Raw genomic sequence first — 288,358 nt, forward strand, 5'->3', positions numbered from 1 at the left:
CCGGGACTCAAACCAGCACCTATATGGGATGCCAGCACTGTAGGTGGTGGCTTTACCCACTACGCCACAGCACCGGCTCAGATTATCAAACTTTTAAGGAAGAACACAAATTCTTCTCAGATTATTCCAAAAAACTGAAATAGAGGGAAGCATCCAAACTCAACTTATAAGGCTAGCATTATCGTGATTCCAAAAACCAGATAAAGAAAGAACCAAGATTAGCAACTAGTATTGTTGTGGTATGGGTTAAGCCACCATCTGTGATGCCAGCATCCCACATAAGCACCTGAGACTTGAACTGGTGCTCCACTTTCAATAGCTCCCTGCTAATGTACCTGGGAAGGCAGCAAAAGATGTCTCATGTACCTGGAGCCCTGCCACCCATGTGGGAGACCCAGATGGAGTTCCTGGCTCCTGGCCTTGGTTTGGCCCCGCCTTGATCATTGTGACCATTTGGGGAGTGAAGATCTCCCTCTCCCTCTCCCTCTCTCTCTCCCTCTCCACTCTCCCCCTCTCCTCTCCCTCTCTCTCCCCTTCTCTCTCTCCCTCTCCCTCTCTCTCTAACTTTGCCTTTCAAATAAAAAATAAATCTTTAAAAGAAGAAGAAATCTAGAACAATTTTTTTAATTATAAAAAAAAACTATAGACCAAAATCCTTGGTGAATATCAATGCAAAAATTTTCAAAAAAATAATAGCAAATGGAGTCCAGCAACACATCAAAAATATCACTTACCACAATCAAGTGGGATTTATCCCAGGGATGTAGAAATTGGCAAATATATGCAAATCAATAAAAGTGATATATCACATCAATAAAATAAAGGTTAAAAAATCAGGGGGCCGGTGCCGTGGCTCACTAGGCTAATCCCCCGCCTGCGGCGCTCGTACTCCAGGTTCTAGTCCCAGTTCAAGTGCCGGATTCTGTCCCAGTTGCTCCTCTTCCAGTCCAGCTCTCTGCTGTGGCCCGGGAACACAGTAGAGGATGGCCCAAGTGTTTGGGCCCTACACCTACATGGGAGACCAGGAGGGGGCACCTGGCACCTGCACCAGCTCTGGTGGCCATTTGGGAGGTGAACCAATGGAAGGAAGACCTTTCTCTCTGTCTCTCTCTCTCACTGTCTAACTCTGCCTGTCAAAAAAAAAATCAGGTTCATCTTGATGCAGAAAATGTATGGGATAAAATTCAGTACTGATTCATGATAAAATATTTGAATAATTTCTCAACATAATAAAGTCTACATGTGACAAACCCAAAGCCAATATCCTACTGAAATGGCAAAAGCTGAAAAGTATTTCTGCTAGGATCTGGTACCAGACAGGATATCTACTCTCACCACTCTTGTTCAATATAGTTTTGGATGCTTTGGCCACAACCATTTGGCAAAAGAAAAAAATAAAAGGCATACAAATAGGAAACAAGTATGTCAACTATCCCTGTTTGCAAGTGACACAGTTCTGTATGTACACAAGCCTATAGACTCCATGAAGTGATTATTAGAACTGATTTTTAAAATTTGGTGAAGTTTCCGAATGCACAATCAATATGAAAAAAATCAGTAGGATTTATATACACCAATAATGAACTTGCTGAGAAAGAAATTGTAAGACCAATTCCATTCACATGAGCTACCAAAAATACCTTGGAGTAAATTTAACCAAGGATGTGAAAAAATTCTATGCTGACAATTTAAAAAGCATGAATGAAACACATTAAAAGAAGGCACAAAAAATGGACAGATCTCTCATGTTCATATTTTTTAAAGATTTACTTATTTGAAAGGTAGAGTTACAGAGAGAGGGGGAGAGACAGAGAGAAAGAAAGAGAGAGAGTCATATTCCATCTGCTAATTTACTCTTCAAATTGCTACAATGGCAAAGGCTGGGTCAGGCCAAACTCAGAAGCCAGGCCCTCCACTGGGGTCTCCCATGTGGGTGACAGGAAACTAAGCACTTAGGCAAATTTCTGCTGCTTTCCTAGACACATTGCCAGGGAGCTGGATCAGAAGCAGAGCAACTGGGTCGTGAAAAGTGCTTATGTAGGATGCTAGCCCCAACAGGCAGCAGCTTAACCTGATGCATCCCAATGCTGGCCCCAAGAATTAATATTATTAAAATGTCCATACTGCCCTAAATGAGTTACAGATTCAATTCAGTCCTCATAAAAATACCAATGACATTATTAACAGAAACACACACACAAAAAAACCAAATAACCAAAACAAAGTTGGAGACATCACAGTACATAATTTCAAGACATACTTTCATGTTGATACTGCACCTATTATAATCAAAACAGCGTGATACTCACATAAAAACAGACACATACACCAACGGAACAGAATAGAGATCCCAGGAAGGAGTCCACACATCTAGAGTCAATTGATTCTTTTTTTTTTTTTTTAAGATTAATTAATTTACTTGAAAGTCAGAGTTACAGAGAAAGAGAAGGAGAGGCAGAGGCAGAGAGAGAGAGAGAGAGAGAGAGAGAGAGAGAGAGAAAGAGAGAGGTCTTATTTTTTAAAAAAAAGATTTATTTTTATTTATTTGAAAGAGTTACAGGCTGGCGCCATGGCTCACTAGGCTAATCCCCCACCTGCGGCACTGGCACCCTGGGTTCTAGTCCTGGTTGGGGCACCGGTTCTGTCCCAGTTGCTCCTCTTCCAGTCCAGCTCTCTGCTGTGGCCTGGGAGGGCAGTGGAGGATGGCCCAAGTACTTGGGCCCTGCACCTACATGGGAGACCGGGAGGAAGTGCCTGGCTCCTGGCTTCGGATCAGTGCAGCGCACTGGCTGTAGTGGCCATTTCGGGGGTGAACCAATGGAAGGAAGACCTTTCTCTCTGTCTCTCTCTCTCACTGTCTAACTCTGTCTGTCAAAAAAAAAGAAAGAAAGAAAAAAGAAAAAGAAACACAAGAGTTACAGAGAGAGGTAGAGACACAGAGGTTTTTCATTCGCTGGGTCACTCCCCAGAAGGCTGCAATGGTTGGAGCTGCACCAATCCAAAACCAGGAGCCAGGAGCTTCTTCCAGGTCTCCCACGTGGGTACAGAGACCCAAGGAGTTGGGCCATCCTCCACTTCTTTCCCAGGTCATAGCAGAGAGGTGGATCAGAAGAGGAGCAGCTGGAACTAGAACTGGTTCCCATATGGGATGCTGGCTCTTCAGGCCAGGGCTTTAACCTGCTGTGTCATAGCAAAGGCCCTGAGAGAGGTCTTCTAACCACTGGTTCACTCCTCAGTTGGCCAAAATGGCTGGAGCTGCACCGATCTGAAGCCAGGAGCCAGGAGCTTCTTCCAGGTTTCCCACATGGGCACATGGGCCCAAGAAATTGGGCCATCTTCTACTGCTTTCCCTGGCCACAGCAGTGAGCTGGATTGGAAGTAGAGAGGCTGGGACTCAAATCTGGTGCCCATGTGGTATGCCAGCGCTCAGGCCAGGGCATTAACCGGCTGCGCCACAGCACAGGCCCTGAGTCAACTGATTCTTAACAAAGTCACCAAAAACATACACAGGCAAAGTGTCTTCAATAAATAATGCTAGGAAGATAGAATTTTTTTATTATTTTATTTTTGACAGAGTGGACAGTGAGAGAGACAGAGAGAAAGGTCTTCCTTTTTGCCATTGGTTCACCCTCCAATGGCCGCCACGGTAGGCGCGCTGCGGCCGGCACACCGCCTGATCCAATGGCAGGAGCCAGGTGCTTCTCCTGGTCTCCCATGGGGTGCAGGGCCCAAGGACCTGGGCCATCCTCCACTACACTCCCCGGCCACAGCAGAGAGCCGGCCTGGAAGAGGGGCAACCAGGACAGGATCAGTGCCCCGACCGGGACTAGAACCCGGTGTGCCGGTGCCGCAAGGCGGAGGATTAGCCTATTGAGCCACGGCGCTGGCCAGGAAGATAGAATTTTTACTCCTAACTCTCGCCCCTTACAAAAATCAACTCAAATGGATTAAAGATCCAAATGTAAGGCTAGAAAATATGAAATTACTGGAAGAAAACATAGAAGAAACACCTCAAGACATTGGCATGAGAGGTGGTGTTTTTGAATAGGAATCCTACGGGAAGCTTTGGTCCCGAACCTGGCACCCTCCTGCTCTTCCAGTTTCTGTGCCTGAGGCTGCTTAGCTATTTGGTATCCTGTGGCTCATGACAGTCAATGATTCTGAGATTTATTTCATAGGACTTTGTTTGAAAGCTGTATAATAGTCTTTCTGAGGCTACTGTTTCTGTGAGATAGATAGCTTATTATTCTGATTTTCTTTAATGTCTTTTTTTTTTTTTGAAAGGCAGAGTGGACAGTGTGAGAGAGAGACAGAGAGAAAGGTCTTCCTTTGCCGTTGGTTCACCCTCCAATGGCCACCGCAGCTGGCACGCTGCGGCCAGCGCACCACGCTGATCTGAAGACAGGAGCCAGGTGCTTCTCCTGGTCTCCCATGGGGTGCAGGGCCCAAGCACTTGGGCCATCCTCCACTGCACTCCCTGGCCACAGCAGAGAGCTGGCCTGGAGAAGGGGCAACCGGGACAGAATCCGGTGTCCCGGCTGGGACTAGAACCCTGTGTGCTGGTGCCGCAAGGTGGAGGATTAGCCTGTTGAGCCATGGCGCTGGCTTTAATGTCTTTTACACAGGCAAATTACCACTTATCATTTTTGCTTCTGAAAAATAAAAATATAACTTATAAAAAAATAAGAACCCAAAAGCATAGACATAAAAGCAAAAATTAGACAGTTGGGATTATAACTCAACAGAGTTAAGATAACCACAGAATGGGAGAAAAATCTGATATTAAAATCTATGCATCTGGCATGCACCACGGCTCACTAAGCTAATCCTCCACCTGCGGTGGGAAGGCAGTGGAGGATGGCCCAAGAGTTTGGGCCCTGCACCTGCATGGGAGACCAGGAGGAAGCACCTGGCTCTTGGGTTCTGATTGGCGCAAAGCACCAGCCGTAGCGGCCATTTGGGGGGGTGAACCAGCGGAAAAGGAAGATCTTTCTCTCTTTCTCTCTCTTACTAATTCTGCTTGTCAAGAAGAAATCTATGCATCTGACAAAGCAGTAATATCTAAATCTATAAGGAACTAAAACAAAATCTCAACAAGAGCAAAAACAAGCAACCAAGTTAAGAAAAAGAATCTGAATAGACATTTCTTAAAAGAAGAAATTCAAATGGCCAACAAATACATGAAAAAATGCTCAGTATCACTCGCTAGTAAGGAAATGCAAAACAAAACCACAGTAAGGTATCATCTCACTGAAGGTAGAATGGCAATCATCAGAAACACAGAAAGGAACATATGCTGACAAGGATGTAGAGAAAAGGGAAACCTTATATGTTATTGATATGAATTCAAACCAGTTTAGCCATTTTGAAGGAAGATATGGAGATTCCTTAAAAATTAAAAATAGGACAACCATATAGTCTAGCTAGCCCACATCTGAGTATATATTTGAAGGAAATGAAACTGGCATTTGAATGATATGCCTGCCCTGCCATGTTTATGATAGCAACCTAGGTTTCATGTTTATGGAACCTAGGTGTCCATGGATAAAGAAAATGTGGACTATATACACAATAGAGTATTATTCAGCCACAAAAAGAGCAAAGTCCTAACACTTGCAGCAAAGAGGATGGAACTAGAGGTTATGATGTTAAGTGAAATCATCCAGACACAGAAAGACAAATATTGTATTTCTCTGTCATATATGGAAAGAAAAAAAAAAGTTTTCTGAACTTTGAATAGTTATTGTTAGAGGCTAGGGACTATAGCAGGGGAGGGGAACAGAGAGATGTGTAACAGGCACCAAAATGCATCAGATCGAAGAAATAAGTTCTAGCATTCTATAGGACAGTGGGTTGACTATAGTTCAAAATAAAGTGTTATATACTGTATAAGGAACTGGAGGAAAGGAGCTGGGTGCTGGATAATACAGCAAAGACAGGCCGGCGCTGCGGCTCAATAGGCTAATCCTCCGCCTAGCGGCGCCGGCACACCGGGTTCTAGTCCTGGTCGGGGCACCGATCCTGTCCCGGTTGCCCCTCTTCCAGGCCAGCTCTCTGCTGTGGCCCGGGAGTGCAGTGGAGGATGGCCCAAGTCCTTGGGCCCTGCACCCCATGGGAGACCAGGAGAAGCACCTGGCTCCTGCCATCGGATCAGCGCGGTGCGCCGGCCGCAGCGCGCTACCGCGGCGGCCATTGGAGGGTGAACCAACGGCAAAAGGAAGACCTTTCTCTCTGTCTCTGTCTCTCACTGTCCACTCTGCCTGTCAAAAAAAAAAAAAAAATACAGCAAAGACATTACCTCAAAAAAAGGCTTGTATTTTTAAAGGCAGAAGCAAGAGGGCCGGCGCTGTGGCACACAGGTAAAGCCAATGCCTGTGATGCGGGCATTCCATATGGGCACCAATGTGAGTCCTGGCTGTTCCACTTCCAGTCCAGCTCCCTGTTAATGCACCTGAGAAAGAAGCAGAGGATGCCCCAAGTTCTCGGGTGCCTGCTTCCCAGTGGGAGAACTGGAAGAAGCTCTGGGTTCCTGGCTTTTGGCAGCCACCTGGGAAGTGAACCAGCAGATGGAAGATATTCTCTCTCTCTCTCTCTCTCTCTCTCTCTCTCTCTCTCTCTCCACCCCCTCTGTGTAACTCTGCCTTTCAAATAAGTAAATAAATCTTAAAATGAAGGAGGAAGAGGAAGTGGAGGGGAAAGAGGAAGAGGAGAAGGAGGGGCTAGTATTTTGGCATAGTGGGTTAAACAGCCACCTGTATGCTAAAATCCCATGTGGGCACAGTTCAAGTCCCAGCTGCTCCACTGCCAATCCAGCTTCATACTAACGGCCTGGAAAAAAAAGCTGGGGATAGGTCAAGTCCTTGGGCTCTTGCACACAGGTGGGAAACCCAGATGAAGCTCCTGGTTTTGGCCTGGCCCAGCCCTGGTCATTTTGAAGTCATTTGGGGAATGAACCAGTAGATGGAAGATCTCAGGTAGAAAGGGGAGGAAGGCAAGGAAGAGGAAGGGGAAGGGCCGGAACTGTGGTATACTGGGCTAAGCCTCTGCATGTGCCCTATAAGGGCACCAGTTCTGGTCCCAGTTGCTCCTCTTCTGATCCAGCTCTCTGCTATGACCGGGGAAAGCAGTAGAAGATGGCCCAAGTGCTTGGACCCCTGCACCTGCGTGAGAGAACCGGAAGAAGCTCCTGGCTTCAGATATGCCCAGCTCTGCCACTGCAGCCATTTGGGGAGTAAACCTGTGGATGGAAGACCTTTCTCTCTCCCTCTCTCTGTAACTCTCTCAAATAAATAAATTAAAAAATCTTAAAAAGAAACTTATCAAGTAAATAATCTAATTTTAAGAAGCTAGAAAATGAACAGTCTAGGGGCCAGCGCTGTGGCTCACTTGGTTAATCCTCCGCCTGAGGCACCGGCATCCCATATGGGTGCTGAGTACTAGTCCTGGTTGCTCCTTTTCCAGTCCAGCTCTCTGCTGCGGCCTGGGAGGGCAGTGGAGGATGGCCCAAGTGATTGGGCCCCTGCACCTGCATGGGAGACCAGGAGGAAGCATCTGGCTCCTGGCTTCGGATCAGTGCAGTTTTGGCCATAGCGGCCATTTGTGGGGTGAACCAATGGAAGGAAGACCTTTCTCTCTGTCTCTCTATCTCTCATTGTCTAACTCTATCTGTCAAATAAAAAAAAATAAAAAAATAAAATGAACAGTCTAAATCCAAATTAAATTAAAAATAAATTGAAAGATGAATAATGATTAGAATGCAAATAAATAAAATGGAAAATCAACAGGAAAATCCAATGAAATCAAAAGCTGGGTCTTTGAAAGGACTGACAAAATTGACAGTCTTCAACAAGACTGACAACAGAAAAGAAAGAGGACTCAACTTATGAATATCAGGAATGAAAGTGGGAACATTAGTACAAACCTTACAAAAAAGGGAGAGGGACTATAAAGAAGTATCATGAACAACTATCTCAACAAAGTAAGGTAAACTAAATGGGGTGGAGAAATTCCTAGAAAGGCCCAAAATGCTATTGACTTGAGAAGAAATTGAAAATCTGAATAGATTAATAAATAGTTTGCAGATAGATTTAATCAGAAAACTTCCCCTAGGAAAATGTCAGGACCAGATGGGTACTCTGGTGAATTCCAATTAAAACACCAGTTAACACCAATTCTTCATAAACTCTTCCAAAAGTTAGAAGAGGTAGGAAATTTTCTCAAATCATTCTGAGTCCAATATTACATTGATATCAATGTAGTCATACTCTTATGACAGCCCAACGTCCCTTACAAATAAAGGCACAAAAATTCTCAATGAAATTTTTTAAAGATGTATTTATTTATTTAAAAGGCAGAGTTACACAGAGAGAGAAGGATAGACAAGAGAGAGAGAGAGATATTTCATTTATTGTTTCACTCCTCAATTGGCTGCAACAGCCAGTGCTGTGCTGATCCGAAGCCAGGAGTCAGGAGCTTCTTCTGGGTCTCCCATGCGGGTGCAGGGGCCCAATCTCTTGGGCCATCTTCCACTGCTTTCCCAGGCCGTAACAGAGAGTGGGATTGGAAGTGGAGCAGCAGAGACTTGAACCGGTGCCCATATGGGATGCTGAGACTGCAGGCGGAGGCTTTTACCTGCTATGCCACAGCGCCACCCCCCTCAACGAAATATTAACAAGTTTAATTTAGCTTCATTGAAAGAGGATTATGCACCCTGACCAGCGTGATTTATTCCAGCTATCAAAGTTACTTCAATATACAAAATGTCATACACCATATTTGTAGCAAAAAGGAAAGAAACATATGATTACCTCAATAGATGCAGGACAAGACTTTGACAAACTAGTAGAAGGAAATTTCCCCAAGCTGATGAAATGCATCTACAAATATCTCACACCCAACACTGTCATCAGTGCTGAAACACTGAACGCTTACCCCAAAGATCAGGAACAAAACAAGGATACCTTGCTACTCCAATTCCACATACCCATCGTGAGGTCCTAGCCAGGGCAGTGAAAAAAAGAAGACATAAAACGGCAACTTGATGGGGCCGGCACTTCTGCGTAGTTAGGCTAAGCCTCTGCCTGCAGCACCTGCATCCCATATATGGGCTGTTTCGCATCCCAGCTTCTCCTCTTCCAATCCAGCTCTCTGCTATGGTCTGGGAAAGCAGTGGAAAATGGCCCAACTCCCTGGGCCCCTGCACCCAAGTGGGAGACCCAGAAGAAGCTCCTGGCTCCTGGCTTCAGATCAGCTCAGCTCCAGGCATTGCAGTCATTTGGGGTAGTGAACCAGTGGATGGAAGACCCCCCCCCCCCCCACCTCTCTGCCTCTCTGTAACTCTGCCTTTCAAATAAATAAATAAAATACTTTTTAAAAAATCCAACTCGATTGGAAAGGAAGAAATAAAGCTCTTTTGATCTGCAGATGACATAGGCTTTACATGGAAAACTTTAAGAGTCTGCTAAAAGTTTATTAGAACTAATATGCTCAAAAAAGTTTCAGTATACAGGATTAATATTAAAAGTCAATTGTAGGGGCTGGCACTCTGGTGCAGCGGGTTAAAGTCACAGCCTGCAGCGCCAGAATCCCAGTCCACTTCCTGGCTGTTCCACTTCCGGATCCAGCTCCTTGCTAATGTGCTTGGGAAAGCAGTAAAATATGGCCGAAGTCCTTGACAAGCTCTGCACCCACATGGGAGACCTGGAAGAAACTCCCGATTCGATTCCTGGCTTCCTATTGGCTCAGCTTCAGCCATTGCAGCCATCTGGGGAGTGAACCAGCAGATAGAAGACCTCTCTCTCTCTCTGTCTCTACCTCTCTCTGTAACTCTTTCAAATAAATAAAATAAATCTTTTAAAAAGAAAAAATGTATTTCTGATCACTAGCTATCTACGATTCAAAAATGAAACTGAAAGCAAATTCTTTTTATAATACCATTACTGGGCTACACAAAGGAACTCTCCTGGTAGGGTTTTCCTACACATCTGAGAGAAGTCCCCAGAGAAGTGAGCTTCCCTGACCTGGTAGTGACCAGTTCTCTCAGCAGCTGGGAAGCACACGCTACACCAGGGGGCAGCAAACTCCCATTTGAGAATTACAATCACACAGGACACCATGGGGCAGCAAATATTTTCCGAAAAGGGTCAGATCAGCTTATACTTCAGGTTCAGTAGAAGGTCCAGTGGATGTAGCAACTACTCCACTCTGCTATGTAGCATTCAAGTTGCCACAGACAGTACATAAAGGAGTGTGAGGATATTAAAATTTTATTTTTGAAAAGGCTGGGTGCTAGAGTAGGTCCACAGGCTGTAATTTGCAGACCCCTGTGCTACATTTCGGCTATAAAACTCTGAAGATAAATGGGGAAATAATTTTTTCTAAACGATGGGAGGAGGCAGGAGTGGGCAGGTGCAGGGGCTGCTGCCTACACTACTTCTTGGCCTGGAATGTCATTTCCTGGGAACTGACTTTGGATCAATTTCTTACCCTGTGAATTTGTTTTAGGTACTCTTCCATGTGTGTCATATTTCACAATAAACCAAATTTGAAAACAAACAAAAAAATCCCTAAGTTATGCAAAATCAAAAGCATTTAAATTTCAGTCCCACAAAGGAATTGTTATTTTCTTTTTTTTTTTTTTTTTTTAAGATTTATTTATTTGGGCCGGCGCTGAGGCTCAATGGGCTAATCCTCCGCCTTGCGGCGCCGGCACACCAGGTTCTAGTCCCGGTCGGGGCACCGATCCTGTCCCGGTTGCCCCTCTTCCAGGCCAGCTCTCTGCTGTGGCCAGGGAGTGCAGTGGAGGATGGCCCAGGTTCTTGGGACCTGCACCCCATGGGAGACCAGGATAAGCACCTGGCTCCTGCCATCGGAACAGCACGGTGCGCCGGCTGCAGCGCGCCTACCGCGGCAGCCATTGGAGGGTGAACCAATGGCAAAAAGGAAGACCTTTCTCTCTGTCTCTCTCTCACTGTCCACTCTGCCTGTCAAAAAAAAAAAAAAAAAAAAAGATTTATTTATTTGAAAAGCAGAGAGTTGCAGAGATGCAGAGAGAGAGAAAGAGGTCTTTCATCCGCTGATTCACTCCCCAAATGGCTGCAATAGCCAGAGCTGGGCTGATCCGAACCCAAGAGCTTCTTCTGGGTCTCCCTTGCAGGTGTTGGGGCCCAAGGAGTTGGGCCATCTTCTACTTGATTCCCAGGCCATAGCGGAGAGCTGGATCTGAAGTGGAGCTGCTGGGTCTTGAACTGGCACCCACAAGGGATGCCAACACTGCAGGTGGTGGCTTTACCTGCTGCACTGCTGTGCCACAGTGCCAGCCCCAGATATTGTTTTCTTTACCTAGACAGTTCCCTCTGCAGCAATACTGGGAGATTTTTGGATGGTGGGAGGTTGCTGCCTGTCCCAACCCCACAAAAAAATATTTAATGGATTTAGTTCTTTCCTGATCCTAAAACATTAAGGTCCACCCCCAGGGACCTTCAACAGCACTTAATGAGACCGGATCCCCTTGCTGTGGCTTCTAAGCACAGTGCCTCCAGGAAGAATCAAATGTGCATATTGACTTAGCCATCCAGTGCACCTCCCAGGCATGTTAGCAGGAAACTGGATTGAATGTGAGGTGTAGGCCAGACTCAAACCAGGTTCGCTGACATGGGATGTGGGCACCATATCTGCTCCACAATGACTCTCCCAGTTTCATCTTCTTAGATAGCACATGTGCCTTCCTGTAGTGAGAGTCTTGGACAGAGAAGTGGGATACCATGGCCTTCAGCATGAAGCAGATTTTATTCCCTATAGTGGCAGACCCAGGGATTTCTATCCAGAGCCTGAGCCCCAAACAAAACACAGTGTTGTCTTATACATCCTGGCCCAAAAAGCTGTGTTTCCCTTTACATGTTTGTTTATATATATTTTGATTGGATATTTAGAGCTAAAGCACTACTTACATAATTGATACATTGCTATACAAGTGTATACTAAAATTGTTTAGGTTGTGATGAGGTGGCATTTCTTGGAAAGTTCCCTTTGCCCCCTCATTTTTGGAAAGTCCCTACTATATCTGCCCTAGCCAGTTTCTCTTTAAAGCTTAATTTTTCATTTTCTTTCACTTTGGGAGGGTCCCTGTCACATTCCCATTTGGCTAAATACGTCTGTCTATCCTTTTCACCATACATTGCCATGGAAAAATATCTGGAGTGGATTTCTTAATGGTAATAATAGTAATTTTGAGGTGATGAAATTTGACATTTACTAAATTTATTTTTTGTTGCACAAGCATCCTTTAGCCAAAAGCACTGAAGTCATTTTTCTATGTTGGCAGTATTCCTAAATTAAATAGTTTTGATTATGTTGGCACCGCTGTTGCTGCTGCTTTCATTTGCTTGCTTCTGCTGAGATTAACAATAAAAGCTATTGCTTATTTTAGAAAATATTATCATTTATGTTGAAAAATGTATCTATAGGGGCTGGTGTTGTGGCGTAATGGGTTAAGCTGTCACCTTCGATGCCAGCATTCCATATGGGCACCAGTTCAAGTCTCAGCTGCTCCACTTCCAATCCAGCTCCCTGCTAAGGTGCCTGGGAAAACAGCACAGGATGGTCCAATTTTCTGGGACTCTGTACCCATGTGGGAGACCTGGAAGAAGCTCGTGGCTCCTGGTTCCTGGCTCCAGCCTGGCCCAGCCTTGGCCATTGCAGCTGTTTAAGGGAGTGAACCAGCAAGTGGAAGATTTCTCTCTCTGTATATGTATATCCCCTCTCTATAACTCTGCCTTTCAACTAAATTTAAAAAAAAAAAAGTTCATGGAAAATGAAATTAAAAGATAAATTTATTTGGGTGCAAATTTAAAAAGAGCCTAGAAATGATATTGAATTATATGTTTAAAAAAAGTATGTCTACAAAGAATAAGCCAACACTTTATACCGACAAGGATGGTTATTAAAAAAGCAAGACAACTAGAAAATAGCATGTGTCAGTGCTAGTCAAAACATGGAGAAATTGGAACTCTCACCATTGCTGGTGGGGATGTAAAATGATGCAGCTGCTGTGGAAGTTTGGCACTTCCTCAAAAAGCTAAACATGGAATTATCATTTGACTCAGCAATTCCACTTCTATGTATATACCTCAAAGAATTTAAATCAGGACTCAAATGGATACTTTCTCACCAATATTGATTACATTATTCACAGTAGCCAAAAGATGTAAACAACTCAAGTATCCATTAACAAATGAAATGGATAAACAAAATGTTGCATGTACAAGTGGTGGAATATTACTTAACCACAAAAAGGAATGAAGTTCTGGCCGGTGCCGCGGCTCACTTGGCTAATCCTCCGCCTGCAGCACCAGCACCCGGGGTTCTAGACCCTATTGGGGAGTCGGATTCTGTCCGGTGGTTGCTCCTCTTCCAGTCCCGCTCTCTGCTGTGGCCCAGGAGGGCAGTGGAGGATGGCCAAGTGCTTGGGCCCTGCACCTGCATGGGAGAGCAAGAGGAAGCACCTGGCTCCTGGCTTTGGATCGGTGCAGCGCGCTGGCCATAGCGGTCATTTGGGGGGGTGAACCAATGGAAGGAAGATCTGTCTCTCTCACTGTCTAACTCTGCCTGTCAAAAAAAAAAAAAAAAAGAAGAAGAAAGAAAGAAAAGAAAAGAAAAAAGAAAAAGGAATGAAGTTCTGAGACATTCCATGGCATGGAGGACCTTTGCAAATATTTTGCTAAGTGAAATACACCAGTTACAGAAGATTGATTATTGTATGATTCACTTACATGTAATATCTAGAATAGGCAAATTATATATAGAGAAAGTAGATTCTACTGCCTCTTGGGGGGAGGGGGAAATGAGGAGTGGTCAATGGCTACAGATGTTCTGTTCAGGGAATGGCAAAGTTTTGCAACTAGATAGCCATTGAGTTTTGTAGGTCATTGTGAATGTAATTGTAACCACGGAATTGCATGTTTGAAAAAGTTAAGCTGGCAACTTTTTTTTTTCTTTTTTTTTTAACTTTTATTTAATGAATATAAATTTCCAGTGTACAGCTTATGGATTACAATGGCTTCCCCCCCCCCAATAACTTCCCAGCTGGCAACTTTTATGTCATATATATGTTGCAATAAAAAAGCAATACATTCATTCAGCATGAATCTTTCTTACAGAAATAGTATATGATTTTTATATTGCTTCACAAAATAATGCTGTATATATATATATATTGCAAAAAATACTCTTTAGTATTTTCAACACTTACAAGATATACATTGTAACACCACTGTTGTAGCAAGAAAGTGGTAGCAACATAACAACCAACAATAGCTGCATGACCAGATTATGGTAGTTACACTGTCACTGTCACTAAAATAATCATAATTATGTAGCAACGTGGAAACTGACTGTGATAAGTAAAAAGGAAACGTTCTGTATCGTATTTGGAAACATGTGACAGTTAAGTATGCGTGTGGGAAAATACCCCAGACAACAATTAGGTGAGGTGGGGCTGACCTCAAGATCATTGTTTTGTATTTTCTAGGCTTTCTATAATTTTGGTACAGTTGTTTAAAAATTAAAAGATGGAAACGAGACGGTGCGATCGCAAGCTCACTGCCCCACAGACGGAAGAAGGGCGCGGGAGGGAATTCACGGCGCTCGCGGGTCCCCCGCCGACTCGGTTTGATTTCGGGGTCCCCGTCCGCCCCCGGCTCGCGGCAGCTTCTGCGGCACCTGACCCCGGCCAGGGCTGCGTCCCGCTGCGTGCGCTCTCCCGGCGCTTAGCCACTGTTTATTTGCGATGCCAAACTTAACGGGGCATCCTGGATTTTTATTTGCTAAATCTGGAGCCCGACCTCCCCACCCACCTACCGCCCTCCTCCCTGAGCTCTCGCCTCGTCCTACCCGGAGCCCCAGGCTCCATTCCTCCGCGGTCCGCTCCGGGAGCCCCCGTCCCGGTCTGCCGCCTGACCTTCGCCTCGCCCCCGGAGCAGCCCGGACCCTGCGGCGCCCGGAGCTGCCCCACCGCATCCCACGCCACCTCGGCCCGCAGTGCGCCCGGCTGCCCAGCTGCCCAGCCCCGGGGGCCGCACCCGACCCTGCCCGCAGAGGCCCCCGGCCGTCCTCCGGGGTCGCCCCGCCACCCCTGCGGGCCTGGCGCCCCCTCCCCCGCCCCGTCGGGCGCGGCGCGCAGGCGCAGGCACGGAGGGCGGGCGCGGGCGGAATGGGGACTGCAGCGGCGGCAGCGGCGGCGGCCGGGGAGGGGGCGCGCAGCCCGAGCCCCGCCGCCGTGTCGCTCGGCCTGGGCGTGGCCGTGGTGTCGAGCCTGGTGAACGGGTCCACGTTCGTGCTGCAGAAGAAGGGCATCGTACGGGCCAAGCGGCGAGGTAGGGGCTGGCCGCGGGCCGCGCTCGGGGTCGCGGGGTGTGCCGCCCGGCGCGGGTGGCTGGGAGCGGCCGCGGACTCGGGGGGCGCGTGGGGCGCCCCTCGGAGAGGCGGGCTCGCGGGCTGGAGGCCGGGCGCCCACCTGACGCGCTGGTACCTGCGGGGCCCAGCACACGCCCAAGGCGCCGCGGAGCGGGCTCCGCAGCTGCAGCCGCGCGGGGGGCATCCCGGTGCGTCTAGAGCGTTCGTGGCGTGGCCGGCGCCGCCGCTTTCCCCCCTTCCCAACGGCAGCAGAGGCCTTGTTCAGTTTTTCAGTGCTTTTCCAGCCGCCTTATCTCCTCATTTGCTCTCTGTCACCCTGCAGTCCAGCGACCTGTGCTCGGGGCGGGGCCCACGCTGGCCGGCTGCCGGAGCACCTGCCCGTTTTCAGTGCGCCCGAAGCAGTCGGGGACGGGGACCTCCTGCTTTTACCGGGGCCAGCGGCCCTGGGTTGCGCTTGGGAGAGAAAGACCTGCTGCTTGCGAGCTCCCTGCAGTGGCCAGGCAGGTGCAGCGGTGGGAGCCATGCGGCGGGCCTGGGAGGCGCTGCCTCTCGGCTTGGAGCGCAGGTCTGTGCTTTGCCTTGGCTTCAGCCCTTGGGGTCCTTGATTGAGCCACCTGAACACAGGGACCTCGATGTGCAGGACATCCAAGGGAAATGAAAACCAAACCCCTAAATGGGGCCCACCGAGTATTTCCCGAGTGGATAGGCCACCGAACACCACTCCTTGGATGCAGTGCCAAGCTAGGGGACCTTCTTTGCCGGTGTCTGAGCTGTGCTGGGGGTCCTGGGGCAGGACCCAACTGCAGGAAACAGCACGCCTTGAAATAGGAAATAAGCGTGGCTACCGGAGGGGCCGAGAAAGTATGGGACTGGTCTTAGGAGCCCTCTGGAGAGGACCTGACCGGTAGGTAGGTCAGGAGGCCTGAGAGGTAGGAAGCTTATGGACTAGTTCAGACTCCAGCGTGCAGGTGAAACTTTGAGTGCTCGGATTAGGAGTCAACACCTGGTACCTTCAGCTCAGGTAAAATTATAAAGTCGAGAATCCAACCTGGGGCTGGCGCTATGGCATAGCGGGCAAAGCCGCCAGCCTGCAGTGCCGGCATACCATGTGGACAATGGTTCAAAGCCCGGATACTCCACTTCGATCTTTCTCTCTGCCTCTGCCTCTCTGTAACTCTGCCTTTCAAATAAAATATTTTTTTTTTTTAAAAAAAGAATTCAGCCTCGAGGCAACACAGCACTGCTCTCTTCACATAAAGTCTAAATGTAAGCAGGTATGGTTTCCCAAGGATGCAGAGGTGTGCCTCCCTTAGCTAACAAACACTGATCTAGCAGCTACACTGTCTTCAGAAAATGCTGCTCGGCGTGACGGGCCTCTGAGATGGGAGAGGCTTTGCTGTTACCCAGAAGTAGATGTGTGTGCCTGGATAGGACAGTGTAACCTCTGTGGGCATCCTCCCAAATCCCACAAAGCCTGGGTAACCACAAGAGAAACTTCATTCAAGCTGAATTCAGGGACATCTGAAGAACTACCTGACCGCTCTTCTGGTCAAGGCCATGAAATCAAAGAAACTCATGGCAGCCAGGAGCCTAAGGACACAGGACCACCAGATGTAAGATGTTAGGGGAAAGCAAAGGAGATCCGAGTATAGGTCTTAATTAAACTAAACTAAACCTCAGTGTGTTACTTCAGCTCTGTCTGTGTGGATGAATGAGAAACAACAGATCTATTTTTTTTAGAGTTTACTTAAGGTATACAAATTCCATGTATTTCCTATATACAGATAGTAATACTTCCTACCCTGCCCTCCCTCCCACCCATGCTCCCCCCCTTCCTCCTCCCTCTCCTATTTGTTTTTTAAGTTTTTCTTAAAGATTATTTATTTGAAAGGCAAAGTTACAAAGAGGCAGAGAGAGAGAGAGAGAGAGAGAGGTCTTCCATCTGCTGGTTCACTCCCCCAAATGGCTACAATGGCCAGAGCTGGGCCAATCTAATGCCAAGAGCCAGGAGCCAGGAGTTTCTTTCAGGTCTTGCATGCGGGTGCAGGGACCCAAAGATTTGGGCCATCTTCTACTGTTTTCCCAGGCCATAGCAGAGAGCTAGATTGGAAGTGGATCAGCCAGGACTTCAACTACTGCCCATACATATTGCCAGCACTGTAGGTGGCAGCTTTACCTTGCTACTCCACCCATTCTTAATTTTTACACAAAGATCTATTTTCAGTTAACTTTATACCCCTGAGATTAATCCTATGCTAAGTAAAGAGTTCAACAAATAGCATGAAGGAAAAAAAAAAAAAAAAAAAAACCACTGTTCCTCAACAGTTGAGACAGGGGCTGTAAACAGTCATCACATCTCAAAATGTCAATTTCATTACTGTAGATTACACTTTAGGTACTCTATTAGTTACCAGAGATCAGGGCAAGCATATGGGATCTGTCTTTTTGGGATTGGCATATTTCAGTAAGTATAATGGTTTCCAGTTGCAGATCCATCTTTAAGCAAACAAACATAATGGGTGCTGTTACTTATGTCTTTGCATTAATTTCATATTTTCGCAGTCCTAACCCACTGTTGCTGATTCAGCTGTGATGGGTTACTCAAGGGTAGTCTTGTTTCAAAGAATCCACGTTTGACTTATTGAATGGATATTTGTGAGACTCCTATGTCAGGCATTGTTGCAGGTGTTGGGGACACAGCGGCTTTAGAACCCACTCTCTATAAAGCCTTCTTCCATGAGTGCTAATAAGCAGCAGAGTTGGCACCATGTAATGACTGAAAGGGAGGAGGGAAGAGAAAGGAGGTAGATAAAAACCGGAGAGTCAAGTTCTTGTGTGAAGGGAGACCTGATCTGGCTGTTTCCAATGCTCTCACAAGCTGTGTCATACTGAAAGTTTTAACAGTAAAAGCATTGTCAGGGGCAGCGTTCCTAGAGCTCCTCTGTGCAGGGCAGCCACATTCCGGTGAGAGTCCTCCTGTTGGGAAGTTTGGAGCATGACTTTCTTTGTGGCCAGCTTTCACTCTTCCCTTAAAGTACCTTCCCGATGAGTCATCAAGTGCAGCTCCTGGTAGCCCAGGAACTTCTCTGTACAACACAGTCCCAGAATGGCACTGCCTGGCTTCCTCACTGTGCCTTCACATAACATGTGAGGGCAACTGGGCAAGGAGCCAGCTGGGTCCAGGTCATTCTCAGTCAGCCACCCTCCATGTCTGGGGGGAGTGGGTTCCAGGACATTCACCTGTTGAGTGCTTAAGTCCTTTATGTGAAATGACACAGTGTTTGCATAGAATCTGCACACATCCTTCGTTATGGTGTACATCATCTCGAGATGACTCCTACTACCCAATAAATGCTGTGTAAATAGCTGTTATGTCTCGTATTATTTAGGGGATAATGATAAGAAAAAGTACTTATATTTTCAGTACAAACACAATTTCTTTCTGAATATTTTCCATCTGAAGTTGATAGAATTGGCAGGTGCAGAGCCCAGATGTACCTCAGACTGCACTGTGTGTCTGGTGTAAAAGCTCCGTTGAAGCAGGGCTTAGAGAAGAGAAACAAGTTATTGCTGCTTGTGACGGCATTTGTGGACAGCCAGTTAGACTAGTATTCCTGAGCCTTGGCTCCAGTGGTGCACTGGTGAGATAGGTGAGGAGTCAGGCTTCACTAGTCTAGGGGCAGGGTGACTGCTCTGGGTTAGACTTCCTGGAAACAGGATTAAGAAAGTTCTGTGGGAGGGCTGGCGCTGTGGGTTAAAGTCCCAGCCTGCAGTGCTTCCATCCCATATGGGCATAGGTTCAAGTCCCAGCTTGCCCCTGCACCTGCATGAGAGACCTGGAAGAAGCTCCTGGCTCCTGGCTTCGGATCGGCTCAGCTCTGGCCGTTGTGGTCATTTGGGGAGTGAACCAGCAGAATGGAAGACCTCTCTCTCTCTCTCTGTCTCTGTCTCTCTCTCTCTCTCTGTGTGTGTGTGTGTAACTCTGACTTTCAAATAAATAAAATAATTCTTTTTTTTTTTAAAGAAAGTTCTGTTGGGGCCAGCGTGATGGCACTGGCAGGGTAAGCTGCTGATTGTGATGCCAGCATCCCATATCTGAGTGCCAGTGCCAGGTATGACTTCCCAGCAAGCTTTCTGCTTAGGTACCTGGGAAGGCAATGCATAATGGCCCTGGGTGTGTGGGTCCCTGTCACCATGTGGAAGACCAGGATGGAGTTCCTGGTTCCTGGCTTTGGTCAGATCCAGACTTGGCTTTTCAGTCATTTGGAGAGTAATGTAGCATATAGAATCTCTCTCCCTCTCTCTCTCTCTCTCTCTCTCTCTCTCTCTTTCTCTCTCTCTCTCTCTCTCTCTCTCTCTCTCTCTGCCTCTCTTTCTGTCTCTCTGCCTCTCAGCCTCTTTGTTCCTCTGCCTTACAAATAAATAAATAACATGTATCTTAAAAAAAGGAGTTTTATGCTTAAGAATTTACTGGTGGTGTTTAAGAATTAGATATTAACTTCATGTAGGATTCCCTCAATCAAGATGAACAGCTGATCTTTTTAAAAAATACTTTCATCAAAGGCACAATGAAATACCGCCTCACCCTGATTAGGATGACTGTTACAAAACATGTACGAAACAGCAAGTGTTGGCTGGGATGTGGGCAAATTGGAACCCTTGTGCAGTACTGGTGCAGCTGCTATGTAAGACAGCATGGCGGGGGGCTGGCATTGTGGCACAGCAGGTTAAGTCACTGCCTGTGATGCAAGCATCCAATATGGGCACTGGTTTGAGTCTCAGCTGCTCTACTTCGATCCAGTTCCCTGTTAATGTGCCTGGGAAAGGCAGCGAAGGATGACCCAGGCCCTTGGGCCCCTGCACTCATGTGGGAGGCCCAGAGGAAGGTCCTGGCTCCTGGCTTCGGCTTGGCCCAGCCCAGGCCATCATGGTGATTTAGGTAATGAACCAGCAGATGGAAGATCTATCTCCTTCTCTCTCTCTCTGACTCTCTCTCTTTCACTCTCACTCTCCTTCTCTCTTCTTTTCTCTGTGTAACTCTGACCTTATAATAAATAAAATAATTCCCTTTTGGAATTACTCAAGGGAAGTGAAAGCAGGGAACTGGAAGATAAATGTATATAGATAGATAGATAGATATAGATAGATATATATGTGTATGTGTATGTATATAGGAATACTGCAGTAGCCAAAAGATGGAAATGACCCAAATGTCTATCAACTGAAGGATGGATGAGCAAATGTAGTCATATGATGGGATTTTTCTTATTTTTAAAATAAGGAAATCCTAGAATGTGCTATAGCATAGGTGACCCTTGAGGACATAATACTAAGTGAAATAAGACTATCACATAAGGACAGCTGTTTGATTTTATTTTACTTATGCCAGGTAGCTAGAGTGGTCAAATTCATGGAGACAGAATTTTATAGTGGTGGTTGCCTGGGGCTGGGAGGAGCAGGAGTAGGGAGTTTATGTTTAAAGGGTGCAGAATTTCAGTTTGGAATGATGACAGAGTTCTAGCATTTTATGGTAGTGATGGCTGCACACCAGTGAAAATGAACATACTTCCACTGAATTGTCCTCTTAAAAATAATTTAAATGGGGGCTAGCATTGCACAGCAAGTTAAGCTGCCTCTTACAATGCATCCTCTCTGCCAGCTCCAGGTGAAGTCCCAACTGCTCTGCCTCCAATCCAGCTCCCTGATAATGTGCCTGGGAAACCAGCAGATGATGGCCCATGTGATTGGGCCTCTGCCACCCTTGTGGGAGACCTGGATGAAGTTCTGGATTCCTTGCTTTGGCCTGGCCCAGCACTGGCTGTTGGGACCGCTTGGGAAGTGAATCAATGAATGATAGTTTTCCTCCTCTCTCCCTACCTGCCTCTCTGTACACACACACACACACACACACACACACACCCCTCCACTCCCTTTCAGCCATTATGCCTGTCAAATAAATAAATTAAAAAATACTTAAAATAGCGTGTGTATTACATGTATTTTACCAAAATAAGAAGTCCTCTTTTTGATTTCTGTTTTTAAAACATGGTTATATAATTGCATAAAGTAAGCTTCATGGATCTTAAAGGTACAGTTTGTTGTTTTTTGACAAAACATGTCTGTGTAATAACACTCCAGTGAATAAGTTGATTATAACCATAACCCTAGAAAGTTCTCTCATGCCTGTTTTCATTCCATCCTCCACATAGGTGCCCAGCTCTTATGAAATCCATCTGCATAGATTGAGTCTGTTTTGCCTGTTCTTGAACTTCACAGAAATGGAATCATGGAGTGTATTCTATATATGTATTCTCTTCCAATTTTTTAAAAAAGATTGGTTTATAAATATGGAAGGCAGAGTTACAGAAAGAGGAGGAGAAACAGAGAATAGAGATATCTCTCTCTCTATCTCTCTCTCTCTCTCTTTGCAGCCAGAGTGGAGGACTTTTTTAGCTTAGGGCCGACAAGGTCTTTGGTTCTGACCCAGGAGTACTTCAGCCCCTAGGGCAGTTCCATTTCCAGTGGCCTGGATCTTGGCAGAGCTGACAGTTGCTTGCCCAATGCCCTGACTCCTCATATTGAAAACAGGTGCCATTTGGGGGTGGACTGGCCTTGTTGGGTCTCCTTGGTGGCAGATCATCATGTAAAGCAGCCGTTATCCCTACACTGCTCCTGCTGTCTCACTCCTCTTTCTCTTGGTCTCTGTTAAAGTAGAATACAGAGGAAGGCTTTAGGAATTTCAGCCATGGGGACACTCAATTCCATCCCTAATCTTGGCAGCCTGAGCTAGAAATCTGTGGTCACAGGCATGACCATATTCTTCTTGTGAGATAAGATGATACCTATGAGGAAAGCTACATCCTTTTATGTAAGATCAAACATTAAGACCACCTTATCCAAACTGTCTTAGATAAGGTCTAAACATCAAACTGCATGCTGATGGAAAGTCAGACAGAATAGAATCAGCTTTCCATCTTGAAGAGAACAGAGGAGAAATGAGGAAACAAGTCAGGCTTCCCAGATGCCTTACTGTCAACAACTTAATATCAAGTGAAAACTTAGTAAATAATTTTAGCTGTCAAATAACTTATGAAAACATTTACCAAAAGGTCCAATGCCTCCCAATTGTTTTTAAAGATTTATTTTATTTATTTGAAAGAGTTACAGAGAGAGGTAGAGACAGAGAGAGAGAGAGGTCTTCCATCTGGTGGTTCACTCTCCAAATGGGTGCAATGGCCAGAGCTGTGCTGATGCAAAATCAGGAACCAGGAGCTTTTTCCAGGTATTCCACATGGGTGCAGAGGCCCAAAGACTTGGGGACCATCTTCTACTGCTTTCCCAGGCATAGCAGAGAGCTGGATGGAAGTGGAACAGCAGGGACATGAACTGGCACTCATATGGGATGCTGGCATTGCAGACCAGGGCTTTAACCCACTATGCCACAGTGCCAGCCCTGCCTTCCATAAATTTTAAGGGTAAATGTAGTTGCAGGGCGGCACTGTGACACAGTAGGTTAATCCTCCACCTGCGGCCCTGGCATCCTATATGGGCACTGGTTCGAGTCCCGGCTGCTCTTCTTCCAATCCAGCTCTCTGCTGTGGCCTGGGAAGGCAGTGGAAGATGGCCCACATCCTTGGGCCCCTGCACCCACATGGGAGACCTGGAAGAAGCTCCTGGCTCCTGGCTTTGGATCAGCACAGCCCTGGCCGTTGCAGCCAATTGAGTAGTGAACCAACGGATGGAAGACCTCTCTCTCTGCCTCTTCTCTCTCTCTGTGTAACTCTGACTTTCAAATAAATAAATAAATCTTTAAAAAAAAAAAGTCAATGTAGTTGGAAATATTTCTTGAATATCTAACGCAAGTGATAGCCAATTAAAACAGAGCTCTTAATAAATTTTCCCATGTACATATGTATAATATATTACAGGAGAGAACAGAAAGACTCAGTTATTAGCAAAGAGATCTTGGCTGCCACTACAGAAGACAAGGGGAAAGATAGAAGGTGGCTAGTCATGGAGCATTCTTTGGAGCAGAGTGGCTCAGGACTTACCATTGTTCTGGAGTTTCTTTTTGCTAGCCCTACCAAATATATTACTAGAGATGTTAGAACAGAGGTTTCATCCTTGTGCGAGATGTGGCTCAATTATGTTAGGTTTTAGGATTTTAGTGTTCTAGAAGAAGAGATTGTGGCTAAAGAAGACTTTATTTTAAGGAAGACAGAATGGGGGGGGGGTTAAAGGAAGAGTGGGGGCTGAGTACCTTTCCCCCTCCCTCCACAGAGGGCAGGGGTGGGGATGGGGGTGTTGAAGTCAGGCTTCATTGCATTTGAGCAGCAGGCAGTCCTTTCTGGAGCTGCTTGTTGGGGCAGGCACAGAGCACTGGCATGGACCCTGATAAAGTGGCAGGAAGTTGTGAAAAAAGCTCTTAGTGAAGTTTACAGTGCATTGTCTTAGGAGTTTGGAATGTCCCAAGTGTGGGGCTTTCCAGATCAGTAAATATTCTGCTAGCCTTTACACTGTCTTTCTGCACCCAGGAGGAAAGAGTGGCAGCACAGAGGAGGGGGAGGGGTCAGGAAGAGGAGAGAGGCAATTTTGGCTGCCAATAGGGGGATGGGGGTGGAGTGGGGAAGAGCCAGACGTGGCAGGCAGGGTGAGTAGAGAGTCCTGTTTCTGAGACGGCAGCACCCCTGAGGAAAGAGCGAGAGTGAAAGAAGGGAAAATCAGGGTTCAACAGGAGGCACCAAGCCTTTCTCCTGCCGGAGGGCTTGGAAGGAGGAAAGTTGACCTTGGAAGAGGATGAAGGCTTAGGTGTAGGGGAGTCAGGTGGGTCTGCCAGAGAGGAGTCACCAGATGGAGGCTTGGGAGGGTCAATGTCAGAGTGGGATGAGGGAGAGGACAGGTGGTGGAGGGCTACAGGGAGGTTATTCTTCCTTGGGGAGAACAGGATAAAGAGAGTTTCAGGGGAGGAGAGGATGGGGGGTGGCAACTGCCCCTGCTGGGGAGTGAACCAGCGGATAGAAGACCTCTCTCTCTGTCTACCTCTCTTTGTAACTTTTTCAAATAAATAAAACAAATCTTTAAAAAAAAATAAGCCAAGTGGGTTTTTGCCTAATATTTAGAAGAGAATTCTGAATACCGGCATAAATGAACAAGGCAGCATGGTACATTTTAAGCTTCTATTCAGTGCGAAAGATGCATAGGAGAGAGCGTTATCTATAGGAGAGAGGTAGATCTAGGTTCATAGGTACCAGGAACCAGCCACGTGGAAGAGCATCTAGGCCAGGAGTCATAGGCCGGTTGGCCGAAGGCCATGCGCCCTGAAGGCACAGGGATTTAACCAGCCCCCTGCTGACAAGAGGCCACGGGAAGAGAAAGGAGGAAAAGGGCCGGACACACTGTGTCCCAGGCTTGTAATCCACTTTCAAAGGGAGTGGTTAATTAACCTGATTGGCCAGTGGGTGCACAGGTGTGGCCAGGTAGGGGCCTGAGGCCACACAGGGGCATAGTGAAGGCATGGTCTTCCAGCTCACAAACCTAATCAATTTCAACCTGTATGCCTACTTCACACCCACATGGGAGACCTGGAAGAAGCTCCTGGCTCCTGGCTTCAGCCCAGCTCTGGCTGTTGTGTCCATTTGGGGAATGAACCAGCAGATGGAAGACCCCTCTCTCTCCCTCTCTGTCTCTGCCTGTCTGTTACTCTGCCTTTCAAATAAATAAATAATCTTAAATAAACAAACAAACAAAAAAAGATTTAAGGGAAGGCTCTAGACCTTCCTCCATGAGCACTTGGGGTGTGGAAAGTTGACCCCAGAGGAGAAAAAAGTATTGGAATAGGGGACTTCTGACCATTTGCCATTTCTCTGTGTAAAGTTATTAAAATCTTAGAGAATTTTGAGTTGAAACAGAATCGTTGTCTGACTAATATCATGGCCCAATTTTAATGTGGAAATGGATGAATCGTTTCCACTTTGCTTCTGCTTTACTTCCCTCTACAGGCCCAACTTGCAAAAGTCTTCTAAGAGGCAGGCCAGAGGGAAGTCGAAATTAGAACCCATGGATTAAGCAAAATATGGTTTGAAGGAAGGAATCTTTTCACAGGGCGTTCCCCCCAGGGAAAGAATCACCCCAACCGAGAGCCTAAGTTCTGAGCCCTCTAAGAGGAGAGGGGTGAGAATCCCCACGCTTGGACCAGTGCCCCAGTTCTAAGCTGTGGTGGTTGCACGTTTCCCCCAAGTGAGGGAAACCTACTGAACACTCCAGGCCCTATGAGGTGGGGATAACCTGGCCTGACCCAGCACCCCAGACCCTACGAGGGGGCATGAACCAGGCACAAGCATTGCCCCAGCATGCTTGAGGTGACGAGATCTCTCTTACCAATCTGATAGGCTGAGAATTAGGTCCGATGTGGGCATGTGATGGTGAGATCTGGCAAAGGCTCTGACTGTGAATTTGTTGGGAAATGAGAAGTGCAAGTGGCAGTGAGAAAGTGTCCTGGAGAGGTGTTTCTCAGGGCCTTCTGGGTCAGAAGGGAAGAAGGAGATTGTAGGAAAGAGAAGGTAGGGGTGAGCAGAGACAGTAAAATGTCTGGAAGCAGTTCAGAAAGAAGAAAGTTCAGAGGAAGGGTGGGGATCACAGCTAATACCCAGAGACCAGGTCCTCCACTTCCCTCCCCACATAGGGCACCAAAATGTAAGGAAAAAGAACTCGGAAAAGAGAAAGGAGAGAGAATATGAACTCACAGCCAGACCAAATGTATTCAGAGAAAATAAACTCGCAGAAGTCAACCAACTGCCAGTGTGTATGTAGACAGAACACGTGGCAGCAGGTGGAGAGATCTTTCATCTACTGCCTACTCCCCAAACAGCCACAATGCCCAGGGCTGGGCCAGACTGAAACCAGGAGCTAGAAGCTTCTTCCAGGTCTCCCATATGGTTGAAAGCCCCCAAGCACTTGGACCATTTCTCCACTGCTTTCCCAGGCACATTAGCAGGGAGCTGGATAGGAAATGGAGCAGTTGGGACTTGAACTGGCACCTATATAGGATGACCACATTGCAGGTGGCAACTTAACCTGCTGTGCCACAACACTGGCCCTGCATTTTTGTTGTTGAACATGGTGAAAAATCATCATAATGTGTGTATTAGGTATCAGTAGGATGTTCATTTTTATTGCTGACTAGTGTTTCTCTTTTAAGCATCATACCTCTGTTCACTTATCTGTTCTCTTCTTGATGAACATTCTGATTGTTCCCAAATGTTTGCTATTTTAACAAAACTGAAATTAAAATTTTTATGAGGGGCCTTCAAAGAGTTCGTGAAAAAAATTTGAATTAGAAGATAAAAATAGAGAATGAAAACTTTCTCAAATTCCATCAAGTTCAAGACACTTTTGTAAGCAGTGAGACTAGCCCACTCCTAAAGAACTGAAGGTCCCAGGAATTTAACCATGTCAGCATAGTCTTTTTTACATTATTGGTTGAGCCAAAAAAGGGCGCTCTCTAAGGATTTTTTTAAGATTAGAAAACAAGGGGCCGGCGCTGAGGCATAGCGGGTAAAGCCGCCGCCTTCAGAGCCGGGATCCCATATGGGTTCCAGATTGAGTCCCGGCTGCTCCATTTCCAGTCCAGCTCTCTGCTATGGCCTGAGAAAGCAGTAGAAGATGGCCCAAGTGCTTGGGCCCCTGCACCCGTGTGGGAGAGCCAGAAGCTCCTGGCTCCTGGTTTCAGATCAGCGTAGCTCCGGCTGCTGTGGCCATCTGGGGAATGAACCATTGGATGGAAAAACTCTCTCTCTCTCTCTCTCTCTCTCTCTCTCTGTCTCTCTCTGTCTCTCCTTCTCTCTGTGTGTAGCTGTGAATCTCGAGTAAAATAAATAAATCTTTAAAAAAAGATTAGAAAGGAAAAAGAAGTCAGAAGGAGCCAGATTAAGACTCTAAGGTGGATGCCTCTTGATTTCCCATCAAAACACAACAATGCGCTTTGATGAGAGGAATGAGCAGGAGTGTTGTGGTGGTGGAGAGGGGCTTTCTACCGAAGCTTTCCTAACCATGGTCCGGCTTTGGTTAACTTTCTCAAAATGTTCTCCTAAGACTCAGATGCTGTCATTCTTTAGCACCCAAGAAGGTCAACAAGCAAAATGACGTCTGCTGGCGACCAGTCCACTTTTGCGTTGACTGGACCACTTCTACCTCCTGGTAGCCATTGCTTTGATTGTGCCTTGTCTGCTAGGTCACACTGGTAAACTACATTTCATCTCCTGTTTGGAGTTTTCAAAGAAATGCTTCAAGATCTTGATTCCACTTGCTGAAAACGTCCATCGAAGGCTCTGCTCTTGTCTGCCACTGGTCTGGGTATAGAAGTTTTGGCATCCAGCAAGCGGAAAGTTTTCTCCATTTGAATTTTTTGGTTAGAGTTGTGTGAGCTGAACCAATTGAGATGTCTTTGGTGTTGGCTGTTCTTCCTGCTAATTGTAGGTGCTCTTCAGGTTGGACGTAGATTAAATATTCCTCACAAATATGTGGATGCTCTGCCACTGTGGCCCTCATCTGCAGTATCCTCTCAGTCCTTTGTATTTATTTATTTTATTTAGTAAATATAAATTTTCAAAGTACAGTTTATGGATTACAATGGCTTTCCCCCCCACCATAATTTCCCTCCCATCTGCACCCCCCCATCTCCTGCTCCCTCTCCCATTCCATTCACATCAAGATTCATTTTCAATTCTCTTTATATACAGAAGATCGATTTAGTATATACTAAGTAAAGATTGCATCAGTTTGCACCCACACAAAAACACAAAGTGTAAAATACTGTTTCAGTACTAGTTATAGCATTACTTCACATTGGACAACACATTAAGGACAGATCCCACATGAGAAGTAAGTACACAGTGACTCCTGTTGTTGACTTAACAATTTGACACCCTTGTTTATGGTGTCAGGCTCTAGTCATGAGTTGCCAAGGCTATGGAAGCCTTTTGAGTTTGCCGACTTTGATCTTATTCAGACAGGGTCATAGTCAAAGTAGAAGTTCACTCCTCCCTTCAGGGAAAGGTACCTCCTTCTTTGATGGCCCCATTCTTTCCACTGGGATCTCACTCGCAGAAATCTTTCATTTAGGTCTTCTTTTTTTTTTTTTCCCAGAGTGTCTTGGATTTCCATGCCTACAGTACTCTCATGGGCTCTTCAGCCAGATCCGAATGCCTTAAGGGTTGATTCTGAGGCCAGAGTGCTATTTAGGACATCTGCCATTCTACTCTCATTCCTTTTTAAACAAGTGAACCATCTTTTTTTAAAAAAAATTTTGTTTATTTATTTGAGAAAGAGAGTTATAGACAGAGAGAGGGCGAGAGAGAAAGGTCTTCCATCCACAGGTTCACTCCCCAGTGGCTGCAACAGACAAAGCTGGGCCAATCTGAAGCCAGGAGCCAAAAGCTTCTTCTGGGTCTTCCACGTGGGTGCAGGGGCCTAAGTACTTGGGCCATCTTCTACTGCCTTCTCAGGCCATAGCAGACAGCTGGATCAAAAGAGGAGCAGCTGGGACTCGAACTGGCACCCCTATGGAATGGTGGCGCCTCAGGCAGAGGCTTATCCCACTATGCCACAGCACCAGCCCCCAAGTGAACCATTTGTAAACTAATGATTTCTTTAGGGCTTTGTCCTCTTAAGTTTTACGTAAAGCATCAATGATTTCACCATTATTTCACCCAAGCATCACCATCAATTTAATATTTATTCTTGCCTCAGTTTTAGCAGAATTCATGTGGTTCAGATAGGGGCTGTTTTCAAATTGATGTCTTATCTAAGTAACTCAGACTAGATCCTATATAGACATGTTATAACAAGTTTATTTTGTGCAAGAAAAATTTAAAATCTATGTATGTTGAGGCCAGCATTGTGGCATAATGGGTTAAGCCACCACCTGTGATGCCAGCATGTCTTAGAGGCACCAGATTGAGTCCCAGCTGCTCCACTTCCAATCCAACTCCAAGCTAATGTGCCTAGGAAGGCAGCAGAGTACAGCCTAGGTGTTTGAGACCCTGTACCCCTGTTGGAGACCCAGATGAGGCTCCTAGCTCTTGACTTCAACATGGCCCAGCCCCACCTGTTGTGGCCATTTGGAGAGTGAACCAGTGAATGGAAGATCTCTCTCGGTAACTTTGACTTTCAAATAAATAGAAATAAATCTTTTAAAAGGCTGTATTTTGTTTTTATAAAATGTATATGAATTTTCATGAACTTTTAAAAAATCCCTCCTATGTATTTATTTTTGGACTTAATAAATATTTTCATTTCTCTCAGGTAAATGCATTGGAGTAGCAGAGCTGGATCATGGAGTGGACGTATAATTAAATGGCTAGAAAGTGCTGACATTTTACCACTAGAGTTTTACACTCCCATGTGCAGTGTGCTTCCTATGATTCACAGTCCCTTTTAAAGAATTCTGTACAAGCCATGTAGTGTCCTTTTTTGTAATCTGAAGTCAAGACACTCATTTACAAGGGACATAGTGATCCTCTCTTGCTTTGCTGTTAGCAGCAATTTCTACTGTTGCTGCTAGGAGCATGCATTGAGTGGGAACAGGTTTTCTGTGGTATGACCAGAAGACAAATAAATTAGATGCCCATTTGTATTTCTATGCCAGAAAGTTATATTTTGAGGACATTTCTGATTTACATTGATAACTAAATGGAAGGTCTTAGCAGCCATAAGTCCCCTGTTAGATGACATTGCTGCCATTTGAGATTATCATCCTGACAAGTCCTTTTTGTATTTGCACAAACACTTCTTTGTCTTATAATTCAGCTGTTCTAAACAACTATGTGCTGTCAGTTAGGGTCCAAGGTTTTAATGTGAGGGCAGGAAAAAAAAAAACAAACCAGACCTTAGCCACTATTAGCTCTGTAGTCCACGCCTAGGAGTTGGGGGAAGAGGTATGAGTGTGGTAAAACAAGCAGAAAATCTTCAACATTCTTCAGTCCTGTGACGTACTGTGCTTGCAGAGGCCAGAGGACCTGAAGAGGATGAGAGGAATAGCACCAGCTGGGGAGAGGAGCAGTGTGGGCAGAGGCTTGAACAGGTGCCTGCTGGGAGTGCTGGCTGAGTGACATTAGGATCTTTAGGGACATTGCCATTTGGAGGTGAAACTGTGAAGAGAACTTGTGGTTTTAGGACATAACAAGAAAATATCTGTGACAGAGGCTAGGGCTCACAGAGGCTAGGCTCCCAGCAGCTCCTGGCTGAAGAAGGGGGGAGGAATCTGGGGCAGCTGGGCACAGGTGGATGGGCTCTCAGGCAGAACTACGCACTTCCTGCAGGGCAGACCAAGGACATGTTCCTGGTCTGTAGCCCTTGGAGATCATATGCAGGAGCTTCACTTTAATCTACAGCTAAGGCTTTGGGGTAGGTGTTGGGGGATGGAAGAGGCATCCAGATAGAACTCTGACTTGCTTAACATCCATGGAAGCAAAAGCTTTTGCATAATGGTTTAAAAGGTGAGGATGATCTGAACCCAGTTGGGTTTCAGCAAATGCAAGCCCCTGCTGGGGAGTAGGGAAGGGAAGGCTTGAAATACTTGGAACTGAACCAAACTCCTTAGAGGGAGAACAAAAGCCTGTCACTTCCTCATTCCTAGGTACCTGGTATCCCAAGTTCCTCCCCATTTTGGTAATGTGGTCAGTTTCAAACCACCAAAAAGGTGCTGTATGATGGTCGTCAGTGTTGGGAAAACCATGCAGTGGAAGGGAAGGACCCAGGGCCCCACTGCATTGGTCACTGACATCTTTGAATAAGCTTCACTGTAGAAGGGCTCAGTCCGGCTTCTGCTGTAGCAGTAATTCTGGGACTTCACAAGAACTCATAACCAAACTATGTTCATCAATAAAAGGAGACAACCTTTTTTTTTTCTCTTCTCTGCCTTTGCCAGAGACTAAGAGGAAAAGTTGTGATCACTTGCATAATTCTTGGTCCCTACAATCTTTCTTGTATTGTATATAGAATTTGAAAGTCCGTTGTGTAAATTACTACATAAATCTTCCCTAAAAATGAATTTGGGATGTTATCGAATGAAATGTGTTGGCAGTCATTTGAAATAACAAATATCCTGTTTTAAACAAATGAAAGCTATGGTGGCAAAGAACATTTTATAACAATAAATTGTGAGTTGTCCACCAGGACAGCATAGCAATTTATATATGCACCTAACAATAGAGCCCAGAATAATGAGAAGCATAAACTGACATCATAAGGATAGAGAAAACTCAACAATCATAGTTGGGAACTTTGATATCCTACTTTCAATAAAGGATTGAAAGAACTAGGCAGATCAGCAAAGAAATTTAAAGTCTCGAATGGAAATATAAACGGACCAGATGTAAAAGGCATCTGTAAAACTACTCCAAAGCAGCAGAATGTCCTCAGGTGGCTGTGAAACATTCTCTGGGCTAGATGAGGGAGTAGGTCACTGTACAGGTATCAGTTAATTGAGTTGAAATTATACAAAGCGTATACTCCAACCACAGTTGAAAGGAATTGGAAATCAGTAGCAGAGATAAATTTATGAAATTACTAAATAAGTAAGTTAACATATTTCTAAATAAACAATGAGTCTGGGGCCAGCGTTGTGACCAGTAGGTTAATCCTCCACCTGTGGCGCCAGCATCCCATATGTGCACTGGTTCTGGCTGCTCCTCTTCCAATCCAGCTCTCTGCTGTGACCTAGGAAAGCAGTAGGAGATGGCCCAAGTGCTTGGGACCCTGAACCCGCATGGGAGACCCAGAAGCAGCTCCTGGCTCCTGGCTCCTGGCTCCTGGCTCCTGGCTCCCTGGCTTTGGATCATCCCAGCTCCAGCTGTTGCAGCCATTTGGGGAGTGAACCAACAGATGAAAGACCTTTCTCTCTGTCTCTCCCTCTCTCTGTAATCTACCTCTCAAATAAATAAATAAATAAATAAAATGTTTAAAAAAATGAGTCAAAGAAGTCATAAGAGCTATTAGAAAATACTTAAAGATGAATGAAAGCAAAATGCAAAATAGCAGAATTAATGGGATACAGTTAACACAGCACAGGATGGAAAGTTTTTAGCTGTGGGGGCAGGTGTTTAGCCCAGTGATCAAGATGCCACATACCACATTGGAGTATCTGGGTTTGATTCTGGCTTAGGTTCCTGATTCTTGCTTCCTGCTACTGCAGATCCTACCCACTTGGGAGATTTGTATTGAGTTTCTAGCTCCTGGCTCCTGTTCTGGTCCAGCCCTTGCAATTGTGGGTATTTGAGGAGTGAACCACCAGATGGGAGCTTTTTCTCTCTGTCTAACTGCTTCTTTCTTTCAAATAAATAAACTTTTTAAAATTTAAAGAATTTTATAGCTTCAAATGCCTATATATAAAAAAGAAAAGGAGTGGGCAGTTAAAATGTCACTTGGGACACTGCACCCCTCATTGGAGTACCTGAGTTTGAGTCTAGCTCTGCTCCCAATTCCAGCTTCCTGCTAATGTGTACCCTGGAAGCCACAGGAAATTTGACTCAAGTAGTTGGGTTCCTGTTAGCCAAGTGGAAGACCTGAGTTGGTTTCTCAGATCCTGACTGTTGCAGGCATTTGGGGAGTGAACTAGTAGATGGGAATCTTTCTCTCTGTGTTTCATTTAATCAAACAAACAGATAAAAACTTTAAAAAGAGAAGATCTGAAATCAGCAGCCTGATTTTCCACCTTAAGACACTAGAATAAAAAGAGCAAATTAAACCCAGAGAAAAGAATACACTCTAATGTGTAAAATAAATGAGACAGAAAATGGAAAAACAGTAAAATCAGCAAAACCAAAAGTTGGTTCTTTGTAAAGAATAATGAAACCTTTAGCTAGACTGACTAAGCAAAAAAGAATTAAATCAATCAAATTACAAAAATGAATGAAAAAGGGGATATTTACTCTGTCCCAAAGATAATTTACAGAGACTTTAATTTTTTAATACTTTAATTAATTATGGTAGCTTTGCTAAGTAGCTGGTCCGTGGGGCTTATCACACCAGTGTCTAGACACAGACATCATGACTTTTCACCATTAAATATTCAGCAAGTGTTTTGCAGGATGCAGCAACATTTTCTTAAACAGCCTTTGTGTGATGAGCAACATTCAGGAAATTTAACACTGAGTTTTTTAATAACTAGTACTTCTGCGGTGTCTGCTATTAGACATAATTAGGCCTCCCTAAACTTTCCAACTTGTAGGACACTCTGGGCCACGTTTGTATGGCATGCATTCAGAAGGACACAAGACAGAGCCCCAGTGGTGTCAGGGCCTAGAGACAGAGCTGTACAGCTTCTCTGTGAGGAAGCCCCGTGCCCGGGCGGTGCTGCAGTCACAGGCAGAGCTCTGGACCCCATAAGGAGGCCTGTCTCTTCCCAGGGGCATCACACTCAGAGCCCAAACAAGGGGCTCGTGTGTCCTGTTCACAGGCCTCCAGTTCAGGTGTCATTTGCCCATCAAAGGGCTTTTTATTTTTATAACCATAAGTGCTGTTGCCTGGCAGCCTGGCTGTCAGCATTCTAGAGCCAGAAAGTGAACTATAAATCACATTTTGCCAGTTACTCCACTATTTTCCTGAATAGCAACTTTTTTGTGTGTGTGTGCTTAGCATTGTGTGTTCTGGTACCACATCTCCTCTGTTTAGTTTCCTTTCATCTGCAGCAGTTCTTTGGTCTTCTGTGACTTTGTTGTTTTTGAAGACTCAGGCCAGCTAATGCAGAGATTGTTTCGCAGTTTGGCTTTGTCTGCTGTTTCTCTGTGATTAGCCTCAAGCTGTGCGTTTGGCAGGAACATCACAGAGGTTGTGTGATGTCCTTCTCAGTACGTCCCTTCAGGAGTCACATGATGCCATCTGCCCCGCTGCTGGTGATGCACTTTGACCACCTGGTGAAGCTGATGTCTGCCAGGCTTCTCTACTGTGAAGAGAACTTTTTCTCATTGTGATTAGTGAAGCACACACACCCCACAAACTGGTGGGGGTGATTCCCAGGGCCTGTGTAACAATCCTGTTTCCCAGCAAACTTCTATCCACTTCACTTGTTCTTGTTTCTTCTTTGTTTTTTGTTTTGTTTTTTTTTTTTTTTGACTGCAGCATTCCATCCACACTTTTTTTCTTTTTAAATATTTATTTGAAAGGCAGAGTTACAGAGAGGCAAAGGCAGAGAGAAAGAGAAGTCTTCCATTCACTGGTTCACTCCCCAGATGGTCGCAATGGCTGGAGCTGCACTGATCCGAAGCCAGGAGCCAGGAGCCAGGAGATTCTTTCGGGTTTCCCACACAGGTGCAAGGGCCTAAGGACTTGAGCCATCTTCCATTGCTTTCCCAGGCCATAACAGAGAGCTGTATCAGAAGTGCAGCAGCTGAGACTCGAACTGGCGCCCATATGGGATGCTGCAGGCATCATCCCAGCGGCCTCACCTGCTACACCACAGTGCCAGCCCCCATCCACTTGTTTCAGTACCCATGACTCATGCCTAAATTAGCTTCTGTTGTGGTGTTGTGAGATGGTCATTTTTAACTTCATCATTCCTTTTGTTCTGTCATTACATATTGTCCCCATTTCATTTTGTAAACAATTATTATGATACCTGTAGTTCTGTTTCCTTCATTAAGCAGTGTGGCTTCCTATATTCCTTATACCAAAATACTGTGGTTTTACTACTGAGAATTAAAGCATCCAATGTGGGGCAGGCACTGTGGCACAGCAGGTTAAGTTGAGGCCTGCAGAGCCAGCATCCCATATGGGTGCCGGTTCAATTCTTGGCTGCTCTTCTTCTGATTCAGCTCCTTACTAATGCTCTTGGGAAAGCAATGCAGGATGGCCCAAGTGCTTAGGGCCCTGAACCCACATGGAAGACCTGGAAGAAGCTGCTGGCCCCTGGCTTCAGCCTGGCACAGCCCTGGTTATTGCAGCCATCTGGGGAGTGATCTAGAGGATGGAAGATCTCTCTCTCTGGCTCTCCTTCTCTGTATAATCCTGTCTTTCAAAGAAATAAATAAACCTTTAAAAAAATCCAATTTGAATTAGATACTTTTATCTGTAAGGGGATAAAGTCAGCCTAGAAGCATTTTGACAAAGCTAAAGGACAGCTGTGTCTCACAAGTTGCAAAACCTGTTTGTAAGCACCTGTCCCATGGGGCACGTGGAAGGACCAATGTGCTGGGAGGACAGGTAGTTCCTCCGATTCTGCCTGTCCTGCAGGGAAATATGTAGGAGGATAGCAAGAGAATACAAGGGAAGTGTCATGTAAAACATTAAAACTAGGGCACCTGTGTTGTGGCTTAGAGGATAAAGCTGCGACCTACAATGCCAGCTTCCCATATGGTCATTGGTTCAGGTCCTGGGTGCTCCACTTCCAATCCAGCTCCCTGATAATGACTTGGGAAAAGCAGCAGAAGATGGCCCAAGTGTTTCAGCCCCTGCACCCATGTGGGAGACACAGATAAATCTCCTGGCTTTGGCTTGGGTCAGCCCTGACTGTCAGAGCCATCTGGGGAGTGGGCCAGTTGGTGGATCTCTCTCTATTCTGTGACTGTAACTTTCAAATAAATATATAAATCTTTAAGAAAAATGTTAAAGCTTGGCTGTAGGGATTTAGTGCTCAAATGGTTAAAAAAGGAGTCATTTCAGCCTTCTAAATTAAGAAAATTGAGTAACCTGTTTAAGCAGAAGCCATTGAACCATAGGATAGTAAAATTACCATATAAATGGCTTATAGTAAATGCATGAGAGAGTTGGACTTTAATGACTCATTCTCATTTGAGATCAACATAAAATTCCATTGCAAAGAAAATTTGCTGTATGTGTAGTGGTTTATTGGGCCAAAGAAAACCAATTTACAAAGCTTGCATTTGTTAAGTTCTGTCAGACTGCATTGGTTGCAGACATATCCACTCTGACACTTTAGTGGTTTCTCATGCTCTTGATGGACTAAGGTTTATATGGTGAATAAACAGCCTGACATTCCTTATTTTTTTGAATTTTCATTTTCATGTAAAAATTTAAGTACTTAGCTTATAAACCTGACATTTTTACTCATTCTTTTATAGGTACCTCCTACTTAACGGACATTGTGTGGTGGGCTGGCACAATTGCAAGTAAGTAGCACATGAGATAGAGTCTGGTCCTTTCCTTTGTTTCCAGAGAGTGGTCGTTCCTCTGGGCAGGGCTGGAGGGGGTGGGGTGAGCTTGACTCCATTCTTGGAAAGGTAGCCACAGAAAGTGTCAGTTGGGTACCTTGCTTCCCTCTTCAGTCAGTCTCCTTCTTCCAGCTGTCCTCTCCATTCCTGGAAGGGAAAGGGTGGGAGAGTGTGGAATGATGACTGGACGAGAGATGGCAGAGGCTCCTGCTGTCCATGATTAGTGCTGAATTTTTCCAGGACAAAGTGTCCTGGGCCTCAAGAAACCGAAACACCTCCTGCTTGCTCACGTGTAGTTGGTTGTTGACATTTGGTGAAATTCCATGTATTACAGTGCCTAGTTTTGCTCAATGCAGTTGATTGAATGGAGAGTTTCTTCTCACTTAAGACCGTATCAGAGATCATGTGCCATCACATAAATACAAGTGATAAAATTATGAGAGTTCAGAACTATAAATACATACAGCACAGTTGAAGTAGAAATATTATGTGGTATTTTGTCTCATCTTTAGGCAAGTGCTGATTGCTTTCATCTGAGAGCTTCTCTCGGGCTCTGTCTGGGAAGAGTATATGGTGTGGGCTGGTGTGGGCTGGTGCAGGGTGCCGTGTTTTTGTTACTGATGAAAGGGTGGCAGAGAAAAGATTACCTTGCTTCTTTGTCTCACATGGAAGAATTTCCAAGAGGACAAGGCAAAGAGAAAAGCAAGATATATTGAAAAGCAAGATTTAGTTAAGTCAGAGACCTCTGGACAGAGTGGCCAAGAGGGGGGCTCCAGGAGAGGCAAAAGCTGAAGGGGCTGGTGGTCCGGGGTTTTTTAAGCACAATTTTGGGGAAGAAAAAAAACTTGACAGGTTGACGTTCAGTTACAAGGCAAGGACAAAACCCACCAAAAGACCTGATCTGTAATCTTATTTGACGAGTGGTGGTAACTTGTTTTCACAGTAAACTGTGTGCTCAGAAGGATGGAATCACCACTCCCTGGCTATTCTAGTGTTACAACTGGAAGCCCCCAAGGAGTAGGGCAGGCACTTTTGACCTTGCAGATATAACTTTTGAGGTGGGGTAGCAAGCATTTTGCACCCTCAGTTTCTACTGGGACCAACCTGACTGCCTGCTAACCAGTCTGACTCCTCACATTCCCTCCCCCAGAAGAATGGACCCTAACTTCTATTAGGGGGTATGGGACAACAACTGCTCTGGTTCATTCAAGCTGAGTAGGGGCAGAGTAGGGACTGACAATCAATTCAGGGTTCCAGCAGGAGGGGGCCTCTCAAGGGAGACGCAGTGCCGGCTTCCAGAAACTGCTTCCATCTGAGGTTTCATGGGCATGGCCATCTAGAATTCCACTGTTTCGAGTCTGGAGAAAATGCATCTAACAAGCAGATTAAATACACAGGGTCTGAAACAAAGGACAGTCATTACTAGAGGACCTAAGAAAGGTGCTGTCCAAACCATGAGAAAGTTTTCCCACTGAGAGGCAAATAGACAAGAGGAACCTGATAATAATCAGGTAGGAATTAGGGCCTGGCCAGGTATGAGGCCCAGTCCTATCTATCTTTTCATATGGGGTTCTGGAAGAGACATAAGGGAGGTGTGAACCACCCTAGGGAAGGCATCCTGTTGACTTCCATTACCTAGCTGGCCAGGGAGATCTAGCCTGAAGAGAAGGCAGGTGACATCTCTAAAGGAAATTTACAGTTCTGCCTGCAGTGTTGCTGACCCTACCTGGCTGGCCCCTCAACAGTGGTGGTTACTTTGGAAGCTGGACTGAGTGAAAGGCTTTCTTCAACTTAGAGCCAACTGGGTCTGGCTTTGACCCAGGAGTCCTTTAACCTCTAGGGCAGTTCTGTTTCCAGTGACCCAGTTCTTGGCTGACAGAGCTGCCTGGGTTCTTCATACGCTGACTTCTTTTCTTTTTTTTTTTTTTTAATTTTTTTTTTTTTTGACAGGCAGAGTGGACAGTGAGAGAGAGACAGAGAGAAAGGTCTTCCTTTGCCGTTGGTTCACCCTCCAATGGCCGCCGCGGTAGCGCGCTGCGGCTGGCGCACCGCGCTGATCCTATGGCAGGAGCCAGGTGCTTCTCCTGGTCTCCCATGGGGTGCAGGGCCCAAGCACTTGGGCCATCCTCCACTGCACTCCCAGGCCACAGCAGAGAGCTGGCCTGGAAGAGGGGCAACCGGGACAGGATCGGTGCCCCGACCGGGACTAGAACCCGGTGTGCCGGCGCCGCAAGGCGGAGGATTAACCTAGTGAGCTGCGGTGCCGGCCCATACGCTGATTTCTATGTCCATCTGAAGCCCTGGATTTCCATATTGAAAACCAACACCATTTGTGGTGGGCTGGCCGGTTAGGTCTCCTGGATGGCAGATCACCGCGTAGAGCAGCCATTAATTGGCCTGCCACCTATTTTTATATTGCTCCTGCTGTCTAGCTTGCTGCTCTTCCTCCTGCTGTAAGGCAGGCCACGGAGGCAGCCTTTAAGAGGACGCAAGGCAAGGGGGTGCTCAGTCTCATCTCTGTTCTTTGGTGGCCTAAGGCAGAGATCTAGTCACAGACACGTTCTCACAATGGCTTTTCTGTGCGGTAGACAGTGCCCATGAGGAAAGCTATGTCCTTATTTTAAGATCAAACATGGTGACCACCTTATTTACAAATTTTGAAGTCATTAGTAAAGCTTTCTCTTCTTTCTTTCTTTTTTTTTTTTTTTTAAAGATTTACTTATTGAGGGCCAGCACCATGGCTCACTTGGTTAATCCTCTGCCTGTGGCACCAGTATCCCATATGGGCACCGAGTTCTGGTCCCAGTTGCTCCTCTTCCAGTCCAGCTCTCTGCTGTGGCCTGGGAAGGCAGTGGAGGATGGCCCAAGTGCTTGGGCCCCTGCACCCGCATGGGTGACCAGGAGGAAGCACCTGGCTCCTGGCTTCAGATCGGCGCAGCGCACCAGCTGTAGCTGCCATTTGGGGGGGGTGAACCAGCGGAAGGAAGACCTTTCTCTCTGTCTCTATCCCTCACTGTCTAACTGCCTGTCAAATAAAAAAAAAAAAAAGGATTTACTTATTTTACTTGAAAATCACAGTTAGAGAGTGAGAGAGTGAGAGAGTGAGAGAGAGAGAGAGAGGTCTTCCATTTGCTGGTTCACTCCCCAGATGGCTGCAATGGCTGGAGCTGCGCTGATCTGAAGCCAGGAGCCAGGAGCCTCCTCTGGGTCTCTCACATGGATGCAGGGGCCCAAGGACTTGGGCCATCTTCCACTGCTCTCCCAGGCCATAGCAGAGACCTGGATCAGAAGTGGAGCAGTTAGTTCTTGAACTGGCACCAATATGGGATGCCGGCACTGCAGACAGCACCTTTACTTGCTATGCCACAGTGCCGTCCCCTTCATTTGGTTTGAAAAGGGAGGTTTTGTCTGTTTACTGTGCCCATGCCAAAGTAAATCTAGCTCTGAAATCTTAATTTCTTCTATATGTAGCCAGGCTATTATTACAGAAAATTGTTAGCCATTCCAAATAAGTTCTAAAGATCAAACTGTATATCCTGGAGAGCCCTTCAGAATAGAGTCAGTTTCCCATCTTGAAGAGAATAGTGAAATAAGGGAACAAGTCAGCCTTCCCAAATCGCTTTCTGTTAATAACTTAATATCAAATGAAAACTTAGCAAGCAATTCTCTCAAATAACAAATTATGAAAACATTTACCAGAAGGTCCAATGTCTTCTATAAATTTCAAGACAAGAGTACATATGTTTGGAAACATCGCTTAAATATCTAATACTTGTTTGAAAGTATAAACATGTCGAAGATGGCGGAATAGGAAGGGAGCACATTGATAGTTCAGCAAGACACACAGGTTAATAAAAGTGGAGATACTGCAGGGTCAAGGAAGAGTAGGGGAAGAAACAGCAGCGGAAACTCTTCCGGAACTAGTGATTCACAGCGGACCTGCGTGGAGAGCGTGGGAGCCCAAGTTCGGGTCACCAGCGGCAGACTCAACACACCAGCGCTGGAACGCGAGGTGAGCTGAACCTCAATAGCCCGAGATACCAGCGGGCAAGCGGAAAGAGGAGGCTAGAGGGAACGAGGCTTGAAACTCCGTGGGAAAAGTTCACCAGGCTAACTAGAAGAGAGAGAGGAAAAAAAAAAAAAGTGACCGATACGGACACGAGTTTCTCTCTCTCTGCTCACCCCTCAAAGGCGAGCAAGACAAAGAGCAGGCGCCATTTTGGACATACGTCATAAGCAGAGTGACCTCAGGTCTGCACCGGCCCTGAGCCTAGCAGAAAAACCTGACTCTGGGGGGAGGGGTGAAATAACAGGAGATTAGGATCTAACTTGGCAATCCAGTGGGAGACTGCAGGAATTGGAGCCCACACTGAGGGCAGCAGAGATTCCCTGTGTGGTCCTTGGGAAAGAGCTTCCGATCTCTGGCTCCTGTGGGTATATCATTCGCCTGCTAACTACCTCCAATTACGTTCAGCTGTGCGGAATTACTTCCCTTTTGAATCAAAAAAAAAAAAAAAAAAAAAGAGATTTACCACGCCTAACCTGGGAGTGTCATCTTTGACACACCCTCAAACCTGAGGAACCAAACACAGCTCTCAGTCCACACTCATCTCAAGCTTCCAAGGCTCCACCGAAAGCAGACAGTCCACTTAATATAGAGCCATAGTGTAACAAGAAAAAACACCCCAGTGAAGAAACCAAATATCTCCAACATGCCAAACAACAAACGCAAAAACTGAGGTAACAAGAACAAGGAAGACACTATGATGCCCCCAAATGAAAAAGACATCCCAATTCAAGATTATGAAGATGATGAGATAGAAGAAGAAGCGGATCTCAAAAAATTGATAAGAACATTAAGAAGTTCTCAAAAACAAATTCTTGAACTACAGAAATCCTTAATGGACAAGATAGAAAATCTCTCTCATGAAAATGAAATATTAAGGAGGAATCAAAATGAAATGAAACAACTTGTAGAACAAGAAACCGTGGTAGTGACCAGAAATCATAATGAAATGAAGAAATCAATAGATCAAATGACAAACACATTAGAGAGCCTTAAAAACAGAATGGGCGAAGCAGAAGAGAGAATATCAGACTTAGAAGACAGAGAACAGGAAAGGAAACAGGCAAACCTAAGAAAAGAAGAAGAAATTAGAAATCTAAAAAATATTGTCGGGAATCTACAGGATACTATTAAAAAACCCAACATTCGGGTTCTAGGAGTTCCTGAAGGCATGGAGAGGGAAAAAGGATTAGAAGGCATTTTCAGTGAGATACTAGCAGAAAATTTCCCAGGTTTGGAGAAGGACAGAGCCATCTTAGTACAGGAAGCTTATAGAACCACTAATAAACATGACCAAAAGAGATCCTCACCACGACACATTGTAATCAAACTCACCACAGTGAAACATAAAGAAAAGATTCTAAAAGTTGCAAGAGAGAAACGTCAGATTACTCTCAGAGGATCTCCAATTAGACTCACAGCAGACTTCTCATCAGAAACCCTACAAGCTAGAAGGGAATGGCGAGATATAGCCCAGGTACTAAGAGAGAAAAACTGCCAGCCCAGAATATTATATCCTGCAAAGCTCTCATTTGTGAATGAAGGTGAAATTAAGACTTTTCATAGCAAACAGAAACTGAAAGAATTTGTTGCCACTCATCCTGCCCTGCAAAAGATGCTTAAAGATGTGTTACACACAGAAACACAGAAACATGGTCACCAATATGAAAGAAGGTAAAGGAAGGAAACCTCACAGCAAAAGATCACAGGAAGCTCAATTTCTCTTTGACATAGAATTAAACTCTGAAGCTCTGTTAAAGCAATGTGTTAAAGTAATCTAAAAACAAAAAGCAATTCAAATCAATTGGCAATCTACAAAAAGAGTTAAAGATTTTAAAAGCTATTATTAAAATTGCTATATTGGTCTACTATGCTATGTTATATGTGTGTACATATTGTATGTCCACATAGGAAATTTTATTAAGAGTTTTATTTTAAATGGCTTATAGATAAGATTGTCCATAAATTTAAGCTGCTAAAATCAATCAAAGATACATTTTAATTTGTGTGACCTGAATCTGTGTATCATGTTTTAAACTTGTTGGTAGAAAGAAACTAAAAACATTTTATATGGTTGTGCTTAAGTTTACTGGTTAAACAAACTGCACCATGTTAGATATTTAAGAGGTGTTTTCAAATACATGATTCTTAAAATTTATAGAAGGCATTAGACCTTCTGGTAAATGTTTTCTTAAGTTGTTATCTAATGGTTGAAACGGTTTGCTAAGTATTCATGTAATATTGCTATTGTCAGCAAGCGATCTAGGACTTGCTCCCTCATGTCTCTATTCTAAGCCCAACTTGTTCTTTCATTTCTCTATTCTCTTCAAGGTAGGAAACTAATTCTATTATGAAGGAATCTGTAGGACATACAATTTAATCTTTAGACCTTATAAAAGAGATGGCTAAAATTTTTCTGTAATAGCATAGCCAAAATAAGAGCTTAAATAATAATCTCATAGCTAGATTCACTTCGCCATCAGCGAAGTATACAGTAAGTAGAAAAAACCTCCCTTTCAGACCAAAGGGAAAGAAAGTTTTCAAGTGAGAATATAATTTTCCTCATGGGCATTGTCTACCTTAGAAAAACTACTACAGAACATGCCTGTGACTATAGACTTGTAGTTCAGGCCACCGAAGATTAGAGATGGGACATGGGCACTCCCTTGACTTGCATCCTCTGGTCTGCTTGAACACAAACCAGGAGGAAAAGAAAGCTCGGCATCAGAAGCAATGGGTGGCAGGCCTATTAATGGCTGATCTGTACAGTGGTCTGCCCTCAAGGAGACCCAACAGGCCAGTCCACTGCAGTGGCTTTCAATGTGGTAAGCCTGGGCTTCAGCAGAAGTCAGCTTGTGAAGAGCCCTGGCAGCTCTGCCAAGAGTTGGATCACTGGAAATGGACCTGCCCTGGAATCGAAGGATGCCCAGGTCAGAGCCACAGATCTCATTGGCTCTAAGCTGAAAAACCCTTCACTCAGCCCAACTTCCAAAGTGACCACTGCAGCTGAGGGTATGGTCAAGTAGGGTCAGCAACATTGCAGGCAGAACTGTAAATTTCTTGTTAGAGATGCCACCTGCCTTTACCTGGCCAGCTCTCCTCCCAGGCCAGCCAAGTAATGAAAGTCAACAGAGTGCCTTCCCCTAGGAGGTTCACACCTCCCTTAGGATATACCCCATGTGAAGAGATAGATAGGTCTGGGCCTCTTAATTTACAAGGCCTAAAGCCCAACAGATTATTATCAAGCCCCTTCTGTCAGGTCCTATTTGCCTCTCAGTCAGAAAACTTAATTGTAGCTTAGACAGCACCTTTCTTAGCTCCTCTAATAATGACTCTGTCCTTTGTTCTAGACCCTGTCTAGCGCACTTGGGCCTCATTCCTTTGTAATCATAACCTCTACTCTACCACCAATGGCTCTACTCCCAACCTGTGTGTACTGACGGTCCTCTTCCCCACTTAATGCTGTATAATTGTTCAAACCTGGTAAATGCCACTCTTAGGATCATTGGTTACTATCCTCACTCTGTCTTTTATGACCTTGTCTAAATATGATCAGAGTCGGCAAACTTGGAAGGCTTCCATAGCCTTGGCAACTCATGGCGACAGCCTAGGGTGGTTACTGGCGCCATAAACTAGAGTGTCAATTTGTTGGGTCAACAACAGGAGCCACTGTGCAGTTGCTCCTCATGCGGGATCTCTGTCCTTAATGTGCTGTACATTGTGATTTAATGCTATAACTAGTACTCAAACAGTATGTTTCACTTTGTGTTTCTATGTGGGTGCAAACTGTTGAAATCTTTATACTAAATTGATCTTCTGTATATAAAGAGAATTGAAAATGAATCTTGATGCAAATGGAAGGGGAGAGGGAGCGGGAGAGGGGAGGGTTGTGGGTGGGAGGGAAGTTATGGGAGGGGGAAGCCATTGTAATCCATAAGCTGTACACTGGAAATTTATATTCATTAAATAAAAGTTAAAAAAAAAAAAAGAAAGTATAAACATGTCAATAACTTAAACATTTTTAGTTTCTTTCTACTAAAAGATTTAAACATCTGTTACAGACATTTATTTAGGTCACATGAACCAAAAAGGTATTGCTGATTAACTTATTAGTTTAAATTTGAGCAATCTTTTACCTATAAGCCAGTTAAAACAGTCAATAAATTTTCCCATGTAGACATACAATTTGTATATGCATATAATGTAACATACAAGGTTAAACAATAAAGCAGTTTCAGTAATAGCTTCTTAAAATTTTTACCTGTTTTTTCAACTTACCATCAATTGACTAGAATTACTTCCTGCTCTTAGTAACCTGAATTAACCATACTTTTTCTCAGTTGGAACCTGTACTACATTATTGGCTTTGTCTGCTTACAGAAGTGTCCATCTATTTTTCTGACAATAGAGGTCAGAGAAAAAAGAATTCTTTTGGAACCTTTAAGAGGACATATTTAAACACAGAACCAATAATGTTTTAACTTCCATGAGCAGTAAATCTGATTTTTAGTGTTTGGAGAACACAAAACTGTAGATGACAAAAGACTTTAAATAGTCATGATTAAAATTGTAAACCCATTAACCAATGAAAAGAGGCACTTGCTTCCTCCACGCATTATTTTTGAAAGCACCTGTAGGATCTTACAGATCCCTTTTAAGACCTCTGGCCTTTCTCATTAAGATAGCCATCATGTCTGATAACAATACAAGATCATTAGGCTGGCCCCATGGCTCACTTGGCTAATCATCTGCCTGCGGTGCCAGCACCCTGGGTTCTAGTCCCGGTCGGGCCGCCAGATTCTGTCCTGGTTGCTCCTCTTCCAGGCCAGCTCTCTGTTGTGGCCCGGGAAGGTGGTGGAGGAAGGCCCAGGTGCTTGGGCCCTGCCCCCGCATGGGAGACCAGGAGGAAGCACCTGGCTCCTGGTTTCAGATCGGCACAGCGCAGCCGGCTGCAGCGCGCCAGCCATAGCAGCCATTTGGGTAGTGAACCAACGGAAGGAAGACCTGTCTCTCTGTCTCTGTCTCTCTCACTGTCTAACTCTGCCTGTCAAAAAAAAAAAAATCATTTAACTTTTGTAACTTTTGGACATTTGTATAATAGTAGCATTTTACATTATGATAACTTAAAATTTAGCACCACTTCACATCTTGACAGTCTCTTTAATGTAATCTTTATAGCCTTATTAGTTGGAATCTCTACAAGATGAGAGATGTATCCTTTGACATTGTCCAGGGCCCAACTGGAAATATCAAAATCCAAAGAATTTGGAACTTGGATTTTTTGATTGCCTGTCAAAGTTGCCAAGAAGGCTTAAAATATCTGGGCCGGAGCCTTGGCTCAACAGGCTAATCCTCCGCCTAGCGGCGCCGGCACACCAGTTTCTAGTCCCGGTCAGAGCGCCAGATTCTGTCCCGGTTGCCCCTCTTCCAGGCCAGCTCTCTGGTATGGCCAGGGAGTGCAGTGGAGGATGGGCCAAGTCCTTGGGCCCTGCACCCCATGGGAGACCAGGAGAAGCACCTGGCTCCTGCCTTGGGATCAGCATGATGCGCCCGCTGCAGTGCGCCAGCCACGGCGGCCATTGGAGGGTGAACCAACGACAAAAGGAAGACCTTTCTCTCTGTCTCTCTCTCTCTCACTGTCCACTCTGCCTGTCTGGTAGAAACAGGATCCCTTAACTTCATGATGTAATATAGACAAGATTTGATTATTGTTAGAAAGTGATCACCAAAATGTTTAGAATAATGATAATTAATCAAACCATGACTCTTAAAACTCAGCTGTTTTTAACTATTCAGAACTTAACAGAAATATTAATAGAACACAATAGATTACTTCAACAAAACACAAAATCTGTATCTCTTTGGTCATCCCAAAAATCGGAAATAAAAACTTAAATATAGGAGCTAGCATATGGAATCATCCCATAACTTGGAACAATTTTAACAGAGTCAGAACAAAGAAAGAGAAAATAGCTTACTGGGGCTGGCTAGAAAACTGACAGAGAGTCACCAATTAAACACAACTATTACAAGGAGATGTTGCAGTTTCTAAACACATTTTTAAGACTATTTCAAAATATTTACTAACATACGTGTATTGCAGAAACCTCATTGTTTTAAGAGGATCAAATTCTAATTATATGTCAAAGAAAAATAGATTAATATCTTTTATATCCAAAAATTTCTTTCATAACCTTCTGTGACTTCCTCACACCTTCAGCAACTTACTTAAACATTCCTATCTATTCCATTTTAGTCTAAAGTGAACTAGCCATTAGGATAAAGTAATTCTTACAAACCATGTCCTTTCAAAAAAAAAAAAAAAGTCTTTCCTTCTTAACCTTCCTTACCAAGAACACGTTAAGAATATGTTTTATTTGTAAGCTTTTTCCATTTGCTGATTTCCTTGATTTACATTTTGAAATAACCGTTTAAAATCTACAATTTAAGACAGCATTTTCTAAATAATATAATACATAAAATTTCAACTTTAGTTACTTTCAAACACTGTTAAACTATTTTTGATATGGACAGTTTATGAAAACATATGGTAACAAACCCAAATAGTTTTTCCATAGAATCTAGGGTGCTAAGAGTACCAAAGTTTACATTTAGACACAATTAGCTCATTTGCCTTTACCCAACTTACATTTAGCAATTACACCTAGATGACTTAAGATGCTAATATTATATCACACATTTATCTGAATTAAAGTCAAAATTACATTAATATGGCATTCTAGTCCATTTTATAAAATTCTAGCTATGAGTCAGTGACATTAAGTGCTGATTACCCATTGCTATTTCATCAGAAACTTGTTATTTCTTTTAAAGGCAATGATCTTCCTAGAGTCAAAAGAGAAAAATTCCTTTAAACCCAATGTCCAGTTACAGCTGAACCAAATTTTCATGTATGAGTTTGTTATTTACCAAAGACATCTTTTTAGATTCTAATTGAATCTGAGTCTGTTTTCTTTTTACCCAATAAAACACCTTGGGCCAGTGATACCTATTCAACAGTCTGCTACTTGGGACTGGCTATGAAATCAGGCAGCTGCAAGACAGATCTCAAGGGTGACTGTCAGCGAGGGGCTCATGTGCCAAGGATGAGATTAGAGATTGTTCACTGTTGTCTTAGGTTTAATGGGAGAGGGCATCCATCAGATCAGATGGGCACCCCTCCAGAGAGATTCCTAAGGAGGAGAATCAGATAGGGGACAAAATAAAGGGCAGTGACCTACAAGGAGGCCCCTGTAAGAGCCTGCAAAGAGCCAGAGTAGAGGGAGAGAATCTGGAGGCCCTACAAAGAGACAATAACCTTACACCCCAGACAAAAAGATAATACTAGAAGTGTCTAGTCATGCAGCTGTCAGTCAGCTCAGCCCCAGGCATGAGGAGTCAGGTCGGGAGGTAACTCAAGAAGTCCAAGACTTCATCATCTGAGGCTCCTGGGCCTGGATTTTTGCCTAGAACCCACCCCCCTACCCTGGGTAAAATTACAACAATGAGTGCAATGGTTGCTTGATAAAAACTCTCCTCCACCGGGGGTTAAAAGCCTCAACAGTAGTCAAACAGAGGGACCCTGGTGGCTCACTAGATGGACCCAAGGACCCTGTGAATTTGATGCATATTGGAGCACATGCGGAGTAATAGAGGCAACAGAGAAGTTAGGAGTCAGAGTTCTGAGATAGGGAGTCGGAGTAGAGGGGCTGGCAAGTCTTAGAACTCACTTAGGCTAACTTCTCCATCCTTTCACTTATAACCAGGCCAGGAAGTACTGCACAAAAAGATGAGGCATTTTTCTTTAAGCTCAGAGGTCAAAGAAATCTCAAAGTAGATGGTTTGTCTCCTATCTGGAATGAGAGGATAATAACAGAAGTGAACCTCATTTCTCATCTCTCCTGAGTTTGAGACGTCTCTTAAAACTGTGATGTCCAGATGTGCACTGAAGCCCACAGGGAAGGGAGGAAGGTGCACACATTACCCACTCTTGATCAGCCTTCCTCACCTGTAGCCTAGGGTATGTATTTGGTAGAAATGTACACGCAGGGAGTGATCAGTCCCCTTACTGGTATTGTCTTAGACTGGGCCTCTGCCTGGTCAAATATATACCTTTACTTTGTTGTTTTTTTTTTTTTCAGGCAGAGTTAGACAGTGAGAGAGAGAGACAGAGAGAGAGAGAGAAAAGTCTTCCTTTTTCCGTTGGTTCATCCCCCAAATGGCCACTACGGCCAGTGTGTTGCGGCTGGCACACTGCGCTGATCCGAAGCCAGGAGCCAGGTGCTTCTTCCTGGTCTCCCATGCGGGTACAGGGTCCAAGGACCTGGGCCATCCTCCACTGCACTCCCGGGCCACAGCAGAGAGCTGGACTGGAAGAGGAGCAACCGGGACAGAATCCGGTGCCCAGACCAGGACTAGAACCTGGTGTGCCGGCACCACAGGTGGAGGATTAGCCTAGTAAGCCGCGGCGCTGGCCATGGTTTGTTCTTATACATAAGGAAAATAGTTGTTCTACTCCTCGTAACCTTGAGTCTTGTCTAATATTGGGCCTGATTTCAACAATGAGCCTTCATGGCAAGAGTCTTAGCCAAGGTGTTTTTAAGCCAGAGTCTGGTGAGAGAGTGCCTGTCCTGGTTACCACCCAGGCTGATGACTAGGCAGGTGGAGGAACAAAGAAGCAGAGTAGGGGAATAAAATCCTCCCCAGTAAACCTCCTCTGAGGTATGGGCTACACAGGAAGGACCTGACAGAGGGGACCCAAAAGAGGGGACTTGAGAAGGACGGTGTGGGATACCAGAGACATGCTGATACTTGCCTACAGAAGTTCAGCTCATGTGGGGACTTAATGAGAGTCTAGGTAAAAAAAAAACCTGCCTGTCTGAAAAAGGAATAATTAAACTTGAACCCAGAGCTAATGAACGAAACATATCTAGGGAATACCCACTAATGGGACCAGGAAATCAAATCTGTAGGAATCGAGGAGACCTGGTGAGGTACGGAAAACATTTAGAGGAGCAGAGAGAGACTGAAATTTTGTCAGGATCTGGGGTAAAGGAAAAACTCATGGAGGCATGGAGCCTGGAGCCCATGGCCTCGCTCCAAGCTGTGCCCAGCCTCACCGACAAATTGATCTCCGAGGAAGGAAGAACAGGATGCAGTTTTCAGCCCGACACCCTAATGGGCTGTCAGAGTCTGCTTTCTGGTCAAGGAGTCCTTGACAAAAACCAGAGAGTGACCCTGGCCTGAATTTCAAGATTACTCCAAGTCCGTCTCCCAGTCTTGCCTGTCGGGCCAGTCCCCCAGGAAAGGAAGCTGAGTTGGACCGGACCAACGTTCCCAGAGCTGAGATGAGAAGTATGAAGAGTGGAGCATCTGGCTTTGTGGCTCGTGAGGACTCCAAAGAGCAGGGGCCTCATTCCCTGCAGGAAAATGCGTTTCCTGACCCGGCACCATTTCGGCTGTCGGAGTCTGGTGCCCAGCCAGGAGTGTAGCCCCAGCCAGAATCCATAAGTTGTCTCAAAGCCTTCTCCCTATCCCATGCCAAGGGCTGATCCATGCAAGAGGGAGGGGAGGTATTTTACAGCCCAGTGCCCACACGGGCTTGTCTAGGTGTGGGGTCCAGCCAAGAGATTTTCAGAACACACTGGGGAGTGCCCCAGCCCCTTCAATCATCTCAATGCCTTTTCCCAGTTTCTTTATGAAGGGCCGATCCATATTGGAGAAGAGAGGGGTTAGAATAGAATCTCAGCTCCAGGGGGTTGTTCTAACCTAATCAGCAAGCCTAGCCCCTGAGTCTTAGGGCTGGCAGCCATGCTGATCACCTTTAACTGGCTGACAGGGACCCTGTGTTTTTGAGAAAATGAGAGCGTTTCAACGGAGGGAGTGCAAAACTCTCCAAAAAACAAACAAACAAAAAAACAAGAAGCAAGAGCAGTCCGCCCGCTTGCCTGTCCAGGGAGATAATCCAATACTGGCTGGAACTGAAGTCGAACGGGATCTGAGTCACGTTGGAGTTGCTATCTGAGCAGCAGGGAAAAGGTTACCTTGGTTCTTGTCTCACATAGAAGAATTTCCAAGAGGACAAGGCAAAGAGAAAATCAAGGTGTATTTAAAAGCAAGATTTATTTAAGTCAGGGACCTCCTGGCAGAGTGGCCAGGGGTGGGGCTTCAGGAGAGGCAAAACCTAAAGGGACTGGTGGTCCTGGGGTTTTTAAGCACAATTTTGGGGAAGAAGCTGTCAGTCAGTATAAGGAGGGGACAAACTCATCACAAGACCTGATTTATCATCTTTTCACCCTGTCTTGCTCATGAGAAAACAAAAGAGCCATCAGAAGGGTGGCTAATTTGTTTTACAGTGAACTGGGAGCTCAGGAGGCATCACCACTCCGTCGCTGTTCTCATGGTAAGATTGGAAGTTCCCAAGGAATGGGGTAGGCACTTTTAATCTTGCTAAAGGTAATGGAAGCAAGCATTCCACACCCTCGGTTTCCACCAGGACCAACCTGACTGCCTGTTAACCAGTCTGACTCCTCCCATTCTCACTGGATGTGCCAGCAGCCTGTCGCTGTGGCCAGCTGTAGACAGCTGAGTAGGTCGCAGGCCACTTGACGGATCACAAGAAGCTCTGCTCCACTCAGCTTAGGACAAGGATACGTGAAGGGAGTGGAAATATACTCAGCGTCGTGCCCACTGTCGATAACCGTTGGGAAGATTGAGCATTTCCATAGAAGGCTCAAACTCCTTCCCCAGCTAAGACCAGTGTGGGGCCTGCCCTCTGTCACCATGAGCCTCCAGTAGAAATGGAACCCCAGATCTGATTCCTCACAAGGGAAAGAAGTAGTCCTTTCAGAGCCGAGCCTTGATCTGCACTAAAAGAGAGTGGTGTCCTTGTGATTGTCTTGACAGTGGCTGTTGGCCAAATTGGAAACTTTCTGGCTTACACGGCAGTCCCCACAGTCCTCGTGACTCCCCTGGGTGCCCTCGGAGTGCCATTCGGGTAAGCGCTAAGATTATGTGTTTTGGTCTTCAATGCATAGTTTAGATGTGAAGAAATTTTCATTTAAAATGTTTCTGTTAAAATAATAACAGTAAAATTATACCTGAAGATAGATATTCAGTATTTTACTCTATGTCATTTAATTTTAACCCTTCAGGTGTAGTATTGTGCATTACTAACACTTCTCCTAGAAATTTGCCTCACTGTGTTTCGAATTGTAAGTTATGCGTGGAAGCCAATGTCTGATGCTGCCACTCCCCTGGGGTTTGCCCTGGAAAATGTCTTAGAGACTATGGATTTTTCCCAAGAAGCAAAATGAGTTTATTGGTGTTTTATCCGGGTGCTTAGCATCCCTTGCTGAATACTGGACAGTCCCCAACTCACCCCTGGAATTACTTAATTTAGGACAAATGACACATGAGTACCAATGGACATGAAATAAAATCCAAGTTCCAGCTCATGGAATCATTGATTTTTTTTAAAATTTTTTATTTTTTTGCTATATTCCAGACAGACCCTGAAATCCTTGCAAAGAAGTATGTTTGTGATAGATGTATTTGGGTTTGCACCTTAAAGTACTGTGGGCTAAAAATCACAAATATGAGGTGGAACTTTGGCACAGTCGTTAAGCTATGGTTTGGGGAAGTCCACATCCCAAATCACAGTGCCTGGGTTCAAGTCCAGGCTCCACCTCCATTCAGTTTCCTGCTAATGTGCACCCTCAGCACGGCTCCATCCTGGCTGTTGCAAGCATTTGGGGAGTGAACCAGAAGATGGGATGGGAGCACTTCCTGTTTGCGTCTCAAATAAATACATTAATTAAATAGAAAAGCATAATGTTATCACATTTTTATTTATTTTTTAAAAAGATTTTTAAAGTTTATTTAAAAGAATTATAGAGAGGGAGAAGCAGGGAGAGAATCTTTCATTAACTGGTTCATTCCCCAGATGGCCACAACAGTCAGGGCTGGGCCAGGCAGAAACCAGGAGCCAGGAGCTTCTCCCCAATCTCCCACATGGGTAGAAAGGGCCCAAGCACTTTTGCCATCTTCCACTGCTTTTCCTAGGCCATTAACAGGGAGCTGGATTGGAAGTAGAGCAGCCAGGACACAACTTAGTGCCCATATGGGATGCCAGAATTGTAGGCAGTAGCTTTTCCCACTATGCCACAATCCAAGCCCCTATTATCACATTTTTAAAGTGTCAAGTATTAGAGAAGAATAATCACCTGTTATACTAACATACTGCATTTACTATTAGAATTTTTTTTTCTTTTGTTTGTGCATTTTTCACTTTTTTTAAACAGATTTATTTATTTATTTATTTATTATTATTATTTTTTTTTGACAGGCAGAGTGGACAGTGAGAGAGAGACAGAGAGAAAGGTCTTCCTTTTGCCGTTGGTTCACCCTCCAATGGCCGCTGCGGTAGGCACGCTGCAGCCGGCGCACCGCGCTGATCCGAAGGCAGGAGCCAGGTGTTTATCCTGGTCTCCCATGGGGTGCAGGGCCCAAGGGCTTGGGCCATCCTCCACTGCACTCCCTGGCCACAGCAGAGAGCTGGCCTGGAAGAGGGGCAACCGGGACAGGATCGGTGCCCCGACCGGGACTAGAACCTGGTGTGCCGGCGCCGCAAGGCGGAGGATTAGCCTAGTGAGCCGCGGCGCCGGCCAGATTTATTTATTTATTTGAAAGGCAGAGTTGCAGGGGGCCGGCGCTGTGGCGTAGCAGGTAAAGCTGCCACCTGCAGTGCCGGGATCCCATATGAGAGCCGGTTCCAGCTGCTCCACTTCCAATCCAGCTCTCTGCTATGGCCTGGGAAAGCAGTAGAAGATGGCCCAAGTCCTTGGGCCCCTGCACCCACATGGGAGACCTGGAAAGAAGCTTTTGGCTCCTCGCTTCAGATCAGCACAGCTCTGGCCGTTGTGGCCATCTGGGGAGTGAACCAGCAGATGGAAGACCTCTCTCTCTCTCTCTCTCTCTCTCTCTCTGCCCCTCCTCTCTCTCTGTAACTCTGACTTTCAAGTAAAATAAATAAATCTTAAAAAAAAAAAAAAAAGGCAGAGTTACAGAGAGGCCAAGGCAGAGAGAGTGAGAGAGAGGTCTTCCATCCGATGGTTCACCCTCCAAATGGCCACAACGGCCAGAGCTGGGCCATTCCGAAGCCAGGAGCTTCTTCTAGGTCTCCTGCATGGGTGTAGGGCTCCATGGACTTGGGCAACCTTCTTCCGCCTTCCAAGGCCAAAGCAGGGAGCTAGATCAGAAGTGGAGCAGTCAGGAATCTAACTGGTGCTCAAGTGGGATGCTGGCACTGCAGGCAGTGGCTTTACTCACTACACCACAGAGCCAGCCCCTTCGCTTATTTTTTTAAACTTAAAGTATTTTACAAATTTTATTTGAAAGGCAGAGAGAGAGCTCCCAAAGCTGGGGGTTGGCCAGAGCCAAAGCTGGGAAATGGAAACACAATCGAAGTCTCCCACACAGGGGTAGGAACCGAATCACTTGAGCCCTCACTGCTGCCTGCCGGGATCTGCATTAACAGGAAGTTGGAGTCAAGAGCTGGCATTGGAAATTGAGCCCAAGTACTCTGATTTGGGATGTGGGTGCCTTAACTCCTAGGCTGAACACCTGCCCCAACTTACCATGTTTTTAAATAATGCATTACTTGTAGTTATTTTGACAGTTTTTGTTTTTTACTTTCTTACTTAGCATAGTTGTTTTGATGATTTGTTTTATAAATATAGATGCAATACTTTTTTTTTTTGGTCATCAGAAAATGTGTTTTTATACTGTGATATATTTCATATCTACTGAGAAAATAATATAAAGTGTCATGAGTTAAGAATGCTGCAAACAATGTACTAGCTATGCATGGAATTCATATGAAAATCCCATTTGTATAAAGATAAATAAATTTCAATAAATTCTTAATTATTTTTCTTAAAAATTAAATGAAAAATAAGGTATGGCTATAAAGAGAATGTGGCTTTTCTAGAGAAAGTGTATTCAGTTGGTAGACAAGAACAGACAGTTTGGTTTAAATTTTAATGAATCATTTTTTGGTCACTGAAGGTCCATTTTAGCTTCTTACCTTCTGAAGGAAAAGCTCAACATCTTGGGCAAGTTGGGGTGTCTGCTGAGCTGTGCAGGTTCCGTGGTCCTGATTATCCACTCCCCGAAATCTGAGAGTGTGACGACGCAGGCCGAACTGGAGGAGAAGCTGACCAATCCAGGTAACTTCTCTGGCAACGCTGCCAAGAGTGCATGTCCAGGCTGCACATAACGCCCCCTGGTGGTACGAGTGAACCGTGTGTCCACCCTGGCCTGCCTCTCAGGTCTGCATTCTGCAGGCCCACGTGTGTCAGTCGGCTGTGAGCTAGAGCTCCCACTGACCACCCTAGGGGCCCCCAGCTTGGCGGTGTTGGAGTCCTGTGCATTTATCCTTCACCCTCCTGCCTACAGGGGCTTCCTCCACTGCCTTGGATGCTCTGAACCCTGAGTGGATCCTCATGGTCACTGTCACCTCTCCCTCATCTCCCTCACACTCCTCCTGACCCTCCTACTCTCAGAACTTAGCACTGCACGCACTGGTTCCCTCTGGACCTTGTGCATCAGCGCCTTCCCTTTCCATCCCCTGTGCTCCGTGCTACCACCTCTGACCACTGCACCTACCGGGCTGCCTCCTGACCTCTGACTGCTGCCCTCTCCCCTTACCATCCTCCCTGCTGTCCCTGCTGTGGAGCATGTCCTGTGGGGTTGTCCCTCCTCCTACTTAGAACTCTCTGAGAGCAGAGACTAGGCTTATTTATTTTTTCTGACATATAGTAGCTTCTTTTATTGACAAATTCAATTAGAAACACTATGTACATAATTATACCAGCCTTACAGTACAGATTTTTTTCTAGACTGCTTCCAGAAGATCATTCTGCATTGCTTGCAATGATTTTAGGCAGGTGCCAACACAAAACAACCTTCACACCAATGTTCAAATGCAGAGCATCTTTAGGTTGCAAAGAGTGACCCTTCCTTTGCAGCTCTCAATTTGCAATGGTGGGCATAGCAACAGAAACATCTATACAGCTTGTAAAGGGATTTATAGTGTAATTAGCCAAGACTATTTCCTTACCATGTTGTACCCCAAATGTTTGCATTGTGATATTTATTTCTTCCCATAAATGTCAATATATTTCCAATACTGCAAGAAACAAGAATACAAAGATATTTAAAAAAAAAAAAAAGACCTAAGAACTAGAGTATAGTGTCCTGATTATTTTATGGTAATTTTGTAAAAATATTTTATATATTTATTTGAGAGGCAGAGTTACAGAGAGAGGGAGAGACATAGAGAAAGATCTTCCATCCACTGGTTCATTTCCCAAATGGCCACAATGATGGGCTAGGCCAGGCGGAAGCCAGGAGCCAAGAGATTCTTCTGGGTCTCCCATGTGGGTGCAGGGGCCCAAACACTTGGGCCACCTTTTACTGGTTTCCCAGGCCATAGCAGAGATCTGGATCGGAAGAAGAGCAGCCAGGACTAGATCTGGTGCCAATCTGGCTACAGGTGGAGGCTTAGCCTACTATACCACACTGCTGACCTCTATTTTATAGTAATTTCAGGAGGGACATCTCCAAACGCTGCTTATCTATTGATAAATGTGGATGATACCAGTATATCTAGCTCCTCAGTTTTTTGTACCAAACATGTTTAATTTGAATATCACTATAAAAATTTGGTATGAAGATGTGATAGTAGCAGAAAAAATTTTCTTTCCTTTTTAAAAAATGTTTTGGGACCTGGTGCTGTGGAGCAGTAGGATGAGCTACTGCCTACAGTGCTGGCATCCGGAATGAGCACCAGTTCAAGAACCAGCTGCCCCACTTCAGATCCAGCCCCCTGCAAATTAAAAAAAAAAAAAAATTCTATTTATTATTTACTTGAAAGTGAGAGAGAAAGAGATACTGATCTTCTGTCAGCTAGCTTACTCCCCAGTAGCCTGCAAAGTCAGAGCTGGGCCAGGGCAGAGCCAGAAACCAGGGACTCAATCCCGGTCTCCCATGTAGGTGGCAGGAACCCAAGTACTTTAGCCATCACCACTGCCTCCTGGGTTGTGCAGTAACAGGAAGCTAGATCAGAAGCAGAGGGGAGACTTGAATGCAGATACTCCAGGATGGGATGTGGACATCCCAAGTCATTACATGAACCAGAATTTTTCTTTTAGACATGAAAAACTTGTTTTTTTCTTAAGTTATTATTATTACTTTTAAAGATTTATTTATGTATTTGAAAAACAAAGTTGCAGTTAGAGAGAGAGAATCTTCCATCCACTGGTTCACTCTCCAAATGGTCTTGGTGGCTGGGGCTGGGCCAGGCCAAACCCAGGAGCCTCAAGCTTCATCTGGGTCTCCCAAATGGGTGGCAGGGTCCCAAGCACTCTGGTCATCTTCCAGTGCTTTCCCAGGTGCATTAGCGGGAGCTGGATCAGAAGTGGAGCAGTAGGGACTCAAACCAGCAAAAATATGGGATGATGGCTCTTCTGCAGGCTACATCATACCACTGGCCCCAAAAGGCTTGTTTTTCAACTGAAATATAAAATGGTACTATTCTGATTGCTTAATATACTAAACATTTTTCTAGTTTTTTTGCTGAAGTTAAAACACCAGAATTAATTTTTTGCCAAATAATTGCCCCAGATAAAACTTAAGTGAGCACTTGTTTATATTTTTGAAATCCCTGATATGTGATCTCTGATATTCAGAGGTGAAAGAATAGAAACACCTGGAAAATTCTCTCAATAAAGAATGCCAGGGACTGGCACTGTGGCACAGCAGGTAAAGCCACTGCCCACAGTGCCAGCATCCCATATGAGTGCCAGTTCAAGTCCTGGCTGCTCCACTTCTGATCCAGCTTTCTGCTACGGCCTGGGAAAGCATAGAAGATGGCCCAGGTCTGTGGGCCACTGCACCTGCCGGGGAGACTCAGAAGAAGCTCCTGGCTCCTGGCTTCAAATTGGCCCAGCTCCAGCTGTTCCTGCCATTTGGGGAGCGAACCATTGGATGGAAGACTTCTCTCTCTCTTTCTCTCACTGCCTCTGCCTCTCTGTAAATCTGCCTTTCAAAAAAATAAATATATATTAAAAAAAGAGAATGCCATGTATTAATCTGCTTCTCGTTACTACAACAAAATATCTGAGACAGAGTAGTTAAGAATGAAAGAGGTTTTCCCAGTTTTGGAGCCTGCAGGTCCAAAGGCCCCATGGCAGATGCCAGGGCGCATGCAGAGACAGGATCACATGGTGAAGGAGGAAGCAGGGGGAGAGTGGGTGGAGACAGATTCAGGTTCTCATAACCACCCAAAGTGACCTACGGATCTTCCACAAGGCCCCACCCCCTAGAGGATCCAACCTCTCCTGATAGCACCACCCTGCAAACCAACCCTTTAGCTCAGGCATCGGGAGCAGATCACTGGGTCTGGCCCTTCGAATCACTGGCAGTACTCAAAATTCAGTAAACCTTAAGTAGGCTAATTTTTTAAAAAGATTTATTTTTCTGAGAGGCAGAGTTACAGACAGAGGGAGAAACAGGGAGAGAGGTCTTCCATCTGCTGGTTCAGTCCCCAAATGGCAACAGCTGGAAGTGGATTGATCCAAAGCCAGGAGCCAGGAGCTTTTTCTGGGTCTTCCACACAGGTGCAGGGGCCCATGTACCTGGGCCATCTTCCCATGCTTTCCGAGGCCATTAGCAGGGAGCTGGATCAGAAGTGGAGCAGCCAGGATACAAACTGGCACCTGGATGGTATGCTGGCGCCACAGGTCAAGGCTTAACCTCGTACACCACAGTGCTAGCCCCTGGCAGGCTGATTTTTAAGTTGGTAATTTTGTATGGCTCTTGCAGAAAAATACTTCTTCAGCCCTACACACATGAGCCTTTACCGGGTGTTTAACATCCAAACCACAGAAACCATAAAGCATGCATTCTCAGGGGGGTGATAGTCACCCTGGAGAGCAGAAACTAGTCCTTAAAGGCAGAAAAAAATAATGTGTTTAATGTATAAACACAGGTATAGATACAAAGTATAAACAGTTGTACAATGTGGCAGAATTAAAATTTCATGGGAGTGAGCAGTTGGGGAAAAGCCACAACAGGTTTCCTTAGAGGGCTGATAAGACAAAAAGAACTGAGACACTGGATGTGTTGAGAAACACTTTACATAAATAATCATAAAGCTAGGGAGATAAAAATAAGTCATGGTTGGTCACTTGGAAACAGAGGTTTCCTCTGATGTGGGTTTTTCTGTCTGAGTTGCTCAGTTCTCAAGGCTGACACTTGTGCACCATGCCCCCTTACTAGCAGTGTGCCCACTCCTGTCCCTCTACCCGGTTGACCACTTCCCACCTTTACTTCCTGCCGCTCTTCACTGCCTGCCCTAAGACACAATCTCTCGTGGCCCCAGCCCTCTCCCCTTAGGAATCTTGATGCTGAGGACCCTTCTGAAATATAGTCTGATTATGTCCCTTCCCAGTGCCAAAGCCTTTTGCAGCTCCCTTCCTGTGAGAGAAAGCCCAGACTCCTTCACGCCTCGCCCTGCTGCTTTGGTGAGCACAGGTGCATCCAAGCCACAGTTTGGCCATGTTTTGTGTTCCCACGTGCCAAGCTCTCCTCCTTCTGCTGCCACTTCCTGTGGGTCAGGCTCCCAGGCAGCTTTCAACTGCCCTGCTAGTGTCCTTTCCCTATGGGGAACCATTTTTCTGCCAAGGACCATTTGGATATTTAATAACATCATTCATGGGCCATACGAAATTATCAGCTTAAAAAATTAGCCTCCTCTAGATTCATTGAATCTCAGATTCCTCCTCCAGTTGCCCTGGCAGGGCCAGACCCAGACCCAATGATTTTGCAGGCCTTATATGGGCTGTGGGCTGGATGTTCCTCATCCCTGCTGTAGAGGCTCCCTGAGTCCTCCCCCAGAGCAGGCAGGACTCCACAGTTCCTTTTTCTCACCATTGCCTGACTGCTGGTTTGCATGTTCACACTTGCTGGTTTACATGTCTACACTGGCTTGTTTGCATGTCTAGATGGTTCCCAGCCCTGTCAGGTCGAGTGCCCCAATTATAATCTGGGTACAAAGTTCATACACTATAAGGGGACACCAAAAAGTTTCGTGGAAATGCATGGAAAGATAAGCTTGGGCGAGCATTGTAGAGCAACAGATTAAGCTGCATCTTGGGACACCCACATCTCAGATTGGAATGCCTAGGATCTCATTCTACCTCCTCTTTCAACCCAGCTTCCTATCAATGTGCACCCTGGGAGGTGGCAGATAATGGCTCAAGTACTTGGTTCCCTGCTATCCACGTGGGAGATTCTGATGGAGTTCCTGTCTCCTGGCTTTGGCTTGGACCAGCCCTAGTTGTGTGCATTTGGAGAATAACTAGAAGATGGAAAATTGATATCTCTCTCTCTTTCTTGCACTCTCTCTTTTGGTATAACTCTGCCTTTCAAATAAATAAAAATAAATAAACTTTAAAGAACAAAAGCTCATTTGGGTACAAAACAGACTTGAAATCCATGCATAATTTTTTCATAAAGCACATTTCTCATGAACCTTTGCAGACTCTTTTATAACTTCTTTGTGCATGTAACTTCAGCACAACCAGCATAATGCCCTTGCTGTAATCAAGGAGGACTAGCAGGATGTTTCTTTATAAATGGAAGTGCTCAGGTGCAACCACAGGAGAAGGATGTTGAAGCTGGCCGACCTTGTATGGGGTCCCTGAGAATTGGCAGCTGCAGACCGATGTGGAGGTGTCAGGCAGCTGACAACACTAGGTGGTCTTGCCATTAGCAATATGATCCTTCAAAATGAGAAAGACCCTTGACCAACTTCCAATCAAAGAAAGAATAATACTTCCTCAATCTACGTGGAAGTTGCGTTTCTGAAAAATTCGGTGGAAATGAGACCCATTCAAACCTTACTTTGTTTTACGCATAAGATTGGTTTGGGGTTCGATCTGATAATCATATTTGTCACTTGCAAGTCCAAAGAAGTTGTGAGGTGAATGGATAAAGTTTGATTGCACATCCCTCTCTGCCTGCTCGTACAGCCCCTGACTGCTGGGCCAGGCACCGGTAGACTCACCATGTATGACTCCACGTTGCCTCCTCACACCTCCAGCACTGTCTGCCTGTGACACGCATTCACTAAAGGTTTTTGTTGAGTTGACTCTAAGAGAATGCATTTCGTGAATGGTTTTTTGGTTTAAGTTCAGATCATGTACTTTGATTTTACCATAATAAAAATGCTACTGAAGAGAGAGGATCATGTAATCATTCAGAAGCTATGAATGTTTTTTAAAGATTACTTATTTATTTTAAAGGTCAGAGTCACAGAGAGAGAGGGAGAGACAGAAAGAGATCTTCCATCTGTTGCTTTACTCCCCAAATGGCCACAACAGCACACACTGGGCCAGGCACAAGCCAGGAGCTAGGAGCCCCAACCGGGTCCCCCACTTGCGTGCAAGGTCCCAGACACTTGGGCCATCTTCCTCTGCTTTTCCCCAGGCTATTAGCAGGGGGCTGAATCAGAAGTGGAGTAGCCGGGACATGATTTGGCGCCCGTGTGAGATGCCAGCATTGCATGCAGTGGCTTTACCCACTGTGTCATAACGCTGGCCCCACTATAAATGTTTTAATGGTGAAAATCATGAGAATAATTGTTGTGTGGTGGATCTGGTAAACTCAGAGCTCCACTTGCCCCTCTGGGTGGTGGGCTGGCTGGGGGACTGCATGGGTCACCATGTCTTCCTATCTTGCAGTGTTTGTGGGCTACCTGTGCATCGTGCTGCTCATGCTGCTGCTGCTCATCTTCTGGATTGCACCGGCCCACGGGCCCACCAACATCATGGTCTACATCAGCATCTGCTCCTTGCTGGGCAGTTTCACCGTGCCTTCCACCAAGGGCATCGGGCTGGCAGCCCAAGACATCTTGCACAACAACCCGTCCAGTCAGAGAGCCCTGTGTCTGTGCCTGGTGCTCCTGGCTGTGCTGGGCTGCAGCATCATCGTCCAGTTCAGGTACATCAACAAGGCGCTGGAGTGCTTCGACTCCTCTGTGTTCGGGGCCATCTACTACGTGGTGTTCACCACCCTGGTCCTGCTGGCCTCAGCCATCCTCTTTCGAGAGTGGAGCAACGTGGGCCTGGTGGACTTCCTGGGCATGGCCTGTGGATTCACGACCGTCTCCGTGGGGATTGTCCTTATACAGGTGTTCAAAGAGTTCAATTTCAACCTTGGGGAGATGAACAAATCCAATATGAAAACAGACTAGGGTGCAGCGGGGTTGAGGGGCTCAAGAACAGGCCTTGGAGGTGGTTCCTGCTCCTGATTGGATGTGAAGTAGAAGAGACCCTCAATCCCTGGAGTTAGACTTGCCTGTGTACTAACGGGTGGCCTGCTGGACAGTGGGGAGCCTGGCTCTGCACCAGAGTAGGGGCCCAGCCCGAAGCTCCCCGACACTTGCCTGGGCATCATCTCTCTCTGATGAGACGAATTGCATTTTCATTTCCATTAACCTGGAAGCTTTCATGACTACTCTTCCCCTTTAAAACATTTTAACATTATTTAAACAGAAACTAAACATGGGCTCTTTCTGGTTAGTCTCTGTAAGAGAGCAGATATGCTTATGTAGAAGGTTACTTTGGAAATGGGAGAAATTGTCTTGATATCTGCCTCTGTATAGTAAGTATGCCTGTAGTTGTGTTGGTTTGCATTAAGCATGTATCACATTCAGGTACCTCATCCAAATAAGTATGTACATTGAATTGTTTTTATTCCTCTAACAAGGTGACTCTCTCCTCCCACACACCCCTACACATTTTAATAGCAAATAGAGAGAGAGGAGGTAGGGAATTGATGATGCAGTGTTCCATCGGCAGGATGACTTCACAATAGCTCAAATCAATTTCAGTGCCTTTATCACTTGGATTATCTACTTAATTTGACTATTACTCTGTATATTCTTTTAGATTAGAATAATGCAACTTCTTTGGTTATACCTTACTATTTCAATATTCAAATTATAAATATGTAAAGCAATTAGAAATAATAGTACATTCATTGGAAGGTAGTCAAGACTAAAGACCCATTAGAGCAAATTGACCTGTTTAGCATGTAGTTATTGTTCTCTTAAAGACAATTGGCTAAGTAGCATGAGGTATTTTTATTTGCATTCAATCTATGTATTTGAGATCCAGTGTCAAATACGTATACCTTTCTTTTAGTAAGCATTTGTGGCCATACAGAAGAAATAAATTATTTAGCTTGAAATAAGGCTGTTTAAGTGAGAGAGTTAACAGCTCAACAGCACATATATTGAGTGCCCTGTGATATGGGAGCATGTTAAGGGACAGTTGGCTAGTTTCTACAAATTGAAACGCACAGAATTTTCCAAAGAATTTCCAGCAAAAATGAAAACAGTTTGGCCATCTCATTGTTGTTTGAGAGGGCAAAGCATCCTAGAGCTCCTCACCCAGCCTCTCATTACACTTTGCAAATGCAAAGTAGCCATTGATTATTTCAGGGTTTGCATCAAAAAAGCTCATTCTTCTGTCCATTATAACCTTCCATTTGTATTTATGGAAGCAAAGCATGAAGTGATAAATAGTTAATTGTGATATATACTTCATGTCTAATGTTCTAATCTATGTAGGAAGTTATGCCAAATTGAAAAATGAGATTGAGTAGAGTAGATGAAGTAGAATTTGCCATTTAATAATATCCATTTAAAGTTACTCACTAAGAAAAAATGTTTTTTCCTGGCAAAAGTAACATTTCTTTTTATTATTACAATTTTTAAAAATTATTTCTAAAGTAAAGATCCAAGGAATAGTTGCCTAAAGTGTTTAATAAGAAAGGTATATAAAATAAGACTACTGCAATGTAACATAGACTATAAAACACCTCTTTGAATTAAAAGTACCATATTATGATCCTAGGTTGTAGCGATTTGTGAATTAAGAGCAGCAAGAAAATTTTTTAAGAAAATTTTAAAACATTCCTCGTTAACTTATAGTTAATATATGCTCAAAAAGTTGATTCATCTTTTTATCAGCTCTTGATGTTTTTTTTTTTCATCACCAGTGTTTTTAGAAATACAGACCTTAACTTATTGTACTGAACTTTCTGATGATGTAATGTAGCAGAATCAGTATACTTGTAAGCATAAAATGGTTTTCCTGCTTAAGGAGTTTAAGGTGGTCAAAGAACATATGTTGCTATAAAGGTATAATGAGGAAATTCGTGTGTCAAATGGAAAAATCATGATTATTTTGCTGCAGCTTCCATGTAAGGCTTAAATGCACCTATTGCTGTATTTTATTATATGTTAATTCACAATTATACTATGGATACTCAGAGGTGATATTGTTTTCTGGGCAATACTCCCTATGATTTTAATACTGAAACAGAATTTCGAAGTATTATTGGCTCTTCTTCTCTTTATGACAGGCCTAGAACAGGTAGAATTTCCCAGGTTTAGATCCATTCAGCAGACTGCTTCAGTAGGATACACAGCCTTTGTTCCAAAGGGAACAGTACATAGCACTCATTGTTTTTCAGCTAGCATCCAGGTGATTGACATGATAGTGATTTAGCTGTCCAATTTTTAAGTTTAACATAGAACTTTTAAATTCTGACTTAGTAGTCTTTGTTTTGCAGTTCATATTTTCATAATTCATTTGGAAATGCCAAGAATATAAAATCCCTAAAGTGAGAGCTTTGGGGAAGGACCTGGAATAGGGATTCTTCTCTTTTTGGCCTTTCAAAAAGTAAATGCATGCAAAACATTTTCACCATGATGTGGTTCTTTGGGTGTCATCTCTGATAAAAATGAAGAAAAAAAAATACCTACTGTACACTTGTTTTCCAGCTCCTTTAAAATTGAAGGCTTTTAATCACAATTTGCAGATTTATTCTTGGTAGATATTTAAATAGGTCCTTTCTCATTTGAGTCTTTGTATCTTAAAAGACTGCCACTTGTTCTGTTTATGGATCTAGTGTAGGACCGATTAAGGATTCTGACTCAAACCCTGGACAAAGTAAGTGTTCTGCTGGTCCACATGACCCCTGTGTCTCTGGACAGAAAGGACAGCCTGCTCCTTGTCACATGTGGAGAAGGCCTGCCCCAGCTGGGACCTTTGGAAAGAATCTGGTTTCCTGGTGGCCTTGCTCATCGCTCAGACTGTCACTACAGTTTTGTCACATTAGGATGTTAGTGATAGGTGTCGCTGCTCTTTGTTCAGCAATAAGAAATATTCTTTCTGTCCTACTTTCAAAGCCATTTTGTTACACTCGATTATATTTCCCCAGATTTCCCCCAGCAGTAATGTATGGGTTTTGTTCTTCCTTGGTTTTCATGTCTGCTATGCGATACAAGAAAGCACTATTCTAATATGTAGTTGCTGCTCACCTTCCTCTATAGCTCAGCTCACGGTAAATACTGTGCCTGACTTCTAAAGGCCAGTTCCTAGACTGCTGACAAGCACTGAGATGCAGTGTCTCCCAGATGTGGGTGAATGTTCAGCCCACAGCAAGTGCTGATGCACACAGTCCACTGCCTTGCTGCACAGTTCTTGTCGGGAGGATACCTCTCTTTTCCAAGCTGCTCCACTAGTCTAGAAGAGCGGAGAGAATGCTCAGATGGTTCACAGAGCCCCATCCCTTACTCTTCCCAGATGCCTACTAGATCCCGTTTAGGCTCCCTGTGACTGTGTAGGAAATTAGGAAGAGTAAGGTCAGTGTAGGGTCTGCTCATGACAGTATGCATTAGCTTCCATGGTCTGAAGGAGCTGTCCGTCTCAGTGCATCTGTTCACCCGTCGAGCAGGACTGGAAGTGATCTTGGTGTTCTGTCTTCTCAGGGACCAAAAATGTATCATTTAGTCCTTAGCATTGACCTTCCTCCCAAGGACATGGCCCATGTTCATTTTTTGTATCTTACTTGTACTCATAGGTAGATTCTGTTAACTTGAGTTGAAAAGAAAAGAGACCAATTTGCGCACCAGTTATTCCACAGGACAGTTTATCATATAAAATACCTCAATTTTTTGTATTCCTCATTTCCACCTCACAGTTGTACTAGTGATGAAACTTTAAAGATCTGTCCTTTAGCTGATAGGCGATTTTTCACATCTGGCCATATTCTTATATCTCCACCGTATACTTGAAAAGATTCAGAATTATAGGATCAGGAATGAGAATTTGGCCAAATACCACTACTTGTTTATTTTCATAAACATTTCTCACATGCTATTAAATGTAACAAAAGAATTATATTTTAAGAAAATGTAACTTTGTACGTCAAAAATGTTGTCTAGTAAAAAGTTGATATTCAGTAGAACAGTGATCATGTAAATATCTATTTCAAATATACCCAAAGTGATTAAAAAAAAGAAAAAAAAAAAAAAGAGTCGAGGGCCCAGAGCATGAGCCAAGGAGAAGGATTGATTTCTTCTTTTTTTTCTAGTTTTCCCTGAATTGTACAAATCTAGGTGAGTCACTTACCTTTCTGTGCCTCCGTTTTTCTACCTCTGAAGGAGCGAGGTGGTTCTCCAATTGGGTTGTTTCTAAACCGCTAGCACATTTAGCAGTGTTCTGGTGACCTCAGAAGAGAGCACCATGTCCCAGACTGTTGGCGAAGTGACCTGGTGGAAACATGAACTGCACTGACTGTGGAGTCTGCTCAGGATCCTGCTGCAGAACACACAGCTTTGAGCACCACAAAAGCAATGGAAGCACTGGATGTGAAGTGTGCATGAATCCATGAAGCTTTAATTTTCCTTTTTTTTTTTTAAGGAAGGGTTTATATATTCTACTGTAAAATATGGCAGTTACACAGACTTCATAAAAGCAGCACTAACGGAGCACATTTTGATGGCATGATGAGCTCCTCCGAGGTTCTGTTTGCTCTGTGATCTGCAGACTTAATGACCTACATAACAAATTGATTCTGTTCCACTGAATTTCTGATGAATGTTGCTGAACTTCCTGCTTCCAAGCAGCTCAACCTTGACTATGAACTCTGACAACAGGTGAATGTGAGGAGCTCCCAAACCACTAGTGCCAAAGGGGCCATTGAAAAATTCAGAAGTTATTTTATTTGTCAGAATCTAATAATTTCCCCCATCCTTTCATTGTTTTTGTGCTTTATGAAAACTGAAGTGTGTTGTTTTTCAGTAGCATTCCTGAGTGTGTTTGCCTTTTTAAAGGATAACTATTTTTGTCTTGTAAAATGGGATATAATCATGAAAGAGAGGAAGTCTAGATCAAAACTGTCTAATGTTGATGGGTTGCATAAAAGTTTTTCATATAAATGTATCAGGGGAGCTTCCAATTAGCATACATATATACATTTATCAATGGCTAAGATGCTTATAATTTGCTTTCTAGAAGTAGTCATAGCATGTTGTTATTGCCTTATGTAAATAAAAAGGCTATTTATTAAGTTTTCCAATATTTATTAATCTGTATGTGTTTTAAAATAAAATAACTTATTTCTAGCTGAACACTTGTTGATTTTGTTCCCTTTGCTCGAAGTTTTTGTGTAGTATTAGGTCCCAGAGCATCCCAATTCTTAAGATTTTTCCTATTTGTCTGTAGAAAGGAATAGCCTAGGAGTCTATAATGTTGAAAATGTTTGCTTGCACATCTCCTTGAGGGAGCAGATCCTTGATGTGTAAAGGAATTCACCATCCAGGGACTACTTCCTGATCCAGTGAAATGATGGTATCACAGCTCTTACTTTAGTATGTCCATAACTTTGACATGTTTTTTAGTTGTATAGCATACCATTTTAGATTTTAAGCCCATAGAAAATTAGAGAATCATAACACACTTTAATCCATCAAATATCATTAGATGTCTTGTCATTAAATCTTCTTTGGTGTAATATAAGTCATCAAGTGAGGAAAATATTTTACATGAGTAAAGACATTTTCTTCTAGGCTCTGTCCAAAAGGATTCATTCATTCACAATTTGATCAAAACACATACATACAGAAATCAGGAATAAACAAGAAACCACCAAATGTTTATATGGCTAGCCCCTTCCAGACTGCGTTTGGAGTCTAAGAAATGTATAAATGCTGGATTCTTTTTTTTTTTTTGACAGGCAGAGTGGACAGTGAGAGAGAGAGAGACAGAGAGAAAGGTCTTCCTTTGCCATTGGTTCACCCTCCAATGGCCGCCGCGGCCGGTGCACTGCGGCCAGTGCACCGCGCTGATCAGAAGACAGGAGCCAGGTGCCTATCCTGTTCTCCCATGGGGTGCAGGGCCCAAGCACTTGGGCCATCCTCCTCTGCACTCCCAGACCACAGCAGAGAGCTGGCCTGGAAGAGAGGCAACCGGGACAGAACCTGGCACCCCGACCGGGACTAGAACCTGGTGTGCCGGCGCCGCAAGGCGGAGGATTAGCCTAGTGAGCCTCAGCGCCGGCCTAAATGCTGGATTCTTCACCTTGGTTGGTTACTACTGTGGATCTATGAGTTCTAGCTCCCAGCCACAGTGGTTGTTGAATGTGAGCTGTTCTGCCCACCCCTCTGTGGACCCAAGGCTAGAGTTCCTCTGTTAGTTTGGTATATCCCTGTCTGATGACCTGTACTGTGACAATGTCTGTATACTTTTTTTTTTTTTTTTTTGGACAGGCAGAGTTAGAGAGAGAGAGAGAGAGAGAGAGAGAGAGAGAGAAAGGTCTTCCTTTTTCCATTGGTTCACCCCCAAAATGGCCACTACGGCCAGTGCATTGCCAGGTGCTTCCTCCTGGTATCCCATGCGGATGCAGGGCCCAGGCACTTGGGCCATCCTCTACTGCACTCCCAGGCCACAGCAAAGAGCTGGACTGGAAGAAGAGCAACCAGGACAGAATCCAGCACCCCAACCGGGGCTAGAACCCGCGGTGCGGGTGCTGCAGGCGGAGGATTAACCTAATGAGCCACAGTGCCAGCCCAATGTCAGTATACTTGTAATGTTAGTCTTACTTACATACTGTTACTTTGAATCTCACATGGTAGTTTCAAAAAGATTTTTAGTTGGACAAGTGAGGAATAGTCAACACACAGATATACAATACTTAGGTATCTTTATCAACATTGCGGAGAAGAGAGATGAATTCCAGACAAGGACATAACAAAGAGTTGGATGTGGAACTGGACAGTGGTGGGCAGGATGGGAGCAATGGCAATCAAGTGACAAACACAGTTCACATAAAATTAACTGAGACGGGAGTGGGCGCTTAGCCTAGCAGTTATGTTGCCTGTGTCCCGCTTCAGAGTGTCTGAATTTGTACCCTGGCTCTGGCTCATGACTCCATTTTCCTGCCAATGCAGACCCTCAAAGGCAGCGGTGATGGCGCAAGTAATGTGGGTCCTGCCACCCACCTGGGAGAAATGGATTGAGTTCCCAGGTTCTGGCTCCTGGCTAGGCTGGTATTTGTGGGGTGAATCAGTAGGTGGCAGCTTTCTCTGACAAATAAATAAATAAATAAATAAAATCCCCCACAAAATAACAAATAATAGACAAGAGATAAAGGAAAGGTCAAATTAGGCTACACATTTATAAAACTGCATCTTTATTTCTGGTAAAGACATGGGGGAGGGGGGAATCTCAGTATCTTCTTCTCTTGAACTTGGCACACTTCCTGTAGTAGTTAGGTATTGCTGCTTGTTAAGTTACCCCAAACGTTGTGGTTTACAACAACACACACTTATCACCTTAAGGTTCTGTAGGGTGGAAGAACACAGCATTTGACTGGCTATGATCAAGGTGTCAGCAGCATTCTTCTGGAGGCTCAAGGGGAGAACTTAGTCCTTGCTTTTTAGTTTCTAGAGGTTGTTCTCATTCTTGACGCAAGGCTCCTTTCTCCATCTTCAGTGCCAGCAATGTCACAGCTCCCTGACCATTCTGCCATCATCATTCTGTCACTCCTGCCTCCTTCTTGCAAGGCCTTGGTGATTTTTGGGGGCTTGCTTAGATGATTCAGGATCATCTCCCCACTTCAAAATCTTTAACTTGATCATATCTGCATAATCCCTGTCGCCATGTAAAATAACATAGTCACGGGGTCCATAATCGCTGTCCCATGTAAAATAACATAGTCACAGGGTCCATAATCGCTGTCCCATGTAAAATAACATAGTCACAGGGTCCATAGATTAAGACATCTTGGGGCATTACCGTTCCTACCACATGCATTTAACATGAGGCAATCGTTAAAAGCTAACTCTTGGCTTTTCATGTATATCTTGGTATTCTCTTATTGCAGAGCTCCCCTGCCTCCTCCAGTTTTTTGCAAATTGCCTTATTACATTGTCAGTCTTCTATGGCCTTGAGTAAACTAAATACAATTAACTGAAATACTAATGCTTTGAAATGCCAAATAATGTCACTATTTGCTTTAGAAGGAAAAAGGGCAAATTTAACCAAAAACAGGCTTGAGTTAAGAAAAAAATTATCATCTGCTATACTTTTCCCATGCTTCTGTGGTTAATGAAACCAAACTATATGAGAGTAATTAGGGAACAGTCTGTACATACAAGAAAACCTATTTGACTACCTAATATATGATTTTCTTTAAATAAACTTATCTTTTAATTCTATTTTACTACATACTTTTAATTTTTTTTTCAAGATTTATTTATTTGAAAGTCAGAATTACACAGAGAGTGAGAGGCAGAGAGAAGGAGAGGTCTTCCATCCGCTGGTTCACTCTCCAGATGGCCGCTACGGAGCTGTGCTGATCCGAAGCTAGGAGCCAGGAGCCAGGAGCTTCTTCCGGGTCTCCCACAAGAGTGCAGGGGTCAAAGGACTTGGGCCATCTTCTACTGCTTTCCCAGGCCATAGCAGAGAGCTGGATTGGAAGTGGAGCAGCCGGGTCTCGAACTGGTGCCCATATGGGATGCCGGCACTTCAGGTTAGGGCGTTAACCCACTGTGCCACAGCACCGGCCCCTAATATATGATTTTTTTCAAAATGCTGTTTTAATAAGTCTTGCCTGTGCTTCTGAAACAGTGACGAAGATTTTAACAGGTTTACTGAGGTACAGTTGACATACAATAAACTGCACATATATGAAAGGCACAATTTGGTAAGTTTTGACATGTCATATAATGAAAAGAGTTGTAAATGAACATTTACATGTTCATATAATGAAAGCCTCACCATGGGTGAAAACAGCAGATATATCCATCCTCCCAAAGTTTCTTTTGGTAACCCTTCTGCCCTCGTTGTCCCCTCCACTCCCAGGAAACATTCACATGCTTTCTCTCAGTTTCCATTCCCTAGACTTTTATATATATAAATTAAATAGTGTGTGTATGTATGTGTATATATATATATATATATATATATATATGGGTATGGCTTATTTCACTTAGCATAGTTATTTTTAGACTCAGTCATGTTATGTAGCATGTATAAATAGTTCATTCTCTTTCACTGCTCTCTAATATTCTATTATATATTAAATATATATCCCAGTTTGTTTATTCACTCACCTGATATTTCAGTTGTTCCCAGCTTTTTTTTTTTAAGATATATTTATTTATTTGAAAGTCAGAGTTACACAGAGAGAGAAGGAGAGGCAAAAAGTGAGAGGTCTTCCATCCGCTGATTCACTCCCCAATTGGCTGCAATGGCCGGAGCTGCGCCCATCGGAAGCCAGGAGCCAGCAGCTTCTTTCGGGTCTCCCACGCAGGTCCAGGGGCCCAAGAACTTGGGCCATCTTCTACTGCTCTCCCAGGCCATAGCAGAGAGCCAGAGTGGAAGTGGAGCAGCCAGGACTCGAACCAGCGCCCATATGTGATGCCGGTGCTTCAGGCCAGGGTGTTAACCCGCTGTGCCACAGCGTTGGCCCCTGTTTCCAGCTTTTGATCTGTTACAAAGCTGCTACAGAATGTTGTTCATTTACAACTCTTTTCATGGATACATGTTTCCACTCTTGAGTAAATACCTAGGATTAGAACTGCTGGGTCATCTGACTGTGTATGTTTAATGTTTTAAGAAACTATTGACCTGTTTTCCGAGGGAGTTGTATCATTTTATAATTCTACCAGCAGCATATGAGAAGAAATTAGAGCTTTAACATTTTTAAAATATCTCGTGATCATGGCTTGAACACTCAGAGTATACGAGATGTGCAAGATCATGGGCAAGGGAAATGATTAGGGTATTTAAGGAGCCTGCATCTTATTAGCAAAATGTATTAAGGTACTTTAAAGAGCTCACAGAAAAATGAAATTAAATGATACTTATTTTGGTGCGAAATGTTTTGAAATCCATGCATTGTTTTTCATAATATACATTTTCTGTGGAATTTTAAAAGACTACCTTGAATGCACGGATTTCAATTTTTTTTGCTCCAAAAGAAACATGTTTTAATTCCACTTTCCACAAGCTGTTTGGAGATCTCTGTACATATACTTCAAGAGCAGTGCACTGTACAGTGTGGCAGTGTCAAGTAGGAGGTCCAAATAATTAATTTGAGAGTAATCTCTGGACTGTCATGATGAAAGATGATTAGATGAGCAGTACTCTGAGATTACACAGAAAAGAGCCATAAGTAAATTCATTCATTAGGTTAAAATAACATATCATCCTGTAAGTATTCCTCTTCACGTGGCTATCAATACAGCCATCTACCTTCTAGAGGTATCTGGAGGTATGTTTATTAGTTGGTTATTGCTATGTATAAACCCATCCTCAAATGAGTGGCTTAACACAACAATCATTTATTCTTTCTCTTACGTCTGTGGGTCAGTGGGGGCAGTTTTGTGGACTTGGCTCAAACCCTGGTCTCAAATATGGGGCAGCTACTCCATGCTTCTTTTCACCATGATATAGGCTGGGGACTGCCACATTTTCTTGGACAAAGTCATCTCAAGGTCAATGCAGATACACAGGGTATGGAGTTGCAAAGTCACTGCAAAACGAGTGGGCATATGGACTGGTGGACAATCAGCCATTTGTCACCTGCCTACCGTATCATTAAAGACTTCTTTGCAATACTCAATTTAGTTCCTCAATGTCATCTACCTAGAACGTGGCTGATTCCAAAGAAGCAAACAGAACAGGTTCTCTGAACCAGTTCTGAGTCACGCTTGCCATGTTCACAGTGGTTTAAAAGGCTTTTAAATTAGAAGCTGCATAGTGACCACAGGAGAGTGGTCAGGAGCTGTGGGCGGAATACAAGTCCAGCAGGCCTCGCGCTCTCATCAAGCTGGGTGCTGTCTCTCACGTTTTAGAAGTGAGCCTGGCCTTGGTCTTGTTTCCAGAAAACCATGATGGCGAGTCCTGGAGAATCTTTCCATTACACGAGAGTTAGCCCAAGCGCTTCTCCTATTAGTGGGTCTCCTATGGATCTCGTGAAAAACAAATCTCTGCTCCAAGCATCCAAGCAGGCTTTGTAGCAAATCACAAACTCGCAGGCAAACTTTACCAAGCCACAACGGGGCTCGGTCGGTTAGCGCCCGGGAAGGCTACGGAGCGCCGCGCGGTCTCTCCGGCCCCCGGCGTCTCGGTCTTCGCCCCCTCGGAGCAGCATGGCTGCCCCCTGGGAACTCGTGTCTTACACAAGCCCCGCACGGGACTCCCTTCTGACAACGCGATGGGCAAAAGCCACCTGGAAGGATACCACCTATAAACCTGCCCGCTGTGCCTACGACCGGCGCCCGGCTCGCCGCTGCACAGACCAGCGATTCGTCGAGACGCCGGAAACCAGAAGGGGCAGAGGGGGCGGGGCCTGCACGGCGCGTTCCTGCGCGTGCGCGGCCTCTGACGTCACTCGGCCGCGCCCAGCGTTTTCTCGGCGGCGGCCGTCTGTCCCTGCCGCTGCGGGGCCGTAGGTCGTCCGGGGCAGGAACTCGTCGGCGCTCCCCATGGAGGAGGCAGCGCGCACGGCTGCAGTCCCGGATGCTCGCACCTCCCCCTGGACGGCGACGAAGGTGGTGGCCGCGCGAGCGCAGGAGGGCGAGGCCGGTGCGGCCTGCGTGGGTGTGTGAACCGCGGTGTCAGGGGCCAGGTCACCGAGGGGACCCGCGCGGCCGGCCAGGCGACTGGGGTGAGGTCGCCACTCGTTCCTTATTAGGCGAGCGCGAAGGGGTTGGCGTGTGGGCGAGCCCGCCCGACTTGGGTCGGGGACGAGCCCTTCGGGGGCGGATTTGCGCGCGTTCGGTGGAAGCGGTTTTCCTGGCGACGGGCAGGCAGGAACCCGCGGTGGATCCGTCCCGCGGAAACCCGGCGTGTTGGCCCTGTCGGGAGCGCGTTCGTTAAGCTCATTCACAAGAGTTTTGTCTCGGTGAGTTTGAGAGGGTGGCTCATCTACCGCAGGGATAATCACTGACAGCTGGAGAAGCCGTAGGACTGCTGAGGCGCCTTGAACATGGCTGTTTTCAATTCCTCAGACTTTAAAAAATCAGAATGCTATCTCCCTCCGCAAGCCATTGCGCAAAACTTGAAGTACGCTTAGTCCTGTGCTTGCGCTGCTTTAATTTGTCTGCGTTGTAAACTCGTTGAACACGGGCTACATTTTAAGCACTCTTTCTAGAAATCCTGTCTATACCACGTGCTCAGCTAGTTACTTTTAAAAACCATGTAATAAGCGGAAATAGAAACTGGAGATCTTTCATTTCTGTGAGCTGTTTGTCGAAGCAGTATGTCATACTCTGCACAGAGTGTGTTTTGTTTGAGTGTGTAAGTAAGATGAGTACCGAGGCTAGTAGCCATATTTTTAAAAGTACTTAGTAACCTTACTCAGTCCTTTTGTCTACTTCTGTATTTTCTTCTTTCCAGGCTGGAGCCACTCTGCCAGGGCTTAAAACTTTAAATGGGAATAAAGGGTAGCATTTACGAGGAAATGAGAGTGCATAGATCATCTCTTAACCCCTTCCAGCCCTTTTTTCATAAGAGAGAACATATTAAGCTTACGTGTAAGTTAAAAATTTTAATTTATAACTCATGTACTGCGTTAGGATTGGAGACTAGGTTCTGTAGTATTTTTAAGTGGTACTTTAAAAAAAGTGAAGCAAGAGGTTGGACAGTATCAAAGCTAACAAGGTAGCACTGAAAATCAGTAAGAGGTAAAGACTAAGAATTCTAAAGTTTGACTATGTTGTGGGCAAAGTGTAGAAGCAAAGTCCACTAACTCTCTCTGTGTTCCTGTGCATGTGACTCTCCCGTTGTGCGGTGTGTTTCTTTAGCTGAAAAGTGGACATGATGATGCCTTTTTCTCATTTTCTAGACTAGAGATGATGCGTGTAAATCAACTGAAAAGGTGCTCCGTGAGTGGCAGCTATTACTGAGGAATAATGAAAACAATTTAACTTGTTTTCAGGATATTTCTATTGTATAAATATGATTCACTCATATTTAAAACATGACTTATTAAATATTATTAAAGATACAATAAGCTTCAGCAAAATCTAATATATTTGATGGGTATATTTTGTGCTATTGAACAGAAAGATGAGTTTCTCTGTAGAGAATAAAATGGTTAACAGCAGGTAGGAAAGGGAGAGAAATGGGAGATACAGGTCACAGGATACAAAGTGGATATGTAGAATGAACAAGTCTAGGGTTTCTAATGTACAGCATGAGTATTATAGTTAACCAAATTACATTAGGGATTTTTATTAGATTTTAGCTGCTCTTGTCACCAAAAAAATGAGATGGTAAATATGTTAATTTGCTTCACTATAGTTGCCATTTTACTATCTATCTCATAACATATTGTTAAAACTCAAATATACACAGTAAAATTTACTTGAAAAAAAATTTCGGGGCAGGTGTTTGGAGCAGTAGTTAAGGTGCTGCTTGGGATGCACATGTTCTATGTCTGTTCCAGTCTGGGCTCTACTAGACTCTGATCGAGCTTCCTGCTAATGCACATCCTGGGGAAGCAGCAGATGATGGCTCAGGTACTTGGTTCCCTACCACCCATGTGGGAGACCCAGTTTGAGTTCCTGGCCTGTGGCTTTGGTCTGGCCTGCAGTGGCTGTTGCAGGCATTTGGGTAGTGAACTGGCAAATGGAAAATCTCTCTCTCCACCTTTTCCACTTCCTCCTCCTTTCAAATAAAATGAAAGTAAATTTTAAAAAGTCCCTATTTGACAAACTAAAAGAAATAAAATAGAAAAGGAGATGTCTGTGTTGTAGAACTCAGGCTAGAACAGGCTCAGCGTTAAACAGCTTTAAACATGTCTTCGAATCTTTTTTTTTCCCTTCCAGAAACCTTTTATTTAAGGAATACAAACTTCATACATTTCATAATTACAACTTTAGGAACATGGTGATTCTTCCCACTGTACCCACCCTTCCATCCACTCTTCCATCCCTCTTCCTCCTCCCTCTCCTATTCCCACTTTTTAATAGGATCTATTTTTTAATTAACTTTATACACATTTGATTAACTTGAATCTGTTATGTAAACAAACTTGAAATAGAACAACTATACAATATGAAAGCAAATTATGATCTGGCAAAATAAATGAATTGCAAGTCTGTTTCATGTCTTGGATGTGTGTATAGCCCTTAGGGCCTCCATGTGATCTGACACTCCCCTTAATCTGTTACCTGCGATGTCCCACTACTTTCACTCAGGGTCAACCATTTTGTCTCTCTTTACCTGGAAAACTGCATACCTGCTCATACCTCAGAGCCTCTGTACTTCTCTCTCTGCTGTATCTTCTCATCTTTTTCAAGCCTTTGCTCAAGTTAGTTCCTAACTCAACTCCCAGTCCTCATGATGTGCTTTGTTTTTTACCTTAGCATTTACCACTTTCCAATATAATGTCATTTATTTTTTTTGCCCTCCCTCCAACATAAGGTAAACTCCATGAGGGGAGTGTTTTGGCCTGTTGCATTCCATGCTGTACCCCAGTTCCTAGAATATAGTGTGGACTCAGTACATCTTTGTTGAGTAAATGAGATAAGCATGCCACCTGTTCACAGGAAGCCAAGGTGAAGGTGATAAGAATCATGACATAGGTAAACATAGGCTAGAAAGTAAGTGTCCAGCGTTGCAGGTTTAAGGCTGGGGAATTCAGAAATGATTATGATCACTATGGATTATGGAATTCAGGCAGGGCTTCCTTGCTAGAGTGCTTTTGAAACAGCACATTGCAATGTGAAAGGCGTAGTATAAACAAAGATAGGAGGAAATGTTGGGGTTGATTAGAATGGCAGCACCGTGCTGACCCTGAATAGAAAACAATGTGTGTAAAGTATAGTACTACTGGGAAATAATATTTCTTTTTTTTTTATTTTTGACAGGCAGAGTGGACAGTGAGAGAGAGAGATAGAGAGAAAGGTCTTCCTTTGCCGTTGGTTCACCCTCCAATGGCCACCGCGATCTGTGTGCTGTAGCCGGCGCACCGCGCTGATCTGAAGCCAGGAGCCAGGTGCCTATCCTGGTCTCTCATGGGGTGCAGGGCCCAAGCACTTGGGCCATCCTCCACTGCACTCCCAGGCTATAGGAGAGAGCTGGCCTGGAAGAGGGGCAACCGGGACAGAATCTGGCACCCTGACCGGGACTAGAACCCGGTGGCCAGCGTCGCAAGGGGGAGGATTAGCCTGTTGAGCCACAGTGCCGGCCAATAATATTTCAAAAGTAGGTTTGGGACAAATGAAAAGTCTTAGTGGGTTACAACATTCAAACTTTCTATTGTAAACAGTGGGTGGTAACTAAGTTTTTTAAGCAGAATGAGATGGCAGAGAAGTGTTTGATAGAGCACTATGACAGCAAGATGTTTTTTAAGCTGAGTAGCATTGGGAGAGACATGGAGAGACTCAGAGCAGATGGCAAGGCCATATTTCAAAGGTAGAATCCATCTTTCACTGTTGGTTCTAGGGTCCACTTTGGGTGATAAAGGTGGTGATGCCATTGTCACGAGCACAAGGAGAAGCAGTTTGGGCAGAGAAGACAATGACCTACACTGAAGGTCTGTCGGATTTGAACTGCTTCTTGTTTATGTTCTACTTCTGGGACTAGAACGGAACTCCAGTGGGAGAAACAGAAGACTAAGGATTAGGAGACCTGAGTTGTAGTTCCTGTTCTGGTACTCACAAGCTGTGTATCAAGTTACTGAACTTTTATTTTCATAATGAATTTTCCATTTATATATATATATATATACATATATACACACACATTTAAATTCGTGGGTTTTTTCCCCCTAAAGAAACCTTTTATTGAAGGAATACAAACTTCATGCATATCATAAATACAACTTTAGGAATACAGTGATGCTTCCCACCATACCCGCCCTCTCACCCACACTCCCATCCCACCTCCTCCTCTCTCTCCCATTCCCAGTCCCATTCTCCACTAAGATCCATTTTCAGTTATCTTTGTACAAAGAAGCCCAACTCTATACTAAGTAAAGAGTTCAATAATTTGCAGTGGAAAAAACAACTGTTCCTTAACAGTCAAGACACGGGCTGTTCAAAGTCATTGCATCTTGAAGTTAATTTCACTTCTCTCTCTCTCTTTTTTTAGAAACTTAATTAACTTTAAAAAAGCATCCAAGAATGACACATCTTTTGTGAGCACAACTCTTTGAGGAAAGAGGTCCTGGATGGGAAGTTAGTGCAGTGACTCCTTTTTTTTTTTTTTTTTTTTTTAAGATTTGTTTACTTATTTGAAAGAGTTACACAGAGAGAGGAGAGGCAGAGAGAGAGAGGAGAGAGGTCTTCGATCTGCTGGTTCACTCCCCAGTTGGCTGCAATGGCTGGAGCTGTGCCGATCGGCACAAATTCAAGGGCCCAAGGAATTGGGCCATCTTCCACTGCTTTCCCAGGCCACAGCAGAGAGCTGGATTGGAAGTGGAGCAGCTGGGACTCAAACAGGTGCTCATTATGGGTTATTGGCACCACAGGCAGCGGCTTACCAGCCATGCCACAGCGCCGGCCCCAACTGACTCTTGTTAACAATTAACACTCTTATGTGTGATGTCAGTGATTACCCAAGGCTCTTGACATGAGCTGCCTAGGCAATGGAAGCCTTTTGAATGCACAAACTCCATCGGTATTTAGACAAGACCATAAACAAAGTGAAAGTTCCTGTTCTCTTTAGAGAAAAGTACATCCTTCTTTGATGACCACTTCTTTCCACTTAGGTCTCACCCACTGAGGTCCTTAATATAGAACATTTTTTGCCACAGTGTCTTGGCATTCCATGCCTGAAGTACTCTCATGGGCTTTTTGGCCATACCAGAATGTCTTAAGGGTGGATTCTGAGGTTAGAGTGCTACTTAAAGCTATTGCATCCTGAGTTGGCTGTGTAGACTGCTTCCCATGTTGGAACATTCCCTCCTTTTTAATTCTATTTACTATTACCAGATACTTAACCCAATCCATATGATCACTTAGATACTTAAGGTAGTATTTTTAACACCCAGCTTAAGGGGATTTGGGGCCCCTTGGCAAGTTTTTAAACTGTGCTTGCCGGCGCCACGGCTCAATAGGCTAATCCTCCACCTGCGGCGCCAGCACCCTAGGTTCTAGTCCTGGTCAGGGAGCTGGATTCTGCCCCGGCCACTCCCTTCCAGTCCAGCTCTCTGCTGTGGCCTGGGAGTGCAGTGAAGGATGGCCCAAGTCCCTGGGCCCTGCACCTGCATGGGAGACCAGGAGAAGCATCTGGCTCCTGGCTTTGGATCAGCACGGTGTGCTGGCCACAGTGGCCATTGGGGGGTGAACCAACAGAAAAGGAAGACCTTTCTGTCTGTCTCTCACTGTCCACTCTGCCTGTAAAAAAACAAAACAACAACAACAACAAAAAACTGTGCCCTTAAAAGTAACTCTGTAGGGAGTGTATACAGAACTATACAGCTTTATGGTTACCAACTTCATACACTTCATTTTTACAACTTTAGGAACATGGTGATTCTTCCTACCCTGCCCTCCTTCCCACTCATCCTCCCATCCCTCTTCCTCCTTCCTCTCTTATTCCCACTTTTATTTTTTACTGAGATCTATTTTCATTGACTTTATACACATATGAATAACTATGTCAAGTAAAGAGTTCAACAAATAGTAAAAAACAAAACAAAACAGTTCCTCAGCAGTCAGGACAAGGGCTGTTCAAGTCATTGCTTGTCCAAGTGTCAATTTCACTTCTACAGATTACCTTTTAGGTATTCTATTAGTTATCACAGGTCAGGGAGAACATATATTTTTCCCGTGGGACTAGCTTATTTCACTAAGTATGATGTTTTCCATATTCATCATTTTGTTCCAAGTGACCAGATTTCATTTTTACTACTGTGTAATATTCCATGGTATCCATATCCCATAATTTCTTTATCCAGTCTTTAGTTAAAACAGGCATTTAGGTTAATTCCATGTCTTAGCCATTGTGAATTGAGCTGCAATAAACATGGGGGTGCAGATAACTCTTTCATATGCTAATTTCATTTCCCTTGGGTAAATTCCCAGGAGTGGGATGGCGGGATCATATGGTAGGTTTATATTCAGATATTTGAGGTATGTCCATACTGTCTTCCATTGTAACTTTACCAGTTTACATCCCCACCAATAGTGGATTAGGGTACCTTTTTCCCCACATCCTCATCAGCATTTGTTTGTTGATTTCTGTATGAAAGCTATTCTAACCAGGGGTTAGGTGAAACCTCATTGTGGTTTTGATTTGCATTTCCCTGATGTCAAGTGATCCTGAACATTATTTATTTATTTATTTGACAGGCAGTTAGAGAGACAGAAGGTCTTCCTTCCGTTGGTTCACTCCCCAGTGGCCTCCACGGCTGGATTTCCTTTTCTGAAAAATGTCTAAATCGTTTGCCCATTTCTTAACTGGGTTGTTTGTTTTGTCGTTGAGTTTCTTGATCTCTTTATATATTCTGGTTATTAATCCTTTATCAGTTCTGTAGTTTGCAAATAACTTCTCCCATTCCATTGGTTGCCTCTTCGCTTTTCTGAGTGTTTATTTTGAAGTGCAGAAGCTTCTCAATGTGATGTAATCCCATTTGTCAATTTTGGCTTTGATTGCTTGTGCCTCTGGAGTCTTTTCCAAGAACTCTGCCTGTGCAAATGTCTTGCAGGGTTTCCCCAATGTTCTCTAATAATTTAATAGTATGAGGTCATAGATTTAAGTCTTTAATCCATTTCGAGTAGATTTTTGTTTAAGGTATAAGGTAGAGGTTCTGCTAAATACTTCTGCATGTGGAAATCATGTTTTCCCAGCACCTTTGTTGATGAAAATGTCTGTGCTCCAAGGATTGGTTTTAGCTGCTTTGTCAAATATAAGTTGGTTGTAGATGCTTAGATTGATTTCTGGCATTTCTTTTCTGTTCCATTGGTCTAGCCATCTGTTTTTGTACCAGTACCAGGCTGTTTTTATTATAACTGTCATGTAGTATGTCTTGAAGTCTGGTATTACGATGCCTCCGGTTTGTTGTATAAGATCGTTTTAGCTTTTTGGGGTCTCCTGTGTTTCCATATGAATTTCAGCAACATTTTTTCTTTATCTGAGAAAATGTCTTGGTATTTTGATTGGTATCGCATTTAATCTGTATATTGCTTTCAGAAATATGGACATTTTCATGATACTCATTTTTCCATTGCATGAACATGAAAGATTTTAGAATTTTTTTCTATCTTCTATTTCTTTAATGTTTTAATTTTCATCATAGAGAGTCTTAGTTAAGTTTATTCCAAGGTATTTGATTTTTTTTTTTTTGTAGCTATTGTGAATGCTATTGATCTTAGAAGTTCTTTCTCAGCTGTGACGTTGTGTATACAAAGGGTGTTGATTTTTTGTATGTTTATTTTATATCCTACTACTTTACCAAACTCTTCTATGAGTTCTAGTTGTCTCTTAGTGGAGTCTTGTGGATCCCATATATATAGAATCATGTCATCTGCAAATAGGGATAGCTTGACTTACTCCTTACGAATCATTATCCCTTTGATTTCTTTTTCTTGCCTAATGGCAGTGGATAGATAGGTTTTGTTTTTTAATCCATTCAGTCAGTCTGTGTCTTTTAACTGGAGAGTTGAGGCCATTTGCATTCAAGGTGACTGTTGATAAGTAATGACTTTGCCCTGCATTTTTCTAAAAATATTCCTATTTTTACTTTGGATTTCCTTTGTACTTCTACTGGGCAATTTTCTTCCTTTACCTTTTGTAGTGTTTCTGTGTACAAGCACATCCTTCAGCATCTTTTGCAAGGCTGGGCTAGTGGTGACAGATTCTTTACTTTTCTGTTTGATATGGAAGGTCTTTTTTCACCTTCATTCATAAATGAGAGCTTTGCAGGGTACAGTATTCTTGGTTAACAGTAGACTTAAAATATATCTCGCCATTCTCTCCTAGCCTGTAGGGTTTCTGATGAGAAGTCCCCTATGAGTCTAATTGGAGATCTTCTGAGAGTAATCTGGCACATATTAGAATCTTTATGTTTTACTCTGGTGAGTTTCATTACAATGTGTTACGGTGAATATCTTTTCTGGTCATGTCTGTTCAGAGTTCTGTGTGCTTCATGTACTTGGATGTCTCTTTCTCCAAATTAGGGAAGTTTTCTGTTACTATTTCACTGAAAGGCCTTCTAATCTTTTCTGTCTTCCACGTCTTCAGGAATTCCTAGAACTTGAATGTTGTGTCATTGTCTAAGTCAGATGTTCTTTCTTCTGCTTCACTGATTCTGTTGTTAAGGCTTTCCACCACAGTTTTTACTCTATTGAATTCTTCATTTCCAAGATTTCAGGTCCAAAATGGTGCCTGCTCTCTATCGGCTTGTTGCAGGACGCCGTTACAGGGTATTTGGGGAGAGAAAAACGTGCCCCCTCCTTTTTTTTCTCCTGTAGCTTGGCATGCACACTATCACCTATAGAGCTCCAAGCTGGATTCCCTCCAGGCTCTTCCTTTTTTTCTCCTGTAGCTTGGCATGCACACTATCACCTATAGAGCTCCAAGCTGGATTCCCTCCAGGCTCTTCCTGCAGCTTTATCTCCAGTGGTTTGGGCTACTGAAGTCTGGTCTCACGTCACCCTCCAAAGCTGGTACAGAAGCTTTCGGCTGGTGGGGTCCTGAGTTGTGTGCATCCACACCCTCCACTTAGGTCCACTGTGTCCCTCTAATTTGCTTGGAGTTTCCTCTGCCGTTTTCTCCTTGAATCTTCCCTGAGACTGCACTCAATCCACTTTTTTTAAACTATCTTCTCCTAGACTAGAGAAGCAAGCTCCCTCCCGACTCCGCCTTCTTAATCCAATCTACTTAACATTTCTGCTTGTTTCCTTGTTATAGGCCCTTGCCAAGTATCATTTCAAGCCTTTGTGAAATGGAGATATCAAAAGTGTTGTAACAGGTTTAAAGCTGTGTATGTACTTTATTTTATATGAATTTTTAAGTTTCATATCTTTGGTGATTATGTTACCTACTGTTCAGTTGGCAAAGCAAGTATTAATAATAGGCTTTCCAAATAGATGTTGGAATACTTGTCCCTTTTCCCCCTGTTCTTTAAATTCTATGCTTTCTACATTACAGAAGAGGGTAGACCAAGTTCATAATGTTACTTTCTTTGAGATGTATTTCATTTAGGACATGCTTGCATTAAATGAAAATTTACATTGTAAGTATAAATCCGTATTGGAAAAATCAGTTGTGGAAATTTTAAGTTGTTTTAAATTTAGATAGAATAAACTGGAAATTTTAAGAATCTGTAAAGGTGTGCTTAACATTTGAGTAGGTTATTTTTAGATTGTTAGTTGTGGAGTCCTAGAGGACGAGGACCTTTGATCATCTTTATCTCTCAATGCCTAGCATGTAATAACTGCTTGGTATATTCATTGAACAAATGGTCACATGTAAGTAACAGTAACAGGGGCTACTTTTTTTCCCCTTTTTTTTTAAAAGATTTATTTATTTATTTGAAAGTCAGAGTTACAGAGACAAGAGGGAGAGAGAGAGAGAGATCTTCTGTCCGCTGGTTCATTCCCCAAGTGTTGCAACAGACAGGGCTGGGACAGACCAAAACCAGGAGTTAGGAGCTTCTTCCAGGTCTCCCACAAGGATTCAGGGGCCCAAGGACTTGAACCATCCTCTGCTACTTCCCCAGGTTTATTAGCAGGGAGCTGGATCAGAAATAGAGCAGCCAGGACTCAAACCGGTACCCAGATGGGATGGTGGCCCTGCAGACGGTGTCTTAACCTGCTGTGCCACAGTGCTGACTCCTGGGGTTACTTTTTAATAGTCACCGAGAAGTGGAGTGGACAGGTTACCAATTGGGGCTTATCAATTCTGGTTTGGGAACCTGGTTGAGGTGAAATTTAGCGCATTTTCTTATTAAACTATCTTTATGCCTGGCCTTTCCTCATAGCTAATCCTTATGAATAAAAACTATCTCCTTAGCAGGCTCTCCTGGCTGTGATTGACCTTCAGTTACAGAGATTGGGAGCAGAGTGTTAACAGGTGTGAGGATAGCAAAGCCGCGCAATCCTTTCAGGCCATTCCTACTGATGTTGTCTTCTTTTCAAACTGTAAGTCAAAATGAGATAAATTTATTTCCTTAGTTTAGTGGCTGAAGGCTTGTAAATTTTGTTTCCCTTCTTTCTCCTCTCCCAACACATCCATGTACAGTGGAAAAATTCCATAAGTGAGTAGGCAAAACAAATCACCTGGATTCTAGGAAACTTTATAAATCAAGTTAGCCTTTTGTGGTGAAACCAACACAAAGAACTAAAATAATTATCTTTAAGGAACTTAACTAGTTTACCTTGCAAGATAGAAAAGTAATTGATGAGGCTGGCACTGTGGCATAGCGGGTAAAAGCCACTACCTGCAGTGCCAGCATCCCACATGGGTGCTGGTTCAGTCCCGGCTGCTCCACTTTCGATCCAGCTCTCTGCTATGGCCCAGAAAAGCAATGGAAGATGGCCCAAGTCCTCAGGCCCCTGCACCAGCGTGGGAGACCTGGAAGAAGCTCCTGGCTCCTGGCTTTGAATCAGCCCAATTCCAGCCATTGCAGCCATGTGGGGAGTGAACCAGTGAAAGACTCTTTTTTCCCTCCCTTCCTCCCCTCCCCCTTCCTCTCCCCCTACCCCCTCCCCCTCCCCTCCCCTCCCCTCCTCTCATCCCCCTCCCCTCCCCTCCCCTCTCTGCCTCTCTGTAACTCTTTCAAATAAAATAAATAAATCTTAAAAGAAAAGTAATTGGGAGTAAAATTTGATGAGCTTAACTATATATAAAATAAATGAAAAGGAAAGAAAATCCCTGTGGTCTGGAGTTGTTGTAGAAGTCTGTATACCTCAGCTTCTAGTGTGGCCAGGGTTTCAGTGACAAGCTGGGAGAAGAGGGGAGCAACAACCTGTCACAGGAATGGAGAAAGCCATGGTGTATGTGGACAGTGATGATTCCTGCTTAATGGGCATTTGAAATTCTTTGTTGGGAAATGAAGTGGACAGGAGAGGGGTGGCCCAGCTATTGGGATTCTCAAGCCATACACACATGATTGACCCAACAAGTCAGGAAGGAATTCTTTCTACTTTGAGTATGTTTGAAATTTTTTATGATAAATGGAAGGAGAAAATAGATTTTATATAGCATCATGAAACTTAACTGTAGAGAAAATTCATATTATGGGTCATGGTAAAGTTAGGAACAACTAACAATTTTTTTTTTTTTATTAAAGGTTTTTATTCATTTATTTGAAAGGCAGAGTTATAGAGGGAGAGGGAAAGTGGGAGAGAGTTCTTCCATCGTCTGGTTCACTCCCCTGTGGCTGCAACAGCCAGGGCTAGGCCAGGCCAAAGCCAGGAGCCTGGAACTCCAACCAGGTCTCCCACATGAGTGCAGGGGCCCAAGGACATGGGCCATCCTCCTCTGCTTTGCCAGGCACATTAGCAGGGAGCTGAATTGGAAGTGGAGTAGCCAGGACTCAAACCTGCACTCATATGGGGTGCTGGCGCCACCAGCTGAAGCTTTATCCACTATACCACAGCACCGGTCCCTAGAATTTCTTTATGGTCAGTTCCTAGATAGAAAAGTGAAAGAAAATTAGAGTTTCGCTGACCCACCTTGGGCAAGAGAAACTCTAGTTTCTTTGGGTTGCCTTGAGGAAGGAGTTAGGAGCCAAAATAAAATATCACACCTGCCAAGAGGGCTGAGTGTTTGAATAGCTGGATTGTCTTACTCCTGTTTTCCCAGACCTACTACCATTATCCTTGCATTTTCACTTCATCTAGTACTACTAATTTCCTAGTGTATTTTGATCATTTTTGAGTTTTCATGTTTAGAAACTATAAAATATTGGTTACATTTTAGGATACTGACCTAAATGATGAGGTAGTTTTATGGTTTAATGGCTACTTAAGAATAGATACCTTATCTTTTAGGGCCAGCTAGGAAGCATTTCATTCATCTATAAACATTTAACATCTAAATATATATTTAAACATGTTTTGAAAGTGTCATATCTGGGCGTACAAGCTAAAGAGGTGAGTATTGTTCAGGAGCCCAAGAACTTATAGTCCGATGAGTAAGACTGGTTCATAAACACAGATGGACTTGTCATATAGGGAGTGGTAGGAACAATGTAGACATTTTTGTTTGTTGTAATCTTTTTTTTTTTTTTTAATTTTTGACAGGCAGAGTGGACAGTAGAGGGAGACAGAGAGAAAGGTCTTCCTTGGCTGTTGGTTCACCCTCCAATGGCCACCGCGGTAGGCGCGCTGCTGCCGGCGCACCGCGCTGTTCCGATGGCAGGAGCCAGGTGCTTCTCCTGGTCTCCCATGGGGTGCAGGGCCCAAGAACTTGGGCCATCCTCCACTGCACTCCCTGGCCACAGCAGAGAGCTGGCCTGGAAGAGGGGCAACCAGGACAGGATTGGTGCCCCGACCGGGACTAGAACCCGGTGTGCCGGCGCCGCAAGGCGGAGGATTAGCCTACTGAGCCACAGCGCTGGCCTGTTGTAATCTTCTAATGTGTAAAAATAATGATTGTCCCTAACCATCTTCTTCCCAAATTTTCTTACCTCCTTTGTTCCTGCTTGTGTTTTCATCTCTGTAACCAGTTGTTATAGTCAAGAAGACTCTCCTGTCTAGAATTTTTCCAGAAGCATGCTAGAGTTTGAGACTTGAGATGACTGTAAAGAGGGGAGTACTTTTGATTGATTAGCTTCTTTTCTTATATGTGTCTGTTAAAGTTGTGACTCATCCAACACCTAGCTAGAGGCAGGATGGCCAAACTCCCCACGTAGAAGTGTTCTGTTTCGTTTTTTAAAGATTTATTTGAAAGGCTGAGTTAGAGAGAAGGAGAGATAGAGATGTTCCATCCACTGGTTCACTCTTTAAATGGCCACAATGGCCAGGGCTGGTCCAGGCTGAAGCCAGGAGCTTCATCTGGGTTTCCCACATGCATGAAGGGGTCCAAAGACTCAATCCCATCCTACGCTTTCCCAGGTGCATTAGCAGGGAGCTGGATCGGAAATGGAGCAACCAGGACTTGAATCAACAGCCATATGGGATGCTAGCTTCGCAGGCAGCAGCTTAACCTACTGTACTGTTGCAGTGGATTTCTCAACAATGTTGCAGTGGATTTGTTTCTGAGAGGAAGAGTGTGGTGGGGGCAAGAGGTGTAGAGTCACCACACAGACCCCGGGAGTCGAGTGAAAGTGGGCTTGAGGCAAGCAGCCGGCAGGCTCGTTTATTTCAGTTAGTACAACAACTTATATAGCCAAGACCAGCCAATCCGGTCAAGGGGCCAATCCGGTCTATGCCCCAACCAATCACAGACTGTTGCCAGGCAGTTTCCAAAGCCATCCAATCACAGCCTGTTGCCAGGCAGGCTCCATTGCCAGGTGGGTTTCAGAGCCATTCCTGAGTAACTGACGCTCACTTGCCAGTGGCCATCTTGGCATGGCCTTCTCATTCCACCATACTGTACCACAGCACCGGATACCCCAGAAGTTTTCTCACTGGGATCGTGTTCCCTGAAGAGGGACACAGGGAGGACTAAAGATACTTTTTCCATTATTACTTATGAGAGAGTTCATTTCTAAAAAGGTTTCAAGTAGATATAACGCCACATTTTATATGACTGAAACTTAGAAAACTCAGCACTGGGGTTGGCGTTGTGGTACAGTGGGATAAGCTGCTGCTTGCAGTGCTGGCATCCCACCATATTGGCAAGCTGGATCAAGTCCCAGCTGCTCTGCTTATGATCCAGCTCCTTGCTAATGTGCCTGGGAAAGCAGTGGAGGATGGCGCAAGTGTTTGGGCCCTGTGACCTCCATGGGAGACCTAGATGGAGCTAAAGAGGTGTGGCTTTGGCCTTCACCAGCTCTAGTCAGTTGGGGAGGAATTTGTGGATAGAAGATATCTCTCCCTCTCTGTCACTCTTGCTTTGAAATAAATACATCTTTAAAAAAAGAAAACTCGGCCAGCGCCGTGGCTCACTTGGTTAATCCTCTGCCTGTGGCACCAGCATCCCATATGGGTGGGTTCTAGTCCCAGTTGCTCCTCTTCCAGTCCAGCTCTCTGCTATGGCCGGGGAAGGCAGTGGAGGATGGCCCAAGTGATTGGGCCCCTGCACCTGCATGGGAGACCAGGAGGAAGCACCTGGCTCCTGGCCTCAGATTGATGCAGCGCTAGCTGTGGCGGCCATTGAGGGGGTGAACCAATGGAAGGAAGACCTTTCTCTTTGTCTCTCTCTCTTTCTCGCTGTCTATAACTCTACCTGTCAAATAAATAAAAATATAAATAAATGAGTAAATAAAAAAAGAAAACTCAGCACCTTTCTGATTTGAATATCTGATCTGCTATCAAGTTTCAGTATTTTGCCCTAGATTGTAGGGTGACCTTTATTTTGGGAATTTGATAATGGTTTATGTATTGGCATCCCTGCATCTCTTAAGCACTGAAGTATGTGTTATAGAACCTTAATGTGGAAATGTTCAGATATGCACAGAAGTAGCAAGAATGATACAGTGAACCCCTCTGTGCTCATCACCCAGCTTTAACTGTGATTCCTATTTTCTACAGACAGTTTTTTCCCAAAAATTTTGATGGAAATTTTTATTACTGTAATAAGCCTTTTGATGTGTATAAGTTAGTGATCTCAGTGTCATATAAGAACAAGCATTTATGATCATGCTCACCAGTTTGTAGAGCAGTAGGGATAATTCTGTTTTCTGTCTTTCTCCATATCGTGATCAGTGAGCTACCCAGGGCATTCGGGGACGAAGGGACAAAGGGACTAGAGAATACAAGGTGCCTCTTTAGGTCTAGACTCAGAACTGGCCCTCTTTCCTAGCACCCCAACTCCCACTGGCCAGAGCCAGCTTGATGGCCGAATCTAAATCAGTGGAATAAAAAGTCTTCCCCTTGAAGTATATAGGAATCATAATGTACCTCAATAGGCAGTTCGAAACATTGGTGTTTTGTGTGGAGTAATAGCAACTTTAGTGTAATAATACTATTTACCATTATTATAGTACATTGTTACTTCTTATTTACCTGTTTCTTATTTGTCACACTAATGAAGACTGAAAGCTATCACCATTTTATTCAGAGTGCTTAGCATATGCTTACTATATGCAGACTGTATCAAACAAATACCTTTGTCAGTGAACACATTAAACTAATAAGGGGGCTAGGTAGATAGGAAGTTGTTTCTTTGGTTAAAGGCCAAAGAATGAAAAACTTGGCTACTTAATAAGGATATTGAGTGAACTGAATTGCAGGTTATTTCTAGAACTCAGTAGTTAAATTGTGGAACTAATAATTCTGAGACATACTAGAATGTTGGGCTGGCAGTTAGTTGTAGCCAGTTGTATACCTTGTTGCTAAATACTGTTTGTTTTTTCCTCCTTTGCTTTTTATATTTACCTTTAGTTCAGTTATCAGCAGAATTTAGGAGTTGGACATTTGAAAAAATATTTGTAGTCTTTGGTAAGCTTCTAATTTCCATCTTTTGTTGTGGACTGAGCCCTCTAGGTGCCTTGGTCCTCATGCTCTCTAAAGTCTACTGTACTGTACCCTGACAGACATTTCCCTCCTAGGATTGTCCTCCTCTGCTAACAAAATAACATGAAATCTGCCATCTCTCAACCCATCCTTAAATAGGCTAAATAAATCACCATATACTTCTGTCCACATGTATTTATTTATGTATATATATATTTTTTTTAAATTTTTTTTTTTTTTTGACAGGCAGAGTGGATAGTGAGAGAGAGAGACAGAGAGAAAGGTCTTCCTTTTTGCCGTTGGTTTACCCTCCAATGGCCGCCGCGGCCGGCGCATCGTGCTGATCCGAAGCCAGGAGCCAGGTGCTTCTCCTGGTCTCCCATGCGGGTGCAGGGCCCAAGAACTTGGGCCATCCTCCACTGCACTCCCTGGCCACAGCAGAGAGCTGGCCTGGAAGAGGGGCAACCGGGATAGAATCCGGCGCCCCGACCGGGACTAGAACCCGGTGTGCCGGCGCCACAAGGCAGAGGATTAGCCTGTTAAGCCACGGCACCGGCTATTTATGTGTATATATTTAAAAAGATTTATTTTATTTGAAAGAGTTCACTCCATGAATGGACACAGTAGGCCAGGCCTAACCCAAGAGCCAAGAACTCCATCTGTGTCTCCCATGTGGGTGCAGGGGCCCAGGGACTTGGGGGCCATCTTCCATCGCTTTCCCAAACACATCAGCAGGGAGCTGAATCAGAAGTGTAGCAGCCAGGACTTGAACCTTCACCAATCTGGGATGCCATTTTTGCAGGCACTGGTTTATCCCACTACATCACAATGCTGGCCCCCATATTTATTTTTAAGAAGAAAACCTGTGGGAAAATTTTGAGTTTTATAATTTATTCAAAAAAGTCATATTTATAAAACTTAAATATATTTGTTAGAGGGGCTGGTGCTGTGGGGCGGTGGGTGAAAGCTCTGGCTTGTAGCGCTGGCGTCACATATGGGCACCAGTTCAGGTCCTGGCTGCTCCACTTCCAATCCAGCTCCCTGCTATGGCTTAGGAAAGCAATGGAAGATGGCCCAAGTCCTCAGGCCCCTGCACCAACATGGAAGACCTGGAAGAAGCTCCTGGCTTTGGATTGGCTCAACTCCAGCCATTTTTGCCATTTAGGGAGTGAACCAGCAGATGGAAGATCTCTTTCTCTCTCTGTCTCTACCTCTGTAACTCTTTCAAATAAATATATATTTTTAAAAATTATTTGTTGGATATATTTTCATATCAGTTAAGTTTTTGTCCTTTGCTGTACTGGCTCAGATTGGATTTTTTTTTTTAATTTAAACCAGAATTAATTACATTTATTTAAACGGTTTTAGATCATGATCCCTTCTCTTAAAAAGAAATATTAGGTTGGTGTTAAATTTCAATTATAATAGATGCATTACTAATAAGCAGTAATAAAATATTTTTCCTGCAAATACAAACCATAATGAGGTTTCACCTCACCCCAGTTAGAATGGCTATAATCCACAAATAGAAAAACAATAAACGCTGGTGAGGAACATTTTTTTGTTTTTAAAGATTTATTTATTTGACGGGGCCGGTTATGTGGCGAAGTGGGTAAAGCTGCCGCCTGCAGTGCTGACATTCCATATGGATGCCAGTTTGGGTCCCTGCTGCTCCACTTTCGATCCAGCTCTCTGCTGTGGCCTGGGAAAGCAGTAGAAGATGGCCCAATTCTTTGGGCCCCTGTACCTGCGTGGGAGGACCTGGAGGAAATTCCTGGCTCCTGACTTCGGGTCGGTGCAGCTTGGGCCATTGTGGATGCCAACTGGGGAATGAACCAGCAGATAGAAGACCTCTCTCCCTCTATGTCTCCTCTTTGTGTAATATTTGAAAGGCAGAGTTACGGAGCAGCAAAGAGAGAGATGTCTTCCAGCTACTGGTGTACTCTCTAAATGGGCATTACAGCCAGAGCGGAGCTGATCTGAAGCTGGTTCACTCCCCAAAATGGCCGCAGGGTCAGAGCTGGGCTGATGTAAAGTCAGAAGCCAGGAACTTCTTCCAGATCTCCCATGCAGGTGTAGGGGTCCAAGGACTTGAGCCATCATCTTGGGCCAGGCCATAGCAGAGAGCTGGATCAAAAGTGGAACAGTTGGGACTCAAACCAGTACCCATATGGGATGCTGGCACCTCAGATGGCGGCTCTATCTGTTATGCCACAGCACTGACTCCCTAATCCTTGGTAGGCATGTAAACTAGTATAACCATTATAGAAGACACTATGGAGACTCCTCAGAGATATGAAAATAGATCTACCATGTGACTGAGCCATTGCACTCCTGGGAATTTATTCACAGGAAATGAAATCAGCATATGAAAGTGTTATGTGCACCCCCATGTTTATTGCAGCTCAATTCACAATAGCTAAGATAAAGAATCAACCCACATGTCTATCAACTGATGACCGGATAAAGAAAATGTGGCATAAATACACTATGGAATACTACTCAGCCATGAAAAAGAATGAAGTACTGTCTATTACAATAAAATGGATGCAACTGGAAACCATTATACTTCGTGAAATAAGCCAGTCTCAGATACCATGTTTTCTGTGATATGAGACAGTCAAGAGAATACAAAAAAAGAAAAAAATTACAGGGATGAAATGTTCACTTTGGCATATGATTATCTTTTTTAACCCTTATTTATACTCCTGTGGAAGAATTGTGGTCTTCCTACTTTTTACTTGTTGAATATTATGATTAGTGGCAAATTAAGCCTGTTAATATAGGGTGGATTACAATTGTGTGTTTGCAAAAACTGATGAAGAGAGGGAACAGGAAGGGGTTTGGGAAGGGAGCTGGAGGGTGAAGGAAATGTCTTCTTGGAACTGTACTTAAGAAATGCATGAAATCTGTTCTCTTTATACTAATAAAAAATTTCAAAAATATTTTTTCTTTTTGAGAATAGAAATGAAGTAAAGTTTTGAATCGTATGAGTGATTATAATCATCCCATGAAAATCTCAATTTCATTTTTTTTGTTTGTTTGTTTAGATTTGAAAACTGCATCATCCTGCCTCCAGTACCAGCAGTTTCTCTCTTCCGTGATCAATGTAATTCACAGGAATTTCTTAAGTAGCAAACGAAATGAGCCCAGGGCGTGGAAAATATGACTTTTATATTGGTCTGGGATTGGCTATGAGCTCCAGTATTTTCATTGGAGGGAGTTTCATTTTGAAAAAAAAAGGACTTCTGCGACTTGCCAGAAAAGGTTCCATGAGAGCAGGTGGGTTGTGTCCTGTGAGACTTTAAAATATCAGGGTGTACTTCCGTACTCAGGTTCTTGTTCCGTAGAAGGTCATGCCTACTGAGTATATCAAATCTGTGAACTGTTCAGGAGTTCTAAATGTGGATAGAGAATCAAGTATCAATTTTGTAATGAGAAAAAAAGTGAAATGTCTAAATTAGTTAACTGCCCATCCTGTAATTATTTTCAGAGTTGTAGCAAGAACTGATGCCAAATTTGCATCCAGGAGGGAGCTGGTGCTGTGGCACAGTGGGTTGATCCTCCACCTGCGTTGCCAGCATCCCATATGGGCACTGGTTCTAGTCCTGGCTGCTCTTCTTCCCATCCAGCTCTCTGCTATTGCCTAGCAATGCGGTGGAGGGTGGCCTAAGTCCTTGGGCCCCTGTACCTGAGTGGAAGACCTTTCTCTCTGTCTCTCCCTTTTATTGTCTATAACTCTGCCTATCAAATAAATAAATAAATTTTTAAGAAAAATTTGCATCCAGCCTTTTTTTTTTTTAAAAGGTTTATTTTATTTGTTTGAAAGAGTTATATAGAGAAAGGTAGAGACACACAGAGAGAGGTATTTTGTCTGCTGGTTCACTCCCCAAATGGCTGTAACAGCTGGAACTGAGCCTGTCTGAAGCCAGGAACTTCTTCCAGGTCTCCCATGTGGGCACCAGGGGTCCAAGTACCCTGGCCATCCTCTGCTGCCTTCCTAGGATCATCAGCAGAGAGCTGGATTGGAAGTGGGGCAGCCAGGCTCATATGGGATGCCGGTGCTACAGGCTGGAGCTTTAACCCGCTCTGCCACAGCACTAGCCCCTCAGCCTTTACTTTAAATTTCTATGTATCTCCAGAGAAGAAAATAAAGATTCTTGAATCAGAATCTTACTGAAGACTGAGGTCCTTTGTCAACGATAGTGCAAGTTTTGACTTTTACCATAGACATTTTTTCTAATGTCAGATTGGCAGGAAAGAAAGGGCTTCTGTGGCTTGAAGAATACTCATTTCAATAAATTTCTAATGCAGGTTTCCTCAACTGCCAACAGGTCACAAAATCTGGGGGATCCTTTGATTGAACCCCATTTTGAGATTTATTTATTTGAAAGAGTTACAGACAAGTAGGTTTTCCATCTTTGGGCTAATAGATGGCTGCAAAGGCTGGAGCTGAGCCAATCTGAAGCCAGGAGCCTGGACTCCTGTCTGGGACTCCCATGTGTGTGCAAGGGCCCAGGTACTTGGGCCATCTTCCACTGCTTTCCCAGGCTACTAGCAGGGAGCTGGATTGGAAGTGGAGCAGTTGGGACTTGAACTGGCACCCATATGAGATGCTGGTGTCACAGATAGAGGCTTAACCTACTATACCGTAGTGCCAGCCCCTGAACTCCACCTTGACGCCTCAATCTAAGGATGTTAATGACAGCTTCCAGCATTATTGGTCCCATGTCATGGTTCTATCTTTCTTTCTATGCTGCAGTTCTAGACCTGAATTGGACCTCAAGTAGACCTGCTTTGGCAATAAAAAAATCACCTTCTCTATCTTTCTTATGCCAACTTTATAGCCATACCTAATCAACAGTCTTCAGAACATAAAACAGTAGCCTCTAATGGGATTTAATGGACAAAGAAGAAAGTACTGCATCTCCTGTTTGCTATCTCAGTCCCTTATCCTTGGTCCTAAGGCAGATAATGTTGTTACTTGTGAGGGACATGGCTGTAAAGGATTCATTCACTTTAGCTTTTTCTTTTGGGCAGTGTTAAGTACTGATTGTTTCCTGACCTTGTTAGTTTGTCAAAAGGAAAGCCAAGGCAAAAGGATTTGTGTTTTGGCAGTGCTGGTCAGCATAGTGTCTGGTCAGAATAGGACCACGATCTCCACAGTTACTATCCCATAAGTGAGGGCACTCACACCTAAATGGCCTATCCAATTTCCGATTAGTTCATTTAAGCTGAGTCCACAAAACTAAAGAAGGAAGTATGAGTTGAATATAAGGATTGATTTAGTTCCTCAATCAGGAGTATAGTATGGACATAAACATTTTTTAACATTCTCATGATCTTAACATCCCCTTTTCTAAGGTAATCATAAAAATATTATCTCAACATTCCCATTTATAATTATCCAGAAACCTTTATTTAAACCTTTATTAAAAGTACTTTGGCCTGGCACAATCCTGGCTATTGTAGAGTGAATAAAACAGATAGATGATATCTCTCTTTCTCTCTCTTTCTGACTATGCCTTCCCAATAAATATATTTTTAAAAAAATGTTGGGGCCGGTGCTGTGGCATAGCAAGTAAAGCTGCAGTGCCAGCATCCCATATGGGTGCTGGTTTGAGTCCTGGCTGCTGTATTTCTGATCCAGCTCTCTGCTATGGCCTGGGAAAGCAGTAGAAGATGGCTGCCCAAGTCCTTGGGCCCCTGCACCCACATGGGAGGCAGGGAAGAGGCTCCTGGCTTCAGATCAGCGCAGCTCAGGCCATTGTGTCCAACTGGGGAGTGATCCAGTGGATGGAAGACCTCTCTCTCTCTGCCTCTGCCTCTCCTCTCTCTGTGTAACTCTTTCAAATAAATAAATAAATCTTTTTTTTTAAAAGCAGTAGTAATTAGATATTTTTAAGTCTGCTGTTACTAATAGTGTTCATACTATTGTTTACACAAAAGCCTGGTAATATTTCAAATAAATAAGCATTTTTTTCATTCACAGGTCAGGGTGGTCATGCATATCTTAAAGAATGGTTGTGGTGGGCTGGACTGCTGTCAAGTATGTATAGAAAACATTTTAAAATATTACAACTACAAAAATACTTGCATATACTATTACTCATATTACTTGGAAGTTTTAAAACTTTGAATCTTGTTTTTTAAAGATCAAAATTAAAAATATATAATAGCCTGTATAACTCATTTTGCAATTTAATAGCTTATTTTATTTGAATGATAAGATTTTTTTTACCCATCTGATTAAAACATGTTTGGTTTACCTTTGTATTGTTAAAAATTCTGAATTTTAGAAAGTAATTTTGAAAGTGAAAGTTCATAAGAAATGCTGTTTGTAGTTTCCTCCTTCCATTGGTTATCATTCCGAATTGAAAAGAAGGTATGTACTTGGTAAGACTACTGCCCACGCTTATTTAATTGGTTTCCTTTAACAAAATACATGAAATACATGAAAAATATTATCCTTAAGATACTGATTCTTGACTGTTCATTCAACAAGTATTTGTTGATCCCTTTCGTATGCTAGGCATCATTATAGGTGCTGGAGACACTAGATTGAGGAAAATATGAAAAATTTCTACCCACATGAAGCTTATATTCTTGATGGGAGACAAACAATAAGCAAGATAAAATGTGTGTGTGAGTAGTACCAAATGCTAAGAAAGAGGAGTAAAAATGAGAAGGGAGATGTAAAATTGGAAGAGATTGATTTAAAATTTTAGAATAGGGGCCAGGGCAAGCCTCACTGAAAAGATAATATTTGAGTAGAAGATGTAAGGAAGGCAGTCATCTGAGTGTGTCACCTCGGATTTGAGTTCTCTAGCTCCAGTCCAGCTTTCCCATACCTGCAGCTTCAACTTAAATCTTGACTGCCATCTTAAAAGATCCTGAATGAAAACTACTTGCTGACTCCTAAAGTCTTGACTATAACAGGACCAAGAGAAACCATGAGAGTAAACAGTTACTGTTCTTTTAAACTGCCAAATTTGGAGTGCTTTGTTAATAGCACTAGGTTACTGAAATCCCAAGCATTAAAAACAGATATAGCAGTAAGGGAATGAAGATAGGGAAGAAGTATCAGGCAGTGAGTTCAGAGAAATAATGATGGCTCACATCATGTGGGGGTTTTGTAAGTCATAGAAAGGACTTTTATGTTAGGAAGTCATCAGAGACTTGAACAGAGTGGTGTGATCTGACTTAAATGTCAGTAGGATCACTCAGGCTCCTGTGTTGAGTCATAGACTGCACAGGGACAGAAGCTGAAAAACCAGTTAGGAGGCAATTGAAATAATCAGATGAGAGGTGATGGCAGCGTGGGCCAGGGTAGTGGCACTGAGTGTAGGGAGAAGTGGTAGAATTCTGGATATGTTTTGAAGGTTGAACTGCCCATCATTTGTTCAGTGACCAAAATATGGATATGAAAGGGTAGAGTCGAGGATGAGATGAGGTTTTTGGCCATACTAGCTAGCAGAATTGAGTTGATGTTCACCTGTTCATATTACAAGAAGGATTTGGGTTGATGGGATGGAATGAAACCAAGAGTATGTTAAAGTTAGAAATTCTATAAAATATATAGGTAGAAATTTGAGGGTGGTAATCAAATCAACAGATCTGAAATCTGCAAAACGGCCTAGGATGGAGATAAAAGTTTGGAAGGTCTCAAGACTAGGTGAGATCATGTAGAAAATGAGAGCAGATATGAAAAAGGCCCAGATCCATTGTAGAATTTAGGTGGAGTGGGAGGAAGCTGCAAAGAAACAGCCACGTAGCAGGAGGAGACCAGGTGAGCCTTATGTCATCAAGAGTCAAGTGAAGAAAGCATTCAAGGGGGCAGACAGTGCTCTTCTGTGTCACATGCTGCTGGTGCAGAGTAGACACTACGAAGACTGAAAAGGGACCATTGAGTATAGCAATATGTGTAAGTTGTTAGTGATTTCCTTTTTTAAAGATTTTATTTATTTATTTGAGAGGTAGAATTACAGACAGTGAGAGGATGACACAGAGAGAAAGGTCTTCCATCCGCTGGTTCACTCCCCAAACGGTCACAACAGCTGGAGCTGGGCCAATCTGAAGCCAGGAGCCAGGAGCTTCCTCTGGGTCTCCCACATGGGTGCAGGGGCCCAAGGACTTGGGCCATCTTGTACTGCTGTCCCAGACCATAGCAGAGAGCTGGATTGGAAGAGGAGCAGCCGGGACTAGAACCGGCACCCATATGGGTTGCTGTCGGAGCATTAACGTACAGCGCAACAGCGCTGGCCCCTCATTAATGATCTTGAGAACAGTAGTTTAGGTATTGAAACTTACAAAACTTTTGAATATCAGAAAGTAATATTGGGGATCATTATAATGGTAGATGAGGTGATTGAATCAACATTCTTACTGAAAACAAGTTAAAAATCTGTGCAAGGAGTGGGTGTTTGGCTCAGCAGTTAATATACTGCTTGAAATGTATGCATCCCACATTGAGTTCCTGGTTTGAGTCCCACTCCAATTCTGATCCAGCTTCCTGATACTGTGCATCTTGGGAGAATGCACACTATCAGGTGCTTCCCAAGTGGGATAGACATACTGAGCTCTTGCTCCTGGCTTCAACCTGGCCCAGCCCTGTTAAAAGCAGCTATTTGGGGATTGAATCAATAGATGGAAGAGCTCTTTCTGTCTTTCCAAAAAAAAAAAAAAAATGAAAGTATGTAAACTTTACTATTTTTTAACAGTTTATTTATCTGAAAGAGTGACAGAGCTGGAGAAACAGAGTGAGAGATCTTCTGTCCGATGGTTCACTATCCAAATGACTGTGATGGTTAAGGCTGAGCCAAGAACTCCATCCAGGTCTCTCATGTGAGTGGCAGGAGTGCAAGTATTTTTGCCATCTCCTACTGCCTTCCCAGTTGCATTAGCAGGGAGCTGGATTAGATATGGGGCAGATAGGACTCAAAGCAGCACTCAGATATGGAATGCTGGAGTGGTAGGCAGTGGCTTAACCTGCTGTACCACAACACCAGCCCCCAAAACATAAATTTTTAAAAACTGAACAAGGAATTGGCATTGTGGCATAGCAGGCAAAGCCACAGCCTGTAACACTGGCATCCCATATGGGTCCTGGTTTGTCTTGTCCAGCCCCCTGTTAATGGCCTGGGAAAAGCAATGGAAGATGGCCCAAGTGCTTAGGCCCCTGCCACTCAGGTGTGTGACTCTGCTGAAGTTCCTGGCTTCAGTCTGGCCCAGCGGTTGCTATTGCATCTGCGGCATGAAGCAGTGGATGGAAGGCCTTTTCTTTATCTCTGTAACTCTGACTTTCAAAATAATTTTTTTTTTTTTTTTTTTGACAGGCAGAGTGGACAGTGAGAGAGGCAGAGAGAAAGGTCTTCCTTTGCCGTTGGTTCACCCTCCAATGGATGCCGCAGCCGGCGCGCTGCAGTTGGCGCACCGCACTGATCCCAAGACAGGAGCTAGGTGCTTCTCCTGGTCTCCCATGGGGTGCAGGGCCCAAGCACTTGGGCCATCCTCCACTGCACTCCCAGGCCATAGCAGAGAGCTGGCCTGGAAGAGGGGCAACCAGGACAGAATCCGGTGCCCCGACCGGGACTAGAATCCGGTGTGCCGGCGCTGCAGGCGGAGGATTAGCCTGTTGAGCCACGGCGCCGGCGCCAAAATAAATTTTTTAAAAATTCAGAAATTAAAAAACTGAACAAAATTTAGAAATCATCCTCTTAAAGCATCAAAGAGCTAACATGACCATGAAGGGTTACCTGGTCAAGATGAGGGATGCTGGAGTTACTTCTGCCCTAGTGGTAATTGCAGGTGCTAGAGTAGGCGGTGGGAAGATAGAGTGAACCTTTGGTTTAACAAGGGTCAAAGTCTGATGCTGCCAAGAATCAGAAATACCATCTGCTCTGAGGACTCTGGAAGGGCTGTACTTTGGGAGTCAGTTAGGGACCATGACTAACTGGTCGTTTCTGTGCACTGGGTAACCTCTATCCTTGGTCCTAAGCTGCTAATGCTCTCTGGCACCTTGCATGTCAATAAGAAATTTTTTAAATTCCCCCCCAGAAAGGAGGTATATGAGATAAAGGGAATTTAGCAAAAACAAAACACAGAAACCTGAAGATTCTCTAGATACTGGAAGTATCATGACCATTGAACAACTGTGCTTACTAAAAAGAATTGTGGTTATTTCAATCTACTGTACTCTAGTGATATTTCAGATTTATAAAAGAATTAGGGAGAAATTATAGAATTTTAAAAATGCAATAATGAAAAGTAAATTAATTGCTTAACAGTAGGTTGTGTGTGGTTGAAAAGAAACTTAGTGAACTGGATATAGTTTGGAAGAAATTATTTAAAATGAAGCAATAAATTACAAAAGGATGGATATGGATTAGAAGGTTATGGAACTTAGGCCGGCGCTGCAGCTCACTTGGCTAATCTTCTGCCTGCAGCGCTGGCACCCCAGGTTCTAGTCCCGGTTGGGGCGCCGGATTCTGTCCCGGTTGCTCCTTTTCCAGTCCAGCTCTCTGCTGTGGCCTGGGAAGGCAGTGGAGGATGGCCCAAGTGCTTGGGCCCTGCACCCGCATGGGAGACCAGGAGGAGGCACCTGGCTCCTGGCTTTGGATTGGCAGCGCGCTGTCCGCAGCACACCGGCCGTAGCAGCCATTTAGGGGGAGAATCAACAGAAAAGGAAGACCTTTCTCTCTGTCTCTGTCTCTGTCTCTCTCTAACTCTGCCTGTCAAAAAAAAAAAAAAAGGTTATGGAACTTAAAGAATTCAATGAATAATTGGAGACTGAGAATACAGGACAAAGAATGGAGCAGAAGAAATGTTTGAAGAGAAAATGGCTGAGAATTGTCCCATGACCAAAGTTATCAAGACCCACATTCAAGAAGCCCAACAAGACCTATACAAAATCTGAAAATTGGACCTAAACACATCATAGTAAAACTTAGGAAAACCAGGAGCTGGCATTGTGGTGTAGCAGGTTAATCTGCTACCTGCAACACTGGCATCCCATATGGGCCCCAGTTTGTGCTCCACTTCTGGTCCAACTCCTTGCTAATGGCCTGGGAAAAGCAACAAAAGATGACCAAGTGTTTGGACCCCTGACACCCACATCAGAAACCTGGTAGAAGCTCCTTGCTTCAGCCTGGCCATTGAAGAGAAAATGGCTGAGAATTTTCCCATGAGATGGCCGTTGTGTCCATATGGGGAGTGAACCAATGGATGGAAAATCATTCTCTGACTCTGACTTTCAAATAAATAAATCTTAAACAAAAAACTTAAGAAAACCAAAAGACAGAGTATCTGTTTTATATTTTATTTTATTAAAGATTTATTTATTTGAACGGCAGAGTTATAGACAGCCAGAGGCAGAGAGAGGTCTTCCATCGGCTGGTTCACTCTCCCAGTGGCTGCAATGGCTGGAACTGAGCTGATCTGAAGTCGGGAGCTTCCTCTGGGAATCCCACATGGATACAGGGGCCCAAGGACTTGGGCCATCCCCCACTGCATTCCCAGAACACAGCAGAGAGCTGAATTGGAAGTGGAGCAGCCGAGGCTCAAACCAGCTTCCATATGGATGCTGTTCCTGCAGGTGGAGGCTTAACCTTCTACACCAGACCACTGGCCCCTATTTATTTATTTATTTATTTATTTATTTATGATTTTTAAAATTTGTTTGAAAGGCCGAGGTAGAAGGAGAGAGAGATCAATCTTGCATCTGCTGGTTCACTCCCCAAATGGCCAGAAGAGCTGGGGCTGGGCTAGGCTGAAGCCAGGAGCCAGAAGCTGCTTCCAGGTCTGCTACCTGGGTGCAGAGGCCCAAGCACTTGGGCCATCATCTGCTGCTTTTCTAGGTGCATTAACAGGAAGCTGGATTGGAAATGGAGTAGCTGGGACTCGAACCAGCACCCAAATGGGATGCTGGCACTGCAGGTGGAGACATAACCTTCTTTGCCACAGCACCAGCTCCAACAGTGTTATCTTGAAAACAGTCATAGAAAAAGTGAGGAGTAGGCATTTGGCGTAGCAGTTAAGATACACTTGGGACACCCTCATCCCAATATTGGGGTGCCAGGGTTCGAGTTCTGGCTCTGCTCCTGGCTCTAGCTTCTTACTGATTTGTACCCTGTGAGGCAGCAAGTGATGGCTGAAGTAATCTGATACCTGCCAACCGTGTGAGAGACCTATATTGAGTTCCCAACTCCTGAATTTGGCCTGGCCCAGTCCCAGCTGTTGCAGGCTTTTGGGATGTGAATCAGTGGCTGGGAATATTATCTGTCTCTGTTTCTTTCTGCCTCTCAAATTAAATTTTTTGTGAAACAATACTTCAGAAGGTAGCAAATTGACAGCTGAGTTTTTCGACAACATTGAAAGTAGAAGAGAGTTGGAAATAGAGCTTCAAAGTACTGGAAAAAGTAACTTCCATGGAGTTTTCTACTCAATGAAAATATGCAGTAAGAATAAAATTAAATCAACATGTTTGGACAATTTAAAACTGATAATTACTATACTATGCAAAGCAGAAAGAGATTAATCCACATGGAAGTTCAGAGGTAGAGGAAGTGAGAGTGGTGTGTATACGAATACATCTGAGTGGATACCAGCCAATAAAAATATTAAAAATAGCTCATGGACTCAAAGTGTCCATACATATAAGTGAAAATACACAACAGTAGTATAAATTGGAAGGGGGAAATGGGTTAAAGGGTTCTAAGGTTCTGAGATTGTCTGGAAGAGTAAAGGTAAACATTAATCTTAAACTTGACAAGGAAGCATAATTTCTAGAGCATTCAGAAAAGTGTGTAACTTCCTAATTAATTGAGCAAAGAATAACAGATTTTTTAAGATGAGAAGAACCTAACATAGATTGCACAGATTATACATAAGAAAATAGAAGTCATCAGATAAAGTCCAGACATTAGAGAATTTCTTCAAGACTTTTTTGCCTCCTTTTTGTTCAATTTGTATTATGGATAAATAGGAATGGTAGATTATCCTAGATAAGAAGGAATTAGAGACACTGCAGCCTAATTCTTTAATTTTGTTAAAAAAAATGATTTGAAAGAAAGACTTCATCTGCTGATTCTCTCCCCAGGTGCCAGCAACGGCCTGGCAATGGAATGTGGTGGGTTTGGGGGTTGTCTATGCTAGGAGCCAGTAATTCAATCTAGGTTTCATATGAGTGGCAAGAACCCAACCACTTGAACCTCACTGCTGCCTCCCAGGGTCAGGATTGGCAGATGGCAAATTCCTTGATTGAATTCTAGTTGGAACAAAACATCCAGAGAAGACATTTTAGAAATTAAAGGAGGGTTCTGAATATGAATTATTAAATGGCATTAGAGATTTATTGGCATGTGATGTGGTTTTGTGGTTAAGTAAGAGTTTTCTTATTTCAAGTCTGCATATTTTTACAAATAGGAGTCAGATGTCATATGCTGGAAATTCCGTAAAAATAATTAGCAGAAAACACATATAAAAGAAAATCAAAAACACTGGAGAAAATGTCAAGTCTGGGAAGTAGATATACTTCCTGTAACAATCCACAGGAAAGAGTAAAATCAATTCCTGCTTCATTTCTTAAATAAATGTCAACTTAACGCCTTTAGGCCTAAATGGGAAAGGCAAAACACTAAAGAATTTAGAAGATAAAGAGCTTAAAAGATTTCTTAAATAAGTTTATGAAGCAGTAATTACAAAGGAAAATACTTAATTTGACATTTAAATTAAGAATTTACTTTGATGAAAAGAGTTTATTAAGAGAATGAAAGGACAATGCAGAGCGTGAAAAAAAATAATTGGAATGGGCTTAACCAAAAACTCATGCCCAAGATATACAGAGAATTGCCTTAATAAGAGAAAAAGCTTATATATAGGAGTTAAACTTGAGTAGCTCCTCCCCCGAAAGATTTCACTTAGCCAGTAAACAAATAAAAATATGAATGCAAATTCAAAGCATAGTAGGATGACCTAACAGATGAGTAGATTTTTAAGTCTGATGATACCAAGTATCATAAAGAATGTGAGACCAAGGGCATCATTGTATACTGCTAAGTGAAATCTGGCATAACTGTTTTGAAAATACAGTGGCCCAGATGGATCTTTCTTTCTTTTTTTTATTTTTTTCCCACAGGCAGAGTGGATAGTGAGAGAGAGAGACAGAGAGAAAGGTCTTCCTTTTTGCTGTTGGTTCACCCTCCAATGGCCGCTGTGGCCAGCGCACTGTGCCGATCCAAAGCCAGGAGCCAGGTGCTTCCCCTGGTCTCCCATGCGGGTGCAGGGCCCAAGAACTTGGGCCATCCTCCACTACCTTCCTGGGCCATAGCAGAGAGCTGGCCTGGAAGAGGGGCAACCGGGACAGAATCCGGCGCCCCGACCGGGACTAGAACCCGGTGTGCTGGCGCCCCAAGGTGGAGGATTAGCCTGTTAAGCCACAGCACCAGCCAAAGATGGATCTTTCTATGAGATCATGCCCTTCCCTCTGTGTGGGATTCCCCAGTGGTTTTTCAACTCAGATAAAACCCCTAGTGAGATTCACCAGGGCCTTCTGTGATGTGGCCTTGGCTTCTTCCAACTCACTGACCACCCTCCCCTTGTTGACCTTGCTGGATCCACATTGGCTTTGGTTGGCAGATATGCCAAACATTTTCTTCAGTCAGGGGTTTTTATACTTGCTGTTCCCTTCTTGGAATGTTTTATCCTCTGATAGATATGTTCAAAGGTTCTCTTATCAGAGAGCCATGACACAACAGAAAGTAAAACTCCATTTTTCCTTAGCTGTTTTCTTCATAGAAAAACGAGCCATTTGACACATGTATTGTTTGTCTCTCACTAAAATGTAAGTTTTATGGAGCAAGATCTTTGTTTTGCTCCTTGCTATACAAGGAGTCTTCCAAAAGTTCATAGAAAATGTGTATTATGAAATAACTGCAAGGATTTCAAAAATTATTGCATCACAATAATTTTTATTTTTCCACAAACTTTTTGAATTATTCTCATATTTCCTGATCCTAGCCTCAGACTTAGTATACTGTATGAATTGGATTTTTAAAAAGAGGAGTCAGTGACAGAGGCTTAGGAGAAATACCTTTATATCAGTGTTGGCTGCTTTTAATTGATTTATGCTTGTTGTAGGATACAAATATTTAAAGTTTGTATTGAAACATTTTTATGTAAGGAACTAGAATTCTTCCATTAAAATTATAGATTTATTTCTAATTGGACTCTATTCTAATGTTGATAATTTACAGGAGAACAATAACATTAATAGGTGGGAGGAAATATGAAAGTTACGGGATACAGTTGAAGTAACAAATAGATATTGCATATTTATGTTATACCATTATTTATATCATGGTAAAATACAGACATTTCCAAATTGAGTACATATATTCCTATCTGAGTTTTTCTTTTGTTCATCTCTTTTAAGTGGGAGCTGGGGAGGTGGCCAACTTTGCTGCTTATGCATTTGCACCAGCCACGCTAGTGACTCCGCTAGGAGCTCTCAGCGTCCTCGTAAGGTAAGGACACTGCATTTTACATGCAGAACCAGTAGTCAGTGTTTTAGTCTATAAAATACTCAGTGATATCTAATTACATGTATTTGGCATAGCTATAGTGGCAACCTTAAGGAATTTTTTTTTTAAGATTTATTTATTTATTTATTTGAAAGCCAGAGTTACAGAGAGAAGGAGAGGCAAAGAGCAAGAGAAGTCTTCCATGTGCTGGTTCACTCTTCAACTGGCCACAATGGCTAGAGCTGTGCTGATCCGAAGCCAGGAGCTTCTTCTGAGTCTCCCACGTGGGTGCAGGGTCCCAAGGACTTGGACCATCTTGTACTGCTTTCCCAGGCCATAGCAGAGAGCTGGATTGTAAGAGGAGCAGCCAGGATTCGAACTGGCACCCATATGGGATGCCAGCACTGCAGGCAGTGGCTTTACTCACTACGCCACAGTGCTGGACCCTTCAGGACTTTTTTATACTTTGTAGTGGTTCTAAAAAGGTGATTTGTGGGATAAAGTTAATTTTGTACTTTATCTTGCTATTAGGGCTGCACTGGTTCTACTTTGATTTCAGTGTTTTGAATTTCAAGTTGTATTTGTCCCAGCATTTACCTTTTAACACATGTATACTTTGATAGGTCATGGTTGGAGATGAGTAAGTTTCTATGTCTGCTACAGGAAGTCATCAATTGAGTCAGGGCTATATGCTTCTGAAGACTGACCTAAGGATCTTGTTTTACATGAGCAGTCTAAAACAGGGACATTTCTCTTATTTTAATGATTAGCCTAAACAACTAAGTCCATGTTGAATCTCGGTTTTGGGTAGTATTCCCAGAGTTGATTACATAATAGGTGTTTTTATCTTTATTTTCCAAGAAGTTATTTTTTTAAAGATTTATTTATTTGAAAGGCAGAGTTACAGAGAGGGAGAGAGAAAGATCTTCCATCTACTGGTTCACTCCTCAAATGGCTATAATAGCTGGAGCTGGGCCAGTGCAAAGCCAGGAACTTCTTCCAGGTCTCCCTTGTCAGTGCAGGGGCCCAAGCACTTGGACCATCTTCTGCTGCCTTCCCAGATGCATTAGTGGGGAACTGGATCAGAAGCAAATCAGCCAGGTCTTGAACCAGTGTCCATATGAGATGCTGTCACTGCAGGCAGCAGCTCTACCCACTATTCCACAGCACCGACCCCAGTTTGTTTATTTATTTATTTATTTGACAGGCAGAGTTAGAGACAGAGAAAGGTCATCCTTTTCCGTTGGTTCTCCCCCCAAATTGGTTGCTATGGCCGGCGCGCTATGCCGATCGAACCAGGAGCCAGATGTTTCCTTCTGGTCTCCCATGGGGGTGCAGGGCCCAAGCACTTGGGCCATCCTCCACTGCCTTCCTGGGCCACAGCAGAGAGCTGGACTGGAAGAGGAGCAACCGGGACAGAACCCGGTGTGCCGGCACCGCAGGTGGAGGATTAGCCTAGTGAGCTGCAGCGCCAGCCAAGTTTTTTTTATATTATACCATTATTTATAGTAGCTTTTCTTTTTAGGTTTTAATAAACTATCCATACATTATTAAAATCTGATTATTTAATAGGCAAATTCATATAATTTTGAACATTTAAGAGGGATAGATTAATTAGTAAGAATACATTAAATCTGAGCAAACTTTAAACATTTTTAATGTAGTTTTTTTTTTTCTTTTTTTATTGAGTGGCAGAGAAAAAGCACTTGAGCTTTTTCTCTGTCCATTGGTTTACTTCCCAAATGCCTGCAATGGTGGGGCTGGGTCTAGGCCAAAGCTAAGAACTAGGAATTCAGTCCAGGCCTTGGTGGCAGCAGCCCAATTAAGCCATCACTGCTGCCTCCCAGGAGCTGGAGCTGGGAATCAAACCCTGTTCTCTGATGTGGGATGCAAGCCTCTTCATTGTTGTTGTTTTTTTTTGCTGGGCTAAATTGCTGGGCTAAATGCCCACATCTATCTATATGATTAATTAGGATATAAATTTGTGCACACTATAGCTTTTTTCCATTGTAAATATAGGTTTAGTAAATGAAGCAGGTAATTTTTTTAATATTGCATGTTAATTTTTTTTCACTTTAGTCGAAAATCAGAATTCTCATAAGCTCACAGTGTGAGTTCAGTAATGTAAATTGTGAGTTTTGATAATTAAAAATAAGAAAAATAGCTGGCTACTTTAAAGTTCCCAACTTTGTTTCTTCCCATTTTAGTGCCATTCTTTCTTCATACTTTCTAAATGAAAGACTTAATCTTCATGGGAAAATTGGATGTTTGCTAAGTATTCTAGGATCTACAGTTATGGTCATTCATGCTCCAAAAGAGGAAGAGATTGAGACCTTAAATGAAATGTCTCACAAACTAGGTGATCCAGGTAAGAAAAAAAAAGCTTTATTAGTATTAATTGTATTTTACTTTTTAATTTTATTTTTAATCAAAATTTTGATTAAATTTTTCTACATAGCTTAAGATGAGCACATGTTCCTCATCCCCCAACCTCTAACTCTGTATTTCTAAATAACATGCTTGCATTGCTAACTACTTCAGGTACTATCTACCTTTGGAGCCTGAAATTTCCCAGTGACATGTCTAGATTTTAGTCGATTTTTATCTGTTGTGCTAGGTATTGATGAGTCTTTTTAAGTTGTATATTCATGTCTTTTTTCTGGGGAACTGAATTGAATTACTCCTTTGATATTCTTTCCCTTATTCTTTGTGAAATTCTTACACATTGTTGATTGCACCTCTTGAAGTAGATCATTGATTTTTTCTGGATTTTTTTTTTTTTTCCTTTTTGCTCTGCCTTCTGGTTTTCCTAAGGTGTATCTTGCATTTTTTTCTCTTAAAAAGATTTATTTATTTGAAAGGCAAAGCGACAGAGTGAGGGAAAGAGAAAAAGATCTTCCATATGCTGGTTCACTCCCCAAATAGCTGGCACTTCTGGGTCTCCCACATGGGTGGCAGGGACTCAAGTACTTGGTCTGTCTTCTGCTGCTTTCCCAGGTATATTAGCATAGTGCTGGATCAGAAGCAGAGCAGCAGGGGTTTGAACCATTGCTCTGATAGGGGATGCTGATGTAAATTGCAGCTTCACCCACTATACCACAATGCTGGCTTCTTGAGTTTCTATTTCTGCTATTGTACTTTTAATTTCTAAGCATTTGCTTTTGTTTTTTGATTTTTTTTTTAGACTTATTTGAGTAGCAGAGTTAGAGAGAGGTCTTCCATCTGCTGGTTAACTCCCCAAATGGCCACAACAGCTGGAGCTGTGCCTATCTAAAACCAGGAGCCAGAAGTTTCTTTCAGGTTTCCCACATGGGTGCAGGGGCCTAAGCACTTGGGCCATCTTCCGCTGCTTTCCCATCCAGCAGAGTGCTGGATCAGAAGTGGAACAGCCGGGATTCAAACTGGCATCTATATGGGGTGTTGGCGCTGCAGGCAGAGGCTTAACCTACTACACCACAGCGCCGGTCCCTGTTCTTTGGTTTTTGTTAAAGTCTTTGCTAACTTCAATATAATAGATTATTTGTAGACCTGTTTTTGTAGTCTTGTTCCTTTTGGTTTTGGGGCATTTAGTTTTTTTGTCCTTTAATGGTTTTTAAATGCTGAACATAGGATATTGAGAGAGAAATTTCTTCTGGCAGGCAAATAAGAGTGCAGCAGATCTCTTTCAGCTGAAGGTGTGAATTAAAGTTTTGCTGAGTCTGGTTTCTTTCCAATTTGCTGTTGTTATTCATACTTCTGTGGCTGCCAGCTGGTAGCTGGGGATGTTGATGTGAGTCCCTCTACCTGGGGAAGCTGTGACCTTGGCTACTAAGTGCCACAGGTCCACTGATGTCCCAGCACAGCCCACAGCCCTCTGGGCAGTCTTTCCATTTGGTTCCTCTAACACAGGCTGAATAGCTTAAGGGCCCACAAATGCCATCAAGGGAACTGGACACAGAAACTGGGACCCTCTGTTCTGTAGTTCCCTCATTTCTGGATCTTACTCCATTAAGTCCTAGCTCCTTAAGTAACCCCAAGTTCTAAGATGCCATCAAAATGTCCACAGTTTTCACTGGCTTTTACATACACAGTCACCCTGGCGTTGGCAGTTACCTTGGAAAATGCAAATGAGTGTTGGGCAGTTTCCCCTTTTCTCACAATTTTGGTCCCTTTCCCTTCAATTTTGGCTGTTCTTTCATGCCCTCAAGTAAATGTTTGCTGTTTGTCTTGGGTTTTGTTTTATGTTCACCTGTTGTTTACAATTGTTTTGGGCATCAACTTAGAATGATGTTTCCTGACATGTTTCTGAGGCTACTAGTGGCAGTTTTTCTTGTTCTTTTAGGGGATAATTTTTGTAAGTTTTTCTCTGTGTGGAGGAAGCAAAGGCTTTATTTTTTTGTTTGCTTTAGTTGTTCTTCTGGTGGTCTTTTGCTGCTTGCTTTTCTTTAAAAGGCTGGTCACATCCCCAGCAAAGCTGGTACTTTCCTGGGAGTTAAGAGGAGAGGAGGGTTTAATGTCTGGATCCACACCTTTACCACATTCCCTATTTTAGTGTGGCACCCACATGCTGGCCTGGGGCCCTTTAATGCAAAGGGAAGACAGTTGGAAGGGATTTGGTGTCTCGGTGCTTCGTAAATGCACTTTCAGCCAGGCCTTGCTTTCAATCTTGTCTGCCCCACTACTGCAGAGACACTTTGTACCTTTTGAGCATCTTGTGCTGCAAACTAAGTTGCTACTTTGTCTAATCATTGCTGTAGCATTCAGCTCTCTTGGATCTGCTGTATCAGTAATGAGTTGTCCTCTGCTTTCTGATTTACAAAATATTGCTGTCATCCCCTTACTGTATTTGCTTTTTGTGTATTTACTTCTTTAAAAAATAACCAGCTCTCTGCTGTGGCCTGAGAGTGCAGTGCAGGATGGCTCCAGTCCTTGGACCCTGCACCCGCATAGGAGACCAGGAGAAGCGCCTGTCCAAAAAAAAAAAAAAAAAAAAAAAAAAAAAAAAGCTATTACTGTTTATTAGTGAAGATTGAGAAAATAACAGTAAATTTTTGTCACTTCTCTGTGCCTCAGTGTCGTCTTCTTCTTTTTTTTTTTTTTTTTTTGGACAGGCAGAGTGGATAGAGAGAGAGAGACAGAGAGAAAGGTCTTTCTTTTTGCCGTTGGTTCACCCTCCAATGGCCACTGCGGCCAGCGCATCTTGCTGATACGAAGCCAGGAGCCAGGTGCTTCTCCTGGTCTCCCATGCGGGTGCAGGGCCCAACCACTTGGGCCATCCTCCACTGCCTTCCCGGGCCATAGCAGAGAGCTGGCCTGGAAGAGGGGCAACCGGGATAGAATCCGGCGCCCCAACCAGGACTAGAACCCAGTGTGCCGGCGACGCAAGGCAGAGGATTAGCCTGTTAAGCCACGGCGCCGGCCTATTTTATTTTTTTTTTAAAGGCACAGTGATAGATGGGAGACAGAGAGCTTCCATCTGCTGGTTTACTCCCCAGATGGCTGCAACACCTGGTTTTGGGCCAGGCTGAATGAAGCTATGAGCTAAGAACTCCATCTGGGTCCCCCAAATGGGTATCAGAGGCCCAAGTACTTGGGGGCCGTCTTCTGCCATCCCAGGCACATCAAGAAGCAGCTGGATCAGAAGCAGAATAACTGGAACTCAAATCAGTGTTCTAATATGGGATGCTGGCATCATAGGCAGCCCTTTTCCTCATCTCCAAATGCCGATGGTAGTATCTGTATAGTAGTTGAGTGCAAATTACTGAGAAAAGTGCCTGGCACACAGTGCTATACATATCTTAGCTGTTGTCATGCTTGTTTCAATTTTCCATATTCATTCAGAACTCTGACAGTACATTTCATGTTCTTAATTGATTTGCTGTTTATTCTAGCAGTTTTCTCTAAATATTAAAATTTTCTTACTTCTCTGAGGGAAAATGTGATTTAAAACCCCTCTGTTCATTTTAGCATCTGTATATTTGTTGAACAAATTCAAGGGCAGCTTGATTTTTCTTTTACTACTTTCTATCACTTCTGATCATACTTATTCTCTTTTCCTTATGACATAAAGCACTTAAATAGGTCTGAGGTGCTATTTAAAAGATGTTAGTGGTCTAACGTTTTGTGAAATTTTGTTTAGTCTTCTACTGTGTTCATTCTAAGTGTTTGTGGATGTGCTTTTGTGGGTTACCAAAAGACTGACTTCTATTTTCAGCCCCTAACTTTTCTTCTTCCTGTTTAGTATATTTTACTGTGGATTCTGTGTTTAAAGAGGATATTGACTAAATGTAAATTTTCTTTGCCTTTTCCAGGTTTTGTGGTCTTTGCAACACTTGTGGTCATTGTGTCCTTGATATTCATCTTTGTGGTAGGACCTCGCCATGGACAGACAAACATTCTCGTGTATATAACAATCTGTTCCGTCATTGGAGCATTTTCAGTGTCCTGTGTGAAGGGCCTGGGCATTGCTATCAAAGAGCTGTTTGCAGGAAAGCCCGTGCTGCGGCATCCTCTGGCCTGGATCCTTCTGCTGAGCCTGGTTGTCTGTGTGAGCACACAGATTAATTACCTGAACAGGGCCCTGGACATATTCAACACTTCCATCGTGACTCCAATATATTATGTATTCTTTACAACCTCTGTCTTAACATGTTCAGCTATTCTTTTTAAGGAGTGGCAAGATATGCCTGTTGATGATGTCATTGGTACTCTGAGTGGCTTCTTTACAATCATTGTGGGGATCTTCCTGTTGCATGCCTTTAAAGATGTCAGCTTTAGTCTATCAAGTTTGCCCGTGTCTTTTCGGAAAGATGAAAAAGCAGTAAATGGCAATCTCTCTAGTATGTATGAAGTTCTTAATAGTAATGAAGAAAGCGTAACCTGTGGAATTGAACAACACACTGGTGAAAATATCTCCCGAAGAAATGGAAACCTGACAGCATTTTAAGATGTAATTAAAAGGCTAATCTATAATTCTGTTGTAAAGTGAATTTGAACATCAGAATGTGTCTTGAAAATGCATTGTCCTCAAGTAAGGTTATCTAAAGACAATCTTTTTTAAGGTTTCACTAATTTGGACCAAGAAATCACTTTTCTTAAGTGATGGTAGCTCACTATAATGACCTCAGAACATGACCAATTTATATTAACATTGTATTATTGTAGAAATATTTTACCTTTTGATTCCTTCTCCAAAATCTAAATGCACTAATGACAGTTTTAAGTGTATAAAATGCTTTATTTTTTCATTGGTGATGAAAATGAGTACATTTGTCATCTAAACCCATCAATCCCTAACCATATACATCATCTTGATTTTTAAAAAGAACAAAATTATCCCAGTACATTATCTTGTGACATGTTACCTGTACACATGACTCCTGTTTGATGAGTTATTTTAATTATGAAATGTGTTATAGTTTCAGGAATCCTAACTTTCTACGTGAAGAAGCTCATTTATAAAACAAAATAAAGGTAGTAAACTGCCCCCAAAGAAATAATTCTTAGACTGTGACATTTTACTACGAATCCAACTTCCTGTGTGCATTTGGTGGCCTTAGTCCCTGGTTAAACCAGGGCATTTCCCATCTGTGTGGCTGGTAAGCTCTATTTTGCAGACTGGCTGGGTTTACTCTTAAGTTTTTCTAATCCCATGATACCTAAAACCTTAACTATCATTTTATGTCAGCTCCTGTACTTTTCAATATACTTTTAAATTGAGTTATGTTGTTACAGGGACTTTTCAACAACTGGGGAAACAGAAAATGAGTTATTTCTTAAATTTAGCTCATGTTATAATAAAAAAGTAAGCTGAAACAAAGTTCTAAGTCTGAATGCTTAGAAAAAAATGTTTGTAAAAATGGTCTCTTTGTACCAAGTATTTTACTTTCTTAGGAGTTCATTTGGTTCACTGTATAGTTTTAGCAATAATGGAAATGTGAAAAAGGTATAACAGTATAATTAACCCCATCCAGCTTCAAAACCTAGCTACTCATGGCCACTGATTGGCCTTTTTAAAGTTTTGAGTTTCCCCTTGGTGATGAGAAGAGTGTGGATGTGGGCCTGCCCCTGTGTGCTGCTCCCATCTGAGGTTTGGGACAAGTCTATTCTGAGCCACACTGAGTACCATAAGAGCCTCACATAATGGTGCTGACAGCTCTCCACTGTCCTCAAGTTTTAGGAAATAATTTGCCCTTTCAACAACCTTGTTTTAGTATTGACCAGAGGAGCATTTTGAGAAATTTTTTGCTTAACTGCATCTCCCCATTTAATTCCACAGATATGCTGTATATTTGTGCTTTGTACCTAAGAGAACAATTTTTTACCCACTTGGGAGTGACAGTTCCTTCATTGAGAATGAGTTAATTATTGCTAATTCTTATATATAACTTCAAGTGTAATAAGATTTTAAATAAGTATTACTACATGTTATTTGGTTTAAGCCTTATAAAACTCAGTAATATAAGCCATTTAGTGATTAATTTCTCATTGTATTTTATAGGGTGAGCACAAACATCACCTCTTAATCTGTAGCAGAATCCTGGCCCCAGGCTATTAATTCACATTACCAAAGGCAACATTTTCAGGTAACTTTTAATAGTTTTGTTAAACTTTGCTTAGCTCCAGGTTAACTGTATAACAGAATGGATCATATACCTTATTTGCTGTATCCTTCATGGTGCTTTTAGACTTTGGTATTGTTTCCCAAGACTTGTGGAAGTATTCCTACCTTTTGTGTGAAAATGTCAAACATAAGAAATCTTTAAGATTGCCTATGTTTGTGACACTCCAAATGTAAAATAACTGCCACGTTAAGACAGTTAGAATTTGGCGTTTTGTACTGTGCACTTAATGATAGGTACAAATATTTTTTCCATTTAGTCAGCATTTCCAGCAATATGTTGCCCTGATACTTTAAAATTTTGTGTTTCTCAATTCTTACCAATTTTTGTGCATGTCCATGACTCACGAGTAGACTAGACTTTGGCATCACTCCTGATGGCAGATTATATGGACCAACTCCAACTACATGAAAGGAGGTTGAGGGCTACTAGGGACAGGACCCAAGTTTTTCTCAGTCCCTTATGTGCAGCACCTGCTATTACCAGGCCAATTTCCTTTTCCCAAACTGCTGACCTCTTCCAGGTCATGGAAACACACAGCAAGAGGCACTTAGGTGTCTCCCTTCTTTATATCCAGAAGGGAGCTGCCAAGACACAGCCATTGTCTTACGTATTTCACTCCTGTGGAAAACTAAATAGAAAGTTCAACATGTGTGCTCGTGAGAACGGTTGCATTCTGAACAGTTGAGTATTTTGTCCCACCTCGTAATCCTGGGAGTGGTGCAGGCTCTGACTTGGGCCCAGTCCTTTCATTCAGATAATTAGAGGACTCTGTCTAAGCCAGCCAACACAGGGTTGTAGAAAATGAAAGAACACAAATAGGTTTCATTAGTTTTATTTCTATAACCTTTAAATCATATCCCTACAAATTGGATTTTGTCACAATGAGATTTGAATTGAAGTATACTGGCACAAGACAGGAAAGGGAACAGTGACTTAAAAAAGAGATTGTCCATAATCCCTCAACAAAGCTAAACTGTTAATGATTAAGTTTAATGGTAAGGGATTTTAATACAATTAGCTGGTAATAAGTAACTTAAGGGATAAATGAATGAACTCAGCAACATTTTGACATAGCTAGCGCTGGAACATTCCATAGAAAAACTGGAAATATCTTGTAACAATATGATGGGAACCTTCAGCAGCCAATATTCTCAGACTTCATAATTACCAAAAGCATATACAATTTTAGTCTAGAAAAATAAGTCAATTTTATAAAATTAAGCCTTTAGATCAAAAAGCACCCTCTTTAACAAGAACAGATACTGAAAAATAGTCCCTAAAAATCTCACTAAATAGTTTATGGAAAGAAAAACATGCCTAGAGTTATTAATTGCTGTGGGCGGCAGAGCCCAGTGTGCCCTCAGCTGCTGGCTAGAGACTGGTGGATGGGCGGCTGGAAGCAGCGCACGTGCTCCACGGGCGTGCTCTCTCCATCACCTGACTTCAAGTACTTGTCCAGGATAGTGATGATCTCATCATTAAGAATCTGGAACTTGCGAATTCTTTCCACCATCTTCTTCAAAGGCTACAACAAGGAGGATGTTTTACTGTTACCACTTGTAAATTTATTATGTTTCAAAATGTTAGGATTTTCATATTTTCTCATAAAAATTGTAGCAAACTGTATTGACATAGTTTCATCTTTAATGCAACTACTGGAACAACTAGAAGATAGTCCAGTGCCCATTTGCACAATTTAAAGACCTATTCTTTCAGCAGCTATTAAGAACTTATTGTGTGCAAAAAGCTGAGACTATAGAAGATGAAGATGGTATAATCTGTGGGGAAAGACTAGTAATCTTTAGTAGACCCTCCTGTTAAAATAGAGACACACACACAAGAAACTCTAAAGGCACTGCTGCTGTGGTAGGTAAAGTCAGGGCCATAAGCAAGCTGGACTGTCCCTGAGATTTCTCCCAGGAAGTTACGCCATAGTAGTCCCAGAGGGTAACACTCTGGTGCCAAGCAAATGCAAACCTTGGGAGGAAAGCTATATAAATTCCGTTTAATAAGGAAACAAGTTATTTATTTATGAGCTTCTATTTTATGTACTGGTATTTTTAAGCTTCCTAAGGCCTTCAAAATTAAATTTGACAAATGTCTTTTAAAAATGATTTTTGTTCAAATCTTGGTGATAAATTTGACAAAAGTAAACACCAGATTTGACACAGCTTAAGTGAGTTAGTCAACTACAGACAAATCTGAAGAAAGTACTAGAGATGTAGCCCAGACAGTCAAGGAAATGAAGGCATGGGCACTATAACAGTCTCTCCAAGACCTGGTACTTGTGAGTATATTACCTTTCATGGCGAAAAAGACTTGGCAGATATGGCTAAGGTTGGAAACTCTTAAGACACAGGACTAGACTGGTTCTACCTAGAAGAGAGCTCAAGCCAGTGTTGGAAGTGGGGGAGAAGTGACAAGAATGAAGAGAAATGTGAGCTAACAGCCTGCAAGAAATGGGACCTCAGTTCTATGACTGCAGGGAACTGACTACAGCCAACTACCTGCATGAGCCTGAAAGCAGATGCATCCCCAGAGCCTCCTGAAGGAACACAGCACCACCGACACAGGGATTTTGGCTTTGTGAGACTGTAAGCAGAGGGTTCAGCTAAGCCATGCAATACCCAGACTTCTGATCAGAAGAACTGTTGCTAAGCCTGTGGTGATTTGTTATGGGAGCAACGGGAAAGGGTCATGGAAAATAGAATAAGCAGGTCTAATAAAAGTCTTTACAGAAGAGAACAGAGAATGGAAAAGGGCTAAAATATTTGAGAAGATAATGGCTGAGTTTTCTAGAATTCAAGGAATTCTTAACAAAGAAAAGAGAGCTTAAAAACAGCTGGAAAAGCACTTTGATTTCTGGGAAGCCAGAAGACTGGTATAACATGCCAATAAATTGAAAATGTAGATGCTGCAAGGTAAGAAATGAAGATCTAAGTACCTTGAAAAGAGAAGGAATTTGGAACAATTTGTATTTTATCTGCTGTATTGCTTTACTTAATTATATTTTAATTCATTTGGGGAAAGAAAGGTTCAGCTAGTGGTACTTTACTAGGATGCAGAACTTTCCCAGAAAAAGTTTTCCTAAGTAGGAAGTTCGTTTCTGCAAAACACCCATATGACAGAAGATTTTCATTCACATACCACGTTTTTTATGATCTCATCTTTGCCATCATGTTTCTGGACTTTAAGTAGATGATAGCAAAAATCCAGCACAGCAAAGCGCCGCTGTTGCCCGAGAAGTACAATGATCATACAACCAGCCCAGTGGAGTCCATCACCGAAACACTGCCTGGGAGAAGCAATAAACAGTGGGAAAGACTTCATAAATGTTCATCCGAGTCTGTTTCCACACATCCATGACCAAGCCACCATCTCATAGTCTGCCCCCACAGCCAAGGGAACCACCAGAATCATCAAGAGCATGGGGTGATTTTCCATTTCTGGTAAATACCTCTTCTGAGTTCCTCTGGTATGCTGTAGTTTCCCTACAAACTGTTCCATTCCAGAGCATCAGATATTAACACATACTTACTCAACAGTAAACTCATGCGTCCCCACTGGAATGCAGTAGACAAACTGCATGGCGCTCCACAGCCTGTGAAACTCCACACACTCATCCACATGCATGACTCCATTGCTAGGCAAAGGCCCACGCCAGATAGGGTCATCTAGAAAGGTTCGAATCCGTGTCAGGATGACCTCAAACATAGACAGGCCACAGCAGAGCCGTTCCTTGGTCAGCAGGTCGCCCTCTCTTGCAATTGCAATTTGCTGCAGGAAGCAAAAGCAGAGGGATATTATTGGGCCCTCAACAGAATGTCGGTACTGAGACCAAACTACTGTAGTTTTGTTCATGGAATCTTAGAGGATTTTTAGGAACAAAAGTCAAATACATCAGCAATTACCTATATGGCTTATAAGATATATTACTAAACAGTCAAAGGGAATGATGCACAGCTGTTCTGATTAGAACATCTGGCAATGTTCAGAGATACGTTTTGGCTGTCAGAATGTGGGCTGGGTTTACTGACACCCAGCATGTGGGGGATGCAGCTAAATATTCTACAATGCACAGGACTGCCCCCACTACAAAGAGGTCTGAAATGTCAACAGTGCCAGGCTTGAGTATTCCTGATCCGAGTGTAAATTGATACAGAACTTTACCCTGATACCCTTCCTCCTGTCCTAATTTGTTGTTCTTAAAAACCTATGAAGGATGGATAATGGCAACAACTAGTGAAATTTACTGAGCACGTCTTAGGTCCAAGTGCTGTACTAAATCTTTTCAATCATTAGCTCATTTAAACTCTACACGCACTCTGAGACATAGAGGCCCAAGTGGCGGAGTATCGGTCCCAATGCCTGGCAGCCACAGCACATTACCTGAGGAGTCCCCAGCCTTTCAATCAGTGGGACAAGATGCAGTGGGGCATACTTGGATTCCAGTCTTTTCATTTTGGCATCAAGTCTCTCCCCCTCTGCAGTAGAAAAAAAAATTATATTCTCCTTTGTTAAGAAAATGAAAGATTTATAAGTTAACAAGTATAGAGATTCTCTTTAAAAATTCTTTCATAGAACTAATTTGATGCTTTAAATCAAACAGAGAAAACTGATCTGTTCAGTATTCATTATTCAAAAAAACTTACTGAAAATTCCAAATAGAAGCAGAGAACTATACAAGGAACCTCTTTACCCATAATCTACTAAGACAGTGCCTCCTGGCCACTTCTGCTCCCATGCTGTTGTAAAGATTACATATAATTTCAACCATAAATTCCTGAGCTATACAGCATCTGTTTAATTTGGTTGTGAGTACTCTTCAGTTATTCCCAGTTGTGACTGTTCAGGCATCAAGCTCAGTCCAGCACTGGCCTTTAGTTCTTGGTTGCACAGAGCAATACCACTGCAATAGGCATTCTGAACTCCTGGTCCACATTGGACACACAGCTTACCTTTCACGTGGACACGTGGTAAGATGTTCTGGAAAGGGGCTGCATGTAACAGGTCACATACTTCTTCTAAAGACTAGGGTAGAGAAAGAAGGTCATGTCAGAGTGTGTCTAACAGCAAGATGGACAGAAAAACGTGGTTCTGGAAACAAGGCACGTCTTTGCCAGTGAGGCCAAACCCTCCAAGTGGCATGGCAACAGAACTCTGGGATGATGGAAGTGTTGTATGTGCTGTCCATACCGTGGCTACCCACCACATGTGGCTGCTGAGTGCTGGGAATGTGGTTGTTGTACCCAAAGAACTGAATTTTTAATTTTAATTATTTTAATTCCTTTTAAAAATCTATATATGAGTATGTATTGGGACTGAGTGTGGTAGACTGCTGTCCAGGATTCACTGGTTTGGCAGCCCTTCCCCCACCCCTACCAGCCTCAACCACATTTTATAGCCAGACCTCACTGTACACACAGGCAGAAGGAAGGATGCTTCCCCAGTGAACAAGGCAGTAGAAGCAGAAGGAACCAGGAACATGACTGTGGAACCCAGCTCATTCACAAAGCCTGGAACAAAGTTCTGCACTGTTAACTCTGGGCTGTTGAGAGACCACAAACTTCTTTCCAGTGGCAAGAAGCCTAGACAAGGAACATTCTTCAGAATTGACATGTTGAGAAAAAGTGTACCTCCAATATTACAGGGCTTTCAGAACCCCTAAAAACCCACCATGAACCCAAACATGGCAAGAATAGGACAACCAGGATCTTAGACCATGGGAAAGGGTCCCTGCAGATGGAAGTGATTCTTCTCCACAGGGCAAGCGGAAGATGTAAGAGGGCCTCCTACTCATACCTTTCCTGCACTGTTAGAATCCATCAAGACAGAATAAAAGATTAAACAAAGAATCAGCCATCATAAAGTCAGGACAACTGATTTTACCTCCTGAGGACCTCCCCCAAAATGGTGATAGTACAACTAAGACCAGAGGAAGATGAGAAGACTAGTCCATAATCATCAAGCCAGTCAAACCTAGTGCCAGTAGCCAGAAGGCTACTGTGTGCTCCCCTGGGGACACTAAGGAAGCCTGACAACTTCAGACCCCACTTTCTACTCCTAAGGCAGGCAAAGGAGCGGCAATCTTAAGTGCTTCATTAGATATACAGAATAGCAGCTAACTCAGGACCAGTGTCCATAGTGGAGCCTGCTGCCATGGGGCTTGTATTCTAGAAATGGAAGCACACAGTAGGAGAGAGGAACAAGCAAAAACAAAAAGGTACATGGTGCAAATGCACAGATGTAGTGATGTCAGGGGTGTACCATGCAGCTACAAAGAGGACCATCACCACATCCTGGAGTGATGTCATCTCACAAGACACATGCTTACTGTCAAGTGCAAAAAGCAAAGCCGAGAGGGCAGTGGGCCCATCTGGACTAACAGGATAGGATGGTGATCGGCCTTACCAGATGAAGAAGCTGAATGACCCCTGGATAGTCAGTGGGACTACAGGTGGAAGAGTCCCAGCGGGAGAGCATGAGTGGATTCTGTAGGCCATGCAGGGGCCCCATTGGGCAGTCTGTGCTTCTTAGGTATCACTGCCAATGAGCTTAAATTTTTGCATCCAAACCAAACTAGAAAAAGATGAGAATTGGTATAAAAACCAGCATTAAAAACAAAGGAAGGGCATGCATTTGGCCTGTAGTTAAGACATCCATTAAGATGTTTGCATTCCACATCAGCATTGATTCCAGGCTTTCAGCTTGTTAATGTAGATGCTAGGAGGTAGCAGTGATAGTTCAAGTAGTTGAGTCCTTGCCACCAACATGACAGACCTGGATTGAATTCCTGGCTCCCAGTTTCAGTCCCAGTGACTGTTGGGGACATTTGGAAAGTGAACCAATGGATAGGAGTACACACTCACTCTCTCTGCCTCTCAAAAAACAAAGTCTTAAAAACCGCATCTTAAATTATTTCTAAAACAGCTTAATAAACACAACCACAGCTAAATAACTATATTACAAGAATTTTTAGGTTGGGTTTCTGGAGCAGGATTTAAAAAACATACTACTTTCCAAAAGCTAAAAGATGAATCTATTCAACACACAATTTGGAGTAAGATTAACAATTTTGGTTCTAAAATAAAATCCTAGTGGCAGCCCTGGCCACTACAGCATGGTCTCAGTGTCAGATAACTGCAAGGGATGTGTTGACACAACAGCTGTGATTTAAGGATCTGAGCAGAGTTCTCTTACCCTTAAGCATCACACTCCTTCCAGAAGTCAACAGCTATCCAGTCAATGCCATGTCAATGGGTGGAGATTGTTCCCTTGAATATTCTAAGTTTTGCTTCAAATTCGTTTGGTTCTGTAATTATGTCCACGCAAGCACTCCTTGACATCTTCTATTTTGCAGGTAAAGCAAAACCTTTGAGTTTATTTTCTAAAATGGCAGCTGGACAGAAGAGGTAGCAGCCTTTCATGGGCTCCCTGCTACCACCTGACCCAGTTTCTCAGGCTGTCTCCCCTCAGGAAGTCTCACTGCCTGACTGGAGGCCAGTGGGAGAAAACATGTTCAGGCTGGGCTACACCAGGGATAGGACCACTGAGGAGAGGTCTGTGTGTTCAGGAAAAGCTGCCCACGAAGGTACTTTTCCTGTAGTATAGAATTTTCCTGGGGCCAGCACTGTGATGCAGTGGGTTAATACCCTGGCCTGAAGCGCTGGCATCCCATATGGGCACCGGTTCTAGTCCCGGCTGCTCCACTTCCTATCCAGCTCCCTGCTGGTGCACCTGGGAAAGCAGTAGAAGATGGCCCAAGTCCTTGGGCTCCTGCACCCATGTGGGAGACCTGGAAGAAGCTCCTGGCTCCGGATCAGTGCAGTTCCCTCCACTGCAGCCATCTGGGGAGTGAACCAGCAAAATGGAGGACCTCTCTCTCTCTCCCCTGCCTCTTTACTCTCTGTGTAACTCTGACTTTCAAATAAATAAATAAAGAAAGAAATAAACAAACAAACTTTCCTATATTAAAATTCATGATGAGAGATTACTTTTAAGGAATTTGTTGTAACTTACCTGGTTTTCTAAAATTCATATTTATTTGGTGAACACTAATTTCTTAGAGTGAGACTGCCCTAGACATGGGCCACCTGCTGGCCAAGACTGGCAGGTTCTCCATCTCATGCCCATCACTCTTAGTACGGAGGGTGCCCTGGGAGGGATTGCTCAAAAAGGTCCCCACTGAGCTCACGTGTAGTGGGGACACTGAGGTCTTAGGGCTGCTGCAGTCCCTCTGCCTAGGAGTACAGGAACAGGGGAAGCTGAAAGACACAGGTCTTGACAAAGGCTGTTGGCCTGTGGATGTGTCCACACCTGACCCTGGACCAACAGATGTGAGCCAACTCATACGTTACTGTAAGGTGGCCAGTGCTAGAGCTCAGTCCCTGGGGGCCTGGCAGTCTGCCACACCCTGAATTTTGACTCCATTTCTGAAAAGCCACTAGTACAAGAGAGTTTTGAAAAGCAACCTAGCTGTGTCCAGCATTGTGGCATAGCAGGTAAAGCTGCTGCCTGCATGCCAGCACCCCATGTGGGCGCCAGTTTGTGTCCCAGCTGTTTCATTTCTGATGTACCTCCCTGTTAATGGCCTGGGAAAAGTAGAAGATGGTCCAAGTGTTTGGGCCCCTGCCACCCCCTTGAGAGACCTGGATGAAGCTCCTGGCTTCAGCCCGGTGCAGCACTGTGTTGCAGCCATCGGGGAGTGAACCAGCAGATGCAAGATATCTCTCTCTCCCTGTCTCTCACTGTCTAACTCTGATATTCAAAATAAACATTAAAAAGTGACAAAAAATCCCTAGAGCTTTATGCAATACCCATCTACATGCCAAAATGGTTTTTGAATACATTTGGCAAGCTAGTTCTAAAACTTACAGGGCAGAGCAAAGATTCCCCAAAGACAACATACCTGCACAAGAGAACAAGGTAAAGGAAAGTACCATCATGTAATAAGACTGATGAGAGCTGTAATGAGCATGACTTGTTATGCCAGGGACAGACACATGGACCAAGGGGATATGTCAAAAGCCAGTGTGTCGAAAGATATGTCAGAAGACCAGTGCACCCAGGAAGCAGACAGGTGACAGGGACGGATATCACTGATCAGCCAGGGAAGGAGGAACAACTGGTCAGCCCAAGAAGATGAGAAGCTTCATCTACACTACACTCCAGGCTAACTCCAGAAGTGTTGCAAACTTCAATGCAAAAAGCAAAACTGAAACCCATTAGATGACGGTATGTCTTGATAACTCCTACGTAAGAAAAAACTTTAAAAGGTTACAAAAGTGACAACCCTTAAAAAGACTATGTTGAAATTAAGATCATTTGATCAAAAGTCACCATTATCAGCATGAAAAGATGAGGTACAAGAGAAATATTTGTGATCTGTATAATGCACACAAAGAATTCCTTCCCCTACCATCATCTGTACAGAAATACACAAAGGAACCAAATGGTGCCAATTGACAGAAAATGAGAGCTGATGACCAAATGTCTTCCTTGTTAGTCATGAGTTAAAGGCAGACTAGAGTTGCGTAAGGCTCTAACAGCCACTTGGTTTGCAGTTCAGAAAGTTGTAAACTGTTAGTTGAGATGTACAGGGGACAGAGCAACAGGTTAAAAGACACTACCAGGAGGCAGTCAAGAAAGTAAGGTATCCCACTGTTATTAAGTGTTACTGTACTCTTAGGTATTCATATTATACTGTTGTCTTCAGTAGCCAGAGGGGAAGTACAGCTATTTAAATTCAAATTAATTGAAATTCAATAAATCAGTTTCTCTGTAACATTGACCCACACTTCAGGTGATCAGCAGCCTAGGGAAATTTCCCTCACTGCAGACTTCTGGGCAGTAATCCCATCTGCATATCTTACAGGCATATCAAATATGTAGTTTAGCTGTTGCAGATACCACAGAACATTTTCACAATGTTCACAAAACAAAACATTCTCAAAATAAATCTACATCACATTTTTTTCAGTTGTAAGTAATCATTCAAAAATCAAAGTCTAAGTAGCCATGAAAAAAAGAATGGTGCTTTACAACACGCCCATACTCCCTACTAAATAAGGCTGCTTGTACTACTGGCAGAGAGTGCCCTGGGCACGCTTGGGGCAGGCTGGGTCAAGCACTCACCAGGCTCTGTTCAATGAGCAGGCAGAAGAGGACAGCATTGCCCACCTCCCGCAGGTTCTGGAAGCACACAGTCTTCAGTTCTGCATACTCTACAATGTCCTTCAGCTGGTGGTGGAAAAACTCCAGGATGCCTGTGAAAGCAAGCTTCAGTGTTAGGAGAGGCTGCAGAAGCAGATCCTAGCAGCCCAGGCCCACAGCCAGGAGCACCTGCTACTCTGACCTTGCCAGCATGCCCTGTTATGGGAATGGCCTCGATGTCCTGTCCCCAACATCTTCCCCCAATGGTGGATGTTCGCCATCTGGGAACATCCTCTGTAAACCATGTGAACCTGTTTTCAGTCAACCCTGTATCCTCAGAGAAGGCTACAATAGGAAATGGTCACCACAACCCAAGAAAAAAGAAGGACCTTACTGCCATCTCCAGTGGTGACAAAGTACGTGATAAAATCCAACGTCCCTTCACACAATGATAATCTACAAAACCAGACAGCTACAATGGGGAAAGCTGCACCCTTGCTGCCTCCCAGGAGTTTCCGAGCAAGCCATGCATTCTCATCCAGGTTCTGTACAAGGGAACAGGTCCACAGACATGGAAAACATAAAGACCTGAAAGAAAGCCAGTATTCCCTAATTTGATCTATAGATAAAATGCTAATCCAGTCAAGAATCAAGAAGTGGATCCCCACGTTCATGGTCATGCAGAAGACAGAGAATGGCCAAAACTACCCAGGGAAGGACAGAGCTAGACACTCTACAGACTTGAACCACCTCATCCCAGTGGGTCACACCGGAGTACCACCTCCAGGATTCACATGCCTGCCTCCCTGCAAGCTCCTTCCTCTGTGCAGCCCATGCCCCCAGGGTCCCTACCACTGCCATCTCACAGTTCCTGGCTTCACTGTCTAATCCCCTGTAGAACCTCCTGGTGGGAAGAATGCTCCTGCACCTGTGTCATCCTGACACACTCCCACCAGGGAAGCTCTGTAAGCCACTAATGTATACATGGTGGTACCTGTACTGAGCTTGGTCTAAAAGGTTCCCTCTTCAGCATTTAAAATTCCTTCTCAGGCCAGTGCTGTGGTGTAGCAGGTAAAGCCACCGGCAGCGATGACAGATCCCATATGGGCGCTGGTTTGAGTCCCAACTGCCCCACTTCTGACCCAGCTCCCTGTTCATGGCCTGGGAAAAGCAGTGGAAGATGGACCAAGCTGTTTGGGTTCCCGCCACCCTGGCCCCTGGCTTTGGCCTGGCTCTGCCCTGGCTGTTGCGGTCATCTGTGGGGTGAACCAGGGTATGGAAGATTCTCTGTAACTCAGCCTTTCAAATAAGTCTTTTTTAAAAAAATTAAAATTTCCTTCTCTAGTCAGAATACATGCATTGTATTATCCCAACATAGAAAATGAATGTATCTATTTGTCACAATGAAGCGAACTTACGATTCTCCTAAGCAAGAGCCACACTCATGGTGGCTGAGGGGGCCGCTTTACTGGCTCCTCAAACACCAACAACAGACCTGGGTGGGTGCTAGGCCAAATATGGGAGCTTAGCCCGTCCAGTGGACTGCTGAGAGGCCTCTTGGTGACCCACATGTGGGCTCAAGTTATTTAACAAGGCTAATGTCCTACTCTTTTAACTTTCATGAGAACAGCCTCAGATCGACTGCCTCCAAGTCACATGGGCCTGCAGAGCATATCTGTGGTGGGCTCCACAGCCTGGGAGCAGGACAGGCTTGAGGCAGAGGGGATGTCTCCTAGACAGAGGGGACTACAGGGAGAGACAGGAGGTGAGGACCATTGTCCCCCTTCCATGGAGCTGTCCCTGGGGTTTACTAACCCCAAAGCCCAGCAGGGCAGCAGGACTCAGTAGTGGAGCTCCTTGCCCACCCTAGTGGTCGTTTTTTCTTTTTGGTGAGGGATCTGGGGCAGGGCACGGGATTCAGGGCCCACCACTTCTCAGTGCCTGAAACTTTCTAGCTGACTTCAGAGAGCCCTTTGGCTTCTACAGTGGCAAATAGGGACTCCACACATCTGCTTCCTGGTTGTAAGATTCAGTTGTTTCTTCTACCAGAAACAATGAGGATCTGGTTTGGGCATCCTTACCTCCTTCCACTGGGGGAAGGCAAATCAATACTTGTCAAGAAGTTCTCCTTGATTTCCTTCACTAAAGGCTGACCTTTCCCTCTTCTCCATGGACATCAGATGCTCCCTGTGCCGCAGAGGAACACGTTCATGTCTGTCCTGCAAAGTCCCTGCACTTACCAGGAGAGCCGTATTCATGCCGGGGCAGGCGGCAGATCTTGGGCATCACCTCCATCAGTGTCTTCACGTACTGCAGGATCGTGCCTTGAAGCTGCAAGAGACACGCGCTGCATCAGCCACCAGCCTTCCCTCTCCCTGAGGGCTGTGGCTGGCGCACGTTCTGAGGATGAGTCTTTGAGCAACTGCACAGAAATGACCAGAACTGCACAACTGCTTTGGCCGGGGAGTGAAAGCCCACTCATGGAAAGAGAAAGCAACCCTCATCAGGTGTCATCACACCATGGATGACGTTTACAGGCTAAAACACAACTCTCCTCTCAGGACCCAAGTGACCTTGAGGTGAACAAGGAGACAGGTGGGAGACCCTGGACCACCACGTGACTCCCACGAAGAAGCACCACCAACATGAGGAGTGCTGGCAGCTCCAGGGAATGGCAGTTCTCCCAGGATGACTTCCCTGTTCCTCTGCTGGGTTTGGTGCAGCTCCCAGGCTGGACTGTGTTGCCATCATACTCGGCCATGCTGAGGCCAGGAATCCTAATCAAGTTACCAAGTGTTTGGGGACAGAGCCCTCAGCTGGGGTTCCTAGCAGGGCCTATGTGGGTCATAGGGTCATGTCTTTACCAAATAGTGAGAGTGGTCTAAGTTCTAATTTTTTATTTTTGACCTACATGCATTAAGTTCATGACCATCTTCTTGATGAACTGATGCTGTACCCAGGGAACCATAAATTCTATTTTGAGCTTTCTCTTGCCGAGTGTGAGAATCATGGAAGACAAGAAAATCAATACTTGACCATAAAGAAAGTCATAATGGGCTCAGTCACAGAAAGATTGTTGAGATGAGAAGAGATTAAATATTTTCTTTTTCTTTCTTTTTTTTTTTTTTGACAGGCAGAGTGGACAGTAGAGGGAGACAGAGAGAAAGGTCTTCCTTTTTGCCGTTGGTTCACCCTCCAATGGCTGCCGCGGTAGGCGCGTTGCGGCTGGCGCACCGCGCTGTTCCGATGGCAGGAGCCAGGTGCTTCTCCTGGTCTCCCATGGGGTGCAGGGCCCAAGCACTTGGGCCATCCTCCACTGCACTCCCTGGCCACAGCAGAGAACTGGCCTGGAAGAGGGGCAACCGGGACAGGATCGGTGCCCCGACCGGGACTAGAACCCGGTGTGCTGGCACCACAAGGCGGAGGATTAGCCTACTGAGCCGTGGCGCCGGCTAAATATTTTCTTTAAAAACTTCTCTCTCAATGAGTGACAGGAATAAATTACGGATGACAAACGACATCATCCTCTCCATCTTTCCCTTTGGAAGGACCTGAGGATGATCAAGCTTCTGCACACAGTGGCATGTGCACACCTCCTGACGCCAGTCTGTAGGCAGGACACATGTGCATCTGAGTCCTTACTCGTTACAAAACACCTGGCATCCAGGAAAGTGGGCCCGTGCAAATCATCTGCACCAAGCTTGCTCTGAAGCAACAAGAACCTTCTCATAGCAGCAGCCCACAGAGGCACTTAGGGACCACGACCACACTGCTGAGCCTCCCCTGGTCACTGCAGCCCCTGCGGCCCATGAACACCTCGGAGCTCCACAGGCCAATACTTTACTTCATTTTTTTTTTTTTTTTTTTTTTTTACAGGCAGAGTGGATAGTGAGAGAGAGAGACAGAGAGAAAGGTCTTCCTTTTTGTCGTCGGTTCACCGTCCAATGGCCGCTGCGGCCAGCGCATCTTGCTGATCCAAAGCCAGGAGCCAGGTGCTTCTCCTGGTCTCCCATGCGGGTGCAGGGCCCAAGGACTTGGGCCATCCTCCACTGCCTTCCCGGGCCATAGCAGAGAGCTGGCCTGGAAGAGGGGCAACCGGGATAGAATCCAGCGCCCCAACCGGGACTAGAACCCCGTGTGCCGGTGCCGCAAGGCAGAGGATTAGCCTGTTAAGCCACGGCGCCGGCCTTTACTTCATTTCTACGGCCACAGATCTTTTAAGAAAACTTGTATTTCACAAATGGAACAGGAGTCCTTCCAGAATTGCCCATACTCAGGCACATGCCAACACAAACACAAAGAACTGGGAGAAGGCTGAGACAAGCATCTCTATTTTGACCTCCTGCCTTGTTTTGTCTTCCACCTCCACAGCAGTTTCTCCACATGGGGCTTGGGCAACAGCGGTGATCCCTTCCGTGGGGCCAGGGGGAGTGCACAGTCTACTTCTGCATACAAAGAGCAGTACTCCCTTATAAGGCAGGCAGTATGTGGGTGATTAAAACACCTTCTCTGGGTCAGTTAATACAATATGGATCCACTCTCTTGAATTAGGAAAGAGAGGGGAGAAATCAAGGTACATATGGTTAAAAGCTATATCAGCTACATATGATCTGAAACTAAACTGAATCCATTCATGTGTTATAGAATCACAGCCCGGACAACAGAGAGAAGAGCTCCTTGCTTGTTGGGCCCTGATGCCTTCAGGCCCTGTGAAGGAGGCTCATCCAGTGGAAACTCACCAGGCTCTTGACAACCTTCAGCAGCTCCTCCATGACCACAGCGATGCCTTGGTAGCCGAGCAGCCGGCAGATGACCTGAAAGTGTGGAGGCCCCACGAAGTTCCTGTAGCTGCCATAAATGCTGGAGTAGGCCAGGTTCAAAGCCTAGGAACAAGGGACACACATGCGGGTGAAGAAGTCTGCTGGTGGATGCAGTCAATACACACAACACCCTTGGGTGAAGGGACCCAGTGAATTTACTTGTGAAATACAAGGATACTTCAAAAAGTTCAAGGAAACTGGAAACAAAAAATAAGTTTGTTTTTTGGTGTAATTTTTTTTTGAAATCTAGGCACGTGAGGAGTCTTCAAAAAGTGTGTGGAAAATAAATATTATGAAACAGTTCTTCATGGGTTTTAGTAAGGATATACTGCCCTTACTGGAATCTTCAATCTGTTATGAAAAGCAAACTTGTTAAAATGGAAAAAAGGAAACAAAACCATTTGGTGTTCTAGCATTTACTGAGCTGCCAATTTGACAGAAGCTGTTATGAGATCGGGAATGAGAAGTAATTACATCTTAAAGCCTCATGCGTGCCTCCACAGAGCGGCTCCCATAGCCTTTCAGGGGAAATGTTCGAGGACACACAGTTGGAGAACACAGGGTTCCCAGGAGGCGATGAGGGAGTGCCCTAAGGCAGGAGGGTGGGAAAGGCGGTCAGCTCACTTCCTGTAGGGGAGACCTCGCTAAGACTGCTGAAGAACACAGCACAGAGAGCAGGGAGGCCCCTCCACACAAGCAGTTCATCCAGGGCTGTCAGTTTCCCTCTTGTACTTCTTCAGTGCATCCCCTCAAATTTTCCTACGTTTGCATTTTCATTCAATTCAATGTATTTTTAAAAATTTTCCTTGAGACTTTCTCTTTATCCATGAGTTATGCTACATTCCAAGTATCTGAAGATGTTCTTATCTTTTTTTTTAAATTTTTATTATTATCATTATTATTTTTTTTTTGACAGGCAGAGTCGACAGTGAGTGAGAGAGAGAGAGAGAGAGAAAGGTCTTCCTTTTGCCATTGGTTCACCCTCCAATGGCCGCCGCGGCTGGCGCGCTGCGGCCGGCGCACCGCGCTGATCCAATGGCAGGAGCCAGGTACCTATCCTGGTCTCCCATGGGGTGCAGGGCCCAAGCACTTGGGCCATCCTCCACTGTACTCCCTGGCCACAGCAGAGAGCTGGCCTGGAAGAGGGGCAACCGGGACAGGATGGGTGCCCCGACCGGGACTAGAACCCGGTGTGCCAGCGCCACAAGGCGGAGGATTAGCGTAGAGAGCCATGGTGCCGGCAGGTTCTTATCTTTTCATTACTGATTTCTAGCTGGTGTTTACTTGGTCCACTCTGTATGATTTCAACTCTTAATTCTGTTGAACTTTTAGAGCCCAAGGTAAGGCCTATCTTGGTGAACCCTTCATGGGCACTAACATATCATGTGTCATTATATTAAAGATAAGTGGTTAAAAACAGTTAAAAGAGCAATTGGCAGAATGGATCAAAAATAGGACTTATTTATACGCTACAAGAAACTCAACTTCATATTGATAAAGGTAAGTCAAAAATAAAAGAATGGAAAAATAATCATATAAACATTAATCAGAAGAAAACCAGAATGGCTATCTTAAGATAAAGTAGACTTCAGAGCACAGGACAAAGAGGGACTGTATCACATAATGATAAAAAGAGCAGACTATTGAAATGTTCGTGCACTGAACAGTATCTTCAAAATATTTGATGCAAAACTGATAGGAGAGATGAACCAATCCACAGTTACAGCTGGAGACTTCAACTTCTCTCTCAAATCAGTAACTGATAGAATAGACAGAAAGTCAGTAACAACAGAGCAAACAACGCCATCAACAAACAGAATTTGATGGGCATGTATAGAACACTCTGCCCCACAGTAAGAGAACACTCATTTCTTTCAAGTGCTGTGAAACAAGGCAGGTTGGGGGTGGGCTCAGATGTGTTTGTTTCTTCCTTTACTGATGCTGCCTCACACCCTTATGCTGGACTAAACTGCAGCCTTGAGTATCACAGTCCTGTGAGTCCTTCCGAGCCAACCACCAGATGTGTGGGTGGTCATGGGAGTCCACATCTGACCTGACTGTAAATACCACATTAAGCAAGTCAGACAACGTGCCTATCCTGTGACCAACCCCTGAAACCACTCTCATGCTTGAAAGAACCGTATTTGATCATGAGCTCAGACACATACCTCTCCTCCCACACCCTCCTCAAAGCCATGCCCCTGTGCTTTAAATGCTGGAATTCTGTGTAAGGTCTTTGCTTGACAGTAGGTTCACATGCTTGAAATGGAAACCAACAAAGAACTCTAATGACCTCATTTAACAAGAGAAAACACTCACACCCAGAGCTGCCCTGTTAGAGAAGTCACTGCTCAAGACACACTTGGTCCCCGGCCTCCTCGCCCTACCCAGTGTCTGGCTTCCCTGTGGGCACATTCCAGAGACAACCCAAGAAGAGTCAAACAGCAGACAGGGCTGCAGTGCTGGGGGTGGGGGGTCACTATTTGTAAGGGCAGCAAACTTCCAAACTGCATTATCCAATATTTAGAGGAGGGCAGCCCGTGCCATCCAGCCTCAGCTTGGTTCCAGGAAGACTCACAGCCCCTGGCTGATGCAGACTCCAGCCTCCCTCAACAAGCAGAGGTAGGTGCTACCCTCACAGCATCTTGACTGTGTGACTTGGGTTCTTCTCACGTTCAGGACACTCTCTCTTCATCTGTGAACCAAGGGCAATCTTACCAGTAATGTGCGCAAGAGAGTGTGTTTTACTCAGAACACGCATATTTCCTAAGTGGCAATGTTATCAAGAGCCAACACGTGATCATAACTCACCTAAGTCAATTTTATTCTCAGAATATATTAGTCCTAGTTCATTATTCATAAAAAGAACATCGAGTTTTTGAATTAGATTCTTCTATATTTCCTAATTGCATAGATAAAAGCACTATAAATTATACTGCAACAAAATCAAGTGCGTCTGACACATACAAGAGTTCTCAAGTAAAAAGGGCTGTCAGTGGGGCCAGCATTGTGGCATAGTGGGTAAAGCCGCTGCCTGCAATGCCAGGATCCCGTATGGGCACTGGTTTGTGTCCTAGGAAAAGCAATGGAGGATGGCCCAAGTGTTTAGGTCCCTGCCACCCATGTAGGAGACCCAGATGAAGTTACAGACCCTCTCTGTAACTCTTTCAAATATATAAATTAATTTTAAAAATAGGCTGTTTTTGAGCATGCTTATTCAACTCTGACATCATGTTTTGGCATTTAGCCACCGTTGGGGTGGGGAGTCCCCAAGAAAGCCTTGTGTGATATGTATAGGATGAGCAGTCAGCATCAACATCACTTGCATGAGTTCAAGCAATCCAGCCAAAAAAACCCCTGACTTAGGTTGTAAGAATAAAAACTGCACAAACGTTAACTTCTCAAACTGAGGGCTGAAACCTGTTTCCATGAGGTTCAAGTTCAGTTCCCTGGAGGGGTGCTCTCTGATGAGGTGAGGTCCCCTCACACCTTACTGGGAACAGACACAACCCTGCTACCCTGTGCTCCTGGAGGAAAATCCTGGAGAATCGAAATGCTTCTCTTGAGCCTTTCACACCACAAAGAAGGCACAGATGCGTTTGGGCTGCCAGGATGGACACAGCCCTGTAGTCTCAGGATCTTCTTACAAACATGTCTGCAAGCCTTCTCTCTAGGAATGCTCCACCCGGAACCACAAGCCACCCACACGTGATGCTGACCATCCAGCTGGCCTCAGAGGCCCAGCTTCCCTGGCTTCTACACTTGGCCCCTGCACCCTTGGGCTCGAGGAGGAAGTGCAGCACGGACCAGGGAAGAACAGCCTTGCCGCACTGGGTCCTCTCACAAAGAGCAACTTATTTTGTGGGCATGCCTAAGAGGATGAAACATTTCAGAGTCAAGCTGTGATACCCAATGTTGGATTCCATCCAGGCTTCCTGGTTTGAACTCCCTCTCCAAGTTGGGTCATCTTGCCCTGCCTTTAGCTGGGCAAAAAGGAAGTCTGACTGGCCTTTGACAGCCGTCAGAAGAGCTTCCCCACTCCAAAGGGGCCAAGAAGGATCTGAACGCACGGCCTTGCTGGGTTTCCCCAGTCTATTAGCATCTGATCACACCTTCTCTGTCCAACCACACTTCTACAAAATTGTTCATCTGAATCATGTGTATACAATGAAGTCTCCATAAAAACCCAAAAGACAGGGTTCAGAGAGTCTCCTGTCTCTTCTCCCATACCTCACCCTCCAGCCAGCGTAATAAACCTACTAAGTCAATTAAGTGAGCCGCTGTAGCAAACTAATTGAACCGGAGGTGGGAGTAGTGGGAATCCTGACTTACACAGCTGATCAGTCAGAACCACCTGGGGCTTGGGACTGGGCTCTAACGTGATGGGGGTGGGGGCGGATCTGGGGGCTGAGCCCCCGGCTGCGGGGATCCGACTACATCTGCCAAAGACAATGCCAGAACTGGACTGTAAACTAGAGGAGCCCCAGCAGGTGCTCGCTTGCGGGTGGGGAGAAATCCCCCTGCGTTTCGAGGTCAAGGAAATGTGTGTTGACTGCAGTGGTGTGAGAGCAGACGGGAAAACGGCGTGCTTCCCCAACAGACAAACCGAGTTCAGAGGAAGTCTGTCCGTTCTGAGATACAGGAATTTTAAAAATCTAACTCATCAGGTGTTCTGTCTTCTAAAATAACACAAAACTCCATTTGGTTCTAAGAGTTAAAACATTACAGGTTAATTTCAGAAAGTGGGCATCCGAGCACTTATTCTAATCCCTTAAGATATCCTTTAGAGTACATAACTGATTATTGCATAAAAGTCTTTTTTAAACCCTCCTGGGGGAGAGCACTTGAGTTAACTCAACGACCACGGCTTCAGGAGAGGAGTAGCCTCCAGACCCCGCCCCTTGCCCAGGCACATGTGCTCCGAGCTGCCCCCTGGAGGACGCGCCTGGTCACTGCATTCCTGGCACCTGGCTACTTGTCCACTTGGTGCTGCTGAAGATGCCTTAAGCCCAGAGCCTGCCCAGGGTGACCCCAGGCCCTTTATGAAGACCTGTGTGTCCACTCACAGCTCCATGGCCACTGGGTGGTGCTAAGGACAGCAACAGAACACAGGGTTGTTTCAGACATTGTACCCACAGCCAGTGCCCCCCGCTCCCCATGTGTCAGCAAGGCTCCTAGCAAGGTCACTTTTCTGTCCCACTTCCTGCTGTGAGAGGCAAAATCCGTTCCCAGCCTTTAACCACATCAGCATCTGTTATGAAATAGCCAAACTGTATTATTCTATAAACTATCAGAGTTGCTAAAAATTAAACTATCCTCTGAAAACCGGAAAGACCATTGTTTTGGGGGGTCACATTCTTTACAGCATCACCCCACTTTCAGAAGAGGATTCTCACACCCCCTTCAACACACCCCTGCCTCTCAGGGACACCCCTGTTGTGATGGAAAGCCCACTGTTCTCAGAGGGGCGGAGGAGACAGTAATGGCTGCTGATGGACTTGCCGTCCGGAAAACAAAAGCCCATTCCCAAGAGGCAAATCTGCCTCCAACGTCAAGTTCACGTCACTGACGAGGAGAGGAATGAAGGCAACCAAGAGAGCCAAAATGAGAGGATCCTGCACTAAAGAACAGGGAACAAAGCAATGGTCACAACCATCCTTTCTGCTTTTCGAGACCTGGCTACCCAGGTGCAGGCTGTGTGGTGTGGTTGTCCCAGGGCCCAGGTGCAGGCCGGGTGGTATGGCCGTCACAGGGCCCTAGGAAGCAGGCTGCGTGGTGTGGCTGTCCCAGGGCCCTCGCTGTCTGTGGGATTCTAGCTTGCTGGTCCTGGCCTCCACGATCACCAGCTGGGCTCAGGTCTATCTGCAGTCAGCTTCACTCCACCAGTGCAAGAGAGTACAAGCCATGGCCTCTACAGGGGTCCACGGAGACAGGCTGGGGTCCACTCAAGATGGCAGGGAGGGCCTCTGCTACCAGGGCGTCTCTGGAGCAGCCACAGGCGCTTCCCTTCCTCCTGGCTCTTCTCTGAGACCCCGCAGTGAGAAGTCAGAGGCTGACTGCCCCTCAACCCCAAGGGCATGAGGGAGGAAGGGCGGGGGCAGGGGCTTGAATTCCCTGTCTCCTGGGAACACTGCCATCCCTGCGTCTGACCAGACTTCCTGTTGGGCCCTCCCTGCCACTCTGGCCACCCTGGCCTGCTGACCAAACCTATACCCTCTCAGCTGTGGGGCCCAAATGGCTGCTCTGGGGAACCTGAGTCTCCCCAAGAACTCTGCTGCTGGATGGAGACCAAGGACACTGAGGGACACAGCAGACGCTCAACAGATGCTGGCTGAGTGAGCCAGCAAACTGACTACAGACTGACAATCTGTACAAAATTACAACCAGCCTCACTAAACGTTTACCAAAAAAAAGAGAGAGACTCGGGTTAGGAACACCATGCAGGACAGGGTCTGCCCTCTTCAACCCTGGCTGTCACCTGAGGCCTAAAGCAGCTGCCCAAACCCCACCAGATGGCTGCCACTCAGCCTCCAACCCTGCCCCACTGCAGCCTCGGCCCTGATGCCCGCGGGGGCGGGGCCCTCTCCCCCATAGCCTGGGGCAGGGCAGTGAGCCAGCCTCACACCTGCACAGCACATGACGCTCGGGTGCCATCTGCTCACGTCCGAACACACGTGGACGGGACCGTGACAACCCTGAGATGCCCAGCTCCCGCCAACCAGCACACGGGACAGACAGTGCCCTAGCATCACTCCCGTGAGACCTCATTTTGTATTTCTTGTTGATTTCCTTGAGGACTTGGCTTCTCACAAGGGAGAATGTTTAAACATTCATGAATGCAGGCCGTGTGCCCCAGCGGCAGAGCCCAGGGACACCCCTGCCAGCAGCATGGGAGACAATGGCACTCTTCACAGAAGAAGCTGAGGCCTTTAACCTTTTCCCATCTCATGGGCAAAATCCCTACCGCTGTCATCTCTCTCTGCAGTTACTGGTATGGCTGGACGTCTGCTTTTATTGTATTTATTATTATTTTTGGAGAGTCTGCTCATCTCATGCTTCTCTCTCTCTCTCTCTTTACTGTCGAGTATTTATCTTTTTCTTATGAATCAAAAGAGTGTTTTAAATGCAGTCATCCCTTGGTATCCACAAAGGATTGGTTCCAGGACTCCTTCGAATACCAAAATGTGCAGATTCTCAAGTCCCTTACGTAAAATGGCAGAGAGTTTGCGTATGATCATGTACATCCTCCTAAATACTTAGAGTCATCTCTAGATGACTTAACAACACCCAACACTATCTACGTGATGTGTGAACAGTAGTTACATTGGGTTGCTGAGAGAACAATGACAAGAAAAAGGCCTGCACCTGTTCAATGAACACAATTTCTTTTTTCCTGAATATTTCTGATCCACAATTAGTTGAACCCACAGATGCAAAGCCAACAGACGGGAGGGGCCGAGTTGAGACCACCGACCGTTCCCAACACACTGCTGTGTGCCGGTGCCTGTGCACAGGCGTGTGCCTTCTCTCATGAGATGAGGGTGTTCGGGGTTTCCTCCCGCTCGCCACACACAGGTTGCCTTGGCTGCTTCTGGAAGTCAGGCCTGTTCCACGCCCACCTCACCTCCGCCTCTGGATGGCAGCCCCGGCCCCCGCGCCTCTTGCACAAGCTGTCCTAGCTCCACGTTTTTAAACCTTGAAGTGTCCCAGCAATCTCACTACTTTATTCTAGGGCGAAGCCAGACACATCCTGACACCCACGTGTCATTAATCCCAGGTCAGAGGATTTTGGGGGGTTAGTTGGTTAGCTCCTGTTAACCAGTAACAGTAACAAATGTTGCTATTTTTCAAGAAGCTAATGGAATGGAAGGAAAAAACATTTTATAAATGGCATGATAAATTTAAGTCATCGCAACTCAAGCGAACTAAATTAAGCTTAAAAATGTGTTTGGTTAGAAATTGAAAAATCCCACACAAGAGCCTACCTTGGACCCATGCAAATACTGGGGTTGTGCATTTGGCTGTTTGTCTCTTTGAAACTCCTGAGAAAATGGTAATACTGTCCGAACAAACCTAGACAAGAAAGATTAAGAAAAAAAAGAATCAAATTTAATGATAGTTCTTTAAAATTCAGAACTTTTGTATTAACAACCTATTCAGTCTTCCTCCCAGTTAACCGACATGAGTATCAAATGGGAAAAATCTAGGCAATGAAAAATTACAGAATGAATTAGATGCAAAGATTCTGAAGTACAATAAATACATATGAAGTTCAGGAGCCAAGGTGACAATACCCAGTATCTTTTTACCTGTAAACACAGCTTCCAAACTGGGACAGAGTTTGGTCCACCTGGGAACAGAATCATCCTAAACCTAACCCAATCCTTTGATAACAGGGAGTGAGTGAGCTCTGAGCTTCACTGTACTTTGCTGTACACACAGCAGTGACAGCAGCTCAGAGCACAAGCCGGGATGCCGCATGGCTCAGATCACCAGTTACGGGTCAACAAGGGACGAACACGCAAACTCAGGCATTCGTGGCCAAACTCAGTTACAGGATTGTGCCTTGAAGACAGGTCAGGGGCCATTTACAATCAGATAATTAAATTCTCAAGCAGCTACAGCGACCTTGGCTAATGCCTTCAAATCAGAAGGGTTCTTTTGAACGTATAAAACTTTTACGAAAGTGTAATAAAGATATGTGGATTAATATTCTAAGAACTAGATGGATTCATATTAGACTTTAGTAAATAAAACACGATGTGACTGCCGCAGCACCAATGGGTCACAAAGAGTGTGCGCCTGGGGGAGAGGCCAGCAGTCTGCAGGGTTGAGCGCAAGTGGATTCCTGCAGATGGGGTGCATGGGGTGGGAGAGCAGCCGCCAGGCCCGCTTCCCACCAACTGCAGTGGGATCCTGACAACCACAGGCCTACAAATCACCTAAATGCACACCAGGAGAAAACCACACACTTCCCCTTTTGTGTGTTTGTTCAAGGATCTTGGGTTCCTGTGCTGTCAGGATGTCAACGTCCCAGGTGTATCACAACACTCCACACTGCATGTGTGTCTGTGTCTAAGCATCTGTGTTTCTTTCTCCCAGTCGTCCATCTGCATACCTGTGTCTGCACACGTGTGTGCATATCTGTGTACAGGGTTGTGTGATCTGCGTCTGCGTGTGTGTGGCTGTGTGTGCACATATGGGGATATGTCTCTGCATGTCCCTGTGCTGTGTCCCTACTCCTGTTCCGGGGAGAACACTCCGTCAGGAGGCACCAATGCTAGGGTAATGTTCGAAGAGGGAACCCTGTTCCCCAGAGAGTCTAGGTCCTGCTCACACTGGGGATGGCTACCTGCTGACATCACACCTGTCATGCTGCTGCACACGCATCAGCCTCCGGCACCTCTGATGGGGACAGGAGAGGACAGCAGAGAGAAATCACAGCACAAATCACCCGAAGGGAGCTAAACCCCAAAATGAGACGTGGTACTGAGGTTACAGAAGCCTTGTCTGTGTCTGCCTAACTCCCTGTGATGCTAGTGTCCTGAACCCAATTTGACTCTTGTCTTTACAAGAACAGAAGAGACACAGAGACACAAGGAGGAAGTCATGTGATAAAAGAGACAGAAATTACAGTGACACAGTTGTACACCCAGGCAACCAGGGATTGACAGTCATGACCACAGGCCAGGAAAAGCTAAATCCAGATGCTCTGCAGAGTCTCTGCTGACACCTTGGTTTCTGACTTCCGGCCTCCAGAACTGTGAGGGGAATAGATTTCTGTTGTTTGCAGCCACCCAGTGCGTGACATTTCGTCACAGCAGCCACAGGAAGCTAACATGGTGCACTTGCAGGTATTTCCTAGCTCGGACCACCACTAGGGTCTAGAAACAGGGGCATCCGGGGAGCGAGGAGCATACACGGCACGCAGAGGCAATCCCACCATTACCCTTCTGCACCGCACTGACAGCCTGCAAGAGCTGAGTGGGAAAAGAGCAGGTGTGGCCTGGAACATGTCACGTGCAGAAAATCAGGCGGGACTTAAAGAATGACAGAGACACAGACACCAGCCACAGGCACCCAGTGCTCCGAACGGGGCCAATCTGAGCCACAAAACTCAACTAATGGAAACCACAAAGTGTACCCCTGGGCTGGAATCCCGAGTCCTCACAGAAAACAAACGTGAGCAGCAGAACGCCAGCCAACACCTGGAGGTGGAATGCAGGAGTCAGAAACTCACAGCTGCTCCACCACGGTGAAAATAACGGGTCAAAATTCATCAGCAGGTACTCAAGCTACCTCCCACAACGACGCATTTAAACAGAAAAGTGGGAAGGGGCCAGGGAGAGCCTGCAGCCAGCACCCGGCCTGGGGAAGCGAGCTCACGGGCCCAGGCATGGGCTGGTGTTGCCCCAGACCCGTCACTCTGACGACACTCCCTCTGGCGGGTGGTCTTCTGGCCACAGGCCCAACTCTGGTCCTCAGCAAAGTCTGCTGGCCTCTTTCCAAGAGCTGTCACCTGCTACGCTTCTCAGCTGCACAGGCTAAATTCCAGGCAGAGCGCCACCCTGAGCCGTCTCCCAGAGCCACCTTTAACTGGAAATAAGGGCCAAGCAACAAGAAAAGTTCCTTCCTGCCCGACTCCTCAGGCAGGGTACTGAGAGTCCAGGCAGCAGGGTTTTGTGTCTTCTCTGGTTTCAGTGAACAGAAACCCCGATTTAAAATGCCTGTTAGAGAAGGAAATGGAAACGTCAATGATCTCACTGGGAATGTGTTTTTCTCTACTTTTTAAAAAAAATTTATTTATTTGACAGGTAGAGCTACAGACAGAGAGAGAGAGACAGAGAGAAAGGTCTTCCTTCTGTTGGTTCACCCCCCAAATGGCTACTAAGGCTGGCGCTGCGCCGATCCCAAGCCAGGAGCCAGGCACTTCTTCCCGGTCTCCCATGCGGGTGCAGGACCCAAGCACTTGGGCCATCCTCCACTGCCTTCCTGGGCCACAGCAGAGAGCTGGACTGGAAGAGGAGCAACTGGGACTAGAACCCGGTGCCCATGTGGGATGCCGGTGCCACAGGTGGAGGATTAACCAAGTGAGCCAGGGCACCAGGCCCTGGGAACTTGTTTTTAATTAAAACAAAACAAAACAAAAAAAAACACAACCAGGGGTAATGGAGGTGGAGGTGGGCTCAGGTGAAGCAGAGCTGCTCTGGGGAGGGGACTGCCCCTGTGACGAGCAAGGGTTCCCTGGGAATTGTGTCTCAGGTGTTCTTGGGCTCTGGGCTCCCAGGAGCCTCAGGGCACTGCGTGCTGCCTCCTGCCCAAAAGGTACGTCCTGAGACATCAAGGCTTGGATCTCACAGAGAAGGTAGGTGACACACGTCAAACCGGGCTCTAGGTCAGAGCAAACCTGCTTGCCTGCGGGGAGCACCCAATGTGTCCAGGGGCCCAGGCCGGGCAGGAGGCCCCAGTGTGTGGCACTGATCTGCCAGTAGGAATGACCAACACCACAAGGGGTCACAGAGGGTTGAGGCGGCAATGTGCGGTCACACAAAAGCACCCAGCCATCCCTTCCTGCTGCTGTCAGCTCTGTGCAGACTCGGAGGGCGGGCGCAGGACCTGGCCAGCCCATGTACTGAGCACAGTGAGCGGCAGGAGGGACAGCCGTGGGCTCGGGCTGAGCGGCCCAGCTGGGAGGACAGGGCAGCACCTCCACCACGCCTCAGAGCACCGTGCTCCCTCACTAGCCTGGGCTGGACTCTCAACCTGGGGCGGCCCTGGCGCTGCGTGGAGATAGTTCTGGCTGACAACGGGGAATGGGGACCCTGGGGGACGCCATGGCTCCTGCTCAGTCCTAGGACCCAGGGGACAGCCCCCACCAGGAACAGTCCAGCCCCACAGCTGGGCAGTGGTACAACAAGGACTAAGGGAGGGAGGCGGCGAACGTCACTCAACGCAGGTATGTCTGAACCCAACAGGCAGCTTTGTCTCCAGGGATGTCCGCAGTCACACACTGGACCACCCGCACACCATCCGCGGGAAACAGGAGTCACAGCACACACGGCTGTGCTTCTGCCGTGGGGATGCAGGCGGGTCCCAGCCGCCCAGATTAGGACCGGACACAGCTTCTGGCACCAGGCCAGCTGGATGTGGCTCACTGGCACGTGGTGCTAAGGCAGCAGGACGCAGCAAAGCGGCAAACATGACTGCATGGCGATGGGATGGGGGCAGGGCCGTCTCACAGTCACAAGGTGGGCACCCCCACTCCTGCACACGTGTGAGTGTTGCTGCAGGGAGAGGCACATGTAGCACTGACACGGACGGGCTGGACTCTGTCCCCCCCTACATGATAACTGACACTACATAACAGCACGACATGATAACATGACAACCCCAGGAAACACCTGGAGAGTGGGACCCACGCAGGAGTCACCAACCTATGAAGTGGCCCCCAGTAACACTCCACGTGACCGTGGACTCCCTGATGACCCATGGGAGTGGTCCCAGGAAGCTCAGGGAAGGGCACCGCTGGGGGAAAGGCCTTTGGGCTGCAGAGAGAGAATGAAGAAGGTCTGAGCACTCTCCCGGGAGGATCACTGACGTCAGGACGTCACGCAGGTGCTGCTGAGCCCACGGCGGGGGTGGGGGGACAACCACAGCCACCCACCACGACAGAGGAGATGCTGCGAGCCCCAGCCGGGACACAAACGTGTTTTCAGAGCAGCAAGTTGCTGCGTCATCGCCGTCACGAAGAGCATGCTGGAAGACAGACACGTTCTACAAAGGAAACCTCTGGGGATCGCTTTCACTCCCCTTCCCCTTACATATCTATGATTTCTGATTCTTCTACAATTATGATGTATTGTCTAACATGAAGACTTTTTCCATCAACTCAGACTATACCAACTTTTACAAAATAAGTTTAGGAAGTGAGTACCTTAAAAGCGAGTTAGGAGTGGGTGTTTAGCTTAGCAGTAAAGACACCTGCATCCCACATACGAGTCCCTGGGTTCAGCTCCTGGCTCTGGTTCCTGACTCCAGCTTTCTGAAATGCAGACCCTGGGAGGCAGTGCTAATGGCTTAAGTAATTGGGTTCCTGCCTCCTATATAGGAGACCTGGATTGAGTTATCAGCTTCTGACTCCAGCTTAGCTTGGGCCATTGTGGGCACCTAGGGAGGGAGGTAGTGGATGGGAGTCCTCTCGCCCTCTTGGCGCTGGCATACCAGGTTCTAGTCCCAGTCAGGGTGCCGGATTCTGTCCTGGTTGCCCCTCTTCCAGGCCAGCTCTCTGCTATGGCCCGGGAGTGCAGTGGAGGATGGCCCGAGTGCTTGAGCCCTGAACCCCATGGGAGACCAGGAGAAGCACCTGGCTCCTGGCTTCGGATCAGTGCAGTGCACTAGCAGCAACGCGACATCTGTGGTGGTCACTTGGGGGGTGAACCAATGGAAAAAGGAAGACCTTTCTCTCTGTTTCTCTCTCTCTCACTGTCCACTCTGCCTGTCAAAAAAATTTAAAAAAATTTTTAACTGAATTAAAAAGAAGTGAGTAGTCTTTAAGTCTTTAAAGACTGGTTTCTGGGGCCGGCGCCGTGGCTCAACAGGCTAATCCTCTGCCTTGCGGCGCTGGCACACCGGGTTCTAGTCCCGGTCGGGGCGCCGAATTCTGTCCTGGTTGCCCCTCTTCCAGGCCAGCTCTCTGCTGTGGCCCGGGAAGGCAGTGGAGGATGGCCCAAGTGCTTGGGCCCTGCACCCGCATGGGAGACCAGGAGAAGCACCTGGCTCCTGCCTTCATATCAGCGCGGTGCGCTGGCCGCAGTGCTCTGGCTGCGGCGGCCACTGGAGGGTGAACCAACGGCAAAGGAAGACCTTTCTCTCTGTCTCTCTCTCTCACTATCCACTCTGCCTGTCAAAAATAAAATAAAATAAAATAAAATAAAGACTGGTTTCTGTGGAGCACACCCAGCCAGGCCAACGAGGCCTCCTGTGGGTCCGGAGCCACTGGCTCTGGCTGAGAATGGGTGTCAGCTGTGGGGATACTCAGAAGGGCTGCATGACATACAAAACTTCAAGAGAGGAGCTGCTAGGTGCCAAACACTTAGGAAAAAAAGAAAAAAAAAAGGAAATGGAAAAGCTGGTTGCCTGATTTGATCGCTCTGTGCTGTATATATGTGTTAAAATATTACATTGTTCCCTATAAAGATGCCTAGGTATTAACTTTTCTTAAAGATTTATTTTTATTTATTTGAAAGGCAGAGTTACAGAGAGAAAGAGAGATGGAAGAGGCAGAGAGAGACCTTCCATCTGCTGGTTCACTCCCCAAATGGCCACAATGGCCAGGGCTGTGCCAGGCTGAAGCCAAGAGCCCAGAGCTTCTTCTGGGTCTCCCACATGGGTACAGGGGCACAGAAACTTGGGCCACCTTCTGCTGCTTTCTCAGGCATATTAGCAGGGAGCTGGATCAGAAGTGGAGCATCCAGGTCTCAAACTGGAACTCATATGGGGTGCTAGAGTTGCAGGTGGCGGCTCAGTTGGCTATGCCACAACACCAGCCCCAAGTATTATGTGCTAATAAAAATTTGTAAATAACAGTTAAAAAAAAAAAAAAAGAAGTTGCCTGGCAAATGCATCTGGGGCCCAAGCTGTACCCGCAACCCTGACACACAGGTGTCCTGAACTGACAGCAGCTACAGCAGGCACAACTAGACCACAGGACGACCCCTCCCTCCTCAGCCACGGAGCCCAGCCCCCTCATCTCTCTTTTTATTTTTTTAGCCCCCTCATCTCTTAAGGCAGAAAACCCTCAGTCGAAACACCAGTAGCAATCCAGCCAATACTCTGGGGGGATGTTAAGATTCAGCAGCATGGTAAGGCACTCACTCTTCCAAGTGCTCACTGCACACAGACTTTTGGAGTGGGGCCAGGTATCTTACGTGGTGCTTCCATTGCCTCCTGGACTGTTGGTATCTGTGGTGAAGACTGGTATGTAACACACACACACACACACACACACAGCGAGCCAGGCTCAGCACAGAAAGAACAAAGCCCAGCCCCACAGACCTTTGCACAGTGCATGGAGGCCAGGCCAGAGCCATCCCAGGCCTTGGGCCACATTATGAGACTAAGCCTCATGGTACACCGCTGGTATCAACTCTGCCACCCACTAAGCTGGCCACTCAATGTTGTTCAACAGAGCAGTACAATTGTGGGGTGGGTAGGAGGGTGTGTAACTGACCAATCCATTCACACAGCCCAACATTCCAAGGCAGAAACATCAAAGTAGAGTCACCCACCACATTCCAACATCAGGCAGACTGAGAACAGGTGCACACAGCCCTTGCAGCCATTCCCCGCGTGCACGGACACTGCACTCTGGACCACAAGCAAGAGCCCTGGATGGATCGACCTCCCAGGCTGTGGCCCTGTCATTCAGTCTCCAGTCTCTACATGCACAACCATGACAACCGGCCCAAGGCTGGCCCAGGGCCACGTACTTGCAAATAAATGGAAGAGACCAGGAGGGCTGGAGGGTCCTGGACATGAGAAATGCAGGGGTCAGAGAGAGATGGGGGAGGGTTCCCCAGATCATCCTTTGCAAGGGCTCTTTGGGGGCGGTGCCCAGAGACGGCTGTAGGGCTGCTCACCGGTTGGTGGAGCCGTTGTAGCAGTAGTTGGGCAGGAAGTCGTAGTTGAGCTCCCAGAAGACGTGGAGGGTGATTCTCCCATAGGGAGCAGACACGTTGTGGTTGGCCTCCCGGAACATAGCGTCAAAACTGTCCAGTGTCAGGTACCTGCTCAGCAACTTGTGGGTCATTCGGTTGATTTCCAAGAGGCCATCCAACTCCTAGAAGATCAGAGACAGGGGTGTGAGGACAGAACTGGGACGCACAGGAAGAGTCACCCGTGCTGCTAGGGCCTCCACTCCCCACGCAGGCCTGGAAGGCCCCGGGGGGACCACTGCACAGCGGAGAATTAGCGAGAGACCTGCCAGGTGGCTGCCAGCACGCATGAGCCAAGAACTCGTTATATCGGGCAGGAGCGTCTGGAAGGCGTGAGCCTGCTTCTCAGGACGCCCTCTACAGCCCTCTGTAGCGGCCTCCACACTGCCCACGGCTGCCCTCCAGTCACCCCACAGGCAGTCCACGTGGTGGCGTCACCTCCTCCTACCACCCCTCCCTGCCACGCAGCACCGCCCCAGCCCCGTCCCCACCCTGTGACACCACAGAGCTGGCTGCTGCTTTTCCATGGGTGTCTGACTCCGCTTTTTCTCCAAGGCCTGGAGCTACTCGAGAGCAAGCAGGTGAGACGTGGCCTCGCATACGCTCATGGTTTTTGCTCAGGAAACTCGCCTAGGTTCATCCAGTGTGGCTTCCAGGGCTAGAACGCGGCTGGGCCCAACTGAGAGGCGCACCAGATTCCAAAGACTCCATAGGAAGAAGGAGAATGGCAAACACCCATCTCGGTAATGCTGCTTTGTGCCTCGCATGTCAGATAATTTGGGAATATAATCGGGTCACATAAAACGTCTTATTAAAATAATTTTTACTTTCCTAGTGTTATTAGTGAATTTAAAATTACATATTTAAAATATGCTCTTTCACTCTGCTTTTCAAAATAAACAAATCAGTCTTTAAAAAATAAAATTCTTTTTTATATAAAAGATTTATGTATTTTTTTGAGAGGCAGAGTTACAGAGAGGGAAGGTGAGGGTTGGGTGGGAGGTGGGTGGAGAGCTTCTGTCCACTGGTTCACTCCTCAAATGGCCACAATAGCCTAAGCTGTGTCAGACCCAAGCCAGGAGCTGAAACTCCACTCCACATGGTCTCCCAGGTGGGGGGCAGGGGCCTAAGTACAGAGACACAGAGAGAACTTCCATCTGCTTGTTTACGCCCCCAATGGCCGTAATGGTCAGGGCTGGGCCAGGCCAAAGCCAGGAAGCCAGGAGCTTCATCTGGATCTCCCACCTGGGTGGCAGGGCCCAAGTATTTAGGTCTTTTCTGTTGCTTTCCCAGGTGCAATAAAAGGGAGATGGATCGGAAATGGAGCAGCCGGGACTTGAACCCGTGGTACATGGGATGGCAGCATCACAGGTGGCTGCTTAACCTGCTATGCCACAATGCCGATCTCAGGATCAAATTCTTAAAAAAAATTTTTTTAAATGTATATTTCTATTAGACAGCTCTGGCCTGAGTCAAAAGCCTTGATCAAAATCATTGCTCATCAGTGACAACGAAAATATCAGGGCCCTGCACCAGTGTATGCTTTGAAGAAAGGTGGCCACTGTCTCAGCCTGGATCACCCTGGAGAACACAGAAATGGCTACATGGGCACGGGCTGTGCCCCACGGTGCCGAAAGGCCACCTGCTGAGGCCTCCCCTGCTCCCCAGCCCTGAGCAGTTCTCCTTGAGTTCTTGCTGTGTGTTACCATCTGTCTCCAGCCTGTGCTCTGGGAAGAGCAGTCTGGCTGGGTACAAAATCCTTGCTTCACACCCTCTACCGGGCTGCTGGCCAGCACTGAAGACAGTCGTATTTCTCTCCCTGACTGCTCCATTTAGACAGGCAAAGGCTTTTTTCTTCCTTCAAGTCCATCACTTCAACTGCATCACTTCGCAGTGTGGGCCACTGTGGGGCAGTTTTCTCAGGGATGCAATGCTGCTGTTAATATACCCAGACGCTCCTCCACTTACGATCCATTTACATCCCAATAACCCTGTCACGAGCTGAAAATACTCTACACAAAAATACAGTTAATACACCTAACCTAACACCCATCACGGCTTAGCCTAGCTGTCCTTACATGTGCTCAGAACACTTCTATCAGCCCACAGTTGGGCAAAGTCATCCCACACGAAGCCTATTTCATAACAACATTGTACTTCACTGAACAGTGAGAAACAGAATGGGGTGTGGACACGCTCTCGCACCACCAGAAAGTCAGAAAATTGTTGTGGATCCGCCGTAAGTTGGGGACCATCTGTACTTTCGTGTTGCCTTCTATTTTATCAACATTTTCTTAAAATACAAGTTTTGACCTTTGTTCCACTCAGTTGCTTTGGTTTTCTTTTCCAGGGATATGATATGTTATGTTGGCTCTTCCTTGTTTGTCTTCTACATCACTTTCTTGCAAATCCTTTTTGATATTTCTTTTTTCCTATGAAATGTTTCTTATGTATTTGAAAGGCAGAGAGACCAAAAAAAGAGATCTTCCATCTGCTGGTTCACTCCCCAAATGCCTACAACAGCTATGGTTTGACTAGGCTGAAGCTAGGAGCCAAGAACTCAGGTCAGTGGCAAGGACTCCGGTACCTAAGCCATCATCTGCTGCTTCCCAGAATACACACTAGCAGTAATCTGGCTCTGAAGAGGGGTAGCCAGGACTCAAACCAGACACTCTGATGTGGGATGTGGGTGCCCCAAGCAGCAACTTAACCACTGTGCCACAAAGCCCACCCTCTGCTTTCTTTTTATTTCTCTAAAGTCATTATCCATTACCTTCCCGTGTTGACTTCATCTTTGAAATCATTTGGTTTTAATTTTTTCATGAGTTTCAGCATCTGTCTTTTTAAAATTATCTTTTCTCCAATGACTATATTTCTAGGGTTTTTTTGGTTTTGTTTTGTTTTGTTTTTTTTGACAGGCAGAGTGGACAGTGAGAGAGAGACAGAGAGAAAGGTCTTCCTTTGCCGTTGGTTCACCCTCCAATGGCCGCCACAAGCCGGCGCGCTGTGGCCGGCGCACCGCGATGATCCGATGGCAGGAGCCAGGTTCTTCTCCTGGTCTCCCATGCGGGTGCAGGGCCCAAGCACTTGGGCCATCCTCCACTGCACTCCCGGGCCATAGCAGAGAGCTGGCCTGGAAGAGGGGCAACCAGGACAGAATCCGGCGCCCTGACCGGGACTAGAACCTGGTGTGCTGGCACCACAGACGGAGGATTAGCCTAGTGAGCCTCGGCACTGGCCAATATTTCTAGGTTTTAAAAACTTCCGACTTAGGCTTTTCTTTCTTAGCATCCACTGCTTTCGCCCCTTGTTTTACCTTGTGACCGCGTTATGGCTTCCTGGGCTTCATGGGCTCCTTTCTGACCTGCTTTTGCTGTCTGCAGGGGTGCCATTGCACTTACATTCTTTTTTTATTATAACGCAGTTAAATAGGATTGAACCATTTACGGGTGTCTCAACCATTTAATGAAAGGAGCTCTTCCATGCTTCTGAGGCCAAGGCAGCTATTTTCACCTCTGTGACTCAGGTCATCATGTCTCATGTTTTGTGCGATGCCTCATGGGCTCCCCTCCCCTCATCCGGTCTGGACTTCCCGTCAGCCCATTCTCCCCAACCATATCAGGTGTTCCTGTGTGGTGTTCCCAGCAGTGCCCCCGGTGCACTTCCTTGTCTTGGAAGGGAATTTTGAGTTTTTAGATTCTGGATTTGCAGGGCTGACAGTTCCAGCACCAGCAAGCCGTCCCTCACCTCCAGAAGTGACTCTCTGTGGGCTACGAACAACAACCGGGACTGACACCATCAGACCAGGCTCCCTGAATCCAACGGGGTCAAGGAGGGAGCAGCAAAGTGACTCCCCAAATGGTTTGACCCAGAGAGATCTGGGTGTTGGCTCACGGATCCTGGTGCCCATGCAGCCTGAATGGACAGTCAGCTTTCAAAAGTCTTAACCGATCTTCACCAGTGGGAAGGCTCTAGGTCCACCAGACAAAGTCTGGCCAGAATCAGGAAACACTGCTGTTCCCATCAAGGACCCAGAGCTCCTAGACGGGAGGAGAGGCAGAGCCGTATGACATTAACGAAAGCACAGGATGTTAATCCTCTGCCCAGGCTGCCCTGCTCTAACGGGCACAAGGCCATCTATCGCAGTGAGAACAAGGGAGACACCAGACCATCCTGGATTAGTGGACACTGGCTCTGAACTGACGTTAACGCTTGAAGATCTAAAGCTACCCAAGGTGCAATACTCAGGTGGCTGACGGGGCTCTGGCTGGTCCACCTTACAGAGCCCGCGCTGCGGCTACATCCCTAGTTCCAGAATCCACAGCTGTCAACATTCCTGCATGGCAGGCAGGCATCGTCTACACGCCCTGAAGTGTCTCTGTCATTGTAGCTTCAGACAAGGCCTCTGTGGCACCTTCTCTCTCGTCTCCTGTAACTCCCATCCCATGTCAGATCTTCTTACTGTTTTCCATGTTCCTTATGCTGGCTCTGTTTCATCCATTCTTAATTTTCTCTGTTCCCTAGTTTAGACATTTTTCTAATGTCCTGTTTTTCTGTTCCTGAATCCTGTCCTCTCCATAATTTAAACTCCCATAAACTCATCAAGAACATGACGTTCTTTAATTCTAGAACATCTGAATGATTCTGCGTTACAGTTCCTGATTCTCTACAGAAACTCTCCCCCTCTTCATCTCTTTTTGCCACCTGTTCCTCCATCTTCTGTAAGTACCAACCTCACTGAAGGTGTTTCTATTGTGCTTTTTCCTCTTGGTGTGGTCACAGGATCTTGCCTCTTATGTCTAGTAATTTTTCACTGACTACTAAGCATTGGACATAAAAAAAAAAAAATCAAAACTAAGGAGGCTCACGAAGCAACTGTTTCCAGAGAGAGCACCCCTGCTTTCTCCTACGAGGAACATAACTGGAGCCTGAGCCCAGCAGGTGTCTGCCCTCAGCACAAAGAGATGGTGGGGAATTCTGCTCTGCTTTTGGAGGCTTTACCGCCTAGATGCCAGAATCCAGTCGATTCCTCCAAGGGGACCCAGCCATGTGCTGCGGTCCCATCCAGTTTGTAGCATCACCATTAGAGGCCTCACAACTGCCTGAGCTCTGTTCTCATTCTGTTCCCCGAGCAGCTTCTGATGCCTGAGCTGAGGTCAGATTCCCACCAGCTAGCCCAAGCCAAGAGCCGGCAGACGCCCCGTGGAAAAGCAGCTTTAAACCCTGCGCTCTCGGCTGGGAGGTCTGCCCTCCTGAATCCTCGTGGACTGATGTGGGCGAGTGTTCCCACCGCATTACTGTTCGTTATTCAGCCTGTCTGGTCGACTTCAACAGGACTGCTGGCCTGCTGTGGGCCACTGCACCTTTCCCTGAGTCGGTCTGTAAAGTCCCACGGTGGCACCTTCCACCCTTCTCTCCGTAACGAAGTTCACCTCAACAGCAAGATTACTTTCCCTTCTTCTCCAGTTTAAACACACTCATCTCTTCTGTCCCCATGGACTTTCCTCTTTTTATTTTTCTCTTTCTTGCTTTTGAAAAAATCCCACGCAGTTCTGGTTAGGATTGATCTGGAGCACTTTTGGAATCCTGACAGGGTTAGTCCTCCCTCAATACCTCTCCAAAATCAGAGTAGCACTTGATCATCTTGACAGTTTATTAAGAAGAAAAAACTTTAGGATTATTTTACCAAATTCTACATATAGTACATAGAATCTAGCAGAACTTGCATCAGATCTACAGACTAGTTGGGAACCTAATCTTTACTACTAGTCTTTCCATCCAAGAAAATGCTTTCTTTTAAGGTATTCACATCATCCTGTATTGGAGCCTGTGAATTTCACTGTATAAATTCAATCACATCAGGCTTACTTCCAAAAATATACATCTTTTTTGTGATTATCATCATAAATTTTTTTTCCTATTAGCTCATGACTACTAAAATATGAGAATGTTACTGAATTAAGCAGTATGCTACTTTTTTAGGTATCATTTATTAGGTATAATTTAGTCAAGGATTTCCTTGAAGTCCATTCAGAATTGTGACTACTCAGAGAAGATACTGCAAAAGATCCTTGGAAATATGCCAAGCACAATTAGTGCTTATGTTTTACAGTCTGCACAAGAGTTGGACATACTGATATTTTCAGTAAGGACAACAGTAGATCAGTGCCAGCACTTACAACTATTGATGTTAAGTCTTCACTTTCAAATCGCCCAATTGCCAGCTCCAGAGACTTATACATGGCTGCAGAGACACGCTGAGTAATCAGACGATTGAGGTCTATCGACCTGCCCAGGAGCTGGGGGACAGAAGGGCATCAGGATTAGTAAACATGAAAACCTTAGAAGCAGCAAACAGCAAACAAACAAGCAAAAAAGAAAAAAAATCTCCCTGCAACTATTTCAAAGAATAAGCAAAGTTTACTCATAGAAGGATACAGTAGAAATTTTTAACATTTTAGCCCCACCGTTCCCCGCGCATGCCTGAGGTTTCCACCGTGGCTGCCTCACCTGCACGTGCCTCTGTTTCAGCAGTGTCTCATAGCGGTTGGACGGCGGGAGGTGGATCGTGGCGCCCTGGTTCTTGCATTCCGATCGTAACCGTTTATCGAGAAGTAAACTAGAAGACAGGCCATTTCCACTCATCGTAAAGTTCAATAGAAATGTCAGATCAAACGATCCAAGATTTCATATCAGAATCACAAACCAGATACTCACCTTCCTGCCATAACCTTATAATATGCAAATATCTGGTCAGCCAGCTTGTAAACAAATTGGTCAAAACATAGATTCACCTGAAGAAAAAAAAAAGTATGCATTAGATTTCCATTCCCTAAACCAAGATCAAATAACGCACTTTAAAAAATGCAGTTTTTGAAAATTTTTATTTAATTTTTTATTTGAAAGACAGACAAACGGAGCTAGATCTTCTACCCACTGGTTCTCTCCAATGCCTGCACCAGGCTGAAGCCAGGAGTCTGAAACTCAGTCTGGGTCTCCCACATGGTGGCAGGGCATCTGCTGCTTCCCAGGCTGCACATTAGCAGGGGGGCGCATCAGAAGCAGCGTAGCTGGGACTTGAACGGGTGCTCGGAGGCGGGCTGTACTTAGACCTGCTGCGCCAAATACTCACCCCCATCCCAACAAAAATCTCCTAGGTAATAACCTGAGGCTCTTCTTAAAAAAGAGAAACTAGAAATAATCTCACTATCCAACAAGAGCTCATTAAGTTACGGTGTGATCACTACACAGCCACTGAAAATTACATCAGGGCCTTTCTTACTAAGAAAAACAAACTCCCCTAAATGCACAAGAGTATGGAAAAGTCTCTCCTTCACCACATGCTCTCACGGGTTCATGTGCATCTGGGGTCCCAAAATGGGCAGCTCCTGCCTCTGGTCTGGCTTCCTGGGAGCCAGGGCCTGAGGGAGCTGGGTGGCACTGGGTGTGACCTTGGTCAGGCGATATCCCCAGACCTGAACTCTCAAGTGCAGATGAGCCTTGCCCCACCCACTGAACCACCATGAAAATGTGCTCAGAGGCAAGGGGACCCGGAACTAGGGGGCCCGTGGGCAGAGCCTGGAGGGACATCTCTGCCCTTTGTCCACCTCCCATCTCCAGGGCACTGTGCCACGTTCCTGAGGAAGTACTTCTAGGTTTTCATGAGGACACGGAGCAGTCCTAGTTGCACTCAGCAATTTTTCTGAGGTTTAAATTCTCTTGTATCTTAAACCAGAGAATACGGCTCATCTCTGCAGCTGTGTGGATGCTGACCAGGCCATTTCCACACTTGTGGGAATCTGTCCTCAACAATTCAGCGCAAATCAAAAATTACGCTCCTAGAATTTTGTCGAAGTACTATTAGGGAACCAAAAAAGCAAAGACATAAAATCGGGGTTGGTTCACTGCAAAGATCACGTTCCGCAGAAAGCAGGGGACCCGGAAACTGCCAAGTGTCCAGTGGGGACGCACATCCTACCTTCATCATGTGTGCAGACAGAGGAACGCGCACAAAACACCTGTTCCACTACTGAAACTGCTTTGTGGTTGTGGGTGTTTAGTTACTAAGCTTGCATCCCACATTACACTGCCTGGGTTCGATTCCCGGCTCCAGCTCCTGACTCCCCTGGCAGGTAGCAGTGAGGGCTCAAGTCACTGAGTTCCCACTGTCCACAGGAGAGACCTGGTCTGAGTTCCTACTTCCCTGTCCTTTAGCAGGAATCTGGGGAGTCAATCAGAGGATGGGAGCCCTCTGTCTAGTCTCTTCCTCAAATAAATAAAAAACAATTAAGAACTTTTAAAATTTTTTTTTATGTTTTAAAGTTTAAATCTGTTGGATGGCCCAAGTGCTTGGGCCCTGCACCCCATGGGAGACCAGGATAAGCACCTGGCTCCTGCCTTCGGATCAGCGCAGTGCGCCAGCCGCAGCGCACTGGCCGCAGCAGCCATTGGAGGGTGAACCAACGGCAAAAGGAAGACCTTTCTCTTTGTCTCTCTCTCTCTCACTGTCCACTCTGCCTGTCAGAAAAAAAAAAAAAAAGTTTAACTCCGTTAAAACTCAGAGAAAAAGGAAAAAAAAATTTTTTTGACAGGCAGAGTGGACAGTGAGAGAGAGAGAGAGAGAAAGGTCTTCCTTTGCCGTTGGTTCACCCTCCAATGGCCGCTGCGGCCGGTGCACCGCGCTGATCCGAAGCCAGGAGCCAGGTGCCTCTCCTGGTCTCCCATGCGGGTGCAGGGCCCCAGCACTTGGGCCATCCTCCTCTGCACTCCCTGGCCACAGCAGAGAGCTGGCCTGGAAGAGGGGCAACCGGGACAGAATCCAGCGCCCCGACCGGGACTAGAACCCAGTGTGCCAGAGCCGCAAGCGGAGGATTAGCCTATTGAGCCGTGGCACCGGCTGAAAAAGGAAATTTAATTAAAGGAAATTAACAGGATTGGCAGTGTCTGGACTTTTACCTCTGCCTCGATTTCGTCGTAGAGAAACTGCTTGTTGAACCTGGTGAGCGCGTAGTGGGCACTGTCGTTGTACAGGTCCAGGGAGTAGAGGACGTACCTGAGGAGAGTGGTGGGTGGCGGTCACTCCCCAGCCACCCCCCATGGACATGGAGCCCTCAGCCTCCTCCTACTCCACAGGAAATGTCACTGGCGTTTTCTCCCTCCCACAAGAGAAACACAAGCACTTGCTCCAGACACCAAAGCGTGTTCCTGCTAGGAGCCCCTGGAGGCCGCACCTGCAGAGACCAGCACATCTGCCTAGGCCAGGGAACACAGGAGGAGGGCCTGGCCGCCGAGCCCTCGGGAGGGGCACGCTCACTAAGGCCACGCCCACACAAGGCATCGCTAGTCACGCTTCAAACTTCTCACCACAGCCTTCACGTTTCTCTTCAATGACAAAATCAAGTTTTCTTATTTTAAGAATGAACTATATGACTTAAGAACAAAGACAAAGGAGGATCCCACATCTCCCGCTGACCACAAGTACAGCACTGGGCCTGTGGCCAGAAGAAGGCTCACCTCCCAGGAGCGGCCGGAGGCCTTGGGTGGCCGCCAGTGCAGGGAGGAGCCGTGCGGGCAGGTGAGTCCAGGCAGTAGAGGCCCCAGCCTCGGGGAAGGCCCTGCCCTGCAGCTCTGGCTCCTTATGCTGCTCCTAACACTGGAATAGGCTGCTGGCTACTCTGCGCACATAGAAGCTGTGGCCACCCCACTGTGGAAGACGACTATTCTGTGACTTACCCAGGCACTAGGAGAGACTTGTGACAGGGACACACAAGTGTCCCTGGGCTGGTCCCCACTCTTCACCACAAAGCACTTCCCATTTTATGGCTTTCCCTCCCATGGATGTCACATTTCATCCTGGCCCACAGTCCCCCGAAACAGCTCTTCAACCTGCACCTCCTTTGCCAGTTTACTGTGGGTCAGAGGCTGTGGCCTCTGTGGCCTCTGGCTGTGGTGGAAGGGCGAGACTAAGCTAGGATGCCCACCCTGCAGCCCTCGGTGCGCCCGGCATGGCCACACACCAATGGCCCATGTGCAAGGCCCAGGCTCATCTCATCTCCCTGATCCGGGCTGTGTGCCCAGGATCTTCCCTGGCACTCAGGTGAGACAGCAACTCAACCTGTTCTGCCTGAGCTTGAGATTCCGGTCTGAAGCCAGGAAACCGGCTACCTGTATTACCAGGAAACACGACTGCAGATGGCACGCGAGAAAGCAGTCCAGCGTCCCTCATCTACTTCCCGGGTCCCAACTGCCTCGCAGGGCCCCCAGGGACCACGAACAAACAGGCCCCGCGGGATGCTCACTCCATCATGGACGCCTCCTTGGTCTCCAGGATGTGGTCGGTGAGGATCCAGGGCATGGACATCTCAATGGGGAACTGGATCCTCCTGCCCATGGTCAGCTCCAGGAAGAACTCTCGGAACCACAGCTGGGAGAGGTCACAGCACTGCTGCAGTGTTTCTTGAGGGGTTCAAAGGACACCATGTCATCTTCCGCACACAGGCAGAGATTTAGCAGAGAACACACGGGGAGGGCTCTGAGCCGGGCGACGGCTCTGCTGCGCTCAGCCTGGAGCCATGCAGCATGGACAGGAGCGGGGAGGGGACGTCGAGTACCTCCCAGCAGGGACAGGACCAGCACGCGTGTGGCCGCAGGGGCCGCCCATGGAACCTGTGCGATCTGAGCAGTCAGTGTCCACCCACCAGCAGGGACCTCACAAACCTGTTAGGCCCCTGGCGGGATCGGGGGGAAATGTCCTTTTTAAAAGGAGAAATGAAAACAAGCTGACAGGTTGAGCATTCCTTATCCGAAACTCTGAAATTCTGAATGCCCCCCAACCCAAAACTTTTCTGAGTGTCGTTGACCCTACTCCTCAGGTGGAAAATTCCATACCTGATCTCACGTGACGGGTTCAAGTAAAAACGCAGGGCACTGTAAATACGGAAAGTTCTGAGAAATGCATTGCTAGGCAACCCTGTCACAGTGCAAGAAAATCAAAGTGTGCACTTACTCAGACGGACGGGCACAGTGTCACGAGGTGACAGGGTCGCTGGGACCGCTGTTTGTATGTGGTCAGCCACGGCCTGCAGCACCACATGGCACACGTCTGTACAGAGTCACCCTTCGGCTCTCTGTACGAGGTAGACGTGATACGTAAGTGAATTTTGTACTTAGACTTGGGCCTCATTCCCAAGCTATCTCATTATGCCTATGCAAATATTCCAAAGTCCAAAGTGGGGGGAAAAAATCTGAAACACTTCCGGGCCCAAGCATCTGGATAAGGGATACTCAACCTGTACTTCACTTTCACTCGGAATAAAACCAACGGCTGGGCGGCTGGGATATAGCACTACATGCACACTCTGAGGGGGGTCCGGCTAATGCAAAAACAGAGGCACATTTGCAAAAAAAAAAAAAAAAAAAAAAAAAAAATTCCACCCTTTCACAGAGTTAACAGCCAAAGCATTACTGTTTACCCCAATACTGCAGCACCCCCAGCCAAGACGGACAGGCCTCCTGCTCTGAGCAAGAGGCGGTGGCAAGGGAGCGGACATGGACGTCTCGATGAGGACACAGGCAGACACACGGAGGGTGGGGGCACAGCCACTAGTGCCTGGTTAAGGTGGCTGGGCATCGCCTGCAGGGGGACACCTGTCACCTTCCCAAACATCAATGCCCATAGAAGCCATTTCTGATAGGTATCAATGCCTGGGTTGTGATCAAGAGGTCGGATTCCATTTACCTGTTTTTCTGACCCCCAGGTAGCAAAAAGACTTTGTGTTCATCGTGCAAGGCCAGTCACGGCCATGAGCTCTCACCCGTCTAAAGGCCACACCTCATGGAGGCCAAGGTCAAGGCCAGGGCTGGTGAGGGAGTAGGGGGGAGCCTCAGGACACAGGGCCATCGCCACGAATGTTAGGACGCGTCACCACCTGGGGGCACGACAGGACCGGAGCAGGGAGCGGTCAGGCAGGCGGAAGCATTCTAGGGTGTTAGCCGTGTTAGAACATGCCAGGCCGGACGCCGCTCGGCAGTGTCTCTTACCACTGAAATTTATCAAGTGAGTGTAGAAGAAGGACTCGCGATGAAATTTTTCTATGTCCAATATGGTGGGCCCCTCAAGGCTACTTCTCAGGGTTTTCTTGGAACCACTTTTGTCTGCAATGAGGGACTCTAGCATGGTTCTCACCATGTAAAGCTGCATTATCCAAAGAAACATTTGTGGGGGAGAAAATACACACGGTACATTAGTGATGCCCAACGCGGAGAACCCGCCAGAGAAGGCCTGCTCCGCGCGCGCCAGCAGGAGCCGGGCCCTGAGCCGCACACCCGAGCCGGGCCCCGGCTCCTCCGAGGGGGTCTGGGTGCCCGTCTACGCGGCTGAGTTGCTGCTGCTTTGGGGGAAAGAACCGCTTGGAGTGGAGCAGTTCAGCTCCAAGCCACAAACATCAACGAGAAAAACAAACGTTGTCTTACCACCAAAGGTTAAGAGAGGCGGATAGGTGTACGACTGCCTCAGAAACGCGTTTACCACATGCAAGAGCCTTTCCATGCCCAGAGACTTGAGCTGCCTGAGCAGCTCGGCAGAGCTCAAGGACTCGGCCATGGTGCGCACCAGGTAGAGCTAGACACGGACAGACAAAGGAGGGAGAGGCGGAGAGAGCCGTTAGTCACACGACACACAGGCCCCGGGCAGGGGTCACGCGGACAGACGCGCAGGACGCGGGCCAGGAGGCTTCCTACGGCGCCAGCAACGTGCTTAGCTGGTCACTTTCTAAAGGACGGAGGACGGGAGAGATTTAAAAGCCTCCGAGGCAGAGGCCGGGGAGAAGTACCAGGCCCCGGCACGGGAGGAGAGAAGCAGAGAGCGAATTAGAGCAGGTGGGAGAGGGAGGGAGAGGCCCATCACGGCCCGCCCATGTCAGGGGCGGCCTGCACACGCCGGGCCAGAGGCCAGGGCTTAGGATTTCCCAGCGTCTCTGATCCTTGGGAATGCTCATTTGTCGACTCAGTGCAAAAACTACTGTCACACAGACACCCAGGAAGAAAGACAGAGTAAGTGGGTACACAAAGACGACCCTGGTGTTCTGGGGACAACAGCTGAAGTGGAGTCAGATTTGCTCCTGAGAGCAAAGGAACACATCAGAATGGCAGAGGTGTCTCCGGCAATGGCAGGTCCACGTGGAGGGGGACAGAGCAGTGGCAGATGAGACACACGCAGGACTGGATTCGCCCCAGCAGAAGACGGCAATGCCCTTGTCGTTTTGTCCCTGGCTCTGTCGGCCCTGTCCGCCCCCAGCTCAGGACAGCCCACCCCTAACCCCCGCGCCCGGCACAGGGGACAAGAACCTGCGTGCTGGAGGGTCCCACGGCGCGCCGTGGCACTTTGATGTCAAAGCCACTCTTGGGGTCCTTCTCGCCCCGCAGAGCTGGGTCGTTGAAGGGCTCGTGCCCTGTCTCCCAGTCACACACCGTCTTCCTGATGGCCTGCAGGACACTGAACAGCCCTGGCCAGTTACCACCGAAGCACTAAGAGCTGAGACCCCTGGGGACAATCACAGCCTCTCCTCCCCTCACAAACAGGCTCTGGGAACAGCCAACGCAGACACAAATCCCCTGGGGCAGGGGAGAGTAGAGCGGAGCACGAAATTTTAAACAGAGATTATTTCTTGGGACCGCTGCTATTCCCAGAAGTCCCAGTTTAGCTCAGCTTGCAGCCATTAGCCCAGAAGCGATCTTTGATTTCACTGCAGCAAGGTGGCCCGAGTCACACCCAGGGAGAGGAAGAAAACCACACATAGGCTGCTCCCCCAAAGCTCAAAGATGAGTTCACCCTCCCGACAGGAGGACACTGGGCCTGAGTCCCCATCGCCAACAAGGCTCCAACGTGCGGAGACACAGGGAGCCCACAGGCACCGTGAGCAGGCCCTGGTCACCCTGTGGGGAAAGTTCTGGCTAAAACTCAAGTTACTATGAAAGCTTTGCAATTCGGGTCCTTTCCTTGTCAAATGCTGGCCACCATGGCCGGGGCGGGGCTGGGCTGGGCCGGAACCGGGAGCCGGGAACTACATCCCTGTCTCCCACATGGTGAGCAGGGTAGGAAGGAAAGCAGCAAGCACTTGGGCCATCTTCCGCTGCTTCCCCAGGTGTATTAACAGGGACTGCGATCAGTATCGCAGGTGGCAGCTTATCCTGGCCCCAAGCACTTCCTGTTATCTTGTGCACTTCTAATAACTGGAAAGAGTGAGGCAAGGCCTGCAAGGACACGTGCCTGAACACGGTTCCGAACACACAGCGGGCCTCCCATCATCACGGGCGATAGGCCGAGCTGCAGACCGAGCCCTCAGGGCATGGAAAACAAACCTTCTCCAAACGCCTGGGATCGGAAGTGCTTCAGATTTCTGATTTCTTTAGCATTTTAGAATAGCTGCATATATGTGGGTACTTCAAAAAGTTTTGCAAAAACGGAATTAATAGAGATATTTGGTCCTATGTGTTTTTAAAGCCATGTATTTTCCACCAACTTTTTGAAGACTCCTAGTACATAAAGAGAAATCTTAGGGGTGGGATGCAAGTCTAAACATCACATCCATTTCACATACACCTTATACACGTGAAGGAAAGTTTACACTATACCTATTACATTTTATACTATATATAAAGTTTATACTATATCTATTAAATTTTATTTATTTGAAAGGTAGAGAGATAGGGAGACAGAGAGACAGAGATCTCCCATTTGCTGATTCATGCCCCAAATGCCTAAAATGGCTGGGGAGGGCTGGGCAAGGCCAAAGCCAGGAGCTAGAAATTCTTATTTTTTTTTTTTAAATAAAGATCTACTCATTTATTTGAAGGCAGAGTTACAGAGAGGCAGAGGCAGAGAGAGGTCTTCCATCTTCTGGTTCATTCTCCAAATGGCTGCCAACAGCCAGAGCTGGGCCCATCTGAAGCCAGGAGCCAACAGCTTCTTCCAGGTCTCTCATGCAGGTGCAGGGGCCCAAGGACTTGGGTCACCTTCCACTGTTTTCCCAGTCCATAAAAGTACTGGATCAGAAGTGGAGCAGCTGGGGCTAAAACTAGTGTCTATATGGGATGCCAGCACCAAAGGCGGCAGCTTTACACACTTTGCCACAGCATCAGCCCCAGGGACTAGGAATTCAATCCAAGTCACTCAAGTAGGTGGCAGAGACTCAAGTATCAGAGCCATCATCTGCTGCCTCCCAAGGTCTGCATTGGTAGGAAGCTGGAATCAGAAGCAGAGCTTAGACTTGAGCCCAGGCACTGGACATGGGATGCAACTATCCCAAGGGCATCTTCTGTTTTTTATTTAGGATTTCATGTATTCATTCAAAAGGCAGAGTTAGAGAGACAGACAGACCTCAGGGATCGTGTATCTGCTGGTTCACTTCCTAAATGGCTGTAAGGGTTAGGGCTGGACCAGGCCAAAACCAGGAGCCTGGAACTCCATCTGAGTCTCCCACATGGGTGGCAGGGGCCCAAGTACTTAGGCCATCTTCTACTGCTTTCCCAGGTGCATTACCAAAGAACTGGATTAGAAGTGGAGCAGCTGGGACTTAAACCAGTGCCCATATGGGATGCTGGTGTTGCAGGTGATGGCTTTACCTACTATGCCATAATGCTGGCCCTCCAAGGGTATCTTAACCACTGTGCCAAATCCCTGCCTTAATATTCTTAAAAATTTTGTATAGGAAATAAGGTTTCCCAGTGTAAAATGTTCCACTTATTTGCATTCAAAATACTTTGGATTTTGGAGTATTATAGATTTTTGGAGTATAAAAGAATTTTTGGGTTAGGGATTCTCAAGCTACCCAAAATTTTATTTATGCTACAAATCATAGCATGCTAAGTTATAAATGTATCCACAATAAACAAGAAAATGGGTCCAGAAATTTTGTGAACCCCTACAAGCCAAATTTTACAGAGATGCCCATTGAGAGTCTGCTTTACCTAAAAGGCTCACATTAGAGAGAAAATAAGCCTGGACCTAGCGCTGGGGTGCAGCAGCTTAAGCCTCTGCCTGTGATGCCGGCATCCCATGCAGGCATCAGGTCATGTTCCAAATGATCCATTTCCAGTCTGGCTCCCTGTTAATGAGCCGGAGAAAGCAATGGAAGATGGCTCAGGAGCTCAGGCCCCTGCCACCCATATGGGAGAGCTTGCAGAAGCTCCTGCTTCCTGGCTTCAGCCTGGCCCAGCACTGGCTATTCTGGTCATCTGTGGAGTGAACCAATGAATGGAAGATCTGTCTCTCCATCTCTCCTTTTTCTGACTCCATCTTTCAAGTAAATAAATAATTTTAAAAAGGTGGGGGGCAAGTGCTGTGCCACAGTCCCATATGGGCACCGGTTTGAGTCCTGGCTGCTCCACTTCTGATCCAGCTCCCTGATAATGCGCCTAGGAAGGCAGCAGAAGATGGCCCAAGTCTTTGGGCCTCTGCACCCACATGGGAGACCCAGAAGCAGCTCCTGGCTCTTGGTTTCAGATCAGCTCAGCTCTGGCCATTGCCACCATTTGGGGAGTGTACCATCAGATGGAAAACATCTCTGTCTATGTGTCTTTCAAATAAATACGATGAATCTTTAAAAAAGAGAGAGAGAGAAAAAAAACAAGCTCCACATCATGACTAGATTTCCATGCGAGTTTTGGCAGATGTATAGGACAGGCCAGGGAAAACACAAGCAAGATTACTAAAGATGACACACTTGGCGAGGGAGGCAGAGTTGTGTGGGGCCATGGGTCCCCACCAGCCTTGGGGTCCTTGTCACTGGACTCCTAGATGCTCTGCAGTGGACCTGTAGCTCAGATTAGCGTCTGGCCCCACTGAATTACACTTAGAGGCGGTTTGAGGAAAGTATCTGGAGATCTGGGGCTCAATGGAAACTGAACTCTGCTCCCATTAGCAGCTAAGCTCCTCCTGCAGTGGGGTGGGGGGCTGACCTCTGGATGACATTCTTCTTCTTCTTGATGGCCTGCCGCAGCGGCTCCCGCAGCGTCACCTGGGAGAAGTCCTGCAGCGCTGCGTAGACCGTGTGCCGGATGGCGTGGTTGAACACGCTCTCCATCCTGCCCATCAGCACCTGCAGGCCCTTGATCATGGCAATCACCTGCAGAGGACAGGGCCAGCAGTTGCCTCCCCTCAGCCACCCCGGAGCGGCTGTGTCCCGCCACTGACCACCCAACACTGTCTCTGTACCCACTGCCCATTTGGGCGCCATGAAGGCAGAGATGCATCAGAGATGCATCGGACTGAAAACACATCCCTTTCACTTTTGAAAGGGAAGACGGCGTGAGGCCAGAGACAGTGGAGAGACGTCCTCACCTCCACCAGGGCAAACTTCTCCTCGCTGGTGTAGTTGTAGCGTGTGGCACGCTCATACTCCTCGGCGTTGTCTGGACAGTCCTTGTTGGAGTACTTGTCGGTTGGGTGCACAAGTTTCCACGAGTACTGGTGTGGTCAGAGAGAGAGGAGAGACATTCCGTGCTGAATGCAAGATGTGGGACTTTCGGTCTGCGTTGTATGACCACGGCCAAACCACCAAGAGATCAGCCCTCTGGCGGCTGCTGCGTTCTGAGAGTCACATGTGCACACACAAACACACGTCCCCTCTCCGCAACAGGCAAAGCACTCTGGCCACGTTACTTCAAGTTCAGAAACATACCAGGCAAAATGACCGGGGTGTTCTGTGTTGAGTATTTAAAATGCCAGGCTTCTTCATCACCATTGAAAAGAATTTGCCTTTCAAAGGATCGTGTACACTTTCAAACTGGTTATTTTTAGCTGATCAAAATAAATCTCCAAAGGAAAAATCTTTCCCGATGTACAGGTATCCAAACCTCTGTATGGCACCAGAAGCAACTTTAATTTGTATATATTTGAGAAGCAGACACACACACACACACACACGGAAAGAAAGAGCAAGAGCTTCCATGTGCTGTTTAGTTTTCCTCCAGAATGGCTGCAATGGCTCAGCTGGAGCCAAAGTCAGGAGCAAGGGTCTTAATCCAGGTGGTTAGGAATCCAATTACCTGAGCCATCACTGCTGCCTCCCAGGGTCTGCGTTAGCAGGAAGCTGGAGCCAGGAGCAGAGCTGGGTATCAAACCCAGTCACTCCCATGTGGGATATGGGTGTCTTTAACTGTTAAGCCAAACACCCCCCCCCACCAAAGACAATTTACTTAAGTTCAACAGAAGATGCATCTAGAGCTCCCAAAAGAAAAAGTTTTTAAAAAATGAGAATTAAAGGCCATCATAATGGTACAAATTTAATTCTAACACACATATATGAAATACACTTTGAGCCACCTTAGAAACATTGCTATTTCTAGGGCTAAAGATAAAAAGCCAATTCATCCTTGACCCAAAAAATCAAAGTGAATGCAAAAAAAAAAATGTTAGTTACTTTCTCAATGAGTTCAGGAAGAAAAGCACTTCTGACTAACCAGAGGGAGGCTATACTTTCAGCTCCTTGAATTCCAAATGCACGCGAGCACCGCACCTACCACTTCCATCACGTGTGCACTCCACTGCGACAGCAGCTGCAGGCCTTGCAGAGCCAGATCGAAGAGCTTCCGGTACTCGGCGTCTGTCTTCTGGGCCTCCTGACGGCCTGACCCTGTGACTACCTAGGGCACGGCAAGCAGGGGCGGCAAGAGAAAAACCACAGGCACGTTTACCCTCTGACCGTCATCCTCGCTCTGGGAGTCGGTGCATCCCGCAGCCACACATGGTAAATACAGAAAGATGTGGGCACAAGAACCCTCCACCACCACCAGAGGTGGCAACCATGGAGCCCAAATAGGCGCCCCCCGCTCGACAGCTGCCGACTGCCTGCTGGGATCTCCAGGACACAGACAAGGCGAGCCATGCGCACAGGACGCTCCCACTTCACTAACGGAGAACTGACATAGCATGTCCACATGCTTACATCAAATAATGAAGACTAAAATTTAAAAATGGCTACCTGTATGGGAGAAAGGGACGGGGAGAAGGCAAACCACGCGTCTCTGCATATAGTTCTTTTGGCAGTTATGACATTGAAACATCAATATCAATTATGACATTGAAACGTCAATTATGATACATGATTAAATTAGAAGGAAAAGAGCGATCTCTCTAACACAAAAGAGAAATCAAGCAATACTGGAACAGCGTATGGCGCTGTTATCACGACCACTCAGATGGAAAGCACTCAGGAGACTTTGAAACACCATGATCCGATGTAGCATCCCTAAAGGAGACACTCCAGAGATAAAACTGCCTGCTAAGGAAACCGTAAAACAGTTCTTAGCCACCACAATTAGCTGTGCGGGTATTGCTTTTTTTTTTTTTTTTCTTTTTCTTTTTGACAGGCAGAGTGGACAATGAGAGAGAGACAGAGAGAAAGGTCTTCCTTTTGCCGTTGGTTCACCCTCCAATGGCCACCGTGGTTGGCGCGCTGCGGCTGGCGCACCGCGCTGATCCGATGGCAGGAGCCAGGTGCTTCTCCTGGTCTCCCATGGGGTGCAGGGCCCAAGCACTTGGGCCATCCTCCACTGCACTCCCTGGCCACAGCAGAGAGCTGGCCTGGAAGAGGGGCAACCAGGACAGGATCGGTGCCCCGACCGGGACTAGAACCCGGTGTGCCGGCGCCGCAGGCGGAGGATTAGCCTAGTGAGCCGCGGCGCCCGCCGGGTATTGCTTTTTAAAGACAAGCTCGTGACACAAATGAAATCGGATTATGCTGCCGTCTGTAAGAACCAGCGCTTTCAGCATGGGAGGAAAAAGACAAAATCACAGCAAACCAGACATGGACTGACTTCAGAATGGTATTTAAAAATGATGATATTTAAAAAAGATGACGCTGGGAAACCTGTTATTTGATAAACTGACAGATAAAGCAGAAAAGACCAAGATATTCCATTTCTTCCACGGGAATCACTGTTGAGGGCAAGGCACCACTGCTATCAGTTAGGAGGACGGAGCTGGAATACGATCATCCGGCAACCTACTGAGTTCATGAGTTAGGCACTGTTCACTGCCATTGGTTTGTGTCTTGCAAGATATGGTCCTTATGGGGCCAGCATTGCGGTGGAGTAAGTTAAGCCTCTGTCTGTGGTGCAGGCATCCCATATGGGTGCCGGTTCAAATCCCAGCAACTCCACTTCCAATACAGCCCCCTGCTAATGGCCTGGGAAAGTAGTAGAAGATGGCCCAAGTGCTTGGGCCCCTGCACCCATGTGGGAGACCTGGGAAAAGCTCCTGGCTCCCTGCTCTGGCTGTTGTAGCCATCTGGGGAGTGAACCAGCAGAAGGACAACCCCTCTCTCTATCTCTCCTTCTGTCTGTAACTCTGTCAAATAAATAAATAAATCTTAACAACAACAACAAAAAAGGTACAGTGTCTTTCTCTTTCTCTCAGTAAGGATTTAACTTGGATCCTGGGGCAAATATGTAAAAATAAACCAAATGAGCTGAATGGGGAAATCTAAGCAATGGCCAGCTATCTAATATTTTGGGACACCTGTTGACATTTTTAGGTGTCACAATCATATTATGATTTAGTTTTAAAAGAGCCATATAGAGATACATAGGAGGTGTTTCCAGAGGGAACGTGTTGCTGCCTGAAATTTGTTTCAAACTAATCGAGATGGAGGCACAGTGCTGGGGGCAGTCCCTGAAAGGGCCCAGGCCAAGAAGCCCCAGTGCTGGGACCTGACATGTTACCAGGCCACACTGTCCCCTCTCCCCTTCTATGAGTGAATACTTACATAATGGGAAGTTAAAAACAAAAAAACTGCCCAGAGCATGGTACTCGCCACTGTCAGGAAGTGACCAGATCTGATGTGTTTGGGGACGCCTACTGACCCATGCACACTGCACCACTGATACCCAGTGCATGACTCAGAGCTGGCCCGGCCCCAGCTCAACACAGAACCTTACCTCCTTGTCAAAGAAACTGAGCAAGCATCCTGAAAGTGAGGTTAATAGCTCCATTTACAATAGCATCAAAAAGAATAAAATGCTTCAGAGCAAATTTAACAAAAGAAGCATAAAACTTGTCTTCTTAAAAATGCTAAAACACTGTTATGAGAAATTAAAGAAGGTTTAAATAAATGGAAAGATATCTTATGTTCTAGGATTAGGACATTTAATATTGCTAAGATGACAATGTTCCCCAAACTGATCTATAGACTCAACTCAATCCCTATCAAGATTCTAGCTGCCTTTTTTGTAGAAATTGACAAGCTGATCCTAAAATCGATATGAAAATCCAGCACATCACAGTGTTGGCAAATGTTGGAATTCTCAAACTTTCCAATTTCAGTCTTACCCTAAAGTTAAGACAACATAGTGATCAGCATAGGATTTACATTTTGATAAATGGAAAAAGAACTGAGTCCAGAAATAGATCCATATTATTACAATTAATTTCTGATGCGAGTGTTTTTATGAGGAAAGAATTCTTTTCAACTATCGTGCTGTAAAAACTTACTATCCCCATACAAAAGCATGACACTAAACCCGTCTCACATCATATGCAAAACTTAACTCAAAACGTGTTATAGAGAGAAATCTAAGAGCCAAAAATGGCAAAACTATTACAGAAAAATGAGGGGTAAATCTTCTTTAATATGACACCAAAAACATAAGTGACTGAAAAAAATATATAAAATTGGACATCAAAAATTAAAAACTGTGCCTCAAAGGACAGCATCATGAAAGTGAAGACAGCTCACAGAATGGGGAAATAAGTGAAAATAACCTACCAGGTAAGGGACTGACATCTAGAATGCATAAGGCACTCATACACTCGATAGCAAAAACGGCAAATCACCTGATGTTTAAGGGCTTCCCATCAAGCTGGTTTATAGTCACACCCTGATGGTCCTGACTTCTACCCTGCAGGCTGTGGCAGCCCCTGCAGTGAGACGGCGCCTCCTACTGGGAAGCTGGCCAACGGCAGGCACACCCAGCCCCTCACCAGGGGTCTGCACAGGGGCCGTAGATGCGGAGGCACTGGGACTGCCAGGCCCTCCTCCAGGCTTTCTGGTTCCACAGTGACCAGCGTGGTTGGTAGGTGGGGCACAGGGAAGCTCATCGCCCTGCACGGGGTAGGGCCAACGTCCGCCACAATGTTCTCCCTGGAGGTAGGGACCTGAGGATCTTGAGGAATCAGCCAGTCCTCAACACCAGGTCTGCGTCCCCCTGGACTACTCAGGACACACAAACCAGGCTGTCACTGCCCTCTGGCCCTGACCTCACTGCCTGGCCCACTAAGATGTGACAAGTGACATCCTGCTGCTCCTCCCGGTCAGACAGCCTGGCGGCTCTCGCCTCACTTCTGGCACCCCACACACCAGGCAGTCAGGCTGCAGGCGTGGACAGAGGTGCCCGGCCAAGATGGGGCACAGCAAAGCTGGAGGGAAGTAAAAGCAAACCCCGGCCGGCGCTTCGGCTCACTAGGCTAATCCTCCACCTGCGGCGCCGGCACACTGGGTTCTAGTCCCGGTTGGGGCACCGGATTCTGTCCCGGTTGCCAGCTCTCTGCTGTGGCCCGGGAGTGCAGTGGAGGATGGCCCGAGTGCTTGGGCCCTGCATCCCATGACCAGAAGCACCTGGCTCCTGCCTTCGGATCAGCGCAGTGCGCCGGCCACAGCGTGCTGGCCACAGTGGCCATTGGAGGGTGAACCAACAGAAAAGGAAGACCTTTTTCTCTCTCTCTCTCACTGTCCACTCTGCCTGTCAAAATAAATAAATAAATAAATAAAAAAGCAAACCCCGCCTCCTGGACCCCTGGACCCACTGCTGGACAGTGCTCCTTGCTGCAGCCCCAGAACCTCTGGCTCACCTCTGGCCTTGGCACTTCCTTTCCCTTTAGACACGGAAGGGGTCGGGGGTCAGAACTACTACTTCCTTCTCCATCCCTCTTCTAGCTGCTAAGAATTGCAGTACTACTACAGACTAGGAAGTGCCTTTAACACTCTCTGCTCGGTCTTGTCTTTTGGCATTTGCATTTACTTTTTCTGATAAAAAGATGCCTTTCATACAGCCGGACAGACACCAGTAATAGTAATTTTGCCACCTTCTCAACTGTAAGGGCGCTTTTTAAGTGTTCGACACTAAACGTTCTTCAAAGCCACTAAAGCTATTATTTGGGTGCAAAAATGAACACAAAGGACAGGCAGGTGCACGCGTGGCCCTCGGGTGCCCCATGGGTGGCGTGGGGGTGCACGCACCTCGCTGTTGCTGTAGCGCGCCAGCTCCGAGATGAAGCGCATGTGGTCCTCGCGGATCTGGATCATCTGCTCGCAGATGTTGTACTGCGGGCTGCTGCTGGAAGACGTGCAGGTCCACCTGGCGGGGGAGGGAAGGCCCTGCGTCACCAGAAGAGGCCGCAGCACGGCACTGATGCAACCGCTGGGGCCCCTCTGTGTGGCACCAGGCTTGTTCTTAAAAGGTCACTGAACAAACAAAACAAAGACAATGTGGCAGAGAGCCCCTGTGTCCCACAGAGCCTCAGCCATGGCCGTGGGGCCTTGGCAGAAAAATCCGCTGAGCCCTGAGCCTGAGATGTAGCTTTCACTGGTCTAAGTCACGGCTGAATGGGGACCATAGGTTGGCTACGGGCGCCCGCGCTCAGTGGAAGTCAGTACCAATCCAGGAGAGTTAACTGGCTCTGTGGGATCTGTAAGGAAGGGGACCGTGTGTGTGTCGTCATTGGTCATTGTGCGCTGAAGACCGGTTACAGCAGAGGCCAGACAACTGTCTGCACAGAGCCAGACAGTAAACATCGCGGATGTTTTTGGCCCCACTGTCTGTCACACAGCCATCCTGTTCCTCTAACACAACCTTTCAAGAACAAGGACCTTACAAAAATGGGCCTGGCTTGGGTTGGCCCCGCTGGTAGTTCTACTGTAGCTTCTGTAACACACATGCGAGCCTCCTGCCCCCCACAGGAGCTGGTTGCTAAGCATCCACTAGCACACCACTGGGAGTGAGAGGGCTTTTACACCCGTGTTCCCCACCAGCTCCGTGCAACCAAAATCCTCAGCTCGATGAAATGTTCCACATCTACGCGGTCCAATGCAGTAGGCTATGAACATTTCAAATGTGGCTGTGCTTCTAACGAAATGAAATTAATTGTATTTTTCAATGAACTTGAATGTAAACGGCCACACGAGGCAAGGGCTGCCTGTCGGCTGTGAGAACGTCAAGCGCTCTTTCTAGGTATTTCACAGGGGGCCGCAGAACCGCACAGGAGGCTCCGCAACCGGGCAGCTCTGCTCTCCTCCTACCGGGATTTGTTCTCCTCGTAGTGGGCGCTGGTCTTGATGTATCTTGCCAGTTCTATCTGCATATCCCCGAACAGCGGAACCACCTGGAGCTGCTGTACTCAAAGGACAAAACACCAGGGCCATTATGTATGTTTAGTCACCAAATACATAAGCTCCCAGAACATGACTGAGGCTAATAATTACTGTGGGTTGAATGCTGCCTCTCCAAGTCACTTATTACCATAAAATAAATAATTACCATAAAAGAAATAAATAATTTGCAGTAAATAACCTGCAAATTCACCTTGAAAAGAACAAAACAATTTTAAGTACCAATTTAAGTAGCAAATTATGGTTTTAAGTATCAATTTAAGTACCAATCTACATTTAAAAACTATGCAGATGTTAAAATTAACCTATCTTGTTGCTGGATCTACAGTCATTTTAAAAAGCTATATTTCCATATATCAGCAATAATAATAAATTTAATGAGAAATACATAAAAAATTTAAAAATAAGCATAAAAACGAAAAAGATATATAAGACCCCCTAAATAAAAATACTGTCCCCATACTTGAGTATTAGAAGGCTTGGCATTTTTCTTAATTTTCATTTTAGCTGAAAGGCAGAGTCAGAGAGAGCTCTTCTATCCACTGGTTCACTCCCCAAATGCCGACAACAGCCATAGCTGGGCCATGCTGAAGCCAGGAACCTGGAACTCACTCCGGGTCTCCCGTGTGGGTGGCAGGGAACCAGGTACTGGAGCCTTCATCTGCTGCCTCCCTGGGCAAGCACAAGCAGGAAGCTGCATTGGAGGCGTGGTAGCAGGGACTCAAACCAGGCGCTCTGACATAGGACTTAACTGCTGGGCCAAAGAGCCCATCGGGCTTGGCATTTTTTAAATGTCCATTCTTCCTAAATTGCTCTATTCATTCAATGGAATCTCAATCAATATTCCAGGATGGAAAACGGCTTTGTTTGGAAATTGTGGATGTACATCAGCAAATCAATTCTAAAAAGTATTTCAAAAGATGGAAGGATGATATCTGAGGCAATCTTAAAACACAAAACTGTAAGCCTTGTACTTCAAGATCATTCGGGCATCATGGCCATGGAGCAGGGATAGACAACTTAGAGCCACAGGTGGAGGTCTGACTTCTGACCCAGCTAATACCACAGGGCAATGGGGGAAAGGTGGTCTTTGCAGTAACTTGGCAGGGTCAACTGGACCAGGAGGAAAAAACCAAAAACCAAGAATGCAAATTCCTACCTCACACCATACACTGAAGCTAGTTCCTGGATGACCGCTGTAGATCAAGGCAAAAAAAGGAAGCAATGCTTCCAGAAGCTAACACAGGGGACTTGCATTGTGGTGTAACAGGTTAAACCGTCACCTGCAACGCCGACATGCTATACAGGCACTGGTTTCAGTCCCGGCTGCTCCCCTTCCTATCCAGCACCCTGTTAATGCAGCTGGGAGGGCAGTGGAAGGTGGTCCAAGTACTTGGACCCCTGCACCCATGGAGGAGACACCGATGAAGGTACTACATTCTGGCTTTTGCCTGGCATAGCCCCTGCCATTGCAGCCATTTGGGGGAGGAAACCAGTGGATGGGAAGATCTCTCCCTCCCTCTCTCTCCCCCTCTCTCTCTAACTCTGCCTTTCAAAAAAATAAAATAAACCTTAAAAAAAAAAAAAAGATAAGCCTCGAAGGTCCTTAGGCTACTGACACTGAAAAGACATGTGCCCTAGGACCCCTGTCACTTCTCCTCAGTATGTATCCAACGGCAGCCACACCAAATCAGCTGCATTGTCTGCACCAGGAGGAACCAGAAACAGAGGGGACAAGTAAGCTCGTGTGATGGTGAGGCAGAAGACCACGGCACACTGAACACGTAAGAGCCACAGCCTCAGACTCCCGCGACTGTTTGTCTCACCAACAAAAGTTGGGGGAATGCAGCGAGAGGCAATAAGATGACAAACAGCCTGACTCCATTTGTACCAAGTTCACTCCAGGTAAAACCAATGCAGCAAGACGCCTTTGCAGACTGGAGGAGAAACCCAAGACGCTCTCCCTGCCTCCTCAATGTTCTGTGATCTGGGTCATGGTCGCACAGGGATTCATTCTGCAAAAGTTTAAACTGTACAATATGTCAATAAAAACATTTATATTAAAAAAAAAAAGTAACTTACCTTGAAGTACTTGTCAATTTTGGACAAGTTAATTCTTTTCTTGGCATCTAGTTTATAGATGTTACTGACACTTCCATCCATCAAGTACAGACCAAACCCCATGACCTGAAAAGCCACAAATGGTGCAAAAACACTCAGACCAAAAATGTAATTACCCATACGACATACATCACAATTCACTCTTGCTTTTCCTAAAAGCTCCTAGGAAATGAATAGCTCTCTCTCACATGAAGCTATCCCTTTATGTGGACCCTTTCTGGTTACTTCAGCTTCCCCCCAAGGCACACATCCCAGAGCCAACCCTCGTCAAGCTCAGGGCAGTGCTAGACTTGGGACAATTTACGCTGACATTTATGAGACAGCTCGCAACTACTGTCATCATTTGTGGTCTTTCAATAGTAACTTCACTCCCACTATGAGTGTGTTAATAAGCAGTGGCAGGTGCAAAGGTTAGAACACTGGACAAGCACCGTGACTCAACATCACTCAGTGCTAACTCAGCTCACACTGAAGGTGGAGCAGGGGTGTGTGTGTGTGTGTGTGTGAGAGAGAGAGAGAGAGAGAGAGAGAAACTGCACTGAATATTCTATATCCTCAGACAGTTCCCCAAAGCAGTCACAAAGATGTATTTTTAGGCTGCTTCTCTGGTGCTTCAAATGCATTCCCCCCCCCCCCCCATGATTTCATGTTACAAACGTTTGTTGAGGTTCCAAACCAGCTGCTAAAAGCTGAAAAAGCAAACCGTCTACTAGACTAACCTGTACAGCAGGATATTCTAGAACTATCGGGTCCAAAAAGTGGCTACACGTTTAAGTCAGTTTCAATGCATAGGTATGGAAAATGTCCAATGTGGCACAGCAAATGCCCATCTCAGTTGCTCCTTAGAGGCTCATGGCTAGGGCTCCTGCATCAGCTGGCACAGACACAACACCTCTGCCATCCCAGCAAACTCCAATGGGTGGCGCTGTTGCAGCCCTGACCACTTCCCGGGGCTTCCTGCACCAGGAAAAGGTGGGAGGCTGGATGGGCCGGACTCGCAGCAGCGGGTTTCCCAGGGCCATCCTGTGCAGAGGGGCAGCTTGGAGCAGAGGGAACAGCAGAGCAGACTTCTCATTTTTCCAATGAGAAATGCAACTGAAAACCCCAATTTGAAACATAACAAAAGTAAATAGAGTGAACCAGGCAAAATCCACTGTAATTAAGGTGAAACAATATGCAGCTGGCTATCTATGGCCACAGCGTCTACACCCAAGAATTCAACCAACCATGGCTTAAAAATATTAAAAAACAAATGCATCTCTACTAAACAACCACACGCCTTCTTTTCTTGTCATTTCCCCTGAAGAATGCAGTATAATAACTATTCACACTGTATTTAAAGTATATGGGAGGCTGGTGCTGTGGCACAGCGCTTGAAGCCACCACCTACAGAGTCAGCATTCCACGTGGACACTGATTCGAGTCCTCGCTGCTACACTTCTGATCCAGCTTCCTGCCAATGTTGCCTGGGAAGGCAGCAGAGGATGTCCCTGCATCCACATGGAGACCCTGATGAAGCTCCTGGCTTCAGCCTGGCTCAGCTCTGGATTTTGTGGCCATTTGGGGAGTGAACCAGCAGATTCTCTTCCTCTCTCTTTGTAACTCTGCTGTTCAAATAAATAAATAAATCTTTAAAATAAAATAGAGTATTTGGGACGATGTATATAGGTTCTGTGAAAATACTATGTCATTTTATATAAGGGACTTGTGGTCCATGAATTTCATTATCAATGGTGGGAAGATGGGGGAACTTGGGGGCAGGGGCTCCTAGAACCAATCCCCCGAGAACCCCAAGGCACAAGTAGAAGAACCTGTGACCCAGGACCGCCTGGCCCATGACAACCCTTTCCTATTGTCAGCGTGTGGTTCACTGGGACACGCTCATGGGACATGCCGAGGGCCTGCAGGGGGACCGGATGCTGCCCGTGTCCACAGCAGCATGAGAAAGGACTCTGGAGGAAGTGCAGCCTTTGTGGAAGCTGGTGCCTCGGCGCTGCTGGGGGCTGCCAGCCCCACACACGTACTTTGAGAAGCATGTGTTTCTCGCTGGGCGTCAAGTACATCCTGTTCTCGTAGTAATCCACGCACAGATTCACGATGTCTGCCAAGAGCTCTTCGTAGCCAGAAATGACTTCGAGCTGCTGCTGGAGAGACTGAAACACAGAGCGGGAGACCTGTGCCATCCGCTGCTCCCAGCCCCGCCAGGGACGGCTCACGCGGGTGCATCGGGAAGGCAGGCCTTACTTGCGTGATCTTGTTGTGGTTTGCCAGGAACATGGATAGATTCTGAGACTCCTGGATGGACTGTGGATCTGCCATTTTACGTAAAAACTGAGCAGCCCTTTGAAAATAAGAAAGAATGAATCCCAACGTGCACTGATGCACTGATTTTCCAAAATGCTTGGGAAAATGAGGATTCCTGCCATCCCCGCCCCTTGCAGTTATCTGCAGAAATGTGGATCTTGCAAGCTGGCTAGGAGTTCAGCCTCTCTTTTGCCCACACAGATGTGACATATACAACTCCAGAGGACTTACCACCCTGCTGTCCACAGCTGAGGGACCTCCCCACCAGGCCCCTGCACTTTCTCCCTGTGGCTGCCCGAAGCCCAAAGGGCTGCTCTGCTCAGTGATGTCCCAAAGCCATGCGACGAGGCCACAGGGCACCCTGGGGTTCTTTGCTGGGAAAACTCTAGGCCACCATGCCTCCCGACAAGAACACCTGTCTCTGGCGTGTCACCTTAGGGACCAGTGACGCCCCAAGTCACCAGTCGTGGCTCAGCTACCAATCTGCAATAATCCAACCTGACACCCACCCAAGGAACCCGCGGTGAGGTCCAAGAATACCGCGAGGCATATGCTCAGTGTGTGAGGTCTCCGCAGGAGGGTAGAGTGAGGATTCTGCACACCCAGGGCTGTCTCCTAAGGCAGTGTACAGGAAACTGCCCCATAGAGATATGACTACACAACCCCGAGGCCTGGTGTGTTAACTGAAGCAGAGTGCCCATGGCCAGGTCTGATAACCTACGCAATGCTCACTTCACCCCCTTCCTCCTTAGCAACAAGCCCCAAATTCCTGTAGAGCAGCAACACACCTCACCTCCCGTGCAGCATAAGCTGCGACCACGTGCCCAGGAGATACAATGCAAAACCCTGAAAAGCACTTTAAAATTGACTTATAAGGAAGAGCAGGGACTGCCTTCGCTCCTTCTTCCCTGGTGACTGGAGCTCAAACACTCATCTTGGACCACGAAGAGGGGCAGGATGACAGTAAAGCAGCAGGAGTCCTGGGTCCCGCTCCCCATGGCCCCATCGTGAGCCGCAGATGATCTAACTGGGGACTTTTCAGGGAAGGGAAACACAAACCGCATCTTCTCCAAACCACTGTCCTTCCCGTGAGCTCTCAAAAGTTACATGTAGTTACACCTAATAGTAACTGATACGCTAACACTCGTTGCCTCTTTAAACACGTTCAGTTTACTGATTGAAGTCGCTGCTGGGGCAGGCAGTATGTCGATGGAGGAAGGGATCAACAATGCCGTTTTCTCTTCCCTCACCATCATCAAATGGCTGACCTGGCATCTACGCCCAGAAGCCATGGTACTGGTAGCTCCCAGCTGGGTGCCAAAGGGAGAGATGTACTTGCGGGTGTGGGGGCAAGGGAGGAGTGGGGGTTGCTGTCTGGGCAAGTGCCCATCAGAGGCCACAGGAAGAAGTAGCTGGAAGGGCCACTGAGGTGCCCAGGCCCACTCTGCTGGGCTCAGGGGAGCCTGGGGTGGTGAAGGCACCTCGGAGCTGATGCAGGAAACAACCCCTTCTCCCAGCATTCCACGGAGCAGCCGCATCCTAAATCTGCTTTACAGACGGGACTCTAGAACAAAGGTGCTGCTGCTAAGAGAGAAAAAGTAAATCTAAATAGCGAAAACCACTGGTGCCAGCCACGCCCCCACTTCCTCATCAAAGCCAAAGAGAAAGTTGTGCAAGATCACTTAGCGAGTGACGTGCGCTGCGGGGAGCAGCAGCTGCCCTCTAGGGCTGGGTTGCTTCTGCCCCAAGAACTTCACCTTGCTCCAACCAGCGAGTCACACGTTTAGCATCCCACAAACTCTGTCACCAAACAGGGACAGCTCCAGAATGTCCCACCCGACAGGGGCTGACAGGGCAACCCCAGAGCTCTCCCTACTTCTGACAGTCTAGGCTTCCGTGCACGGCTGACCGCACAGAATGGGACACTGTGCTACCTCCCAGGGAAAGGCCGAGAACTGCAGGTGATTCTGCCTGTTCCCCCTCCCGCCTTGTCCCCACATTCCAGTGGGTGCCCGGTCCCTAGTCAGTTTTATGATGAAGACACAGCAACAGTTGTATGATCTAAGACACGACATAAGTACAGCACATTCTGACACGAAGGAAAGTTTCTTCCAATTTAATTTTGGAACTAAGATTTCCTCCACTACTGCTTAGGAACAGAAGCTAGCATCTCATGCCAGCCAAATGCGTCTTCGACAGCACTGAGCCCAGACGTGCTGAACAAAGTCCGTGAGAAGACAGCTCGCTGTGTATGCCCGCTTGTGCCTGCTGCCCCCCACCCCAGCCTTCCAGAAACACAAGCTGAGACACTTACCCAACTCCACGGAAGTTTGCTACGTTTAAAAAAAAATTCTTCAAGCATGAGAGGTGTCTGGAGGACCTGGAAGCCCTATGTGGCCCCAAGACATCCCATGGCAAGGCACAAGCCATGTCTGCCTACCACTGCAGTGGGGCAAAGGCGGTACCATCTGATGCCCGAGTCCCCCCTGGAGCTGCAGAGCCCACCTGGCCCCCGGCCAAGACACTCACGCAGCCAAATGCCCGTGTTCCAGGAGCAGGAAGTGCATCCTGTGCCTGTCTGTCTCCCCAAGGGCGCCGAGCACCCAGAGGTCGGGCTTGGACAATGGAGCATGACCAGGACATGCAGGGCCCATTCCAGCCATGACTCAAGCCCATGACGTAGCAGCACGTGGCACCGTGGCCCTGCGTCGGCCAGCAACCCCTGCACCCAGCCCAAGACTGGAAAGCAGTCGCCGCCACCCCGGAGGCAGGTGCGCGGCGCCCAGGGGATGCACGCGAGCTCACCTCTTGTAGGCCGAGTGGTCGTTCTTCACGCTGCACTTCATGTTCTTCAGCTCGTCCAGCACGGCGAACATGTTGATGAACTTGCCCAGCGTGATCAGGTAGGCTTCGGACACGAAGTCCTTCCTCCTCTCGGCGTGGCACAAGCGCCTCACCTCCCCGCAGAAACGCTCGATGGCGTTTCTCTGAGAGGAGCAAGGGAAGGCAAAGGAGCTGCAGTCAGCGGTGCGTGGACGCCACGTCCCAGCTTTAAGCACAGCAGCGGCACTCCTGTCACTTGCTGGCAAAATCCCCAGCCCCTGAGGCTCCAGTCTTTCCAACTCAGCAAAGCAATCCCCACCTGCCTTTGCTCTCTCACGGTGGCTACTCCTTTTGCACTTTACCAACTATGTCCCCAAAGTAAAAGAACAGCAAATGTTCCAACAAAACATCTATAAAATAGAGGTAACTTTCCGAGGTCAAGGGGGCACGGGTGGGGTTTATTCCTCTTGGCAGCTTTATTATAAAACGAAAAGTAATCTCCTAGTCAGTTCCGTCTCCTCCCTCTGCCAGAAGAATCCGCAATTTAAGTATCTTTCCAGGGCCCGCAAGTGCCACAGTGGGCTAAGCCACTGCCTGCAACGCCAGCCTCCCCAAAGAGGACCAGGTGCCAGACCCGGCTGCTCCACTTCTGATCCGGCTCCCTGCTAAAGTGCCTGGGAAAGCAGCAGAAGACGGCCCAAGTGTGCCCATGGGAGACCCAGTGGAGTTCCAGGCTTCGGACTTTGGCCTGGCCCAGCCCCCAGCCTCCAGCTGTTATAGGCATTTGGGGAGTGAACCAGCAGATGGAAGCTCGCTCTCCCTCTCCCTCCCTCTGTTAACTCTTTCAAATAAACAAACAAATATTTTAAAAACTTTTTCCAAAAGGACTACTTTAAAAAGCCACAGGTCCCTGCAGCCACTTTATGCCTAACTAAAAGGGCTAGAAGAGGACAAGGCCAGGGCTGGGATCCCCAGGGATTGGCAGTCAGGGTGAGGCTGCAAGATGGAAAACCCAGTGGAACTGCAAGTACAAACTGGCAGAAAGTTAAAAAAAAAAATAGAACTGGGAACCAACAGCAAGGAGGCACCATGAAGGAAACACACATCCACTCTGAGGCAGAGAGAAGTGAAACACGACGGGAACCCTGGCGCTGTGCAGGGCCCTGCTTCCCGTCTCGGAGACCGCGGCGCTGCTCTCCCCGCAGGCCCCGTGTGCACCAGGGGAACCCAGCAGCGCCTGCTCTGCAAGCAGCTGGCCGCCTTACCTGGAAGTACATGAAGTTCATCAGTTTGGTGACCTCAGGCTCCAGGACCTCCACAGTTTTCTCATAGATTTCCACTCTGTTAGGCTGCTCATTACATTTCACCTGGAAATGAAGAAACCAGTGTGACCCACAGGGCCTTCCACCCAGCTGAGGGCCTGCCACAGGAGGCCTCCCTGCCCCTACCCCTGCCCTTACCCCTGCTGCCCCTGCTCTGCAGGACCAGGGTGGAGGTTGGGGAGTGGCTTGGCAGGGACTGGGGCGGAGCCTGGCAGGGCTGGGCGAGGGCAGGGTGGGGCGGGGCCAGCAAGGCCTGGGCTGGGCAAGGACAGCAGGGGGATGGGACGGGGCCCTGCAGGAGGGTGTGGCCTGGAGAAATGAGGGTGTGGATGAGGAAGGCAGTAGGGCACCTGGGGGATGGCCCGGGAGCAGCTTCTCCAGGTGTACAACATGACGGCGTACTCTTGGCCTTCCTCCAGCATCTCGTTCTGCAAGGGCACACGGAACAAGCATGAGAAGAGACGCGGCGCCAGGAACCTGAGGCTCTGTCAGCTACCACCACACTCCCACGGCTTCTCCAGGCTGGAGAGGGTGTGAACGACCAGCAGGTGCCTCCACACAGGGACAGCCCAGCCCAGAGAGGCCACAACAGGCACTGCAACTCCGCTGCACTCCATCCTGAACGACCTGCTGGCAATGCAGACCTGAAGCTGGGGACATCAGGAGGACTCCGGGCAGGAACCGCCCCCCAGAGAGGTGCCTAGCTCACACCAGCCCCCTGGTTCAGAGAGGACCCAGAGCCAGGGCTCCCTGCCCTGGACGTGCGAGGGACAGGCCAAAGTGTTCCCACAGCACTTAGAATCTAGGCAGAGTGTCCACGGGAAGGGGGCTGTCACTTTAAGTCTTTGCAATCTGACAATGCATCTAAGATGCTTCAAAATGGTCATGATCTTTGACCCTGTAACTTCACTTCTACAAATTCAGCCAATTCTTAGAAAGACACTCATTACAGACGAAAGTGGAAACTAAGGAATCGTGCAAAAATGATAAAATTGTGTACATTTACCAGATGAATCACACATTAAAGGTTACTATCCCTGGCACATTTTCATGATATATAAAATGTTCACGAAATTATTCACATGCATAATGCTAATGACAAACCCATCTAAATCCCCTGTGAGTGCACTCCTGGGATGGGTGAGCACACACATAGAGGGAGAATGGGCGCTAACAGCAAGAGGTGACCTCAAAACACTGACAAAGGTGGGGTTTTGTTTGTTTGTTTTGCCTACAGATGCTAACTTTTCACAAAGAACATGTGCTGTTTTTGTAATAAGGAAAAGCAACGACTATTAAATATACAGCATGGGGCCAGCATTGTGATGCAGCAGGTAAGCTACTGCCTGTGATGCCGGCATCCTGTACAGGCGCTGGTTCCAGTCCTGGCTGCTCCACTTCCAATGCAGTTCCCTGCTAATGTGCCCGCGGGCTGGGAAGGCAGCAGAAGATGGCCCAAGTACTTGGGCACCTGCCATCCATGCGGGAGACCTGGATGGAGTTCCAGGCTCCTGGCTTCAGCCAGGCCCAGCCTCAGATGTTATGGCCATTTAGGGCAGATGGAAGATCGATCAATCTCTGTTAACTCTGCCTTTCAAATAAATGAATCATTAAAAAAATGTATAAGGCATTTCATTCATTCTCTTTTTCCTCACTAAATAGCCTATGGTGAAAAAAACCAGAAATGTGCATTTTCCACTCTGTGTGCCACCCCCCGGACACAAAGACACGCAGACAGCATTACCATGCTAGAGTGGACAGTGGCTTGTTCAATGTATCTTGCGATGCCGGTGACAAACGCATTCCTGTCTTCAAAGTTAGTGTTGAAATTCGGCTGCAAGGAAGAGAGAAGACATCGTGTTGACACCGGAGCCACCAGCCAGCGGGCCCACAGCTCCTCGGGCACCCACCTGGTAGAGCAGCGAGGATGGCGGGGGCTCGATGCAGGGCTGCTGGTCGGGCAGAGGCAGCTCCTCCAGGAGGTCCACATTGGACAGCGCATCCTCCAGCGTCACCTGGGCCGCCATCCTGCGCTAGAACCAAACACAAAGCCACCTGTTCCGTGAGGATGGGGCACCCGGCATGGGCTGGAGTACCCAGGCCCCTTGACCCCCTTCTCTCTCTCCTGAGGGCACTGGGGGTGGCGACAAGGTCACAGCTGGTGCCCCAGAGTCGGGTGTCTCTCTGAGGACAGTGCAACTCTCCCTCCTCCATGCTCACTGGGGCAGGCTCTCCTGGCCTTCTGTCATGGTGCAGGGGACACAGGGTGCCACATGTGCCATCACGTCCTGCCACCCTTCCCACCTCCCTAGCTGCCGGGGCTGAGGGCTCCCTGGGAGGATCACAGAGGAGCGGCAGCACCTCTCCAACACCATGTATGCCCAGCACGGCACTGGAGAGGCACAGCAATGCTTTCCTGAACGCAGACCTGTCTGGTTGCACAGGCAGGCTAGGGGTGCAGGAACTACAGCATCACAGAGGGAGCCCCGGAGAGGCTCGGTAAACCAAGGCAGTAGTTATCAGGAGGGGACGGAGCACGGACTCGGTGGCTAGTGGAGAGAGGCACCAAAGGAAGGCGGGCATCTTCTAAACACCTTTCCACATCTACTCCCCAGGTGGTCAGCAAGGTGCGGCCAGCTTTCAGCTGAGGCTGCTCCCGCCCTGGGTGGGACCTGGGGGCAGCTCAGGCCCTGGGTGGGACATGTGGCAGCTCTGAGGTTGAGAGAGAGAAAAAGAGCAGTAGGCGGCTGGGCAACATGCAGAATAGAAGGAGCCTTGGATTTGCTACTCCCAGCACGGGGCGCCAGACACAAGCTCATGCCACCAGGTGACTGGAGAACTGAAACAGAAGCCCCAAGGACACAGAAAGTCCCAGGGCCATGTGGTGAGCAGAAAACTCAGGAGAGTGAACTCACAAAGCTTCTCATGAGCTCCCAGGCCATCCTCAAGTGGCAGAGGCCTGGATCTGATCCTCTCCACACCCCAAACCCTGAGACCACAGCCATGGGTGGCACACAGGGGACAATGGCACTGCAGAGGCTGTGAAAATGGAATTGGGGCTGGCATTGTGGTGTAGCGTGTAAAGCTGCCGCCCACAAGGCCGGCATCCCATATGGGCAATGGTTTGTGTCCTGGCTGCTCCCAAAAAGCAGTGGAAGTTGACCCAAGTGTTTGGGTCCCTGCATCCATGTGGGAGACCTGGAAGAAGCTCCTGGCTTTTGCCTGGCCCAGTCCTGGCCATTGGGACCATCTAAGGAGTGAACCAGTGGACAGATCTCTTTCTCTTTCTGTCTCTCCCTATCTCTCTGTAACTCTGACTTTCAAAGAGATAAATAAATCTTAAAAGAAAGAAAAGAGAGAAAAGAGAGAAAGGGAGGGAGGGAGGGAAGGAGGAGGGAGGGAGGAAATGGAATTGACACTGAGCTACAACTTGTGAAAGGCCAATCAGTCGTAAATAGAACCACATGGCTAAAGTGAAAATACTAGCGTCCTCTTGGTATGTAAACAAGTCCCAGAGTGTCCCATCACAATATCCAAACAGGCAGCTGCAATCCAAATTACTCAGCACAGGAAGAATGAAGAATAATTCAACCCCTGTGGGAAGACAATCCTCAGACACCAAGGGCACAAACTGCAATGATCCGCTGGCCCTGAAAGCACTGGCTGAGAAAACGCTGACCATCACGACATTCCCAAATTTAGTGATGAACCTGAAAATCAGGAGAGCAAACCAAACAAGACGTAAAGAGGAACCTCATGGAAAGTTTGAACTAGAACATGCAGCACTGAAAATGTTAAAACCCCCCACATGAGCCTCAGAGCAGAGGGAAAGATGCCATGAGCTTACAGATGCAGCAATTCAAATCATTCACTCTAAATACTCTAAATAGAGCCTCAGGCACCTCTGGACAATAGAAAAGGTCAATGCCGGTGGCATCCGAGTGCAAGGAGAGGAGAAAGCCAGCAGTGCTGAAAAACAGCTGAAAAAATGACCGCAAACTTCCCACCCTGGAGACGTCAGCCTGCAGTCAGGAAGCTTCATGGGGACAGGCATCTGGCACAGGGGTTAAGACGCCTACAGCCCACATCAGGGTGCCGGCTTCGAGTCCCAGCTCCCTTTCCAATTCCAGCTTCCTGCTAACGCACATCCTGGGAGGCAGCAGGTAATGAATGGCTCAAGAACCTGGGTCCCTGCCACCCACATCAGACCAGGACTGAGCTCCTGGCTCCTGGCTTTGGCCTTGCACAGTTCTGGCTGTTGCAGTTATTTGGGGAGTGGACTTGTAGATGGAAGATCTCTGTCTCTCCAAAAAAACCAAAAACCAAAAAACACCAAACTCTGGACCCCACAAAATTACCTAAAGAAATCCATACTAGACATATCCTAGTCAAACTACTGAAAACTAAAGACAAAGAAAAAATATCTCGCAAAGAGCCAGAGAGAGCGAGGGACGTGCCTATGGTCTCCACCTCTGGAGGCAGCCTGCACGCCGACGCAGACTTGTTAAGCTGCACAGAGGAGAATCATCAGCCCAGAGCCCCACAGCAAAGCATAAACTCATTCCTCAGGAGTGGGGGCAAAACGAGGACATTCTCAGATGGAGGAGATCAGAATCCTCAGACCGCAGCCTACGTGAAGGGGAGCGATCCAGAAGGAAGGCCCGGACATGACGAGTGACACAAAAGTGACAGAAAGGGGAGACGGCTAAGAAACAGGACAGATCTTTTCCTTACAACTCCTTAAAGATGTTTGGTAACTTCTTTGTGGCATGCCGATTAAACCACCAGTTGTCATGCCAGCATCCAAAATCGGAGTGCTGGTTTAAATCCTAGCTGCTCTGCTTCTGATCCAGATCCCTGCTAATGCACCTGGGAAGACAGTGAAAGATGGCCCAAGTACTTGGACTCCTGTCACCCACATGGGAGACCAGGATGGAGTTCCTGACTCCTGGCTTTGGCCTGGCCCAGCCTTGGCTATTGTGGCCATTTCGGGAGTGAACCAACAGACAGAAGATCGGTTGATTCTTTCTCTTCTTTTTTTTTTGCCTTTCAAATAAATAAGTAATTTTACTTTGTTTTTTGAAAAAGGTGTTTGGTATAGGGCCAGCACTGTGGCATAGTGGGTTAAAGCTCTGGCCTGAAGTGCTGGCATCCCATATGGGCAACAGTTCTAGTCCCGGGTGCTCCTCTTCTGATCCAGCTCTCTGCTGTGGCCTGGGAAAGCAGCAGAAGATGGCCCAAGTCCTTGGGCCCCTGTACCCATGTGGGAGACCCGGAAGAAGCTCCTGGCTCCGGATTGGTGCAGCTTCCAGCAGTTGTGGCCATCTGGGGAGTGAACCAGCAGATGGAAAACCTCTCTGTCTCTACCTCTCTTTGTAATTCTGTCTTTCAAATAAATAAAATAAATCTTGAAAAAAAATGTTTGGTGGTCGAAAGCAATAATTAAAACATTATTTGGGGGCCGGCGCTGTGGTACAGTGGGTTAAAGCCCTGGCCTGCAGCACTGGCATCCCATATAAACCCCAGTTCAAGTCTCGGCTGCTCCACTCCCGATCCAGCACCCTGCTAATGCACCTGGGAAAGCAGAAGAAGATGGCCCAAGAGCTTGGGTCCCTGCAAGTGGGAGACCCGAAAGAAGCTCCTGGCTCTGGATCAGCTCAGCTCTGGCCATTGTGGTCATTTGGGGAGTGAACCAGCGGGTGGAAGACCTCCCTTTCTCTCTCTGGCTCCACCTCTCTCTATAACTCTCTTTCAAATAAATAAAATAGATATTTTTTTAAAAGTAAAAAATAAAAAAAAATTATCTGATGCGGTTTTCTGTGTACATAAATGTAAAATATATTCATAAGCATAAACTATCCACATATATAATTATGAGATAAACAAAGGCAACTCCAACCCCGAGCTGTGGGGTCCGATGCCGTCCTGGCAAGCAGCGTCAGGACTGAGCTGAACTGGAGGACCCGGCTGGGTCTGCGGCAGACCTGGCGGCCTGCTTGCTGCCGGGGAGAAATCCCAGCGCTTTGAGGTTACTGACGTGATCTGTGCTGGGAGTGACTGTGCAGCAGGAGGAAGTGAGCTAAGCGTGAGTTCATTTTTCCTAACACTCAGAGGGAGGTTACCTAAGGAGAACAAGCGTCAATTCCCCAAGAAGACAGAACAAATCTAAGGCGGTACGCACTTGCCGGAAGAGCTTCAAGCTACACCGAGCAAAGACGGACAGCACTGGAAGGAGGAACGGGGGGCTCCAGCCTGCACGTGGAGACCTCGACATCCCCCTCAGTGACTGACAGGAAAGCAGAAGGCAGGGCGCCTCAGCACCACCCCCTGGGTCTCCCCGAGAGTCCTAGACAGGCCCCCACCCCACCACAGCAGAGGATCCGTTCTGCAGGTTTCCAACTTCAAATTTAAAACCTACAGAAGCTTTTACAACAAGGCAGAGGCCTTTCTCCCTCTCTCATCACTGCATCCTATGCCATGCAGTCAAGAAAGCTGCAGGACAGCACAAAGCAGCTCCGGCCGGGTGCTGGTGTTAGAGGAACTGCTGGGGTTCTTTTTTGTTTTGTTTTGTATTACAAAAAAAAAATGAATAGACTGATCAGTGTATAAGGCAGAGAGACAGATCTTCCATCTGCTGGCTCATTCCCCAAATGCCCACAGCAAAGCCCAGAGCCAGGAAGTCAATCCGGGTCTCCCATGTGGGTGGCGGGGACCCAACAGCTGCTTCCCAGGTGCACCAGTAGGAAGCTGGATGGGAAGAAGTGGGGGTGGACTCGACCAGTACTCTGGGAGGAGGTGCAGGCACACTCCCGTGGCGCCCCAGTGCCTGCTCCGGAACTACCATTTCAACAAGCCATCGATTCACTTACTTTGCAAATTGAAGGGCTTTTAAAAAGAAAGGTTTCAAAAGACCAATCTTTGCTGTTCTTGCATGTCCCCAGGTGGATCACAGAGAATCTCCAGAGCAGCCATAACCATCGGTCAGTGAGAGAGCAGCCAGCAGTCTGAGTGTGGTAAGTGATTCCCACCACAGTGCACACCTCACTTAGCCACTTGATCCTGGGACCTCATATGGGGTCAGGGGCTGCCAGTTGGGGTCATGGTAGCCTGGGTGGATTCCAGAGGACCCAGGATGCATCAGGGGGGGTCACAGGCAGACACCAGGAGACTGCAGGTGGGCTTCAGGTAATGCCAGGTAGGCATCAAGGGAAGCCAATGGATCATGGGACCCTAGGTGGATTTCAGAGGACGCCAGGTGAGCATCTGGGGATGCCAGGTGGGAATGTCAGGTAAGCATCAAGGGGTGAAGATTAACCTCAGGGGGCTGCAGGTAGGCATTAGGGGACCCCAGGTGAGCATCAAGGAATGACAGGTAGGCTCATGGGACCCCAGGGGGTATGGAGATCCTAGGCCGGCAGGAGGCCAAGGTTTAACACGCTCCCTCATGCACACTCATGGGCTCAGCTGTGTGCATCGCCCTTCACTGGCACCAGGGGAACCCCACCAGCCAGAGGGGCCCTTCACCCTATTTTCCTGCACAGTGAAGATCTAAAGAAAGGATAAGATGGTGTCTGTAGGGCCGGCGCCATGGCTTAACAGGCTAATCCTCTGCCTTGCAGCGCCGGCACACTGGGTTCTAGTTCCAGTTGGGGCGCCGGATTCTATCCCGGTTGCCCCTCTTCCAGGCCAGCTCTCTGCTATGACCCGGGAAGGCAATGGAGGATGGCCCAAGTGCTTGGGCCCTGCACCCCATGGGAGACCAGGATAAGCACCTGGCTCCTGCCTTCGGATCAGCGCGATGCACCGGCCGCAGCAGCCATTGGAGGGTGAACCAACGGCAAAAAGGAAGACCTTTCTCTCTCTCTCTCTCTCTCACTATCCACTCTGCCTGTCAAAAAAAAAAAAAAAAAAAAAAAAAGAAAAGAAAAGAAAAGAAAGATGGTGTCTGTAAAACCTGTCACCACATGCTTCAAAACAAAGAATAATGAATAACAGAACTCTTTAAAAATAATAAATAGGACTTGATCATTTTCACTGCCTCCAGGCAGTGTGGGGGCAGGTGGGTGGAAAGAACGAGAAGTCTCTCGTGTCCTGCTGTTCAGTCAGGAGGGAGGAACAGGAACAGGGGCGCAGGGGTTCAGACACCCGAGTCTCACATTAGAGTACCAACGTTCAATTCCTGCCTGCAGCTCCTCCCAGTGCAGACCCTGAGATGTAGCAGGTGATGGCCCCAGTAACTGGATTCCTGACACCCACATGGGAGACCTAGATTTGAGTTCCCGGCTCCTGGCTTTAACCTAGCCCTGCAAGTATGTGGGCAGTGAACCAGCAGATGGAAGTTATCTCTGTCTGCCCCTCAAATAAAATTAAATTAAAAAATAATTTTTTAAAAAATAAGCTGTAACAGACCGTTGGTCCTTGGGTAACTCAACAAGGTCTCATACAAGAAAATGCAGGATGCAAAGATAACTTGCAGAACATAAAGCTGTGGGGCCGGCACTGTGGCACAGCGGGTTAACACCCTGGCCTGAAGTGCCGACATCCCATATGGGCGCCGGTTCTAGTCCCGGCTGTTCCTCTTCCGATCCAGCTCTCTGCTGTGGCCTGGGAAAGCAGAAGATGGCCCAAGTGCTTGGGCCCCTGCACCCACATGGGAGACCTAGAAGAAGCTTCTGGCTTCAGATCAGCACAACTCCAGCCACTGCAGCCATCTAGGGAGTGAACCACCAAATGGAAGACCTTTCTTTCTCTCTCTCTCTGTCTCTCTCTCTCTCTCTACCTCTCTCTGTAACTCTGCTTGTCAAATAAATAAAATAAAAAAAAAAAGAAAACCTCTTTCTCTGTCTACCTTTCTCTGTAACTCTTTCAAATAAATAAAATAAAATTTATAAAAAAAAAAACAACATAGAGCCGTGAGACTGACCTTCAACCTAGCAGTGAGAGCAGTGGCAGTAAATTAAAAGAGAAAGGGGGAAAATGCATGAGAGTAGAGTGTAAGGTCAGTGTGCGTGTGTGAGTGTACGTGTGTTTAATAAGCCAGCGTCCCTGGGAGGATGGAGGCTTTCTCATCAGAAAACCAGCCACAGACGTACAACAAAACAAAGGGGCAAAAGAAGACAGGTGCCTACAGCCAGGGGCGTCCCAGATGAGACTCCACAGAGGCTCAAGGGCAGGTTGCTGGGGAGGGGGCGCCCACAGTCCACACCACCCAGATGGCCCCCACACAGTCCCATGTCAGAGCACTGTGGACACATCCACTCCCACTGGGCCTGCACATGGTTTAGAATCTGAGGCATCTCTTTCTATCTCTCCCTTTCAAGTAAATAAAATAAATCTTAAAAAAAAAATAAGTAAAAGAATAGGGCTAGTGCTATAGTGCAGCAGGTTAAGCTGATGCCTGCGATGCCTGCATCAGATCAGAGGACCTGTTTGAGTCCTGGCTGCTCTGCTTCCAATCCAGCTGCTTGCTAGTGCATCTTGGAAAGCAGCTGAAGATGGGCCAAGTACTTGGGCCCCTGCCACCCATGTGGGAGAACCAGATGGAGGTCCTGGCTCCTGGCTTTGGCCTGACCCAACTCAGGCCATTGCAGTCATTTGGGAAGTGAACCAGTAGATGGAAAACCTCTCTCAATCTCTCTGTTGTTCCCTCTGTCACTCTGCCTTTCCAATAAATCTTTAAAAACAGAAAAAACAACTGAAGGCAGCTCAGGGACTGCAGGCCCCTGTGATGTCAGGCCCACAAAGCATGATGGGGTGGTGTCCTGGAGCTGCTGCTGATGGGAGACACACGGGGCCACCTCCTAGCCACGACAACCTCGGCCTGCGCTGTCCACTCAGGCCACCCACAGGAGGATGCAGGCCATAGAGGGCCTTGTACTTACAAGATTAAAGGAAAAATATCTTAAATGTATTTATTTTCTATCACCTTTTCTCTAGTCCGGGAAACAAACAAAATCTAAGAACATTCTGCCGGCGCCGTGGCTCAACAGGCTAATCCTCCGCCTTGCGGCGCCGGCACACCGGGTTCTAGTCCCGGTCGGGGCACCGATCCTGTCCCGGTTGCCCCTCTTCCAGGCCAGCTCTCTGCTGTGGCCAGGGAGTGCAGTGGAGGATAGCCCAAGTGTTTGGGCTCTGCACCCCATGGGAGACCAGGATAAGCACCTGGCTCCTGCCATCGGAACAGCGCGGTGCGCCGGCCGCAGCGCGCTACCGCGGCGGCCATTGGAGGGTGAACCAACGGCAAAAGGAAGACCTTTCTCTCTGTCTCTCTCTCTCACTGTCCACTCTGCCTGTCAAAAAAAAAAAAAAAAAAAAAAGAAAAGAAAAATCTAAGAACATTCTGTTGGAATAATATCCCTGTAATTGCAGTAAGGACATTTATCTACCACTAAGGATCACAAATGAAGAGCAAGAGGAAATGAGTACTAATTAAGGTCGGAACCCAGGACTGTACACTGCAGGAGGGAGATCCACGTGGAGGCCCAGGTGTGAAAATCCAAAGTGGAACAGCTCAGAACAGGGACACTTTCTGGTTACTTCTGATTCCACAGCAGTGTCTAACTTTAAACCTTTTAATGTATCAAACATCTAAACCCATTGGTCTCATCTACCTATAACTATGAGCTCCGCACATAGGTTCAGACTCTATCACTTGTACCAAGTTAAGGTCTTTATAAATCACTGTCCATGAAAACAGAAGTCAGATGGTTCTAACAGTCATGTGGTGCTCAACGGTGTTCAAGTCAACAACAGACTGCGTTTACAACAGAGGTCCTGGGGCCTGGCGCTGTGGCGCAGTGGGTAAGCACCCTGGCCTGAAGTGCCGGCATCCCACATGGGCGCTGGTTCAAGTCCTGGCTGCTCCACTTCTCATCCAGCTCTCTGCTATGGCCTGGAGAAGCAGTAGAAGATGGCCCAAGTCCTTGGGCCCCTGCACCCGCATGGGGGACCTGTCGGAAGGTCCTGGCTTCGGATTGGCACAGCTCTGGCCGTTGCGGCCAGATGGGGAGTGAACCACCGGATGGAAGACCTCTCTCTGTGTGTTAATTCAGACTTTCGAATAAATAAATAAATCTTTATTAAAAAAAAAAAAAAAAGAGGTCCCATAAGGTTATGATGGAACTGAAAGACCCCCCACGGCCGGTGACGTCACAACTGTCATAATGCCACAGCCCACTGCTTACATGTCTGCAGAGCTGCAGGTGTAAACAAGCCTACTGCACCGCCAGTCATGTCCAAGTGTAGCCCTGGCAATTACTTACAGTATACAATACTTGATTAATGATAACAAATGACCACACTTTTATCCTCATTGTAGAATGTACCCCTACTTATCAAAAAAAAAAAAAAGTTCACTGTGAAACAGTGTGCTGAGTGACACCAGCAGCCTCAGACATGTTTATCACACCTCTTGATGGCCTCAAGAGGCCACGCTGAGTGACGGACTTCTGCCAGCTAGCTCTGGGCAAGGACGTGCTATGACAGTCACACAGCGGAAATATGGCCCAACTGTGCAACTGTGCATTTCTCAGAACATAGCTCCCATCATTAAGCGAAGCATGGCTGTATATCACGCCAGGTGCACGCCTGTTAATACATAATAAGCTTCCAAGGGCCAAGAACCAAACATGAGACAAAAGACGTGAAGAAGGGGTAGCAGCCAACTCAGCTCATAAATGTGACCACAGCCCTGGCGGGGCAGGCGAGTACACGCAGCAGCAGCCGGCCTGCATCAAGAGGCTCCCTGGGCTCAGCAGCCCCTGCTCTGAGGAAGGCTGAGGTGTGGGGACACCACTCAAGCAGATTACGGACAAGGGTGACACAGCTGGGGACCCAGGGACCTGCTGGCCCAGCCCACACTAACCAGATGCAGGAGGCAGCACCACTGTGCCTGCCCTACACTGCCCAGGTAGCGGTGATGTCTGGAAACACAAACCAAGTGAGGGTCTTCTCTTTCCACAGGGACTAAGAGGAATCGTCTTTGCATCTGTTAAACTAGAAACTGGCAGGCACTCAACATCAAGGTTAGAAAATGTGGTGAACCCACAGTCCAGAAAATGCAGAACTGAGGGTGTCTCGCGCAGTTCCGACGCCTGTGCCAGCGGCGCACACAGCTGGCCTGGATGTCAGAAGCCAACCTGCATACCAAAATGGCCCACACCATGAGGGGTGTTCGGCGAAAAACAGGGTCTTCCAAGCATGCCCAAGCTGGTCATTTTTAAATTTTATACCTTGAAAGTATTTTTTCTTGGTTGGTTGCACAGCATAACAAAGACAAACTATGAGATGTTCCTATTAATGAGCATTGAGACATGAGCTGATTTTCTTTGTCTTCTACACACAAATCATAGCACTTCCCAGAAAAGTGGAAACTTCCAATATTTTGTGCAATCTGTTCCCATGTAAATTAAATAATCTGAAGAAGAAGAGCATATTTTATTGAATTGTTCCTTTCCCTCCCACATGCTAAAAGACTGTATTCTCCTGTATGGCCAAGCACCAAGCAGCGCCAGCATGGACTCCAGCTGGCTCCCCCACATTAGGCAGGCACTGATGGCTCCCACGTGGCAACAAGCTGCTGGGACCAGCCAGGCAAAAAGTTCACAATTACAAAACCAAATTGCTGGGGCTGGTGTTGTGATACAGCAAGTTAAGCCACTGGTCGGGATGCCCACCTCCACTATTCAGAGTGCCTGGTTTGAGTCCTGGCTACTCTGCTTCTGATCCAACTTCCTGCTAATGCACCTGGGAGGCAGCAGATAACGACCCAGGTACTTGGGTTCCTGCCACCCACATGGGAGACACAAAGTTACTGTCGTCTGGCTCTGGCCCAGTCCAGCCCTGGCTGTTGTGGGCTTTTGTAGAATGAACCAGCAGACAGAAGATATCCCACTCTCTGCCTCTCTCCCTCTCCTTTATCACTCTGCCTTTCAAATAAATCCACAGATTTTAAGAAAGAAATCACCACCTTCAAGTCCAGCTTTACTACTGAAAAAAAAAAAAAAAAAAAACCTGCTTCTAATGCACGAAAGTTTCCAATTCTATTACTGAAAGCAGTAAGTCAAGACCAGCTCCAAAGACTGCCTCACAGAGAAACCAAAGTCAGCTTAGCTTGAAAATTACAACAGCGAGACACTGAAGTCTGAAGCGGAGTGTGTCAAGCGATCCTGAGTCTCTGAGAAGAAACTGCCTGGTCCCCATCTCAGCCTGCAGCTCCTGTGGCCAGGCCAGGCCAGGCTGCCTATGGTGTAGCTTCTCAAGACAGCGTGGTCTCTCTGCCTCCTGCAAGTCCCTGCCGAGGCTTCCTGTCGCTGCCCCCATGCAGCCTGACTGTCCCTGACCAAGCTGAATCCCTCCAAATCTTCACTTACCTCTGTCAATCTTCTTTTTAATTCTTTATATATTTAAGATTTTATTTATTTGAGAGACAGAGAAATAGAGATTACTCACAACAGCCAAGGCTGGATCAGGCTAAAACCGAGAGCTGGGAATGTAGTCTAGGTTTCCCATGGGGGTGCAGGATCCCAACCACTTAAGCCATCACCTGCAGCCTCCAAGAGTCTGCATGAACAGCCAACTGGAATCTGGAGTGGAACCGGGACTCGAACCCAGAGACTCCAATGACTTAACCAACCCCCTAACCACCAAGCCAAACGCCTGCCCAACTGCACAAAGCACAACTCTGAGCTCAAATACCGTTGTCTTCCCTTTGTGTCTCTTAATCATGCATTGGATTCTGTGTGAAAGATAAAGAACGCCACCACCACCAGAAGCCTTCTGGGTTTGCATGGAAAAGCTATTCTGATGCTGGGGGAAAAAAAAAAAAAAGGCAGAGAAAGGGTCCAGTATTCCACAGAATAAAATCTCAATCATTCATTCAATAGCTAAGGGCCTTTCTAGCCCTTCTCCAGCCACCCTCTCTCAACCGCTCTCTGCCTCCACACTCCCCCCGCCCCCGCGACATCAAGCCCAGTGCTCTCACTGCCCCAAGCAGGGTCCTCTTTCAGGAAAACAAAAATTCGAAACATCTCCCAGGGCCAAGCTTGCCAGACACAAAGAGAAACATCCGAGAACCTTTCGCACCTGGACCAGGTAAGATTCTTGCTAGTGCGAGGGGTTATTTTGCTCTGTGCTCTATGCACAGGATCCAAAGAAACAACACGATTTTCTAATTCCAGAAGGCTTCTGGTGGTACTGGCATTCTTTATCTTTCACACAGAATCCAATGCTTGATTAAGAGACAAAGGGGAGACAATGGTATTTGCAGCTCAGCTTATTTTTTCCGCCAGAACAGGCCCTACTACAGTCTTGGGGGCCTGGGAGAGTGGTCACACCATAGAGGGGGGTGCTACAAGCCCCAGACTAGACAAGGGATCCCCATTCACAGACAGGGCAGCTGACTGTGGAGGGGCCCAAGGGGTCTGCCATGTGCGGCCACCCTGAGCCAGCATAGGCCGGTGCCCACCTGGGTGCACCAATAGCACCAGTGCTCTGCTCAGGTGGCCAAGCACGCAGTGGTGTGCCGGGCACCACTCAGGGCACTGGCAAAGCAACTCAACCGCTGGTCCTTGTGGCTGGGATTCTCAGCCTTCTCCGATCCCTGATGCTGGAAAGGGAGGCAGCTGCCTGTCACCCACCTGAGCACATCTCGGCGTCTTGACAGACCATGGATCTGCCGGATTTTAGCTAGAGGGTGAGAAATGAGTCTTGCAGACGATCAAGCACCTTCATGGGGACCAAGGGGACCTAAGCTATCAGGGTGCTTAGGCCAGAAACAGCACCAGCCTCTGCGTCTTCCTCCCCACGGGCCAAGGCATCCAATGGCTGCCAGAGTCAGGCAGCCCAGGCCCTCAGGCACCCAACCCTGGCTGGCCCATGCCTGAAGCGTCCCTGGCACCTCTCAGAAGAGCGCCCCTGGACTGTGCAGCAGGCCGGAGGGACTTAGAGGAGAAGTGCTTCTCAAGTGAGCCAGAATCCCGCTTCCCGCCGCCTCGCTAGTTCTTGAGAACCGCGGGACAGGGTGTCAGGTCGCTCAGCTGTCCTTTCACTGAGCCCACGCAAACATTCCTCGTTAGAGTAATGCCTGCACAGTCGGAGCCACTGAAGAAGGAAGCAAAACCAGAGAGGCCCATGCAGGACAACAGCCCGACGTCACCATTCCTGGGCAGAACAGGTCAGTGCAGGTCTTCAGGCGACGTTATCCCAAGCGGGGTTCTCAGGTTGTACTACTGTCTTTTTTTTTTTTTTTTTTAAGAAGTGGAGCAGCCAGGTCTCGAACTGGCGCCCATATGGGATGCTGGCACTTCAGGCCAGGGCGTTAACCTACTGCGCCACAGTGCCTGCCCCAGTACTACTGTCTTTAAACCCCGGCCATGTGCCCTCCCCTACGGGGTCTCACTGACACGGAGGGGTCTTCCCCCAGCACCACGCCTCACCACAGTCTCCAGGCATCACTCTCATCTTCACAACATAGTGAGGGAAGGGGGACCTAAATGTTCACTGAATTTGCAGTCCTTTTATTGTCACGGAGGTTAAGCACTTTTTTGCACAGTAGCCAGCTCGTGTTGCTTCCTGGGTAACTTGGCAGCTCAGGTAGTCTGCCTGTTAAATCCTTTGGAATCCTGGAATCTCCTTCATCCATTTACAAGCCACGACTACAGCTATGATGCTGCGGAACGTTTCCCAGGTCAAATTCCTGGTTTTCATGTTGCTCAGTGTTTCTCTCCTGGAAACCTAGGCTTTGACTTTACTATATATGACACTTTTCAGCCTTTTATTGGAATTTCCTCTTTCACTTCTAAATTTACCAAGTAGGAAGAGCTCTGCCTGCCCCGGCCCAGGGAAGGAAGCTGTTTCTAATCAAAGTCCCAGTCTCAGCGAACTGCTGTCTCCACCATCAGAGACCAAGCAATCGTCTATGCGATAAATAGCTAAGGCAACGAGCCCTCTCGGAGAACTACTTTAAAAGTAATACAAGGGCCAGCACTGTGGTGTAGCCTGCTATGCCAGCATCCCATATGAGCACAGGTTTGAGTCCTGGCTGCTCTACTTCCGATCCAGCTCTCTGCTATGGCCTAGGGAAGCAGTGGAAGATGGTCCAAGTGCTTGGGCCCCTGCACCTGTGTGGGAGACCTGGAAGAAGCTTCTGGCTCTTGGCTTTGGATCAGCACAGCTCCAGCTGTTGCAGTCATCTAGAGAGTGAACCAGTAGATGGAAGACCTCTCCCTCTCTCTCTACCTCTGCCTCTCTGTAACTATGCCTTTCAAATAAAATAAATATATCTTTAAAAAATTATAATACTTGAGATTCATAAAAAGGTCATGAACTTGGTGGTATACCTTTTTCGAGACCTCAGATATATAATAATTCTTACACCTCATCCACTCTCAACTTAAAGAATTGTATCTAATAATACTAAAGACGTGGCCGGCGCCGCAGCTCAATAGGCTAATCCTCTGCCTGCAGCGCCGGCATCCCGGGTTCTAGTCCCGGTCAGGGAGCCGGATTCTGTCCTGGTTGCCCCTCTTCCAGTCCAGCTCTCTGCTGTGGCCCAGGAAGGCAGTGGAGGATGGCCCAAGTGCTTGAGCCCTGCACCTATGTGGGAGACCAGGAGAGGCACCTGGCTCCTGGCTTCGGATCAAGTGGGGCGCAGGCCGCAGCTCACCGGCCGCAGCAGCTGTTGGGGGATGAACCAACGGAAAAGGAAGACCTTTCTCTCTCTCTCTCTCTCTCTCTCTCTCTCTCTCTCTCACTGTCCACTCTGCCTGTCAAAAAAAAAATAATACTAAAGACATGAGAATCATATGACACAACTACATTTTCTTTGGGGCTATAGCCAAAAGAAATGCAAGTTGCATACAAAAGAGATACCTGCACTCCCACAATGGTTGCAGCATTATTCACAACAGTCAATACAGGAAATCAACCCAGGTTTCCATCAACAGACAAATGGATAAAGAAGATGTGGTATATATACACAAAGGACTATTATTCAGCCATAAAAAAATGAAATCCTAACACTTACATCATGTTGAACGGAACTGAAGATCATTACAGTAAGTGAAATATGTGAGCTACAGAAGGACAAATACTGCACGACCTCTTACAAGTGGAAGTCACAAAAATACATTTGGGGCCTCCATTGTGGTACAGCCAGTAAAGCCGCCACCCGCAATGCTGGCATCCCGTAAGGGCGCTGGTTCTTGTCTGAGCTGCTTCGCTTCTGATCCAGCTCCCTGCTTGTGGCCTGGGAAAAGCAGTGGAAGATGGCCCAAATGTCTAGACCTCTGCCACTAGTGTGAGACATGGACGAAGCTCCTGTCTCTGGGCTTCAGCCTGGCCCAGCACCAGCCAATGCAATCTGGGGAGTGAACCAGCGGACGGAAGATCTCTCCTCCGTCTCTCCAAACTTTCAAAATAAATAAATAAATCTTTTAAAAATATACATTTAATTGATCTGCACCTATGTGTTCAGTCTGAATTTAAATTAGGGGTTACTAGAAGCTTGTAAATGTGGGGTTTGGGAGGATGCGGGAGGATAGCGGGTTCCAAAACACAGTGCAGTGAATGTCCCAGGCTCTGGGGTTTTGTAGCACAGTGTGACAACTACAGTACAGTGTTATATTCTAGATAAAGAAATAGGATGAGTAGAGGAGCTGGTAGGCTTCAAACACAATGAAAACACAAGGAAATGGAAGGCTAGTTACCTGGTATGATAGGTTTATGCTGTGTATTTGTGTTGAAATACTGTATTGTGCTTCTGAAAAATGTACAAGTATTGGGACCAGCATTGTGGTGCAGAGGGTTAAACCACCAGCAGCAATGCTGGCATCCTATATGAATGGCAGTTCAAGTCCCAGCTGCTCCACTTCTGACCCAGCTCTCTGCTAATGTGTCAATGGAAGATGGCCCTAGTATGTGGGCCCCTGCCACCCACGTGCAAGTCCCAGATGGAGTTCCAGGTTCCTGGCTTCGGCTTCGCTCAGGCGTGAGCTTGCAGCCATCTGGGGAGTGCACCAGTGGGTGGAAGATCTCTCTCTCTCTCTGTCTCTCTCTCTCTCTTTCTCTCTCTGTCTCTGTCTCTCTTTATATATAACTCTGCCTTTCTTTTTATTTTTTTTTCTTTTTTCTTTTTTTTTTTTTTAATTTTTGACAGGCAGAGGGGACAGTGAGAGAGAGACAGAGAGAAAGGTCTTCCCTTTGCCGTTGGTTCACCCTCCAATGGCCGGCGCAGCGCGCTGTTCCGATGGCAGGAGCCAGGTGCTTATCCTGGTCTCCCATGGGGTGCAGGGCCCAAACACTTGGGCCATCCTCCACTGCACTCCCTGGCCACAGCAGAGAGCTGGCCTGGAAGAGGGGCAACCGGGACAGGATCGGTGCCCCGACCGGGACTAGAACCCGGTGTGCCGGCGCCGCAAGGCGGAGGATTAGCCTGTTGAGCCACGGCGCCGGCCATAACTCTGCCTTTCAAACAAAGTAAATCATTTAAAAAAATAAGCATTAACAAAATTTTTTAAAAAACAAAAAAGAGAGCCCACTACTGCCATGACACAGCTGAATCCTGCTTGTGATCCTCAGTGTGCCTCACACCCGCCTGTCCCCTTTGGGCGTCGGTACCCTGCTTTCTTTACACAGGCTGTATCTCATCTACACAGCTTCTTTAAAGGTACTTTAAAGCCTAGGATGTATAAAAGGGGCATTGTGGTATTCGTAAACATAGTCATCTGACCTTCTCACTGCTCTTTTACTGCTAATACGCATCCACACTGCCCCAAGGCGCTCCCCAAGTGCCGCTTCGATGGTGTCCACTACTCCACTGAACACACAGGCCTCAGTCTACAGGCCCAGTCCCTGTCAATCAGTAGTCACTGAGGCTCCTGACAGAGACTTGGCTAGCATGAGCTGTGCGGAACATTCTAGTACTCTCACACATATGCAATACATTCTCTAGGCAGCGGTCAGAAAGCTTTTTCTATAGAGGGCCACAGGCAGTAACTGCATGCTGAGTATACTGAGTATCTCTTATCTGAAATGCCTGAGATCACAAGTGTTTCAGATTTTGGATTTTCTTCAAATTCTCAAATATCTGTATTTACATAATGGAATTTCTTGGGGATGGGACCCAAGTCTCATTTATGTTTCATATTGTGTACACTTCCAAAAGTTCATAGAAAGCAAAACTAAAAGATGAGTGTTTTGCTGCAAAGAAAAATTTTAAAATAATTTATTAATACATTAGATTCTCATTCTCAGAACAAATGTATAAAAATTACAACACAATTTTTATCAAATCTCATGTTAGTGTGATATTAACACAGAGAACAGATCCAATGCAGTTCATAGATATAATTCTAAGAATATAATGATACTTCCCTTCCTTTTTCTATTAAAAAATCCTCTCTATAGATATTAACTACCACAAATAAGAGCAGATGTCTTTTTGTGTCTGGCTTATCTTATTTGGCATAATGATCTCAAGTTTCATCTTGTTGGTACAAATTTTAAAATCCATCTTTTCATAAAACAAATTTTCTATAAACCTTTTAAATTTTTTTAATTATTAAGAACGGAGAGACAGAGACACATGACTAGAGATCTTCTATCTGTTGGTTCACTACCCCAAAGCTTACAACAGCCAGGGTTGGGCCTGACTGAAACAGGAGCCCTGAACCAAATCTGGGCCTCCTGATTGGTGGCAGGGACCCAGGTACATAAGCTACCACCTGCTGCTTTCCAGGGTGCACATCCACAGGCAGCTGCAGCCTGAGGCAGAGCTAGGACTTGAACCCTGGCACTCTGATACAGGATGCAGGCAGCATAATCGCTGTGCCAAACCTTCCATACACCTTATACCATAGCTTGAAGGTAATTTTGTACAATTTTTTTTTTAGTGTCCTTGAGTTCTGACTTCAGTCCATCACATGAGGTCAGTAATGACGGTGCTCAAAAAAATTTCAATTTTTAGTTTATTTCAGGCGTTCAGATTAGAGATGCTCAACCTATATGAAAAAAAAAAATCCTTATTCTTAGGAAACATACACGGAAGTGTTTAGTTTCAAACTGATGGAGGAAAGTTGTGGTTTTTGTACTATTTCTATTTTTGCAATGGCTTGTAAGTTTAAAATTATTTCAAAAGAGAAGAAATGAAAAATCTTTTTGAAACTTTCTGTGGCCATAGGAAAAAAAGGAATTTAAAATGTTCAAAACAGACTAGCAAACCTCCTTGACGTGTGTTTTAATTGTTCTTCATTACTACAAAACATGGTTAAATCAGACACCTGCATCCATTGCGGTGAAACACATCTTTCCAACCAGAGCAGGTGCCCTGGAAATGTACGTATCTGCCCAGGGGAAGGCTTTGCCTAGAGTCCCACACACTACAGTTTATGAGTTAGAAGTGCAGTCCTCACTGTGGCAATATAAAGGGGTGGTAAAACCTTGCAGAGGAGGGGCTACAGAGGGGTAATTAGGGAGCTTTACCCTTGGAAGCAATTATCAGTTCTCATGGGACCCTGGTTAGTTTTCCTGAGAGCAGACTGTTCTAAAGGCCCCAGCAGGGCCCCCTCCCTCTCTTCGGTTTCCTGTCTCACCACGGTGCCATCATCATGAGGTCCTTATCAGAGCCAAGCAGCAGCAGGCACTCCAGGACTGTGAGCGAATAAATCTCTTTTCTGTACAAATTACCTAGCCTCAGGAAGAATGCTCCTAACAGATGACAGTGATAATGACCGGACCAAGTTCTACCTAACAAACTGTTACCGCGGCATCGTGTCCCCTTCCCACCAAGTTCATGTGTGGAAGCCAAACCCCAGCTTCTCAGAATGCATGGTATCTGGGGATAGGGTTTTTACAACGGTGACTGTTAAAATGAGGCTGTTAGGGAAGGCCTAGATAGGACGTAAGAAGAACAATCCGGACACAGTATGCAGAGAAACCCACCCTGCCCAGACCCTGTTCCCGGGCTGGATTCCAGCCTCCAGCCCTGGGAGAAAACAAGTGTCACTTGCTAAGCCACCCAGTCTCTGCCTGGGATTGGCTGCCCTAGCAAACCAACATGCAAACCATTAGGAAAGTTTGTTCCTATGGGGACCGAGGAGGAAACAGGTATGGCGACAGCCCAGCCAACCACAGGGAAGACTACACCACGCTGAGGGTTCTGAGCTAACAACCCGCACCCACTGCAGCTCATCAGGAACAGCCCTGCAGGAGACACCCTGGGGGCGGGGCACACATTCAGAAACGACTCAGATATGAAAACTTTCCCCTAAATCACTTCTGTTTCTTCCCCTCTCCATGGTGGGGGAGCCAACAACGACACATCTGATAAAAGGTTAAAGGAGAACTACGAGTAAGTATGCATAATTTAGACTTTTCCAAGCAATCTGAAATCTGGGGGAAAAAAATCGGCTCTGACACGCAGCTCAGGGACAGCGGGGCACGGAGCACTGTGGCCCTTTCCCAGGAGTGGCCGGACTGCAATCAGCGGGCACCACCTGTGCCTAAAGCTTGGCGAGCTCTGCCTGAGAGTGCAGACGGCTTGGAGAGACCCCGGCTGCTGGCGGAGGAGCTCAGCATGGGTGTCTTGGTTCGAGTCTGTGGCTCCCGCAGCTCAGGCATGGGTGACAGGAGTGGCGCTGTCCCACCAGCAGCCAACTCCGATCTTCCTAAAGGAAATCACGAAGCGCACAGAGTGGAATATGCACTCTTGGCTAACTTTGGAGTAATACACCTGCTACGGGTACAAAGCTAGAGTACGTGGGCACCTAAGCCATTCACGCCAAAGCGAATGGAAAGCCGGGCACCAGGCTACACGCTGCTCAGACCTGCTGAGGTCCTCAGGCCTGCCCACCACCCCTGGCTGTGCGTGCCAAGCTGAACCACAGCCCACAGGTGACCGACCACACACGTCTGCCTTCCAACCTGAACCTGGGCAGAAGGAGGCAACGGAGAGTGTTCATAGGACCAATTGCACACACTCAGGAGGTAAGCCCAAAACAGGTGACTAAAGGACAAGTGACAGACGGCAGACGCTCCTGGCATAACCGTCTGCCAGGGAGGCACAGAAGTACAGGGTAGAAAGTCCTGTCCCTGTGGCAGTGCCCCAGACCTGGCCGTTTCCAAAGGGGTCCACCCGGCTGTTCACCTCCTGTGGATATAGGGCACGTGTGGACGCTGAGAGTGTTTATGGTTTCCTATGGCTTGTGCCTGGGGTCTGACCAGCACCTGGGTCTCTTGTTCCCGGTGGAGGGAGGGCTGGCAGTGTCGGTTCTCATTGGTCGGCTAGAAGTTCTAGGGGCAGGGATCCCGCCGTCTACTCTCTGTACCCCACACAGTAAGCACAGGAGGCAGTGCTCTAAAGTACAATTTGCTGAGAGAGAAAACAACAATTAATTACCCCTTGTGATGGCTACTTTTACATGTCAATCTGACTAAGCTGTGTACCCAGTTTTGGGTCAAACTCCAGTCCAGATGTTGCTGTGAAGGACTTTTTCAGAGAAGCTTAAAGTTTAAGTCTGTAGGCTCTAAGTATAGCAGATATTATACCTGCATAATATCTAATTGAAGGCCTTAAAAATAAAAACAGGGCTGGATGTGGCACAACAGGTTAAGCCACTGCCTGTGATGCTGGCATCCCATATGAGTACCAGTTCAAGTCCTGGCTGCTCCACTTCTGATCCAGCTCCCTGCTAATGGGCCTGGAAGATGGCCCAAGTGCTTGGACCCCTGCTACCCATGTAGGAGACCTGGATGGAGCTCTGGCCACTTAGGGAATGAACTAGCAGTTAGAAGACCTCCATAGCACTCTGTCTCTCCCTCTCTGTAACTTTGCCTTTCAAATAAATAAATAGAAACAGCTTGAGTAAGTCAAGTTTTGGACAAGGATTCAAACACAAAGTTGATCCTCACACCACTTGTTGAGTTGGATCTGTATGGTTCTTAGAGCAAAGTGTGCCCCTTCCTGTGACTATCTTAAAGGACAACACTCATTCCCACTGTCCCGGTCAGGACAACATGAGCATAAGAAGCAATCTCAAAGGCTCTGCACATAAAATTCTGGCTATAAAATCAAGTTCCAAGATAGAACCCACTGTTTTCGCATTGTTTTTTTCTCTCCTATAGACCAAAGTATCTCCATGTGTTGAGGAGACAGCAAGGAAGAGGGCATGGCATTTGGCTATTTAAGTACCTAAGACATAAATAAAAATCACAGGGACCAGTGTTGTAGCGCAGGTAAAGCCACTGCCTACAACACATGAGTACCAGCTCAAGTCCCTGCTACTCCACTTCTGATCCAGCTTCCTGCTAATGTGCCTGGGAAAGCAGCAGCAGATGGTCCAAGTGCTTAGGCCCCTGTCCCCATGTGGGAGACCAGGATGGAGTTAGACTCCTGGCTTTGGCCTGGCCCAGCTCTAGCCACTGCAGCCATTTGGGGAGTGAACCAGTAGATGGAAGATCTCTTTCTGTATTTCCCTTTCTCTCTGTAAATCTGCCTTTCAAATGAATAAGTCTTTTAGAAAAATAAAATAAAAATCACCAATATGATGGTTTCAAGGTCACAGTAGCTATCACTATAAATCTGTCTCATCTACAACTGAAAAATCTGAATGGCAAAGTTCAAGGCCCATCATTTCTGTACCCCACAGCCATGCATAGAAGACAGTAGCCATGAAGAAGCTGGATAGGAGAACAAGGTAAATGAATGCTCAATGAACTTCTGCTGAACACAAATGCACACCAGGCTTAAAACCAATAAAGACAAAATAAGAACATGTTCCGAGAGGCCTTAAATGCAAAAAAATCATGCAAATGCAAATCTTCTACCTGGAATTCTCCTATTAGGTAACTTGAAATCAGGCCAGAGCTGCCATGTTTAAGCCCCTACCTGTAACTATAAGATCTACAGATACAAGAGAACAAATGCAAAAACAGTAGGTTTAAATCCTACCATATAAAATTGCATTAAATGTAAATAGACACTCAAATCAAAAGGCACAGACTTACAGAATGGGTAAAAAACATGAACCAACTACAGGTCATCTGAGAATCAAACAGGAAGACACTAAAAGAATAGAAAAAGATAAAGCATGCAGAGAAACCAAAAGAGAGCAGGCAGAAGTGGCTATACAAGTAAGACAAAATTAGACATGAAGTCATAATGAATTCTAGAAACATTATAATAAAACGATCAATCCATCAATAAGACAACAATTATAGACATATTTGACAAACCACACAGCCTCATAGTATGAAATTGCAGATGACAATGATCTTCTATACAGAAAATGTTAATAATTCCACAAAAACACTTGTTAGAGCTAATAAATGAATTTAATAAAGTTGCAGGACAGAAAACACATAAAAATCAGTTGCATTTCTATACTTTAGCAAAAACCCACCAAAAAGAAAATAAACTATTTCATTTAGGATAGCATCAAAATAGCATATTTTAATAATAAAATTAGGGGCAGACATTGAAGTGTTGTGGGTTAAGCCAGCACCTGCAATGCCAACATCCCATATGAGCACTGGTTGAAGTCCTAACTGCTTCACTTCTGATCCAGCTCCCTGCTGATTCACCTGGGAACGCATGGAGGATGGTCCAAGTGCTTAGGCCCCCTGCCACATGGGAGACCCAGATGGAGTTCCAAGCTCCTGGCTTCAGCCTGGCCCAGCCCTGGACACTGCTGCCATCTAGTAAGTGAACCAGTGGATGGAAGATCTCTCTGTGTTTCTGCCTCTCACTCTGTAATTCTGCCTTTCAGGTAAATATACAAAACCTTAAAAAAAAAAAAAAAAAAAAAAAGAAGTGAAAGATTTGTATATTAAAATTATAAAACAGACACAAATAAAATGCTATCTTAAGTTCCTGGATTGGAAGACATGATGTTGTTAAGATGACAATACAACCCTCTATAGTCAATGCACTCCTTTTCAAAATTCTAATGGCATTTTTTTGTTTTTTGCACAAATGGAAAAATCTATCCCAAAACTTGCACGCAAATCTCAAGGGACCTGCAACAGGAAAAAAAAAAAACTGAAAAGGAGTAAAATGTTGGAGGTCCTATAATTCCTGACTTCAAATCTTTCTGTAAAGCACAGTAATCAAAACAGTACAGTATTGACATAAAACCAAACATGCTGACCAATAAAATAAAGAGTCCAGAATTAAACATCACACAGTAAAATAAACCCTCACATACACAGTCAAATGATTTTCAACAAGGATGTCAAAACAATTCAATGGAGAAAGAACAGTCTTTTCAACAAATAGTATTGGGAAAACTGAGTGACAACACACAAGAGAATTAAGTTAGACCCATTACCTTGTAACATACGAAAGTCAACTCAGAAAAGATACAAAGCCTAAATATAAGAGCTAATGCTGTAAAATTCTTAGAAAAGCTTAATGACTTTGCATTGGCAATGATTTCTTGACTACCCCAAGCTTAATGGCAACAGAAGAGAAAAATACATATGTCTGACTATATTAAAAAAAAAAAAAAGTGTGTACATTCAAGGACTCTTATCAACAGGGAGTGAATAGATAACCTATAAAATGGGAAAAAATATTTGTAAATCATCCATCAGATAAAGGACTGACATCCAGAACAACAAAAATAAACTAAACAACCTGGTGGAAGTGCCTGGCTCCTGACTTCAGATTGGCGCAGCTCTGCTGTTGTGGCCAGCGGGGGGGTGAACCCTCTCGCTTGCTCTCACTCTCTCTCTCTCTGCCTCTCTTTCTCTCTCTATGTAACTCTTTCAAATAAATCAATAAATCTTTAGGAAAAAACAAAAGAGATCAGTTTGGAGAGGACAGCTTTCCTAGGCTGACTGTTCCAGACTATGACTGCGGAATCCCCGTTTCTTTAAGTGATCTTTGATTTCTTTCATTTCGTCTTTTTCAGGTACAGATCCTGTTTTATTTTATTTTATTTATTTATTTTTTTGACAGGCAGAGTGGACAGTGAGAGAGAGAGAGAAAGGTCTTCCTTTTTGCCGTTGGTTCACCCTCGAATGGCCGCTGCGGCCGGCTCATCGCGCTGATCCGAAACCAGGAGCCAGGTGCTTCTCCTGGTCTCCCATGGGGTGCAGGGCCCAAGCACCTGGGCCATCCTCCACTGCACTCCCTGGCCACAGCAGAGAGCTGGCCTGGAAGAGGGGCAACCGGGACAGGATCGGTGCCCTGACTGGGACTAGAACCCGGTGTGCTGGCGCCGCAAGGCAAAGGATTAGCCCAGTGAGCCGCGGCGCCGGCTCAGATCCTGTTTTATTCAATTTATACCTAAGTATTTGATTTGTTGAAGTTACTGAAATGGCATCTTTTTGAAGTACAAATGTTCTTTTTTAAAGATTTATTTGAACAGCAGAGTGGCACGGATTTTTTTCATTTGCTGGTTTACTTCCCAAATGTCTGTAACAGCTACAGCTGCTCCGAGCTAAAGCCAGGAGCTCAGTACTCCCTCTGGGCGGCAGGGGCCCAGACACTTGGGCCATCCATCGCTGCTTTCCCAGGCGCACTAGCAAGGAGATGGATCCGAAGCCGAGCAGCCAGGACTCGAAGTGGGGCTTGGATGTGAGATGCTGGCATCATAGGTGGCCCAAGCTACTGCACCACAAATGCCAGCCCCTGAAAAAGTATTTAAATTTTTTCTTACTTCTGAAAATGCTGCTATGGAGATTCTTACGCAAGCCTTTATGTGGGCATGTTTTATCTAGAAAAATCTACATAGTGTTATTTCTGGGTCATAAGGTAAACTTAATTTTTTGTTATAGAAATCTCAGTAGGGTAGAATCTAGAAGTGTTATTTCTGGGTCATAAGATAAACATCTGAAGTCCTTTACCCATTTTTTAAGCTAGGACTTAGGCTATCTTCTACTGCTTTCCCAGGCCACAGCAGAGAGCTGGATCAGTGGAGCAGCCAGGACTCGAGCTGGTGCCCATATGGGATGCTGGCACTGTAGGCGGCAGCTTTACCTGCTATGCCACAGCACCAGCCCCTCCAAATTGACCTATCAATCTAACACAATCTCAATGGAAAATCTCAGCAGGATTTGAAAACAGAAATTTCAAGCAACTTTATTGAGTTACGATGTACCTGCTTTACAACATCCACCTACTTTAAGTGCACAGTGACTTTTCGTCATAACCCCGGGAAGATGCCTCCGACCATGAACAGTTAATCCCCATTCCTAAGTCCTGCCCCACGTAATCATAATTTACTGTGTCTCCGCTTACAGAGCTGCCTTATCTGTACATTTAACATCAACCAAAATATACAAGTATGTGATGTTTTTGTGTGGCTTCTTTCACTTTCATTGGTTCATTGGTGTTGCAGCCTATATCAGGGCTTCATTCCTTTTCGTGCTGAGTTATATTACGCTGTGTGGATACGTCACATTTGTTTGTCTACTCACCAGTTTTTTTATAAAAGGATTTATTTATTTGAGGGGACCCACGTCGTGGTCCAAGGAGTACAGCCTCAGCCTGCCATGTTGACATCCCATATGATCAGCTAGTCCCAGCTGATCCAGCTCCCTGATAATGTGCCTGGGAGGGCAGAGGAGGAAGGCCCAGGTACTTGGGGCCGCTGCTTTCCTCTCCACATAGGAAACCAGGATGAAGCTCCTGGCTCCTGGCTTTGGCCTGGTCCTGTCCTGGCCACTGAGGCCATTTGAGGAGTGAGCCAGTGGATAGAGGGTCTCTCTGTCTCATCCTCTCTCTATAACTCTGCCTTGCAAATAAATAAATAAATAAATATTTTTTCTAGAAAAAGATAAAGAGAATCTGAGACAGGGAGAGAGAGATCCCACTAGTTCACTCCCCAAATGCCCACAGCAGCCAGAGTTCGGCCAGGCCAAAATCAGGAGCCAGAAACTCCTTCTAGGACTCAAGCACCTGAGCCATCGCCCGCTACCTCCCAGGGTGTGCACTGGCAGGAAGCTGGCTCAGAAGAGCAGGCAGAACTCCATCCCAGGCCCTCTGCTATGGGGTGTGGGCATCCCAAGCATCCCTGCCCCAGAGCTGGCTAAATTTTGGAGGCAAAAGCAGAAAGTGTAATTGTAACATGTTAGTTAAAACCTCCCACTGTAAAATACATTTTTCAAATATAAAAGCTTTAGAAAACAGTACAAACAGTAACCCTCCCTTACTGTGGGATTCCTGTGTTATCTCCTTTAACATTCATCACAATCTCCTAAGTTCTATGTTACTCAAGAAGGAAAATGGAGCCGGCGCCGTGGCTTAACAGGCTAATCCTCTGCCTTGCGGCGCCGGCACACCGGGTTCTAGTCCCAGTCGGGGCACCGATCCTGTCCCGGTTGCCCCTCTTCCAGGCCAGCTCTCTGCTGTGGCCTGGGACTGCAGAGGAGGATGGCCCAAGTCCTTGGGCCCTGCACCCCATGGGAGACCAGGATAAGCACCTGGCTCCTGCCATCGGATCAGCGTGGTGCGCCGGCCGCAGGGCGCCTACCACGGCGGCCATTGGAGGGTGAACCAACGGCAAAAGGAAGACCTTTCTCTCTGTCCACTCTGCCTGTCAAAAAAAAAAAAAAAAAAAAAAGAAGGAAAATGAGCTGTGGCAGGCCAAGCAGCGCGCCCACCCAGGCTTGGGTGATCATTCGTGGAGCAGGCACCAACAAAGTCAAAGCAGCCGACTTGCCAGAGAATTCTCTATCCTTCCTCCCACCAGCCAGCTGGGAGGCCCCAGGCACTGACTGAGCTGACCTTTCTACCAACTGGTGCTGGTGCAACACAGATCCAGACCCGGAATCCAGACGGGCTCGGTGAGAACACAGAACACCCGGGCAGTGGTAAAGGTGCTGTGGGGCGGTCGCTGAGCAAGGTCACTCTCCCAGCAGCAGCACCAGTGGGTGATTCAGTGGGCACCTGAGGGTTACCTTACAGGTTCTGACACTTGGGGACGAGGGAGGGAGGTATCTGGGTATCTGGCAGCTTCCTTCTAATTTTTTTTTTTTTTTTTTGACAGGCAGAGTGGACAGTGAGAGAGACAGACAGAGAAAAAGGTCTTCCTTTTGCCATTGGTTCACCCTCCAATGGCCGCCGCGGCCGGCGTACCGCGCTGATCCGAAGGCAGGGGCCAGGTGCTTATCCTTGTCTCCCATGGGGTGCAGGGCCCAAGCACTTGGGCCATCCTCCACTGCCTTCCCGGGCCATAGCAGAGAGCTGGCCTGGAAGAGGGGCAACTGGGACAGAATCCAGCACCCTGACCGGGACTAGAACCCGGTGTGCCGGCGCCACTAGGCGGAGGATTAGCCTGTTGAGCCATGGCGCCGGCATCCTTCTAATTTTTAAACCTGTGCAAGTTTGAAATATGCAAGTGTGCTAGTCAGATGGTTGAATTAAGAGTCTGAACTTATCAGACTTGTAACCTAGCACCAGTACTTCTCTCCTTGTCAGTTTTCCTCATCCATAAAATGGGAATATTTGCACCTACCTTTGAGGGTAGTTATATAACTACATAGAATGACAGCCCACTGCCTCTTTTCAGTAACTAAGTTTTGTTGGCACAAAGCCATATCCATTCATCACCTATTGTGCATGCTGCTTTGGTGCTACACAGAGAATCCAAATGTCCCACAGGGCAGGCATTCAACCTAGCACTTAAAACACCAGTTAAGGGGCCAGCGTTGTGGCGTAGTGGGTAAAGCCACTGCCTTCAATGCCGGCATCCCATACTGGCTCTGGTTCAAGTGCCCGCTACTCCACGTCTGATCCAGCTCCCTGCTAATGTACCTGGGAAAGCATGAAGGATGGCCCAAGTGCTCAGCCCCTGCACCCATGTAGGAGACCTGGAGGAAGCTCCTGGCTCCAGTCTGGCCCAGCCCTGGCTGTGTTTGAGGTCATTTGAAGAGTGAACCAGCAGATAGGTCTCTCTGTCTCTTCCTCTCTCTACTTCTGCCTCTCCTTCTCTGTAACATATAGTTTAAAAAACACAAACAAAAAAAGAACACTAGTTAAGATGTCCATATTCCATATCTAGCCTTCTTGGGTTTGATGCCTGGCTTGGCTCCCAATTCCAACTTCTCATTAATGCAAACACTGGAAGACAGTGGTGCAGGCCCAAGTAATTAGGTCCTTGTCACCCATATGAGAGACCTTGACTCAATTCCCGGCTCCTGGCCTCAGCCCCAGCCAAGCCCTGGTCATTGTGGGCATTTAGGGAAAGCAAACAAATATAGAAAATGAGAGCTCTGTCTTAATCTCTCACATTGCCTCTCCGATAAATAATTTTTAAGTGTCTCACAAAGCCTTAAAACAGCTACTACCTGGACCTTTATAGGAAAAGTAGACCTGGTTTAGAATGATGCCCACAACGTCAACACCTAAGAAGTGTTAGCTGTTGTTTAAACCCCAAATTTGCCTTCAGTATGACAAAGTTAGTATTACACAAAAATAGACACAAGCATAGACTGTGGTGATGAATAATGCCAACAGCGGCTGACTCAATAAAATATGCTCCTATGGAATACTATAGTCATAAAAAGAATGGGGAAATTTGTGTACACCAACATATGAAGATTTACAAGATCTTAGAAAAAAAACAGGAAAAAGATTTCCAAGATCTTTAAGTAATGTAACATCGTTAAGTGAAAATGTATGACAGCACACACAATACAATCTCAGCATGTTACAAAAAAAAAAAAAAAACCGAACACACAGAGAAATTCTAAGGGAATTTCACTTTCAGTATACATAGTTCTGTGTGGTTTTAATGAGTTAGAGTTTTGTAAGTTTTCTCACCACTTCAAAATGCGATTCTAGTCTCTTTCACATTGTACCCCAGAGCTACACTCTCCAACCTCCCTTCTTCAGTCCTCAGGGACAAACTACAGTTGCATCTCAGATGCTTGCTGCTAACTATGTGAAACAAGCCAGACCCCTGGACCACATACAACACTCTGGGAAGAGCAAAGCACCGGGAATGGAGGACGACAGGGAGCAAGGCGGACCGCCCGGGCAGCATGGGGGATCCTGCAGCCGGCCCATTTCCTAACTGTGGTTGCCCTCACACGCTTCTGTATCAGCTGGTCAAAGCTCACGGAACTGCACAGCAAAACCCAAGTTTGACAGCATGCAAATTTTAAAATAAATTTAAATACAGAGAGAGAGAGAGAGAGAGAGAGAGAGAGAGAGAGAGAGAGAGAGACACGTAGGGGCTCTATTCTGTACGAGCAGCCTATCGGCACACAAATACATGTAGGGCACAGGAAATGTTCTCGGCCACAACACCGCGCGTTCTGCCTCCCTCCCAGTGAGGAAGCAGCTGGAGGAAGAGGCAGCAGCGAACCCCACATCATCGGCCGGATTCCTACCCCTGCACACCTGGCGCGGCCCGCGTGGATTCAGCACGAGATTGTTCCGCGTCTGCAGGTGTAGGCTGTGCACAGAAAACCATCCGCGATGTGCAGGGCTCGGGACCCGCACTGGTCCAGGCACCTGCGCAGGCAGCGGCCGCGTCCCAGGCACCTGACCGGTCTGAGCACAGCGACCCGACACCAGCGCCAGGTAGCACTGCCGCTGCAATCACGGCGGCCAGGACCCACCAGGGGCTCGCCAAGCGGCAGAGGTGGTCGGACGGGGCGCGCGGCTCCCGAGGTCGCAGTGGCCCCCGGGGGCGGACGCGGGCGTGGACAGCAGTGGCTATCCGGGCCGTCCAGACTCAGCGGCACAGCTGAGCGGCACTAGCGCCAACGACGCTCCTCCAACCCCATTTCCAAACCCTCGCACCTTCTTCTCCCACCCACCATGTGCTGCAAATGAAGCCTCTGAGGCTTAAAATACCCGATCCGGAACGGCTGTGCCGAGCGGCGCTCCCCACGCAGCCATCCAGTCTCCCGAACAAAGCCCCAAACTCCTCTCCCCACTGCAGCCGCAGAGCGGTTTCGCCTGACCACAAAAGCGGGGTCAGGTCTCGTCGCACGACCCTAGCGCAATACGAACACGCCGCTCTCCCCGCTTCCCAACAATGCCACGCAACGCGCCGTGTATCCCTCCCTGCCGGGCGCTCCGCCACGTGCCGGGGGGCGCGGGCACCGGGCCGGGGGGCGCCGGGGCCGGGGGTTCCGGGACCAAGGGGCCCGGGGGCCGTAGTTCCGGGAGCGCAGGGGCCCCGGGTGCGGGAGAGAGGGATTTGCGGGCCGGGGCTGTGGGTGTGGGAGTGCGGGGTCCGGCGCTCCGCGGCCGAGGGTTCGGGCGTGTGCGGCTGCGGCGACCCCGGGAAGGCCTCGCCGCCCGGGAGGCCGCGCACTGCGGGCAAGTCCCGGCCCAGCGCCGCCGCCGCCCTGGCCGGCTCGGGTCCCCAGGGCAGCCCCGAACCCCACGGGAGGCTGCAGGGCGCGCGCGGGAGTGGGAGCATCGACGCCCGTTACCTGCGTCCGCGGCGGCGGCGGCGGCTCGGGGGTCCCGGCGGGCGCTGGGAGTTTCCTGCCTCAGTGAGTCACCCGGGCGGGCCGGGAATGCGCCAGGAAACACCCGGCCTCCTCCCCTTCCTCCCGGGGCGGGTGTTCTCCCGGCTCGGCCCCTTCCTCCTGGCGCTCCTCCCTCCGCGCTCGGGCCGCGGCCCAGCCCGCTCCGTCCCGCCGGCCCCCGGAGGCGACCTCCGCGGGGATCGGCCGTGGGGCCGCCGCTCCAGAACCAAAGGGGGCAGGGGTCCGCGCGGGGGGCGGGAGGAGCTACCGCAGGGCCTTGGGTTGGGGGGGACCCCTGGGGCGCCCCACCGCCGGGGAGGAGGCCCGCTCACCCGCAGGTCCGCGGAGCGTGAGCCCCTGCCCTCCGCACGGATCACAGCCCCGATGGGAATGGCTGGCCCGAGGAAACCCCGCTGGAACTACCCCCCCACACACACACGCCCCCCCAAATCCTGGAGGCAGGCGGAGCACATCCCGTGGAGCTACTGACGGTGTGAGCTTGTCACAGACACGCTTAGGAGAACGGCCCGAGCTCCGTGCTCCCCCTCACCCAGCCGTCAAGTGTTCTAGCCCGGCCACCAGAGGCTGGGTGACCCACGGGCTGTGCTCTGGGTCAGGCAGAACGGAACAGCGAATGAATTCTGGCCGGAGAATCTCTCCCTCTGCAGACTGCTGCTGCCGGCGGCTCCGGAGGTCCCTCAGGCTCCTGGAACACAGGGCCTCTGAGTAACACCCAGGTTCCTAACCCACACGTTTTCAATGAACAGATGGCTACTTTTCTCTGCCCCAGGGCCGAATGTCAAAGTTAGGTTCCAAAGGGTTATGACACTGTAGGTGAAATGACAGGACATAAATCGATCACTTAAAAATATTATAATTCCTAGAGCAATTAATAAAAGAAGAAGAGGCAGATAGAGTGCAAACCCAATCAAAAGAAGATAGAAGGGCCGCGATGTGACACAGTGGGCAAAGCTGCTGCCTGCCATCCCGGCATCCCATAAGAGCACTGTTTGGTGTCCCAGCTGCTCCACCTCTGATCCAGCTCGCTGCTAAATGCACCTGGGAAGGCAATGGAAGACGACCCAGGAGCTCGGGCCCCTGCACCCACGTGGGTGAAGACCCAGGTGAAGCTCCTGGCTTCAGCCAGGGTTGCCAGCATGTTGGTAGTAAATCAGCAGATGGAAGATTTTCTCTCTCTGTAAATGGACTAAACACTAAGAGTAGAAGACAAAAACTGTCCCAATGGATATAAAGAAGATCCAAATATATGTGTTAAGAGAGATGTATTTTGAGAAAATTAAAGAGGCTGAAATTCAAAAGACATATAAGGGTATATACCACGTGCATACTAAGAATAAGGAAGTGTTTCTATCAATATCAAAGTAGACTTCAAGTCAAGGAGCACCACAGAGACAAAAAAAGACATGTGGTAAAAATAAATGAGTTGAATCATTCAGAAAAATCACTGCAGGGCCTACGTTGTGGTGCCTGTGTCCCACGTGGGAGTGCCAGTTCTAGTCCTGGCTCATCTATTTCCAATCCAACTCCCTGCTAATGGACTTGGAAAGGCAGTGGAAGCTGGCCTAAGTACTTGGGCCCCTGCCACCTATGAGGGAGACCAGCAAGGAGTTCCTGGCTCCTGGCTCCAGGCTTTGGACTGGCCCAGACCTTGCTGTTTTGGCTATTTGGAGAATGAGTGAATCAGTAGATGGAAGATCTCACTCTTTTTGTCTCTCCCTCTCTCTCCATTACTCTATGTTTCAAATAAAAAAAATCTTAGTATATGTACACCACATAAGTTTTTTTTTTTTTTTGGACAGGCAAAGTTAGAGAGACAGGTCTTCCTTCTGTTGGTTCACCCCCAAATGGCTGCTATAGCCAGCATGCTGCGCTGATCTGAAGCCAGAAGCCAGGTGCTTCTCCTGGTCTCCCACGCGGGTGCAGGGCCCAAGCACTTGGGCCATCCTCCACTGCACTCCAGGGCCACAGCAGAGAGCTGGACTGGAAGAGGAGCAACCAGGACAGAATCTGGCGCCCCAACCGGGACTAGAACCCCGGGGTACCTGCGCCGCAAGCGGAGGATTAGCCTATTGAGCCACAGCGCCAGTCTACCACATAAGTTTTTAAATGCTTGATAGAATCAAAGGAAGAAGGGGATGGGTGTTATGGTGCAGTGAGTTAAGCTGCCACTTAAGACGTCACAATCCCATATGGCAGTACCTGGGATCAAGTCTCTGCTCCCAATGCAGCTTCCTGCTAATAGTCCTGGGATGCAACAGATGATGCCCAAGTACTCGGGTTCTTCCCACCCACGGGGGGGACCCAGATGGAGTTCTGGACTCCCGGCTTTTGCAAGCATTTGGAGAATAAATCAGGAGATGGAAGAGTCTCTCTCTTATGTGTATATAGATGTCTCCTCCTCTCTGTGTCACTTTGACTTTCAAAAAAAAAAAAAAAACAAAATACAACTAAATCCCCATAATAAGAGATTTTTAACACCTCTCTATTAGTAATTGACAGGCAAACACAAAAATAAAAAACACATAATTTTAAAAGCAAATAGCCTAGGTCGGCGCCGTGTATCAACAGGCTAATCCTCTACCTTGTGGTGCCGGCACACCGGGTTCTAGTCCCGGTTGGGGCGCCAGATTCTATCCCGGTTGCCCCTCTTCCAGGCCAGCTCTCTGCTATGGCCCGGGAGTGCAGTGGAGGATGGCCCAAGTCCTTGGGCCCTGCACCCGCGTGGGAGACCAGGAGAAGCACCTGGCTCCCGGCTTCGGATCAGCGCGATGCGCCAGCCGCAGCGGCCATTGGAGGGTGAACCAACGGCAAAAAGGAAGACCTTTCTCTCTCTCTCTCTCTCTCACTGTCCACTCTGCCTGTCAAAAAAAAAAAGTTTACAAATATGCATATAATGTCTACAAAATATCCCATATGCTATAAGTAAAACAAGTTTCAATAGATTTCAGAGATTGAATGTTCTGTTTACAGAATCTTCTCATCGCCACAAAATTAAGCCAGAAAGCAGTAACATTAAAAAGATAATTTTGGGGGGCAGATGTTTGGGTTGCACCTGAGTCACCATTTGGGAGGTCCACATACCACGTGCCTGGTTCAAGTCCTGGCTCCTCCACATCTGATCAAGCTTCCTGTTAACAGGCATCCTTGGCGGCATCAGGCGTATCTTAGGGCAGCTCACGTACCTGGGTCCTGCCACCATGTGGGAGACCCGGATTGAGCTGCAGGCTCCTGGCTTCAGGCTGACCCCACTCCGGCTGTTGTAGGCATTCAGGGAGTGAATCAGCAGATGGAAGATAGTGAGATAGCGTGTTCTCTCTCTCTCTCTTTCTACTTTTCAAATAAAATGAAAACAAATATTTTAAAATAAATTAAATGTCCAAATATTTGAGGATTAAACAATACACTTCTAAATATTCCCTTCATCAAAAAAGAAACCACAATGGAAGTTGAAAAATACATTGGACAACAACATGAGTTGGCAATTGTCCTAGCAGTTAAGGGCCCGGTTTGGACACTCTCATCCACTTTGGAGTACCTGATTGGTAAACCCAGCTCTGGCTCCTGAATCCCTTTTCCTGCCAGTGCTCACCCTGCAAAGCAGTGGTGATGGCTCAAGTAGTTGAGCTCCTGCCACCCACATAGGACACTTGTATTGAGCTCCAGCTTCTGCCTCCTGGCCATAGCTGGCATATGAACCCCCTCTATCTATCTATCATCTATCAATCTATTTATCATTTATCTACCTATGTCTGCCTCTCAAATAGGTAAGTAAGAAAGGATAAGCATAAATACTTACTTTTAAACAATGAAAAGCACAACACCCAAATTATGAGTGCAGCTAAGGAATTCTCAGGGGAAAAATTTTAAATATTTAGAAAATAAGAAAGATTTAAAATAAATTATCTGAACTTTTACTTCAAAAAGTCAGGAAAACAAGAGCAAATGAGATCCAAAGAGAACAGAAGTGAATCAATAATAAAGGTAAGAACATAGGTCAATGAAATAAAAAACAGATAATCAAATTGAAAAAAATCCCCAAATGCTGGCTTTTTAAAAAGTAATAAAATTGTTATACCCTAGCAAAGCTGGTTTTTAAAAGATTAACAACATCAGGAAAAAAAAAAACGAGAAAATAAAATAGATTGATTTATAAAATAAGGCGAGATTAAAGAAATTTTATTGAAAAACTTATGGCAATAAATCCAATGATTTAGTGGAAATAGATAAATTTGTCAAAAAAACCCCCATGGCTTTCCCAAGCTGACACTTGAAAAATATGAACAGTCTCATATTGGTAAGAGGAAGAAACAACTGAGGTCGGCGCTGCGGTGTAGCAGGCTAAGCCTCAGGCTGCAGTACCAGCATCCCACCATCCCACATGGCTGCCGGTTCGAGGCCCAGCAGTTCTGCTTTTGCTCGAGCAGCAGCAGAAGATGGCCAAGTGCTTGGGTCCCTGCACCCCCAGATAAAGGTCCTGGCTTTGGCCTGGCCATTGTGGCCATTTGGGGAGTGAACCAGCAGATGGAAAATATTTTTTCTCTCTCTCCCTCTCTCTCTAACTCTGTAGTTCTGACTTTCAAATAAATAAATCTAAAAGAAAAGAAAATTTTTTTAAAAATCAGAAAAAAAAATTTTTTTTTTTTTGACAGGCAGAGTGGATAGTGAGAGAGAGAAACAGAGAGAAAGGTCTTCCTTTGCCGTTGGTTCACCCTCCAATGGCCGCTGCGGCCAGCGCATCTCGCCGATCCAAAGCCAGGAGCCAGGTGCTTCTCCTGTTCTCCCATGCGGGTGCAGGGCCCAAGCACTTGGGCCATCCTCCACTGCCTTCCCGGGCCATAGCAGAGAGCTGGCCTGGAAGAGGGGCAACTGGGATAGAATCCGGCGCCCCAACCGGGACTAGAACCCAGTGTGCCGGCGCCATTAGGCAGAGGATTAGCCTGTTAAGCCACAGCGCTGGCCAAAAATCAGAAAAAAATTTTTAAAAGAGAAAAAAAAAATTGAATCTGTAGTGAAAAGTCTTCCTACAAATAAAAACTCCAGACCTACAAAATTTCACTTGGAAATTCTAGTGAGCACTCAAGGAAGAAGCAAGAGCAATTTTACAGAGCCAAACTGATTAAAATAGGTGGCCTTGGCAGGGGAATATACAACTAGATCAATGGGACAGAAGTGAGAAATAAGTACATACTATTTGTCAGTTGAATTTCATTAAGGAAGTCAACAGAATTCCAGAGAGAAGGTAAAGTCTGTATGTGTGTTAACAGCACTGGAATAGCTGCACAACCATGGGAAAAAGTGACCCTCAACTCCCTCCCTCACACCATAAACCAAAATCAACTCGATATTGATCATAGACCTAAAGGCAATCACTAAGGTACAAAGCATCTAGAAGAAAATATAAGAGAATAACTTCACAATCTTGTAGTAGAAGTAGGCAAAGATTTCTTAGAACAGGAAAAGTAAATAGAAAAAAAACCACAACTTGATCAACTTTTAAAACTTCCATAAAGGGGCCGGCACTGTGGCATTGTGGGTAAAGCCATCGTCTGCAGTGCCGGCATCCCATATGGGCGCCAGTTTGAGTCCTAGCAGCTCTATTTCCAAACCAACTCTCTGCTAATGCAGTTGTGGCCATTTGGGGTGTGAACCAGTGGATGGAAGATCTTGCTCTATTTCTGTCTCTTCCTGTAACTCTGCGTTTCAAATAAACAAATAAAACTTTAAAAAATAAAAAACTTCCATCAAAAGAAAGTGTTGGAGTGGGTGTTTGGGGTGGCTGTTGAGACACAGATAAGGCTCCACATCCCAGGTTTGACTTCCAGCTCCAGGGCTTCTGATTCTACCTTTCTGCTAACGCAGGCCTTGGGATGCAGCAGTGACGGCTGGAGTCATTGGGTTCCCTCCACCCACGTGGGAGATCTGGGTTACCTGGCTCCTAGCTCCAGCCATGTGGCATTGGAGGAGTGAACAAGTGAATAGGATCTTTTGTTTTCTCTCTCTATCAAACATTACCAAAAAAAAAAAAAAAAAAGGGAATGAGGGCTGACGTTGGGGTGTAATGGGTTAAGCCACCATTTGCTACCTCGGCATCCCATAAGGGTGCTGGATCACGTTGTGGCTGCTTCACTTCCAATCCAACTCCCTGCTAATGCACCTGGGAAAGTGGAGGAAGATGGCCCAAATGCTTGCTCCTCTGCCCTCAAACAGGAGACTTGAAAGAAGCTGCTGGCTCCTGGCTTCAGCCTGGCTACTCCCCATTGTGGCCATTTGGGGGATTCACCAGTGGATGGAAGATCTCTCTCTCCCTAACTCTGCCTTTCAAATAAATAAAATAAATCTTTTTGTTTTTAAAGGCAATGTTATGGGAGTGAAAAGTCAAGGCACAAACAAAATTACAAGAGAACATAACAATACATAGAGCTGACAAAGAGGTTGAGTCCAGAATAAAGAACCCCAACAAGTCAACAATAAGCCAATAAAAATAAGGCAAAAAGCTAACCAGCACTTCAGAAAGAAATTCCTGAGTCTCCTCTACAGTTAAACATACATACAATACAGCAATTCCATCCCTAGGTATTTATCTATTAGAAATGAAAATTAACCTCTGTACAAAGACTTGCAATGAACATTCTTATTACCCTATTCATAATAGCAAAAAATCCACAAATTTATGTTACAGTTCAGAAGGTCAATGTGAGTCTCACTGGGCTGAAATCGACATGTCAGCAGGACTGCATGCCCTCCCAGAGGCTCCAGTAGCATCTGCTTCCCCAGCTTCCTGACGGTGTTCACATTCTTCCACGTCTGCCCTCTTTCTCCGTCTCCAAGGCCAGCAGTATAACTCCTCCCTCTTGTTGCATCTGCCATCAGATATTCTCCAACTCCAATTTCTGCCTTCCCTTCTACCTTTTGCACCCTTGTGATAATACCCCCTCTCCTGGATAATCCAGGGTAACCTCTTAGCTCTCATTGTAGCTAAAACAGAATGCCCAAGACTGGGTAATTCATAAAAAACAGGAATTGGGTTTATTTTTAATGATTTTATATTTATTTTCATCTTAATTGCAGGTAAGCAGAGAGGAAGACAAACAGACACACACACACACAGAGAGAGATCTTCCATCTACTAGTTCACTCCAAATGCCTCTGACAGCCAAGGTTGGACTAGGCGCTGTGGCATAGTGGGTAAAGCCACCGCCTGCAGGGCAGGCATCCCATATGGGTGCTGGTTTGAGTCCCAGCTGCTCCACTTCTGATCCAGCTCCCTGCTATGGTCTGGGAGAGCAGTACGAGATGGCCCAAGTCCTTGGGCCCCTGCCCACGTGGGAGACACAGAAGAAGCTCCTGGCTTCTGGCTTCTGAACGGCACAGTGGGCCAGTTGAGCAGTGAACCAGCAGATGGAAGAACTCTCTCTCTCTCTGCCTCTCCTTCTCTCTCTGTGTAACTCTGCCTTTCAAATAAATAAATAAATCTTAAAAAAGAGACAGGACTCGAACCAGGCACTCTAACACAGGTTTTGGGCATCCCAAGCAGTGGGTTAACCTGCTGCTCCACAAAGTGCTTGCTCCTCTAGTTTAAAGTCAGCTGATTAGCAACTTAATTCCATCTGCAATTTCAATCCTCTTGCCATGTAACCTAACGCAGTCACATAGTGCAGGGATTAGGAAGTGGGCGTCTTTGGGGTCCTTATTCTACTCCCCACATGCCTTCAGGTGGAATTTCTTCTCTCAGGAGCCTGTTTGGGTCAAGCCCACCAGATTATCTAGGATCACCACCCTCACTTAAAGTCAACCAATTATAGCCACATCCACAAAACATCTGCACAGCTACACAAGCTGTGTTTTTGATAGAATCACCGGGTCAATAGTCTCACCACGTTGATACATCCAAAAGACCATTACGATACACTCTTTCTCCACTTGGCACTCACACACTTCTTCTTAAATCACACTTAATTCCCACATAGACAATAACAAAGTCATCCCCCCGCCTAACATGACATAACAAAACCATGCACAACCATAGACACGGGATACTTTTCCCCAGCAGAGGCGGCAAAGTCTTTGAGGTTCATTCTCTTCTCATCTCCTGTAACTCAAACACAGTGATATAAAGCTACTGTCAACATATTTTGTGCTAGGTGATGAGATAATAAAGAAAAAAAAATACTAGCAAATATTCAGGAGTGACATCAGCAAAGATGGCAGAGGGCCTTTTCCTCCAGAGAAATGCTCCCCCAAAATGAGCAAAAATTGTTGGAGCCAACTTTTCTGGAACTCTAGAAACTAGCCCAAGGCTTCCAGTGACAAAGTGAACATGAACCACGAAAAGCCGAACTGAAAACACTGGAAGAGATCAGGACTTCCGCTATGGCAGTGTGAGGTGCTCCGCAGTTCAGTTCCCTGGTGGCACTGGTAAAACTTGGGGGAAAAGAAACCAACCATGTAAGGACTCTGGAAATGAGTCTACGGGCATACAGCCAAAGATGAAACATCTTTTTAGGAAAATCTAAAAATGATGCAAGAAAGGTAAGGAAGAGTCCATGACGTCTGCACCAACATCATTGCCTCCCCACCCTCGGCTCAGGGGCAAACGCCTCTGCACAGTGCTGCAGTCTTTCGGCCCAGGCCCCAGTCTGAGGGAGTTCTTTCCTGCAGGAGTAGAACTTCGTCCCGCCCCCATGGCCCTTGCCAAGGCCCAGGCAAGTGAGGTGGGCTCCCTTCTTGCACCCGGGCTCCGCACACGGAGTGGAGGCTGAGCCCTGATTGATTCGCCCCAGCTCTTGGGAGAATGGTTCCACATCTTAGAAAATGTCAGGCTGACAGCCGCCTCCTCGGGGCTCTCACCCGTGAGAGCGGGGACCTCGGCCTCGGCCCTGCGAGATACTGCAGCTGAGTCTGCCCAAGGCCGTTCCACTGCTTCACGGTGGTGGGGAACGGGGTACGACCGGGGGGTTTCAGGAACAGGAGCCCACTGCCGCACTTCTGCTGTGAAGTGAGTTCCCTGACCGGGAGAGAAGCTGTGTGCGGACTGCGGTGGAGGGCACGGCACCCTGTTGCGTCCACAGGTGGTGGTTCCAGCAGAAGCGCTGCATGCAGGGAGGGCAAGCACGTGTCCAGAGTACCTGTTCCAGTAAGAGCCAAACACTGACTGTTCCACAATGGGAGCGGCCCAGAGTAATCAACCTACCACCATGTGGCTGGATGATCGTCTCAAGGAACGACTTTTAGAAAAGGATTTATTTAACTGAAAGGCAGAGCAGCGGGGAGAAAAAGAGAGAGGCATCTTCCAAATCTGTTGGTTCACTCCCTAAGTGGCTGCAACAGCGAGGCCAGGGCCAGGAACTCCATCCAGGTCTCTTACTTGGTGGCAGGGGCCCAAGCACTTGGGTCATCCTCTGCTGTCTTCCCAGGCACATCAGCAGGAAGTTGGATTGGAAGCAGAGCATCCAGGAGTCAAACCGGCACTCTGATATGGGACGGGGCATTGCAAGTGACAGCTCAACCCACTGCGTCACGATGCCTGACCCTCGAGGAATGCTTGCTTGCCAGTGGCTCATTTCTTATCAGTAGCTCCTCAGAGAATTACACTACGATCAGTGTAGTTCTCTGACGCTGGCAGATTGGGTACTCAGCCCTAAGTCCAGGGTGGCCTTTGTGAGTGGAAGTCCATGTTGCTGCACCCATGCGTGACCTCCATCATGGCCGCTGTGTTCCTGAGCCCGTTGGGTGATGACTGAGGTAGCTGGGGGAAGAAGTTAAGTATCTCCACAGACCAGGTCCCTCTGTGTACTTGATTATTAAAATCCTCTTCTGATGAGGTCACACTCCAGTGAGCATTGACATGGGGATGTGTGACTTTGCTCAAGCAACAAAACCATACCTGGTACAGCTGCTGGAGATGAAGTCAAGCTTACAACAATCCACTGTCACTCTCCATCTGTCCTCTACACAGCAGAATCGAAGGGGATGCGGTGGGATCACCAGCCCTGTAACTTTCAAGTCCTTGGTGGTGGTACTCAGCTCTGCACTCCCTTCAAGAATGTGGTGCTGCTTTTGGTTAAATATTTTTGAGGGTAGAAGCAGCTCTAGTGGCTTCCACTTGTCCATTCCTACCATAATAACTCTCATTCCACTGTTCATTTTGTGAGCTGCTAAGTTTGTGCCAATTATACATCCTGGAACTGGGGAAATACAAGGTAATTTATGGGAACCCACTGGGCCCCCTGGGAATGGGACCTGAGTTATGTTTCTTCCAGAAACAGGCAGAGCCTCTGGGCTGGCCTCTACCAGCGAGTGGCATGGCTTTTTCAGCATGACTGTCACCAACCCCGAACCTATGAGCAAGCAGGGCCACGTGTTCCACCCTGAGCAGTGCCGCGTGGTGAGCGGGCGGGAGTGCGCCCATTCTTGGGGCTTCCCCAACGCCTTCCAACTGTTAGGCAACATCCTCAACAAGCACCGGCAGATGGAAATGCTGTGCTGCCTCCCCTGGCCAAAGCCATCAGCTTGGAGATCAAGCAGTGTGTGCTGGCAAAGCGAGACAGACTGCCTCAGCTAAAATAGAGGAGGACAAGGCTGCCAGGACTAGTTTTCCTGGCTGACCCCCTTGTTGTAGGCACCAGCAACCCCCAACCTGCACTGATGTCCTTGTATGTTTAACATGTTGAAATCCGTCAGGTCGGGGCCGGCGCTGTGGAGTAGTGGGTAAAGCTGCCGCCTGCAGTGCCGGCCAAGTCCCTTCTGCTCCACTTCCGATCCAGCTCTCTGCTATGGCCTGGGGAAGCAGTGGAAGATGCTCCTGCACCTGTGTGGGAGACCCGGAAGAAGCTCCTGGCTCCTGGCTTTCAGTCAGCACAGCTCTGGCTATTGCTGCCCCTTGGGGAGTGAATCAGTGGATGGAAGATCGATCGATCGATCAATCGATCTCTCTCTGTCTGCCTCTCTGTAACTCTGCCTTTCAAATAAATAAATCACTCTTTAAAAAAAGAAAAAAAAAAAAAGGAAGAAATCCGTCAGGTCAAATGTACTGTCCATGGTGTCTGTAGCCCTGGCTGACGTGGAGCTATTGTGTGAGATTTGCTTATCAACTAATGACTTAATGGCCACACCGTGTAGTCCTTTGTGCAATCTGGATTTTAGAAGTGTTTTATTATAACTGTATCAAATTACAAGTGGAAATTTAAGACTTTATGTAGTTTTTGTATGTTGTAATATTTCTTTAAATAAATAAATCTCTCCTATAAATTAAAGCAGCTCAGGTTGATCACCTGAACTCCATAAGCCCCTACTCTGGAAGCCACAGTCCATATCCTGGGTCTCTGGCAGTTAGTTCCAGCTCAAAGTTCGCTTTCTTACCTTCTAGTCACTCCTCCATCATGAACTTCTGGCGCCGCCCCACTCGTCCACTGCAATTCCTTATGGAATTCCAATTCCAATGGCAGAGTCAGCAGGGGTCTCATCACCAGCAGGGCAGCCAGGCTGGCGAGGCTCAGATCATCTCCCTTTTCCCAGAGCACACTCACTTTGGTGAAGAGAACCCGGCATCCTGGAGTGATGAATTCTTCCTCTTTGCTCAGCTGCAACTTAAATCCTGAAAATACTCAGATGTGAAGTTAATTGTTGATAATGCATCATAAGAAAACAAATAGCAAAATGGTAGACATAAATCCTTCTCAGTGATTATACAATAATAAATGTAATTGTATTACTTGTGATGGGTTGAACTCACCAGTTGATAGGTGTGGATTCACATGATTTTCAGATAAGATTTGAAAAAATCCAGCAATCTGCTCTCTACAAGAGATAAATTCCATATTTAAAGACATATTGAAACAAAAAGGATGGAAAAAGCTATTCCACATAAAGAGACTACAGAGGAAAGCAGGAGTGGCTGTACTATTAGACAAAACAAAGACAAATATTGTTACTAGAAACAAAGAAGGCCATGCTAACGAAATCACCAATCCATCAACAAGGTATAACAATTATAAACATATATGTACCTAACACACAGCCCAAATACATGAAACACACTGACAAAATAAAGGGAGAAACAGATAATTTGGTTAGTCAATAGATGGAGACTTAAATATGACAACTTCAAAAATAGAACTAGAAGACTTGAATGACTCCTTAAGCCAACCAGATGTAACATAAATCTACACTCAACAGAACACACATTCTTCTCACATATAATAGAGCATCCTCTTGGACAGAGCATATTCTGATAAGCCAAAGATATCACAATACCATTATGAAACAACATACCTGATCGTCACAGGTGCAAAAGTCATCGATGAAACGCTAGCAGGCTGATTCCAACTGCATATAAAATAGATTACACAGCATAACCTGCTTGAGTGCATTCCAGGATTGCAAGGTTGGTTCAACAAATGAAAGCCAGTTATTGTAATAAGCCACAGTAATAAAATGAAGGGAGAAAAACCCACGTGGTCTTCTGTAGAATTGCTGCAAAGTGCTTCTTGGGGGCACAACCCCCTGAAATTAAAGGCACAGCTGCAGTTTCTGCTCACCCTAAAACAGGCCTGGGATGGGCACACCCGCCCCCAAAGGAATGTAGCAGCTGGAGCAGCAGGGGGCTGATGGACATGAATTTGTACCTGCAGTATCTTCAGGAATTTGTATATTTGCACGAACATCTAAATGGGCCTGTCTCTGAAGATTTACAACACAGCTCTAATCCCTATCTTAGCCCACCAGACCGAATTCCTTCTCCCAAATCCTTAAGTTGATGTATAACCTTGCCCACAGGCCTGCTGGCTTGTAGACTTGATGGTACCCTCTAAATAAAAGTGGGAGCGCATAGCTATCCAGTGGCATGCTCGTAGAATGGACACTCCCATGTCCTGTCTTCTCAGTAGATGCACAAAAATACTTCACAAAAATCAACAATTTTGTGATAAAAATACTCAAATATATAGAAGTAGAAAAGGCTTCCTCAAATCAGTAGACATTTATAGCTAATACTGTAAAGCTGAGAGTGAAGGCTTTCCCGTTAGGTCAAGAACACAAGGACATGCTCTCTTTAGTTTCACTCACCGATGTACTGGAGTATCTGGCTAGGCAAGAAAATCAGTCATTAAGATTGAAGAAGTAAAATCTTCTCTATTTGTAGATGACATTATTTTATATACATAAAATTCTGTTTTTAATATTTATTTATTTGAAAGTCAGAATTATGGGGAGAGAGGGAGACCACACACACACACACACACACAATTTTCCATCCACTGGTTCATTCCTCAGATAGCCACAATAGCCAGAGCTGAGCCGAAGCCAGGAGCCAGGAGCTTTATTTGGGTCTTCCACATGGGTGGCAGGGGCCCAAGCACTTTGGCCATCCTCTGCTGCTTTTCCCAGGCCATTAAGCAGGGAGCTGAATAGGAAGTGGAGCAGCCCGGGCACCAACTGGAACCCATTTGGGATGCCGAAATTGTAGGCGCAGTTTTACCCATTATGCAGTAATGCTGGTCCCTCTGTATGTAAAATTCTGAGCAACACATACATACACATTAGGGCTAGTAAACAAGTTCAACAAAAATCATACAAGATCAATTAGTCAGTGATATTTCTATGTACTAGCAATTACCAGTGTGAAAATAAAATGAAGAAAACAAATCCATTTATGATAGCATCATATATAATAAAATACTTAGGGATAAATTTAACAAAAGTACAAGACTCATGCTCTGAAAAGACACTGTTGAGAAAAAATTAAAGACCTAAATAAAGACATCTCATTCTTATAAATATTGTAAAGATGGCAATACTCTCCAAATTGCTCTACAGTCTCTATCAAAATTCCAATTGCCATTTTCAGCTAGACAAATTAATCCTAAAATTCATATGGAAATGCAAAAGAACCAGAATAGCCAAAATAATCTTGAATCATGAATGCAGTGAGAGGACTCATATGTCTTGATTTCAAAACTTACCACAAAACCATAATCAAGACTATGTGGTAGTGGCACATGTATAGACACACAGATTAATAGAATAGAACTGACAGGGTAGAAATAAGCCCACACATATATAATCAATTGATTTTTAACAAAGATGCCAAAATAATTCAACAGGGGTAAGAACAGTCATTTCAACAAAATTATGCTGGGATAACAAGACATCTACATACAAATGAACAGTGTCAGACCCTACTTCACACTTCTACCATAAGGACTAAAATTGTTTTTCATGTGCTTCCTGGACATCTGTGTCTCCCAGGGACCTAGAAATATCTATTGAGTTCCCTTGCTCTCATCACACATCCCTTTATCCCACAACCTGGCTGGTTCCCCATCTGCCAGCACAGCTGTGCCCTGCCTGGTCCTCAGTCTAATGGGTTTCACGTCTCTGCCAGCCACAAAATTATCTAAGCCAACCACATCCTCTCTCCTGTCTGATCTAAGACTCACCCTGCCTTCTAGTTACTATGCCTGCTTCCTACAGCCCTTGCTTGTTCATTCTCTGCATTGTGGTCTGACAGCAGACTGCACAGTTTCTACTTTTAAAAATTTAAGGTGTGTTTGATGGCCAAAAACTGTGGTTTGGTGAACAGAGGTTTTGTGTAAGCTTGAGGTGCACTCTACTGCTGTTGGGTGTCATCAATGACAACAAGCGGCAATGCGATCCAGCTGACTGATGCTCAGTACTACTGTGTCCTTGCCGAGTTTCCAGCTCTGCGTCTATTATCCATGGGCTGTTGCGTGGTATCCGTTTTTCCATTAGAACTCAGCATTTCTGTCAAGTTCTCATACATTCCCCATCTGATGAACCAAACATTTCTACCATACCTGAGTTGGGTTCTGATTCCTGGGCTGTCTCATCAAACTGTTGTCATTCAGAATGCTGTGTAATTTTCTGTTGAAAGTCAGACATGATGCACTGGGCAAATGGAACTGAGGTATAGGCCATTAGTGTGGGTTTCTGTTTTATCTGGCCAGGAGATAGACTGTGTTTGTCATTTGCTGTAGCTGTGTCAAAGGATAAAATTTCCTCTGGTGTTCTTGCTTTTGTCTCCTTAAATAAGTTTTCAGCTTGCATTGTTTTCAGTTGTAATCCCAAGATTTTACAGGAGCCCCGTTGATGGAGATAGAGGAAGTACTCTGTGGGCCCAGGTTTAGGTTGTGGTTGTGCTGTGGGCCAGTGTTCCTGGGCTTGGATCTTCACAAGAGCTTCTGTTCTCACTCCACATGCCCCTGCTGAGGTGAGGCAAGGCAGCTGGTGGGGGCTGGAGTTTAGAAGTTCCTCTACCTCAGGTGGGATTAAACGTCAACCCACTGAGCACTGGCAGATGTACCTTGACCCAGGCCTTGTTAAGAAAAACTTCTCTGAGCACGTTGTAGAGTGGTCACTTTTCCCTTCCACCTGCTAGAAACACGAAGATTTTTCTCTGATCTTTCCCATGAAAACCTGGTAGGCCTTCTGGAAGTAAAACTCACCGAAGTCCCCAATACTGGGCCCTGTGGAGTTTTTAACTCTCAAGCTTGTCCACACTGAGCCTCCAGCAATTTGTTACCCATGGCTTAAGTCCCCTGGTTCTGTATATCCTCCTAGGGGTTTCTGCTCCTGCTTGGGTATGACGTGACTCTGCCTCTCTGTCAATCTACCTCTCCCACTGCTTCTGTTTATCTGAAGAATGCTAATATACATGCCAAGAAGCATACAAAGGAATGTGGAAAACTGAATAAAAAGCATAATTTATTTAAGATGTAACTGGTAAGCTCGTAAGAATTGCTCAGGAATGCCAAACAATTACATGTATCAACAGTTGGCTCAAAGTGAGGTTGGTTTTTTACACTTATTATATTGATTTGAAGCTATTTTCCATTTTTGAACTTCCTAGGCACATAAAAATATACATTTTTCCTCATCAGACAAATCTAAGACAATTGTTAGGTACGATGACATGTGAAACTATAAAAAACTTCTGTGACCAAGCGAAAGAACAATTAAATAATTTAAAGTGCTTTAACTTACTTTTAATATCAATAATTACATGTTCAAAAGATTATAATTTATATTTAAGCATATCAATACCATAAAACTTCAGCTTACAGTAGGAAATACAAGAGTAAACAGCCTATATATATATATGTATATATATACATTATTTACACAGTTTTTAAAAAAGATTTACTTTATTTGAAAGGCACAGTTACAGAGAGAAAGATCATCCACAGGTTCACTCTCCAATGGCCACAACAGCCAGGGGGCTGGGCCAGACTGGAGCCAGGAGCATCTTCGTGGTCTCCTATGTGGGCGCAGGGGCCCAAGGACTTGGGCCATCCTACACTGCTTTCTCAAGAGCATTAGTGGGGAGCTCAATCAGTAGTGGAGCAGCAAGAACATGAACTAATGCCTATAAGGGATGCCAGCATCTCAGGCGGTGGCTTTACTGGCTATACCACAATGCCAGCCCCTTAAGATTTATTCATGTATTTATCTGAAAGGAGAGATGGAGAGAGATCGTCCACCCGTAGGTTCACTCCCAAAATGGCCACAACAGCTGGGGCTGGGCCAGGCTGAGGTCTGGAGCGAGGAGTCTCATCCAGATCTCTCACATGGGGGCAAGGCTCAAGGACTTGGGCCATCTACCTCTGCTTTCCCAGGATCATTATCAGGGAGCTGGATGGGAAATGGAGCACCCAGAACTCGAACTGGTGTCCATCTGGGATACTGACATTGCAGGCGGCAGTTTAACTCATTAAGCCACAATGCTGGCCCTATTTACACAATTTTATGTACATGACTCTATACATTATCTAACAATCTCCAGAGAAAACACCTACAATCCATGTGAACACACTGTGGACAGCAGTTTTCTAAAAGGAACCCAAATAAGAAGAGTCCCACTTTTCAGCTGCACGTGGTAGAAATGTACAGGTTGTGAAGGTGAAGTCCGAGGTTCATTGCACTGGAGGTATTTAACTCTGCTCCATGCCTGCCATGAGGGACAGGGCTAGAGACTCCACTGTGGGAAGAACAAAAACAAGGTTAAGAACAACAGGTTTTAAATGTTTTTAAATGTTCAAAGCTTTAATGAATTAAAAATGGGAAGGTATGTAAAGATGTGTTCTATTTTTAATTAAAACACTGATTAATTTTAATGTATAGTAAAGATGTTTATCTTCATTTATTACATGCAAATGGAAAAAACCACTACGCTATATTTCTATTTTAGATAATTTAAATTTGGAAACAAATAACAAGCAGGTCTTTCACTACACATTTGTCCCATATGTCATAACACCTGGAGTCAGTTCACAACACAGTGCTAACCTATGGATGAAATCTACTTGCGTAACATTCATTCAATGTAAAAATGGATAAATACATCAATATTTCCTCCAACAGTATATTTTTTTAACGTTTAGCTAATCTTAAAAAGTATACAATTTGAAAACACCATAATTAGAAATGGGGAAGGGATTAACCCTATATACATTCTTCAGAGGTACTTCTGTTTCTACAGGTTAAACTGTTTTCTCCTCCCCCCATACCTCTATTTCCCAGCCTGCGTTCTGAACTGCCAAGTCCATATTTCCTTGTGATAAGAGGCAGAACCGGGAATTTAAAAGTTGCTAAAAGAATCCTAGTCCATGTTTTGAAAAGGAATAGTTACAAAGGCTACACGTGGTGGTAAAATGCAATAGAAATCTATTCTGCCACTGCCTTGTTTTATAATAAACGATATATTAGAAAGCAACATAAGCAAGAGCTTTAATCTTTGTGCTTCACATTTGATATTCACTCACTCCATGCTAATTCTGAAACGACCCAAAGCATGAGACAACTGCTACAGGACTGCTCAGCTTTGAAAAGGATAAGGAATTCCAATTCTTCAAGTGATCAAAATAAAACAATGACATAAGACTTAGCTATAATCTGAAAATATTACATGATATACTCACAATGGGGAAAAGATCCTCTACAGACGGCTTTGTTTAAAATGGTTACAAGAAACATGTGGCAATTTTTAAAATCAGACTCCATTTTCTCTATAGATTCCATTCTAGGAAAGAGTAAATTTCAATTCAAGTAAGTACACAGAGGACTAACAGGTAGGCTATGAAATATCTTTTGAGTAATTTTAAATGCACTGTAATTCTTTGACATTCCGATTCTAAAGAGTATAAAATAAAATGTCCTGCCTTTCTTAAAATAAATATTTTCCAAGTATTGTAGAGAAAGATTCATTAGTCTATAAAACTGTGTAATTTCGAACAGTATTTAGTTCTGGAGCTAGGATAAGGGGATACCCCTTTTCCTGCACTGGTTCTGTATTTTTATTTTTGTAAGCATATTCTCTTTGAGAAAAATACATTAAAGATACCACACCCTAAGAAATGAAATGATTTTTGAAGTCATCTTTCTACTGGAAATACCAAATACACACAGGAGAACTGCACAATGGGCTTCCATGTGCTCCCCACCAGCCTCAGCAGGCGTCCCCCCAGGCAGCCCTGCTTACACCATGAGCCCCACAACAGATCTGGGAGCAAATGTGAGACATCAGAACATTTCAACTGTAAATGTTTTATAAGGATAACCATATACTTTAAAAGCAAACATTTCTTTTTTTTTTATTTGACAGGTAGAGTTATAGACAGTGAGAGAGAGAGAGAGAGAGACAGAGAGAAAGGTCTTCCTTCCGTTGGTTCACCCCCCAAATGGCCGCTACGGCCGGTGCTGTGCTGATCCTAAACCAGGAGCCAGGTACCTCTTCCTGGTCTCCCACGTAGGTGCAGGGCCCAAGCAAGTCCTGCTTCGGATTGGTGCAGCTCCGGCCGTTGCGGCCATTTGGGGAGTGAACCAGCAGACAGAAGACCTTTCTCTGTCTCTCCCTCTCACTGTCTGTAACTCTACCTCTCAAATAAAATAAATAAAATCTTTTAAAAAAGAAAAAAAGACATTTAACGATGCTTTAATATAATGTCAGTGGTCAAGCAAGTTTCAAGTAGCTTCCACAATTTTTCCCATGTTTCTGCTTTAAACTTCAATCAGTGTCAATGAACTCCCATGAACCATGATGACTGATAATGCTGCTTCAGTAGTCCTCACCCTGCTTTTCGCTTACAATTTGTTGAAGAAACGGAAACAGCTCTGTTTCAGCAAAGTGCAGCAGCAGTGCTAGTTCCTCCTCCACTGCCATTTAAAATCTGCTTGGCACACTCGGAGACAGCAATAGTAACAGATACGTGTTGCACTTTGAGATGGAACTTGCGTCTACCCTCTTAGTTTCTTCACTCAGACTACGGTCGCAGGTTGAGACCAAGTCCCACTACTCAATGAACTCTGCTCATGTGGCGCTTGTGAGGCACAACAGGGCAGTGTCCTCGGCTTGTACTGTTGTTTCAGGGAAGCAGCAGCAGAGAGGGGCAGCGTACTGAGCGGTACATGCAGGTTGGCAGGATGGCACTGCCAGTACGGGAGGAGTCCCCAGTCCTCAAGTGCCCCCTGACTTCAGGGCATTTGCTACTGTCTGCGACACATGTGAGTAACACACACGCAAAGGAAAATACACACTATCTCTGAGATAGTGAACGCAACTTTGGGCCAGAATCTGCCATGATGTCCAGAATTTGCTTTAAAATAACTCAGCAAGTGCAAGTGGAGGGTAGGAGGCAGACATGACACAGAACTGGTCCACACTGGTAACTGTGGAAGTGGGGTCATGGGTATATAGGTTTATTATGCTGTCTTCTCTACTTTGTGTATATTTGAAAATATCCATAATAAGAATTTAACAGGCCGGCGCCGTGGCTCAACAGGCTAATCCTCCACCTTGCGGTGCCGGCACACTGGGTTCTAGTCCCGGTTGGGGTGTCGGATTCTATCCCAGTTGCCCCTCTTCCAGGCCAGCTCTCTGCTGTGGCCCGGGAAGGCAGTGGAGGATGGCCCAAGTCCTTGGGACCTGCACCTGCATGGGAGACCAGCAGAAGCACCTGGCTCCTGGCTTCGGATCAGCTCGATGTGCCGGCCGCAGTGGCCATTGGAGGGTGAACCAATGGCAAAAAGAAAGACCTTTCTCTCTGTCTCTCTCTCTCTCACTATCCACTCTGTCAAAAAAAAAAAAAAAAAAAAAAAAAGAATTTAACAAAACATGTTTGTAATCTAAGAATGCTTACTTGTCCTAATTAAGAATTTAGATTTTTCTTGTTCTACCTTTCATTAAAAAAAAAAAAAAAAAAAAGAAAAGTGCACCATTTGTGACACTGCCTAGTGTAGGTGAACAAACTCAGCTCCTTGACTGTAAAATACAGTGGTGTGTGGTATGTTGCCAAGATGAAGAAAGGCTCCCTGGACAAAGCCTGTTAGCAGGGAAGCTGAAATGGTCACAACACTGCCTCACGAGGCACATACTTACTGCCAAGCCCCCAGGCCCGCCTGCCAACCTTCTGCAAACATGAGAGCCAAGTTCAATACCTTCATGATGGCTTCTTTCACAAAGCTGACCTGGAGACCAAAGTCACGGGCAGAAGAAAATGGGCTCTGTAACTCGGTTTCAACATTGACACCAACACTTTCATCCAGTTTAGATGTCCCAGGGAAAGCTCAGCAGTCCAGCGACTGCCTTCTCTGTGTAAGGCGGGCACCAGGCTTGGAATCAAGCCCACCTGCGATCAGCCCATCCACTTACTGAGTGCACAATACAGATACTATTAGCACTGAAGTTGAACCAATAGAACAGGCTCCCATTTCCTGGGATGAACAGTTAAATCTGACAGTGAAAACAGGCAAGCAATTCCAATGGCTGCCATACTATTCAAATACGCGTTCACACTAAGCTGCATGCACTAAGACTCCAGTTTTCTAACTGAATCCAAGTGTAGTGTGGCACTCACTCTTGTTTCTCTTAGATATAATTTCCAGTAGTAGGGCACACATATCTAACCTCATCTGACCTGGTTCTTCCTTGAAGGACTTGCTGCGGGACAGAAGCTCCGCAATGGTAGAATTCCAAGGCAGACAGACATACAGCAGACATGCAGACAGACGTGCACTTGCTCAGCTTCCTCTGTGGCGGTGGCCATGCTTGCAGGGACAACTCACGTACCTTTTCTCTCAGCAGACATCGATCGTGGATAGTTGACAGATATCTATAGTGAATTTTAATCAACTGATCTAAATCCTTGGCTTCCTCAACTTGATGTTGAAACTCCAGCCCTGTGCTATGAAGAATCTTGGAAAAGATGAAAAGCTTAATCAGCAGACTCCTTCAAGGACTTGTGTGATATACACCAACTTTTTTAACCAGTCTTTTTTTTTCTTTTTTTCTTTTTAAGACTTATTTCAAAGGCAGAGTTAGAGAGAGAGAGAGAGAGAGACAGATCTTCCATTTGCTGGGCTGGTTAACTCCCCAAATAGCCATAACAGCCAACACTGGGGCCAGGCCTAAGCCAGGAACTTCTTCCAGATCACCCACATGGGAGCAGAGACCCACGCACATGGGCCATCCTGTGCTCTTTCCCAAGCAGATTAGCAGGGAGCTGGCTTGGAAGTAGGGCAGCCAAGTCTCGAATCGGCACCCATACGGGATGCTGGCATTGCAGGCGGTAGCATTACCTGGTACACAATGCCAGCCCTTTTACCAGCCTTTTTCACTCTTCTCAAATTCCTCCTTCAGTAATACCACACGTAAGGTGGGTGTTGTGGTATACAGGGTTCAGCCGCCACTTGGGACATCTGCATCACATATTGGAGTGCCTGGTTTGAGGTCCAGCTACTCTGCACTTATTTTTTTTATAATTTTATTTATTATTTATTTATTTATTTATTTTTTGACAGGCAGAGTGGACAGTGAGAGAGAGAGACAGAGAGAAAGGTCTTCCTTTGCCGTTAGTTCACCCTCCAATGGCCGCTGCGGCCAGCACACTGCGCTGATCCGATGGCAGGAGCCAGGTGCTTCTCCTGGTCTCCCATGGGGTGCAGGGCCCAAGGACTTGGGCCATCCTCCACTGCACTCCCTGGCCACAGCAGAGAGCTGGCCTGGAAGAGGGGCAACTGGGACAGAATCCGGCGCCCCGACCAGGACTAGAACCCGGTGTGCCGGCACTGCAAGGTGGAGGATTAGCCTGTTGAGCCACGGTGCCGGCTATTTTTTTTTTTTTTTAATTTTAAAGATTTTTATTTTATTTACTTGTAAGGCAGTTACAGAGAGAGAAATCTTCCACCTTCTGGTTCATTCCCCAAATGGCTGAAATGACCAGGACTAGGTCAAATCAAAGCCACGAGCCAGGAGCTTCATCCAGATCTCCCATGTGGGTGCAGAAGCCCAAGGACTTAGGCCATCTTCTGATGCTAAGGGAAACTGGCAGGGCATTTGATAGGAAGTGGGGCAGCTGGGACTTGAACTGGCACTGATATGGTATACAGGTGGTAGCTTATCTTCCTATGCCACAACGGTGTCCCTATTTTGCACTTGTGATCCAGTTTCCTGCTAGTGGACCTGGGAGCCAGCAGATGATGGCCCAAGTACTTGGTTCCCATCACTTACATGGGAGAGCCAGACTGAGTTTCTGGCTCCTGGATTTGGCCTGATGCAGACTTGGCTGTTGTAGGCACTTGGGGAATGAACCAGCAGATGGATGATACCCCTCTCTCTTTCAAATAAATAAATAAAACGTAAAAAAAGCATCACATTTGTAAAGTTTCATAAAGTACCCTCCTTCAAAGGCTGACTGGACACCTTGGCATTTTGATGCTAAGACAATGACAGAGTCAGTTTTGTGGGATAACCCCTTGCACAGTGAATAAACATCAAACTTTTGACTAACAGACTTCCTGGCAGCAGGGGCAAGTTCATCAAACTTCATAGAAAACGTATTGCTTTAAAAAATTATCAGGCAGACTTGTATCTGCACCAGCACCCTATCTGGGAGTGCTGAGTCGAATCCCAGCTGCTGTTTCCAATCCAGCTTCCTGCTAACGCACCTAGGAAGACAGTGGAGGATGGCTCAAGAACTTGGACCCCTGCCACCCAAACAGGAGACCAGGATGAAGATCCTGGCTCCTGGCTTCAGCCTGGCTCAGACATGGTTGTTGCAGCCATCTAGGAAGTGAACTTGTAGATGGACGATCTCTGTCTCTCCCTCTGTCACTCTTTCAAATAAATAAATAAATCTTGTTTTTTTAAGTTCATGGAAAAAATTATCAGGTAAATTTGTTGTAAATGGAAATGTTACTTTTATAATGAATTTACATGTTGTAGTAAGCTCTACTTTTACACAGAATATTGGTCTTTAAGAGCATAGACAGGCCGATGCTGTGGCTCACTAGGCTAATCCTCCACCTGCGGCGCTGGCACACCGGGTTCTAGTCCCAGTCGGGGCGCCGGATTCTGTCCCGGTTGCTCCTCTTCCAGTCCAGCTCTCTGCTATGGCCCGGGAAGGCAGTGGAGGATGGCCCAAGCTCTTGGGCCCTGCACTCGCACGGGAGACCAGGAGAAGCACCTGGCTCCTGGCTTCGGATCAGTGCGGTGCGCCGGCCACAGTGGCCACTGGAGGGTGAACCAACGGAAAAAGGAAGACCTTTCTCTCAGTCTCTCTCTCTCACTGTCCACTCTGTCAAAAAAAAAAAAAAAAAAAAAAAAGCATAGATATACTTCAAATTGAAAAGAAACAAACTAAGAAAAAACTTAAACTCCCCCCATTTACTTTTAATAATTAGGGGCTTAAGGCCAGCCCCCAGAGGCTGGCAATGTAATTACTGAAAGCACACAATCCCTTTCCCTCATCCCTCATAGCCACACCACAGGCTCCCAAGGGTCACTTCATTTTAACGGTAGGATTTAAAATTTAAAGCCATGGGGCTGGTGCTGTGGTGCTGCAGGTTAATGCCCTGGCCTGAAACACCGGCATCCCATGTGGGCGCCGGTTCTAGTCCTGGCTGCTCCACTTCCGATCCAGCTCTCTGCCACGACCTGGGAAAACAGTAGAAGATGACCCAAGTCCTTGGGCCGCTGCTCCTGTGTGGGAGACCCGGAAGAAGCTCCTGGCTCTTGGTTTCAGATCGGCGCAGCTCTGGCCATTGTGGCCAGTTAGGGAGTGAACCAGCAGATGGAAGACCTCTCTCTCTCTCTCTGTCTTTCAAATAAATAAATAAATCTTTAAAAAATAATTTAAAGCCAGAATGGGGTTGTATCTATGAAATAATATGTTCTTTTTTTTTTAATATTTTTTTTTTTTATTTTTTATTTTTGACAGGCAGAGTGGACAGTGAGAGAGAGACAGAGAGAAAGGTCTTCCTTTTGCCGTTGGTTCACCCTCCAATGGCCGCCGCAGTAGGCGCGCTGCGGCTGGCACACCGCGCTGATCCAATGGCAGGAGCCAGCTGCTTATCTCCCATGGGGTGCAGGGCCCAAGGACTTGGGCCATCCTCCACTGCACTCCCTGGCCACAGCAGAGAGCTGGCCTGGAAGCGGGGCAACCGGGACAGGATCGGTGCCCTGACTGGGACTAGAACCCGGTGTGCCGGTGCCGCAAGGCGGAGGATTAGCCTAGTGAGCCGCGGCGCCGGTTGTTGAAATAATATGTTCTTTTAATAAAAATTTAAAAATAAGTAAATAAAACCAGAATGGGAATAGATGAAGTTTTTTTTTTTGGACAGGCAGAGTGGATAGTGAGAGAGAGAGACAGAGAGAAAGGTCTTCCTTTTTGCTGTTGGTTCACCCTCCAATGGCCGCTGCGGCCGGCTCATTGAGCTGATCCGAAGCCAGGAGCCAGGTGCTTCTCCTGGTTTCCCATGCAGGTGCAGGTCCCAAGGACTTGGGCCATCCTCCACTGCACTCCCGGGCCATAGCAGAGAGCTGGCCTGGAAGAGGGGCAACCGGGATAGAATCCGGCGCCCCAACCGGGACTAGAGCCTGGTGTGCTGGCACCACAAGGTGGAGGATTAGCCTGTTAAGCCGTAGCACCAGCCTAGATGAAGTTTTTTAAAAGTAATTTTAAACCCAAATGAGAGCTTTCCTGTAACAGCACTTCTGTTTTTCCTCCCTGAGAACTTCCTCTGGAAACAGTTGTTAAGATGGGTAAGACAAGCAGTTTCATTTACTTCACAGTAAGTTACTTCTTGTTTTTTAAGAAAAAAAAAAAAAAAAGTACACAATCTGGCTGCATCTTCCTCCTCACACATGCACTAGCCTGAGGGTTTTGGCTGTGACTAAACATGGAGGCCATTTTCCAGGGACAGCAGGCTCTAGGAGGAAATTGAGAGGATTATGAATGTTTCAGAAGAGGAGCTTGGGGTGTGCCTGTCCCAGTGGGTGGTGGACATGAGGGACCCCAGGTTCTGAACATACGTGTCCTGGGATGTTGAAGACATTTCTCAGAGTGGTGTCGTGGCACAGTGTGTTAAGCTGCTACCTGAGACATCTGCATCCCATATCAGGATGCTGGCGCAAGTCTTAGCGCCTCTGCTTTAATCCAGCTTCCTGCTAATGCATCCTGGGAGGCAGCGGATAATGACCTACGCTCTCAAGTCCCTGCCACCCACGTGGGAGACCCAGATGGAATGCCTGGCTTCTGGTTTCAGCCTGGCCCAGGCCTGGCTGTTGGTAGGCATTTGGAGAACGAACCAGTGCACAGAAGCTCTTTCTCCTTCTCTCCCTTTGTCTGTTGCTCTGCCTTTCAATCATTTCTCCCCCTGATAGGATGTTTTATGATGAAAAAAAAAACCAAACAACAAAAAACTTTTAAACGTTCTCATCTTGGGGCCAGCATTGTGGCACAGTGAGTAAAGGCACTGCCTGCAATGCAGGCATCCCTTACGGGCACCAATTTGTGTCCTGGCTACTACACTTCCAATCTAACTTCCCTTTTATGGCCTGGGAAAGTAGCAGAAGATAACCCAAGTACTTGGGCCCCTGTGGACACATGGGGAGTAAACCAGTGGATGGAAGATCTTTCTGTTACTGTTTCAAATAAATACACAAATCTTTAAAAAAAAGTTCTAATCTTGAGCATTTTTTTTAAAAAAAGATTTTATTTATTTGAGAGGTAGAATTACAGACAGTGAGAGGGAGGGACAGAGAGAAAGGTCTTCGCTCCATTGGTTCACTCCCCAGATGGCTGCAACGGCCAGAGCTGAGCCAATCTGAAGCCAGGAGCTTCCTCCAGGTCTCCCACATGGGTGCAGGGGCCCAAAGACTTGGGCCATCCTCTACTGCCTTCCCAGGCCATAGCAGAGAGCTGGATCGGAAGAGGGGCAACCGGGACTAGAACCGGCGCCCAAATGGAATGCTGGAGCCGCAAGTGGAGGATTAACCTACTGTACCATGGGGCCAGCCCCTTGAGCATTCTTTTTTAAAAACCACATTTATTTATTTGGAAGGCAGCCAAGAGACAGAGAGAAAAAGACAAGACACAGAAAGATCTTCCTTTTGCTGGTTCACCCCCAAGTACCTGTACTTGCTGGAGTCAGGCAGGCCACAGTCAAGAGCATGGGGCTCAATGTGGGTCTCCCACACTGAGGGCAGAGACTCAAGCACTCGAGTCATTACCTGCTGCCTCCCAGGGAACACACGTGTTAGCACGAAGCTGGAGCTGGGAGTGGAGTCGGACTCAAATCCAGGCACTCTGATATGGGATGAGGGCATCCCAAGGAGTGTCTTAATCTCTGTGCCAAATACCAGATTTTCTACGTCCCATCTCCATCATCTACATGTATCTGTAGGTTCCTGTGCACAGAATGCAACAAGTACTTTGCTATGAACAACTGCTGGATACAGAACTCAGGTAGAGGCAGACACAAACCCTGGTCATGATGTAGTTGTGTAAGCTGTTCACAAAATGCATAAGCTTCACTCTCAGGAGGAACATGCGGTGGATCTGCTGCCTCACTGGCGGCTCCTTCTGCGGTCCAAACGGCGCAGCTGTGTCTTGTTCACTCAGAAGGCCTTCCTGGAGCGGCGGTTTTTCAGCAGCACTAGCCAACTCTGTAGGAGATTGAGAAGAGCAAAGAGGGTAGAGAGAGCACGGCCTCGAGCCCGGCTGCTCTGCCGCATGTGGTGGGAATTCTGGGGGCCAGGCTTTGGCACTACAGAGAGCAGCTCTCCGAGGTACGTCAAGGACTGACCTCAGTGCCTTGGGAAAAGGGAGCATGAAGGACCCATGTCACCTTTGGAATCACTCTCGTGAAAAATATGAGTCAGGAGTTCTATACACTTACTATATTTTTTGAATAACCTAAGTGTTTATTCTGGCTAAATTCTCTCTCAAAGCACCGTATTTCAGATTATCCATAAAACATTCTGATATTTCATTCAGATATCAGATGTCTGCTATAAATTTTGGTATTTGTGTACACATAAAAATTGGTCAAAGACCACCAATCTCTTTTTTTCAGGGCTAAGATTAAATTGCAATTTATCTGTTGAAAACAAATCTTACCACCAAACAGTAAAACATCCAGACTATATTTTGCCCACTTTATTTGCAAAAGGAGCAGGAACACCTGATTATAAATTTTTTGACATTCCAAACTTATAACAATGTCCACAGGCCAAGGAACCTATGAAAACAAAACCAGAAAATTAGAAGAGAAAGTAATCCACCATTGTCTGCTTCAGAGTAGAAAAAAGCATTTGTAAAAGAATTTCAGCACACACCTTGTAGCTCAGGGTCAAACCATCTAAGATATGAACAGGTAGCTTCTTCTTTGTGGTGTCAACGTTTTCAAAAGATATAGACAGACTAAATAAAGAAATTTCAATTTTAGTTTATGATGGTACTATGTTTATATAAAACTGCCTTTTAAAAACAATTAGCTTTTTAACATTTATTTACATAATATTCCAAAAGTATTCTACATTTCAAAGGAATGCTAATTTGTCAACTAAGGTATGTTTTCTAGCATCTATTTCAGAACAGGCATTTGACTTTCAAAATAAGGAAAAGTGGCAAAAATTTTAGACAATGGGTTTAGCTACAGAAGACATACTAACAAGGGCAATTCTTAATAAAAAAAAAAAGGTAAAGACAGAGAAGAAATAACAGTAATAGACTGGGAGCTTAATTCTGATAAAATCAGAGAAGAGGCTCAGCAGACAGAGCCTTCTCCTCGCGTTTGAGGAGTGAGCAGGGAGCGGCCTCCTCAGGGAGCCATGCATGTGGTATGTGCAGCAGCTGCCAGAGTCTGACCAAGGTGAAAACAGGGTGTGTGTGGGTGCCACATCTGTGACATGAGTGGCACACCCTGCTTTCCCCCATGCATTCCTGAAGCAAGTCTGAATATGATTCTCAAAAGGAGAGTACCTAACACAGCACATGGGGTGTCCATGCACCAGGCACTACTGAGGCACCACTCACGCAATCCTCAAAAAAGCCTCATGGGTGTTAACAAGGGGATTGACTCCCATGGTCATATAAAGGTGTTAAGAGTGCTGGGGAGCACTCTCTAGGGGGACTTAGCACCAAAGATGTGTGGGAGCTAAGAGAGAAGCACAGACTCCAAGCACACGGTGGGGCCTATAGACCCCAAGAGGCTGGGTGGTTCCATCTGATGGTCTTCTCTTGTTTAGTGGGTGAGGTGCTTGGGTACTTATTGTCTCAACTTTCTAATATGTAAAATAATATTAGCAGACCTCAGAGGGCTAGTGTGAAGATTAAGAAGGATAATAAATGTAAAAATTCAGATATTTCCTGGCACATGGTTAATTTTACACTGTTTTAATAAAAAGGCATCTCCTTAATTTTACCGTGAACTATCTTCAGGATAACGTTGTCCTACTGCTTCCTGGAGTTGAACATTAAGAAAAGACACATTCTGCCAGGTTTCCTTTTCTCGTATTTTATCAAAAATTGACGTGTAAAAGTCATACATGGTATCTCCACCTTCCATTAAGAAAAAATTTCTCATAGCCTGTAGGTATTCCACCAACCTGGATGGAGAGAAGTGACAAAGATGTTTTCAATTCATAAGGCAGGATTCTACATCAACACCAGGTTTTGTACACTGTCATTTTTAGTGAAACAAGTGTCTATTCTATATTTATTTATTTATTTTTGACAGGCCAAGTTAGACAGTGAGAGAGACAGAGAGAAAGGTCTTCCTTTTCCACTGGTTCACCCCCCAAATGGCTGCCACGGATGGTGCGCTGTGCCGATCCGAAGCCAGGAACCAGGTGCTTCCTCCTGGTCTCCCATTCGGGAAAAGGGCCCAAGCACTTGGGCCATCCTCCACTGCCATCCCAGGCCACAGCAGAGAGCTGAACTGGAAGAGGAGCAACTGGGACAGAATCCAGCACCCCAACCGGGACTAGAACCCGGGGTGCCGGCGCCACAGGTGGAGGATTAGCCAAGTGAGCCGTGGCGCCGGCCATATATTTATTAAAATTATAAATACTAACATCTCTTAAAGACCTCTTTCAATAATAATATGCTATTCTTTAATAAACACAAATGTTATCTTTCCAAAATATAAAAATTTGACCAAGTCACAAAAACATAATAAAAAATTAATTCAAATCTCACCATCCATAGTGGATTTCAATTATTAAATATCTGAGGGACCAGCACTGTGGTACAGTGGGTTAAAGCACTGGCCTGAAGCGTCAGCATCCCACATGGGCACTGTTCTAGTCCCGACTGCTCCTCTTCTGATCCAGCTCTCTGCTATGGCCTGAGAATGCAGAAGATGGCCTAAGTGTTTGGGCCCCTGAAGCCACATGGGAGACCCGAAGAAGCTCCTGGCTCCTGGCTTCGGATTGGCTCAGCTCCGGCTGTTGTGGCCATGTGGACCTCTCTGTGTGACTCTGTGTGACTCTTTCAAATAAATAAAAAGAAATCTTTAAAAATTTTTTTTTGTTTTTCTTTTCCAGAATATTTTTCTAGGTATGTAAAAGAATCCATTTCTTACCACATATTATATCCTACCTAAGTTTTAAGGACTTTTTTTAAGGACTTAAAATTCTATACAAACATAATTTTTGTGAACTTTATAAAGTTCCTACATAGTATACATATACCATCCTGTAAAGAACTTGTCTCTTCTTAGTAACTGCAGAGTTTTCAGTCTCACAGCAAACTTTGTGACGGATTTCTGTTTTTTTTTTTTTTAAAGATTTATTTATTTATTTGAAAGAGTTACACAGAGAGAGAAGGAGAGGCAGAGAGAAAGACAGAGAGAAAGTCTTCCATCTGCTGGTTCACTCCCCAATTGGCTGCTTCTTCTGGGTCTCTCACCTGGATGCAGGAGCCCAAGCACTTGGGCCATCTTCTACTGCTTTCCCAGGCCATAGCAGAGAGCTGGATCGGAAGTGGAGCAGCAGAGACTAAAACTGGTGCCCATAAGGGATGCTGGTGCTGCAGGCGGTGGCTTTACTTGCTACGCCACAGCAACAGCCCCAATGGATTTCTTTTTAAAAGAATTATTTATTTGAAAGGCAGAGTTACACAGAGAGAGAGAGAGAGAGAGAGACAGAAAGAAAGATTTTCCATCTGCTGGTTCTCTCCTCAAATAGCTGCAACAGCTAGGGCTAGGCCAGACTGAAGCCAGAGGCCAGGAGCTTCTTGCAGGTTTCCCACATGGCTGGCACGGGCCCAAACACTTGGGCCATCTTCCACTGCTTTCCCAGGCCATTAACAGTAAGCTAGATGAGAAGTGGAACAGCTGGGACAGGAACTGTTGCCCACATGGGATGCCAGTGTCACAGGAGGTAGCTTAAACCACTATGCCACAACGGCAGTCCTATGATGGATATTTTTGTACAACAAAATTTTTCTGTATTTCTTTTGTCACAGATTCTCAAAACCAACATTTAAAAACACACCTAAGATATTGGTGAGGCTAGTATTGTGGCATAGTGAGTAAAGTTGCTGCCTGCAACACCAGCATCCCAGGAGTGATGGTCCCTGTCTGGCTGCTCCACTTCCAATCCAGCTCCCTGCAAGTGGCCTGGGAAAAGCAGCAGAGAATGGCCCATGTACTTGGGGCCCTGCCATCCTCATGGGAGACCCAGATGAAGTTCCTGGCTTTGGCCTGGATTACCCAGCTATTGTAGCCATCTCAGGGAGTGAACCAGATCGCGCTCTCTCTCTCTCTCTCTCTCTCTCTCTGTAACTCTGACATTCAAATAAACAAATAAATCTTGGAAAAAAAAAAGACAATATTGGTGGTTAATTAATCCTTCTAAAAGAACATTGTTGAAGCCAGCATTGTGGCGTAATTGGTTAAGCCACCTGCCTGCAATGCCGACATCCCAAATAGGTGCTGGCTCAAGTCCTGGCTTCTCCACTCTTGGTCCACATTCCTGCTAATGGCCTGGGAAAGCATCAGAAGCAGCTGCTTTCGAATAAATAAAATAAATCTTAAAAAAGACTGTTTACTTTAGTTCTGTTTCTGACTAATAAAAATTAACTTGAAACATAATTTTTAAAATAATTTCAACTGTTCTTTAAGTATAATCAACGATGAGTGCTTCTAAAACTAAGTTTCTTCTTTTCACCTGTAATCTTTTTTAAGAGTTTGCATGAGAGTCCCACAGCAGTCTAGATATTGCTTATCAATATGAGGATAGAGGCACGATCTCAGTGTTAACTCAAAGGTCTGGCAGGTCACAGATTCCGATGATCTATCGACACATACGTCACCACCAGAAAACTTCTCATGAAAGTCGCTTTGCTCCAAATACAACCTTCAAGATAAAAATATGAGTTATTTTTGATGAGCTGTTATCAACAGAATCCTCTTAAAACATCAGCATTCCATTTTTCCAATTAGTTTTAAAACGAGCAACTTAAAAGAGAAAATCTTCCTCTCCAAAACAGCCTATCAGAGAACCACTCTTTCAGTTGCTGATGCCTTTAGGATCTTCTAGCTATTAGGGCGGTCTGCACATCGTGAATGCTGGCTGCAGGATATTATGGCACTGCATGGGCAGTAATAGCTTATCATTGGGCTAAGTGCAGGAACACATCCTAAGCCCATGTCCCGACTCTTGTATGTCTGATGCCTACCCATGACCCAGACTTTCAGGAGTATTTTCTGGGTAAGCCTGGAGGCACAGAGATAAGACAGCAGAGCCAAGTTTGTGAACTACTACAGATAGTAAGAAGGCCAAATTATACATCTGGAATAAGTAGCACAACTTGCATTCAATTCATTAGAAATTACAGCTACAATTTTTTTTTAAATTTTTTAAGGCTGGGCAGCCCTGCCGGCAGAAATAAACAGTTACCAAACAGTGTACAGATTCTGCCATTTCAATCACTGAAAATCTTGCAGGTGATCACCTTGCAAAGTTAATGGCCAGGAGTGGATCATGAGCATCGTCCAGTTCAAGATGCCTTTCCGCAATGGACTGCATCTTAATGAGTTTCTCTTTGGTCGCTTGTTGCTCAGTGAGGACCTGTGCAGTGGAATCTTCCCCGTGCCGAAGGCGTGACTGCACTGACTCCAGGAAGAGGGTGTACAAGCTTTTCCTTTCTGCATCTGGACATAAAGAAACATGTAAGGTGAATGACACTAAGTGAATACTACCAGGGCATAGTAAGTAATGCTATCTGAACACAGCCTGGCATTTTATTTTTGGTCTATGAAGGTCTATTCCTGTTTCTTTAGTTTTTACCTTATGTTACAGCAAAATTCAACATTTTTATATCCTCTATTACACAACTGCAAAGTTCCTGTTAAAAATCACAATGCACAAGCTAATTTTTGTCTGAACAGAGTTAACACCTCAAGCAGAGCACCTGAAGTTACCACCTCACTACAGAACACTATGATAGCACTACTCAGAGCCACATTTTACTAGAAACAGCATTTCAGCATGGAGCTGCAGGGCTCATTACAGTTCATAATTTGGTCAAAAAAGAACTATTCCACAGAGTGGGAATATTTAAAGCAGATGTAATAATATGGAACAATTATACCTGTAGCCAAACAAAGAAGGTCACATCTACAGCATTTAGGGGTTTGAGTTAATGAAACTTTAAATATATTACTTAAATTACATCAAAAAGAAATTACACTAAGATTTTCTCAGAATCTGTGATCAAGTCTGAACTGCATGTAAGCAAATTCCTGTCTGCCAGAGTTCATGGTCCTCAAGAGCCACACGCCGCACGCAGTGAGAATGGCAGAGAACGTTTCTATGAAGGAGCAGTCCGAAGGGATCAAAGCGAGGAACATGCATGTGGGGCTCCCTGTCACTGCCTTTCCAAACAGGACAGTAAATGTCAAATGAAACAGGCTTCTTGTCCCAGCCAGAAGCAGCGTGATCACTAATTCAATCATGGTAATAATTTCCATTAAAACAAAAGCTTGATGACTTTCAAATTACAGAATAATTAGGTTTCATGGATTGACAGAAGTGAATTGGAAGCAGCTAGCCCCGCTCTAAAGGAGACACAAGAAGGGACTGGTGGGATGAGCACCTGGACTACTGATGAAGCTGCCGGTTCTGGTGTCAGTTAAAACACTCACATCCCACAGTGGAGTATACAGGTTCAATTCCCCACTCTGGCTCCAGTAACTGGCATTCTGCCACCCACATGGGACACCTCAATTTGGAGATGCTAACTAGTTCACAGCTCCTGGCTTCAGCCTGGCCAGCCCAGTTGTTATGACCACTTGGGTAGCGAACCAGCAGAGGGGAGCTCTGTCTGTCTCTGTCTCTGAAACGACGAGATAAATACACAAACGCAATGTTTAGGGAAGGAAGGAACGGGCTACCTCTGGCTGCTGCCTGGCCTGGGGCGCTCTGCACGCACCTCAGGTTCTTCAGCAGCTGCATGGACTTGCCGGCCATGATGATCTGCTTCAGCACGGGCTTGAGGAAGGACACCATGGTGTGCTGCCTGCTGGACGGCCCCTGATCGCTGCCGGAACTGGCACTGGCGTTGTCACTCATTTTCTCTTCATTTTCTGTCTTTTCTGACACGCTATATAGCGTGTACGTTGCATACCAGAAATCTCTGTGATTTACTGGAACGTTTTTGTTTCTGTAGATTCAGAAGAATTTTAAACTTTCAACTTGTCTTTCTAAAATAATAATATAACTCTTATAGCTTGTGCATGTTGACTATACATCCCAAAACACAGTAATAGCACTTTATAGTAAAATGAAACAATCTTTAGGCAGAGTCCAGTAGGTTTCATCTGACCCCAGTTTAACAAAGTAAAGCAGGGGCCGGTGCTGTGGTATAGCAGGTAGAGCCGCCACTGGCAGTGCTGGCATCCCATATGGGCACCAGTTCGAGTCCCAGCTGCTCCACTTCTGATCCAGCTCTCTGCTATGGCCTGGGAAAGCTGTAGAAGATGGCCCAAGTCATTGGGCCGCTGCACCTCCGTGGGAGACCTGGAGGAGGCTCCTGGCTCCTGGTTTCAGACTGGTGCAGCTCTGGCTGTTGCAGCCAACTGGGGAGTAAACCAGTAGATGGAAGACCTCTCTCTCTCTTTCTGCCTCTCTGTAACTATGCATTTCAAATAAATAAATCTTGAAAAAAAAAAGTGAAGCGAATGAACACTCTGAAAGGTATAGGTAAAATTAAGTAGATACAGCTTCCTGAATTGGAATTAAACAAAATATGATGAATTTGGTCCTCTGTGGAATTAAAATTAAACTTTGTCCATTTTATCGTCTCCTGTGAAAGTAATTTCGTGACTTTTCTACCCCAACACAAGTTCTTAACTGGACTGCTTTTTTTTGAAGATTTTATTTATTTATTTGAGAGGTAGAGTTACAGACAATGAGAGGGAGAGACAAAGGGAAAGGTCTTCTGTCTGCTGGTTCACTCCCCAAATGGCCACAATGACTGAAGCTGCACCGATCCGAAGCCAGGAGCCAGGAGCTTCTTCTGGTCTCCCACGTGGATGCAGGGGCCCAAGGACTTGAGCCATCTCCCATTGCTTTCCCAGGCCATAGCAGAGAGCTGGATTGGAAGTGGAGCAGCTGGGACTCGAACCAGTGCCCATATGGGATGCAGGTGCCACAGGTGGAGGATTAACCTTCTGTGCCACTGCGCTGGCCCCAACTGGACTGCTTTTAATGGCGAGATGATGGTCATTCATTGCCCTAGAACAGGCGTGGGGAAGGTCAGGCCTATGGGCTGACGAAACCATTTGGTCTGGCCCTGCCAAGGCCACCACAGGTGGGATTTGAAATCTGATGAATCTAGAGCAGACTAATTTTCAAGCAGATAAATTTGTACAGCCTGCAAATGGTGTGATAAATATCCAAATGGCCCCTACCAGAAAAAAGTTCCCCACCCTTGCCCTACAACAGTCACACGAGATGAATGAAGCAGGCCTGAGAGAAGGATGTGAGCACTGGGTAAAGAGCAGGACCTTTCCTGTGCCCTGGGGATTAAGGTCCGCTTCCTCAGGAGCTCAGTGGGTTGCTAGCAAAACCACACAGCTGAACGGACTGCATAACTTAACACTGGGTTAGAACTGGACTAATCGTTGTACTTTGCAGTTTATGATCCTGCTCAGAGAAATCCATTAATGGGAAGGGAATGATCATAAATGGATTAATGTTTTTCTTAGTTGTTTTATTAAATATTATACTGAAAGTAGACAATCAGTAGCTTATTCTGAGAAATACATATTTTAGAGGATTTTCTGTAATACTTTCATACCTCTTACTTTATTAATAAATTATAATGGGAATGGGTGAAACAGTTTGATATCACCTAAATTCATTTTATGGGGGACAGTGTACATTTAACATACTAGTTACTCATAAACACACTACCATTCAAAAAACACAGTTTATTAACAAAAGCTGTGAACTGACATGAAATTCAGATATTATTTATAGGCTACAGTATCTGACATTTTCTATGAAAATGCAGAAGTTGCCCACGCTATAGCAGCAAAATAGCTCTGCCATTGGAACTGCACTCTCTTAGTAATGCTTGGAGCTAATGCATGCATCTGAATTCTCATGTGCAAGCAAACAGGGAAGCCAGCACTCAGTGTCCATCATACCTCGAGCCACAGCCTCACCTTTGGATGATGAACTCTCTGGCGCCATCCCACAGGTGCCCGTGAACGATCCACTCATCTACCGTCTGTAGGTAGGGCCTCACAGTTTCCACCCAGAGAGAGAACAAGAGTGAGACCTAAGAATGAGAAGGTGTAGTTAGTGCTCATAGCTCATGGTAGAATGAAGCTTAAATACTGCCAAAAAGTGGTCAGATTTCTATGCTTTTCTGAAACAAAGTAAGATTAAAAACACAAAATATACACTACAAAATCCTTATGAAGAACTTACCTAAATATGGGATGATCCTATCGTTTGTCATCTGCACCAGGACCTTCCCGAGAGTGAAAACTAGGCAGGTGTAACCTGGGACAGCCCAGACAAAAGGGTACAAGTGCCCTAGTGAAACAGCACTACCAACACGTCTACTGAGAATGACCACACTGATTTCATTCTCCTATGGTTTCCAGTAGGAAAAAAAACTGTATGGCTAAGGCCGGCGCCGTGGCTCAACAGGCTAATCCTCCGCCTTGTGGCGCCGGCACACCGGGTTCTAGTCCCGGTCGGGGCACCGATCCTGTCCCGGTTGCCCCTCTTCCAGGCCAGCTCTCTGCTGTGGCCAGGGAGTGCAGTGGAGGATGGCCCAAGTCCTTGGGCTCTGCACCCCATGGGAGACCAGGAGAAGCATCTGGCTCCTGCCATCGGAAAAGCGCGGTGCGCCGGCCACAGCGCGCTACCGCGGCGGCCATTGGAGGGTGAACCAACGGCAAAAGGAAGACCTTTCTCTCTGTCTCTCTCTCACTGTCCACTCTGCCTGTCAAGAATTAAAACAAAAAAAACAAAAAAAAAAACTGTATGGCTAAAAGAAACCAACAACCTTTATACTGAATTGCATTACCAAAATGGTGCAAAACAGAAAGCTACCCCAACAAATGGCAGCACACATAAAATGTGCACCTAAACAAACCTTTACAGATTATTTAATATTGAGTTATTTTTAAAAACTGTAGTAAAATATATATATATATATATGTAAGGTTTACCATTTTTACCATTTTAAAAGTTTAAAATTATGACAGATTTCCAGAACTTTCCATAATGTAAAACCAAAACTTACACCCATTAAAGAACTTCTCATTTCTTTTCTCTCCAGCCCCTGGTAATTATCATTCTACCTTCTGTTTCTATAAATGTGACTTATTTATTTGCAAGACAGGGACAGAGAGAGAGCTCCCGTCCACTGGCTAACTCCCCGAATGCTCACAATGGCACCCAGTCCTGACACTGAGAGCCTGGAATCCAATCCAGTTTCCTCAAGTGGGTGGCAGGAACCCAATTTCTTGAACCATTACTGCTGCATTAACAGAAAAGTGGAATAAAGAGCTAGAGCCAGGAATTGAACCCAGGCATTCTGATGCGGGATGTGAGTGTTCTAACTACCAGGCTAAACATTCACCTCAGTTTAAGCATCATTTAGCATGGAACTACGACAGGCTATCCACCACTCCTTTGCTGTGTAGAACGGAGACACCTACATTAGATTAGGCAGAGGTCCCACATACCGTTTGCTCAGAAGCTTCTCCAACGTTGTCATATTCAAGAATGGCCTTGTACAGCGTGTTGAGCAGGTGAGATGCCCGGACAACATTTCGAGTGTCAGGTGGAACTTCAGCTACTCCAGTGCTAAACACTTTGTGTAGAACCTTGAGTTGAGCCAATCGAGGTGACAACTTGTCCACCACTATTGCAAGAGTTATTGTAGTGTCTGTAAGTATCAACAAACCAAATTCAACATCGGGGGAAACATCTGCATCCAAAATGTACTGTAAATACTAGGCCACTTATCTGGCTAATAGAAAGGCATGGCAAAATGGAGGGCGGTGGGTTTTCATCTCACAACACAAGGAACTAATTTCCCCAAGGAAGAAAGAACTCCTACCAGTCAACGAGAGAAACATAACACATAAAGGAAATGACAGTTCCCAGGCAAGGAAAGAGAAGAGATTTTTAGACACATAAAGACACACTCAACCTTACTTATAAAAAAACAATGTAAATTAAAACTACACCAGGTAAAACAGAATTTCCCCACAATGGGCCACCAGTTTAGTGAGCAGTGGAGGAGGCTGACTACAAAGGGGTAACACAAGCAAGTTACTGTGTGGGGACAGTACAGTTTGGGTCAGAACCACTCACAAAGATGTATGTGCCCCTCATTCCAGCCGTGAAGCCCGTGTGCGGTCTGCAGGCTGCCTCTGTGCTCTGTCAGTGTCAGCCTCCCAGATTTGAACATGCACTACTTTTATGTAAAGTTCCAACACTGGGGGTAGCAGGGTGATGGAGGTCTCTCTGTACTACTGTTTACAATAGTTTAAAACAAAAGTTAAAGGCAGGGGCAAACTACATTTGCTTCCAATTTCACATCTGTCATACTGGCAAAGCCTCAAAAGCTTGATAATGCAACGCTGGCAAGAGTGAGGAAATGTGTATTCATAGACCTGGCTGGCCAGAGTGTACATTTACTTATCTTTACCTCCTAGAGACAAATCTAGGGAAACCACACATGCCATCACATACCCTTGACCTAGTAATTCCATTTTTAAGAACCTATTCTACAGATAACCTGCTTCATGTGTATGATTATGGACACGGATAAGTGGTTATAACTACTAGCAAAAACTCAGGACTATAGCAAAAGATCAGGGGACTAGGCTATGACACAGCCAAATACAAAACAGTTCATAAAAAGGAAAGAGGAGGCTCTCATCTACTCATATGGCATAATTCTCAAAATTTACATTAGAAAGCATGGGAGAGCAGTGTGATGACTCCCAGGTGTGTGTGCCTAGTGGACACACTGTTTCTGTGTGTCCAAGTTCTATCTGGAAGAATACACAAGAAGTTGAGTTCCTCTGCTCTCAAACTGGTGCCTCTGGGGAGAGGAACTGACTGGCTGGCTGGGGAAGTAAAGTAGCTGGCTGAATTTTCATTGTAAATCATCTGTACTTTTTTGAATTTTTAAATATATGAATCGATTAAAAATACAAACTTAATTTAAAATATGAATGTTTTCATGAGAATTACTTATGTGCCATCTAACCTTCAAAATGTATCAATGAATAACTTCAGTGGCATTCAAAATGAGTTATCTGTCTTATGAATAAAAGCAAAAAGCATTTAAATACCATTGTTGATGATGCACTTCTCAATTTCTGCAAGTTCCTCTTTGAAGCTAATGAAGTATTTATACAGTGCCCACATGAAAGCCTGGTAGGTTCTAAAGGGTGCCTCTGTCGACTTCTTAGGAATGGACCCATTCCCAGGTAAGATGCTCTCGGAACTGTGTCCCATGACTTCATCAATGAACTCCTGGAGTCGAAACACAACCTGGCCGTATGCTGCTATTTGCTCCAGTACAGATCGCAAACAGCTCTAAGATACAGGCAAAACGCAATCACTTAACGTCAGTCTTCAGTAAACATTCAAAGTCATTTCATTCTCACTGTAAAGTATTTCTTTTGTGATGGTTTTAAACACTATGTTCAGCAGAAGACAAAGTAATAAGGAAGGAATAGCTTCATATTCAAAGAAAACACAGTAAGCATTAATTTCCACAGAGTGTAGAATTGTGGTTTATACTTTTAAAAGTCAACTATTTCAATTTTATTTGAAAGGCAAGGATAGACACAGAAAAAGAGAGATTTTCCATTTGCTGGTTTATTCCCCAAATGCCTGCAACAGCTAGGGCTGCGCCAGGCCAATGCTAGGAGCCTGGAACTCAGCTTGGTTCTCCCACATGAGTGGCAGGGACCCATTTACTTGAGCCATCAACTGCTGTCTCTCAGGGTGTGCATTAGCAGGAAGCTAGAACTGAAGTGGAGCCAGGACTTGAATACAGGCCCTCTGGTATGGGATGTGGGCATCCTAAGCAGTGTCTTAACTGCTGCATCGAATGTTCACTCCATGGCTTATATGATTTAAAAATAAATATTAAGTAAAAAATATTAAGTAAAAAAAAATTCATAGTATATAATTTCTCAATACAGAGACAGAAATGAAATGCAGAAAGTACAAATCAAAATTTAAAAAGTTGCAAACATAATTAAAGAATTACTGAGGGGCCGGTGCTGTGGCGTAGCAAGTAAAGCCACTGCTTGCAGTGCCGGCATCCCATATGGGCATCGGTTCGAGTCCTGGCTGCTGCTCCACCTTCTATCCAGCTCTCTGCTATGGCCTGGGAAAGCAGTAGAGGATGGCCCAAGTCCTTGGGCTCCTGCAACCACGTGGGAGACCTGGAAGGGGCTCCTGGCTTCAGATCAGCACAGCTCCGGCCATTGCAGCCAATTGGGGAGTAAACCAGTGGATGGAGGACCTCTCTCTCTCTCTCTCTCTCTCTGCCTCTCCTTCTTTTTCTGTGTATCTCTGCCTTTCAAATAAATAAATAAATCTTAAAAAAAAAAAAAGAATTACTGAAACACAACTTACTTTTGCTGTCTGGATCTTAAATATGTTTAACAAGCTTAATTTTAGTATCATAAAATGTTCTAAAGTTGAATTACCACAGTTTACATACAACTTATTATTTAAGTTAAATCTTAAATTACAGTAAATACAAATAACTTACTTGTGTCAAATGAGTTACTATAATATTGTTTCTCACAGTTACTTTTCCATCTATCAACTGAAATATAAAGAGCTTTTTAACCCCTGAAAGTAACCTGAAATAAAATAAAAAAGATGAATGTATTTTAAGCCTAGAAAAATATCCAACACATTACTGCCTAATTTTTTTTTTATTTTAAAAGTTAAGAATTAGGGAGCGAATAAGGTCAGATAATAAGAAAAGGGAACATCTTTTAATGTGATTACTTTAAGACTCAAGATTTTTCAACACTTTCTTAGAGGGAAATCTAAACCAGTGTTGTCAAAGCATCTCCCCCATGTACTTGATGAACTGGAGAGACCATCCAATGCTAAGACTGTCAGAACGTCAGAACCACACTGCATGGTGAGAGCACGGGGGCCTGCAGGTGCAGCAGGAACAATTCTACCTGCGGCATCAGACCCTGGCCTCCAGGGGCAAACACAGGCAACTGTCACTGATGTTCTCTTCTCTCCCTGGTCAGAGCTTTGAACGCAGATGCTAAAAAAGTGAAAGTCTAATCCCTAAAACCATATACTAAATTATTTCAAATGGGAAAGAACACATCAAAATCTCCCAATCTTCATGGTCAAATCTCAAGTCTGAACTACCCAACAGTCTGTTTCTAATTTGCATTTGAAAAAATCCTGAATTCATCCCTTTAAAAACATAGTTTCTCATCTTACTGATAACATCTTTCAAATGATTAATTTGGTTAACAGATCTTACCATAGGGTTTCTCGAATAACTTGTGTCTCTGTAACAAAAACCCTGTCATCTGGAATATACAATGGATCACTGCTATACAAGTGTTGGTCCCTGTAAGACAGCAAACATCAAACGTCAACAGAAAAGCTAAGTAACTATTTGTCTAAAAGAATATATGCAATTTAATGCTAACTTTTTTTAAAAAATTTATTTGACAGATAGAACTAGATAGTGAGAGAGAGAGACAAAGGTCTTCCTTTCATTGGTTCACCCCCGAAATGGCCACTATGGCCGGAGCTACGCTGATCTGAAGCCAGGAGCCAGGTGTTTTTCCTGGTCTCCCATGTGGGTGTAGGCACCCAAGCACTTGGGCCATCCTCCACTGCCTTCCTGGGCCACAGCAGAGAGCTAGACTGGAAAAGGAGCAACCGGGACTAGAACTGGCGCCCATATGGGATGCCGGTGCCGCAGGTGGAGGATTAACCAAGTGAGCCACGGCGCCGGCCCCAATTTAATGCTAACTTAACACATAATCAATCAAAAATCAGTGTAATAAAAGCCTGAAATGCCCTCCATATTTATGTTCACACTTAAATCAAAATATTCTCAGAGAAACATTTTCACAGAAATTCCAATTGCTATGTTATTACTGATTTCTTTCTTTAAAAAATTATTTATTCATTTGAAAGTCAAAGTTACACAGAGAGGAGGAGAGGCAGAGAGAGAGACAGAGAAAATCTTCCATCCATTGGTTCACTACCCAGTTGGCCGCAATGGCTGGAGCTGCACTGATCCGAAGCCAGGAGCCAGGAGCTTCTTCCTCGGTCTCCCACCTTGGGCCATCTTCCACTGCTTTCCCAGGCCATAGCAGAGAGCTGAATCAGAAGTGGAGCAGCCAGGACTCAAACCATCGCCCATAGGGAATGCTGACATTGCAGGTGCCACAGTGCCGGCCCCACTAATTTCAGCAAATGTTTAAAGTTATGCAATGTTATTTTTTGAAAAACAGTAGGGGCCGGTGCTATGGCATGGTGGGTAAAGCTGCTGCCTGCAGGGCTGGCATCCCATGTGGCCACTGGCTTGTGTCCAGGCTGCTCTGCTTCTGATCCAGCTCTGCTATAGTCTGTAAAGCAGTAGAAGATGGCCAAAGTCCTTGGGCCCCTGCACCCACATGGGAGACCCGGAGGAAGCTCCTGGCTTTGGATCGGCGCAGCTTTGGCTGTTGCAGCCATCTGGGGAATGAATCAGCAGATGGAAGACCTCTCTCTCTCTTTCTATGCCTCTCTGTAACTCTGCCTTCAAATAAATAAATAAATTTAAAAACAGAAAAACAAAAAGAGTAACTGGAGGCTGGCACTGTGGCACAGCAAGTAAGGCTGCTGCCTGCAATGCTGGCGTCCTATATAGGAACAGGTTGAGTCCCAGCTGTTCCACTTCTGATCCAGCTCCCTGCTAATGTGCCTGAGAAAGCAGCACAAAGATGGCCCAAGTGCCTGGGCCCTGGCATCAATGTGGGAGACCTGGAAGAAGCTCCTGGTTCCCGGCTTTGGCCTGGCCCTGCCTCCACTGTTACAGCCATTTGGGGGAGTGAACCAGTGAATGGAAGATCTCTCTCTATAACTCTGACTTTCAAATAAATAATAAATTAAAAAAGAAGTGTACTTTTGTAATAAATGCCCTAAAACAGAAATTACATAATAAAGTAATATATACCAATTCATTCACATTGAAAATAACAAAAGTTAAACAGTTCAATTAAATTTCATTATTAAAAAAAAAAAGCAAAAAACTAAAAGTTGTTCAGTTAGAATTATTAAGAAAAAGATTAAAGGCCAGCACTGTGGCATAGTAGGCTAAGCCTCTGCCTGCAGTGCTGGCACTCCATAGGGATGCTGGTTCAAGTCTTGGCTGCTCCATTTCCTATCCAGCTCCTTCTTAATGGCCTGGGGAAGCAGTGGAAGACAGCCTAAGTGCTTGGGTCTCTGCATCCACATGGGAGACCTAGAAGAAGCCTCTGGCTCCTGGCTTCAGATTGGCCCAGCGCCGGCTGTTGCGACCATTTGGGGGGTGAACCAGAGGATGAAAGACATCTGTCTCTCTTTGCAACTCTGCTTCTCAAATAAATAAATCTTTAAAAAACAAAAACAAAAGGCTAACAAAGTTTAAATTTCAAGGAGGTATTTGATTTAAACCAGACATTAAAGTCAAATATTTGAACATCTTTCAAGGAGGTATTTGATTTAAACCAGACATTAAAGTCAAATATTTGAACATCAGAATTTCTGCTATGATTACTTTAAATAAAAAGTTTGGTTTCTTTACCAGACAGCAGCTAAATTAGAGTGTAAATGCAGACTATGAGGAAACCGTGAAGGCCTGGCTGTCCAGTACTGATGGACCACATGCTGCTCCAGCCAGCTTCGGCCATCTGGTTCATCTTCTGGAAGAAAATGTAATAAATCTGAGTTAAAATAGTTAATTAAGAAAAATCCTGGTCACAGTATCTGGACTTATCACTTCATTCAAATACATATACATACCCAAAAGTACTCTTTAACAGTTACCAGACAACAAACATATAGCTGAGTATGTGTGTGTGTGAATACATATGTATATAATCATATATTTTAAATTACAGATACACACTCAAAATTTAACTGTCATTGAATGGAAAAAAAATTTTAAATGCTCAAATTTAAAATGACCTCATGAATGAAAAGACACAGACAGTACATTGAATAATCCAACAAACACTAAAGATATTGAAATGAAAGACCTCCCATCCATCCCCAAAGCCTCAGGACTGGTATTAAATGTCTAAGAGTTAGATACTGCCTTTTCACACAGGATGTTTCAGAAAATAGGAAAAGAGAAAGCTGTCTTATATTTTTACAAGACTAACATAACCATGACGCTAAAATCAAATCAGACAAAGACATGATAAGAAAAGTTATTCATCAAAGATCAAAGATAAAAAGTACTATAGTAAAAAATACTGGAATTAGTCTAATAATGTACAAATAGAATGATCAAGGAAATTTAACTCAGAAATTCAAGAATGATTTAACATCAGAAAATTTATCAATACAGTAATAAAACAACAGGCAATATTTGCAACAAAAAATAACATATATAGAAATTAATGAACAAATACCTTTACAAATTAACAAATGAATATCTCTAAAAATAAAATTTTCAAATTTCTAAAGTGTTTATAGAATAAAGGCTCACAAACAGCTACATCAAGTTTGAAGAGGAGCAGAGGTTAAAGAGGAGACTTACCTCTGTGTTTAAAATACAGTATTAGAAAGCCATATAAATAAAAAGTCTGTCTCTGGCACTGTGGCTTAGTGGGCTAAGCCTCCCCCTGTGGTGCCAGCATCCCAAATGGGCACTGGTTCTAATCCCAGTTGCTCCTCTTCCAATCCAGCTCTCTGCTATGGTCTGGGAAAGCAGTAGAAGATGGTTCAAGTGCTTGGGCTCCTGAATTCGTGTGGGAGACATGAAAGAAGCTCCTGGCTCTTGGCTTCGGATTGACACAGTTCTGGCCATTATGGCCATTTCGGGAGTGAACTAGTGAATGGAAAATCTCTCTCTATCTTTCCCTTTCTGTCTGTAACTCTACCTCTCAAATAAATAAATAAGTCTTAAAACTAAGAAAATTCTGCTCCTGGGCCAGACTCACATTAAAGGGACAGAACAGAACAGGAAGTCTAGAATAAATACAGCATCAACAGGGGAATCTGATGCATGATAAAGGTTAAATCACAAAGCAATGTGGAAAGAATAAATTGTTTCCTTGAATACTGCTGGGAAATTTGGTTCATGACATGGGAGAACAGTAAGCTGGACCCTTTAACGTCACTTCTTGTACAAAAGCATATCTAATGTCACTAAAGACCCAAACGCAACTGATAAAAAAGCATGCAGAACAAAAGTACAGAGGAATTAAAAATTTTTTAAAAATATATATTTGAAATGCAGAAGAACAGAGAAAGATGAGACAGAGAGAAAGGTCTTCCTTCCGTTGGTTCACCCCTCAAATGGCTGCCACGGCTGGCGCGCTGCGCCAATCCAAAGCCAGGAGCAAGGTGCTTCCTCCTGGTCTCCCATGCAGGTGCAGGGCCCAAGGACCTGGGCCATCCTCCACTGCCTTCCCTGGCCACAGCAGAGAGCTGCACTGGAAGAGGAACAACCGGGACAGAACCGGCGCCCCAACTGGGACTAGAACCTGGGGTGCTGGCGCCGCAAGCGGAGGATGAGCCTAGTGAGCCGCGGCGCCGGCCCCTCTACTTTTTTTTTTAATTTATTTATTTGACAGGTAGAGCTACAGACAGAGAGAGAGACCCAAATAATGACAACATGAAAAATTCAGAGGTTTGAATAGTTCTTTCCCCAAATGCCTGCAACAGCTAGGGTTGGTCCAGGCCAAACCCAGGAGCCCAAAATTCAATTTATATATATAAACACTCAAAGATTTTACTTGAAGGATATCAGACAAAAATGTTAACAGTCATGTGACTGACTAGAAGATGTTTATAACTTCTAAACCACAGAAATTAATATCCAGATCTGTAAAGATCTCTCAGGGATGAGAGTGGGTAGGAATGATATGAAACACAAAAGGAAATAGAGCAAATGGTATCAGCAGGCAAGCAATTCACAGAAGGGGTAATTCTGAGAGACCAACAAGTACATGAAGAAATCCCTAAACCATTTGTTGTCAGACAAATGCAATGGAAACAGTGGTGCCAATCAAAAGCGAGGATCTTATCAAGCACTGATGAGATGCTAGGGGCAGGAATTTGCATTGTAGCAAAATTCTCCCACAGGTCCAGAGTGGGCAGAGTTGTAGCGTGGCAGAGAGGGTAAGGGCAACTCAGGCGACAGAGATTAGGTTGTGGAAAAATGTTGGCTGCAAACTGCAGAATCCTACACAGCAGTTCGGAACAAAGGAAGCAATATCCACATGGCAGCAGGGACACATTGCAAAATAAAGCTGAGGGCAAAGAGTAACAAGAAAATTTACACACAGCATAATATCAGTTACTTACTTTAAAAAATGAAATACACCAACAAACACAATGTTGTTTTATAAGAATTCAGGACACATAAGAATACAGCAATGAAAGCACTTCAGAAAGTCCAGGGAAAAATGGAATTTAAAGTATGAGTTTATTCTGCTACAAAAACATGTTTTGAAATCCATGTAGTTTTTCATAATATCCATTTTGCATATTATAAAAATTTTTTGCATCTAAATGAAGCCATATTTTAACTTCCATTTTCCCATGAGCGTTTAAAAGATTCATGGTATGGCTGGCGCCGTGGCTAATCCTCCGCCTTGTGGCGCCAGCACACCAGGTTCTAGTCCCGGTCGGGATGCCGGATTCTGTCCCGGTTGTCCCTCTTCCAGTCCAGCTCTCTGCTGTGGCCCGGGAGTGCAGTGGAGGATGGCCCAAGTGCTTGGGCCCTGCACCCCATGGGAGACCAGGAGAAGCACCTGGCTCCTGCCTTTGGATAAGTGCGGTGCGCTGGCTGCCGCGCGCTGGCCGTGGCAGCCATTGGAGGGTGAACCAAAGGCAAAGGAAGACCTTTCTCTCTCTCTCTCTCTCTCTCACTGTCCACTCTGCCTGTCAAAAAAAAAAAAAAAGATTCATGGTATATCAGAACAGTTGCCTATGACACAGCTGGCAGAATAAAGGAAACAGGAGTAGCAAACAGAAACAGCAGAAAAGAAGAACTAAATTAAGAGGCTTAGACATAGAGACGATGATGTACTTGAACTGAGTGGCACAGGTAACACAATTTACCCTGGAGGTTCAACTCAAGAATGAAGAAAGGAAAGAAAAAGAAAACCAGAAAATCCTGAGGATGTTAAGTCACAGCTACAGTCTGAATACAATATGGCCCCCTAACTCATACAGGAGTTTAAACTCCACAGTTGGGACTGGCACTTGGCATAGCAGGAAGCCTGGACTGGAGTCCTGGCTCCACTCCTGATTCCAACTTCTTACTTATGTGTGCACTGGAAGCCAGGAGGTAACGCCTCAAATGCTTGGGTCCCTGCACCTGTGATGGAGACCTGAATTGACTTTTGGGCTCCTGGGTTTGGCCTGGACCAACCCTAGCTGTTGTAGGCATTTGGGAAAAGAACTAGCATCTGAAGAGCTCTCCCTGTTTCTGACTCTCTGACATCTGTGTGCTCCTGCCACTGTCTAATGTGGTCAAGGAGAATGCTCATCAAAGCTACCACACACTCTTTGGACTTCGAATCTCCAGAACTGTGAGCCAAAGTAAGTCATTCGTCTCTATGAGTTAGCTGCCATTGTTACAGTAATGAAGAGGTGATCAATAGAGTCAGCTGTAACCACTATGTGTCCACCTGGCAAGGCTATTTCTTAGCGGCATGAATGGTTTAAAAAGATCTGCTTTACAAAGACAGCTCAGCTTAGCACTATCCAGATCACAAGGAACCATCTTAAAGCCTGCCCTTCCTCCCAGAGAATTCCTGTTAGAAAACACCAGCATTTGACAACACATACTACCTTTCCAGCTGACACGAGACCCCAGTTTCCTGTTTTGATCTTGTTCTTCTAACGGTGTCCTGTCCACCTGAATCCCAGAGTCCTCTCTGCTTAAGGGCTGTTGGTCATCTTCATCTTCACTATCTTCAGACCAATTCTGATGTAAAAAGGAAACAGACTGCACCCTTAGGGAGTATTACCACCAGAGCTATTTAGGTTAAAAGATGAAGAAAAGTAAAAACTCTCAAGTAACATGGACATAAAAGCAAAAATAAAATGTTTGTTTTTTTTTATAAATCTCTTAAAACTGTCAATTACAGGAATGAAATTATTTGGAGTGGCAAAAATCCCAGGGTCATAGCCCCTTAACTTTGAGTTGTATTCACTCAGTCACCTTCCCTGTACTACTACAAGCTCTAAGGAACTCTTCCATAACAAGCTATTCTGGCTCTGTGAAGAGTGTCCCTATTTTAGCTAAGTTGCTCTATGGCAGGTAGATCCATTGAACTCATCTATATCACTTGGCAAGTGTAACAGGACTATGGCCACTTACTGGTGTATCCTCGTTCGGACCAAGGTCAATTTCTTCACCTTCCATTAAGTATTTTCCCCAGTCAAAATCATCTTTCTTTTCTAAAATGTAACAAGAAGCTCATCAGCTTTATCATAAATGTTTCTAAAACAAACTCCAAAGCTAGATGAAAAAAGTCTAACAAAACTCAAGACACATTCAGGTAATGAAAAGTTCCAAAATAAGGAAATACAATAAATTGATGTTTTAATACATTTGCACAGTTTAACTCACATTCAAATGTGTTTTCTCATTCTTATAATTGAAGGTAGTTTAACTTACAAAGTCAGAACTCAAATTTTAAATGAAATTTTGCAATTGCAATCACATTCAAAGAAACATACATTTTACTTTTGTACAGTTTTACAACTTTTAATAAAACCTCAATGTCTACTAATTAAGTAATAAAATCAATTTCTTGAATATTTTTATATGATGAACTATCTGGTAACATACCCACTTCTTTATCTCTTGGTGTTTCCACATAATTGCTGTTTGAAGGGGAATCAGACAGACACAGAAGGAGTGAGAGAAGGGAATAATGCGCATCTGTCTTTAAAAGAAAAGAGGAAGATGATGAGTCACTTAGGGCAGTGCCTTCTGAACCAGAGCCAAGAAGACCCACGCCAGCCATCTCCCAGTCTTTCCCTGCTTTGAGAAAACATGAAGTATACCTAATTAAATCCTAATCTCTAAACTCTTTTCATAGCTCAAATGTGAACACCTAAGGAACCGCAAAGCCATCAGAAGTTTCAGTTCTCTATTTCTAACAAGTATAAAACATCTGAGTGATGAGAGTGTTTATTTCTAGAACAAGTGAAATGCTTTTAGGGTACTGATTATTCTCTCATGGCAGTATGTAAGATGAAGCTTAAACATGTCCAACAGTTTAACACAGATGTACCATTTTTTTATTTAACCATTCCCCTGTTAGTAAAATTGAAACTTTTCCCCAATCATTTCTTTAAGACTTTTAAAATTTGTTTATTTGATAGGCAGAGTTGGAGAGAGGTCTTTCATCCACTGGTTTACTCTCCAAATAGCCGCAATGGTCAGAGCTGGGCTGATCCAAAGCCAGGAGCCAGGAACTTCTTCTGGGTTTCCCACATGGTTGCAGGGGCTCAGGCATTTTGGTCATCTTCTACCACTTTCCTAGGCCATTAGCAGGGAGCTGGATTGGAACTGGAGCAGCTGGGACTTGAACTGGTGCCCATATGGGATGCTGACGTTACAGGCAAAGGCTTAACTTACTACGCCACAGCATGGCTCCTCCCTCAATCTTTTGTAATCACAAACTTACTGATTCATAATTATAAGAGTTCAACTATATAATAAATTCCTAAAATGTGAAATGCTAAGTCAAATAATATTTACATTTGGAATTTCAAGAAATAATGCCAAAATACCCTCCATAAAATTTATACTATACACACACACAGACATGTATATGTAGCTACAAACAGTATGGTGGTAAGGGTAGGCATAGAACAATGAAACAATACAGACTCCAGAAATCTATCCTTACATTTACTAAGATAGATTTGTTTTTGGCAAAGCTGCCAAGATAATCTAACAGGTAAAGGATAGCCTTTCTCAGTAAATGGTATTAGGACAATAGGATATTCCTGTGTAAAATAAATTAACTTAAGCCCTTTCCTCACAGCACATGCAACAATGGAGCACAGACATAAACATGAGTGCTATTACTATAAAAAGACTCACGATGCAATTATGTCTAGATAAACCCATTGTTAAGTTGAAAATACTGTATGTTGAAAATGCTTTAAATATACCCAACCTAACAAACATCAGAGCCTAGCCAAGCCTAGATTAAATGTGCTCAAAAGCACTTACATTAGCCCAGAGCTGGGCAAAACCATCTAATTTGTTTTAAATAATATGTTGAATACACAGTACAACTTGTTAAATAAGAGGGATCTCCAAAAAGTTCATGGGAAATGCATATTATGAAAAACTATGCATGGATTTCATTTTTTTTTTTTTGCATCAGAATAAACCACATCTGTGGTGAAGCTTCGGTGGAATAATGTCGAGATTTTTCCATCTGCTTGTTCATTCCCCAGATCGCTGCAATAGCCAGGGCTGGGCCAACCTGGAGCCAGGAGCTTCATCTGGGTCTCCCACATGGGTGCAAGGGATCAAATATTTGGGCCATCTTCCACTGCTTTTTTTTTTTTTTTGACAGGCGGAGTGGACACTGAGAGAGAGACAGAGAGAAAGGTCTTCCTTTGCCGTTGGTTCACCCTCCAATGGCCGCCGCGGCCGGGGCGCTGCAGCCAGCACACTGCGCTGATCCGAAGGCAGGAGCCAGGTGCTTCTCCTGGTCTCCCATGGGGTGCAGCGCCCAAGCACTTGGGCCACCCTCCACTGGACTCCCTGGCCACAGCAGAGAGCTGGCCTGGAAGAGAGGCAACCGGGACAGAATCTGGTGCCCCGACCAGGACTAGAACCCAGGGTGCCGGCGCCGCAAGGTGGAGGATTAGCCTGTTGAGCCACGGTGCCGGCCAATCTTCCACTGCTTTTCCCAGGCCATTAGCAGGGCGCTGGACTGGAAATGGAGCAGTCGAGACATGATTCTGGCGCACATATAGGACGCCAGCATTACAGGTGGCAGCTTTACCAGCTATGTCACAATGCCAGCCCCAAAAGCCAAATTTTAAGTGGAAATTTTTACTTTTCAATGGTGATTTGCTTTTTATTTTTTCTTTTTTTAAAAACTTCCTGAAGCAATTTCAATTTTTTTAAAACAAAGTTTGACAAAAATAAGTTCGCAGCAATACTGATATGCACAGGTATTTCTTTTATATTTTTGTTTTTTGATATAAGGGAGAACATGCAGTATGTCTTTCTGTGTCCAGCTTATTTCACTCAACATGATGTTCTCCAGTTGCAACCATTTTGATGCAAATGGAATTTCAGTCTTCTTTATAGCTGAATAATATTTGTGTATACATAAGAAACACATTTTCTTTGTCCATTCATGTGATGACGACACCTTGGTTGATTGCATGGTGGTTCAAAAATCTCTTTGATATTCTCTTTGATATAATGTGTTCACATCTTTGGGGTATATACCCATTACTGGGATTGCTGGATCATATGGCAAATCTATTTCTAGTTTTTTAAGAAACCGTGTTGTGGTGACGTGCGTTTAAGCCCTAGCCTGAAGCGTTGGCATCCAAATGGGCGCTGGTTCTAGTCCCGGCTCTCCTCTTCCAATCCAGCTCTCTGCTATGGCCTGGGAAAGCAGCAGAAGACAGCCAAAGTCCTTGAGCCCCTGCACCCACGTGGGAGACCTGGAAGAAGCTCCTGGCTCCTGACTTTGGAACGGTGCAGCTCCAGCCACTGTGGCCATCTGGGGAGTGAACCATCGAATGGAAAACCTCTCTCTCTGTCGCTACCTCTCTCTGTAATTCTGTCTTTCAAATAAAATAAATCTTAAAAAAAAAAAAAAAAAGAAAAAAAGAAACCATGTTGTTTTCCCCAGTAGCTATGCTAATTTACATTCCCATTCTGTGTATTAGCGTTCCCCTTTTAAGTTGAAAAAAATTTTTTTAAAGATTTATTTATTTGAAAGACAGAGTTACAGAGAGGCAGAGACAGAGACAGAAGTCTTCCATCCACTGGTTCACTCCCCAGATAGTTGTAACAGCTGGAACTGCGCTTATCTGAAACCAATCATAGCAGAGAGCTGGATGGGAAGAGGAGCAGCCAGGACTAGAAATGGCGCCCATATGGGATGCCAGCGCTTCAGGCCAGGGCTTTAATCCACTGCGCCACAACGCCGACCCCTTAAGTGGAAATTTCAAGTAAGTGGCATCAAGATCCTGAAGACTTTCTTTGAAGAGTTACAACAGGAGTTGAAACATGGTGTTACCAGTGTGATCCTGAAGACAAAGCACAATGGCTACCAAGAGGCAAAAGTCATGGCAACAGGCTTTTGGGGATGACAAAGCATTTTGCTTGTTGACTTTCTAAAAGGCCAAAGAATGATAACATCTGTTTAGCATGAGAGGTTCTGAGAAAGTTAGCCCAGAACTTTAGGAGAAAAACACCTGGAAAAAATCCACCAGGATCCTTCTCCACTGAGACGATGCTCCTGCTCAGCCCTCCTCAAACAAGGGCAGTTCTGTGAGTTTGATGGGAGTCACTAGGCACCTGTTTTACAGAACTAGTCTGGCACCTTCTGACTTCCTTTGGCTTCTTAAAAAAAATCTTTAAAAAGTACCCATTTTTTCTTCAGTTAATAATGTAAAAAAGGATTGTGTTGATGTGGATAAATTCCCAGGCCACTTAGTTCTTCAGGCATGGACAAAATGACTAGTGGTATCATTTATCAAAGTGTCATGAGGGGCCAGCACTGTGGCATATTAGGCTAAGTCTCCACCTGCGGTGCTAGCATCCTATATGGGTACCAGTTCAACTCCTGGCTGCTCCTCTTCTGATCCAGCTCCCTGCTGATGTCCTGGGAAAGCAGTGGAAGATGGCCCAAGCATTCATACCCTTGTGGGAGACTGGGAACAAGTTCCTGGCTACTGACTTTTCAGCAGCTCAGCTCCAGCCACTGCGGCCATTTTGGAAGTGACCCAGTGGAAGGAAGACCTTTCTGTGTCTCCTTCTCTTTCTTGGTAACTTTACCTCTCAAATAAATAAGTCTTAAAAAAAAAAAAAAGAACACAGTTATTAACTTGGTGAAGTGTATGCTGAAAAACAAGTGGGCTGGCACCATGGCTCACTAGGCTAATCCTCCGCCTGTGGCGCTGGTACTCTGGGTTCTATTCCCGGTTGCTCCTCTTCCAGTCCAGCTCTCTGCTGTGGCCCGGGAAGGCAGTGGAGGATGGCCCAAGTGCTTGGGCCCTGCACCCGCATGGGAGACCAGGAGCTCGCGGGCCGTGGTGGCCATTTGGGGGGTGAACCAACAGAGGGAGGACCTTTCTCTCTGTCTCTCTCAACAAAAGAAAGAAAAACAAGTGTATATATTTTATCTTTTAATTCCATTTTCCCTGGAGTTCTTCCAGTCCCCTTACACAGTGTACTGTAGAGTATCAGTTGTGTACGTTCATGATTGTGAGTCTGATAGGGGCCTGTTGCTTACTGATGCTGCCCAGCATCACAAGACTATTGTGTCATAACACATGTACCAGGTGCAGAAAAGATAAAATTGAAGTAGGGCTTCTACTGAATGCACATTGCTTTTGCATTATTTCAAAGTTGACAAACTGCTAAGTGAAATTTTTTTTTTTTTTTTTTTTTTTTGACAGGCAGAGTGGATAGTGAGAGAGAGACAGAGAGAAAGGTCTTCCTTTTTGCCGTTGGTTCACCCCGCAATGGCCACTGCGGTCGGCGCACCGCGCTGATCCGAAGCCAGGAGCCAGGTGCTTCTCCTGGTCTCCCATGCGGGTGCATGGCCCAAGCACTTGGGCCATCCTCCACTGCCTTCCCAGGCCACAGCAGAGAGCTGGCCTGGAAGAGGAGCAACCGGGCAGAATCCGGTACCCTGACTAGGACTAGAACCCGGTGTGCCGGCACTGCAGGTGGAGGATTAGCCTATTGAGCTGCGGCGCCGGCCAAGTGAAATAATTGTATCTTGGGGATCTCAAAAGAAAACAGAGACTATAGGGGCCAGCGCTGTGGCGTAATGGGTAAAGCCGACATCTGCAGTGCTGGCATCCCATATGAGCGCCAGTTTGAGTCCCGGCTGCTCCACTTCCAGTCCAGCTCTCTGCTATGTCCTGGGAAAGCAGTGGAAGATGGCCTAAGTGCTTGGGCCCCTGCGCCAGCATGGGAGACCTGGAAGAAGCTTCTGGTTCCTGGCTTCAGATCGGTGCAGTTCCAGCCATTGCGGCCAACTGAGGAGTGAACCAGTGGATGGGAGACCTCTCTCTGTCTCTCCTTCTCTATCTGTGTAACTCTGACTTTCAAATAAATAAATAAATCTTAAACAAAAATCACTTTTCTGATAAGGAAACTGGTAACTCAGTAAATTAAGCCAATTCAAAAATGAGTAAACGACTTGAGTGGATACTAAGAAAACAAACGAATGGCCAAAAACACATACATGAAAAGAGGCTCACGTTTTGACTTAGTGGGTAAAAGCTGCCACCTGTGATACTGGCATCCCATATGGGCACTGGTTCACATCCTGGCTGCTACAGTTCTGATCTAGCTCCCTCTTAATGGCCTGGGAAATGCAGAGGAAGATGGCCAAAGGGGCTCCACAAGGGAGACTGGGACGAAACCAGGCTCTTGGCTTAGTGCTGGCCATTGCGGCCATCTGAGGCACGAGCCAGCAAATGAAGATCTTTCTCTGTTTTTCTCTCTGTAACTCTTTCAAAATAAATGAAGTAAATCTTCAAAAAAAAAAAAAAAAAAAAAAAAACCACCAAACAAACCATGAAAAGGTGCTCAATATCATGAGGTGTTAGAGAAAGGTAAACTCTAACACAGTGAGATATTACTGCATACCCTTTAGGATGTCTACAATCAAAAGGACAGACAATAATAAGAGCTGACCAGGATATGGAGAAAGTAGAACCCTTTATACTTTGCTAGTAGAAATATAAGCCTCTTCGGGAAACAATTTAGCAGCTTCTTAAAAGGCTAAGTAAGTGAAATACATAGTACCCACTAAGACAGTACTTGAGTTTAACTAAGGGTGAGAGTCCCCAGTCAGGAGAAAGAAGAGGAGCAAGGCAGGTAAGGTATAGGATGTGTCACAGCAGAGGAGGGGACATGGTCCCATTGTGTCCAGGGTGCCCATAGTGGAGAGAACACAGAAAAATGGTTGGAGATGCTAATGAAAGGCCAAAATGGGAATCAGAGGTAGGCTCTGCCTGCCTATGTGGCTGATCCTCTGCCCCCCAAAAAACCTCTGGGTACCAATTTTCAAATCCTGCCACACACTAATACGAGAGAATTAAGTGCATTCCTTCCGTGTCTCCCCACGGGGAAGGGACATTGGAAGCTTCTGCCCGGTTTCTCCCAGCCTTTGCTCCACGCACCTTTGCCCACGTGGATCACATCTGCACCCTTCCACTGTAACAAGCACTAACGGTGAAGATGACAGCTTAAGTTCTGTGAATCCTAGTGAGTCACTGTGCCCACGCGTGGTCCTGGTGACGCATGACACCGTATGAAAGTGCACCTGATACCTAACAAGCACAGGCAGTTACCACCACGTGCTCGGAACCGTAACAGTGTAGGCAGTTATTGTTACCAAGTGCTGGGAAGTCATTGGGAAGTTTTAAGGTATCCAGCCTGCGCTATTATTTGAGCCAATCTCTGGCGTCTAGTTCCATAGCAGGTTTGGGGTTAGGCAATGGAGATGAGAACATGCTCTTCCATTCATCCCAAGCTGAGGCACACCTGGTTGATGGCAATGTTAAAGTCAGTTTTCAGGAGACCCTGTTTTAGCCACTTGACAATACTAAAATTGAATAAACATAATATATATCCTTATTATGTTATATTAATTAATATATACCCTTGTTATATTAGCAGAAACAAGCTGACAATAATCAGATTGGAAATAGTAAAATACCCAACAGAGATCTTGTAAGTGAACCATACCTTTGTTTCGCTTATGTTGGGAAGTGATGAATTTAGAAATTCCTCAGTTAATCTCTTCCAGCTAGCCGCCTTGCTGAGATCAGAATGAATTATGAATTTCTCATGAATTCTAAAATATTTAAAACATCAACTGTTATAGAGCTATATTAACAGAAAGGTCCATAAAAATACATATATTTCTGAATGTGCACATATATACATGAAAACTCAACTTACCCTTCTATTGTCTTTTCTATCTTGTGGCTATTGACATCCAAGAAACGATGAAACCTAACAAAAATAAAATGCAATGTTTTGGTCAGTTCTGTCACCTGGCTAAGTAGCCCTGTCTCACAGCTCTGAATATCCCTCCATAGACTCTATACTTAAACATTTCCAGGGTGCACCTCTCCCCCCTTACCTCCACCATCAGACAGGCAAACAGCCCCTGTGTTCTGAGAAAGCATCCCTGTCCTGTCTGCTAGCTGCTGTGTCTTCCTACAAGGCCCTAAGTTCAGCACAGCATATTCTACAGCAGGTGCTCCTAATCTTTGTTATGAATGAAGCCGGGCAAAGTGTAAGGGCCCCTGAATGATGCTTTGAAATGCAAAAATACAAAGAAAATGGAAATAAAGCTGTCAAGTAATTTTAAATGTTGGTGATAGAGTTAAGAGATACATTTCTTTATTAAACATTTAAATATAGCATCTAGCAGTGGGCCTAAGGACTGCCATTAAAGTCAAGAATAAACAATGTTCAGTAATACCTGCACAACAACTCTAATATGACATGTGGTTTTTACTGCTGACAAATCATAGGTAGGCTAACATTGCTGTGGTTTGTTGCTTTCATTCATAATTGGTGAAAATGCTACTTTTCAGTTAGTGGATGGTGTAAAAATTTTTTCAACCAAATTCACAAGCCCCTGAATGCCAGCTTTGGACCCTCAGGTTAGAACCCTATTCTGCATCCTCCTGCAACTGGCTTTGGTGTTCCTCCTTCTTAATGACAGAGGACAGCTCTTACTTGTCTTCGAATTTTCAAGGCCTAAAATGTGGCCACAATTTTCAAAAATGTTAACCATGAATCATTCATTTTTCTGATGAATTAAAGTATAAAATTATAGCATAGCTCTCTCAACTTTTCCAGCTTTTTTATTTTTTATATTTATTTATTTTTTTGACAGGCAGAGTTAGACAGTGAGAGAGAGAGAGACAGAGAGAAAGGTCTTCCTTTTCCAATGACTCACCCTCACAAATGGCCACTACAGCCGGCGCACTGCGCCGATCCGAAGCCAGGAGCCAGGTGCTTCCTCCTGGTCTCCCATGCAGGTGCAGGGCCCAAGCACTTGGGCCATCCTCCACTGCACTCCTGGGCCACTGCAGAGAGCTGGACTGGAAGAGGAGCAACCGGGACAGAATCCGGCGCCCCAACCGGGACTAGAACCTGGGGTGCCGGTGCCGCAGGCAGAGGATTAGCCTAGTGAGCCGCGGCCCCAGCCTTCCAGCTTTTTTATTAACAACCCCACCAAGGTGTACTATAAAGAAACAAATTACACTGTTTAATAACACATTTAATTCTACCCTAGTAAATGGCTGCTTGGAACACCATTTTACCTATCACAATTTAGTCTCTCAATTTTCATAAGGAAATAATTTCAACTGTTCTTTCCACGTCTAAAATAATGATCATCTACCTACTGCCAATAAGAAATACTAATAGAAAAATTAATTGGGATATACCACTCAAGTTTCTGTGTCATATGAGCTATTTCAGGCATTTATTTTTGTTTATTATTATTATTTTTAAAGATTTATTTATTTGAAAGGTAGAGTTACAGCGAGGGAGAGGCAGAGACAGAGCTTGAAATCTCCCAACTGCTGGTTCACTCCTGAAATGGCCAATATGGTCAGGGCTGCACCAGGTCAAAGCCAGGAGCCAGGAGCTTCATCCAGGTCTCCCATGTGGGTGCCAAGTAATTGGACCACCTTCTGCTGCTTTTCCTGGTGCATTGGCAGGGAGCTGGATCAGGAGTGGAGCAAATGGAGGCTGGTGCTGTGGTGTAGCAGGGTAAAGCAGCATCCCATATGGGCGCTGGTTCAAGTCCTGGCTGCTGCACTTCTGATCCAGCTCTCTGCTATGGCCTGGGGAAGCAGTAAAAGATGGCCCAAGTTCATGGGGCCCTGTACCCACACGGGAGACCTGGAAAAACTACTGGCTCCTGGCTTTGGATCAGCTCAGCTTTGGCTAATGTGGCCATCTGGGGAGTGAACCAGCAGGTGGAAGATTTCTCTCGCTCCCCTCCCCCTGCTTCTTCTCTGTAACTCTGCCTTTCAAATAAATAAATCTTAAAAAAAAAAAAAAAAAAAAAAAAGGGAGTGGAGCAAATGGAACTAGAATGGGTGTGCATATGGGATGCTGGCACTGCAGTTGGTGGCTTTACCTGCTACCTCACAGAGCTGGCCCACAGACACTGTTATTTTTATAAATTACATTTAAGATTTAAGAATGGAGTTGAAGGGACGGGCATTTGGCACAGAGGCTGGGACACCCACACTCCACATCCGAGTGCCTGGGTTCCAGTTCCTGCTCAGCTTCCTGCTAATGCAGGTGATGGTTTCAGGCCAGGTCCCTGCCATCCGTGTGGGAGGCCTGGACTGAGTTCTGAACTCATGGCTTTGGCCTGACCCAGCCCTGGTGGTTGTGGGCATCTGGGGAATGAACCAGCAGACGGACGATCTGTCTCATGCTGTCTATCTCTTGGGTTTCTCTCTCTCTCTCTCTCTCTCTCTCTCTCTCTCTCTCTCGCTCCTGTTGTGCCTTTCAAACAAATACAAATAAGCAAAAAAAGTGGGTTTCCTAAAAAAGGAACTGTTTATTATTTCAGAAATGTGGCACGCTTTCACTGAATCTGAAAGACCTCTATTCTTATAAGCCAAGTAGGCAGATTATATGCATGATCACTAAGCAATCAAGATTAAAAGATCCTGAAAAACTTCATTATTCAAGACTTGTATGGAACTTAAACAGACAGAATATTAACAATGAATGACATTCTTTCAGTGATAATTCCATTACGGGTAATAATCATAAAAGCACTGTCTAATTTACATTTTCCAGAAACAAAAAATCGGTCATCTGACTCCAGCCAAATACCTGGCCCAGCCCTTCCAAAATTAATCACCCGAGACAGTGAATGAGAACTGGGCGAGGAGCCCTAGCGTACCCTGTGCCAGCAGCCCTTCCAGGCGCTGGTGCGGTGGTCGGGGCGACACGAGAAGTGACAGCTGTCGCTTTCCAACACTCCCCAGTGCGTCAAAGTAAGAAGGGAAGGGGGCCCGGAGCACAGTTTTAAAGGGTGTGGGTGTGCGCCCCAGATGACTCCCGACGGGCAGCGAGTTCAGCAGGGAACACGGCAGACACAAGGCTAGGTGGGAGGCCGGCGCCCCACGGTGCACAGCCCCCGGGTACGGCCGCGCCGCTCACCGGGCACCGGGCGGCTCACCAGGGCACGGAGCGGCTCACCGGGCGGCTCACCGGGCACCGTGCGACTCACCGGGCACCGAGCGGCTCACCGGGCACCGTGCGACTCACCGGGCACTGAGCGGCTCACCGGGGGCACCGCGCGGCTCACCGGGCACCGTGCGACTCACCGGGGCACCGCTAGGCTCACTGGGGCACCGCTTGGCTCACTGGGGCACCGCTTGGCTCACCGGGCACCGTGTGACTGACGGGGGTGCACCGCGCGGCTCACCGGGGCACCACGCAGCTCACCGGGGCACCGCTAGGCTCACTGGGGCACCGCTTGGCTCACTGGGGCACCGCTTGGCTCACCGGGCACCGTGTGACTGACGGGGGTGCACCGCGCGGCTCACCGGGGCACCACGCAGCTCACCGGGGCACCGCTAGGCTCACTGGGGCACCGCTTGGCTCACCGGGCACCGTGTGACTGACGGGGGGCACCGCGCGTCTCACCGGGGCACCACGCAGCGGCTCACCGGGGCACCGAGCGGCTCACCGGGGCACCACGCAGCGGCTCACCGGGCACCGAGCGGCTCACCGGGCACCGCGCGGCTCACCGGGGCACCGAGCGGCTCACCGGGCACCGTGTGACTGACGGGGGGCACCGCGCGTCTCACCGGTGCACCTCGCAGCGGCTCACCGGGCACCGCGGCCTGCGCGCCCGCCCCAGCCTCCCCGCGCCCCACGGACCTGAAGTTGGACCAGGCGAAGTTCAGCGCGAGCTGGAAGTTGGGGTCCGCCTCGTCCTGCAGGCCGGTGACATGTCGCACGAGCTCGCGCACGTCGCGCTCCTGCTGCCGCTCCAGCCGGCTCCAGGACGGCCCCGGCCGGGCCATGGCTCAGCAGCGCTCCCGCCGCGCAGCCTCCCCGTGATCCTGCAGCCGTTCTCGCGAGAGGTCTGGCTCCCGCGGCGCGGCGCCTCCTGTTCTCGCGAGAGTTCCTACCGGTGTGTGGGGCTTTGGCGGCAATCTGAATGTGTTTTGTAGTCGCGCGCGGTGTCTTCAGAGCGAACTGTTGTTATCATTAATCAGATTAATAAGCGTCCGGCCAGCGTTGGTGGATGGTTTAATTAGGATGGCTTTAGGATGGCCGCGCAGCCAGCGAGTTCTGCAGGACATTGATTGCCCCAGCATTTCCACGTACCACGGTGTGGTTGGTTTATTCTTCGAGCTTTAGCTCCTCAAATCCTTGGCCTGGCAGTGTTTCCTACTCCAGCTTCAACCGCCACGCTTGTCACTCTCAAATCTGGGTGCACAGCCCACGTACTCTTGGCCCCCCAGACGCATTGTTTAGTTGCTGATTGTCTCCCAAATAAAAACGTGTGTATAAATAGGTGTAAGAGCATATTCGTTTCCTCATTGTCTTTCACCCGCTAAATGTCAGCTGCGTGCGAGTTCTGCTCACAGCTAACCACTGGCACTGAGAGTAAGGATACCTGGACCATCCTGAGACTCATTAAAGAAGGAAACAGTGCTTCCCTGGAAGGCTCAGACGCCACTCAGCGAAGCGCACTCTCTCCCTTCCCGATCAGCCTGTGTTCTCGTTTCCTGTCTTGAGATAGGAACCTGTCCCAGCGTTCCCCCCTGCACCTAGCAGAGACTCCCCGCCTATGCCAGTCTCTTTCCTCTCAGTAATGCAGAACAATTATTTGATTTCTGAATTCTCTCTGAAGTCTGCTTTTCTTCCCCGTTGCCTCAGGCTAGACCCTAGACCCCTGGGAGGTCCCCTCACCCGTCTCTGACTCTGATCCCATCACAGATCTGATTACCCCACTCCCCACGGTCTGCAGCAGGATTTCTAGACCTCAGCTTTAGCGGACAATTCTTTCTTGTGGAGAGTTGTCTTGCACACTGAACTTGAAGCAGTTTCCTTGGCCTCTCCTCACTAGATTCCAACAGTAACTCTCCTCACCCCTGCTGTGACAACCAAAAAGTCTCCAAAGGTTGCAAATGCATTCTGGGGGCAAAATCACCCCTAGGTAGGAACTGATGGCCTACAGGATAAACTCCAAACTTCTGAGCAATAGGACTCAGGAGTTTTTCTAACCTTGGCTTATTTGAGCAATAGGACTCAGGGGTTTTTCTAACCTTGGCTTATCTGACCTGTCTCCATTATGGAGAGGGTCATTTCCACGGCAGGAAGAATGAATAGTGTAAAAGATGGCAGCTGTCCTTAATCAATCCGTGCAGTTTCTTTCGACCTGCAGAACAGGCCCTGTATGATCCAGCTCTTTAGCTGCGTGTCCTGCTGTGTTCTAGCTCAGGCACAGAGTCAGTGACTCTGCAAGGAGAAAGAAATGCCAGGAAAAAGAACAGTGTCTCTGGGACAAGCTGTGGCCTGAGACCTTGCTCCCGAGGTCACTCATCCAGACTGCTGCTGAGTGCCCAGTGTTGGATGAAAAACCAGGGGAGGGGACAACTCCCCTGGAGCCTCTGAAACTGGCTGTGAAGGAGGTTGCTGGAAGAAGCAGGGCGTGTGGTTATGTCAGCTTCTAAATGACCACACAGTGACGAAATTTCAACCCACTCCCGTCTTCTTTCTTTCTTTCTTTTTTTTTTTTTAGAATTATTTATTTGAAAGAGAGTTACAGAAGGAGGTAAAGCCAGAGAGAAAGAGAGGTCTTCCATTCCACTGGTTCACTCCCCAAATGACCACAATGGCCAGAGCTGAGCTGATCCAAAGCCAGGAGCCAGGAGTGTCTTCTGGGTGCAGGGCCCCAAGCACTTAGGCCATCATCCACTGCTTTCCCAGGCCATAGCAGAGAGCCGAATTGGAAGAGGAGCAGCCTGAACTCGAACTGGTGCCCATATGGGATGCTGGCACTGCAGGTTGGGGCTTTAACCTGCTGCGCCACAGTGCTGGCCCCATTCATTCCCATCTTCTTATGGCTTTCAGCATTTACATTCCTGAGCTTTAATTCATCACATGCATTGTCAGTGTGCTCTTAGACTGTTTGAATTTTTCTTTTATATTTTAGGAGATGTGTGTCTGTGTATCTGTGTGTGCTTAAACACACTCCAGGCACAAATTATTTGCCAAATACATACAGTATGAATAGCATCACCCATCTCTGATTTATTTTTAAACTCTACTTATGGTATATTTTCATTATCTCAGAGTTTTAAGTTCTATTGTATAAAGCTGTTAAATTCTTAAAAGGGATAATAAAAATTCTCAGGGATAGAAAAAGTACAGTGGTGTAGCAGGTCAAAGCTACTGCCTGCAGTGCCGGCATCCCATATGGGTGCCAGTTCGAGTCTCGGCTACTCCTCTCCCAATCCAGCTCCCTGCTGTGGTTTGGGAAAGCAGAAAAAGATGGCCCCCAAGTTCTTGGGTGCCTGAACTCATGTGGGAGACCCGGAAGATGCTCCTGGCCCCTGGCTTCAGATCAGTGCAGCTCTGGCCATTTGGAGAGTGAACCAGCAGATGGAAGACCTCTCCCCCCCCCACTCCCCTGCCTCTCTGTAACTCTGCCTTTCAAATAATAAAAATAAATAAATCTTGTTTTGAAAAAGTATATCCATTAAATAGGAAGAGATGTCCATATCATAGTATTGGAAGTTATGGTTGAAACCTGTCTGAAGCAGGCCAGAAAAAAAAAAAATAGTGAGAAAACATGAGAAAAGCAGATAACATGAACAGTCCAGAAGATTCAGAAATAGAAATCAAAGGGAACCATCCAAGAAACAGTGCAAGAACTCCCAAGGATGAACACCTGGTCCCAGATTTTTTTTTTTAAAGCAACTTCCCAGGCCTCATGGCTTTCCCCAGAATGGGGCCTAAAGCAATTGATGGAAGGTACATCCTAAATCCTGTTCCCAGGAGGGAATGCAAGCAGGTGTGGCCTTCCCTGCCCTCCTCTCTGGGTCTGGCCTCTGCCAGGCCCTGCAGGTGGACTTTGAAACTTTCTGTACCGGGTCTGGGGAAGTTCAGAAAGTTTGTAGAAAACAGAATGAAAAAGTAAGTCCATGCATATTTTCATAACCCGTATTTTCCACGAAGCTTTTGGAGACCCCTTATACACGTGGATTTCCAATTTTTCCTTTTTGCACCAAAACAAACTTAGCTTTTCGTTTTCTCCTAGCGCCTCCGATGCTAGGACCCTACCCAGAAAAGCAGCTGGGCCAAGCATCCTCCCACGATGTTTCTAGATAGCGGGGCCGGTGCTGCTCTGACAGGGTGGAAGTTCGTGGACCAGCCGGGAGGTGATGTGCAATCCTACTGCCTCCTCCCTGGTCCTTCGTGGTCAGCCGGCTCCCCTAAGTAAGGAGAAAAGTTGAGGAGTAGGATGCACCTTGGGCAATCGGGTGCCTGGTTGACAGCATCTGAGTCAAGAGACCTGTGACGCCTACTACTGCACGCCCACCAGTGCCACATCTCCCCAAGAGGGGTGGGAACGTTCCAGTGGGTGTCTCCTACCACCCTCCTCCAGCACCTGCCTCTGGGAAGAGGCTTGGAAAATCTTTCAGGGATCACTCCCCAAATGACTGAGCGCCCCCAGGGCACCCTCCATGCCCTCTGCAGTATTCCCTTCCTGGGAGTTGGAAAATTTTTCCAGAATTGTCGCCAATAGGTGAACTGCATTCAAGCCATCACTGGCCCCAGACATCCTCTGTGGGTCTCTACGGCTGGCTCTAGCTGCTCACCCCCTCTGCAGGGTATATGCACTTTTTTGGGAATTGCATAGGGAGACTGAGCCAGGTGTGCTCCACGCTAGGCATCCTTCGCTGGCCTGGGCCAGTGCAGTCTTCCAGGCATGCAAAGACTGGGCCCTGTGCAAGGCTGCCTCCCTGGGCAGCCAGTCCTGCTGCTCAGCTAGGAGGGCCTCTGTGAGATGAATCACACACAGGACTGTGGCCAGCTTGGGGCTGCCTGCTATAGACCCACATGTCTGCCTAAGTCTGTCCTGGCTTTGGAAGGGACTTGCAAAAATATTTGGGAGTTGCAATGTCCTTGTGCTCCCCCACGGCTGAGTTTTGCTGATGCCCACCCCAGTAGGGGGCAGACAGGAGATTGGAAATTTTTTTGGGAGATGCAACCAATGAGCAGGACTTTCATGGAATTATGCCAGCTCACAATGCCCTCCCCTAGGCTTGTCTGTACTAGCAGGGCTGGCCTTGGAGGGGGCTTAGAATCTTTTCAGGAAGAACAGCAAGATATGTGTAGGATAGAGAGCCCTCCTAGCCTCCTCTCCAGGCCTCCCTGGCCTGCCTGGCCTTTCCATGCTAGAAGACACCGAGAAATCTCCAACAGGCTGCAGAAGAACCATAGCCAGAGCCAAGGTGCCATTCCCAGAGCCCCAGCCTGTCTGGATGGCTGCCATCTTAGAGGGAAACTTAACATAGTTTCCTTGTGTGGATTCTTCGTCTCGGCTTCCAGTGTCCTGAGGCTGGAACTGCTGTCTCTCGATTCTCCCTGATGACATGGATCAGTAATGTACTTCCAAGTAGAATGGCAACAAAACGGCTCTGGGTGCCCTGGGAGAGCCCTAGACCCACTGAGGTTTCTTGTGGGGCTGGTTCCTGCACATGGACCTAGAAAACTTAAAAGCATCACTCTGGCAGAAGGTGCCCTCTCTGGCTGAGACTCTGAAGAGGGGCGTTTAAAAACTGTTCAAGTTGCTCATCCACACCCAGGCCCAGGCAGTTCCTGCCCTCCAGAGAATACTTGAAAAATGTTTTCAGGAGGTGCTATGATGACCAGGCCCCAGAAGGCATTGCATGTGGCAGGCCAAGTTAGCCCATGCTGGCCCTGCCCACAGTGGTGGCAGGAATGTTTTAGGGAGGTGGGTATGATGACCAAGATGGCCAAGGGCACCTTCAAGCCAGTGCCCAGCCTGGCAGTCACTGCCCCCATCTGACCCTGCTATGGAGGGTGGGGACGGGGGGAGGTGCCTGTTGCATAGCTGGTTTTTTCTATTTCTGTACGTTGTACACACACTCTGTGCCACTTGGTGATAACACCTCACTCTCACATTATGCATTATCTTTCCAATAAAGTTTTTTTTTTAATTGATTTGAAAGGCAGAGAGAGGAGGGGAGAGTTGGAGAGATGGAGGGAGAAAGAGAGGGAGAGAATCTTTCATCCACAGGTTCATTCCCTAAATGCCCACAAGGGGCCAGGCTAAAACCAGGAGCCAGAACTACCTCCGGCTCTTCCACATGAGCGTCAGGAACTCAGCACAGGAGGCATTAGCTGCTGCCTTCCAGGTGTGTTAGCAGGAAGCTGGATCAGAAGAGGATCTGGAGATGGGAGTGGTGACCCAGGCCCTCCACTACGGGATGCAAGTGGCAGCTTAACCCACAATGCCACAACACCGTCCCCATAACTTCATTTTATTAGAGTTGATAACTAGCCCAAATAAGGAAAAACAAATTTGAATTCTTTTTTTTTTTTTTTTTTTTTGGACAGGCAGAGTGGACAGTGAGAGAGAGAGAGAGAGAGAGAGAGACAGAGAGAAAGGTCTTCCTTTGCCTTTGGTTCACCCTCCAATGGCCACTGTGGCTGGTGCACCGTACTGATCCGAAGCCAGGAGCCAGGTGCTTCTCCTGGTCTCCCATGCAGGTGCAGGGCCCAAGCACTTGGGCCATCCTCCACTGCACTCCTGGGCCACAGCAGAGAGCTGGCCTGGAAGAGGGGCAACCAGGACAGAATCCGGTGCCCCAACCGGGACTGGAACCCGGTGTGCTGGCGCCGCAGGTGGAGGATTAGCCTATTGAGCCATGGTGCCGGCCTTGAATTCTTAGTACAAGCAAAAACCACCTGTCCACATAGTAAAGAGTGTCCTTAATACAATAAGGACATAATACACTCACAGCCTGACATTTTATTGTATTTCTCTGTAGTTCTTCTTCTGCTTAGGAACTGACAACCATCTTTTAATTAAGTTGCTATTCCTTCCTCTTTCCCCAGCTTAGGGATAGACTGCACAAGTCTTTACTTTATACAAATTAAGACATTAAATTTTCATTTATATATTTTAACTGTTTATAAAGCATTCAAAATTTGAAAATAAAACCACCAACACAGTTTTTCTGTCCTGAAAAGCATAGTGCATACATTCATATGAACAAAACAATCTTTGTGCTTGGGAAATTTACTATACAAATAAAGTTTAAAAAAAAAAAAACAAAACTAGCAATATTTCCAATATTAAGGTGACTGGGTGCCACCTAGTGTTCAAGTTCTGAAACTACTAAATTTACAAATTGACAAAATTGCTATTGAAACTCAGGTTCTTGGACAAATGATTCATATTCAGAGAATGAATATTATTTTTTAAAATATTTAGTTATTTGAAAGGCAGAGTTACAGAAAAAGGAGAGATGCACCTCACTCCCCAAATGACTGCAATGTTCAGGGATGTGTCAGGCAGAAGCCAGGAGCTTCATCTGGGTCTCCCACATAGGTGCAGGGGCCCAAGGATGTGGGCCATCTTCCACTGCTTTCCCGGGTGCATTATCAGGGAGCTGGATTGGAAATGGAACAACTGGGACTCGATATGACACCCATATGAGATGCTGGCATTACAGGTGGCAGCTTAACCTGTTATACCACAGTGCCGGCCACAGTAACTCTTTTTTTTTTTTTAATTTAATAATTTTGATAGGTGGAGATGCAGACACAGACACAGACACATAAACACACAAACACATACATATGCAGAAAGAGAGGGGTGGGGACACCAGTTGTTAGTTCACTCCCCAAATGATGCCTGGGTTTAAAGTCAGAGCCAGGAGTTAGTAACTTCCATGTGGCAGGAACCCAATTACTTGAGCCATCACCTGCTGCCTCCCAGGATCTGCACTGGCAGGAATCTGGAGCCAGGCATCAAACCAGGAACTCAGATGTGTGATGTAGATGTCTTAACTGGTGTCTTAACCACTGGGTGCAGTGCCTGCTACCCAACATCGCTCATCATCCACTTCCCACCTCCACTCCCTTGCCCTATCCCATACACCTTCAGGTAATTGAAATCTATTTTTTTGTTTGTGTCTGTGAAGGTTTGACTGCTGGGTACTCTGGATATTTCTTTTAATTGAAATAATTTACTTTTCATTTTTTACGACTGGATTATGTAACCTGGCCTAGTGCTTTCAACATTCATCTATGTTGTAGCTTGTATCAGTATTTCATTTCTTTTTGGTACAAAAACAGTTTGAAATACATACACATGAAGATTCTTCAAAAAGTTTGTGGAAAATGTATATTATGAAAAGTATGCATGGATTTCAAAAATTATTTTGCACCGAAGAAAACTTTTATTTTTTAAAAGATTTATTTATTTATCTGAAAGGCAGAGTTACAGAGAGGCAGAGGCAGAGGCAGAGAGAAAGAGAGAGAGAGAGAGAGAAAGAGAGAGAGAGAGAGAGAGAGAGAGAGAGAGGTCTTCCATCTTCTGGTTCACTCCTCAAATGGCTGTAATGGCCAGAGCTGCACCAATATGAAACCAGGAGCCAGGAGCTTCTTCTGGATCTCCTACATGGATTCAGGGGCTGAAGCACTTGGGCCATCCTCTACTGCTTTCTCAGGCCATAGCAGAGAGATGGATCAGAAGTGGAGCAGCTTGGTCTTGAACTGGCGCCCATGTGGGATGCCAGCACTGCAGGTGGTGGCGTTGGCCCTTGACCTTATCTTTTAATTTCACTTTCCCACAAACTTTTTGAAGTACCCTCCAATAAATGGCCAACTTACACATGAAAAGGTGCTAAACATCAATAATTACTAAGGATGTGCAAATTGAATTCACAATGAGATAACACTTCACTCTAATTCACATGATTATCACTAAAATGCAAAAGATAACACATGTTGGTAAAGATGTGGAGCATTTGCAACCCTGTGCACTGCTAGAAGGAATGTAAAATGGTGCAGCTGCCATGGAGAACAGTATGGCAGTTCCTCAGGAAATGAAACATAGAGCTGCCATAAGTTGTGACAATTATGCTTAGGGGTGTGCACCCCAAAAGAACTGAAAACAGGGACATGAGCAGTTCTCAGTACACTAATATTCATTACAGCACTGTTCAAAATAATCAGAAGGTAGAAAACAGCCTAAATGGTATTCATGGTTGACGTGCTAAATAGAATATTGTATATACAGTTGGTGAACACATACTACAACATGGATGAAACTGGAGGCCGTCATGCTAAGTGAAATACGCTAATCATGAATACTGTGTGGTTCCATGTGTGTGGGACTTAGTCATTAACTCCGTAGAGACAGACGGTGTCGGGGGACTGAGGAGTGGGGAGGGGTAATTGATGGGTACAGAGTTTCAGTGTCTGGAACGGGATGGTGGAAGGATTGCAGAGCAGTGGGAATGTATCCAGTGCCACTGACCTGTACATCAAAAACGTGGTTAAAACGGGGAAATTTATATCACACATATTTTACCACAACACAAAAGAGAATTACCAGTGGGTGCTAAAATTAATAAGTAGAACTTGAGAAGTAACAGAGTGTGTGCTCTTTATCGCCTCATGAACTACCGACTCATTACAAAAAAGAAGAGAACATTAGACCGGAGAAGCCTGCAGATGTCATCTTTCGTCCCCTTGTATTTCTGAAAGTTTCAATGAACAAACCATAGATGTATGCAGACTCCACCTTAACCACACATCAAGTTACCATCAGTAATAGAGCACTCACACACCACGATACCGCTGACCTGATACGAGCATGGAAGAACCTAGCGCCCTTTTGGTGGTTTTCCTGCCAGACATACACTCCTAAAGGAAATTATGAAGAAGCATCAGACAAAGCCACACTAAGGCACATTCTTCCCAGTATCCGATCCTGTCAGTCAGGGAAAGACCGAGGTATGTTCCACACTGACATGGCGGTAAAATACAATGTGAGATGGTGACCCAGATCCTTTCGTTGTACGGCACGTATCAGGGACCGCTGGCGAAATCCAAAGGAGCCTGCAGACTGAGCGCAGTGAGGCGTTAGTGCTGGGTTTTCAGCTTTGATGACTGAATAATGCAAGAGGGAGACACACTAGCGTGTTTTGAGATGATGGGGCACCAGTGTGGCACTCCGCACTCTGCGATCTGCACCCTGGCACCTCCCCTTAGCCAGTGGTCTTGTAGTACACACCCATCCCGTGGGAGGTCTGCAAGGTGGAGAGGGGCTGCAAAGACCCTCGCTGTCAACCTGAGCCCGGGCAGGAAATCAGACTATCACAAAGACCCCACCTCCAATCCTCTCCAAGTTCCCAGTGTGGGTTCCAATCCCTGGTCTGATCCTGCTGGCCCTGGAACCCATTTCTCAGAGGCTGCTGCACCCACCAGTCTCCTGCCCATTTAGGGGGTTGGTGCATGATCTGAGCAGTGGGCGCACATTTCTCCAAAGCTCGCTTTTAGGACAGCTCTTATCCTGCAGTGACCAACCACTCCCCGGAGCCCCCAGGCGTTCCGTGCCAGCCCTAGCCTCCCGCTGGTCTAGAGCGCTGGCCAGGCTAGAGCCAAAGCAGGAACAGTGGAGATGTTCCCTCACTAGGGCCCTGAGGTGGCGGCAGAGCCCATTGTGTAGGCTCCAGGCACCGTGGCCAATGGCAAGGATGAGCCGCAGGTCCATAGTCTTGGGCAGGATGCTGGGGTCCATAGTCCTGGGCAGGATGCTTTCTCCTGGCAACGCAGAGTGGGGTCATGGCAACCTTGGGGTGAGAGACAGCAGCCTATGGCTGCTTAGCCAACGGGCGCCCTGGCTGATGGGAAACCGTGGGTAGCTGTTACTTAGAAATGGACATCTGAGTGACACACAACTGAGATGGAGCTGTTCAGAACAAGAAGATGTTTTCTGTACACCAGATGTTCACGGTTTGTCTTTCAAATCCCACCAGGTTTTCATTACTCATAGTGCATACTCTGCCGCAGGTACCCCCATCAGACATCAGGATCCCGACCAACAGGTGCCCATGTCAAGCCTTATCATGGCAGGTGATGATGGGGAGCCCCTTGTGCTTAGGATGCGCTCCAAGAACTTCACACTCTGTTCGTTTATTTCTCCTTTACTTCTAATCTTTTTTTTAAACTTCTACTTTTAGGACAAGGGGGCTTCAAAAAGTTTGTGGAAAATGGAATTGCAACATAAGATTACTTGGCTGCCAAAAGTTCTGAAATTCTGGCGTGGTTTCTGCACCAGCGTATTGGAGACCCCTCGTCATTTTCCTGGGAATGACTGCCCCGTTCTCATGGAGTAGAACTCAGAAGCCAGGCCGTGGGCTCTGTGACAGGGAGGTGGGTGGTGCTGTGACTGCGATGTGGTTTTGAGTGTGCTCCCTAGAGGTTCATGTGCTTGGACACCTGGTGCCCAGTGGTGTTGGGAGGTGCTGGAACTTTTAAGAGGTAGAGCCCAGTGGAAGTGGACAGGTCCTTGGGGACCCCACAATTGGGAGGGATTATTGATTCTAGTTTCTGCCAGAGAGAGTTATAAAAAGAGTAACGCTGGCTCCTGGATCTCTCTGGCATCCTGTCTTGCCCTGTGATGTCTTCTGTGTATCTAACCACCGTGATTCCATTTGCCACGAAGCACTTATCAGGCCTTTATCAAAGTGCAGGTGTCTTTCTGGTTATCTTGCCTGGATGATTGATATATATCAAAAGTTCACTGAAAAATGGAGTTAAAAGGGTGGGCATTTGGCCTAGCAGTTAGATGCCTGCATCCCATATTGAAGTGTTTGGTTCCTAGTCCCAGCTCCACTCCTGATTCCACCTTCCTGCTAATGTGTACCCGGGGAGGCAGCAGGTATTGGCTCAGGTAGCTGAAGTCCCTGCCATCCACATGAGAGATCTGGATGGAGTTCCTGGCTTCTGACTTCCACCCCACCCAGCCCCAGTCATTTTGATCATTTAGGGGATGAATTAGAGGATGGGAACTCTATCTGTCTGTGTCTCTTTACCTCTCAAATAAATATTTTATCATGGAATTAAAAGCTAACTTTATTTTTCAAAGTTTTTTGAAATTATATATACAAGTATATATAAGAGAATACTTCATAGTGTTCATGGAAAATGCTTATTTTTCAACTAAAAATTATTGATTTGAGAGAGAGACAGCTTCCTTCCACTGGTTCACTTCCCAAATGCATGTATCAGCTGGGACTGGACTGAGTGGAGCTAGAAGCTGGGAACTCAATCAGGTTTCTCACATGGGTGGCAAGAAAGAACCCAATTACCTGCGCCATCACCACTGCCCTTCAGGGTCTGCATTAGCTGGAAGCTGGAATCAGGAGCCAGAACTGGGTTTCAAATTCAGATGTGCTGGTGTGGATGCTGGGCATCTTAACTATTAAATGCCTATCCCTGGGCTGGCACTGCGGCTCACTAGGCTAATCCTCTGCCTGCGGTGCTGGCACCCTGGGTTCTAGTCCCGGTTGGGGTGCCGGATTCTGTCCCGGTTGCTCCTCTTCCAGGCCAGCTCTCTGCTATGGCCTGGGAGTGCAGTGGAGGATGGCCCAAGTCCTTGGGCCCTGCACCTGCATGGGAGACCAGGAGGAAGCACCTGGCTCCTGGCTTCAGATTGGCGCAGTGCGCCGGCCGTGGCAGCCATTTGGGGGATGAACCAACGGAAGAAAGACCTTTCTCTCTGTCTCTCTCTCTCACTGTCTAACTCTGCCTGTCAAAAAAAAAAAAATGCCTATCCCTGAATTAGATATGTGTGTGTGTATATGTGTGTGTGTGTGTATATATATATATATATACACACACACACACATATATATATTTGTTTAATTGAAAGACAGAGTTACAGAAAGAGATGGATCTTCCATCCACATGTTCACTCCCTATGTGGCTGCAACAGCTGGAATTGGGCTGGGCCAAGCCAGAGCCAGAAGCTACTTCCAGGCCTCCCACATGTGTAGCAAGGACCCAAGCGCCTGGGCCAGCCTCTGCTGCTTTCCCAGGTGAATTATGAGGGAGCTGGATCAGAAGTGGAGCAGCTGGGACTCGAACTGGGGCCCATATGGGATAACAGCATCACAGGTGGTGGTTTAACCCACTATCCCACAGTGCTGGCCCCACCCTGCATTACATTTTTAAATAATTGAAGTATTTATTTTGAGAGACAGAAGGGGGGGGGGAGATTCAGAGAGAGAGAGAGAGAGGGAGGGAGGAAGAGTATCCATCTGCTGGCTCACTTCTTGAGTGTCTGCCAATGGCTGGAGCAGGAACTCGTGGGTAAGAACCCAATTACTTGAGTCATCCAGGGTCTGTATTCACAGGGAGCTGAAATCAAGATTTGGAGCTGGGACTCGAACCCAGGTACTCTGATATGGGATGCAGACATCTTAACCAGCATTTAACCACTAGACTAAACACCCCCTCTCTCTGCATTGTCTTTTGTTTACACTTTTCCATAAACTTTTGAAGTCCCCTCATATAAATGAATCTATACAGTTTAATCTACAAAGCTAATTCTGTATTCTCATTTTTTTCTTTTATTTGACAGGCAGAGTTAGACAGTGAGAGAGAGAGACAGAGAGAAAGGTCTTTCTTCCGTTGGTTCACCCCCCAAATGGCCGCCATGGCCTGTGCGCTGCGCCAATCCGAAGCCAGGAGCCAGATGCTTCCTCCTGGTCTCTCATGGGGGTGCAGAGGCCCAAGCACCTGGGTCATCCTCCACTGCCCTCCCTGGCCACAGCAGAGAGCTGGACTGGAAGAGGAGCAACTGGGACTAGAACCCATTGCCCATATGGGATGCCAGTGCCGCAGGCGGAGAATTAACCAAGTGAGCCCCGGCACTGGCCCCTTGTATTCTCAATTTTTAAATGCAATTTCAAAAAGCATGTGTTGAAAGCCTCAATGAGGATCAACAACAGTTAAGTTGGAAGTGTTGGCTTAGTATTCCAGGTATTCCAGAGCCAGGATCCCTTGACAGTTGTGTGTATAAAGGGCATGGAGAGGCGTCCAGCAATAAGAACACCAACTATCAAATCACAGAGGATAGAGGGTATTAGAAGAAACCCAGCCACAGGGCAGGAATCAGGTTTGGACAGTTTGAGAGAGAGGTCTGGGTCATTCCCTGTAGGGTCACGGCTTCCCTTATCTGTCCTGGTATCTGACCATGCCTCTCCTCTACCCAGGAACAGGTGCCACTCTCCTTCCACCTCTCTCATTCTCATACATTCACTGCTGCCACATCAACCAGCTCTATCCCAAAAACTTCTTCAGTGTCAGCACTATAGGGCTTAGTGCTGGGAAGAGCTGAGCCCCCATCCCTGGCAGATGCTGGTTTGGAGAAGTTAGTGGAGTAGTAAAGGCTGAGCAGACTCCACATTCACATACTACAAGAGCTACCCTACCCTAGCATATTTGAGAACATTACAAACATGGAGTAGAAATCATAGGAAACAGATTTCTATCATGAAAAACATTTGTGTGAAATATGAACCTGGAAAAGTTCTTCAGTTTAGAAGAAAATAACTTTGGCCCTTGTCTGAAATGTCCTTCCCTCGGGAAAGCAGCCCAAATCTGAACAGGAGCAGTCAAGTTGATCCACTCACCTACTCAAGACCCTTTTAAAGCAGCCATGTAACATGTCTTGAGAAGTTTGCCCTGCCAAGCCCCTGAGAAGCATATGGGCAGATTTGTCTACCCAACCTCAACTCCAGTGAGCAATTGGGTAGCCTACCCAGTGGAGGCGCCTGCCCATTAGAGTGCTCATGCTATAACTTTCACCAAACAGCAAGGCAGCAGCTCTCAGCTAGTGTGTTCATCAAGCAGAAAAAGGAAAAGCAAGGACAGAGAGCTGAAGGGAGGGAAGAAAGGAAGGAATGAGAGAGAGAGGGAGAGAGGGAGAGAGGGAGAGAGGGAGAGAGGGAGAGAGAGAGAGAGAGAGGGAGAGAGGGAGAGAGGGAGAGGGAGAGGGAGAGGGAGAGGGAGAGGGAGAGGGAGAGGGAGGGAGGGAGGGAAGGAGAGGGAGAGGGAGAGGGAGGGAGGGAGGGAAGGAGAGAGAGAGGGAGAGGGAGAAAGTGAGCAAGTGCGCATTCCAGGTGTTGAGTCCCTTCCTAGTGCTGGGCGGAAGTCCGAGCTGAACTCACAAGAGACCATCACTACAAATGGGGCCCTGGAGCCCTTCAGAGGACTTCAGAGGACTGCCAATGCCAGGGAAGTACCCAGCTGATACCACCTGCCTTTAGGGGACTTCCTTCTTTTCCAGGGGTGCCCTCTCCATCAGGAGAGCTCCACCTTTGCCTCCTTACAGTGGTGGGCAGAGGGTGGGGTGGGGTGTGCACCCAGGGGTGGTGTCCTGGTCAGGATAGGTGATGTAGGGGTTTCTGGGAAGGGTGGCAGGTCTTAGCTGGTGCCTCCTGAGTTGCTGGTGGGTGTGGTCTTGCTGAGGGTCAGGGGGGACCTGAGTGGGGCTGCTGCCAGAACAAGGAGATCCCAGAGACCACTAAGACCCCATGGTACTTGAGGTGTTTTACTGCAGAGGGAGAGCATGGGAGTGATAGGGCTGATTTAACTCTGGCCTTCCCAGAGCTGTGCCACCTGCAGGCTGGCACTGCCAACAGAAGGCAATGGGAGATAGTGGAAAGATGGGAGGCAGAAGAAAGGCACCACTATGGGGCCCTTGGGTGGAGTATGTGCTCACTTCATTCCATGGAGTGGCTTAAGACAGGGCAGCATTGGCTTTGGGCAGCAGTGGTGGCACTTGGAGCCAGGACTAGCAGAGCCATTCAGCAGGCTCTTGGGACCCCAACCTCACTTCCATGCTTCTGTCAACGCTTCCTTGAGCATTTTAAATCTCATTTGTCCTCAGAAGCTAAGCAGGTAGGGTTGGTTTTAGATCTGAGATGGAATGGCTACTGAGCATAAAACATCTTCAGGTGAAATCAGCCTGTAAATCGGCATTTCTACTACTTGGATGGGAGGCCACCTGTGAAGAGTGGATGCTGGGGCTGTTTGCCCATCACTGTCTCCCTCTCCTTACAGCAGCAAAGAAAGCCTAGAAACAGCTCTCCTTCTCTTGCCCCTTTGCCCTTCCCTCCAATCACAGCCATTCCCACCTTTAAATTTACCATCTCCCAGTGGCCATCTCCACTTCACCATGGACACAGAAGCATTCTAGCCATTCAGTCCCTGGATATGGCCCCATCCATGCCCAGACCCAACCTAGCCAGCTGCACATGGCATCACAGGCAGGCTGCATTTAGAGACATGGTGGTCTACATTGCCATAGGTGCAGTTACAGCTGGTGGTTTGGATTTTTGGCATTCACTAGTGAGTGTTGGACTCTCACAGTGCCTGCCAAAGGTTGAGGACATTGGGAACTTTTTTCTTTTCCTTTGGGAGGGAGACAAAACAAGACTTGGGGTGCAGCCTCCTTGGGCCATTCTGGAATAAACGCACGATTCACTAGAACTCACAGTTGGGATACTGCTGCCTATCTCAGTAACGCCAGGTACCTAGCCACTGAAGGTGACATGGACAGTGGTATGCAATGGTGAGATAGAGGGTGTTTGAAAGGAGTTCTGGCTGTTGATGAGAGGAGAGAGAAGTATCTTGCTGTCTTTGGATGGGTAGGTGGGAGTGGCAAAACCTATGAGACCTTATATTTTCAGGTGGGTCCATTTAATTTCTATTTGGTCTATACCTGCCTGAGCTCTGGAGAATGGAGGAGATGAAGCTCTTCTATATGGGTGTGGCCACAAATATCCACATTCCTGCAATTTACAGATTCAATGTAAACCTATTTAAAATACCAAGAACATTCTTCTCAGATCTAGAAAAAGCAATTGTAAAATTCATATGGAAACATAAAAACCCACAAATAGCTAAAGCAATCATAAACAACAAAAGCAAAGCTAGAAGTATCATAACACCAGACTTTAATACATACCATAGGGCAGTTAAAATTAAAACAGCTTATACTGGTACAAAAATAGACATGTAGATTAATGGAACAGAATAGAAATCTCGGAAATTAATCCACACATCTACAATCAGCCTTTGACAAAGGAACTAAAATCAATCCCTAGAGAAAGGACAGTCTCTTCAACAAATAGTGTTGGGAAAATTGGATCTACACATGCAGAAGTATGAAACAAGACTCCTACCTTATACCCTTTATAAAAATCAACTCACAACGGATCAAAGATCATTTACAATGTGATACCATCAAATTGCTAGAGAAAAATACCAAGGAAACTCTGCAGGACACTGGCATAGGCAAAGAATTCTTGGAAAAATCCCCAGAAGTACAGGTGCTAAAAGCAAAAATGGGATTACATAAAGCTAAGAAGCTTCTGTACTGCAAAGGAAACAAAATGAAGAGGCAACTGATGGAAAGGGAGAAAATATTTGCAAACTATGCAACCAATAAAGGATTAATATCCAGGATCGATAATGTGCTCAAGAAACTCAATAACAACAAAACAAACAGTTCAGTTAAGAAATGGACAAAAGATATAAATAGGCAATTTTCAAAGGATGAAAGCCAATACACTTGAAAAAAAGATGCTCAGGATCACTAGCCTTCAGGGAAATGCAAATCAAAACTATAATGAGGTTTTACCTCACCCCAGTTAGAATAGTTCTCTTATAGAAATAAGAAAATAAATGCTGGCAAGTATGTGGGGAAAAGGGTACCTTAACATACTTTTGGTGGGAATGTAAACTAATACAACCATTATGGAAGACAGTATGGAGATTCCTCTGAAATCTGAAAGTAGATCTAATATATGGCCCAGCCATCCTACTCCTGGGAATTTACTCAAGCAGAATGAAATCAGCACATGAAAGAGTTATTTGCACCCCACCCGACATGTTTATGGCAGCTCAATTCACAATAGCTAAGATATGGAATCAACTCAGACGTCAATAAATTGATGGCTGGATAAAGAAAATGTGGTGTATATACACTATGGAATACTACTCAGCTATAAAAAAGAATGAAATCTATCTTTTGTAACAAAATGAATACAACTGGAAACCATTGTGCTTAGTGAAATAAGCCATTTCCCCAAAGAAAAATATCATATGTTTTCTCTGATAAGTGGCAGTTAATATAGACTACAAAAAATGTATGGGAATGAAACAGAGATTTTGTGATTTTATTGTGGTTTTTAGCCCTTGTTTATACTCCTGTGGAACTGTGGGCTTCTTACTTTTTATTTGTTGAATATTATGGTTAGTGGTAAGTTAAGCCTGTGAATATAAAGTAGATTAAAATTATTTTGAAAAAATTGATGAAAGGGGAGGTAGGGAGGGAGAAAAATGGGGGGGAAGGGAGGTAATGAGGAAAATGTGGTTATATTCTTGGAACTGTTCCTATGGAATGCATGAAATATGTTTTATTTGTCTTAATAAAAAATTTAAAAAGCAAAAAACCCACAGCATTGTTATAGGTATTGAAATTAAATATTAAAATTATCTATTTTTCCTGAAAAGAAGAAAAAATGGCCAACAAATATATGAAGAAATGATCAACATCAGGGAAATGCAAGTCAAAACCACAGTGAGATATTGCCTCAACCCTGTCATAATGACTAGAATCCAAAAGACAGAGAGTAACAAATGCTGGCAAGGATGCAGAGACAGGGGAACACTTATACACTGTTGGTGGGAATGTAAATTAGTGTAACCACTGTGGAAAACAGTATGGAGATTTCTTAAAAAACTAGAAATAGACTTGCCACATGATCCAGCAATCCACTACTGGGTAGATACCACAAAGACATGAACACTTGTATCAAAGAGGTATTTGCACCATTATGTTTATAGCAATACTATTTACCATAGCCAAAATTTGGAATTAAGCAAGGTGTCTATCATCAGATAAATGGATAAAGAAAATGCGATGTATATATACACAATGGAGTATTATTCATGAAAAGAATGAAATTCAACCATATGCATCAAAATGGATAGAACTAAAGGACATCATGTTGCATGAAATAAGCAAGACACAGAAAGATAAATACTGCATTGTCTCCCTTTTATGTGACAGCTAAAACAAAAAAAAATCACAAAAAAAGACAAACAACAAAGAAGAAAGAAATGCCTGTGTGTATATCAATATTTTTGTAAATACAGTTTATGAAACTTTGTTTTATACCTTTGA

The 288,358-nt window shown here is 46.0% G+C and overlaps 4 protein-coding genes across 19 annotated transcripts; 2 read left to right on the forward strand and 2 right to left on the reverse strand.

Annotated features, from left to right (window-relative positions):
- The first annotated feature begins 15,208 nt into the window (after nt 1–15,208).
- NIPA1 (NIPA magnesium transporter 1) lies at nt 15,209–67,178 on the forward strand. Its single transcript, XM_062205026.1, has 5 exons — nt 15,209–15,371; nt 36,486–36,533; nt 51,547–51,637; nt 54,709–54,869; nt 61,449–67,178. Exons 1-5 carry the CDS (start codon nt 15,209–15,211, stop codon nt 61,958–61,960), a joined length of 975 nt encoding a protein of 324 aa, XP_062061010.1. The 3' UTR covers nt 61,961–67,178.
- A 6,302-nt stretch (nt 67,179–73,480) lies between these two features.
- Nucleotides 73,481–128,609, forward strand: NIPA2 (NIPA magnesium transporter 2). 14 transcript variants are annotated; one of them, XR_009867272.1, is made up of 8 exons: nt 73,481–73,621; nt 92,641–92,872; nt 95,583–95,639; nt 105,021–105,111; nt 107,316–107,476; nt 111,399–112,036; nt 113,588–113,672; nt 128,508–128,609. XR_009867272.1 is itself a non-coding variant. In XM_062205030.1 (8 exons), the coding sequence occupies exons 4-8, from the start codon at nt 92,734–92,736 to the stop codon at nt 112,031–112,033; spliced, it is 1,083 nt and encodes a 360-aa protein (XP_062061014.1). In that variant the 5' UTR covers nt 73,482–73,621; nt 74,469–74,605; nt 84,039–84,166; nt 92,641–92,733; the 3' UTR covers nt 112,034–112,906. The 14 variants fall into 14 exon arrangements, 12 of the variants coding, with proteins under 12 accessions (XP_062061014.1, XP_062061021.1, XP_062061013.1 ...); XM_062205030.1 differs by lacking the exons at nt 113,588–113,672; nt 128,508–128,609 and adding exons at nt 74,469–74,605; nt 84,039–84,166 and having other exon boundaries at nt 73,482–73,621; nt 111,399–112,906; XM_062205037.1 differs by lacking the exons at nt 113,588–113,672; nt 128,508–128,609 and adding exons at nt 74,469–74,605; nt 84,042–84,166 and having other exon boundaries at nt 73,482–73,621; nt 111,399–112,906.
- On the reverse strand, nt 114,528–209,831 carry CYFIP1 (cytoplasmic FMR1 interacting protein 1). Its single transcript, XM_062205027.1, has 31 exons — nt 209,741–209,831; nt 179,260–179,382; nt 179,094–179,183; nt 177,700–177,777; nt 177,293–177,394; nt 176,010–176,191; nt 173,145–173,241; nt 172,925–173,053; nt 170,862–170,966; nt 168,690–168,781; nt 167,631–167,748; nt 162,916–163,038; nt 161,735–161,860; nt 161,353–161,519; nt 157,741–157,888; nt 156,436–156,589; nt 154,695–154,851; nt 153,352–153,448; nt 151,114–151,190; nt 150,907–151,015; nt 150,576–150,695; nt 144,322–144,521; nt 136,669–136,756; nt 128,603–128,746; nt 126,104–126,194; nt 123,846–123,976; nt 118,670–118,742; nt 118,101–118,195; nt 117,250–117,488; nt 116,859–117,006; nt 114,528–115,236 (listed from the first exon to the last, which is right to left on the reverse strand). The coding sequence occupies exons 2-31, from the start codon at nt 179,374–179,376 to the stop codon at nt 115,072–115,074; spliced, it is 3,762 nt and encodes a 1,253-aa protein (XP_062061011.1). The 5' UTR covers nt 179,377–179,382; nt 209,741–209,831; the 3' UTR covers nt 114,528–115,071.
- Nucleotides 209,832–225,500: 15,669 nt separating this feature from the next.
- TUBGCP5 (tubulin gamma complex component 5) lies at nt 225,501–270,124 on the reverse strand. 3 transcript variants are annotated; one of them, XM_062205042.1, is made up of 23 exons: nt 269,977–270,124; nt 266,002–266,055; nt 265,786–265,894; nt 258,652–258,748; nt 258,178–258,257; nt 257,646–257,781; nt 253,420–253,534; nt 251,119–251,208; nt 250,372–250,465; nt 248,933–249,179; nt 247,310–247,512; nt 245,771–245,886; nt 243,494–243,762; nt 242,053–242,251; nt 241,266–241,454; nt 238,518–238,700; nt 237,429–237,513; nt 237,211–237,331; nt 236,575–236,756; nt 230,880–231,005; nt 230,190–230,278; nt 227,734–227,834; nt 225,501–226,793 (listed from the first exon to the last, which is right to left on the reverse strand). In XM_062205042.1, exons 1-23 carry the CDS (start codon nt 270,120–270,122, stop codon nt 226,747–226,749), a joined length of 3,078 nt encoding a protein of 1,025 aa, XP_062061026.1. In that variant the 5' UTR covers nt 270,123–270,124; the 3' UTR covers nt 225,501–226,746. The 3 variants fall into 3 exon arrangements, 2 of the variants coding, with proteins under 2 accessions (XP_062061026.1, XP_062061025.1); XM_062205041.1 differs by having other exon boundaries at nt 253,420–253,537; XR_009867273.1 differs by lacking the exons at nt 230,190–230,278; nt 230,880–231,005 and having other exon boundaries at nt 253,420–253,537.
- Nucleotides 270,125–288,358: the final 18,234 nt, after the last annotated feature.

This window comes from Lepus europaeus, chromosome 11 (genome assembly GCF_033115175.1).
Source record: "Lepus europaeus isolate LE1 chromosome 11, mLepTim1.pri, whole genome shotgun sequence".
NCBI classification, from domain to species: Eukaryota; Metazoa; Chordata; class Mammalia; order Lagomorpha; family Leporidae; genus Lepus; species Lepus europaeus.

What these genes read in the sequence shown, in the direction of transcription:
- NIPA1 (XM_062205026.1), top strand. Translation starts at nt 15,209, where the DNA reads ATGGGGACTGCAGCGGCGGCAGCGGCGGCGGCCGGGGAGGGGGCGCGC. An exon ending in CGTACGGGCCAAGCGGCGAG is followed by an intron (nt 15,372 to 36,485) that starts GTAGGGGCTGGC and finishes ATTCTTTTATAG; the next exon opens with GTACCTCCTACTTAACGGAC. An exon ending in GTGGGCTGGCACAATTGCAA is followed by an intron (nt 36,534 to 51,546) that starts GTAAGTAGCACA and finishes TTGTCTTGACAG; the next exon opens with TGGCTGTTGGCCAAATTGGA.
- NIPA2 (XM_062205036.1), top strand. Translation starts at nt 92,734, where the DNA reads ATGAGCCCAGGGCGTGGAAAATATGACTTTTATATTGGTCTGGGATTG. An exon ending in AAAAGGTTCCATGAGAGCAG is followed by an intron (nt 92,873 to 95,582) that starts GTGGGTTGTGTC and finishes TTTCATTCACAG; the next exon opens with GTCAGGGTGGTCATGCATAT. An exon ending in GTGGGCTGGACTGCTGTCAA is followed by an intron (nt 95,640 to 105,020) that starts GTATGTATAGAA and finishes ATCTCTTTTAAG; the next exon opens with TGGGAGCTGGGGAGGTGGCC.
- CYFIP1 (XM_062205027.1), bottom strand. Translation starts at nt 179,376, where the DNA reads ATGGCGGCCCAGGTGACGCTGGAGGATGCGCTGTCCAATGTGGACCTC. An exon ending in TGAACTTCATGTACTTCCAG is followed by an intron (nt 176,192 to 177,292) that starts GTAAGGCGGCCA and finishes TGCTCCTCTCAG; the next exon opens with AGAAACGCCATCGAGCGTTT. An exon ending in ACCACGTGTCCACGTGAAAG is followed by an intron (nt 118,196 to 118,669) that starts GTAAGCTGTGTG and finishes TTTCTACTGCAG; the next exon opens with AGGGGGAGAGACTTGATGCC.
- TUBGCP5 (XM_062205041.1), bottom strand. Translation starts at nt 270,122, where the DNA reads ATGGCCCGGCCGGGGCCGTCCTGGAGCCGGCTGGAGCGGCAGCAGGAG. An exon ending in TCTAATTTAGCTGCTGTCTG is followed by an intron (nt 251,209 to 253,419) that starts GTAAAGAAACCA and finishes GCTGTCTTACAG; the next exon opens with GGACCAACACTTGTATAGCA. An exon ending in CTGGCCATTAACTTTGCAAG is followed by an intron (nt 241,455 to 242,052) that starts GTGATCACCTGC and finishes TTTATCTTGAAG; the next exon opens with GTTGTATTTGGAGCAAAGCG.